At 42.5% G+C, this 288,358-nt stretch overlaps 1 protein-coding gene across 1 annotated transcript; it reads right to left on the bottom strand.

Moving 5' to 3' along the window:
- Positions 1–96,699: 96,699 nt before the first annotated feature.
- CCDC102B (coiled-coil domain containing 102B) lies at positions 96,700–238,877 on the bottom strand. The gene is given in 9 exon segments (XM_036245972.1): positions 96,700–96,931; positions 143,704–143,838; positions 145,520–145,617; positions 166,656–166,790; positions 166,792–166,830; positions 202,292–202,501; positions 229,299–229,407; positions 234,709–234,929; positions 238,260–238,877. Coding segments are annotated over 9 exon segments (1,782 nt in total). The 5' UTR covers positions 238,863–238,877.
- Between the last annotated feature and the right edge of the window lie 49,481 nt (positions 238,878–288,358).

Below are 288,358 nucleotides of genomic sequence, written 5' to 3'. Positions count from 1 at the left end.
CTCACAGGAGCAGTGTATTTGTCTACGAACACTATCTTTGTAGATGAGTCTACATTGTCATGTTTTCATAACCAAACATCCATAGTTTGTGTTATGGTTCACTCTTGGCATTGTGCATTCTATGGGTTTGTTACAAATGTTTAATGTCATGTGTTCACCTGATTATAGTATCACACTGAACTGTTCTGCTGCCCTCAACATGCTCTGTGTATTCCTCTCTCCCCCTCGACCTGTGACAACCACCAGTTTTTTTTCTTTTACTGTCGCCACAGAGTTGCTCTTTCCAAGATGTCATAAACTCAGAATCATAAACATGTATCTCTTTCAGACTGGCTTCTTTCACTTAGTAATATGCATTTCCATTTCTTCCATGTCTTTTTCTGGCTCGAGAGTTTATTTCTTCCTAGCGCTGAATAATATTCTATTGTACGGATGGACTATAGTTTATTTATTCGCACAATGAAAGAAATCTTGGGTGCTTCCAAGTTTGGGCAATTATGAAGAAAGCCACAATAAATATTCATTTTCAGATATTTTTATAGATGTCAGTGTTCACTTCATTTGGGTATGTTTAGTTTTGTTAGACACGGCCCAGCTGTTTCCGGGGGGCTGTCCCATTTTGCATTCCCACCAGCAAGGAATGAGTGTACCTGTATCCTGACATCATTGGGTGTCGTCGGGGTTCTGGATTCTGGACGTCCCAATAGTGTTTAGTTTAGTGTCATCTCATTGTTGACTCAATTTGCATATCCCTCAGGACATACAATGTTGAGCCTCTTTTCATTCGCTTATTTGCCATCTGTGTATCTTCTTTGGTAAGGTGTTTGTTCAGCTATTTTATTCTATTTTTTAATCAGACGGTAAGTTTCCTTATGGTTGAGTTTTAGGAATTCTTTTTATGTTTTGCATAACAGTTCTTTATCAGCTATGCCTTTTGATATTGCCTTTTGCAAGCAGGGTTTCTAATGTTAGTGAAGCCCAGCTAAAACTAAATTGCCACTTAGCTATCTATTCCTGCAAAGACCTGAATAGCTTCTTCATTTGTTTGTTATTCTGAAAATATTAACTGCACACACGTTCTATAGTAATTTATCTAGAATAACTTTTGCCCACACTTTCTTTTTTTGTTAATCCTCACCTGAGGATATTTTTTCCATTGATTTTTAGATAGAGTGGAAGGAGTGGGGGGAGGGGCGGAGAGAGAAACTTCAATGTGAGACACATCGATTGGTTGCCTCCTGCACGACCTGCAACCCAGGAATGTGCCCTTGATGGGAAATCAAACCTGTGACCCTTTGGTCCACAGGCTGGTGCTCCAATTGCTGAGTCAAACTGGCCAGGGCTGCCCACATTTGCTTACCTGCCTTCTTATAGCAGTAGCGGTCACGTATGATTTGCAAGAATATGGTAGACAGATAAAGTTGTGTTTCCATTTCATGATTTTTTTACTGAAATAAAAATAGAGTTTTACTAATGAAGAAATAAACACACACACACACACACACACACACAATTAGCAGTGCTTCTTGGTATTAGATCCACATAATTTTTTTTTTCTGAATTTGTAAATACAATGAAATCCTATGTTTTGTCTATAGCTGGCAAAATAAATATTCACAATATTCATGACCTTCTGTGTCATAAAAGTACTACTCATGTGGTGCTGCATTGATTCTGGCTTTAATACAGTATTCAAACTTGCAGTTAAATATGGAACAAATATGTATTAATTTATTTCATTTCTTTAGTGTTTCAGCTCAGAGCTCTCGGCATATTACATTTCCAATTTGAAAAGGCTCACATAATTGAGCATGAGAACTGATATGAAAATTTGTTTTATTCTCTTTCAAGAAAAAAATCATCTTTCCTCTCAAGAAATAAAAAAATTTTTTTTATGATTTTGATTATATGTCTGTTATGCTTACAAATCTGAACCCTTGGAAAACTCAGTTCTATACACATAACAAATATTTGTTATGTTTCTTACATGAACTTGCAACGCATACGTGGGGGGTGGGGAAGACAGAGATTTGGCTCAGAACACTCAGCTGGCTTGGCAGAGCCAGAGTGTTCACGGGGACTGCTTCCTTATTGGGACTCTTTGACAGGTCATAGCATTTGTAAAATCGAGACGTGAATTGATAATTATTGATAAGTGATCACTGAAATGACAAGTGAGAAAGAAAATGGTAGAGAAAACTAGTGCAGCGTCTAGCAGCAGCAAGTGCTCAAAACAGAGATTGTTCTTGTAACAGTGGCCACACGTGTCTGGGGTGGGTAGTTCTTTTGATGGTGTTGTTGGAAGTTCATTGCATTTGGCATCCAGGGTCCTTGGTCACGACGTCTGGTCAGCCTCTGAGGGGTGGCTCTCCACTACCTGCGGGCTTTAGGGTGAGCCCGCTGGATGACAGGACGGAGAAGTCTCCTTACACATGCAGAGGTCCTCATTTCTCCTGTTAAATCACGAATTTGGCTCTGATCCTGAGGAAGGAAGTGAGTTTCTTCTCTGCCAGCTGTCCCTCGCGCGAAAAACCTTTGAAATGTTCCCGAGGCTCAAGTAGAGCAGTCCCAGCTCCCTGCTTTCTGCCACCAGTGTGTGACACCCTGTGTGCCTCGGTGCCCGAGTTTTACCCCCGATGACATCTCTCCTCCTCTTGTCTGCCTGCTGCATTCACTTACTTTCTCCAAGGTCCATTCCCAACGCCCCCTTAGCTCCACTACCTTCTCCTTTAGTAAAGTCCTAGTGTTCGGAGCTCCGCTGTCTCCTCTTATCTGTCAGGACACGTTTTCTATTTCATATTCGCTTTGACGTCTCTGAACCTCCTGGAAAAGACAAGGTCACACAGTCCCAGGGCTGCATACTATTTGCCTTGGTTTTCGTAGCATCTAGCCAGGGCTTGGCACCGGCACGTTGAGAATTTTCAAACTGAATGGTTCTCTATGGTGTCTGGGTATGAAAAAGGATGAAAATCAGGAGGAGAAATTCTACAAGTGCATCTAGTTAATACTGCCAGTGTCATGTGAGTGGGCCAGTGCATCCAAACAGAAGCTGATGCAGAAAATGACCACCGCAGCTGATACATGGACTGCACAGAGGAGACTCGAAGTGCCTCAATGTGACAAGGAGAGCCTTCTGGGGATGGGAGTGAGGTTCTCGAAGCTCCCGTGTCTGCTGAAGCGTGAGCCCCGATGAAACACGGCACAACCCGCTCTGATTCTTTCGTTGTCGAACGGGACGCCAAGCGAGGGTTTGAGTCTCTGGAAACTGTTTTTTCGAGATGTGTTTTAGGGGCTGAATTCCATTATTCTGAAGTAATCTCTGATAAGCATGAAAACTCACGCACATAAATGCCCCTGGAAGGAAGGCAAATATTTTCCTTCACATCCCTTCAGATAACGAGGATTTCATGAGACTGGAGAACTGACACTTGCTTTAATGCTGCTGCCAGAGCTGGGATCTGGGTATTACTATGTACGGTTCCCCCCTTTCCCTTCTTCTTTCCCTGAATTCTGAACAAAGGATGCTCCTTGGAATAGAGTCCTTACAAATGTTTTAAGTGACAGGAAACCCCACACGCTTTGATGCTAATGTGAATTCCTAAATCATTGTATCTAAATGATGGATGCTTCTGTGCTCGACCGGAGATGCATTTACTGAGCATGTTTGTCAAACATGTGCTCTGTGCAGACACGTGTGTGTGTGATAATTATTTCTTCTTTGTAGAGCTCGTAATCTATCAATAAACAAAGGAATTACCATATGGCCTCCAAGGACATACGAATAAAGATTCATTATGTTTTAAACATCATTGAGGGTATTTTAATGAGGAAAAATGCAAATTTTATTCTTTGACAATGGTCCACGCTGCTCTTTACAGTCGACAGGTTATGGACAGAGACGTGTAGTCACAGAATTCCGCTAATCATGAAGTCCCTTGGCCCGTATTTATTGAAAATGTAAAATTACGACCGTCATGGATTCTTCCTAGTTTTGAAGAACTTAATCATTTTAAATGGGAAAAATAAAGGTTCTCAGTGAGTAGAAAGGAAAACCGAAGTTTAATTGGATTAACTTGGTGGAGAAAGAGGCATGGAGGCTTGAAGACTCTTAAAGGGGCCCTGGCCGGTTTGGCTCCGCAGTTAGAGCGTCGGTCCAAGGACCAAAGAGTCGCGGGTTTGATTCCGGTCAGGGGCAAGCACCTCGGCTGCAGTTCGACCCCAGCCCTGGTCGGGGTCCTGGGGGAGGCAGCCAGTTGATGTGTCTCTCTCACATCGATGTTTCTCTCTCTCTTTTCCTCCCACCCTATCTGAAAATCAATGAAACGATACCCTCGGGTGAGAATTTAAAGAAAAGAATCGAAAAGGTTTCCTGTTCAAAATCCTGGTGACGTTTCATTGATGAGGTCGAAGCACGAAGCAACAAGCCTGAGTTCTGACGTCAGAGCTGAGCTCAAACGTGGGAATAACTGTGGCCTATCAACATGACGAAGGCTAACAGAACATGAAAGAACCTGTCCAGAGGTCACCCCGAAGTAGGGTCCTGGCAATGTCCAGCCCTCGAGTGCTCCCTGCAGTTGACCCGCAGCCGTCATGGAGCTGGGGTCCGGGACTGGGCAGGAAACCCTTCAGACCGCACAGGGCACAGCCCTGAGCACAGGCAGCTGCCCAGTGAGGTTTGGGAACATAAAATGTCTAACACGTTTCCATCGGAGACCCTGTGATCCCCTCACACGGGAAAACCCCAAAATGCACGTCCTCTAATAATCCGACAGGGGCTGCGGCCGTGACCATGCCAGAGGGGGCGCCAGGGCAGGGGGCGGGGTCAGGGATCACTGCCCGGGGTGTGGGCATCAGGCGGGGCGAGAGGTGGCTGGGAGGACAGATGGGAATAGAGACCGGGGTACAGAGAAGCTCATCACGCTCAGCAAACAGCAGCTTGTTCGAGGACACTGCGGGGTGAGGGCTGCTTCTCGAAGGGCCTTCAGTTTGCGTTTTGTGGTGGACACGTGGTTCGCCCTGAAAGCAAAGAGCAGCCCCGCAGAGTTTTGCAAAAACACCGGCCCGGGGCGAGGAGCTGGGAGGAGGAAGACGTGGCCGTGTGGAGCAATGACTGTCCACAAGGGACGGAGACCCGACGACATGCAGCTGAAGCGGAGGGACGTCGGACACTGTCGGACGTGCATGTGGTTTCTGTGCACACGTGACACCGACACGCCGCAGCCTGGCCTGGCCTGGCGCTGAGCAGGACACGCTCTTCCCTCCATGGACACGCACGTCTGTCCGCACACGCTGAAGGAAAGAGGAGAGCGATGGAAGGTCCTCACGCGTCCTATTCCCTCGTCGCTGGGTCTGGCTCCAGGAGGAAGTTCATAGATACTTCAGCTGGTTTCCATAGTGTTCTGTTATCACTCATCTTTCTAAAGAGCAGAGGCCTGTGGCTCTCTCGTTTATTTTATGACATTTATAGGGAAATCTTGCGTATATTTGCGTTGCTCTCCATGTGTATGATAAGACTATGGGGCCGAGAAGCCGCTGATGAAATAGCAGCAGCCGGGGCCCTTTGGGGCTGTGTCAGAGCACCTGACAATGCTGTGGTGTCAGTGAGGGGACCCGCGGAGTAGAGGCAGGTGGGTGTCCGCACCTGTGGTTCCTGCAGGTCATTGGCGACCTGTGGGGGACTGTCATGAGGGGTGACATGCCTATTGGGCCAGCGGTAAAAAGGATGAAAATAAATGTCAGACTTGGTGATCCAGTGACAGCAGTGACCAGGTTAGTGACCGCCCATGGGGTCCCAGGCATACCTGGTGATGGGTGTCCCCCTTTGTGGGGTGGAAAGACAGGGATGGGGGTGCGTGCTGATGTTCAAGGGCTGTAGCGTTGAGTCAGTGAGGTCTGTGCCCCAGAAACTGCTTAGCCTGGAGAAATGAGTCTATTTCTGTACTAAGAGAATAATTCTCTCTGTTCTTTTCATTTTTGATCTTCCTAATCTTTTTCAAAGATCACATTGTATCTACTCTTTAGTGGAGAAGCTGTACAATGGCCTTGCCCAACTCCAATAAAATTCTTACTCGCCTGGGAACTGTTAAACTTTGGAATGTGTCGCTGAGAAACCCGGAGCAATCTCTTTTGACAGAGACCTTTTAATTTTCCCTGGTTAGTGTGGCAAAATTAAGTAGGCATCCTTATTTGAAATTAAGAGAACGGGCTAAGTGTCCTCTTCAAATTACTCTTTAACTTATTTTAACGTAAAATTGCTTAATGCCAAACCAGCCTTAAATTTTACGGAAATAAATAACTCCTTTTAATCAGGCTTCTCAACTATTGGATTTGACCTTGACTCAGGCTGTCACGAGAGTCGGGGTTTGGGCAGATGGAGGCATGTTGCTGTATCGTTATGGCTTCCGTTGACCTGCATCACCATGGCGTTGGCCAATCATTTGCGAAGGGACACACAGCAAGGACAGATGTGCCAGGGCATCAAACTGCTGCTTGGTACGTACAGGTGGGTTTGCCAGCCCTTGATTTTCTTGTGTTTCTAATAAACCAGTCTTTGAAATTCCCTATTCCTTGAACGAGGATAACACTCAGCAAAAGCAATTCGGCGTTACCCCTTCGAAGATGTTGGGCTTGCAGTTGTGAAAGCGACGTGAGGGTTACAGAGATCAAACCTGTTTCACATGCTCGGAGGTCACATAAGGCCCGTGTCCAGGTTTCATGAATTTGAAAGTGAACATTCAGTCTGTTGAATTGTCAGCATGAAATACCCACCATGGAATCAGCCTACTTGTAGAATTTTGATGTAGTTTAAAGTGGGAGAAAAGGTCTGAAATCAACGTTAACAGATGGACACTGGCTGCAGTAATTAAGCCCCGAGAACATAGTCCCCGTCACACAGCTGCACAGAATGTCAAAGCAGACGTCGAACCAAGGAGATCAAGCAGAGAGGGAAATGCATTTCTCCTCACAATGATCTATATATTTAATATACTCAGGGTACTCCTCAACTCACATGTGGACCCTGGATATTACCTTAGTAAGAGTAATTTTATTTTATACCTTTTGAATCTTGCAAAATATGCCTGTGGGGAATTTTGAGTTCTAAAAGCAATTATTTTGTTATTATTTGTTCTCAGCATCTTGTATTTTAGTTCAACTATGAAGAAGGCTTCTCTAGTTAAATCCATTTAGTCAACTCAACCGTCAAATAATAAAGGACATAGAAAGAAATAGGCTTGTTGTTATTTAAACAGCGTAAATATTCTATCTAGGCTATTGTTTGTGAAACACATTTCTCTACGATTTTAAAATAGTAAATTTGTGACCATAAATACTATAATTATGGCTCAGGATGAATTTACATACCCAGAATATCTCATCTGATTTATTGAATTAAACTAATTTTATATAAAACTTGATAACAGATGTTGTACCTTTTGTATTGCATTATCACTGATCATTGGGACATTTTAAGTAGCATTATCTTCTAATAAAAATGTATTAGAGCAATTAAAGCATAAAATAAGGTAGTATTAGATTATAACCCAAAGTATCAAAATACATACATACCCACGAGTCCATCCTGATACATAAATAAATGGGGAGAAGGGTACACATCTCCCATACAGAAAAATGTCGAATGATTTATCTGGATGCCCTGCCCTTGAGGAGGGAAACATAGCTCCTTCCTTCTTACATGTGGGCTGCACTTAGCAACGTTCTGTCGGAGGCTGTATGGTGGACCGGAGGAAGACCAACTTCCCAGCAAAGACTGACAAACGTCGCCTCAGTCAGGGAGCCAAGGTCAACACCGGCAGTGAGAAGTCACGTTGGGAGGACGTACCCTCAATAAGACACGAGGAAGTGGCACTTTGCCACTGTGGTCTTCCTTCCAAAACATATAACCGTGGTCCAATCGAGAGCAAACATCAGACAGATTCCAGTAAAGGCATGCTATGAAACAGCAGACCTGGACTCCTCGGGCTGTCAAAATCACCCATACAGAAGTCTGACACTGTCACAGAGCCCGAGGACACGCGATGACTAAATGCACTTTGAAATCCTGGATAAGATCTTGGAACAGAAAAAGAACATTGGGTACAAATTAAGGAACTCTGATTGACTTACAGACTTCAGATAGTCGTAGTACACCCATATCATTTCATTAATTATAGCAAACGGACCAGAATAATGCAAGATGTAAGTAAGGGGACCCTGGGTGAAGTTTCTCATCCACGCAAATTCTCTGCAATTCTAAAACTGTTCTGAAAAAAATAGACTCTTTAAAATAATATTTTAAAAATGTTACATATAATATATACATACATGTCTCTTATATATAATTTAAAATTTTCATTCGAACACATGACCTAGTATGACCAATACGATGTCTATAGAAAAAGAATACGTCTCTACCCAAAACTTTTAGTCATATGTTTTCCTTTTTCAATAGTAAACATTGTGACCTTCTTGACTGGGGGTGGGGTGGGGGTGGATTAAAACACAAATTCAAATGCATAAATTACAAAATCTAGAGTTAAATTCTATCTGCTGACAATTTGTTAAGAAACATTCTCAGATTTTCAAATGTGAGTGTTAGGCACTTTTTAGCTAATTTAAATGTTTGTTAAAGGCAGAGGAATTGGTCTTAATTATTTCCCAGCTTTTTCATTGGTCTGTCAGGAACAGTTCTGCTCTGCACAGCCTTTGAGGCTGGAGTGGGTGTGGCTTTTCTTTCGGGAAGGGCTTGTCAGTGGTAATGTGTTGTTGCTTCATCACACCAACGAGTTAATTTTCTCCTCTTCAGAACTCCGCCCACTTGGTTCCCAGTCCTTTTCAAGGGTGTGAAACTTCTCCTAAGCACTTGTATCTTCACTTCGTTCTTGCTCCCTGTGGTAAGCAGCAAAATGTCCCACACACATGTTCACGTCCTCATCTCCGGAAGCTAGGGATACAAGGAGACGAGCTTGGAACCAGCGAATCAGTTCCATCCTGTCTTATTTGCATGGGCCCAACAGAATCTCAAAAGTCCTTAAAAGTGGCCCTGGCCAGTTTGACTCAGCGGTTAGAGCGTCGGCCTGCGGTCCGGAGAGACCCGGGTTCGGTTCCCGCTAAGGGCATGTACCTTGTTTGCAGTTTGTCCCCGGCCCTGGTTGGTCGTGCGGGTGGCAGCCACTCGATGTGTCCCTTTCACGTCGATGTTTTTCTCTCTCTCTCCCTCCCCACTCTATCTGAACAAAAAACATGGAAAAATCTCCTCCGGTGAGGATTAAAAAAAAAGTCCCTAAAAGTGGAAGAGGGGGGCAGAAGAGAGTCCGAGAGATGCAACATTGATGGTTTTGAGGACGGGGGAGGGGTCACGAGCCATGGAAGGGCAGCAAACCTTGGAAGTTAGAAAACAAAAGGAAATGCATTCCCACCTTGAGCCCACGGAAAAGGTATACCTGCTGATTTACGGAGACCCATCGACATCAGTGAGACCCACTGTGGATTTCTGGACTACATTGTCTTATGACATTGTGTTTGTAGTAATGTCTGGTGGTGGCCAGAGAGACTCATATTGTACCCCAAGTATGCCCCACTGCATACATTGAACATAGCATTCCTTCGTACTAAGGAGCCTTTACTTGTTCATTCATATTTTTGCCAAAGATTGTGAATCCTATCAGGCCACGAAGTGCTATTATTTGTAATAATACGTTACAAATATCATACTTTGACCACATTTCGGTGCTCAGTAAATAATTACTGATCAAGGAAATACTGTTCTTATAGCACATAAGTCAAATACCCTGGACTTTAACATGGAAGAAAGTCTCAGCTTCTCTGATTTTCAGTTTTCTCATTTATAAAAATTAGAAATTATGTTTTTTATGGTTATATTGAATATTACTGTATAATTGAATATTAAACTGAATGCATTATACAGATACAAAGTTTTATAATTATTTAGCTATTATTTAGCCCATGTCTGAATTCGTCTGGGAAATACTTGGAAGAAAAGACCACTTTGTTTATTCATTTTCATCTCTTCTGCAGGCTGTATCATATACATTTTTTATTTATTCAAAAAATAGTTACATATTCAAATCAGTTTCATTGTACATGGTAAGGATGGGTTAGTCGAAGACGGTGTGATGTATGGAGGAGATAATGGAGGTTTCATTGCTGTCCTCAATGCCACTTTTCCATTCCCATCCCGAAGATTTTTCTCAGACTGTGTTTTCCTTCTTATCCTTGGTGTCTGCAATGTCATTCATAGTAGCTTCCAAAGGTTGGGTGAACGCTGGGTGGTGAGAGTGATATAATGATAGAGTTACACAGTTTATACAACTTCTATAACTAAGAAAATATACTTGTGCTCGCATTATCCGTCTGCACAGTCTCCACTGATAAGCTATATGGTCCAGTGTTCCATTTAAAAAAATGTTTTTCTTTATTGATTTTAGAGAGAGGAGAAGAGAGAGAGAGAGAGAAACATTGATGAGAGAGCATCGATTGGCTGCCTCCTGCATGCCCCTCATTGGGGATCGGACCCACAACCTGGGCATCGAACAGGCGACCTCTTGGTGCCTGGGTTGACGCTCAACCACTGAGCCACACCGGCCGGGTCCAATGGTTCATTTCTATATTGTGCTTTAGCCAAGTTCTTATCAAGCATGTGCACTCAGGGTTATGGCGATGGAAGGCAAAGTCCTAATGCAAATACGCAAAATGTTCACGACGGGAGCCCTCTAAGAATACCTTGGGGTCCCTTCTTCTGAATTCCTTTCCTGTGTCATGAAAACTCCATCTCCACCCAGGGGGTCTAGAACTCTACTGTTCTCACTCAATTCCTCCAGTGCCCAAATCTGGACCAAGGAAAATAACACTGCTTTAAGACTACCAGTTTATTTGTAAGTTCAAGATTTTCAATTAACTCTGGGATGAAAAGATTCAACAGTACTGGAAAGAATTTCAGCCGTCATTGAGCAAGGTAGGGAGGCATGTTTGGGAACCAGGGATCTAATTTTCTAAAATCCCATCACCTTAGGTAGCAGCATATTCTGTGCCCTTCAGAGACCAGCTCTGTTGTCCTTACTACTCAGCACATCAGCTTCTGGGCTTGAGACAGCCTTGACCGTGGGAAAATCAGCCAAGTTCCAAAGTTTCACCTGTCTGCAAAAATAAAGTTTGTCATAAAATCCCTTCTTAGTATTTCATGATTACTCTTATTGTAAGTTTAAATCAGTACATTTTAAAAGCATAAGATCTTTAAAGGATGACAGTTTACCAATAAAAACTGTTTTCTGTTCCCTGTCACCTTAGAAAAATATGTCTTTTATAGTTGAAGAGAAGTGTGTGTGTGTGTGTGTGTGTGTGTGTAGGAGGGGTATTGCTAACTGCTTTATGCTAGAATAATGCAGATATATGAAATTAATTCATGAACCCAAGTTTTACAATACAAGTCTTAAAAACTATACTTGATTAACAGTACTTGCTCAGAATTCACGCTCACACTTTCTCAAATAAGTGTCTGTCATTTATATTGAAGTGATTTCACTCTGGATTTGCCAGTTCACTTAACCTCACGATTCTCTCCTATAATGTTTTGTCATTTTTCAAATTTTCAATCTCTATACTGCTTTTTGGCAGCAATGATTCCCTGCCTAGGATAAAGGCTGGAATGTGTTCTATTATATTATAAGTAAAATCTTTATGTTACTTAAGGCTTACCTTGGTCATTTTGCATCGCTTAGACTTTAGTACAAGCTACATATTTTGGGCCATTTCTAAATTTAACTGTTAAGTCAAAAGTTGTGCATATTTGGTATTGATTACATCTTCCAACACATGATAAACCATCTATAGGCTTTTTGAAGTAAATTTGCTAACACTGATTCTAAAAGCCAAATTAGCTATTTATAGTCTTGAGACTGGAAGGGAAATAGACAACAAAGTCATTTTTAAGCTTCTTATGTCTAAATGTTTCACTAATTATAGCGTGAGTCATGATGACCGAACACGCCATCACTTTAGAGCACACAGACAAATGGGAAATCTTACAGTGCCTGACTGTGTTAGTTACCGTGTTTTCCTACTGAGTTTGGATGATAGGATCCATTCTTGCCTGATTAGTTCCAATTTAAGTTCCAATGATCCTTAGTTTCAGAGTACAGAAGTATTCAACAAACACATGGACAGAAAAACAAAAACAAAAACAAAAACGAAAGCACCAAAACCTCCTTAATATGTAACATAAACAAGTACATGTTTATCTAAATAGTATTTTTTTTCAACGAAGCTACTTTTGGTCTTCAGCTTCTGCTGAAACCCAGAAGTAGAGATGGTACATTTTAAAGGAGGACTCGAGACCTCTCTTTAATTCTGCGAAAGTGGTTTCTGCACATGCCATCCGGCACCAAAGCGGATGGAAGGGCTGAGAAACGAGCTGGAGATGAAAAATTAATCAAAAAAGGGGTTGCTCCGCTGATGTCCTTGTTCCAACCTGAAGCCTAGAGGAAGGGGTTTCAGTGGGATGACCGAGATGGTTTGATATTTGTCTCCTCGAGTTTCAAAAATGTAGTGGACCAGTGTTCAATTCCTGCCTGGGAAGCAGACACGTAAGAAGTCGGGCTGTACCTGAGGCTAGCCAGTTGGGAAGAGAGGTTAGGGGACCGGGCGAAAAAGGTGAGGGGATTAAGAAGTACAGACGGGTAGTTATAAAACAGTCACAGGGATGTCAAGGACAGCACCAGGAATATATTCCATAATAATGTAATAACTCCACATGGTGCCAGGAGGGGGCTGGAAATATCAGGGGGACACTTTGTAAAGTATATGATCGTCTAACCCTAGGCTGGATGGCAACTAACACAAAATAATATTGCAAGTAAACTGTGATGAAAACATAAAATTAAAGGAAAAGAAACTGTCTAGCTTGTGGTGGCAGGAAAAGGAGAGATGTTAGAGGTAGGTGCTTTCTAACCGTGAGAGCTTCCCCTGGTCACGAGTGTGAGAAAGTCAGCATGGAGTTGCCGCAGATTCCGTCTAGGATGGCACCCTGGAGACCCATGTGGGCTGCAGTAAGGAGAAGAGGAAGAGGAGGAAGAGGAAGAGAAGCGATGGCAGGCAGCTGAAAACCTATGATACTTAGATCCTCCCCACAGAGGGTGGCAGGAAGGAGAAGTGTGCTAATCACCAAGAATCTCCAATGGCAGCTCTGAAGGACAGCCAAGAAAAGCCCAGAATTTGCAAGTCGGCTTCCCTCATTCTTCTGAGGACCTGAATCGAAAGGGTCCAGGAATGAGTCTGCAAGGTGGAGTGGGAGCAGCGGGCAGGGAGAGAGAGGAAGTAACCATGTCAGCCCCCTCTCAGGACTGGCTTCCAGGACAGAGCTGGGGTGGGGCTCACTTTGAATGCAGCTTGAAGAATATTTGTAAGTGAACCAGAAATATTATTCATTTGAGAGTGTTTTTGTACTTAGAAATAACTGAAGGCCTTTTTATTATTTAAAAGCAGTTAAAGGAAACATGGGCAATTATGTTATCGGTCGTCTAACTGAGCAGGAAATCCGTTTTCATGGACCATGGAGGGGGAAGACAAAATACAGTAATTTTTATTTTATTTTATTTTATTTTATTTTATTTATTTATTTATTTTTTTATCCTCACCCGAGGACATTTTTCCATTTTTTGTTCAGGTAGAGTGGGAGGGAGAGAGAGGAAGAGAGAGAGAGAGAAACATCGATGTGAAAGGGACACATCGAGTGGCTGCCACCCGCACGACCGACCAGGGCCGGGGACAAACTGCAACCGAGGTACATGCCCTTAGCGGGAACCGAACCCGGGTCTCTTAGGACCGCAGGCCGATGCTCTAACCGCTGAACCAAACCGGCCAGGGCAAAATACAGTAATTTTTAAATTCTACTCTATGAGGCCCTCTTTTTAAACCTAACAGCACATTTAGAGTTAAAAATGAATGGACAAATGAGTGAAAAAACGAATGATGAATATGTAATAAAACAAACCAAAATAAATAAAAAGCAGGTTTTCTGAATCAAATTTCTTTTACTGCTAAACTCTTGTAATGCTTTCTATTTACCACTCAATTATAGCCCCTTTTTTTTTTCTGAAAATATTACCTTACATGTCTTCTCACTGAAAATTTGTTGAGTCTACAGACTGTTTCTTATTCATGAAAAATTATTTGTGTCTACATAGCATCAAATTATGTATTCAGAGGAAACTTTTAAAAATAGAAACTTTTAGAATTTAATGGCTTTTTATATATCCAGAAATCCGACCTCAATTATATTTATAAATTTGTAATGTCACTACCATTTGTGCTTCTCAGATGTCTTTATTATGAGACATAGAAACTAAAGTTACAAGTGAAATTTAGGTGGCAATAAATTCTGTAAGAAATGCCATTTTCAAAATTATTACATTAAAATCATTTAAATTTTATCTGGTTATATTGCTTATATTTGTGTTCATAACTTTATATTTATAAAATGCATTTTAGACACAGCCATATTTAGCTAAATGAAGAGTGAAATGTTCATGCAAATAAAATATAAGTGAAATAAATAAAAATTATAAGTGCATTAGCCAGATTACACAGGGAAATGTTACAAACCTTTTCATCGGCATTTCCAGATTCCTTTCATTTTCTTGCTAGAATACACATTTTTTTGGGCTTACCAGAGTTTTGAATCTTCTATTTTTAATGATAACCTTAGGCATGGTTTTTTCATCATTATTTCAACAATAGCAATTCACAATAATCTTAGGAAACATCAAAATATAGAAATATATTTCCATTTTCATGAACATTTCTACTACACACTTCAAATCTGTCAATGCTTTAGAATTACTGGATATTATCAATTATGCCTTGAATTCGAGGTTAAGGTGCAAGTTATGGGTGGGTATGAAAAATAAAGGCGAAATTGTCTATAACAGCAGAGGAGAGAATCGGCATGTTAGCCTAATAATTCCATGAAGTAACAGCAGCAAAGACATACAATATTAAAAATATATAGGCTGTATTTTATTGTTGAGAAGCAATAAAACATAAAGCAGACATTAACTGGACAGTTAGAAAATGTGAGAAGCTCCTACATACAGGAAGCACAAAGGAACAGATAACAGATAAATACAACCAGAATCAAAGTAAAACAAACTCGAAGCAGTAGAAATACGCTGGGAAACAGGAACTGTTCATATAACAGATGACAGGGGCCGTGCAACTTTGTCATTTATCTCAGAGCTTTCTTTGTTTCGAGACTTAGGAACTATTTTGAGTCATCGATGAAATTTCAGTGACACTCATGTCTGTGAGCAAATGAGCTGGACGCTGCATCCCCCACCAAGGCTGATTGTGAACATCAGTGGTGTGGACCTACTTTGCCCTCTGTTCGCATTGTCAGAGGCAATGCTGGGGCTACAGGCTAGCCCTGCCCTGGACCACAGCTCATCATCCAGGAGTCATTGCTTCCAGGCCCTTCAGCACAGACTGGGAAATACGTGGTGCACATGCTAACCCATGCACGTACACCTCTGTCTGCCTGCCTGCCTGCCGTCCACCCATCCAGCACCTGTCACGAGTCATGCTAATACCTCGGATTCCCCAGTTCCTTTAGATCTTTCATCTCATTTAACTTCTTTCTTCCACAGAGACATTTTTTTCATATACCAATAAAATAGATTTACTAAGTAGGTTATAGCATTTACGTACAGCTCTTGCTTTTAGCCTTATAGTCAGATCACATTGTAAAAAACGTTACATCAGTTCTTTCCTCTCCTCGCACTTTTAGCCTGTTTACAGTAACTTTGCAACAAGGTTTACTTGTTGGTATTTATATTCCTTGGGGGGGAGGGGTCCCTGCCAAATTCTGCTTGTTTCCTTGTATACATTTTTTCAATTCAATGCGTTTTCTTTCTAAGGCTCACTTTGTCTCACACACGATGTCTATGCTGGCATTCTGAAAAGGCTGCGGTACAGGTTTTTTATTTAAGTTTGTCATCCAAGAAAACATTGATCGTGATGTTTCAAATGGCCAAAAGGATGTGTTTAGCTGTCTGGTTAGCCTGCCACATAGACACTGAACAAGCACCACGGTTGAAAATCTATGTTTGAAATAAAGATGACTGACAGTCGTGATCCCCAGTTACTAGATGGTAACTAAGAGGAATTGAATAGATGAATGGATCAATATTACCTTGGCTTGTAACTCTTTCTGTATCATGAACACTCAGTCCGAGCACAATGCTTTATTTTCAGACGACGTTGCTTTCTGTGGTGGCAGCACTGTGTCCCCCACCTCCCAGATCAACATGTTGAAACCAGAACCTCAAGTGGGAGGGTATTTGGAGGTGGGACTCTTGGGATGTAAGCGGCTCATGAGGATGGACCCTCATGATGGAATTCAGTGCCTTAGAAGAAACAGTTCGTTCAGTTCATTAGATTGTACAGGAGTGAAATCGCATGGTGTTCGGTTTTTTCTGACTGGCTTATATTTCCTTAGCATAATGCTCTCCAGGTCCATCCACGCTGTCGCAAAGGGTAAGATTTCTTTCTTTTTTACAACTGAGTCGACTTGACCTGGGGTGGTGCACACACAATGCAGTGTACGGATGATGTGCGGTGGAATTGTGTATCTGAAACCTGTCTCATTTTGTCAACCAGTGTAACCCCAATAAATTCAATAAAAGGGGAGGAAAAACGAGGCCGGAGAGAACTTGCTTCCTTTCTCTTTCTTTGCTCTCCAATGTGTGAAGTTATAATGAAAGCACTGTTGTCTATAAACCAGGGCCCTCCACGCTGGCTGGCACCCTCATCTCAGACCCCCAATCTCCTGAACTGCGAGAAATAAGTGTTTGTTGCATAAGACACTGAGTCTGCGGTATTTTGGGGTGGCAAACCAAACTGACTGACTTTCCCGAATTTCATCATCCCAGATCATCATTGGAAAAGCCAGTCAAGCAGTCAAGCCCTGAAGAAGGGCAGGAAGGGAGAAACACACGAAATCAAGGACACAGCTTCTAGCCAAACTGCTTTGGAAGACTTGGGTGACGCTGTTAGAGAATCGTGGAGTACAAAAGACATTTGTCATGGTCCGGAGAGATCAGGTCTGTCAGTCAGCACTGAGATAGGAAAGGAGAAGGTGAGAATACAACGTAGAGGAAGGACATTCTGATAAGGGCCCATCACGGAAACTTCAAGCTGCAGAGAGGTCAAGCTTCACCAGCCTGACGCCAGTTTTTGAAGATATTACTGTCATGATCAATAAGGAGAGTTCAAGTGATGGAGTTGTACTTGGCTTTTTCTAAAATGAGTTTAACCATGTTCTACAACAGAGAGTTTAATTGCTAAGTTAAGATACTACTGGATAGGTATGGACAAGAAATAAGAGGAAAAATGGGCTTATAACCTTGTGACAAGAAGTTAAAAACTGGTTTGATGTGTTCTAACTGTCAGAAACGATTTGAAGATTTTTACTGGCAAAGAGTAGCTCTAGATATTTTTGTGTGTATTATTTTTATGTAAGTCTTGTTGAGAAAGGTTGCCCAACTGTGACTAGGCTAGAGGGCAGTTCAACAATGTGTTTGAAATGAAGGAAATCCTGACACATGCTACCATGTGGATGAACCTGGAGGACATTATGCTAAGTGAAATAAGTCAGTCACAAAAGGACAAATAATTGCATGATTCCACCTATTTGAGGCATCCAAAATAGTGCCTATAGTTAATAATACTATTATTCGTGCACGTAACATTTTATTAAGAGGGTCGCTCTTATGTTAAGTATTCTTACCATAATAAAAATAAATAAAATACGTTCAAATGTTTGTTTTTTCTATTCTATGTACTTAGGAAAAGGACTTCACAAATGAGGCGAGATTGATTGGCTGTGACTACTTTTATTTACATCAAACTAATCTAAAGGTAAGGTTCTCTATGTGTGTGAAAACCTCAACAGTCAATTTAGAAGTGGGCGAGGTATAGCAGGGATCAAGAATTATTCAGTAGGGAAACATATATTGTATTTTAAAACATTAATGCTCCAGAGCAATCTAGAAGGTACAGTGAGTAGAAAAGTGTTTATGTTTAACTTATCACATTTAATTTTTTTAGTTCACCTGCAATTTATTTTGTTCAATCAAGTGATGTTAGACAAACTTAATTATGTTTTTCCAGAAGGGTAAGCAATTATATCTGTACCATTTTTGACTAATCTATTTTTCCCATTGGTTTCTATGCTGCATTTGACACGTATTGAACTGTATGAAAAAGGAGATGTCCCAGTGTTTCTGTGGAGCAACTCTTGCTCAGAGTTACAGAGATTTCTGTAAACATCTCTCAATTCTACTACTACCTATCATCATAAATTTCATCTGAACAAAATAGTGAAGACATTCTATTTGAGGGATTGGATGGAGGTGGTATTACTTTCTTTTTATTTTAAATTCAAACTAACTGGAAAATCCTCTGACACTGAACTTAACTCTTACTGAGCAATCATTTAATCTCTTTCTCAAAGTCACCTCAATAAATACCATGACTAACGACATGCAACATGCAACAACTCGGGTCATTTCTCTGAAGTCCTCATTCACTTTCTTTGTTTGGTCTTTGAAGGATGGCTACACAGGACCCAGAACCCAGCCATGAGCAGCGTTCCCCCCCCCCCCCCATAACTACTCTGAATGTTATATCGTTACTAGAACATAGACTCCTTGGTACTTGGTGCAGAGCTGTAGACATAGTGAAGCCATTTCTTTCTGTTATTTTTCACTTGAATGACCAAAAGTGTTTCATTTTTACCCAAAATAACAGCACCATGCGTCTGGGATCCTGCCTCAAGGTCATGTGAAGTTCTCAGCCCTGTATTCCAAAGTTGTCCATCGGTAACTTGATGGATTTACTCTTTCCCAGGACATTGTCCCTGTCTGTTAAATTTATAACATCAACCATGAAGTGACAAGTCCTTTACGCATGGACGAAGCAGAAAGCTAAGCCTTATGAAGATGCATTGCTTTCTAACGTTTCTGTGTTTCCCGTGACTTGGGGCGTGCAGGGACAACCTCAGACACGTGAAGAGCGAGAAGCTGCCTCTCGAACCTCACACCCTAAACAGGTGGTAGAAGGATCAGTGCAACTTTATAGATTTTAAAGGCACATGACCCCCAAATGGGTGACCTTCCCCAACTCATTCATCGTATGACCAGAAGAGCTGTTTACTCCGATAAAGGGAAATCTTCACGGGGTCAGCTATGCTTGACGTGTCTGAAACAGGGCATGCAGCTGGAGGCCCGTGACAAGGCTAACAGGAAAACGGCAAGAAAGATCATTTGGGGATTTGGAACAAAGCCATATTTCCTTTGTATGGATAAATCATTATCATTTGGAGAAGAGAATTTGGCTTGCTATAGGATTCTATGGCAAATCTAATTACTTGACCAAGGGTTACTAGGTAACTTTTCAACAAAAGCTACACATTCAACTGACAAATAAATTACCTGTCTTGCAGCAAAGTTGATTTACCCCAACAAAGTGATTTTAAATTTAAGTATTATTGTTTTTCATTTTCATAGAATGTGTGTATTTTCTAACTCCTTACTCTTTTATATTTTTTCTCATTGAAATCTGTCCTACAATAAATCATTTTGACATTGAATTGTTCTGTTTTCTCATTTCTTCTGATCTTGGTCCATGGCCATTTGAAAACAAAAAGTGAAATGACAGTGAAGGAAAAATAATTACTAAATACATACTTGAAGCTTATTTTGTATTTAGGCTCAGAGGACACGCTATGCATATTTAATGAAAATTATAGGACAGTAATTATCAAGCATTGCAACAATGGCAGAATAGGTTCTATTATTTTATTAATAAAAATGACTAAATGAGTAAAACACATTAATCACTGAGACCAAATGTATTTGTAATTACTACTTTCACCAATGGGGGGGGGGGGACATCCTTTTAGTCCTTTTCCTTAGGGAAACAATTAAATGAGAGAAATCACAAATTATTCTTTGTAAGTGCCATCATGGGCCAAATTCAAAATGAGGCCAAAGTGAGCTTCAGAAAATACTCATTCACTGAGGGAGCAGGAAATGATAGACTTTGCATGTTCTCATCATTTTAAAAAAATTTCTAAACTGGAGGAGAAAATTAAAATTTATGTTTCTTGCTCTGTCACGGTTAACTCCATATTAGTCAAAAGCATTTAATGTACTTTAAAAGTTTGTGTTCCAGTAGGCTGCAAAAATTGGTGTGATATTCAAAAACATTGACCTTGAAGAAATCTCAGTACATATACACACATTGAACTGGCCCACAGGACTTGGGTTATTAAATGTGAGAATGGGAGTTTTTCTATGAAACTCGGTGTCTTATTTAAAAACCTAAGGAACACATTCATGCCTGTTTTCTGACAAGTTTTTAGAGTTTTCACTAAAAAAAAAAAAAAAATATATATATATATATATATAAAATCTTTGGGTCTTTAATGTTAAATGAATGATTTAAATATTTATTTAACCTTGTCTTCCAAGAAGGAAGCAAAAAGGGTTAAGTAATGACAGGTTGTAATTTTCATCATTGTTTCTTTTTCAAAAACAACACTGCTAAGTTAGATTTCTCCTAAAAAGAAATGCTGAGGTTACATATTCTTCCCTTCCCCGTGGCATTTAGAATCCCTTTGCTTTTATTTGTTTTGCCTTGTTCTGTTTTCTTTCTTTCATATCATCCCTAATGTAAGGCCTGTCATAGTGGCACAGAATGCACTTTTTTTAGAGCATAAACCATTTTAGAAATATCTTTGTAGCCAAAGATAAAATGAGGCAGAAAAAGCATGTAAATTGCTATAACATTTCCCACACAATGAGTATTTTAGAATCCGGAATGTACTATGGTGCGTGTTTCAAGAGGACTCAAGAGGTCATAGAGAAAATGCCGTAGCTCAAATTTACTCCTCACCTCTTTAATACGTTTGAGGAAAATGTAATTGTTCCCATTGTGAATTAAAAAAAACACAAAAAAACAAAACTCAAGCAGGAGGATCTTTTTTAGAATTAAACCTATTTGGACAAACTGGAAGAGATGAAAAAGAAAAACAGACATTCTCCCCAAAGTTCTATCCTTAGGTATATAACCAGGCTAGGATTAAATAAAAACAATAATGTATACATGAGATAACTTAAAGATCTGAGAAGCTAGTTGAAATTCAGAGTTAGTTCATGATCAAGGTGGAGTTGAGATATATTTGAAAACAGACATTTCCTGTTATTGTCAAATGAATGTTGCTATGAAGAGATGACGGAAGTTCTCTTGCTGTAATAAAGTATTATCACAATTTACGTGTGAGCTGAATTTTTCTCAAAGGTTAACCCAATTAGGTTGGAGTTTGAAATGGACTATTTGGATCACAGGGATGCTAAAATCGCATGAGCTGAACTGTGGCTCCACGTCATATCTGCATCCATCCACTTGCTGTAATTGAGGCAGGTATCTGCACTGGGACCCAGTTGGCAATTGAATCAACTAAGTGTTTATTAAAACTGCAACTCCAGATACTGAAAAAAGTCAGTTGCAAGGTGTTTATTGGACGGTGGGGGTGGGGGAGCTGAAGGCAAGTGATATTAATAAACTTCTTTAAAAAATCAAATAAAAATCCAGGCCTGTTCACGCAGTTAATGAAGATGATAATTAGTACAAGTGAGAACAGCCCTAGAGGAGGCTCAGTGCAAATATTAGGGAAGCTTTAACTCATCTGGAGGGCATTTATTAACTGTCTAGCGGTGTTTTGCTAGGCAACTAGAAGAACAAACTTGATCAAGAGAAATACAGTCCCATTTCTCGTGAAGTTTGCTTGTTTAGGAGACAGAAAGCTGTTGTGTGGAGCAGAGATCATCACATGAGAAGTGTGTACTGTTTACCTCTGACAGCTGGGGGAGCCAGGTCAGCAGCATTTCAGAAAACAGAGGGAACACACCAGCTGCCCGAGGACTGGTAGATGGCTGAAAAGTGAGCCTATGCAGGTCCGAGCAAAGTACGGTCAATTAAATGAGAAAACTATTGATCTGGGTTTCTGTTTATGCCTCCTGAGGATGGTGATGATGACGATGATAATGATTGTTTTAGAATGTAGAATGGGATTAAGTCTACAAGTATGCATTAAGTGGACTGGAGGCAAAGTATGATGTAGGTTGCACAATGCAGGTGACAAACAACAACAAAACAACCTGCATTGGCATGTATACAAACAATAGCAACAGATGAACTCAAAAACCTAACAAGTATTGATTACCTTCCATGTGATCAGTGATGTGTTAGATGCTATGGGAACCTTTTTTCTAGAGAAGGTGAAATGATAAACATACTAAAATACCCATAAAATAGTGTGAAATACATTATCAATGTGTATTGTGTGGTACAGACCAAAACAGAGATATTCAGAAAAAAGGGGTCTAGTATTTTATGGAATAATGTGCAAGGATTTATTGAATACCTAGAGAAATGGCAATAGAGAGTTCTCTGAAACTCAAATAATTTGAAAAAGTTAGACTTGAAAAAAAAGTGATGCAGGGAAGGGACCCTATGACTCAAATATGCAAGTACAGTATTTGCAATATTTGCAAGTATTTTCAATGAAAGTATGTACAATGGCATTAATAATAGTTTCAGGCAATCAGAAGTTAGATTTGGTGTGGTGGTGTTTACAACTAAGTAATGGTGGGATGAAGGGTCTGGATTTGATTTATAATAATAATAATAATAGTAATAATAATAATAAAGAATGGAATTAATTTAGACACTTGGAGCAAATAAAATATAAGAAAGATTAGTCTGAAAGGTAGACCCAAGTTTGGGGGAAGATTTAGCTAGAGAAAGAGTTGTTGATCTTTACCTAAAATAAGCAAGGCAGGTTAAGAAAAATAAAATAAAAACAAAAACTTCAGAAATAAACTTCAAATCAGAGTTTGTTATTACAGCAATGTAAAATTAGAGGTCAAAAAGGCCTGCCACTTGTATATTTCAAAATGTGTGCTATTATAAATGCAAGAAGTGAACCTAAACAGATATGAAGCAACTTCCAATATAAACAGGGGACCTGTAATATGAAGATGATTAAGTAAAAGACTCAACAACAATGCAGTCTATGGTATAGAATATATTGCTTTTCCTACTTTGTGTATCATGAACTTATGTATTTATAGAGTCAATATTTTATTTTATTTTTTGTTTGATTTTGAGAGTACATTTATTAAAGCTGGGAAGAGTGAAACAAAGGGAAGGCTTAGGATAGAAGGCAAGATCTTAGTAACAGAAATGAGCCACACTGGGCTGCAGGGACTCAGGAAAGGCAGTTACAGAGGCAAAAGTAGAGTCCTTGGATGAGCTGTCACCACCCACTGCTCTCTTGGTTGCGAGTCTCTCGAGGACCCTTGGAGCTTAGCAAAAAGAAAGCAAAAGCACACACCTGAGAAAGGGGGTGTGGCCTGCTCAAGAGAGAGAGCATGTCAAGTCAATGTTTTTTTGATTAACAAAAGTTTTTATTCCTTCTTGGCGGCTCTAATTGTCAATACTTTGCTTAATAGGAGTACCGTTGTGGTGCACTGTTGAAATGATTGCAGTAACCTTGGAAACATCCTGCTTTCTGGCACCAGCCATGGCACAGGCTCACCTTGGATGGATGGAATTGTCTGTATCTTAGTGAGCTCTTGTTTTTGGAGCCTTAGGGTCATGCCTAGGCCGTTTCAGTGGGCAGAGGAAATACTCCCGAGAATTGCAGTTTCTTTTCAAGACATGAGTTCATATTAATACTTTCAATAAAGTTCTAATATTACAATGTTCCTCTTTAAAATGTCTTGATTCTGCAGGTGAACTTTACCTTCCTTTATATTAAAAATATTCATCTCTAAACAGTCTCAAAATAATATCAATATGAAAAATAACCAGTTTAATGGAGTTTGTGATTTTCTCTGAGGTTCCTTTTGTCATTAGACCACACAAGGAATGAGCATGTAAATTCCTTTTTTTTCCCTACTTGATGGGGAACTCTAGAAGTTAAAAAAATTAGTGTTAGTAATACAGTTAATAGTAATTAATGCAGGTCGAAGGCTATTGTGCCAGGGACTAGAATGTCTGGCGGCCTTGACTTCAGAAGACCCACAAGCAATTGGACCCCGTGCCCCAGGAGGACTACCAGCGACAAGCACAGTGTCTGAGCCCTTGTGCTGCTGGGAAGAATGTGCACTGCCCAGGATAAAGATTAAGAGTCACCAGTCAGCAGATGAAAGGATGGACTGAAGATGGCCAAACCATAGCTTTTATCTGATTAAGCATTTTTCCTGAATTCCAAAGTCCTTACCTACTTTCTCCTGAATTGCAATAAGATAAAATTAATAAAATAAAATAAAATCTGGAAGCAGATTTCAAGAAAAAAAAGATCGGCTTGAGAGGAGATGGAAGACGGTCTTTAGGGTGCATGACCTGCTGTCTTCTCAGATGGCTGGCCGTCTGAGTGTAGCACCCGTAGGGAGTCCGTTCTTGTCTCTACTTACTGGTTCATGCAGTGACAGGCAGCAGGACACGACGGTTCCCGTTTCATGCGGACTGTCAACAATGCCTCTCAGAAGGTTGTTCGGTTTGCTTTTGTCTGTTCTTGTTCGGTTTGACATAGTTGACGTTCTAAAAGAGTTTGCCCAGCTCCAAACTCTTATAAGATAATACACTTCAGACATTGGTTCTTGTCTTTCCATTTCTTCTCTTGTCTTTTTCTTTTCCTCTGTTTTGATTTTTGTAAGTATATTAAGCTATTCGAGGAGAAAAGTAAGTCTCTCTGCCAGTCATCATTGAGACAATGGTAAAAAACGAAACAAAACCCAAAGCTTTCATTTTGCCACCCACATCCATCTACAATTTTTTAAATTCAGTTTTAGTTACAATGTTAATGGATAAGGATTCTAACTGAACTAGCCAATTCTGCCTCCAACGCTTTAATTTCTAGTAATATTATATTTTAAAAGTTTTGCATTCAATTCAGTTTTTACTTCACTAAATTTTGTTTTTAAATTAAATATTTAAGTCAATTGTTATGTCAGAGCCACAAACTTTCCTTTATATTATGATATAAACTATCACTTTAATGTCATAGTTAACATATTATGCTATTTATTATATTATGAGTATTGTCCCAAAGCTTGCTATGTATCATTCTAAACGGTTCTCTCAGGTGGTATTATTTGGACCCAAGAATAGTCTAAATCTTTAGATTTCCTACTGAGAAATTAAGGACCTAGCTACTTTCTTGGAAGTCTCCAGGACTAGCAGAGAACAGCATAGGCAAGTACATACTGTGGAGGTTTTATTAAAAATATATATATGTATCCTTTGAATACTGTGAAAAAATCCAATTTTATTTCATACATTTTTTTAAGCATTCCTATTTTAACTATAAGAATCCTTAATGTGAAATCCAAAATTTCAGAGGTCATTGGAAAAAAAAAATCCATTTCCATGATAAATTCTTACTTCCAGCCCTGGCTGGTGTGGCTCAGCAGGTGAGCATCGATTCCCGGTCAGGGCACATGCCCAGGGTATGGGCTCAGTCCCCAGCAGGGGGCGTGCAGGAGGCAGCAGGTGGATGTTTCCCACATTAATGTTTCTCTTTCCCTCTCTCTCTCTAAAATCAATTTAAAAAATATTTTAAAAAACTCGGACACTTAAAAAAATTCTTACTTTCATAAACTCACTTGAAATGTTAGGGATAATGAAGTATGAACATTACATAAAACTGATTTTTATTTTTTTGATTTAATAGATTCTGTTTATAGATTCATATTTTCAGAGTATTATGAGTTTCTAAAATTCTGAGTCACTTAAACCCTAAAACATTTCAATGACAATCTTAAATTTCTATTACATTAAAAAAATTTTTTTCTTTATTGATTTTAGAGAGAGGAAGGGGGAGAGAGAGAGAGACATCAATGAGAGAGAACATCGATTGGCCGCCTCCTACACGTCCCCTACTGAGGATCTGGCCCACAACCTGGGCATGTGCCCCGACCAGGAATCGAACTGACAACCTCTTGGTGCCTGGGTGGATGCTCAACCACTGAACCACACCGGCCAGGCAAAATTTCTATTACATTTGCACAGGAATTGTGTACTTCGATTTCGTGAAGAAATGCAAATTATTGCAGGACACTAGTGGATGCTATGTCCCAAATTTTCTAGTTTTTTAAATTTTTTTATTTTTATTACTGTCACTATGCTCATTTCCTTGAAGAAAAACAAAATATTCTTCAAAAACAACTAAGAGAAAACATTAAACCTTTTCATTTTATTATATGATGTCTTTTTAAATCACTTTTTCAAGTTTCAGTAAATTTTCATTATTCATTTTCCAAATTAGAAAATGTGTTTTTGAAAATCAAGGGGATTCATAAACAATTCTTTAGTCAGTGGATGGGCTTGGGAGGAGTGTTGATCCCTTTCTAAAATCTGGGCTTTTGCTATTCGAAGATTTAAAACTGACTCATGAAAACATAAAGACCTTCAGCCTTGGAGTAGTTCACCCTTTTACCACCTTCCTGGCTGGCTGCCTGCTCTTTCCAGCCCACTAGTTACATTTCTTCCCAAATATAAGACTGTGGTTTTACAAGGAGAGAGCATTTTGAGTTTCAAAGTTCAATTTCTATCATTTTTAGCTTCATAAAAATGAGTCACAGCTATTCTGTCTTTGTAGCTGGAAACACGTTCCTATTTAAGCAAATGACGTAAACACCAGTCCTCGTATTTTTACCAACAGAATGTCTTGTTTTCCATTTTTTTTAAACCGTGTTTAGAAGCAGCTGGGCTGGTATCTCCACCTTGTCTCACCCCAGCACACGGACGTAGATGAGCCCCACGTACAGGGATCCTTTGGCTTCCTATTGGCCAGCGGGAAGGATGGGAACTACAGCAGAGGTCGGAGGAAGGATGAGTGATCTGAGGTCTTCACTCTCCTCATTCCTTCAAAGTCATCTCGAACTAGGAGCATCCCTCAAGGCCTCCCCTCCAGGACTCTCTTCTTCCTTGTTCTGCTAGTTCAAGGTTACTGCAGAATCCACGAGATTCTTCTAGACTCTGATCACAACTTTGCAAATCTCACCTTCATGAAACCGTCCCCAGAGGAACTAATCTGATTATAGCACCCCTGTCTGGTAGGTCTCCGCCTGCTCTCCGAGTCTTTCCAGAGGTTCTTTCTTGACTCCTGAGCTCTCTGAATACAATCTTTCAAATTCAATAAACGTATGATGTGTGTATGAATCACAATACTTCTAAGTTTCTTTTGGAGGCAATAAATCCTTAGTGTAAAATAAAAGAGCACTTCAGATATTAAAGCACAGTTGTTTGTAGTTATATATCTTTTCTTTTTTTTTTTTTTTTTGTTTTTTTACTCAATACTTTTTGATTAGGACATATTATTTCAAATATAAAATTCCCTTTACCCTTTCATCTTAATCAATGTAGACTCCTTTTAAAGGAAAATCTCTCCATTTTTACTATTTCGAGTTCTTAGATTTAAGGTTCAGAATCTTAAGGAATTGATTTAAATAAAATAGCCTATTTTTTTAGGAGACTTCTCCATGATTTTTTGTTTTGTTTTGTTTTATGACGGTACGATGTTTGGATGATAACATTTATTATATTTGGTGAGTTTCAAAGAATTTAAGTATTTTTTCCCCCCTAAGGCATGTCTCCTATTAAACGTTTGAGAACTTTCATTCTAATGCCTCCAGGGCTTAATCTTCTATTGAGATAACATGACAGAAGAATCCCTGATGTACAGGAGATGGGAAACTGAGTGAGGTTACTTTAGGTGTTAAGGGGCAGAGGAGGAGTTGGAAGTCAGTGATCTAGAAGATCCTTGGTCTTGCCAGTGCTTAGGTGAGGGAGGCGGCCAGCTTGGCTGGAGCGGGTGTCTCCTTCCTCCACGTGGAAGGCTGCGGCCACTGGAATGGGCTAGTCACCTCCCCCAGGTGGGCGAGGCTCTGCTAATGCACCAGCAGGTGAGGCTCTGATTAATTAGTCGGCCCCATGGGCAGGCCTCATTAAGGAGAACAGAGTGCTCCGGGATATTTCAAATTGGTTCCTTCTCCCTTCTGCCTGCAGCCAGCAAAACAGAACTTTTCTCTCCTCTTTGCTGCGTGATCCTGGTCTAGCCCCTGGAGGTAAGTCCTACGGAATTGTCAGTCCCACTACCATTGGGTCCCCTTGGACTTCTTACGTGGTAGACATGTACACACGGAGCCCACAGCACGTCGCCAGGACAGTTCTGACTTCCCTGGGTTCTGCGTGGGCCCCGCTCCCGACCCTGCGCTCGAGTGAGCGTCTGGATTAGCCTGTGGTCTGGCCAGTCTGGGCGCAGCAGTTCACGTGCGTCCTTGCTCTCCTGGGTCCTGGAGGAGCTGGTGACTTTTCAGGGTAGTTTCGTCCTTGTTGTTAGGTTGGAGTGATGGCCTCCAAGCTCCTTACTTGTGGAACCAGAAACCGGAAGCCCCTTTGTTTGCTTTTTCAGGATTCATTGTTGCTTTGATGAAACGGGTAGCCAGTGTGCTTCTCAGTAACCCACTCGCCTCAGAATCGAATCACCCAGAGGGTATCCTTCGTGACTACGACTGCCTTGAAGGGTCCCTGGCAAATCACAGAGGATTTGTCCTTTCATTTTGTAAAAAAAAGTAAGTATTAGAAACAACTTGGTCTATTTGATGTGATAGTGTTAATGACTTACACAGGAAATGTTACGTCCAAAGAATGCTCATATTCTAGAGGGTAAGTTGGTACAGATCAACTATTACCAGCATAAACCGTTAGAAGCTGTAGGCCGTGTGGAAAGGTCTGAAGAACTGTCTGAGCTCTTACTGTCCATAATAATTTCATTTGTCCGAATCCTGGTGCTGCTTTGCTTGGCAATCGATAATGGTATGGTGCCATTGGTTATATTTATTTTATTTTATTTTATTTTATTTTATTTTATTTTTTTCCTTTAATGGTTTTAGAGAGAGAGGAAGTGAGAGGGAGAGAGGAGAGAAACACTGATGACAGAGAACATCGATTGGCCGCCTCCTGCATGCCCCCCACTGGGGATCCAGCCCACAACCTGGGCATGTGCCCTGACTGGGAATCGAACCGGCGACCTCTTGGTGCAGGGTTGATGCTCAACCACTGAGCCACACCGGCTGGACAGTGCCATTCATTATAAATGGAGTTATTTTTTAAATGTTAACTTGGTTACAACTTTTCTTCTTTAAGTTGAATCTAACATCTTCCAGGTCAATGTTTTTAAATTGGGGTACACATCCATTACCTATGGAGTTTTATTAATATACAGATATTTAAGACTTACTACAGACTTACAGAATCTCTTTACTTGATTATCTTGATAATTGAATGGTATATTCTAGCTACAAGCTTGGTATACTAATGGTATGTGATCTCTGGATATCCTATTTTTTTTTCCTCCACAAAACCTATATTCATTCAATTCTATAAATTAGAGTAATACCCATTCGTCTTAGGAAATAAGAGGGCAAATGATTCTTGGGTTTACTTAATTTGTTTTGCACACTTCAGAAATAACCAAATCTCCCTGCCTGTTGTATGATTCTTTCAATGAACTCACGTCAGACCTTTCACTGTTGAGAATTATCAGCAAAAGTTAACCACAGCTATTGTGAGCTTTTTGTTCCTAAAACTAGTTCTTGCTTTATTCTGATGCTTTGTTGAAAGCGTTGCACTCAGCCGCTGGCCCGAATGCTTCATCTTCAAAGGGGACTAGCTCAGAGCCCCGTGGAAAGACTGTGCCAAGACCCTGGGGGCCTAGTGTTCTGGTGGCATCATTTAAACCTTGAGGCCGTACTCATGGGCCGAGTCAGGATTTACAGAACTCAAACTGAAAAGCAGGTGCATTAATAAGACTACTAACCCATGCTCCAGAGGAGCAAGGATTCATTGCAGAGGACTGAATGAAATGATGAGGAATGATTATAATTTTTGTTTGGAGTAGTAATGGTTTTCAATGTTGTATTTTCTGGTACCTATCACTCACAATATTTTCATACACTGCGCTTCTGTAAGTGAAAGTGAAACATTTGTAAACAATATCATAATCTCCCTGCTTCCCCACTCCAGAACTTAGAAACGCTTATGTATTCTTAAGTTAATGAAAATAAAATCATTTGCATAGGGTCAATAAGAATCTATACTTTTTTGCCCTGGCCAGTTTGGCTCAGCGGTTAGAGCGTCGGCCTGCAGTCTGGAAAGACCCGGGTTCGGTTCCCGCTAAGGGCACGTACCTCGGTTGCAGTTTGTCCCCGGCCCTGGTTGGTCGTGCGGGTGGCAGTCACTCGATGTGTCCCTTCACGTCGATGTTTCTCTCTCTCTCTCCCTCCCACTCTATCTGTACAAAAAGTGGAAAAATGTCCTCGGGTGAGGATAAAAAAAAAAAATAAAATAAAAGAATCTATACTTTTTTTTTTTTTTGCAAGACCTCATTGGCGAAATTGTGAAAGCAACCAAGACTTCCTTGTGGCATGCCATCTTTGAGGTTGATGCTTCTTTAACCCAATAAGACCAGGCAGCAAAAGTTGATTTATGGAGTCAATCCTCACAAAGCCCTACTGAGGAACAATGGACCAGCATTTGGTTGACAGGATTCTTGGCCTCACGTGTAGGTAAAGCAGGTCACTTCTTAGTAGTTTTGTTTTTATTTTGCCTGTTGACAGTTCTGTTACTATTGTATCGGCTGTTCTGTGGGGAGTGGGAGAGGGGGATCCGACATGGGTGCACGTTGCTGCGTGACCTGCAGGTCCATTCTGTGGATCCAGAAGGCCAGTCCGCCACAATAATTTTTAACAGACCATGCTGCCCATTCTTTGCGTGATAAAGAACTCAGAATTGGGATTTTGTTACTGCTCAGTAGTGGGTTTATAGTTTCCTTAAACTGGACAAAATTCTCTTGAAATGTTCTCAGTGTGTCAGCGACAGTCTAGGTGTGATCCTTTGTCTTCTTCCTTCTTATAGGAGACAAACCACTCAAGGAATCCAGGTCATGGACACGTGGACGAGCATAGGACACACGATCTTTTTCCAGCCACGCAAAGGGAGACGTACAGGTTTGCAGAGAGACAACCAGCCTCAGGAGGTTATTGTTGAAGGTCAAGCAAAGAGATGCTGACACGCAAGTCATAGGTGACTCCGCTCACGGTTTTTGAAGGAGGCAGAGTGAGCCTTCATTCCTGTTGACACAGAACAATTCTGACATGAGACTCGGCTTTCGGAAGTGGTGGGGAGAGGGGGCTGCCAGGGGACCCCGTGCTGCGTGTGTCCTCAGGACAGCTGTGCGTTCTAGGTGCTCTCTCATTGCTTCTACTGCCTCCCATCCCGGTGCTCGGAGTCCGGTCTGCAGCCTGCATCCCTGCCATTGCCTGGTCCCCTAGCTTCTAGGTGAGCTGCAGGTCCCTCTCAGTCCCTCTCTTGCCGAATCTTACTCTCGTACTGGCTGTTGTGGTTACACTGTGTGTCTGTGACTGACGATCGTCTCCCTGGGCCTCTTCGACATCTCCCTTTTCTCTTTGCAATCTTCTCTCATTGTCTTCTTCAATTCTTCCCCTTTAACTACCACACGAGTGTTGAAGCTTATAGAGTCCCAGCCCCTGTGTTTTCCTAGATAATGACACCCCCCCACATGCCAGCAGTTCTTACTGCAGTCTGCTGATAACACCTGCATCTCTGGGTGTGACTGTCTGTTCAGTGACTGGCTGCTCCCAGGCACCTCGAATCCATGTGATCCGAAGGCGTCTCTGCTTACAGATGCGAAGTTTGTAAATGGAGAGCAGCACCGTTTACCCCGTTAACTGGGGAGCAGACAAAGAGGGCTCCCCAGTCCCTTTCTCTTCTGGATCAGTGCTGTCTGATCAGTGTCTAAGTCACGGTATGTCCGACGTTTTTTAATTCACTAAAACACATCATTTCCATTCCTAGCCCCACTGTCTCTGTTCAGCTGTGCACCCTTCTATGTTCACCACTGTAAGATTCTTCTAAACAGCGTGAAAGCAAAAAATGTGCTGGGCAAAGTAAAACAGGCAGGAAGACTTTATTCACAGCCATTGAAATAGGGAAGAGACCAGAAGACAGAGCTCCAGGGAGGGAGTGCAGGGGGACCCCAGCCATCTGTGTGTGCTACCTGGCTTCCCCCCAACAAAAGTCAACCTCCTCTCATCTCCATGACAACCTCCAGGCAGGTGCCTGTGTGGATCAGCCTCCTCCCCTCCCACCAAGACTGGGAGAGGGGGCTCTTTCTTTGTTAATCATCACATTTCAAACCCCAGAGGAGAAAGAAAAAACTTGGGTTGTAAAACTGTCAGGAGACTTTTCAGAAGACACATCTCAAAGGGGCAGACACCGTTTTCTAAAGTAGATGCTCTAAGTAATAAAAACAAATGGCTGTGCCTTTATTCCAATAAAACTTTATTCACAGAGCAAGCTCATAGTCTGCCCAAGTCTGCCACAGTTTAAAACGATAGTTGTTAAAAACTAGGGATTCGTTTTGTTTTTTTATACACTTACACAGTACCTATCACAATAGGAACGCAATATATTTTATAATTATTTTTGTCTAGCCTACATTCAAAACAGATATGAAGCAGTGATATGTTGACCAAGAAATAAAATAACTGCTTGACTTTCTTGTGCTCAACTTATTCTCAGTTAGAACGACAGAGGAAACCTAGTTTTCTGGGCCGGTTTCATTCCCCAGACCTTTAAGCTTCGCCCAGAAGGAGGGCACTGATAAGGTGTAACGTGTCACTTGAAGGGCCACCGGATCATTTCCTGAGTTTTCACCTTTGGTAATTCATCATTTGCTATCTCGAAGGCTCCCCTGTGTTCAGGCTCCTCTTACAAATGCCGGGCTCTGGAGGAAGCAGTAATTTAAAGCAGTTGGAAGATCACCAGTGGCCCTGGGAGACGGAGACAGCGTCCGCGCAGGGAGAGAAGACGGCCAGGCACCTTTCTTTCCAAATTCCAGCTGTGCTTGGGTTCCGGCCCTTGTGCTCGAAGAGGGGATGTGCCAGTGGATCGCGGAGTCTTCCTAGCCTGCATTTGAATTCTGGAAAGGAGCTAAAGTGGGAGCCAGTTTCGCCCCTTCCTTTTAAAGATGAGGAAGCAGTCTCATAAATTCGAAGACATTGCCACCCCATCCACGGGAAGGGATCTCTCTGTGTTCATGGCTGTGCTCACAAAGCCAAAACGGCTCCTTGGGAAGGGCATCTGTGATCTAAGTAGCGACCCAATTGCTTTCTCCCGAGTGGCAGTTGGGGAACAGGGCAAAACGGAAAACCTATCTTACAAGTAAAATGGCTTTTCACTTGTTAGGGTAGCAGGTTTTGATCCTACAGAGAGACCCAATTCGGTTCGTTCACAGGACAGAATTATTAGCTGTCTGTATGCATGCTTGAGGATTTCATTATTCAATCAACTTTCTTAAAAAGGAATAATGCAATACTTTGACTTTGGGGATTGAACTTGAGATGAAAGCGAGGCAGACAAGCACTGTAGGTTTTGTAGTTTAGCCGTGTTTGTACCCTACTTCTTTATGTTATGATTCAACTCCCAGTTTCCCGCAGAGGGAGAAGTAAGGATGCACCATCAGAACTTCAAAGGGCCACCAAGGGTTCGCCTTCAGCTGCAGGCAGTCGGATGACAACAAAGAGGTGGAGCATTGGGCACAGGTGTGGGTCCCTGAGTGCTATAGAATTGCAGAAAATAAGCTTGGAGCTCACAAGTCGCAAGTGGAGCCTGCTGATGCATTAGAAACCCAAACCTTCATGAGAGCATTTAGCGATCTGTAAGGAGCGCACTAAAAAGAGAGAATCGCATGAATCTACATAGCTCTACACGAATCTACACAGCTCTACACGAATCTACACAGCTCTACACGAATCTACACAGCTCTACATGAATCTACACAGCTCTACATGAATCTACACAGCTCTACATGAATCTACACAGCTCTAGCAGCACTGTGGACGCCTTCCAAGTGCTATCGCTAGAAAATATATGATGACAAAAAACAACAGTAAAACCTCTTAGTAAATACAGCAACCTTGCAGGATTTAATAGGGTTAAGCTAACCAGTATGTAAATAATAGAGTCAAGCCCACTGAATCTATTTTACGGTAACGTTCCTTGTCTTTTCGTGTTCATTCACCCATAGTTGTGTCTGCCGTGATACACCCAACACAGTACGCGCCTCATCCAAAAGCAGTAACCAGTGACTTCTCACCTCTATGCAAAGGGTACCCCAGGCCAATGTATACTCTGGGGGATTATAACTGGGAAAACTGAGAAGCTGAATATTTAGTGGTGGTCCATTGAATTCACAACCACGTGCAAGCGTAGGTGAAGAAGAAGTGAGTGGTCGGTATGGAAAAATAACGGCGTTGACATCTGGGTTGGAGCAATGGTGTCATGAATGATGGGTTTTTCAGCCTTCAGGAGTGTAGAGTTCTTGCCAGATTTCCGATTCATCATTTTAGGTGGATGAAGTGTGGCGGTAGGGGATGTCTGTTCTTGCATTTCCTTCACTCGGACTCACTTCACTTAAATACTTGCCCAGACTCCCCTCTTCTCCCTTCGTTAAGGTAACTGCATCCATCGCTCTGGTTTAAAACGGAAACCAGCCCCCTTTGTTCGAGTGCAGACGGCAGGATGACAGGAGGAAGGCGAACCACAATGTCGTGAAGGTACCCGATGCTTCTCATTTGCCTGGGTGGCTTCATTCCGCAACACTTCCATGCCATTGTTGACTTGCTTTTTCAGCTTTTCTCTTGCTTCATAGTCATGGAATTCCAGCCCAGCACTGGCATCAAACTTCAGTAGGGAATCAAGTTGTCTGAAGTTATACAATGTAGGAAAAGAGGGAAATTACAGTGAACTTGCAAATTACCAGCAGCCCATTCTCAACGTTTTACCTAATCTGCTAAAACACAGATTATAAATCAGTATCTGTATTTTGGAGCAGAAAGAAAGTTCTCTGTTCTGTCCCCTTCCTAGCTCTATGCCGACAAAGCTTAGTTTCAGATGACCTAGAAAGATGATTGGACATTTTGATGGTGGACAGAGGTATTATATATTGAAAGATACTGAATCTTAATTTTTCACTATTTTATGTCCCTGTGGCCTTCAGTGGGGGTGATCCAGAAGCAGGTCTTGCAGGGTCAATCATCTAAAACTTCTCTTTCTTTTTTTCCACACACAAGCTTAATTATTTACATCATCACTTAGGTCCACTACCCCATGCAGCCTGTTGGTACAGGGTTTGGGCTCCAGTGAATCGGAGAATTTAGTGGGGTTGTGGATTAAACTGTGTAGTTTAACACACCTCGACCACAAGTCTGGATGGTGAGTATCATAGCTCAGGATAACCTAAGGGGCAGAGGAAGACAAACGCTTTCACTTCCTTATGAGACGTGCATTGGAGAGTTGGACAGGTACTGAGTTGAAACCAGAACTAGACATTCCTGAGATTTTCAGCCAAATACCTGCTAGCAGTATCCTGGTCCCACCATGATGGTTAACACATGCTCATTGTATTAGTTCACGTGAAAGCTGTTCGCTGGATACGGGACAGTCACAATGGGTGTCAGTGAGACTCCGGAGGTGATTCATAAAGTGAAGATTGTACAAAGTCAACATTTTTCATACACATTCCTCAGAAAATCTCCACAGTCGAGACTAACGTGTGATTTCTCACTAAGTTTAACAGTGAGTTTCTCTCCAGGGTGACACAGATCACGGTTGTTTTTCATTGACACCCAGGGTGTCCGTTGCCTTGCACTCGGGACGACACACCATCGGGTCTGTGGGATCACGTTCAAAGCTTGAAATGCTCCTAGTGAGCAGCAGACGTGGTTGAAATAGACACTGATTCATACGCCCCCTTGATTCTGCACTGCGGGGGATGCTTGTGGACTAGAAGGGGGATGGAACCTTCCTTATTTAAATTCCCACTATCTTTTCACTCATGTATAGCTATTACATTTTCCTAAGTTGAATATGCATATGTTAACTATGTCCCTGAATAAACACTATGGATGACGCTATTAGAAACATCCGAGAGAGAAATGAAGAAATAGAAAATATTTGTAGTCTTTGGAGAGAAAATACAAACATGAAATAAGTAACCAAGATTGCAGGACCTCCTAATGAATTTATGCAAAAATAAATGATATAGAACATAGAGCCAATGCTACTTGAGAAATGGTTATTGCAGGGTGCTAAGAAAAATCCTGGAAGACCTCTTGGTACTTTGCTGTCAGGAGGCTAAAAAATGATGGAAGCCATTCCTGAATGGTGATTTATGCACCATGTGCTAAATGTTCTCTGCTAGTATCTAGACCAGTGTGTTTGGCTAATTCAGAATCATGATCAGCATTCGTAGGCACAGGCACTAGCTGGTTCAGCATGCCCTCCTCCTTCCAAGGGCATTTGTATCCACCATCAGAGGGTGTCTTGGTCTCTGCTCCCTACTTCATCTTCTGGCTCTGTCAAGAGTTAGCTGCTTACCAGAGAGAAGCAGTCATGACCTTGAGGGGCAGGGTGGCATAGTTTGCTAAGAAAGTCTGGAGATAGAGTCCCCGAGTCTGAATTTAACCATGAACACATACTAAATATGTCACCTACTTTTATTGCCTAAGACCTCTCTTCCTTTGTTACCTTAGCTGTAAAATACACATAATAATATCTACCTCATAGGGGTAATATGAGATTTAATGAGGTAATATTTGTAATGCACCGTTAAATATGTTGATGCGCACTTTTAAAGGTCGACTCTGATTTATGTGATTCTCTAAGTAACTAGAATATCATACATTCTCATTAATGAACACTCTTGGAAATCATAAAAAATTTGCTAATAGGGACGATAACACGCAGAGGTACTTTACATACTGAAATGATTTGATTTATGGGCGGATATGCTGTTTGTTTGTTTCATTAAGCATTCCTTACTGAAGGGCATACTTTTATGTTTATTATTTCCCCCCTTAGTTGTTGTTATTAATAAAACTATTTCTTTCCTCAACTGATACAATCCTCCTCATTCAAAATGGCTTCCCTGACATACGTCCGGCTTGGCAAAGTTTTCGCTCCTTCTCCTGTACTTCCTTGGACACGTGTTACCGGGACACTTGAACGTGCTACTGAAATGGTCTGTTTGGCAGGTTGTAGGTGGACTGAGAGAATCCCCAGGTGAGGGTGATTTTTTTTTTTTTTTTCATTTGTATCTTCAACACCATTTTCAGTGCCTCACATGTAAGGGCTTTTTAAAAATGTTTTTATTGATTTTTTTTTTTTCTTTTTTAGAGAGAGATCAAGGGAGGGACAGATAGAAATAGCAATGTGAGAGAGATACATCCATTGGCTGCCTCCTGAACGCCCCCTACTGGGGATCAAGCCCACAACCTGGACCTGTGCCCTGCCGGGGAATCAAACCCGGGCCCCTCAGTCCACGGGCCCATGTTCAATCCACGGAGCCACATCAGCCGGGCACGTAAGGGATTTTTAATTAACGCTTGCTGAAATGATCTTGACCTTTGTGACAGTTGCAAAAATTACAAAGGATATCAAGAGAACTTACAAGATCAAGGTCTGCAGGCACAAAGGCATGTGTGTTGCCGTAGAGAATTCTTTGTAAAGAAATCAATGAAGAGGGTCAGCGAGAGAAGGGAGCCAGGCACAGAACAGCTTCGTTTTCATTTCTTAGTGCAAAATTGCATTCCACCTAGAATAAGGGGTGGGACACGTTTTCTCTACAATTGCTCATGGAATATTCAGTCTTCCTTGATAAATTATTCTGCAGTGAACTGATATCTTTTCAGGAATGGTGGTTTCTGTACTTAAAGAAAATTATATGTCTTTTCTTCAGAGTTAATTATGACATAAAATAACTCCCTCGCTCAACCACATCATAAAATATTCAGTCTTCTTGTCCAAGTAATTACTTATGCTAATCATGGTCATTAGAATTGAAATTAGTGGGGAAAAAATACACAAAAGATATCTGGACATTTTAATAGTATGTGTTAAACATTAGATAAAGTTAATAAGAACATCAAAAGATGTTTTTAATAATGTAATTATATGACAAGAACATTTTAATTATCCTCAGGAAAGTACAGATCTTTTCTTACAATAGCTTGGAGCACATGTCAAAAGACAGAAAAAGAGGAAGAATTTAGTGAAGGCACATTATAATTGTATTTTAAATAATCAATTAAAAACCATCACTAAGCTTCAAGTGACCACAAAGTTTTGGGTTAGATAGGAAAGCAAGGATGATAAATACTTTCAAAGAAGCAGAATAATTCACTAATTCGTATCCTGTATGGTCACACAAAAACACGTTTGTCTAGATTATAAATTGCAAATCTGATATAAAGTCTTACATTGGTTTTTATGATTTCTCAAAGATCTTACTATTCCAGATCAATTAATTTTATTCTATATGTCATCAGAATTACTGTAAATCTATACTGTTGTTAAAATTTATAATCATGTTTGAAAGGTAACTATATTTTTCAAAGGATATGGTTATAATCACATTTAATTTTTTAAAAAATTGTCTGGCTTTAGTTTATTCACATTCATATACTTTATGCTCAATTTTCATAAAAGCTTTCCATAATTGGACTGTCCCTGTATTCATAAAGTAAAAACAACCAGAGTAACTACAAATTAAGAAGTTTTTACATTTTTATTACTTCCTGTTATATATCCTCTTTTGAAGTTAGACTAAATTTCTCTCCATAAAATATTGGGATTCTAAGTATAGAGTTACATGGGAATTAAATTTATTAGATTCGAAATTTGCTTAGTTTTTAATTATATTTGTTAGTTTATTAAATTTCCTCAAGGTAATTTCATCAGATCCAGTGGAGTGAGTCATACACCCTCCTGGTTTGGTTGTCTGACCCCTCAGCGGAACCAGGACATCGCGGGGGCGTTGGAATGAGAGGGTCCACGGAGGTCTGGACAGATACCGGAGCACATTTTGCAGAGGGAGTTCAGTTCTGGGGGCTCTGTGTCCATCGCTAACGGGGTTTAACCCTCCACAGTCCAGTGCACTCTGAATAATGTTCCATCCACACAGCCGCCTCCGGGGCTTTCCTGGGGGCGCCGCGTCCTGGGTCACGCGTGCTCCCCGGGTGGGCGTGACCTCCGTCCACACCGCCGGTGGGAACCCAGCCGCCGCGGAGAAACAGGCAGGAGCGCACGCTGAGAGGTGAGCATCATGTGCCGGCCCTCGTTCAGCGCCACCTTCGGGCGCCGGCCGTGTCCCCTGGCTGAGAGCGAGCGTCCATGACACGCACCGGGGATGGCAGGGACCCAGGACCTTTCCTCCCTCGTCACCTCGTTTCTCATCGGCCACGTGACCGTTTCGGAGGCCGTGACTGGTATCTGCTGTGGTCAGCCCCACGGGGGGAAGCGGGTTTCCGTCCTGTTGGCTGTCTCCGGGAGGTCAGCCTGTCTCTGGGAGGTCGCCTGTCTGTTTTTACCCTCGTTGGTTAAATTGAAGGGCAGATGTCACACCAAGTGTTTTATACCTTGCTGGCTCCGTGAATGTCCTAAAACCTAAATGCCTCTAACACTTAAAAAGAGTTTTCAAGGTGGCAGCGTTGCTGTGGCATCTTCAGCGTCCCCCACCCCAAGCCTCCTCCGTGGCTGTGTCTCAAGACCAGAGGGTAAGTCCGATGTGCTGCTGCCAGGAATTCTCAGGCTGAACCCTCAACGTGGCCACACTCAAAAAACAAACAAAAAATAAGTGCTCTGGCTGGTGTTGCTCAGCGGTTAGAGCGTTGGCCTGCGGTCCAGAAAGACCCGGGTTTGGTTCCCGCTAAGGGCACGTACCTCGGTTGCAGTTTGTCCCCGGCCCTGGTTGGGTCGTGTGGGTGGCAGCCACTTGATGTGTCCCTTTCACATTGATGTTTCTCTCTCTCCCTCCCTCCTTCTCTATCTGAACAAAAAATGAAAAATAAAAAAATGTCCTTGGGTGAGGATTAAAAAAAAATAATAATGTCAAGTAGATCTTTCCATCAAACTAACAAATTGTGTGGCCTAACCACAGATAAAGCGGCAGGATGGGCCTCTGTTCAAACATCAGTGGAGAGCCTTACGTGTAGTATTCCTAGGGGAGACGAGCTAATCAAGTCAGTACTGTGGGTTTCTAGAAGGGAGGACTGCAGGAGGCGCAGTACCTGAAAGAGAAATACTAAAAACCACAACGTAACAAGGAGAGAAAGGGGAATAAAGAGCGCGTCCTAAAGAGAAGATGCAAGGCGGAGAAAGTGAGAGGCGAGACCTGTGGTTAGAATCCCCGGAGAACAGAAGAACGCAAGAGGGGGGATGGAGCTGGCGAGGAACAGACACCAGCAAAACAAGCCGGCCCTTCACTCGCAGCCCAGAAAGAGCACTTATTGTTCAAGCATGAAAATTAAATTCGATCGATCCAGCGAGGATTAGAAATAGTTCAGTGCAGAGATGGGTCATGGGGTTGTGGTGACTTAGAGGGAGCACACACCGGGATGTTCTGTGACTGCTGCAAGAGGGGGTGCAGGCCTATAAAATACAGCGCTGGTGTGTGCAGAGTGGTTCATGGGAACCAGACACACTCTGGGCTGCTGCAAATATGGGGACAGGCAGAGTTCGTGCTGTGACCCAGGAGGTGTCCAGCTGGTCGCGTTTCTGTATCATGGGGAAATCTGTTTTTAGATGATACTTTAAATAAGAAGCCACCCTTCCCCCAACCTAATTCCACCCCAGCCTGCAGAAGAAGCCGGATTTAGATTTTCCTACATCTATGGCAAAGAGGACCATCTAAATATGTATAAACAGGAAGCTACAGGTCAAGGGGAAGACAGCAGAGTCATTCCTGGGAATGGGTGTAGAGAGAAGCCAGCGGTTGATACAGTGTACTCCCAAGAACACCTCCTTAGTAGACTGTGATCAAACTGACACCGTGAGGAAGCATAAAAGCAGAACTCAAGAGCAGCACCAGGAGAATCCGTGTGAGCCTGTCCAAGGGAAGGAAACAGATCTGCCAAACCTAGAAGAAAGTGAATCTGGAGTCTATCAGAAGAGAGACCAGCTCAACTGGTCTCAACGTGTGCATGGGTGGGAAGAAGGAAACATGTCTACGTGATGTCTGCTCTGCAGCCTATATACCTGGGAGGCAGCTGATATCCACCAGGGCCACTGTGCATGTTGGTGCAATGGTTTTGATTAGGAAATAGCTTCTGAGCCACTCAGGGCTACCTATTTCCCTTCTCATTCTAACCCCTCCCCCTCTGCCCCAACTCATTCCAACTCCTAGCTAGCTACTCCTCTTCTCGGTCGTTGTTTATGTCAGTCAGACCCCGGAAAATCGCCCTGGGGACTTTGGAGGAATACCGACCTCTTCCATCCACACCTGGAGTCCGCAGGAGACACTGCCATGGGTCACTATAAAACTCACCAAGATACTTCCAGGGATCCTTGAGAGCAGCACCCATTTCTGCTCACCCCCTTGGTCCCTGTAGTCCTGGAGGGACAACACTGAGGGAGACAAGGCCCTTCACAGGGGCCATGGGGTCTCTCTGAACCAATGGTCATAATTACCTGCTGGTGAATATTGTCCATACAATTCCTGCTCTAGCTACTGTAACAGCAATGAGAATATGTCTTTCCCAGTTCAGATGGTAGAGAAACACGTGTGTGTCATGATGCAGCACGTGAGCTGTGGGGTCAGATTTTCTGTTTCTAAGTGATTTGCATGATTGTAGTTGTGTATCCTCAACCCAGTTACTTAGCTCCTGATGCAGGGATGACAGTCTGTATTAACTCAAGAGTGAGCAGAGCGATGAGCAGAGTCTGGAGGCAGAGCACAGGTTCGGTGGTCACTGTTGTGATTGACAGCGCGGCTGTTGCTCTGTTACTGAGGTTGATGGCCCAGGTGCAGGGGCAGGGGGTGATCCTGCCAGGGCCCAAGCGATTGGCCAGGATGTGACACAAAGGCCAGGCCAGAGAATATACACCTGCTTTCAACACTAACAAAAACCCTTTCACATGTTCCCAGCTTTTATTTCTGGGGTTTCTTGCAGGTTATTTCCTGGTCTGTGTCTTTAACTCCTTCAAGTTATCCACGTAACTGTTCTAACCAAGCAACAGTCAAGCTGCCTGGTGTTTGTAGAACTTCCTGGGGACTACCCTTCCCATCATGTGCGTGATCCATTCTTCTACGGATGTATTTCTGGAGAAGGTGGTTGATGCAGGAACATTTCAGTTCTGCCATGTCTTGTTGATGTCCTGTCGGTTATCCCTGACTCTGTTTACCATATTCAGGGCCGGACACTTGGTGCCCTGATAATGATAAATGTGTTCTCTGTCCTCCTGCTTCTGTCCTGTGCTGGACTGTCAGTGTCCACAGAGCCGGGCCACCACACAACCAAGCACAGACCCCCGCGCAGCAGACTCTGTGGCTTTGCTGCCATGACAGGGAGGGCACGTCCCTGAGGTACGGTCCGCCAAGGGTCTTCCCAGGCATGCACCATTGAAGGACCTGCTCTCAACTCACTCAGACCAACGGAGAATTACGGGATAGTTTTGAGATCGCAGAGTACCTTAGAGGTAATAGAATCTAGCTAGTTCATATTCATTGAGGTAATGAAGTCATTTCTTTCTCAGTATTTCTGACGATCAGTCATTAAGCCTCTCCTTCATTAGGTCTTAAAACATTTCACTTCACTGTGGTGAATATATCTGTATGTATACAGACATCTTTCTGTGTGTGTACACACACACACACATATATATCCTTAATATAAGAATATTTTCTTATATGAATTAAAATCTACCTTTTATAAATTTATGTTTATTTCTTGTTACCTTTCGGTAATTTAACCTCCTACAGTGGGAGCTTCGTCTTCCTCTCTCGGATCGCCCCTGCACCGTGGTGAGCTGGTTTCCCCATCCTCTCTTTCGAGGAAAGCTTATTTGAAAGCTCTTTGCTCAGAGCAGGGCATTCCTGGAATGTCACCAATACCCTAGGCAGTGTTTCTACTCCCAAGGGGTTCACTGTCCCCAGGAAAGGCAGACAGACACATCGGCACAGGGACTCCAGGGCAGTGTGGGGACAGCAGTAAAGAAGGGGCCGAGTGTCCTGAGCCCGCAGAATGGGGATACCAGGCAGCCCGAGTGACGACAGAGGTGAGGGAGGGTTGAGGAAGCCGGAGTCTCGTGAGTCAGGGTTCGGAATGAGCCAGCTGGGATGAGCTGCAGGGAAGGAGAACTGAGGTGGGGGCCACATGAGCTGGGGACAGACAAACACCCAGCCTTCACCAAGGATCAGACACGTTGGTGTTGCTCGAAATCTCTTTGTTCTTTTCTTATCACCCTGCTGCATTCTTCCATCCGATCCATGCACATAACCCTGTGTTCTGACCAGTCTGGGATGTCTGGACGTGTTTTCCCTGAAGGACACTCTACGACAAGGTCTGTGACGGCTGAGGGCATGAGCCTCCCTAGGTTGTACGTACACGGTACGAAGCTGGTGGAAGAATTGGCACTGATCATAGAAAGATCACTGCTGGGGCGCTCCTGGGAAGGCGTTCCCCAAGGTCAGGTTTGCCCTCGACAAAAACTTTTTACGATGTTTTATTTTATTAAAAAAAATTTTTTTTTATCTTTATTGATTTTAGAGAGAAAGGGTAGGAGAGGGGGAGAGAGATAGAAATATCAATGAGAGAATCAATCAGCCGCCTCCTGCACGCCCCCCACTGGGGATGGGGCCCCCAACCTGGGCCTGTGCCCTGACAGGGAATCGAACCGGTGACCTCTCGGTGCAGGGTCGATGCTCAACCCCTGAGCCACACCAGCCGGGCTACAGTGTTTTTAAAATCAAAGTTCGGCGCCGCCCTTTCTCTTTGAAGCTTCTTTGCATTAAGTCCCTTTGAAAGCGCCCTTCCTGGAGCGCTCAACCTTAGACGCACCCCGTGGTCCAGTTGCCGCGATCTGCCCACGGGCGCGCAGCCTGTCCCAGGGAGGGGAAGGCCCGGGGCATCGCGCCGGTGTCTCCTGACTCTCAGCCAGGACTCCCCCGCATTTCCACCCTCATTTCCACGGCGAGGCTTCCCCGGACACTTTGCTGCCCCCGCGCTGCTGCGAGTCCTCCAGCCGCACCCCCTGCGCTGTCGCCTCCCCTGGCCTGCGCCCCGCGGGCGGGTGATGCTCTCGCGCGTGGCTTCCCTGGCTCCCCGCGCACCACGCCCAGGGCAGCACGGGGCTCGTTTCCCTGGAACCTGCCGGCTCTGCTTTCCCCGCACTTCACGCGTCTGCTGAGCCCGCTCCCCCCTCTGTGCTGGGAGGCGCCGCTGTAGTCACCTCGTCCTCGCACGGTTCCCACAGGGGCCACTTCTCCAAGCAGTCGCTGTGCTCATGTAGGCGAGGACCCTTTTGTGGAACGAGTCTGAACACGGTGCCTCTGTCGCTGTCTCCATGGGACAAGGACGGTTCCCTCAAATAGGCCCAGAAGTCACGCTCCGAGCCTTCGCGTCGTCGCTGCAGGCCTATTGGCCTTTCCGTCCTTAGACCCTCCAGCGTGGAGCAGGGACTTGTGTCCACTGTGGCTGCAAACTGTGTGTTTCATGTCCCTTACTCCTGCCCGAGGCCACTGCAGCACCCAGGCCCTTCGGGTTATCTCTCTCCTCCCACCCCCTACATGCCTCCCTGAGCCTTGGTTGAAATGAAAAGTGTAATAATAACGTTAGGCAGAAATAATGCTTTGTGTGTACAGCCACATCCTTATCGGGTGCTTCATTCAGGGACTCGATGTAACAATTCCACGCATGAGCAAGCCCTCTCTGAATCTGATGGACTGAATGCTCACGTTGTCTCCTGCAAATGGCCTTGTGTTTCAATCTAGCCTCAGATCTCTGCACAGAGCGCCGGCCTCAGAGAGCCGGGGCCAGGAGATAAGTACTCTGTTATCTTTAAACCATGCTTAAATGTCTGCGTGAAAGAATGCTGACTGGTGACCAATAAAAAAAACACACGTAATTAAGGTTCTGCTCAGCAAATAGAAAATCTAATCGAAGGAAGCCACTATTATTTTTCGCCCTCCAGAAATCATTCCCTTGGTTAAACAAGTAATTCTCTTCAGTTCTCACTAAAGTAGATGTATTATTGCACTCTCTTACATGATTTAACACCAAATAATCATGGCATGCCCAGGAAAGAGCATGTAATTCTTCCAGAAGGTAATTTCCCCTTCAGTGCTATGGATTAGAAAAAAAATGATAAAGTTCTATGTGTTTACAGAGTGTTGCCCTTTATGTGTTGAAAGGTAAATTGGACGGTTCAATCTCTTATTTTTCCTGCTCGGGACCTGCTATGATTCCCTTTGCCCATGCCCACGTCTGCCCCTTCTCATGTCTGTGAAGTCCCATCGCCCTGGGGGTACACACATGATGTTTGTAAAGTAATGCAGGTATGTTAGGGGAGTTGCAGAAAGGGTTTTAGGTGTTCTCTCTTTATGCTATGCACATGTCAAATCTCCCCCCTTCTTCTTCCAAGGAGAAATAGAGGTTGTGGTGGAGATGGTGGATTTACTCACCTCTTTTTAAAAAGTGTGCAACACCTCAGGCGTCACGGGCTGACCGACACCCCAGCCCTCTCCATAAAACTCACCCATCTCCTAGAAATCCTTCCAATCTTACTTTCCTACCAACTTTCCTCTGGTTAGAAATGAGAACATTCACCCTGTCTGATAAAGTTCCGGACTCTCAGAACCTTCTTATCTTATTCTTTCACCCAAACTCTTGTGATTTTATTTCTCCAAGGTTCTTCTGTGGATGGTAGCAATAGATACCTGGATAAACTGATCTCAGCCAATTTGGTAGAAAATTCATTATCCTTTCAAACTTGAGTAATATCTTCAGCAAGTTAAAGAGCACTTAAGGGCGCTAACAGGGCTAATGATGTGGGAATTTGCGAAAACAAAGCCGGATCTGAGAGTTATTTTCGGTCAGGAGGACCTTTTGACCTCCGTCACCTTGGACCCCGTGGAGAGCAGCTGTCTGTCCAGCTCACAGCCAGGCCAGGGACAAGCAGCAGCTAGTCCCCTTGATGGTCTCAGAATGTCTGCTCCCAGGTCTGCATGTCAGGGACGACCCAGAGGTTAAAGGGTTGGGGACAGAGCCCTCTCAAGACTTGTGTCTCTGATGGAGTAGATTTTCTTCTCGCTCATAAATCGGACAGCTTCCCACCAGGATTTTACAGCCGTCCAGTTCCCCCCTGTGTGAGAGAGAAGTTCGGATCATCAACCCCCTCTTCCCTGAAAGGTCTGAAAGATAAAAGAAACCCAAGCAACTCACAAGGGCACTTTGTGGATAAATACACGGAAACGGGATTTAGTTTTAACAGGAAGATCCGGACCCATTGAGACACTGGAGACATAACTTGATGCTAATACTTTATTTCTAGAAGAAGGGGGGAGGTATCTATACCTACGGGACACGGGCAGGGGCTAGTAGCGGACATGAACAGAATGTCATTTCCTTCTGTCATGAAGTCTGCATTCTACTCAGTGTACACTTCTAGAAAATTCCATTAGCTAGCCAACGCTTTTAGGGAATTGTGTGTTTGAAAAGAAGGGCTTATGAAAATAACCGAACAGCAGTAATGCCTTTAAAATTACTAAATGATGAGAAGGAAGAAAATGAAAGGCATTAGTTTATGGTAATAGAAAACTCGTCTTTATTCCAAAATCTCAAAATTATAAAGGAAGTACAAAATGTGGTTGCGTCCCCTACAAGGACTTGAAATATTACCAATGTTGTACGATCACAGAAGCAAAATTATGACTTTTAAAATATCCCTAATGAATGTATACTTCAACATAGGAGCTAAAAATAAGTCGATCCCTCCAATTTTCCTGTGAAAAAATTATAAACCTAAATTTGCAATTTGAAATAAATTATTTTTTTCAATTGACTTGCATTCCTAAACTCTCCCATTTACTGGAATTTGTTTCAATTTTTCTAGAATCTCACTGTACTGGAAAAAAAATCTATTGGTTTGGTTACCAGTGACATAGTGACATTGCTTTGCTGTTTGACTTTTGAGTTAGGTTTTTGTCAACACCGTTAGACCAGACTTCTAATTAGAAATCTCCTCTTTTTTTGCAACCCATAGACATTTCTGTATTTTCACTTTTCCTGATTTCCAGCAGTGCAAGGATTAGCCAAGTAAGGCTCCCATTTATCTGCAAATTGTCAGGACCGTTGATGAGTTTTGCCATCTGCTGAGCTGCGGACGGGGTTTGGTTGAGGGCAGAGGGGGGCACCTCTCGCTTTGACGACAGCAGCTGCCAGGCCACGCGCAAGGGGAGCCCTGCACACCTGTCTGATCTCCAAGCCCTGCAGGCTGGGCTCAAGCCCGGGGCCGCCATTCAACGCGGAGCATGACCAAGAAGAAATAGCAACCAGCAGTCCACTCCACGGAAGCAAAGTTTGCAGATTATGAAGGAAAGATCTACGATGACTTCATCTTCATGCTTTTCATTTATATGGATAAGATCTGAGCAATACAAATAAAGTCCTCATGAGATATTATTGTTCACACTTTTAAGATGGTATTTACAAATTGCACTGTATTTTTTCCCCTTTCATCCCCAAAAGACAGAGATATGCCCAAGGTAAAAAAAAAAAAAAAAAAAATACCACTTCACTCCAAGTGACAGTGCCATCCTTTAACCCTTCGTGGCTTCCTTTAGTCTTTCTCATTTGCTACATAATTTTTTTTTTTTTTTTATCCTCACCTGAGGACACTTTTCCATTTTTTTGTTCAGACAGAGTGGGAGGGAGAGAGAGGAACAGAGAGAGAGAGAAACATCGAAATGAAAGGAACACATCGAGTGGCTGCCACCCGCACAACCGACCAGGGCCGGGGACAAACTGCAACCGAGGTACGTGATAAACTGCAACCGAGGTACGTGCCCTTAGCGGGAACCGAACCCGGGTCTCTCAGGACCGCAGGCCGACACTCTAACCGCTGAGCCAAACCGGCCAGGGCATCATTTGCTACATAATTTTTAGGTAACTGCTTAAAACCCTTCATGTTGAGTCCTCTGTTTTCACCTCCCCCAACATCTAACTCAATGCCGTGCACATTAATTAGTAAGTATTTGATAAACATAAATATCTGACAAATGGATGCAAAATAGTGCCAGTGGTTAGCCATGCTGATCGCGTGGAAAACGGGGACGACATGGTATGCACACACTCAGATAAGAAGAAAGATGATTTGAAGAAGCAAATTGAGTATGTTGCAGTGGAGGGGGACACGCTTCCTCTGTTAAGGCAAATTTGTATATAGAAAATTTGCTTTCAGAATGTCTTTAATTATTTCATTTATGAGTATCAAATGCAGTGATGTACACACATACCTATACCATAAGACTATTTTTTCCAAAGAGTTGTTTTGATGACTTATCAAATGCTGTGAGTACATAAATGAGTACTCAGGTCACATCAGTTGCAAGTTAGATTTATATTTTTTTCTTATAGTAGTTTGGAGAAATAAAAGTGAAGACAGTACTTCATGTTATTGCACTAAGTTAATTTAAACTCCTTCTTAATCTAAGTCACAAGAACCCTGCCTGAGAGGTCCCCTCTGGTTTCAGATTGCTGGATTGTTTTTCCTTACCTCGTACACTGTCATTTACATTTCTTTGCTGCAGCATCTCCAGGAAAGTCTTCCCATTCTGCTAGCACTGGTTCAGCTGTGAATGTTGCTACTTCTCTGAGACTTGCTGACACTCTGTGGACCTTGGGCGCCACCTCCTCTATTGTGTCCTCTACCCACGCCATAGCTCAAAGCCCTGCGTGCTTCTGACTGCCTTTGGGTCTGCACGAGATCTGTCCACACTTTTAAGGCGGCATCTATAAACTGCATTCTGTTCCCCCTCTCCTCCCAAGACAGAGATGGGCCCAAAGGCAAGTGTTTGGTGGCTTTCATGCCAGTGTCGGCGTGGCTGCCTGACCTGTGACAAACACAAGCATTTGGAAGCTGAATGAGGTGACAAATCAGTCATTACCTCTGATCCCTGGACAGCCTATTTCAGTTCATCACTTTTATATAAAATGTCAATATGCTAAATTAGCATAAAGTGCATTTGATTTGGAAGGATGTAATTTACAGAATATGCAGTTTGAAATTCCATGATGTTCAACACCTCCCGAGATCAAATTGCCACGCTGATGAATTACATTTAGTCATGGGTATTAGATAAGGAAAATTATATAGTAAATAAAATACAGTTTCAAATTTATGTATTCACTCTCAGAGGATAATACAAGCAGTATTAATAGTTTCTGCTTGTTAAATATTTCTTTTGAAACTCACACTGTACCAAGTGTTTTGGTAGGTTATTTTTGATCTCACAACAACCATGCCAGGTGGTTTTACTTACATTTTCTAAAAAGACTGAGATTCAGATGGTCTATTAAATGTAAGAAGCAACATTGGAATTTGAAACTATCCCTCATTTTCTCTGATCCTAAGATTGTCTGCCTAAACCTCTCTGTCATAACCAAATCATGGGAAAATAACGTGATTTGTAAAAAGAAAACAGAGATCACAAATATTTGGGTGTGTCTTGTGTTTCAAGCCTCAGAGAAAAGATAGGTAGAAAAGAATAACCAATATTTTATAGTGTTTCACAATGTGTAAAATGGTATTACATGTTGTATTCTAGTTAAGCTTATTTGGGGTTTTATTTTCATCTATGGTATTTTAAGGAGCAATGCTGCTTAAATTACAGTTCAGAGAGGAATGAAACATTATTCTGCAGTTTCTGAAATCACACCAGATTAGTTTGATTTTCATATCCTAGCTCATTTCTCTCTCTACATAGATCTGTAGCTGCAGATCTCTACCTATATCTATGTATTTATCTATCTATAAATATAATGTCTATATATATGTATCTACATGTCTACAGATACAAATATCTACATCTATATATCCATATATACAGATATGCAGTACATGTATTATATATGTGTTGTTTATATGTCTCAATTTAATAGATAATCATTCTATAGAATTAATCATTTCTTTTTGAAGTTGGTTATTGGGAACATGGCCAACCTTTCCCTAAACAGTTCACTGGGCTATAACATGGGTGCCCAGTTTCCTGAGAGACAGTCTCATGAGCACTGCATTCATAGGTAACTTAGAAAAGAAATCCAAATGGGGAAATGTACACTTAAAGATAACTGGAACAGCCCTGGCCAGTTTGGCTCAGCAGTTGGAGCGTCGGCCTGCGGACCAGAGAGTCCCGGGTTCGGTTCCCGCTAGGGGCACATACCAAAAAAAAAAAAAAAAAAAAAAAAATTAACGATAACTGGAACAGTAAGGCTGTTCCCCCAAAAGTAAGCGTTCTATCAGAAGAGCAGACAGAAGGCAGTCTTAGACATAGCTCCCCCGTCCCAAGCCAGGCAGCCAGGTAATAACGTCTAGTTCAAACAGTAACAAATGGGGAAATCCAAATTCCCGAATGAGCTGTAGAGACCAAAACACTGGATCCAAAAGAGAGGGAGATTATCGGAGGGGGACAAGTATGGAAAATGCCTTATCAAAGGGAAAAGATTTGAGCTAGGTTTAAAGAAATGCACAATCTTTTGGAAAAAATAAGAGAGAGACTTTTCAGTCTGAAAAACTAACGAACAAACCCAGGGTAGAGGGAATGCGGTAAGAATGGGGAGGCACTCAGCTGGGCAGAACCCGGACTGGGGAAGTTGAATGGGGAGGTGGTTCAGGAACCCGTGTCGAAGGCAGGGAGGTGTCTCCATTGGCTCCAGGCAATAAAGGCAGAGCCCGGGCTTTAGGAACATACTCTAGGAAGGCAGAGTGGACATTTCCCTCTAGATTCTGAAGTTGCGCAATCGGCCCCATAGATCAAAACATGCAATTTCAGATTTTAAAAAATGTAGACAATAGATTTAAAAAGTGTTTCCTAGTCAAGTTTCTGCAGTTGCTTCATTTAAAGAGAGCAAACTTAAAATCATGAAAATATGAAATGATTTTTATGAAGTAAACATTTTCATCTACCCATTAATACATTTTCTAAATGTTGTTTATTATCCTTTTCTCTAGCATAAATGAATTATGCATAGCTTTAGTGTATAGATGCAATTTTCTTCCTACGGTGTGAAGATATTAAGGATCCAGGGTTCTTTTAAAATATAATTTTGTGAAAAAAATGAAACTGTGTTCAGATATTTAAAAGAATTAAAGAAAATCATTCATTTTCTTATTGATCAATATATTTGTCTTCCATGGTTGAAGGTAATTTGTAAAGAAACTCATAAAATTATAGCATGGTTATTCCAGCCAGAGTAACTCAGTTGGTTGAGCATTGTCCCTTGTACGAAGAGGTCACCTGCTCCATTCCCGGTCAGGGCACATGCCCGGGTTGCGGGCCTGATCCCAGGCAGGGGGCACCCAGGAGGCAGCCGATCAATATTTCTATCTCTCTTTCTCTCTCTCTAAAACCAATAAAAACATATTTAAAAAAAAATCATAGCATGTGAGCAGAAAATTTTGATTTTTACAAATTTTAAGGAGTGCATCATAATATCTTACTGAAAGAATTATAACTAAAAGGAAAGGCTTAGATAACAAAGGTACCTCTAGCAAACAAGAATACCTCCTTTCATCACAAATTCAGAACGGAGAGAGAATATGCATTAATAAGATAAAATTCTGTTGTATGCGTGTCATTAATATATATCCCCCCCACTGTCAGGTAAGAGTTGTGTTGTTGCAGTTGAATGACTATTATATCTTTAAATTGCAATGGTATACGTTGGGATATGGAACTTCCTCTCTTTATATGTATATGTAGTCTATCCCAGAAAATCATTATGCTTTATCACTCACATAACATCTACACTAATTTGTTAGGCAGAATAAAATATATTGGGTGAAGTAAATGAAATTTTATTGAAAGACTGCTATTGGGAAACAAAGGAGAAAGTGAGAGGATAGAGTGACGAAACCTGCAAATCCAGTAACGGGGAGCTTAAGGAGAAGGCAGCCTTTCAAAGTCAGTTTTGCAAGCTTTGCAATGTTGACTTGAACACTCTTGCGTGCAGTTAGACTAGGAAATGCAGCCAGCGGCTGTGCGAAGTTCGAAAGATGTGAACGAGAGACATGTGGCCTTTGGTTGTGTCAGCTGATTTCAGTTGAGGTGGCGTACTTACCTGTTCCCAACAGTGCCACGTCTTTGAAGAAATTTTCCACTGGCTAAAAAAATAATCATTAAAATAAATTATATGTTGTCTGAGCTCTGCCAATCACGTAGTCACTTCTGTGTGTGTGCCGAAGGTGACAAAAATGCCCCCTTGTTGGTCATTCATCTAAGAAGTTCATCGACAATATTTGTTTTAAGCTTTTTGAATGATTAAGAATAATTTAACATAATTCTGAAGTTAGAACTTGCCAAGGAAGTATCTTTGATTTTGGAAGACATGTTAAAACAGACACGATCTAGCTTCCGATTTAATAAAGGCTGGTGCTCTGGAACCTGGTATTTTTATTGATTTCCATTCTCAGACGTCACAGATTCCCAGGTTCTCAGAAACGTGCATCTGCTAATACCTGTTGAAGCTTTCCCCCTTCAAACTGAGCAAATAGGCAAATCAATTCATTGAATTTGAAAGCAAAATATTCTTATTTAATAATGGTGGCTTTATACCCAATTTAGAGTGCACACATTCTCTTCAACAATAAAAAAGAACTACAATACTCCAGTTAATTGAAACATACCTTCAGTTTTTAAATTACTAAAAAAAAAATTCAGTTTTCTAATATTTTCATGGGAATTAGATAATTGTAGAAAGCATGAAGCTATTCAGACTCCACAAACTTCGCTTATTAGTGTTGTATTTGAAACCTACAAGTTTAAAGTTTCCTATTTATAAAAAAAAGTGACATCTATTTTTCCAGCACTCCCTTATATTCTAAGAATATGTCTGATATGATACATTCCCTTTATTTTTTTTTTCTCTTACCTTTTATATAAAGAATGAAGCTGTAGTTTCAAAGGAAAATCTTTGAAAACTACAAAAACACTTTTATTTTGGTCCCCCCATTTCCATCCATTTTATACTCTGCTGCTAGAATACTTTCACTTGAAAATTTCTCAAGTAACCTCAATTAAAATAAATAAATAAATAAATAAAAAAGACGCACTTCTTAACCTGGTAGTTAGTTTGACATTCCATGCTTTCTTTTGGCTGTTCAAGTTGTCCACTTCAACTTCACGTTCCACTATTCCTCTTCGGAAGTCATCGGTTCCAGCCACATCATACTGCTGGCTATTGTACATCACCCGAGTATTATCCCCCGTGGGGTCCCCTCACGTGGTTCCATAGCATCTCCCAAGTCTGCATCCTAATTACGTCCTCACTCAAGGTCATTGGACCCTGGACTTCCTCTGCTGGCCATCTCCAACTTCCAGCCCAAAAAACGTCTCCTTCTCCCCTACCAAGGCGCGACTTACCCATTAGCCTCTTCATTTACAGTTCTGTGGGTCCAACTGTATCTGCGGATTGTTTTTATTGGACTAGAAGTTTCTTGAAAACACTCCCTGTCTCATCCCTTTGGAAATATTTATTATTCATTACTTTTTGATCAATGACGCCCCCCCCCCCCATTACTCTTCTTAGCTGGACTGTCATATCTTTCAGGCACCAAAGCCCACGGAAGCCAAAGAAAACATCTCATGGGACTGAGTGGCAGGTTTTGGTGGCATTTGAGAATCATAGATAAGTACTTTATGACTGTTGATATCTGTAAATAAGAGAAGTCTGTATTTATTTTCTCATTCACAGAAAGATTATAATTTAGGACCTAAAACCAAGTATTTTCTCTCAGTTTTGAACCCAGTAAAGCACATTTAGTGATAAACTCTCTAGAGACTGCCTACAACCTTCTAAACTCTCTTTTGCATTTGAGATTCTGAGTCATCTTGACTTTTTCTTTTCTATTATATATGGAGTATTTGCTTTTATGTCAACATGTTTGCATATGAGAGTTGCAGCATTCATTCTCGTTTTCATATAGCTACGTTATCTCTTCGTAAAAGTTATCTACTATCTTACCAGCGGATATTAACATACAGCCGAAGGTGAAAAATAAACATTGTATCTTCTCTAACACATTATTAAATATAGAAGTCACCCAAATTGCTGCTTGTACAAAATCAATAAAATATATGAAGTTGCCATAGAATAATTGCTCTGAGTTGTCCCAGCGATTTCAATGAAGTCTACTTGTTTATTAAAATCAAAAGAAGATCTTTGAAGCCTCTTTTAAAAAGGAATGGCATATGGAAATAAGATAACCTTACTTTAAGAAGAGCGGTTTACTGTGGAGGACAGGTTTTAACCTTTTTCATACACCAAACATCAGATTTAGCCACACACAGGGCTTCTGGAGGAAAGGATTGAGAATACAATAACAGGTGTGCTTCTTAAATTAATTTAAAAGTATCAGCCAACACCTGAAGGTAACATCAGAGAGAGCATCTGTAATTACAAATATAAAGAAAAGGCAACTATGTTGTTGCTGGGTAAACAAATGACATGTTCTTATGGCTTAAAAGAGCCACAAAAATTCAAGAATACACATAAAGAAAACTAGTTTGTTTGTTTTTCCCCCAGATCATCTATTCTGCATGGAGAAGTTGAGTGTGTATGGACAATTAGTAGAGACAGAATGAATACATGGAATTTTTGGAGGACCTTGAAGTGGACTTCTGTATAAATACTGATAAAAACAAGAATTTTCTATGGTCTTTTTCTGTGTGTGTAAAGTTTTTATAAACATTTGTCAGTGATTCAAGGGCAGAATTTTGTTCTCTTTCTTTGAATCTGTAGATATAATATTCATGTTCATGATGTCAAGTATGAACTTGGAATATACGATCTAACCCATAATTTAAATTTTTGGTTTATCCACAATTAAGACCTTTCTTTAGTCTCTCTGATATGTTGCCAAAGTATCTAGATAATAGTGCTCCAGGAATTCCGTGGCCAGGAGAGTGTGTGATTGCTCCCAGACTTCATGTGCCCGGCTGGGTTGTTGCTGTTTCTTCGTCGCCCGGTCCTCAGGGGATGGCCCAGCGGGATCTCGGGGCACTTGGTCCGAATGAAGGCATGGCCACGCAGACACAGACATGTGGAGCTGTGCACGCGACACACCTGACGTCAGTGCTGTTGTCAATTCAGCGAGGAAATAAGGTCCTGGGAAGAAAGTAGATTTCAGAAACTCTTCCGATTGTTACATGCAAGAGAAGCCGTACCGGGCAACAGAGACAGTCTGTCCAAAACTGTTTCTAGCAAAACACAAAGAGTGGCCAGTAAGCAGAATGCTTTGCAGGAAAGGAAAGACGTCAGTAGAACACAAAAGATACACTATTAGTGATTGTACTTTGAATTAATGATTACACTTGGAATTAAAAACTATAAAAATATTATTGATTAATTAAGGACTTGAAGCAAGAATAAAGATGTCAGGGGTTAACAGACCAGGAAATGTTGAACAGTTGAGCTAGGACCATAAAATAATGTCTTGATTATAATAAATAATAGCAAAACCAGCTCTGCAGGAATGATTAATTGAAAATATTAATCAGAATTCTTCTGTTATAATATTAATTATATGTATTTGTATTTAGGCTTAATGTACTATGAATTAAGCTGTACATAGAACTCTTTCTAAAATTTGGTTTCAATGACTGGAAAATCATTTTATTATAATTATGGTGTAGTCATGGGTTAAATAAATTCTACCTCTAATATTATTTTCTTTTATTTAAACATTTTTTCTTTTATTGATTTTATAGATAGAGGAAGAGAGAGGAAGAGAGAGAGAGAATCATCGATGAGAAAAAACATCAATTGGCCGCCTCCTGCATGCTCCCCACTGGGGATCCGGCTCATAACCCGGGCATGTGTCCTGACCAGGAATCAAACCGGCGACCTCTTGGTGCCTGGATAGATGCTCAACCACTGAGCCACACCAGCCAGACTCTACCTCTAATTTTAAACATGGGCATGTAGGCAAAGTAGAGGCAGAATTAATTTAAACAAGATGGTCAAGTTCCTGAGGTCTAGCATGAATAAGAACAGGCAAGCAGTAACCTTTACAGAATTCTATCTAAATATAAATACATTCTGGCCAGGTCCATAATGTGTTGCTTTTATGACTCAGCCTTTCTACCCGTTATTCAACTATGATGAAATACAAACTTAGCCTAATGATTGGTGTAACATTTCATGTCATTTTAATTCAAATGTTATAAAATTGTGTTAGTTATCTAGATCTCATATTTTTAAAGACTTTTTAAAAATTTAATTAATTTATTTATTTTTGTTACAGATGTTTTTCCTTTTTCCCCCACTGATACCTCCCTCCCCCACCCTCCCTGCCCTGTCCCCAGCTTTGTTGTCCATGTCCACTGTTCATGCATACATGTATTAAGTTCTTTGGTTTATCTCTCCCCCACCACCTCCTCTTCTGGGAATTAAAGACACTCATAATATAGACTTTGTAAATGTAACTCATTTGCAAGGACATGGACCTCAATACATAGACTATTCTGGAGCAGTGTCTGTTGGCTACATTGTTGTCACCAAGTGGATACAGTAGCATCCTGGCGCTGGCAAAGCAGATGTTTTAAGTACCAATATTTGTCTTCTGCTGTTTTTGTGCTTATTGCCGGCCCCAAATCAAGATTTGATGAATATCTACCTGAGAATGCTAATTAATTCACCAGTGGAAATAGGAAGGAATCGCGAGTAATGATGCCATAAAACAGCTCTGAGCAGGTGTAAGGAGGTAGAGGTATGTTTATTTGCTGGTTTGTTTGGAATTATTGCTGAAAATATTTTGGACTAACGAATGATACTCTTGTTTCTGCAGCCACCTAAGGATAAAAATGTAAATTGGGCTGTCTTAGGAATTTAATGGCTTCCAAATAAATCTTTTAAATTATACTTTCAAGGTACTTTAAATTTAATTAGTAAATCTTTCTGTATGAGCTCAAACTGTATCATTTTAACAGCTTTCTTAAACCTGCTTTTTATTTCTAATCTCTAAAACCCAAGGAAGTGACTTGTTTTCCAAACAACTTCTTGGCTTACCATCTCTCTCAGTGAAGAACTGTTGCCCTAGCTGTTATCCAAGCCATGCTATAATTACAATGGAGACCAAAGAAGGCCGTGCCTCTGCGAGACTGTGAAATAAAACATTATGAAACAAAACCGGCTCCAGGATGAGAAGGCATCCCAGATGATTAGGAAAAATAACCTCTTCACCAAACGGGCAATAAGTAAGTGATAAGTTCAGAACCCTACCTCTTACCATATGTTCAAAACAAAAGCAAATGATTTCAGGAGCTGATACAAAACACAAAACCTTAAGAGACTTAAAAAAAATGTTGGGAATATTTGTTTTAAGCACCAGGAATACTCAAAACTGTGGTGTGAAAATGCAGGGAGGGAGACGGAGGGTCTCAGTTGACCGTGATTAACTCTTGCGGTCTGATTCAGTCTGAAGGTGCTATGTTCCTAGTAAACACAGAGCCAGCAGCCAAGGGGATGAAGAGATCATTTTAGACAAGTTGTTCTCACTTGTAAATAGACTTTAAAATAACCTGGGAAGTTTCAATATATACCTATGCCTCAACCATACCTCTGGAGGTGCTGGTTTAATTGTTCGGGATTGAGAAGTCAATCTTTGTCCCCCCCCCCCCCCCCCCCCCGCCCATTATTCAAATGTAGCTGGGTTTAAGAACGACCTGGTAAGACACCTAGGATTACAAACAGTAAACTTCCCAGAGCTAAATCTCTTTGTCATTCAAAAATATTGTGTTTTAGCAAAACTTCATATCTAGCAAATCATAGTGTATAGAAGTGATAGTTAGTGAATAGTCATTACTTTGTCCCTATTATAATCATTCTTGTTTAATACAAATACATATATATCTTATCTAACAAATCATAGTATATAGAAGTTATAGTTAGTGAATAGTCATTACTTTGTCCCTATTATAATCATTCTTGTTTAATACACACACACACACACACACACACACACACACAAATGAACCCAACCCCTATGGAGCGTACAACTTCAAGAATGAACCTTAAGGTAAACTATGGACTGTGAGGGACAATGATGTGTCATTGTGGGTCCATCAGTTGTGACCAATGTACTGTTCTGGTGAGTGGGGGTGATACAGGGGTGGTTGTGCTGTGTAGGGGCAGGAAAAATGGGAAATCCCTATAACCTTACATCCAATTTTGCTGAAAACCTGACACTGCTCTTAATAAATTGTCTTTAAAAAAATTAACCCAGCCCAGCCACTGTGGCTCAGTGGCTGAGTATTGACCCATGCACCAAGAGGTCACCAGTTCGATTTCCGGTCAGGGCACATGGCCAGATTGTGGGCACATGGCTTGATCCCCAGTAGGGGGCGTGTGAGAGGCAGCCAATCGATGTTTCTTTATCATCCATGTTTCGCTCTCTCCATTCCACTCTAAAATCAATAAAAACATATTTTAAAAAATTAACCCAGAAAGTTCATTGAGCTACTTGGAACATATTTAATAGCTTTTATATCCCAACTACTGTTATGTTCCAGTCACTGTGGAGATAGCTATAAAATCCATATCCTTGACTTCATGGAGTTTATACTTCAGGAAGGGACCTTGTATTCTAGTTTATTAAGACCCCCATATATATAGTTAAAAAGATGTTAGTAATTTCAATACAATGAATACAGGTAGGAGGGTAGAGTGTCTTAAGACTGTTTTTTAGGTGGAGTAGTCAGGAAAACCATCATTTATGAGCTGGTATTTAAGTAGAAATCTGAAATGATTCAAAATATTGTAAATTTATTACTTTAGAAAGAATTCTTGACATCTAAGAACCATGTTTTTATTTGAAAATGAGTGAATGGGTGAGATGCATTAAATCGTGCTGAGATATTCAATCTCCCTGAGATGCATTAAATCTCGCTGAGATATTCAATCTCCCTGAGATGCATTAAATCTCGCTGAGATACATTGATCGGCTTCGTGTCTCAGGTGTCAGCAGCTGATCTTTGGTGGAAACCGAGGTCCTCTGAGCTCTGGAGATCAACACTCCCCAGAAATGAGCCAGGAACATTGCTCTCATTTACTTTACACAGATGATGTTACCTGCTCAGGTCCCCTTGAGATGAATGAATCGATTTAGAATAGGAAATAAGGTTTCATGAATTACATATTTTAATTGGATATGAATATGAGAATATGGTTTGGCTTGCCAAGAATAATTTGGAGAACTGGAATTATGTAATAGACATGGCCACGTGGAGGGAAATCATCCAATTTGTTTCAAATGCACAGGGAACATTTTTTAATTTATATCATATTTTGGGCCATAAAGTAGCCTAAAGAAAATTTAAAAGAACTGAAATGATACAAAATATGTTCTCTAACCATAAAAAAAAATTAAACTGGAAATCAAAACTAGAAAGTTATCTTAAAATACCAAAAATTTCCACATATTTGGAAATTAAACAACACACTATTAAATAGCTTATGGGTTAAGGAAGTTAAAAGAGAAATTAGAAACTATTTTAAATTGACAAATATAAAAACATAATTTATAACTTGTAGAATGCAGGTAAAAGTGGTGTTTTTCACTGAAATTTATATTATTAAATGTCCCTAAAGTAGAATGAACATCATTTTGGGCCTAACAATTTTTCTTCTGCAGTTTTTCTTTGGCAATGTCTACGATTCAATTAAAAAGTTATGCACAGCCCTGGCCGGTTTGGCTCAGCAATTAGAGCATTGGCCCGTGGACCAAAGAGTTGCATATTTGATTCTGGTCAAAGGCATGGTTCAGTCCCCAGCTCTGGTCAGGGTCGTATGGGAGGCGGCCAGTCAGTGTGTCCCTCTCACATCGATGTTTCTCTCTCTCTCTCTCTCTCCCCCCCCCCCCCGCCCTTCTTCCCCATCTCTCTCCCACTCTATCTGAAGGCATAATGGAAAAGTATCCTTGGGTGAAGATTTAAATAAATATCAAAGGCATGGTTCAGTCCCCAGCTCTGGTCAGGGTCGTATGGGAGGCGGCCAGTCAGTGTGTCCCTCTCACATCGATGTTTCTCTCTCTCTCTCTCTCCCCCCCCCCACCCCGCCCTTCTTCCCCATCTCTCTCCCACTCTATCTGAAGGTATAATGGAAAAGTATCCTTGGGTGAAGATTTAAATAAATAAATAAATAAATAAATAAAAGTTATGCACAAGGAGACAAGACATTAACCACCCTAGAGGGTCAATAGGGCAAGAAGAATCAGATGATAGAAAAGTTTTTAAGAACATACTTTGAGTTACTTTATGGCAATATACAGAAAAATTTGTATGAAAATCTACAAGTTGCTGTTAAACTATTAGTGAAAGTTACAAGAGGAGAAAGGGGAAATCTGAGTTATAACTAATGTCAGATTCAATTAATAGTCAACAATCTTTCCCCGTAAACAATTCCCAACACACCTGGGTTTACTGATGGAGTCTGCATCATCTGCATAACAAGTGATCCCAGTCATATTCAGACTTTTCCAGATTTAGAATAAAAATGAAGAGTAAAAATTCCTCTCAGGTATTTTATGTGGCTAGTCAGCACCTTAAAACAAAACTTCATAAGGACAGCAAAATAAAGGAAAACCCCAAAGCCAATACATTTTAAGAGTGTTTATACAAAAATCCTAAGCGAAATATTAGATCGGAAAGTAAACAATGGAGGAAGGGTAAACCATCGTGACCCACTTGGGCTAACACAAGAAATGCATCACCATCAATTAATGCAATTTGCCACATTGCAGATTAGTGCAAAAAAACTTATATTATCATTTCTATACACTTTTTAAAAAATTATTTTTTATTTATTAACTTTAGAGAGAGAAAAGAAGGGAGGGGGAGAGAGAGAGAGAGAAACATTGATTGGCTGTCTCCTGCATGTCCCCCACTGGGGATCAGGCCCCCAACCTGGGCATGTGCCCTGACCAGGAATCAAACTGGCGACCTCTTGGTGCCTGGGTCTACACTCAACCACTAAGCCACACCTGCTGAGTTCATTTCTATACACTTAATTGCTTCCTATTCAGCCCATTGTTAAGGAAGAAATTCCAACTCTTGGGTTATGGGGATGACAGCCAAATATAGCTGAGGTAGGAGAACCAAACCATGTAGGGCCCCTGGGGAACAGAGCGAATGGGCTGTAGGAGGTACGTCCTGCACTGTCAAGAGGGTGGGCTGCCCCGGTTCCAACCGGAAGATGGAGTTGGCTTGCTGAGGAATTCCATGGACTGGTGGGAAGGATACCTGCTACCCCGGAGAGGCAGGGTCTGTCCCCGCTGCCTTTGATAAGAGGAGTTGCTCAATGCAGGGGGCAGGAAGGGGAATGGACCCTGCCGTTAGGCCATCCAAAGCCCTCCTGATCTGACCAGATGACAACACATAGTCCTGAGCCCACAGTTCAGACCGTACAGGTGCGTGATGATGGGCGTTTCCCCGGAGAGCACCCTCACAGCGGCAGTGAGCTGTTTCCCACCGTGAATTTTCCAGCGATGTGTTGTGTGTAGCTACGGTCTGAACAACCTGGTTGCGATCCTTCGCCAGGTGATGTATCGCGAAGCAAGTGAGAAGGTCCCGATGGGGGATCAGAAAAACGTGGAGGTGACAAGAGCATCATCACTTATCTGCTTCTTCCCTCTTCATGGCTCCGCCCCCATTTGATTCTTGAGAGTTTCTGGTCTTATCAATGTTTTCTGTAAGAATTCATCTCATCTCATGAAATAGCTGCGACGCATGTTCTCTGAAGTGTGTGACCGTGGGAGCAGGCAAGGCAGGTCGATGGGGACGATTTTGTTCTGTGACCTGTGGGCCAGGTGAGAGGCACCATAACTACAACACACTGACGAGGCAAAACCAGCGCCAGGTTTAAGCAGAACACTGAAGGACATCAAGCTTGACTTTCTCCGTCCTTGCTAATGGATCTCCTCGGGACAGGCACTACTGTCTCCACACCAGGACTTCTTCTTAATTCTTTACGCCCCGTACGTGAGGGAAACTGGGTTTTCTATCTCCAACCTGATTAATAGATACGGGAGAGGTGGTTTGGCACATGAAGCATGGCCTTTTCCAAGATATTTTAATAATTTATAGGAGAGTGCATAAGACTACTTGAAATTTCTATTTCAAAAACACGATATATTTATTTGAATCCTGACATTTTTCATCTTTATTCATCCTTACCAAAAATGAGCTGACCTGGGATTATGAAAGTAGAAATTAATATGAAATAGAAACCCTCAGTAAAGGTTACTGGTTGTCAGGAGTTTTAGAACATTTAAAATATTTTACTTATTAATTCTACTGCTTCTCAGATGTGTGAAATTTTAAGCAAGTGGAGTTATAAAGCTGTGTTTTCCTGTGATTAAAGGTGGAAATGTTTTCAAAGATAACTTACATTTTAAGTGACTTCCCTAGTTCAGGGTCTCATTTAAAGGATGAGTATTCCTTGACCTCAGATATTAAAACTAAATATTGTTCTAAATTATTTTCTGTGTAAACTCCTTTGTTTAATTCTTTTAACAATCATAACCGGACTGATCTTTATTATCTAATTGTGCGAAGTGGACGAGACTCTTTCTTGCCATTTGATGCATGTTTTATATGTTCATTTGGAAAATAATTAGATCAGTAATTAAATATTAATATTTAAAATGTTGAGGCGTACCATTTGGGGGCTAGAACATGGTTTAATTTTTAAAAAGGACTTTTTTGTCTACTCTTGAAACAAAGAAGGACTCTTCAGTTTATTTGTATTCTCTGTGAGGAAACGGAAATCGTCTTGAGTAACAGCCATGTACTGTTTATGAGTAGAATGTTCTTTGCCATGAATTGTTATCATGGATGGCAAGGCCATGTCTGAACATCTTGTGGGTTATGAGTCTCTGAGGTTGCCTTGAACGGGGTGCAGAGCGCCAGATGAGGTTCATCAAGCATGTCGTTATTAATTAGGTGGGAAATTCCTGCGGAGCACCTTAGAGTAAGCAAAATAAATGGTTTTCATTAACTCGTGATTAACCTGGCTACATTATGAAGGTCAACAATTAGTCTATGGCATATAGCACCTTACCCACAGGTTTCAAAAGATAGGTTTATCAATCTAAATACTCTCTGAATAATACGAGTAATGACAGAGAAAGAGTGACAGGAAGTCGCTCAACACTGGCCAGTCCCACATGAATAGAGCGCAGGGCTCTGTGGTCAGAGGAAGATGAAGGTGTTCGCACCACTCACTGAGTATCATGGATGATCCCCTAGGGCATCATCTTATTTAAATTTCTATAAAAATGTGAAAGATGATTCTATTATTTCCAAGTTTAATCCAAGGAAATAGGAGTCCAGGGGTGTCATTTTCCCTAAGTGACAAATAATATAAGAAATAGATGGGAAGTGATTCCTCTCTGCTGTCCAAATGCAGTAGAATTTGCACTGTCCTAGTAATTAAAAAAAATAGCTTCCAAGACTAGTAAATGAGTACATAAATAATAGATTGAGCAATGAATAAATTAGCAAAACAATTAATGTGTATATTCGTGTATAAGTAGACGAGCATACTTTTTTACCAAATGGACTGCTAATTCTGCATGTATAAAATTTTAAACAGTGGAGATTATAGTGGTGGGAAAAGAATAGGGAAATGATGGAATAAAGTGAGTAAGAGTCAATGACATAGTATTGCAACTAATATTTAAAAAGTGAACATTTGGGCATTGTTTATAAGATTCAATTTTTTAAAATGGTAACTATAAGTAACCTTAGGGCTTACTGGTTTGTTTGTTGAGAACATTGGAAACATGCAAATCTATGTGTTTGTAGTAGAATTGATTTATATATCAATTAAAAATACTATTTTTTATTTTTTTAAAAATTGTTAATTGGGGGAAGACATTGGAATGGAGAGATTAGTTGTTTTCTGTAAGGTTCAGAAGGGTACTGAGTATGCTCACTGCAAGGAGAGAACTTAAATAATTTTGGCACCATGATAAACTAGCCGCTTCCCAGTTTGTGCAGGAAACTGATAGCATCTCTATGACTGTGTGTGTGTGCGCGCGCGTGCACCTGTGACAGAAGCAGAAGGTGTGGTAGCTGCAGAAATATTAATATAAACAGAGAATCAGCCCATATTTGAAACATTCAATTTTGGGGGTCATGGTACTGAAGTCATTTAGCATCACAGGACCAACTGGGCGGAGCATTTGTGTCTGAACTCCTAGCACCCAGCAGTTAGGGCCAGGCCGGAAGCAGGTACCTCCTCCTCTCTGAGAAGGGATGAGACCCTGGAGAGGCAACTAAAATACTCGTGTTAGGTGCAAAACTTAAGGGGGTGTCAATGATTCCAGCAATCAAGACAAATAATATTTTACTGCATATTTTTGGAAAAATCAAAGTCAATGCAACAAATCTAAGATAATCAAAATATCAAAAATGTGAAAGTTGAAGCTAATGACACTTTAAATAGCGTGAATGAAAATGTCATGCGTTAACTGTAGGCTAATATTTTTTAAATACTTTGAAAAGTATTTCCTTCAGAAGGAAATAACATTATCCAAGACTCCATCGTGTATCATTCACACTGTCAATGATACATTACAATCTGTGTTAGAGTTCTCCGGAGAAACAGACCTGTAGGACATATATGTAGATATTTAAGAAGAGATGTATCAGGGGGGTTGGCTCATGTGATTATGGAGATTTGAGAAGTTCTACAATGTGCCATCTGTAAGCTGGAGAACTAGGAAAGCTACGGGTATAATTCAGTCTGAGTCCGATTTCCTGAGACCCAGAGAAGCCAATGCTAGTTTGAGATCGAAAGTCTGAGAACCAGGAGTCTGCTGGTTTTAGTCCCCAACCCCAAGGGCCTGGGAGTCAGGGTCTCTGATGTCTGAGGGCAGGAGAAGATGGATGTCCCAGCTCAGAAGAGGGAGAAAAATTCACCCTTTCTCTACTTTGTCCTTCTACTCAGGCCCTCAACTGATTAGACGATGCCCACCCACCTTGTTGAGGGCGGATCTTCTTTACTCAGTGTGCCCATCAACTGCTCATCTATTCTGTCAACACCCTCAGGGACACACTCTGACACAATGTGTCACCCGCTACCCTGGCATCCCTTAGCCCAGTCAAGTTGACACCTAAAGTTAACCATCCTCTGTCCAACATCACTAGTCATATGAGCACTAGATGATTTGGGAATAGATGATTCATACGCAAGGGAACAACCAATCGAAGGAGAACACACACGAGATGGCTCGGGTGTTGGAATTAGTAGACGAAGGTTTTTGTGACACACACTCCTGAAGAGTTTAAAGAAATCATGCACAAGGCAAAGAAAAGGTAGGAACACTGAGAAGTAAAACGGAAAGAGAAAGAAAGAGACCGAAAGGAGTTGTCTCAGTGTTGAGGAGCTGACGAGCAGAATCTGTGCAATGAGCCGGCCAATGGACTGGACATTCAGGGCGGAGTTCATGTTGCAGTTTTAGGTCTGAAATCTTTCGGCCGGAAACTCAGGCAGGATGTCTGTGGTGCAGCCTTGTGGTCCAATTGCTTCTTGCCCAGGAAACTTCCATCTTTGCTTTTCAGTCCTTTTGCTGAGTAGATAAAGCCCACCCACAAATTGGAGGGAAATTTGTTTTGCTTAAAACCTACCCATTTACATGTTTATCAGTTCAAAAATACCTCCACCACAACATCACGAGAGTGTTTGACCCGATACTGTCAACATGGCCCAATCAAGCTGACGCATAAAATTAATCATCAAAATGGTTATCTTTCTGCTTTTGTTCAGTACAAACACAGGCAGCAGGTGTCAGCAGAAGGGGTCAATAAATCACGGCCGGTTATGGAAACCGTGATGCTCATTTCTATCAGCATGCTACGTGTTGATAAAGAAAGAGATGCAAAAAGTAAAATGAGATAAAAATGATACTTTTAATTGATCATATATTCATTATATTTTTGAAATTTGAACCTTCAAGTGCATATAATTTTAAAATCAGTTATTTGCACTTTACGCTTTTAACTTTTATAGCTTATTGAGGTGTTAAACGTCTGTTTGCTTTAACCCTCACTCATCCCTCTTTCTGACCTGTCCATGTTGATGGTCTGAACAATTTCTCATTGGAGAGAATGCCAGTCCTAGAGAAAGCTGTTTCCTTTTCCTCCTCTTTGCATTTTTCCATCCCTTACCCCTGTGAGTGTGGTGATGCCACTGTCTGTTACTCATTTGAGTCAGGAGGAGACAGGAGGCGCTTGGCAGACCTGACAAGCTGTGAAGAAATTCTCATTAGCTGGATTGAGGCTCCATTACACTTTGTAAAACCTCACTGCTTTTTATTCATTTATGAGGCAAAACCAAAGGACATTTACAGGAGGAGAAATACCCTTTACTGTAACCACAGAGAAAAACGCCGTACACTTGGCCTTGGAACGATGCACTCTCTCCTTATGAGTAAGTTATACGGAATTAATTATTCACTTGGCAATGACACAGAAGAGAATGTATTATGAAGATAAAATGTGCATGCCTTCTTTGTTTATCACACACATTTAGAGGCTTTCGAAGCAAAAAGGGATGACCCTGGGATCTGGGCATTTGACAACTGGAGAAGATACACCCATGAGAAAATTGTGTTCACCCATTTTAGAGCTACATAAAGGTCTCCAGTCGGCATTGTAGTAAAAATCTAGAATCAATTCCAAAATTTATCTATTGAAGAATGGGTACATCTATCAAAATGAGTAAATTTCAAATATATGATTTTAAGTGAATAAAAAGTATGTTGCAATAGACAGATGATCGCAGACTCAGACACTTGAAACCTATGTAATCTTATCAACCAATGTCACCCCAATACATTTACTTAAAAAAGAAAAAGAAAGATATACTATAGTTTAAAAAAGTACATTGCAAGATGATCAGACAGTGCTATATTATTTGGGTAAAATTAGTGTCACTATATGTTGTTTATGGGCACACCTATGTGTAAACAGATGTGTGTGTGTGTGTGTAACCACTAATGGAGAGAAACACATTCACTCAGCATCTCTGGCGAATGATGGAGGAGATATGACGGGGGTGGGGATAAAATTTCTGCAGTGTATCTATAAAGCTTTTTATAATTGATGGAAAATATATAATACACATGATAGGCATTAGAGTTGGGTAATCACGATATGGTTTCTGCTATATTAATCTTTCTATATTTTTCTCTAGGCTGAAATCATAATTAAAACAACAAAATAGGTGATGGGTTAACATAAGCAGAGATAGCAGAAGCCTCTTTTGGGAGGTCGAGGCATTGCTACTAATTAGAGACATTTGCATCTAATTAAATGTTTCACAAAGGGAATCGCAACAGGCAGTTCTGTTTTCTTTCAGATCAGCTCTGCCTACCTCCCAGAAAGAGTGTGGTTTGTCATCTATCAAAGGTCCCGCAGCTGTCTACCGAGAAGAACTACGGATGCCACCGAGATTCTCTGAAGACCCTCAGGTCTAACCAGTGCGCTTCAAGACCCACCTGGATGTGTTGCGTCCCACTGACACACATCCGTGATCAGTGGGCATTGTGATTCCATAACGCATTCAGGTGCAGGCTAACATGCAATTCCGTGCAGAATCCGCATTTAAAACAAAACATCACAAGTATATTTTTAAACTGTGCAACGTTGTTCTTATAAACAGGGTCCAAAAGAAATGTTTGAAATGAAGCAGAGGTATTCAACGCCCTGTGCATACCTGTAAGAGAGTGAAATTCTGTTCACTGGAAGAAAAAGGCTGCAATAATAAAACAAAGTCTGTGAGCTCGCCTACGGAGAGGTGCCTACAGAGAATGAGAACTGAACCCTTCCTTCCTGCAAACATACACTTGGAGATGGAATTACTTAAGAGCTTCCTGCTGCTTTGATTGGAAAGGCAGGTAGAAATCATATAAGCTCCACTTCATATTTTATCTCCCATGCCACATTTCATAATAGAATTGCAAATAGGGTCACATAATGAGGCATAGTTCTGCTCCTAACAAAACAGTGCCATTTTTAGAAAAAATTCAGAACATGCAATGTGAGATTGTGCACAAATACCCATAGCTGGCGTTAGGTACATTTTGATCTCTGCCTTCTAGAGTAGTCAAAGCCCAGGTTATCGTCAAAAAGGTGTCATCATTGGGAGAGAGATGAGGTGTTTTCTCTGGAGACAGAGAAATTACCTAGAAATGGGATGAATGTGGCATCTCTACCAATAGAAATTAACTTATTAATCACAGTTTATTTGTATTTTCTGTGTAAACAAGATGATTCACCAGATTAGAACAATAAGACATAGAAATGGAAAGAAATAAATGGACAATAAAGCAATCATTGGATTGTCCCAGCTGCTTTGACACAGTTCTCCGGAATATTTTTAGAGTTAGGGAATAGTTAGTAAAACCCACCAGAAAATTACACATGAATTCATAATCACACAGAGCTTTTATGAAGTACTTACAATGTACTCTACCTTAATTTTCAGACTAGAGTCTTCTATTTGAATGCAATCTCAATGATATCTGCTCGCATCTTTGACTTATCGTCAAGGAAACTGAAGTCCCAGCAAGTCCAAGGTGACAGATGCTTGCAAGTGAAACCTGGAGAGGAAAAACCCCAGGTGTGTGTTCACTCTGGAACACCTGGGCAACTGTTCCCAGCAAACCCAACCGAGAAATAAGTCAACGGACTAAATCAACTATAAAGCTTCATTAAAAAGCAAATAAATGCTAGGTTATTAATGAGGGTAATTGCTATGTGACCAGGGAAATAGAAGCTCTCATGTCAAATCATCATCTCAGAAGAGTATTTAAAAAAAAGACGTTGGCAGTCAGAAACATCACAGAAGAGTCTTGAAAGGATCGTTCCTTCGTCGCGTTTAATAATAATTTATAGAAGCTTTCATGTGAAAAATGACTTTACGCCAAGACTTGTGCCGGTCGTTGAGAATACAAAGATGAATACCGCGCTTGGTTTCTGTGCTGTCAAACCCCTTTGCAGACAGGATGGCGTGCAAAACACAAGGGCAACGAGGAAGGAGCTGTAATTCAATGTGGTAGACATTCCTACGGGGGTGTTTTATTGCGGGTGGAAATCCAGGAGAACTTCACCAAGGAAGTAACTTTAGGAGTCTTGAAAGGTGGGCAAGGTGAGCAAGGTGTGAGAGTGCTGAGCTGAGGTCAGAGCAGAAAGATCGAAGGCCAAAGAGTGTGCTGGAGAAAGAGAGAGGGGAGGACCAGTAGGGGGCGTGAGAGAGCAGCGTCGGTGCTGCACCAGGGGTTTGGAATGTCGCTCCGTGGATGGGAGGAAAGTTCAAGGGGCCCTCGCTCCAGTGCCCGTGTCCAGTGACCACACAACTCACTTCAGCCCAGCTCCCAACCTGGATCACAGCAGGAGGGAGGGAGACGGAGACGGGACCCCTCTCACCTGCCCCTGGCATTTGTATGGTGATAGGGGAGACGGGGGTGGGGGGGTGGGGGGGTGGGGGGGTTGGAGGGGTGGGGGTGGTGAGGGGTGGAAGGAGTCTGACCTTGATCCGGCTGGAGTCTTAGAAAGCTAGGTCCCTGATGTGCATGCCCTAAGGGGGTGATATTCTAAGGAGAGGACCTCGGGTTCCAGACTGAGAAATTAGTTTTTGGAATAGCTCCAGAGTATCCCCGACTTCTGACAGTGGCTGGCATGAGAAAATGCGGGTTATTTCTATCTTGCACTAACCACCCCCCCAAAACAACAACAACAACAACAACAACAACAACAAAACTACAGTCCTGGGTAGGAGAACCCTTTGCTAACGTTTCCTAAGCAGGTGGGGGAAAGAGGTACAAATAGTTTTCTAAAGGGCAAAGAGATGCTAACTGTTGAAGAAGAGAGAAACAGCTACTGTCCCTATCAGCTCTGGGACTAAAACGTTCTGCTGATCCCAGGACTGGGACATTCCCCTGCCGTGACTGGTCGCCTGTGCCGCTTGTCAGTGCGTACGGGCCTCGTGTCTGTGTTCACCAGTCCTTCGGCCACCCGCCCAACCATAACCTCCAACAGGGTCTTGATAAGTTCCACAGCCGATGGATTGGGCACCACGTGCTGACATTTTCATTTCTTAATTTTTTTTCCGAACAAAGGAAGACAAATGCTATTTTCCGGACTGCTGGAGGCCCTGATACCCGGGGAAGAGTAAGGGTCACTAGGTTTGTGCTGAATGAATGGAGATAACCCTTCGTCGAACCCGAGAAGTGGGAGGAAAATTGAATTAGCCTTAACGTCCTATAAGCACAGCTATACCTTCGAAAATATCTTGAGCTTGCGAGAGCTGTAGCTGCAATGACGCGATCGCCGTGGCGTGGGTCTGTGCATACGGATCTCTGCAGTGCTCGGTAGCAGGCACACTGTCAGTAACGTAACGGACCACACAGATTTGCTGGCGAAAAGTGGCAGCTCCTTCCAAGATTTAAAATGATTAGATTCACAGTGTAGACAACGAGGAGAACCTGTGTGTGGAGCGTAACCTATGGTCTGTGCCGTCACAAAATCCGGTGCCTCGACCTCCCCAGAGGTCCCTTTACCCACACTTGGTATGGTCACCGTTGATTTTTTAGGATAATCTGAAAGTCGATTTCACTTTCATGGGTGAGCGATTTCGAGGATGTCTCTGTCCACCCGTCGCTGTTGTCCAGCGTTAGCATGTGTGCGCCCTGCTCACAGGGACACTTCTCTGTCGCATGAACACTCTGAGAAAGGTTAACAGCAAAACCAAACTGTTGCTCTTACCGGAGGCACACTTTTAAAATCCAGTTATTTACGTCTTAAATAACATCATTTTTACCAGTTTTTGGTGTGTTTTTTTTTATCCTCACCCGAAGACATTTTTCCATTTTTTTGTTCAGATAGAGCGGGAGGGAGGGAGGGAGAGAGAGAGAGAGAGAGAGAGAGAGAGAGAGAGAGAGAGAAACATCGCCATGAAAGGGACACATTGAGTGGCTGCCACCCACATTACCCAACCAGGGCTGGGGACAAACTGCAAATGAGGTACATGCCCCTAGCGGGAACCGAACCCTGCAAATGAGGTACATGCCCCAAGCGGGAACCAAACCCGGGTCTCTCAGGATGACAGGCCAATGCTCCAACCACTGAGCCAAACCGGCTGGGGCAGTTTTTTTGTTTGTTTGTTTTTTCAAGAAATATAAAGGGATACTAGGTTAAAATTAAGATTTGTTTTAAGAAAAAAACATTCATTGCTCAGCCAATGTGGCTTAGTGGACTGAGCATCATCCCATGGACTGAGAGGTCCTGGTTCAATTCCCGGTCAGGGCATAGGCCCAGGTGGTGGGCTCCATCCCCAGGAGGGGGCGTGCAGGAGGCGGCCAATCGATGTTCTTTCTCATTGATGTTTCTCTCTCTCTCCCTTCCTCTTCTCTAAAAAATCAATTAAAAACATATATATATATATATATATATATACATGTTATATATAATAGCATTCACATGAACTATATTTTACACTTGGAAGATCAAGATCAAATTTTTATCTATAACTAAGCATGAGAATTCCTTGTGAATTTTCCAAGAACAAACAGTTCTTTGTGCTCAGCCTAACGCCCAGGTGTACTTTAGTTACTGCACATCGCTCTCATCATGAAGAAGCGCACACACGTCCACAGGTGTTCTGGGACTGACTTGTATGAGCCTCTCTCTTCATTTTCCACTTCTGTGGAATCCTCACAGATGCGTTCAGTCCTCAGCTTCAAACTGAGATCTTTGCCACTTCTCCAATCTCAGAGGAGGAGGGACCGTGTGACAGCCCAGACGCCACAACCTGGAACCCCAGAAGCTCCAGAGGAAGCCGAGGAGGTAGAGACACTTCGCACTTCAAGAAGTAAACACTGTTTGAAGGAGAATACGTTTCAGGCGAAGGCTTCCGACCATGCTCGTTATCGGATATTTGCCCTTTGGAAAACGTTCTCCTGCTGAGAAGGTTTCCATGTACCGTACGATCCAAAAGCAGTTCCTGGCCTCAGGCTGAGTGGGCATCATCTCACTATCTCTACACATGTCCCTCACCACTGGCACTCAGTCATGGGGGAGGCAGATCGCCGAAGAGCATCATATTCAACTCATAAGAGAATCTTATAGCTTAACGTATTTAAATTCTGCAGAATTCTTATATGACCAACTCCCTCCATTTTTTTTTTTTTCCAAATGGCTCAGACTTAGGATGCTCTTGAAGGGCTGTTTCTCCATCACAACTCTCAGGTTCCTGAGTTCAGTTCCAAGGTCGCCATGGGAGAGAATACTGTCCGTGTTGCGCTATCTGCATTGTGCAAAACATTCTCGTACTAGAAGGGCGACTCAATCAACCCCTGGGTTGTCTACAAAATGCAGATTGAGTCAAGTGACATCAGAGCTCAGTCTGTTTTTGTCGCGGTGGCTGTTCATGTTCATTCACTGAGCGAGTATGGGTTCAGAATGGACTGTGGTCGGGGGCGCCCTTCTGCGCTGAAGGGTTTCCTCATGTCATGTAGAAGAATTCTGAAACGAAGCCTTGTGGACTGGGTCTGGCCAGGGTACACACACCCCACACTGGAAAACCACAAACTCGACTATCTCTAAAACTGGCCCTTGGCTACCCTTTGCTTCCTCTTCTGCACTGTGTGTGTGTGTGTGTGTGTACACATGTGCACACGCCTCTGCATGTGTAGACAAACGACATGTACCTACTTTCTGTACACTTATCTTTCCTTCTAGAGTTATTCCAGAGCAGGTACTTTTTATACCCAGTGTTTAGGGAGTGACTGGCATGTCATGGTTGCCCCCAAAATGTCTTGGAAAAGAAAGAACTATACTTGGTTAAAAATTTTAAGATCTAAACCTATTTTAATTTACAAGAACACAAAATGGACACAAAAGCCATTCCATTTTGAAAACTGATCTGTTAGAAGGTGTACGTGTTCCCTAGTCTCACACTTTTCGAGCGAGTACAGCTGACTTTCAGGGTAAATTACATGGCATCGTTCCCTGTAAGACTGGGCAGCATGCTATCTATGATTCAGTACAAACCGCAGTTCATAGTGTTTAATTAAAACATCTAGCAAAGTCACCAAATCGCGTCCTAGGAAACTCGATGAAAGCGGTAGTTTGCATTTCATCACTATCGCAACTGCTACCAATCATTGCTGGTATGGGATGTATCTCAATGCATCAGAGTTCAGCTTCCAGGGCAACAGAACCCCACACGCACGGCAGCCATCACCCGCTTCTTCGTCCGAGAGATGCACAAAGCCAGGGAGTCAGAAGGAGAAGAGCGGCTGTAAACTTTGCATATAAATGATCCGTCCGGAGTCCTGGCCGATGTTCTTCTCCAGATACTTAGAATCTGTGTATTCCAAAGAGATCCTCTCTGTTTCTGTCTGTCTGTCTGTCTGTCCCTCTCTCAATGTCTCTGTCTTTTGTAACAACAATGTTATGCCCAAAGTTTAGGGAATGACTAACCACTCAGGCATTTTTTTTTCTTTATTGATTTGAGAGGGAGAGGGAGAGAGAGATGGAAACATCGATGAGAGAGAACGTTAATTGGCCACCTCCTGCGTGCCCCCCACTGGGGATCGGGCCCACAACCTGGGCATGTGCCCTGATGGGGAATCAAACCGGCGACCTCTCAGCGTATGGGTCGACACTCTACCACTGAGCCATTTTTAACAGTAGTTATGTCTTTCTAGTTTAAAACCTAGGTTTAAGCCCTGGCCGGTCTGGCTCAGCAGTTAGAGTGTCAGCCCGCAGACCAGGGAGTCCTGGGTTTGGTTCCCACTAAGGGTACGTACCTCGGTTATAGTTTGTCCCTGGACCCATTGGGGTTGTGTGGGTGGCAACCACTTGATGTCTCTCTCACATCAGTGGTTTTCTCTCTCTCTTTCTCCCTCTCTCCCTCCCACTCTATCTGAAGATAAATGAAAAATGTCCTTGGGTGAGGATAAAGAATTAAAATAAAACCTAGGTTTAAGTTAACAGACCCTCGCACGGTGGGGGAGGGGAGATAAAGAGATATTCAGTGTCTCTGATTAGTAGAGACACAAATTAATCGTAGTGCATTTCTGTATGGAGCTCTTCAATCCCAGAGAATGGCGTGGGGTGCATTTGCAAACAACTGTTCTTGAAATTCTCTAAATGTATAGCAGCTCTAGGTAATTAAATTATGAGATTCCATTACATAAGACAAACAAATAAAAATTGGAAATTTTTTTGTATTGGAAACTAGTCCTGAGAGAATCCCTTTTTCCTTCCCAGAGGGTAGATGATAGAGTAACACACTGAATTTGCAGGAGTAAGATTTCTGTCCTTTTTAACTGTGTCAAACAGGGCCATTATCTTAAAAGAACTTTTTATAAAAACATCCACATCTCTTCCAAAGAGGTGTGGGCACGCACACACACACACACACACACACACACACACACACACACACGGTGTACAGCAATTCATTTATTTCTTAGTCATTCACAAAACACTGATTGAATGCCGGTTCTGGGCCCATTGCAGTGAGCTACCGGCAAACAAGCTTGTGCCCTGCCTTGTACAGTTCGCAGCGGGGGGCAGACCGTGGGGGGCAGACCGTGGGGGCCCGCGGCAGGGCTCCTCCCTCTGTGCAGGGCCTCTGGGCCCCACGCACCGCCCCCCACGCCGCCGCCCTAGGCCGCGCGGCAGGTGTGCACAAGACCAGCCCTTCTGAAAAGAGTATTTCTTAAAGATCTCGCTTGGGTCTGCCATGCCCAGGCTAACACCCCACTCCGTTCTTCTGGGGTCGAAGCCGGCCCCCAGTCTCCCCAGCGGGCTGCCCCCTGACTTCCCCGGGCACCAGTTCCGGCTCCTCCCCTGCAGGGCGCAGCTCCAGGACGTGGGGGTCCTTCGTTACTGTTCCCACGAGGCTTTGAAGAGCTGATACTTGGTTTCTTTCTTCACAACAACACTCCCAGCGGCTGGGAGAGGTCAGAACGCGGGTAAGGCTCTGTACCTGGGCTGACAATTCCTGCTTTCAGACTGTCTCCTCCGGGGGCTCAGGCCCCCTGGGAACACCGTACCTGTCCCCCTGAACATGCCTGCACCCTGTGACCGCCTGGAAGCCTTTGCGGCCACGCGCCCTCGCTCTCTGGTCACCCCACCCGGTGTTCGCAGACGCAGCCTGAAGTCCCAGCACCTTCCAGTGGTTTCACCAGGATGGCTTTCCTCCGCCCGACAGATGTGTGCGCGCCTGTTTCAGCAGCTACTTAAATACACCCTTCCGTTGACTGATTACGTTTCGGTTTCCGAACTAGGCTGCAATGCCTTAAAATGGGAATAAGAGACCACTTTTTATTTATTTTTAACATTGTATCCATACCCAAAGACTCTGTTTTTAATAACTGCTTAGCGGGGCAGGCAATGCACGGATAACGGAATTACTGGCCCAGCTGATGCCAATCGGGACGGTGCATGACAACGGCCAAGGGTAAGCCCTTCAGAGAAAGGGTCCCGCAGCGGCATCCTCGTGTTCAAGCTGGGCGATTCCTGACGAGTAACCGCCGACGGGTCCAGAGCAGAAAAGCACCATGAGGAGGCCAGCACTTAGGTGAGGCCATTAGGAGGTGCGCCCCCTGGCACCCCGCTGCCCTCTCGCGCCCTGCGGCCCATTCCCCGCCTGGCTTTGAATGTGGCTGCTCTCCTGGCTTAAACCGCGAATCAACTTTTCTTGCGGCTTGTGAAGGGGCAGATGGGGGTTTGCTGTTTCAGTGAACTCTCAAGTTACGGCATTACTGATCCCCATAATAAAGTGACTTTAAGGGCTATGCGTCGCACGAGCTATTCATCAACTGGAAAACTTTAAAGGTAGCCATCATAGCTAGTATTGATTGAATTTTTTCTGGGTCACTTAATATTATAATTTTTTTATACGTATAAACACACACATTTTTATGAGTGTTGTTACTGTCCTGGGTTTACGGACTGAAAAGCCAAAGCCAGTGGCCCATGGTTACATTGACTAAGTGGGAGAGCTGAGATTCCGTTGCAGATCGGCTGACGCCTTGCACTTTCCACAGACCAGCCTCAATTTCTGTGTTACAGGTAGCTTCGCACATGTGACAGCGATGAGGACAAACACGCTGTACACTGAGTCTGTGCTATTCCTGTCACCAAAATAGAAGTGAGTTGAAAGTAGTTTTCTTCCTCTCTCATTAGCTTATTTTATTTAATTTTTTAAATTTATTTATTCCTTTGGTACATGCCCTTAGTAGGAACTGAACCCAGGACTCTCTGGTCCACAGGCCGACGCTCCAACTGCTGAGCCAAACTGGCCAGGGCCCATTAGCTTATTTTATAAGAGGACAATGAGAAGTCAATCCTTCCAACTCTATGAGTAGAAGGAATATTCAAAATCCACATTGAGAAGGTGTCTCCGCTTGTAGGGCCCAAGCTCCGCAAAAATTAAGTCCTGGGACTTACAGTGTGTTTTGGAATACACCATCCTGGAAATGATTTAAAGAAACAGAAATCAATCTCTGTCGGCCGGTCACCCAATCAGATTCCAAGAAGCCTTGTTTCTAGGGAAATGGAGTAAAGATGATGAGATGAGGCTGCTTTATCACAATCAAATGAGTTTACCCTTGTGAAACATCACAACCAAGTGCCCCCATTTTTACTCTGTAGGTGGGGCCTGGAGTCCTGATGCCTGTGGACATGCGCATTTCTCTTGTACACGCCTCCTTGATTTAAATATTCACGGAAACTTCAAATGCTGTTGTCTTTGTTTATCAGTATTTGGTCATAAACAAGGCTCAGAAGCTATTCAACTAAAGGAGAAAAGGGCTTCTGAGGACAGCACCTGCCTCCTTGACAAAGCCCCGGTGCCCGTGACTGGGGCCTTGAAATCGCCCTTGGGTTTGGCACTTCTGACATGGACTCACTTGGGGAATCTTATTTATTTTTATTTTTTTAATCCTCCCCCGAGGACATTTTTCCATTTTTGTTCAGATAGAGTGGGAGGGAGAGAGAGGAAGAGAGGGAGAGAGAGAAACATCGACGTGAAAGGGACACATCAAGTGGCTGCCTCCTGCACAACCCAACCAGGGCCGGGGACAAACTGCAACCGAGGTACGTGCCCTGAGCGGGAACCGAACCCGGGACTCTCCGGTTCACGGGCCGACGCTCTCACCGCTGAGCCAAACTGGCCAGGGCCGTTCTTTTCTGTTTGTATAGCAGTGTGCTGTGTGGGCTGGGCACCACTTACCCGCCACCTGGCTTAGCATCTCTCCAGCTCACGCGCGTCCTTTCTTAGTTAGAACTCAGACATGCCAACAGTTGGCCTTGCTGAGAAATTGCCGCTTTCTTTCTCCTGAGTCTGGGCATCTGCATGTTATTTTACTACAAAATAAAATTCTGGATATTTTGCAAAAACAAGTGTGGCTTTTTGGACAAGGACATTGCATGCCTATCCAGCAATATGTCACCTCATTATTTCAGGGATTTTAAGGATATACCCCTTGCATAGCTACTAAAAATCGAGCGTTCTTTTTTCTCCTAATGACAAAGTCGAATTAGAGGAAGAAAATTTATATTCATTTTACTTAATAGTCATCTTACCTAAACATAGTGCTCAGAAACTTGGAGTGAGTTGGATGTTAGGAGGGAAAAAGCATCTGTTTCCTAGACTCCTTTAATTTAAGGCATATGGAATTAAAAGAGAGAGAGAGAAATACAGAACAGTGGTAGAAACAAAAGTGTGCAAGCACATTTTTGCTCACCCGTATTTGGTCAGAAATGATGACATGATAAAAAATCTGAATTCTGGTTTAATCAAGGAACAATAAGAAAAGGACTTCTGTGACCCCAGAACTAACTGTAAATAATAGAACTGAAAGGCTAGGTTGGGACTAAAGGTGCCTTTCTCTAGAGCCAAGGGCAAAACCACGTGGGAATAGCAGGGTGAGAAGTGGTATGAATTTGCATGTGGATCACAGGTTCTGTTTGATGAGTCCTAGTCCTTAGGTGCCTCAGTATTAGGATATTGGGTTACATGTTTTCAGAAAACCAAAGTATGCACCCTTCCACCAAGATGAAGACTCAAGCAAAGTGATCCTAAACTTTTGGAAAGGATACTTTTGCTTCACTTTTTAATCCAACTCTAATAGAGAGTGCATTGTCTTCGTTTGTTTTGGGAAGAGTTGTCTATAATGTCAACTGGCACTGTCATGAGTTGTTGGCAGAAGTACATGGAGAGGAGGTCTGGTTTCAAGGAGCACAGATCTATAAGGTCCAGCTCAACCCAGAAGCAGAGAAAGGAATGACACCCAATTAGATCTTCATCAATGTCTCACCTGGTGTGCAGGTAAGAGCAGATTTAAGACATACTCTCCAGCCTGGCCGGTGTGGCTCAGTGGTTGAGCATCAACCCATGCACCAAGAGGTCACTGGTTCGATTTCTGGTCAGGGCACATGCCCAGGTTGTGGGACGGATCCCCAGAAGGGGGCATGCAGGAGGCAGCCATTGATGTTCTCTTTCACTGATGTTTCTATCTCTCTCTAAAACCAATAAAGAAAAAAAATTTAAAAAGATGTGATCTCCATGGCCATTATAACCTAGCAATGTGGGAATGGAATTCATTGATGGAAGCTTTTAGTCCTAAAGACTTCTTTTAAAAAAAAAAGACCTAAAGATAGCCCTGCTGAAATGATGGTCATCAATAAATATTGGAAGTGCTTAAAATGTATGCAAGCATACCAACATATTGTTCCATATAGGAGGAAGACATAAATAATTGTCTTTATTAGGCATGGGACTAGACACAAATCAATCTGTGTTGTTGGTTTTCTAAGAAGAAATTTGGGGCATTCTGTTTTCTGAGACTTCTCAAAACTGAGGGTATCTTTAGGGATACTCTCATATCATTAAACTGATAAGATAGGAAGGTTGTATTTTTCCTATTCAAGATACTCTTCTCCTTCTGTATTTCAGTTCAGACTGTATCAACTATCTGGGTTAAGTCTAATGAAATGTGCTTTTCATTAAGAGGCTGGTGACAGATTTAGAGTCATTGTACGGTGATGCAGAAAATGACCCACTTTTAAATGGGTTAATGATCGAACACGAATGGGAAAACTCATTGCAAGCAAGCTAGCTTCTATTGGCACTATTGACCCCACAATGGTCAGCGGCTTCCTTCCCACCTTTTAAAATAGAATGCTTCTTTCAACATTGAGTTCTCCACTTTGCATCTTCCAGATCATTTTTCATTCCGTTCCTGTTGCAAAGACTAACTGCCCTGTATTTTTAACCCAACCTACTTCTGCTTGTCGGGGTTATGTACACTCATCTGGCTGGAGCTCCCGCTCACTGCCGTGTGGACCAGTCGCTCAATTCACATAACTCTTTCCACTCTGACACCTGTCTGCACTTGCACCTGTATCCCTTTAGCATTGTTGTCTGCTGGCATACCCGAGCAGCAGCCCTCAGTTTTGACTCCTGGGCTGCTATTCTGTGGCTTGATCCAGCCCTCTGGCCGCACACCACCCACCTGCTCTGATGTGACCCGTGTCGACGGCTCTGAGAGGGACTTCTCATCTGCACGGACAAGGTACACACCGGAGGAAGGCTAGTTTTCCAAACTGGCCATCTTTTATAGTTTAAACATGGCATTTCCCCACCTCACCCCCTTCACCATTTTGCTCAAAATGGCATTTTTTTTAAGAGCAAGAGACCTGGTACGACAGGGCATAGGGCCCTGGTTTGGATGCCGTTGAGCTGTAGGCTCAGACAGCCATGTGGACACATTGAAGAGGCACACTGTGGAGCCAGAATGAAGAGACTTTTTAGAGCAAGTGAATGAAAAAGCACGCTTCTACGATTCCTTCCAGAAAGAGACTGGAAAACGCTCTTGTTTAAATGTCATCCTTCACCATACAGAAGGGAGCTGCTTCTGCTACGCTGTGCCGGGAAAATCAGTGTTCCCAGGGACCCCATTCTTCCGGCTGCCTGGGCTACAGACATCTCCCAAATGGACTTGCTTTTAGGAATAGATTTAAAAATAAAGCCAGCACACACTTTCCTTTAATTAAAGGCACCGTGATGGAAAGCGTTTCAGTCACTGAGCCTGTGAAAATCATAGGTATTTTTTTAAGTCATTGAATTTATTGGGGTGACATTGGTTAATAAAATAATAGAGGTTTTAAATGTACAAAACTATCATACATCATCTGTCTACTGCATTGTGAAATCCCAGCTATTTTTCAATTCTTAGTCTGTATTATAGAAAATATCTCTACTGGATTTTGGGGTCTTTGCATCACAGGATATATATTCAAGACTGGCTAAAATATGTTAGTAGATTTAAGTATTCTCTTTTCCTGCTAACTTATTCACTTCCTTGGATATGGGGTAAGAATACATTTTTTTTTGAAGATGCTAAGATTGTGGTGGTTTGTGATGCAGCAATAGAACAGAACACACTCATTCTCTTGTGAGTGAACAGGTAGGTCTTCCCTTCACTCTACATATGCACCAGGTGAGACTCAGGAAGAGACTCAGGCTTAACAGCAAAATGCTATTCAGGTGTTAAACAGCTAACATGACCCAGTTCCCCTACTCCCCTGCAACCAGTTTGCAAGAATTAAATAATAACTCTATCCTGTATATACATTATTGGGAAGTTATCAGTGTTGGGGATGACATATTACACATCCTTAGAAAGAATTTTAGAGAAATGCATTTTTGAAGTTGCTTATTAAAAATCCCAAATCCCTAAGGATAGATATAAATGTTAACATCAAGAGAAAGACATTGTTACTATGCATAGTGTGGTCTTCAGTTTCCGTTAGAAAACAAATTGGCTGATGCCGCACAATGAAATGTACAGACGATGTATCATAGAGCTGTACACTCGAAACCTATATAATTTTATTAACCAATGTTACCCCAATAAATTTAATTTAAAAAAGCTATAATCGAGGCTAGATTTTCAACGTTTTATTTATTTAATCACATAAAACTTACATGTTCCCTCATGGGAGCATTTCCAAGCCTGTACAGTTGAGGAGAAATCTCTACCTCAGGGCAAATCCTGCAAATGACAAGGAAAGGCTATCAGAGCAGAAGTAATTCTCTAAAAGCTGAAAAAAAAAAAAAGAAATATCTGTGCACACTGCATTTAATAAAAGCCTCGAGTCGGTAGGAAGCTTCATGACAATTTGTTTCTAATACTTTCCCACACTAAAGTTATATTCAAGATTGGTAACTTCATTGTTCAAGGGAAATAAAATATAGGCAATTATTCCTTCTTGGTTCTCAATCCCTGATCATGTAAAACATTGTAAATGGGCCCAACTTAACGTAGCCCTATCGGGTCGCATCGTTCACACTTGTGTCCATCAATGTTCACTCTGTTTATGATCGTTTTATGAATTCACAGTAATATACCCATTTCTCAAACTCACAGGAAATACATATGAACAATACGTATACTGAAGTCATGGACTTTGCTTCATCAAAGAAAAGTAAACATATACATGAAGTATCGACAAGCCAACTCCATCCTTAATAGAAAAATTAGCATTGTAAAAAATCAAATCCCCTGGACCAACACCTGACTTCATTGTAATTGAGAATCAATCCATAGAACTCTAGTGAAATGTGTCACCTCCACCTTCTCCCCCGTAACGACTGCGGTGATGGTTCCGACAACTCCCACCACATGGAAATACATAATATTTTTGAACCCATACAGAAACTGCAACTTTTTCCCATCTATACTATTTGACTTCATTATACCATTCATTTGATTGTCTTTTCTCGTTAATTGGTTTAAAAGAATTTAAAATGTGCTCTTATATATAAATTCCGGAGAGCAAGCCTGTATTCCGCCGAGCGGGAGCGTGCCAAGCACTTTTTGGCTTCGCATTTTAATGATCTTTCCTTGGAAGTATGCTATATATAGACACAAGGGCAGACATCGTGGGTATACAGCTCAAAGAAGTCTAACCACAAAAATACCATCTGTATCAAGGAACAGAATATTTTTCGCACCATGGACCACCCCCCACCTCTTCCGTAAAGGTGCCCACTGTCCTGATTTCCAACTCCAGAGAAGAATTCGGTTGATTTTTGAATTTTGAATGTGTCCTTCCTCATGTCTGTCATCTTAAACGGGCTGCTCTACACATCACGTTGTTGCTTGTGGCGGGAGATGTTCCTTTCCGTTACTGTTACTCTGTTTCCTGAAGACACCGAGTGCTTATCCATTCCACCTGGATGGGACTCAGTGATTCTCTGCTCTGAGCTCTCGCCTTATCATCTTCTCATTTATCTCTGTCTTCTGGTACATATAATGTATATGTTTCTGTACCTGTACGAGCAGGAATACAACTGCTGCTCTCGGGCCGGAGTTACTTCGCATTTAGCAGCTGTTGCGGACAGCATTCTGAACCGGATCTAGCCATTTGCATTTCAACAGTCGAGACTAAGATCCCCGCTGACCCACGCCCTAGTTGACACCTACATTCTGCCTCTCTCATCCAGCCACTCTTTGGGGTCCACAGCAGTATTTTGTAATTAATGTGACATATCTGATGGCTGACTTCGCGTGTCTTTTTATATATTTATTTAAAAGCACTGAGGGAAGAGTCCTGGATTCGAGCAGAATGAAGGTTCGTCGAAGTCTGAAGAAGGAGTTTCCAGGGAGTCTGTGTGTGTGTGTGAGTTGGACGCTGAAGAATACATTTAACGGTTAGTTGAAAAGATGCTATTGCGGTGGAGAGAGGAAGCGGGATTTAGAGTAGTGGTAAGTGCCATAAAAGAAACACAGGCCTGAAAATGTGCTCATGCCTAAGGAGTGCTGATGAGTCCAACATGTCCAGAGGACAGAAAAGACGGAGCAGGTAACGGGAGAGAAGATTATGGAATAAGATTCAGGCTAGATCGGAAAAAAGACCCAAATGTCCTTAGCGAGGAGATAGGGCTCTGTTATTTACTAAATAAATCGAAACCTGATATAATTTCTAAATAATAAAGAACACACATTACATTTCCGAAGTATTAGATTTATTCGGCTTATTTCTGCCTTGTGTAACATATTCATCTTGGAGAAATCTGTGTGTGCTCATAAAGAAGACAGATTTAGAGACCATTAATGGTTAATATTGTTTCAAAATTGAGATCCATGATTCATTGTTTGTACAGAAGTGAGCTCTAATATCATGAATGAATAATACAAAATATTACACAAGGGAATTCGTGCTCACTCTATGAGTAATACGGTAGACCGCTTTTGGGTGAGCTGCACAAATTATTTGACTAAGAAAGCAGTCTGTATACAAAAAAACAAGAAACCTGAGTTTAGGACGATAGATTAACATTCCACTATGATTGATTCGTTCCAGATTGGTGTTCATTCTGCTTGTCTTCAATATTTTGCTGTCATGACCACTGTTATTCTTGGCTCTCTCATAATTGTCCTGGGACTGATGGGCAAGAGATTCTCGAAGTTCCCTGCCCTGTGGTCCGTAAGGCAGGGGATCCCCATCACTGGCCTTCAGAACCGCCTGGGGAGCTGCTGGGACCACCCTGCACCCAGGCACCGCCCCATAGCAATTGAGCAGGGCTGAGTAAGGGTGGAGCCAGGCCTCAGCGGCTGTTAATGACCCCCGGCTGCCTCCCACCTGCACCGTGTGGGGAGCCACTCGCGAGGGGCTGGCTCATCATCCTGGAGATGCCGAGGTGGTGTGCAAAGCAGAGCGGTCCTCTTCCATTCCCAACTCCGCTGCGGAGGGTGAGTGTCTCTGCCGCTCTGTCTTCTCCGAGATTTCACACGATGCAGCTTTTGAAACCTCGTCAAGCTGCTTGTAGAGAAACAGCGTTTACATGGGGTTTTAGGTTGTATTTCCCTTGACGGCTGGTGAGAGGTTGGGCGTTGGTGTGGACGTGTCCCTGGGCCACGTCTGTGATTTCACCTGGAAAAAATCCCTTGTGTGTTTCTGCCTGAAACTGTAGAGGTTTATCTACTGCTCAGTAGAAAATGTTTATGTATTGGCGGGTAGAAAATATTTCTACTTTGTTGAAAATCCTTTGACCGATAGACGTCTTTATCCAGCCCTGAGAGTTCTGCCCTGTTCCTATGAATTTTAGCAATTTTGTGGAGACAAGAAAGAGTGTCTGTTGAGTTGATGTAATGTTTTTTTTTTTCCTTTAATTCTCAATATAGTTTGATATGTTTAAATTGAACTGTCCATGCGTCTTGAATGAGCGCTCTGTGTTCCAGCCTTGGTATTGCCCTGCAGAGCGAGTCAATTGCTAATATTGTAGTTAGTACGTTCGCACCTGTTCCTTTGAATTGATATGTTTATCTTTTTCTATGTATTTTCATGTGCAGCATTGCTTTTGGTTTAGAGTTACTTTAATGAGCATTTAATTATTTTTTACTTCAGAGAGCTTCTTGGTATTTTAAGATGACCTGCTCCCATGTGTCTGTTTCTGAGACAGAACAGTCAGATGGTTAGTCTGCATTACAGGCGGCACCCTGAACCACGGGGGGCGAACCCCAGCTTTGTCTTCAACCTTCGGGGGTGGGTGTGCTAGCCACGTGTGGGTGGCTGAATTTTCTATAACAGAGCAAGAATAATTAGTTAAAATTGTTCCTCACGAGGTTTTCTTTCTTATTTACTCGTTCTTCAAAGAGCAAGAAATGCTATGACCTGGAACGTTTTCCAAGTGACTCCGAAGCCGTCACGGGGCAGAAGTTAGGGTGCCCGATCTCAAATCCCACCTCCATGGCCTACCAGATGCGTGATCTTGGGGAGCTCACTATGCCTCTGTGCCTCAGTTTCCTCATTTGTAAAATAGGCAAGATGATAGTAGCCAGCTCATTGGTTTGCTTTGTACATGAAATGAGTTCATATCTGCAAAGCACTTAAAGTAGTGATTTGCCTCCTAGAAAGTACCATCCTCGGGTTGCTAAATACCTAATAAGTAGGATGCATGGGTCCCTTGGCATGTCCCTTGCCTCCCCACCTGCTGATGCCACCTTCTCCATTGGACTTGGACGGGAAGGTCCACCGTGTGGCCCATCCACATGTCCAGTTCCATCAGTACGGGCAGAGCATGAATTGTATCTTTCTGTACCAAGAGGAGTTGCTTTCTGACTTTGTTTTCTAAGTACATCAGAGGTAAAATAACTTCTTTCTTTTTTAAAAAAGTTTTTCTTTTTCTTTATTGATTTTAGAGAGAGAGGAAGGGAGAGGGAGAGAGAGAGAAACATCGATGAGAGAGAACATCGATTGGCCGCCTCCTGCAGGCCCCCCCCACTGGGGATCAGGCCCACAACCTGGGTGTGTGCCCTGACTGGGAATCGAACCAGCGACCTCTTGGTGCACGCAGGTAGATGCTCAACTACTGAGCCACACCTGTCGGGCATTACTTCTTTCTTAAATGATGCTTTGCCCCTCCCACCTGCCATTGTTTGTTAATGATGCTATTTATTCTGGGTGGTTAATCTCTCCTCCTTTTTCCTCCCTTTTCTCCTGACGACACAATAAGTGTTCTGGGCATTCTTTGGACAGGAGCATTCCCGGTTCGTCCTCGGGGCCGATGGGCATGGCCATTTGGAGAGAGCCCCACACGTTCCCACTGAGGTGGCGTCTGCCCCCGAATTTCCTTTGCTTCCAAATTATCATGACTCAGCCTGTGCTGCTGGCTTCCGAGGGCTTGGAGGAGCTCCGTGTTTCTCCTGCAGAGTGATCCTGGGGTAAGACCTCTGCAAAACGCCCCCCACCGTGCATAATGCACAACACTAGTCAAAGATGTGTAAAATATTAATTTTTACATCAGTTTCTCATTTAAAATGGCCAGCAGGTCTGATGACGTGTGTGCGTGACATTTTCACCCGGTAGATGGAAAAGGAGAGGTTTATTTTCTCGTCGCTAGCTCCAGGCTTAACTTGAAACTTGAATATGCACAAGACTGCTGTCAATGATGATGACAATACTCCTTTTTCTGTGGTGGCCTGCCCCTCATGGAGAGACGGTGTGACGCTACAGCATTTCTGTCCCTGTGTCTGTTTCTGACATTCACACTCTTCCAAACACGCCCCAAGGCACCTCCACATGTATTTCATCCTAGGGGTAGAAACATGGGCCATGAAAAATACCTTCCCAGCATCGGGCATTTCCCGAAAAAGGCATCATTATCTCCCATTGTCTCTTTAGTGAATTAAAAATAGTTTCGTCTCATCTATAAAACTCCAGAACTGTCCACTGCATGGTAAAGGTGAGTGAAACCTCGAGGGAAAAGTACTTAGAATAACACAGAAACCGCTTTCACATGGAAAAATAATGGGAACTTTCTGTGATGTACCAGAGGTGGCAGAAAAGAACCTATTTTGAAAATGAATAAAAAAGAGAAGGTTCATCATTTTAATTCTTCCCTGGTGCATTACATCATCAAGTATTTTACCAAGTGGTTCACTGAAGTTCATTTCACTCTATAGTCGAGATTTCAGCACTATTTCCACAGTTCTCGAATTTTGGGGCCCTGTCTTCATTCTGAGCCTTAAAAACGGAGTTGTCAGAACAAGTCACACAGCATCCCTTGAGGACAAATTCCTGCCTTCGAATCCCCTTGAGGCTGCCCAGATGTCCACGTGAAACAAAACAGCTGGCTTTCTGTAAGACTTCTCAAAGTGTAAACACCCCTGTGACCCTTTTCAGCTGTTGGACTACACAATGTGCTCTCTCCACAGACACACAAGGAGCTTGGTTCTAACTGCTCCAAGAACAGACATCAGAGCGTTAATTAGGCACCTCCTAGCCTCTCAATTTTAGAAATCAGTGATGCTCTTGATTGGCCTAAATCAGGATTCAGTGTAGACGTCGAGTCCAACTATCTCGCCACCCAGCCACAGAACTCACACAGCACAATTATTTCCAGAAACCCAGACTGGGAACAAATCAAACAGTCTCAACTGCAGAATACATAAATGAATTGTGATACAGCCATTCACTGGGATGCTATATAGCAAAATCATTGACGGAATTACAGCTATATCCCGCGCTGGGTCAATCTCAAAGGAATATAGACAGTGTTATTCATGTTTATATGAAGCTCACAGCACACAAAATGAATGGTTAGGGACACATACTTAAGTGATAAAAATATAAGCACAAACAAGCGAGTGATCTCTAAAGATTCAGGAAAGTGATAGTACTTTAGTAGCTGTATTCAGGAGGGACAGGCGACGGTGTGGAATGGGAACTATAGTTAATGCTTTGCTTGGGTGATAATGCTGTTCTTTGAATTAATTCGTTAAGCTGCGCTTTTTCCCTTTGTTTTCATCTGTTTATGGTATTTGCCGAATTAACATTTTCATCGTAACAAGAGATTACCTTGGCATACAAATTCTAAGACACGCAGAAGCAAAAGGGAAGAAAGGTGTCCATTGAGATTTATAGTATTTTGATTTGAAAAGAAATCATAGATACAGAAAACAGATTGATGGTTGCATGAGGTGGGCAGTGAGAGGTAGGAGAAATGGGTAAATTATTATTATTATTTTTTTTTAGTTTAAATACATTGAGTAAAAATTAAAATCCGGTCTCTGTCCTAGCAAGGCAGTCGGTAACCTCCAGATGTGTGTTCGGAAGCAGTGCTGCCCATTTAGTAGGCGAGTGATTGCGACTGACATATTCCTTGTACCCTACACGTTTAGATAGATGATAGAAAGATGATGGATAGACAGATGATAGATGATGGACAGATGATGAATAAATATAGCATGGCAATACTGAGATAAAAATTTTAGCTATATTTAATTAAAAAAAACAACAACGACAACAACAACAGGAAAAGTAATCTAATGCTCTGCTTTCTCCAGCTCTGGCTGACCCTGAAAATGGATTTGAAAAGTCAAAATTATAAAGAACCAACAGAAAACAGAATCATTGCCATGTTATATGAGAGTCCTGGGCCAGACTGTAATAATGGGCACCAGTAGAAATGATTTTTATCAGATAAGCATCTCTTATTATAGTTTAAACCCTAAGTCAAGGAAGCTTAAGTTTAGACAAATTTCAATCGATATTTGTAAAAGCTTGTTGATTTAACATCGGGTTTCTAGAAGCTAACCTGGAATTCCTCAAGCTTTTTTTTTATATTTGTTTTTAAATGTGTGTTTCTTCATAACCACAATTTGTAGCAGACAATAGTAAATAGAGAGTACATAACTGATGCGTAAAGAATACCACAGAAAGCATTTCCAAATGGGCATGTTCTTTACGTTCTTTACAGACTGACTCTACTGTGGGAGTTTTGGGTTCATTTGAACTAGATCTTTTTTTGGACTGGTTTCTATATTGCACATGTTATAAAATATTATTGATATCAAAAATAGCACAATATTTGAAAAGAAAACTGTAGAATCAATGATTTGTGACAGCTTGGCCTTGAATATTTCTAAAGTTATGACTATCTTTGAGTCGAGTCAAAGGGTAGGGCACATTTTCCTTGGCTTTGCCTGGTCCATGTCATCGCCCTTTGACTGCAAGCCATGTGACGTCCTGCACGTCATCGTCCTTTGACTGCAAGCCATGTGATGTCCTGCACCGTCATCGCCCTTTGACTGCAAGCCATGTGACGTCCTGACGTCATCGCCCTTTGACTGCAAGCCATGTGACGTCCTGCAGGATTCGTCAGGGAGGCAAATGCAGCTGTTACGCATGAGCACGTGGGGTTGTTCCTCTAGCCCATGCATTTTACTCAGTAGTCTTTCAGGTGGGACTTTTGAGTAAGATGTTAAGCTAATTAAAGACTCTAAATTCAAAATATTAATTCATCTTGAAGGTATGTAATTATGTCATTAAAAAAAGTTAATGACTAAAGCCAATCAGGTCTGTTTGGGTGGGGTCACCACTGTCCAGAGAGGAAGGAGCCCTGCAGACACTCTGAGGAAGGGTCCTGTGGGACACTGGACTTCCCAGTGTCCTTCACACACATAAGACTCAAGCAACAATCAGGAATAAGTGATCACGTCTTTCCTATATTCAAAGATATGAGAATAGCGGGTTTTTTTTACTTGAAAAAACAATCTCCATGTCTTTCAATAGTACAAAAATTAAGAGATTAAAAACCCAGAGGGAGATACTTTATGTGTCATTTAGACTGCCTAATAGAACGGTAGATCCTGAAAGTTAACTGTATTAGAGGAGAAACAAAGAGAATCTGTTGGGAGTCAAAGCAGAGATGTTTCAGTGGAGAAGACAGGGTTTCCTTGTCTGAGGCCTCACGCTGGAGGACGTAGCCCCTCACCACCTGGGCCCAGCATCGCAGGAGCAGGACAATTGTTGCTACAAGGGGTGCTTAGCTCAGTCTAGCGTGAGTGAGGAGTGATTAACTGAAAAACACAACCAAGCAACACACAAACAAACCCCAAGACATGAATGAATTTCCTTGTTGTTTTCTATCTATGCATATTCTTTCAATCGTGACAACTAATGCTAGTTGGATAGTAAATGCATAAAGCCTGTCCCTAAAAGAAGAGTTTAATACAGCACAGAGGAGTTGAGATGGTATTCATATCTATCCTATTGTTTTGTATCAGTTCTTCAATAATTCACTAAAGCTCTTCCTTGATACTCTCCATCCAAGATTATTAGTGTCCCATCGGAGAAGAGACAGACTCGAGGAAGGTGACCAGGTGAAGACGGGGGGAGATGGGAGGGTGTGTGTATGAGCCAGGGAACACTGAGGGTGGCCAACAACCACCAGAAGCCAGGGTGAGGCCTGGGACGACCCTTCCCTTAGCCTTCAGACTTGGGAGACAATCCAGGGTTTGGTGCTGTTGGGTTTTTCTTCTAGTTACGTGTCATATGAAACTAACCTAGAACTGACATGGGAGCCCCAGGGCACCATCAGGATGTGTAAGGGGAGACCATCTCACTTGTGAGTCAAGAACCCCAACAGAATGGTGGTGGATGAGTCCTCGGCCGCCAGCGGGTGGATGGGGCAGTGGTTATGAAGAAGAGAGGGTCTCTGCTGTCCCTGCCCCAGCTGGAGCGCTTAGGACGATGCTGAGCTCCCCACAGTCTGAGCAGTGCTGAGCGAAGGTTTTGTACTCGGTAGATTTTCCGATACTTGCCTCTGTTTGTGCTTGTTCTGAGTTTTGCAGCTAAAGAGCATACAGTTACTGTCTAGCAACAGTACAGCTCTTCAAGTACTTGAAGAAGCACACTCCCTATGACCTAAATCTTCTCTTTTTCTAAAAATACTTGGAATATAAAGGATCAAAGGGTTTGTAGTCACATGTGTATGGATGTGACGGACTCTATTGTTATTACAGTTATGCACACACATACCCCTTAACTTCATTGTAAAGCAGATTTTGAAAAAAACAAACCATTCAGTCTTTGTTGTTGTTAATCCTCACCTGAGGATGTTTTTTCATTGATATTTAGACAGAATGGAAGGGATGGGGGATGGGTAGAGAGAAACATTGATGTTGACTGATTGCCTCCTGCACAACCTCAACCCTTCAGTCCACAGGCTGATGCTCTAACCACTGAACCAAATTGACCAGGGAAAAATCCATTCAGTCTTAACAAGCAATATGGTCAAGTCTGAACGGATAGCATGAAGAAGTTTCAGTCGTAAAATAAATTCTTAACGGATGTTCTGAGTTACAAAAAGCTGTCGATCGGCTGAGCAGCATGGAGCCAAGCGTAAGGGGAGCTTTTGCATAGCTCTTGGTGAGCATCATGGCCAGCCCTGAAAAACTCTGCAGAAACATTCGTTCAAATCCATGGACTGTTTAGGTCACAGTCAGGGAAAAAGAAATGCAGGGAAAAAGAAATGCAAAGTAGCATTTATCCTTTCTTTTGCATGATTATTTGTTGGGATCTATAAAGAATTTAAAACAGCATTCAAAAATAACCACGAAACCTTTCAAATGCATGGACATAGTAGCACCACCAGGGCAAGTCATAGCCACACCGCTCTGCCTTGTCCTGGGGGCCGCAGCTGGCCCTCTGCTGCACCGCTTGTCCACCTACCTCAACGTGAAGTGTGAGGGTGCATCTCTGTTAAATGCCAGATGCCACTCTTTCCCATGTTTTTCCATGTTTACTGTTTGAGATTCAGGGCATGTTCTCTCTTACTACATTAATCTCTTAAAAAAGATCTTCAACTTCGGAAGAAAGAGAAACTTGTTTGCGTGTGGGTTGGGATGGGAGGATGTGTCTGTGTTTCTGTAATAAATGTCAGATGGTCTTTGTTGTGAGCGTTTCCCCGGAGCCTTATTTTTAGGACAGTTTGACTTGTGATCCACCCCCTGGATGAATCTGTGGTTTAATGTCACTGGCTCTAATAGTCTGCCCAGCCTTGCCTTCGTACAGTTCCACTTCATTCTTAGGTTATGCATTTTGACACGCCATCTGGTGTTAAAAGCCTTCCCAGAGCTCAAGATAGAACAGCTTGTTTTTGGTAGCTGGAAGTTTGGAATAATCTGTCTTCTCTTCTTGAACCATTTGAATATGTGTTCCCTCCTCTCACCATGGCAGTGAGCTCTCAACAGCAACGCGCGAGAAAGGACACTTCGGGACCTTCACGCATCACGTCCAGTTCTCTGGGGAGCAGCAGTCACAAGCCCACCTGGAAGTTTCCGAGAACACAGAGCCGAGAGGCCTGGACAGAGCAGGCAGCTGGTTACACTGCTAGATGTACCCTGACGGTTCCTATCGGTGGCATAACAGAAGTGATTTCTCCACAGTGTTAGCTACTTCTTAGCTATCAAAAAAGCACATTTCATCATTTACTTCTGAGCTTGGATGGTAGACCTGAGTTTAGATAGTTGATGCCTATGAATGACAAACTGAAGGCTTTGATTGATTGATTGATTTTTTTGGCTATTTTCTTTTATTATTGTATCAAAATCAAAGGGATGCTTAATGTTTACAATATTCACAAGTTTTCTTATTTTTTTGGTTTACGTTTAAATTTTAAGACACAGTAACCAGCTATTCCAGCTCACATTAAGTTGCAGTTTGGGATTTTTTTATAGTCTACATCAAAACTTTATTTTTTCTTATTGCCCTTTTCGCCTTTGTCCATAGACTGGATTATTGCATTGAGCCATTATTGCATTGCTTTTTGCAAAAACTTGGATAAGATTTCAATAAATAAGTTGATTATAAAAATGATTCATGTTAGCTTATTTTTCATTTAACATTTGTTTTAATGCTGAAGATATCCTTATTCAATTTTAGATGAATAAAACCGGAGTTTATCTCTTTATGAATTCTATATTTTAACCTTTAACCAAATAAAAGGCTACATGAGCTTTCTCAGATTTTAGGTATTATTCTATGGACATTAATAAAGATAAATCAATTACCAAATGTATGTTTCAAAAGATAAAGTATTATTTTATTTAGTTAAAGTGTTTTTCCCCCCCTGATTACAGAGTGTAACTTCAGAAATGCAAATAGCCTAAGTAAAAAATCATTCTGGCTGGTATCCCTCACTGTTAACCTCCTTTAATCTTGTAGGATAGCGTTTATTTTAATTATATACAAATTCATGTGCATCTCTGTCTGTCTTTCTATATATGTGATTCAGAACTCTTCAGATTGCTCTAAAAATGTTTAATTGTGGGAGTAAGAGCAGAATTTAGTCAAGAAATCTTACGACCAGAGATTTTGGGCTCCTCAACTATCAATAATGCATCTTCAGATCATTTATTTTCTTTCAATTTCATTCTTGGGATATTTACTTTTATTTAAAGAATTAAGCTTGTCTTCTGTATTTTTCGTGGCTTGAGGAACACACACACACACACACACACACACACACACACACACAGATGTTGACACCAGTAGTTGAAACCATCTGAATGCGTTTCTAGATGATGCGCTAATGTCCATGAGGTTCGAAGGGACACCGGCGTCTCTGTCATCACAGAAATCGGGAGGGAAGCCCTGATAGGAAACTGGAGCAGGTACTGGCCGCTCCTCCTCAGCCCCGCAACCAGGCGGTGACTTGGCGGAGTGTAGACTGTCTCCGTGGGTCTGGGCTGGGATTGTGCCTCCAGGAAGCTCTCACGTGCTGCCGATGCTCCCATCCGAGGCCCACAGTTCACGCAGGAGCCGGAGCAGGAAGTCCCGTTGGGTGGGCCCAGGCTGGGCCTCTATGCTCAGCTCTTCGTCGGCCAGCAGATGATCAAAGACCAGGGTCCACAGTCACAGTTTTATAGAGGCGGCATGAAAACACAAGTACATGGGAAGTGGAGGGTACCGCCTCATTTTATTACAGACGGTGCACAAGGCGGTCCGGTGGTACAGGTGACATAGTGAGATCGTGGGAGTTAGAGCTGGGCTTTGTGGCGTATAAAGGGAGATTGTACACACACAGAAGCTAATCTTGCTGAATTGGGGGGAAGATGCCGTTGGGGTCCCAGCAGGCCTAGCAAACGCCCCCTAGAAAGTTTTTTTTTTTTTATGTTGTAGGACTTTACGGTGGAAAGCCGCTCATGGGACACCAGCCTTTCCCTGGTGTAACGGCGGATACTCGGTGTCCCCCGTCTACTGCCATTTGTAGGCATTTGAGCCGGTCAGAATGGAGCCTTTGGGCCCATAGTCAAGGACAACTTCTGTCGAGTTATGTGGCAGATACTCAGTTTGGGCAAGGGTTAAATGTAGTTACTCATGGCACTCTTTGTTTGAAAACCAAAATCAGCCCTGGCCGGTTTGGCTCACTGGTTGGAGTGTTGGCCTGCGGACCAGAGAGTTCCAGGTTCAGTTCCCGTTAGCGGCACGTACCAAATTTTTTTTTTTTTAAAAATCAATCTCTTGAGTTAAACACTAACAGGCTAGTCTAGGAAGATGGCCTCTGAATTTTGGGAAAGGACATCAGTCAGGGGACCCCTGGTAGCTCAAGATCTTAGGGTGTTCTTGTTGCCATCGTGCGTGAAGCAAAGTGTGTGTAGGTTTTTATACTAGAGGTTCGGTGTGGTGCTTTTTGACATGGATGTTCCCATTTAATGTCCATAACAGACATGAATTTGGTTTTGTTTTCTTTTTCTTTTCTTCTGAAGAGCCAGCGGCAGTGTTGCTTGTCCAAGCAGCGCGCCAAGGACCGAGAGCTCCGGCTCGATCGTGTGTCACAGGGCTGCCGCTCTCTGTGAACGCGCCGTCCATCCCTCGCTCCCTGGCTCGGACATCCGCCTCTCGCTCGTCCGTGTGCGTGGAGCTTGCTGGCTTTTCCAGTGTTGCAACGGGATCATCTTTGATAACCTGGAGTTTTACGGGGGGTCATAGTGTGGTAATCGGGTTCACTGAGAGGGAAATTGCCATCTGAGAATCCCAAAAGGACGCCCGTCCCCAAATAGACACGTATTCCAGACATGCCGGGTCTCGTGAGCATGTGTAGGTTGCTCGGTTAAATGTTTTCAAATGATCCCGTGAGACATTCCAGCCACGCCTACGACACTGGGAGCAGGTGTTCAGGGAGAAGTCCTCAGTTCTTGGGCTTGTCAGTTCTCTGGGCTCCCCGCTGTTAGCCAAGGTGGTGAGAAGGTGGGGGCTGTCCTAGAAAGGCACTCTGTGCCCCTCAGCCACATCCTGAGATGGGGACACTGGAAGAGCGGGTGACGCGGGGCCGTGTGGGTGCCCTTCCACCAGGGCGCAGTCTCAGACTCCGACCAGCCCTGCTCTGTGCACGGGTTTTCTCGGGGAGGTCGCACGGTGCCGCAGTTAGGACTTTTCCCAAGGGGCTGTATGCACAGTGCAAAAAGAATAATCTGGAAAAGCACATCTGGCAAACGTGTAGGAACTAAAATTAAACCTTGTGTTCGGAAATGGCTCAGGCGTTCTGCAAGTGGTTTTCTTCTGTTCAAATGCTGTAACCCAATTTCTCCCACAAGATTCAAAATGCAAAAATTTGAAAAGTGATTGGGAATATTTGAGAGGCAGTAAGTTTTAAAGTCATTATGGAGGCAACAGAAATATTTATATTTATTCGCTGTACAATAGTGAAGTATTGAATAACAGTCTTAAAGGAATGGTGATCTTGGTATTTTATTGAAACTGTAGGAGCAAATAATATATAACAAAATTCTGGGGTAAAATTCTTAATCAAGAAAATGTTATCAAACAGACAAAATTATTCCTATGCATAAGTTACTGCAAGTCTTTTATGTGGAATATATTTTGTGTTGGGAATAGTCAAAACCTTAATTACTGGGAGGCTAATTATCTGCTTTGTCCGTGTTCCAAGATGTTTTCCTCTTAGATTTTCTATTTTCAGCCTCTTTTTTCTGCTCCCCATACTCCTTGTGGGGTTGGGGGTATGTGAGGAACACATTGCAGAAGCAAATACACAGAAGAAAAAACAGATGAAACTCAAATTCTTCCTTTTTGATATCAATTGTGATCTTTCGTGAAATCTCTAGCATTGAAGATGATGGACAAAGAGAACTTTGGATATTTTGTGACTATCACTTTGAAATGAGTTGCAGAGATCACACCTTTAAATCGGTTTAGAAAAGAATGTTGTGTAATCCAATATGCAAAATACATTTCACATTCTTCATCAGTGGTGCTAAGAATTGAACTCAAGTGCTGCTACCTGCTGCTGTGTGTCTGCACATAGAAATCCGGGCATCTGCTGTTTACAGCCCCGATATTTTTACTCAATATTAACAAAGTTGGTACTTCTTAACAAATAAATTGGTACATGTTGTGAACATTTTATTTTGTACTGACATATCATTTTTCTATTTCTCAATAGCAAAAAACAACACACAAATCAAATAAAACTGTCAAAATGATTTCCAAAAAATTTTGAGTGCGTGTTCTTACTGCACTTTCCTAGGCAATGAAAACTTTCCATCTTTAGAATAAATTTTAATGAGCAAGTAATCAAATTTGGGCGCAAAAGTTCAAAAAGTAGTAGTATGTTAGCAAGTCAGCCCTGTGTTTAGATAAGGGCCTTCCGATCTCCTAAGATCATAGCAAGTGTGTCTACCTATGAAGGATGTAGAACTCTCCTTTGTGACACTAGGGGTTCCCCGGAGACCTGCGATGGGCCACGTGGTTGATAACGACTCCGGCCATAGGACAACCCTTCTTCCATCCAGAAATGATGGTTTTACTTACCTAAAAATACCTTGCTTGCTTTATTGAGATATAGTTGACATAGAACAATAGGTAAGTTTAAGGTATGCAGCGGGATGCTGTGATACATATATAAACTGTGACATGATTAGCAGGATGACATCAGTGAACACATCCCGATGGCCGTATTCACTGTCCCTAAAACAGGGCACCATGTCTCCAGCTAGTCCATTTTAGTCCAGTGGCTATAAAGTAAGTTACTCTCAAATGCGTGTCATACAACAGCCGGTCATTTTGCTCGGATTCCACGGGTGAGCAGCTCAGGAGGGCGCAGCGGTGGCCGTGTCTGCCTCGGGAGGCCCGGGGCTCAGGGGCGGCCACGGGGGCAGCGTGGCCCCTTCCGAGGGCCCCTCCTCCAGGCGCTGGGTACCGGCAGCTGGCGCCGGAGTCCGCTCGGTGGAGCTGGCCGTGCGCCTGTCATTACTCGGTGTCTCCGGGCCTTGCCGAGGAGAAGGCTTCGGGTAGTCGGATGCCTTGGACCGGGACCGGACGCTGCGGAAGGGGTGCGAGTCAAGAGGAAATGACCGCGTTCTCTAGCTTGGCCTCACCCCCCGATCGGAGACACTTCCAGGGTCCCCTCTGCTAGAAGGGGGTGCCGACTGGCCCCCAGGCAAGGGCAGGGGAGGCGACGCATCTCTTTGTCAAGGTGTCAGAGTCCGTGGAATGTTCTACAGCTACTACGCTCAGAGACAATGCGTCTGCAGTGACCAGAGCGTGGGAACCAAACGAGGTTCCGCAGCCTGGATAACACGGCCCCTCTGCTCGCTCCGCTGGGCAAGCAAAGGTAACTGCATGACCACTGTCAACGTCCTCGAGATAAAGGGCAGGCCCGGATCGCAGAGCAGAGAGCTGTGACCCCATCGCCCGGGAGAGGCCCGCGGTCCGTCGCTCCCTCCTGACAGGGCTGGTGTGGAAGGGCGGCATCTCCAAAGGCAGGTCAAGCAAAGCAGAGGCCTAAGAAGTCAGGAGAAGTAAAATCTCCTTATTTTCTGTTACAGAAGATAAAGGCAATTTATTCAGAAACCTCTTTGGCGGATGTCACTCCTGACTGTCTGACTTTGTATTCATTGCCTCTGAAATATAAACCTAGCAATTCATTGGTGGCCTGCAAACTAGATGGAAGTATCTCCTGACCTTTGGTGATAAATTCCCATGAAAATGAGGGACACTAGTTGAGCTGTGGAGCAAGAATTCGTCTCCAAAGTCACCCAGGCCTGTGAGTCATGTTTAAATGTCACGGACTTCACCTTTGTTCCCTGCTACACAGCAGGTGATGTCAGCTACACGTGACTTTCAGAAAAGGACGGTGCCCATCCATGTGTGCATGTGCCAAGATGACTTGGTTTATTTGTGTCTCAGACAAAATATCCGGTATTGTCTGGGAAGATCTACAAGGGAAGGGAGGCATAACAATTCCAAAATCGCAAATGCATTGCAGGTAAAGCAAACCAGCAAACCTTAAATGTCAATTTAAAGGTGGAAACAACATCAGTTCTACGCCTTGATAATAGATAAGAGCTTAGATAAATACATTGATGTCTTTAGGCAATCTGTTAAGAAGAGCTTATTATACCCTCAAAGTGAAATTGTGTTATACAGATATTACAAGCAAGGAAAGGGATGTTTCTTTAAGTACAATTATGAGGCAAGTGTCAGGCCGTTATATGAATAGTTTTGTTTTGAATTTTCATACACGCACTATTTCTAACGTGTTATGTGGCCTCTGGCGTTCTGAATTAAGCATCGCGAACTTGGGTTATTTGAGTCAGTTTTGCTAAGAGAATATCTGCGTACAGATGCAGAGGCCAAATGTGCAGCTGATGTCAACTTACTTTAAATTACATTCCAATGAGTTTTAGATTTAGAAACAATTTAGTATTTTTAATTAAAATATATGTGACATGCAACACTGTGTAAATTGACGGTGTGCAACAGTCACACACACGGTATGGATGCATTTCACCCACAATGCGGTACTAAGTCACGCGGGAGGGCTACTAAGGGGGAAATCATTGATAAAGAGTGAGTGGAAGTGTTGCTAGATGAAGGATGTCCCGGTTTTCAGTACATCTAAATCTGTGCACACGCTTTCTTCTTCATTGTGCGCCTTCGGCTGCATAATGGGCACACGCGCACACACGCATCATGTTATTCACCTGATGTTTAAAAAAATTACTTCCCATTGGCAGGATTTGGGTTTGGGCTTTTGTGTGTCCCAGCATTTTTAAGAAGCTGTAATGCTTTATACTTCAGAACTGTTTTGTAAGAAACACACTTTCCTCTCTAACAGCATCATTTTATGACCCTTGAAAACTTTCACATTAAAACAGTTCGTTTCCCACCGATGTGACCTCATTTTCATGCTGATGGCCTCGGAAAGTTTTTGTAAAACTAACATAAAATTCACGAAAAAGTACAGCTGGCCCCAAACAGGACAATGATGATCGTTCTGAAAATCTTTGGAGCTTTAAGTGTGCTGGGCTTTCAGGGATGCAGACATGCCCAATACCTGTGTTAAAGAGAAACTATGTAAATGCAACTCGACTCATTTTTTCGCATCTTTGTTAAGATTTAATTGACATAATAGAATGCACGCATTTAAGTGGTAAAACTTGATCCACTTTGTCATATGTATACACTTATCAAACCATCATAGCAATCAATTTAATGAACATGTCTGTCGTCCCCAAAAGTATCCTCATGCCCCCCCAACTGAACCCCCAGGCGGTCACTCCTATGCTTTTCTTACTATAGATTGGTTTTAACTTAAGGACTTTTGCAGAAGTGGAATAAGGCAGTGTGTACCCTAATTTGCCTGATATTTCACTCACCAATATTTAAAATAGATTAGTCACACCTTTTTTAAAGAAGGACATCAGCATTTTGGGAATAGCATAATGGTAACTTTATTCCCTATTGCATAATTGTTTAGAATATGTCAAAGTTTTGCAATGAGCAGAGAAACGTCCTCACATATTATGCTCCTGGAAAGACCAAAGGAGTGAAATAAAGCTGTTCTGTAACTGCCTAACAGGCTAAAATTATCTCAAGCACAACTTCAACCCCATCAGGTGATGGAAGCTTGGTTCACTTTATAGCAGTGAGTAAGTGTTTTTCTTCATTTAAAGCCACAGAGTCTTTCAGAATCATCCATACCCTTGGAATTCTGTAATTCATTTTATGGGAAGGTCAACCTATATAAATAGAATATGATCTGGCTTACTTAATAGTAAAACCCATAATTGTCTGAAAAATCGTTACGGATGCTACCTTTAAGCCATACTTTCTGCTTAGTTATCTATCCATTACGTAAGTATCTCTAAGAATATTTGAAATACATATAAGTATGCATAATATAAATTAGCATGATGTCAGTTCCGGTCTCTGAGTGCCACCTCACACTCTACCCTGCGTTGTGACAGTAGCTTCCTGATGGGGACCCTGCTTCTGCCCTGGTCTTCCTTCTGTTCTCAGAGGGACCGTCCTTCCAAAATATGCTGTCAGGTCACCGCTCTGCTCAAAACCCTGCCGCACCCAGCAGCTCTTCATGTCCCTCCGAGTAAAAGTCAAATATGCTTTCACCTCTGTGAGCTTGGGCACCAATATGCCTGGGTTTGACAGAATAATTGTATCAAACACTGAAGGCTCTCAAGCCGGGTTGAATGGCTAGTGTCTTTTCCACACTTGGAGATAGATTCCTTTGTGCCCTTCAGGGGTACTGAAGCAACGCAGAAACATGATTTCACAACTTCCAGAGAATTCTCACACCTCGCTGTGGATGAACAGAAACGTTCATGATGCAAATTAGTTCACTTCTGATTGGCAGTGCGCCCCTCCCCCCACGCAATGGCAGCAGAACTCTGAAAGCTTGGAAGCTTGGTTAAAGTCTCAGGGGTGACCTGGTTCTAATACCTTTCCCGAGACGTGTTGCAGTATCGATGATTAATTAACAGGATGCGAGAATGAACTCAGTGCTCAGTAGAAGCAAGGTAACCTATCTCACGCTTCCCTGCTAACGGGGGTTGTTAGCATCGTGGTCAAAGGTTCGTACAATTACTGCACTGAAGCACAAGTATCCAAACGAGGTAGAAATCTTCCTAGAACATCGAACGTGACTCCTAGGTTTGTTTGCAGAAAGGCAGGTATCAAAAAATAAGAAAAATCAGCTTATGAGTAAAAAGTAGGATCTACCTTCTCCCTCAACTTCCATCTACTTACCTCCCAACACACACATGTGCACACACACATCTGTTCATACTCATACATGCAAGAACGAGAAGACAGGAACTGGAAAGAGGGAAATTTTCATCAAGAAGCTTGATGTCATCCGGTCATTTCTAAGACCGAGGCATATAAGCACCAGAAACAAGCTCAATTTTTCCCTTATGTTATTGACTCACGTTCTTTCCAAAGTTTCTCATTCCCACAATCACATTTCTGAACGAGAACAACAGAATACAACTGCACATGATAGAACACATTTGCTATGGACGTGGGGGCGTGGCTTTTCATTGAGAGACCTGGGATTTCCCAGGCCCCGGATGTCCGAGATGGCAGGAGGCTTCCACTTTTGCCTTCACAATGTCTTTTTGAAGGTGTGGAATTCATGACTGATTTTACACCTATTTCTGCTGTCCTGAGATTTTCCAAAGCAATTTTTAAAAAGCCATCCCTTAATTCAAGGGTTGGTTTATCGCCTGTCCTGTGATGTGTGGTTTTCTCAGTCTTGAAGACGTGAGCCATTTTCTTTATCCAAAGTATTGTATCTATCAGAGTCACACTACTCGAGAATCGAGGTGTGATGGGGACAAGGTCTTTGATACACAGTTTTCAGTTTTGTTTTGCTTCCATGAGAATTGAGATGACTCGTTAGGTCAGTAATGAAAAGAGAGAGGGGGCATTCAATTCCAATTTAAGCAAAGTTGCAATCCCACAAAAATGCTTGCAATTTGCACAGGTCAGTTAATTTCTCTGTGTCTCTGTGTTCTTATTGATAAAGCTTAAACGACGAGGAACAAATGGCATGTCCTGTCCCTTTCGCCAGACGACCCCAAAGCACCTGATGCGCTGAGCATGACCCTGCCCTTCACACCAGCTGCCACGTGTCTTCCTGAAGCCTCAGCTCAAAGTCTGTCCTGAAATTCTCTGAATCCTTGGGCCTTCCTCTTTCCCTGGGATCCTGCTGATTGGGGTCAGGGCACCTCCGTGAGGATGCCCGAACATACCCAGGCCTTTTTTTTTTATTGCTCTCGAAAAGATGGCTTATTATTATGGGGTACGAGGGCATGGAGTTGGTAGAGGCTTTAATTCTCTCTGAACTAGAAGAGCATTATCCACAGGTCTGGACAGGGCTGTGTTTTCATACAGGTGTTCCCTTACACTGCATCATTTCCAGACGATCCACGTTCCATAGAATGCCAATGGCATGGAGGGAAGAGTATTCTTCTTATGGGCTCATCTTTTTCAGGGACCTACTCTATGCAAGATACAAAGCAGCATAAAGCTGACCCTCTGAAAAGGATGCACATGTTAGTTAAATTTTAGAGGTTATATATCATCAATTCAGTGTAACTGCAGGAATAACAAAACCACAAGAAGTACTTTTTTGTTTAAATACAATGACAAAGAATTTAAGGGTCGCCACCTGCTTGGAGGAGAGGGCTCTTAGGCGCTGTCGGCTAGGACATCGTGTGGCAAATGTGCACGGACGTGGTCTGAGGGTAACACGCACAGCGAAGACTGACTATAAAAGCAACAACAATGCTGTTTCTCTTCAGATCGCGTAAACCTTTCGCCTCTTTTCAAAGCACTTACAGCAGGTTCTTGATGAAAATCCTGGTTCGTACTCACATTCCCCGTTTCGACGAATCTCTCAATGAAGACATCACTAGGTCCCAATCTGATTCAGAAATCACGTATTTCCTTGATTTTGCCTTTGTATGTATGCTGTTTCTTCAAGGCCGTAGATATACCCAAAAGAAGAATATGTAGAAGTCATCCGGAGTGAGCCAATGTCTCTCCCTTTGCATGCTGGGGAACTGGGCTCCCAGAAAGAAGTTAGCAGCTACCTTGTTCCTTAGTAACCAGCTTTCTCCTGGAGCATGGAGTAGAACCCAAGCCCTGTCCACAGACCTTGCTAGTGACCCCTGCCCCCCCACTCATACACTCGGACTATTCTTCTGGGGTATTTTTTTCCCTATATTTTATCCATTTATACATATTTTATCTATATTTATAGTTATACCTGCCTAATATATGAATTTTCTTATATGAATATATTAAATATATCTAATGCTCATATATATATATATACACACACATATATGTGTGTGTGTGTATCTACTTCTATTAACCAACTCACCTATGTTCTAAACAACACGTTTGCTTATGTGTAATTTTACCACAAGAGACAATAACACCTAAGCCACCTGCAAATACAAGCTGGCATAATAGGCACTGAAGATGAATACATATTAAAAACACATGGTACATAAGCATCTGTGTATAACGTACACGTGAATGCATGCATAGTTATGAGTCCGCTATCAAGAAGAGTAGTGACATATGCTTGATTGAGCCCAACAACTCTCTACAACGAGGTACACATTCTTAAATTTAATGCTCACAGCTGTTTCTAGGACCAGCTCCTGGCCCATGCGGCAGCCCCAGGGCAGAGCTGCCCAAGCGCTCAGGTTGCACCTGGCTTCCTGAGGGTCACCCTGCCGGCTGGACGTCACACCGGGCTGCGTCTCACCGGCACAACGGATTCGCTGCGTTCCCAGTGCGGAGAATGACACTAAAACAAGCGGGACCTGCTCACCGGTTCCAGGTTGTTCTGTGAAACAGCCCAGCGATGCAGCATGCTCTCTGTCTCCAACTACGCGGAGGGCAAAGCTGGCAGGAGGGCAAAGTGGCACCTGGAGATCCGTGCCCTGATGCACAAGCCCATGGGCACGGTTCTTCAGAACACTTGCGTTTTCAGAGGAAAAGGGACTGAAACGAGCAAGTCTTGGTATTTCCCCAAATAGACCACACTCGCTTGTTGAAGCACCCACAGAGATAAGGGGACCTAGAGAAGCATCTCGGGCCTCCTCCGGCGGGTATAGAAGGGCGTCCCTCGTGGAGATGGTTGGTGAGAAAGAAGAGGGTGTTCCCTCGCTCAGTAGCAGGGTGGGGATGTTGTTATTCCAGCCAGGGCACTGACATCCTTTGGTGCTGACAGAATGCGAGTTCTATGTGATTTGGAAAACTTAGGAGCAATCTCAAATGTGCGTTGTGATTATTGTATGTGGATTTTAAATCGGCCACAATGGCAAAAATTCAGTTGGGGGTTTGATAAAGATGAACACTCTGTAATAAAAGGGGATAGATTCCAGGTTTTGTCAGAGACTGCCTGCTCTTGCCTCTCGACATCCAATTTCATTTTCTTCCGAGTAGGCATGTCTGTTTTCCTCTCTGTACTTCGCCTCCTGTAATGGAGACTAGAATTGCCAGGCTCCCTTGCTGCTACACATTGGCCCTGTGACTGCAATCTGGCCAGGAGATGTCGGCAATGTTGTCTGCTTTGGTCAACATCACTTCTGGGATGTCACCGTAAGGCAGGACACATTCTTCTTGTGCTTCCAACATCCCTCCCTGTGAAGCAGACACAGGACAGACGGCTCATTGCTCAGTTATCACAGATTTTAAAGATGAAGAAATTTTGAAGCTTGGGCTCCTGCCAACAGCATAAGACTACTCTACCAGCCTGCCCATCGAGAGATTCCCTTTTCATTGTAAAATAAAGTTCAGTTCTTGTTTAAGCAGCATTTTTTTTCCTTGTAGACAAACCTATCCTAATTAGGTATTATTGTTTATATCTCAAAAGATGATAATGATTGTCTAACAACTTCACAGAAGCATAATGGTAATATGATGATAATCTCTATTTCTATGGAACTTCAGAATTTTAGAGTTAAGATGTGTCTCATATCTTCAAATTCTAACTTTAGTCGCTGTGCAGAATCGTTGAATGGTTACATTTATGAAAACACAATGACATTTTACAGACTGTTTCCTTGGGAAAAAACATCTAGAAAGGGAATTCAACTCAAATCTGAATTTGTAGTGTTAAGTGGATTCAACCCAAGCAGATAAACCCCAGTTCTTGGTATTACAACCAAGAATTCTTACAAGTGCTTAAAACCCCCAGTCTCCGTACCACTGAAAATACCGTTTGATTGTCATTATAATGCAAACTCCTACTGAAGAGAGGATTGTCATTCCCTCCAGAATCCATCTAGTCTTTTGAGTCATCACGGAACAAAATACTATTTTTTCCCCATAATAGAGATGAACAAAACAGATGATAAAGCTTGTTACAAAACTTTAGGCAGCCTGATATTTATGGATACAATCAAAATAATCATGAAACATGAGATATAATGTAAAAATGTAGCTTGGAAACACATAAAATTGGCAGAGGGCTCTGTGTAGTTATTGTACATGCAATTTGCTTGCTCCCATTAGAGAACTATTTCGCTTGACAATTGTTTTAGTTCAAAGCAAAAGATAAAGGAAGACTTTTGTGTTGACTAACCTGACATAATTCTTATATTGTAGTACATTCATCCTCATCTTTGAGGTTATTTTTTAATACCTAGACCAGAAAATGCCCATCTTCGCTGGTTTTACAAAGGAGATCAATACAGATGCTCCTTGACTTACAATGGGACTCTGTCCCCATACACCCATGGTAAATTGAAAACATCGTCTGGTTGGTAATGCACCTAATGCCACGCTGAGAGTATCGGCTGTTTACCCACGCGGTCAGGTGGCTGACGGATGCTGTCACCCTCTGCCACAGTGCAGCAAGAACTGCAAGGGAGTATTGTACCACGTATCACTGGCTGGGGAATGATCAAAATCCAAAATTCGAAGTACAGTTTTTACTAAATGCCTATTGCTTTTGCACTGTGATAAAACTGAACAATCATAAGTCGAACCATTGTAGTTGGGGACCACTTGGATTGTGGGTGCCTGTTGCCTTTAAATTGACACTGAAATGCAGAAACACTATCCTTATGCTGGTCCACCGTTTATTAAAAACTCCTATCTCCTTTCAATGATCATGGTCCCTGTGTCATTAGGAAAGTGGTACAATGAATTAATAACAGGCACACCCCAAAGATACTGTGGGTTTGGTTCCAGATCACGCAAATAAAGTGAGTCTCAATAAAGAGAATTGTAATCTTTTTGCCGGTGGCGGGTCTTGCCTTCCACTTGTAAGACAAAAAAATGCAGCACTTGTGAGGTGTAATAAAATGAGGTGTGCCTGTAGGTATTTTAATAAAATATGACTTTCTGAAAAGATAATTATTAAATGGAAAATTGTGCCTTAGAAGCAAAATATTAGCTTTTCCTTTTGAGATTAATTTCAAAGTTGACTTGTCTTAATAAAAGATGGTTGCATACTTTTCATGTTCTTATGTGCTAAGGTTCATTGTAATTTTCATTCTAAAATTAGATTGGCTTTTTTATCCCCCTCTGAAACCAATTCAAAGGATATATACCTTCATCCTTCTTATTGGACTTATTGGGGTGATATTGGTTAACAAAATTGTACAGGTTTCAGGTGCAGAATTGTAGAACACGTCACCTGCACACTGTGTGGCGTGTTCACCACCCCAAGTCTCCTTCCGTCACCATTTAGTGCCCCTATACCATGCTCCCCCCTCCACCACTCTCCACCTCTCTACCCCCCAAATCACCAACCATTGTCCATGTGCATGAGTTTATTCTCCTTTATTTATTTATTTTTTTTGCTTAGTCCCTTCATCCCTCCAGCCCCACCAATTCAAAGGATTAAAAACTACTTACAGACATACACACATGCAGTCTTCTGTATGTTTATATTACTGCATGATTATGTTTAATTGAACTAAGGTACGTTTTTCATGTCGAGGTCTCTCTCTCTCACACACATACACACACATACTTTCTCTCTGTGTCTCTCTCTCTCCCTCCCTTGCACTCTTATCTAAAAATCAATGAAAAATATCCTCCGGTGAGGATTAACAAACAGAAAACTACACCACTCAGCTCACAGAGCATAGTGAATTTACAAAGATACAAATAGGGAAATACTCATTTTCTGTTATTTACTATCATATTCCCACTTCTGGAAGGTAAATTTAACTTTTGATAACAAAATTAAAACCCACACCTTAAAATATTGAACAGTGGTATAATTTAATTAAAATGCAGTGTTTTAAACGATCCCATTAAAATGGAGATGAACACGTGTCTTTACTGAGCAGTTTCTGCTCTGTTTCTTCTTCTAGTGAGACTCCATGGATGTAGGTGAATTAAATGGCATTCATGTACTTTTAATAGATTAGACCTGAGGGGTGTTGTGCACCTGGTAGAACTCGAAGCAACGTTTAAATGATGTGTATCTTTAAGAATATAAATTGACAAGCAGCTGCCTCCAAACACTAGTTATTAAACGGGCTGATTCACAGAATTCTAACAGCTCCTCTCTTGCCCAGCTTGTCTGCTTGTCATTTATTCTCTTTACAATAAAGTAGAGAAAAATAAATTAACACTTCATCTTCTAATTTTGAATGTATAGACCCTGTCCATGTGTGTCACATGCTATTTAGACTACCTCTGTTTTAACGTCTTGCGTAAAACGAACTGAATAGACATATACGGAATGTAAGTGGCATGCTATGAATAGCCTTTCGGAATTGTACGTGAACAATGTTTGCCATAGCTGTTAATTCTCAAACATTGTGGGTGTATCTGTGTTTACTTAAATGGGATTCATAGATAGAATTGGAAGATATTTATGGACCATCATGGCTAGATTGAACGGACATCTCAAAAAGAATTGGAATTTGGTAATTACAGGAAAACAAAACAAACTGCTTTGATATAGGTTGAGTCACAGAGAAAATCCTGAGAAGCAAGACTGGGTGTAACGGAAAAAATCAGTTTCAGACAATTGACCTAGGCTAGGAACCTGGAACAAAGATGTCAGAGCACAGGGAAGGGTGGATGAAGGGAGCTACTCCGGGGTTGACTAGTTGTCCGAGTACAGAGCACTGGCTGGCACAGCTGACATGCAAATACGCAACTCATCCAATGGTCTCATCCAAACCACACATAAGAATGGTGTCCACTGTTTCATGATAAAAATAGGAATGTATGGCATAGCTTCTTGATCCAATCCACTTGCCCAAGGTTCACTCTTTGTGTAAGCTCCAGTTAAATTATTCATCCCTTATTGATCCTTGTCTGAGCAGGACATCGGTCGTTAGCCATTTACCATCATTTCATGCTTCTTACAATTTTTTAAAACTTTCCCAAAAGCTCTACATTTTACTGATCAGACTGGATCCTATGCTTGTAAAGACTAAGGATAACGTTATTCCTAGGGACCTACAGAGGTCCTGTATGGTGACCATTATTAAACCAAACCCTGAGCAGCCTGCATCGCACTGCTGAGCTGCAAACTTGGGACCAACAGACCCTCGGGTCTCCAGACTGGAACCGGAGACCCCGTGTGATGGGAGGCGCTGTACTTGTGTCCAATCAGATCGTTTGTGTCTTCACACAGTGATCGACGTGTAGCCACGGAGAGAGCTGGTGTGTGTCGGTAGAGGTGATAATACATGAATTCGGAGAACTGCAGTAGGAAAAGGCATTAATAGAGGTAATTATCTCTGTGCAATCAAGGCAAAGCGCTGCTATGTTAAGTAATGAATTCTGGGCATTTAAACACTTCCCAGAACATTCTCATCATACAGATTCCTCAATCGCTTTATACATTAAAAAAAAAAAAAATCCATTACCTTTGCTAAACACAACAGAACTTAGAGGAATATTTTGGCTGGTTTGGATCCATGTCAGGTGCTATGTAGACAAGATTAGAACAGTCTTTTTTTTTTTTTTTTTTTTATAGAAACCCATGTAAACGCAAACTTATTTGTGTTAGATACTGGAAATCTAAACTGACAAAGAGACCAAACAAACCCAGAATATTCACCAGCCCCGGGCCTGGGGACCCACTGACCCGGGAGCCTGGTATCACATGCCCTGCGGCCCCTGCAGCGCGCGGGCCTGGCACCTGCCCTGCCTGCCGATGCAACTTTGGAAGCTGGGAAAAGACACTAGAACCGCCGGCGTTTTCATCACAACCGTGTTTGGGGAGCAGGAAACGGTAGTGCTCTCCAGCCTCAGCTTGGCGGCTTCAGGTCATGCCCCGTGTCTAGTTTACAGGACGGACTTGTAGAAACGGAACAGAGCCCCTTCCCTCCACCTGTGAAGACACCTGTGCGTGCCTGCAGGGAGCAGCTCCTGAAACGGAGCCTCACCCTGGCTCTTCTCTCTGCTCCTGCTCCCAGACCTCCAGCCGGGCTCTGGCCATGTCCGCAGAGAGCACGCGTGGACGTCTCTGGGAGAGTCATTATGTCTTCGTCCCTATCGAAGGTGCTGTGCTCCCTGTGTCCCTTACACACGCACACACGTCATGCACTGGGGGTGGGTGGCTGGGTGAATTCCCCCTGGTTGCCTACTGCAGGCTTCTCCCTCCTTGCTCTCCCCACTCCCTTCAGGTTCATTGGTGATGGAGTTCAGGGCATTTCAAACCCTAAATATTTTCTGGTTCCAACTTCTAAAAACTACCATCTCTCGCCCTGGCTGGTTTGGCTCAGCGGTTGGAGCATCGGCCTGCGGTCCAGAGAGACCTGGGTTCGGCCCCCCGCTAAGGGTACGTACCTCGGTTGCAGTTTGTCCCCCGCCCTGGTTGGTTGTGCGGGTGGCAGCCACTCAATGTGTCCCTTTCACGTCGATGTTTCTGTCTGTCTCTGTTCGTCTCTCTCCCTCCCGCTCTATCTGAACAAAAAATGGAAAAATGGCCTCGGGCGAGGATTAGAACAAAACAAAACAAAAAACTACCATCTCTGACGTAGAGTCTCATAGTAATAGTCTGGGGGGTACGTCCTGACTTTAAGTCCCCCCATTTCCACTGAAGCTGTATAATGCTAAACTCTTCCCATGTTACACCTGGCACAACCTAGGCACATTTCATGTTTTTCCAGATCCTTAGGGTACAACCGAAAGCTAAAATGAAGAAGAAGAAGAAGAAAAAAAGTGTCTCAGAGGTTTCACTGGCCAGAAATATAGGTTAAAAAAGGACATTTATTATATGGCTCAAATTAGTCATGCTAAAATTTCTTGGGATCATTTGACTACAAATGTATTGATGGAGGTAGCAAGTACTAAAAACCCATTAGTTTTAAATTAAGCTATCTAAGTTAATTATAACAGGAAGACTTGCAACCACGTGGGATGTTCATCTCTTGTCCCTTCCATTATCTTCATCTTCCTCCTGGGAACAGATGACTTTGTATAAGCAAATCACACCGACGATACGAGGTGAATCGTCGTTATTAAAGGTATGACAAAGGCACGTGGAAAAAAGGTTGATTTAGGAGCATTATGTGGATTTAAAACCGGAGGCACTTAGGTGTGCTTGACGGGCATTGTGATATAAGGTTGGGTTCTAGGGTTGGTCAGATGTATAATCTGAAATGTATGAGGAACTGGGGAAAATATACCCTACTTGGGGATATCTGGGGACATGGTAATGAGTGTAGATAATGGAAATATTTACAGAATTCCTCCATTACTTCATACTTCACAGATGTAGTGTTATTCCAAAAGAATACAAGGTGGATTCAAAAAGTTCACTTCCAGTTATGAAAAGCTATTATGTTAGACATGTTTTGTTCATCAAAAGTCAGGTGTTATATTAAATGTTATAATAATGCTTAAACTATAAATAAAGTTTGAGTGATACAATTTAATTTTACATGAGTTTAAGTATCATCAGACATGTTGTGACACAGGAATGAACTTTAACATAAGAAAAAGATGGAAACACCTTTAAAAAGAGGAGACACCTTTGGTATTGTAATAATTATTACTTTGTGCTTATTGTTTAAAAAGGAAATAAAAACCCGAGGTGGGTAGAAACCTGGAATCATTGATTATGTCTTCTGCCAAGTGTTACCTTATGTGTAATATTCTTTAAGTTCCTATTACTGCTTCTTGCTCGATTTATTTTAATCACACATATATGTATATATAAACTAGACATTATTTAAATAAAAATGATAAAATAAATACTTTAATATTATATTTCATTTGTTGAGTCAACTTATGTCTATATATAACGTGATCCCTACAACACGATACTGATTTTGTGTGATTACGTCTCTGGGAAGGAAAGTTCTCTGTAACTGAGCAGTTTGCACAGACCAGGACATGGAGAGACAGCTTGGTGACGGAAATGCATGATGTGTGTATGAACAGTCTGTGTGTAACCAAAAACAGACAAGTCCAGGGCCACAGTGTTCTGTGTAGTTTCTATCACATTTTACTAAAATTTTAAGTTTGTATCTATAGTGTTCTTCCACTAGAATATAAATTCCCAAAGTGCCAAAATGTCACTATTTGTTCCTGGTTTATTTCTTCCTATCTAGAGACGTGCTTGGCTTACTGTAGTCTCGCTATAAATATCTGTAGAAGAACCAACCAACGAATGAATGAATGAATGATATGTATTATGAGTTATTCATAATCAGATGCTTCCCAATAAATGTTCCTTTGATCTGAGCTGTACTGTACCCAAGATTGCATAATCCCTTGTTGACTATAAAATACTGAGCAGGACAGCAATGCGCAGCTTGAATGTAGTTCGATTGTTTAGTTATTTAATTCATTGTTCATTTGTATTTCTTGAAAAATTTTGCTGCATATTTTGTGTATTTTTAATTTTTTTCTTTATTGATTTTAAAGAGAGGAAGAAAGAGAAAGAGGGAGAGAGAGAGATGGAAATGTCAATGAGAGAGAACAATTGGCCACATCCGCGTGCCCCCCACTGGGAATTGGGCCCATAACCTGGGCATGTGCCCTGACCAGGAATGGAACCAGTGACCTCTTGGTGCATAGGTTGATGCTCAACCAGTGAGCCAATCCAGCTGGGCGTATTATGTGTATTTTTAAATATATGCACATTATTATGGATGCTATTGAGTTCGATATGTCTATCATTTTCTTAGTGCCATCAATTTGTTTATTTTAATCCCTAAGTTAGAATGAATGATTGTGATAAAACTGACAGTTCACAACTGGTTTTTAAAGAAGATTTTAGGTGTTGACAGAATTTATGTGTATATATATATTAAAATTTAGCTTCATCAACTTGCTTTTTTAAATCACTTACTCCAGTTGGTAGAATAGACAATATGTCTTTGAGACATCATGAAAAGACATAGAAAAAGCACTGGCAACATTTTGATTGAAATATTGGTGATAACAATGAGAAATAGCGGGAGTTGGTACACGTTTTGCGGTGTGTGCTGAAAACTTGGATTTCCTGTTCATTTCCAGCTCCCACATGTCTGCAGCGTAACTGTGATTCTGAGCCCAGCAGAGAACACAGAAGAAAGGTCATTCTGTGGAAATAATAGTATTTTAACTTCTTCTTCTCCGGTGAGCTGATGTCATGTTGCAGACGCCTTCCCTATTCAGATAAGAGACAATAAAATAGATCGTATTGCAATCTTAAAGTTCCCTTTGTCACCGAATGAAAGCCGTTGGGCGGGGCCTTGCCAGAGCCGTCCTGTGTGGACAGAAAGTACAGCCAGGTTATTAACCAGATGTAATTGCCTGGCGATAACAGGCTCCTCCAGTCTCTATCTGACACACGTTTAACTTCACAAAGGGCTGTCAATTAGGGCACCACATTCCGAGCAAGTGGGGAAAGTATACGCCTGCACTTTTAACAAAAAGGTGGCACTTATGAAATAGTACATATTATTTTAGAATACCAAACTCCCACTTCGGTATTGTTTAAAAAAATGAAAGAACTTAATACACTTTCCTTTGTCGCCTGATGTCAAAAAAGGCTGGAGGTCCCTGAACAAGCCCAAGCTCAGAGGCTGCGTGGAATACAGGTCCACAGAGTCCACTCACCCTCGTGAGTCTGTCCAAACGAGTGGAGTGATGACTGCAAAATACTGTGCACGCACGTGTGTGCGTGTGTGTGTTCGTTCTAGTGTTTCTAGCCATGAAACATGCTAGTAGCAACACTGAAAGGGGAAAGTATCATTTATTGGCTTCGTAGACTTGATACTTAATTTCGAAGTCCTAAATCCGGAGCATTTTGTGTTCAACGATGTCATGGTATTTGGATTCTAGGGGGGCGAGAGCCCACGCGGGGCGGAGTGTGACTGATGGAAGAGCACGGACGTGGGTAGAAACCCGAGCCCAATCTCCCAGCTCTCCAGACGACCCAGCTAAGAGAAGAGTTTCAAGGGCTCCCTCTGTCACAAAATAGACACGCAATAGAAAGTATCTCATGAACTGAGGCGATCATTTCATCTTCCTAAGTCCGAGTTTCCTTTTTTATTACACACACGGATACCAATAGTCAGGGGAGAACTGGGGTCCTACTCAACATGATTCTTCCTCTTCCTTGTTTTTCTTTCTTCCTTGTTTTTCTTTCTTGCTTCCTTGTTTTTCTTTCTTTCTTCCTTTTCTTTCTTTCTTCCTTTTCTTTCTTTCTTTCTTTCTTTCTTTCTTTCTTTCTTTCTTTCTTCCTTGTCTTCCTTCCCTCCCTCCCTCCCTCCCTCCCTCCCTCCCTCCCTCCCTCCCTCCTTCCCTCCCTCCCTCCCTCCCTCCCTCCCTCCCTCCTTCCTTCCTTCCTTCCCTCCCCTCCCTTCCCTCCCTCCCTCCCTCCCTCCCTCCCTCCCTCCTTCCTTCCTTCCTTCCTCCCTCCCTCCCTCCCTCCCTCCCTCCCTCCCTCCCTTCCCTCCCTCCCTCCCTCCCTCCCTCCCTTCCCTCCCTCCCTCCCTCCCTCCCTCCCTCCCTCCCCTCCCTCCCTCCCTCCCTCCTTCCTTCCTTCCTTCCTTCCTTCCTTCCATAAAAAAGGAGATGTAACCCGATCATTCTGTGGGCATCTCCTCGAGCACCGGTCACCTTCAGTGGTCAGTGTGGATTGTGGCCTCCCTCCCACGTGAGCCCTATGCTCCATTTGGTGTTGCTTCCCACGGGCCAGGCATCACGCGTGTCATTAGAAGGCAATAAACAAGACGATGCAGTCCGTGCGCTCCCGTGTCTCGGAGTCTCTGTCTGTTTCTCCCGTGTAACCAGGTCAGTAAAGTGACTTCTGAGTGGCTCCTTGGGGACAGACCTGGCGGTACTCTTTCTGCTCGACGTTCCATTAGAAACCGAAGGTCACGGCTGCATCAAGTCCTCCTTTCGCTCTCCACGGGCGGATCGTGAAAAGCACATCTGATGATCCATGTCTTTGGCAGGGTTAACCACAATAAAGGAACTTTTTAATAAATGTTTTACACTTGAAGGTGGGACCGTTTTCTCAGGCCATGGAAATTAAACGGACGATACTTTCTAAGCACTGGTTGGAGACACATTTTTATTTCAAAATGAATGTACGCTTTCCTTTGGCAATCTGACTGCACACGGGTGCGGTGTTTTCATCTTCTTTCCCAGGGAGACACTAGGGGCTGCGTCTTTGCAGCTGGACGGTTTTCAGCGGTGAGACGCAGGAAGGGGATTCTGCTGGCTGCTGACAGAACACCTTGGAAACGTGCGCAGATAGCCCCCATCGGAAAGGGCTTGGTTGCACCTTCCTAATGTCCTAGGACCAGGGCACACCAGTCTTAGCCTGCCTATTTTTGGGGGAGGTGACCTGACCCTCCTTCCCCTCCCTAGAAGCCTCTGGAGAGATGCGCTGCCCAGACGTAGAAGCAGAATAACCTGCCGCCTCCACCACCGGCCTTCAATTTCCTGTCCATCTGAACGCATGCCCTACTATTTCCACACCACCGCACTACAACTGTCTCTGTCCCCTTGTCACGCCTTGTGCACTCGCTCTTCGTGTCTTTGCTAACGGTCCCGTCTTCGTATGTATCCGGAACGTTCTGACGCTGAAGTAGGCAGCGCCAGCTCGCCTCCGTCCGGCCTTGGATCCCTGCGACAGTCATCCGTGTACTTGACACGCAACCCCCTGTTCTCTGGGGCAGCTCTTCTCACTCTGCCTCGTGGTGGGACGTGCTCTGTGGCGGAAACTCGCCCGTCTGTGTACCGCCTGTGACCCACGCAACTCCTGGGAGGCCTCAGAAAAGGGTCTGAGCGCAGTGACTCCAGCCAGCGTGTCTCCAAAACTTTCCGAGGAGCTGACGTCATCGCACGTGGGAGCCGGGCACAGTGCCCCACAGTCAGCATCAGGACAGGCCCCAGGGCCATCTGTTCGTCTGCACCCCCTTTCAGGACCAACGACAAGGGCTGACACTGGTTTCCACGCGCAGGGTGGCCATTCTGAAGCTTAAGAAAGCTTTAGGTTATTTCTCTAAGCCCCGTGAGTAAAGGCAGACAGGACTCAAACCCGGGTCGGACGTACTCCAACGTATTTGCTTCTTCTGAGAAACAGTTATCTAGGGAATACGTACGTTTCCTACTAATGCTTCACTCCACCAAGTCTGTTCACTCAAAATTATGACGTGGCGCGAGACGAAAGGGCATCTGATGCCACATCTAAAATTCGAGGTTCGTTTTATAGTCTTCACTTGGCTTACTTAGTGGCCACATTAAAAACTGTTATTAACCGGATGCTGTGGATGAGGACAATGTGTGATCAATATGGCTAAGAGACATATGAAGAAATGTTCATCATCACTAATCATCAGAGAGATGCAAATCAAAACAACAATGAGGTATCACCTCACACCTGTCAGAATGGCCGCCATCAACAAATCATCAAACAACAAGTGCTGGCGAGGGTGTGGAGAAAAGGGGACTCTAGTACACTGCTGGTGGGAATGCAGACTGGTGCAGCCACTATGGAAAACAATATGGTGTTACCTCAAAAAATTAAAAATTGAACTTCCATTTGACCCAGTGATCCCACTTCTAGGAATATACCCTAAGAAGCATAAAACACCAATAAGAAAGTATATATGTACCCCCATCTTTGTAGCAGCACTATTTACAATCGCTAAGATCTGGAAACAGCCCAAGTGCCCATCAGTAGACGAATGGATCAAAAAGCTGTGGTACATATACACAATGGAGTACTATGCAGCGGTAAGAAAGAAAGATCTCTTATCCTTTGAGACGACATGGAGGGACCTGGAAAGTATCATCCTACATGAAACAAGCCAAACAGAGAAAGACAAATTTCATATGATCTCACTGATTTGTGGAATATAATGAACATAACAGTTTGAGGAATGGGGTAGTCCCAGAGACGCGGAAGCGGGGTACAGACTGACAATCCCCTAAGGAGTGGGGAGGTGGGGGAGGGATGAACCACAGAACTTATACGCATGTATGCATGAACAGTGGACATGGACAACAATCTGGGGAAGGGGCAGGGAGGGGAGGGGAGGGGAGGGGGAATCAGTGGGGGAAAAAAGGAGAATCATCTGTAACAAAAATTAATCAATAAAAAAAAAAAATAGTCAAGGGATGTGCCTGAGGTGATTTCTCAGTGTGAGATCTTCCCATGAACCTGTAACTCTTCCCCCAAAAGTCAAGGTGCTTCCTCTCCTGTGCCCTGTAGCAACCTCGCTCACCTGGCATGTGCCTCCCTGGCCCCGAACGACTAACCGGTCATCACTTTCATGTGTAGTTTTTCCTGACTACTTCCTCTGCACAAAACAAAACAAAACAAAACAAAACAAAACAAAACAAAACAAAACAAAACAGTTTTACTTCTCTTTGTAGTGTTAGTACATAGTGATTCCGTAGTAATCTCTTGGTTTAAAAACGATCCTGTAATTTCGAAGGTGTGTGTGTATTTATAGTTCGCATTTCTCTTTTCTTATTTTTATTCATTTATTTTTGTGGCAGAATCTCTCAGCTTTCAGATTTGGATTAAGGCTGTTACGTCCCTTTAAACATTCCTGACATTTTATTCAGGGATATATTCCCTTAGTGAGAAACAGTAGAAGTTGGCGTAACACCAAGTGGGCTGACTCAGCAAGAATGCACCTGGCAAACAAATGATTTTGTGTTATGCATACTTTTAGGTTTTCTGCCGTGGGAAGCTATCGTGGTCACATAATGGCTGGGGACAGAATGCTCGTGCGTATTAGGTTTTAATTCCTTACTGTCTTACATCCTGGAGGTTGATTCTTTTGGAGATATAGAAGCCATACATGTAGTGTGTCCATATAAGTCACGAAAGACTTCTATTCGACTTAATTACCTTCCTGTGTAAGTTTCCCCATTTGTAAAACTAAAAATTAAACCTGCACATAGGAGTCGGTGTTTTGGTCAGATCATTGTAGGTGGTTGATTTAAAAACAGAAACATTGCCCTGGCTGGTTTGTTTCAGCGGTTAGAGCGTTGGCCTGTGGACCGGAGACTCCCGCTTGGGTTCCCGCTAAGGGCATGTACCTCGGTTTGTCCCAGGCCCCGGTTGGGGTTGTGTGGGGGGCAGCCAGTCGATGTGTCCCTTTCACATCGATGTTTCTCTCTCTCTCTTCCTCCCTTTCTCCCTCCTGCTCTATTTGAAGATAAATGCAAAAATGTCCTCGGGTGAGGATAAAAAAAATAAATGAAAACATAGAAACACTGTGTTATAAACATAGGATTACATTCAGGAAGAGACCAGGACCACGGATGCTTTCACATATATTATATTTGTACAGGCGTATTCTAAAAGTCAAGACCTTGAAAACCACTATCAGGGCTCCATGAAGTGTTTCAAATATTTTTACCAGCTCTCTGCTGAGATACAAACAGTACTTGTCCTCAAAATAATCAATAGTAAACTTAAATGTATTGGGTTTCTGCAGTATCCTTGCAATCATGCAAAATGTGTGTATTTTAACATATATTACTGTCAATAATTCGATGTAGTGGATCTGATAGCCATGTTATAGATATGGATGTAGAACTTTAAGGTGAACTGTTCAAAACCATACATCTCGTAAGAATAAACCAGGTATGTTGGGCTCTCAAATGTATACTGACATTATGTCCTCAGTTGTCAAGAAAACGTAGAACAGTTATGAGACTATTAGAATAACCTTGATTTTTAAATTTGCTTAATGTATTACATTGATTTATTTACACCTTTTTATTTTATTTTTTAATGAGCGTGAGGGTGTTGATAACATTCACAGGGGTTTCACGTTGGTATTGAAAATAGCAGCCCCACTTTTTGCCATAGGGAGAGAGAATTTCTAACAGCTATGTGAACTGAATATAATATCATATTTTTTGCTAAGTTCTATTTTTAAAAACTCCCTTTATTGAATGTAACTTTCTTTGTTAAAACCCTATCAACAGATCATACATAAAGTGGTAAAGAATATGAAATTTAAAAAATAAAGTTAAATTTGGTATAAGTTAATATAAAACACCAAAGATTAACAGTGTGTATAGGATGATACAATTCCATTTATTAAAATTACTAGTCATAAAATGAAATCTATGCTGTGTATATTGTAACAGTTAGAATCTGAAGCCAGAAAGCCCTTATGCAATGTAGCGTGGAAAGACTGGATGGATTCTGTAGGCTTAAATATGAAATGCAAATTTTGTCAGTTTAATAGCAAAACACAAAGCAAAGTCCTAGGTAAGAACTGAAGTCTACTTCTCATTGAGGGTAAGTCCTATGACAAGACGTTTGCAATGATTACAAAATATTCTAAAGCAAAATGAGATCTTAACTCAGTGGTTACAATGTCACAGGAGCACCGCTCATGAAAATAAAAGTGAGCATCAGCCTGTTCGTCAAAGATGGCAGCACCTTTGTTCCTATGGGATCTGGGAGACATGGAGTCAGGCCCCAACATTCTACCCTTGGTAGCTGGACACGATTCAGAATAGGGGTGGACCTTTGCCTGTCTGCGTAGTATCAACGGTAACTCGTCCCATGACGCCCACCGAGTGTGGTAGACAGCACACAGAAGGAATTAAGTAAGGGTGGATATTTTTCTAAAAATGTATTGCAAAGTGGTATTGTTAGATGATCAGGTCACCTTACTGCACAGGTGTCATAGCTACGGCCCATGTGCCAGAACACAGAGGACTCGCTCGGTCTCCAGGCAAATTCTCAGTGAGGGTCTCTGTTCCTAAGCCTCGCCCTAGACGTGAGATGTTGGCGAGTCTTCCAGTAGAATATTAAAAGCGTACAGTGAGCTCGATGTCTATTTGACGTACAGGGGTGGAGACAATTTCCAGAGACACCTCTGGGCCAGTCAACTCAGCATCACGTGACCCAGAGGGAATGCAGAAAACTGGAAATCATGCTTCTCCATCGCGTAACCGTGTACGTATATGGACACGCACCCGCAACCAAGCGCAGTCAACCATCATCTGCGTTTAAAGCAATATCAGAACAGGTTTAAAACCATGTAAATGTTTTATCCATGTGACATGCCACATGAAATAGGACTCCAAGTAGAATAAGACAATTGAAGTAATTCAATGTGATAGATCCATGGTAACTTACAGAACTTAGGATAGAAAATGAGATGCAATAATAACAGGGACGTTAATTTTTGAGACACTAACATAAATCATTAAACACACAGATAGGAAAAACTCAATATATAATTGATTACCACATCACCTGCATGCTTAGGCTATCATGATTTGACACTCGTGATCTGCAAATGTTGAGGCTGGGAAGGCAGCGATTCCATGGGGCGGCCAGTGACAGTCACAAAATGAACAGTATTTAAGCTTTTCTATTCCACTTTTAAACTTCGCAGGATGACAGTCTCATCACCGTGGTCATCATCTAAAATAAGAGAAAGGAAAAAGATCATTAGGTGCACTTACATAGTCAAGATATTAGTAATCACATAGACAGAAGTATCATTTCTTCCCTTAATGGCCTTCATCAGTCAAGGTAAAACGGAATTTTCCTGTAGCTTTAGCCTAGATGTGCTCACAGAAACAACCATTATTCCCCTCTAGCCAGTATTTGCTGACTGGTAATCTTACACAATAACCAGAGGGACGCTGCTGAGTGTACTAATTCATGATTATAGAGTTTGTAGAGAAACCTTTGTGGTTTTGTTTCATTTTTGTTGTGTACGTGTACGTGTGTGTGTGTGTGTGTGTGTTTACCAATCTTCAGACATTGGGCCAAGATGTCTTCTTTCAATATGGGTCCATTGATGAAGATACGCCCCTTCATAAACCACACACATAAATTATACACATCATTCATTGCCTATGATTTCTGGTTTGTATTTCTTTGTTTTAATTTATTATTTAAAAAAATTTTTTTAGCCCTGGCCGGTTTGGCTCAGCGGTTAGAGCGTCGGCCTGCGGTCCAGAGAGACCCGGGTTCGGTTCCCGCTAAGGGCATGTACCTCGGTTGCAGTTTGTCCCCGGCCCTGGTTGGTCGTGCGGGTGGCAGCCACTCGTGTGTCCCTTTCACGTTGATTTTTCTCTCTCTCTCTCCCTGCCCCCCACTCTATCTGTACAAAAAATGGAAAAATGTCCTCGGGTGAGGATAAGGAAAAAAAAAAAATTTAATGTTGACACTATTGCAGGTGTCCCCCATTTGCCCCCCTTTGCCCACCTCCACCCACCCCCTCTTGGCCTTCACACACGATGGTCCGTGCCCATGGGGTGTGCATGTATGTTCTTTAGCTAATCCCTCCCCTTCCTTATCCAGTCATCCCACCCCGCCCTGCGGGCACTGGCCAGCTGGTCCCATGCATCCGCGCTTCCAGATCCAGTTTGTTCGCATCAGATTCCACGTATCAGTGAGATCACATGGTACTTGTCTTTCTCTGACTGGCTTGTTCCGCTGAGCCCAACGCTCTCCAGGTCCCTCCATGCGGGGCAGAAGGCGAGAGTTTCTTCTTTGTACAGCCGGGTCGCATTCCACGGGTGCCGAGTGGAGGAAAATGCTGTGGTACATTCACACAACGGGGTCCCAGCTCTGGATGTCGGCGCTCTCTCAGACACACGTCAGAGCACGATGTAGTCTTCCTGACAACCGGGCTAGCGGAACTGTTTTCTCCTCCTAACACTGAAGGGGAGCCAGGGGGACCTGGGTGGCCCGCCGGCCGAGGGGACGGCCGTGTCGCTGGAAGGGTACCGTGTGCACCGTCACACTTTGAGCTGCTGGCCTTTGAATCGCAATGAGGGTTGCATTGAACTTCAACCTTATCTGACACTGTGCAGACCTCTCCGTGTCTCTGCTAGGTGAGAGAGCAGAACAGCGAAGGCAGAGATTCAGGGAGGGTCCGGCTGTGGTTTAGTGTGTCCCTGCAAACTCGCTCCAGACTCCTGGGTCCACGTGACAGTGTTAGCAGGCGGGGCCCTTGGGAGGTGATTAGGTCCCCAGGGAGGAGCCCCCGCGGGGGATTAGTGCCCTGTGAGCCCAGAGGTCCCAAGGCCCTTCCACCATGAGGACTCAGGAGAAGTCGGCCACCGGCACACAGCCCCCCTGACCGCAGACACCCGGTCTCCAGAGCCGTGACACACAAACACTGCGTTGACAAGCCACCCAGGCTGTGGCAATAGAAGTGAGACCGACTGTGTTTTCAGGGCGACGGCAGAAAGAAAGTGAGGTAGGCTGTCATTCCTGATCCCTGCTTCCCCTCCCCCAACCAGGACAGAAACCAGCTCAGGGAAAGGGAAAACCGATCTAGTTTTAACGATACTAATGTCTGCTCAATTTTTGCCTTTTTCTTGAAAGAAAACTGTGTTCAAATTGCCACTGGAATTCTTTCCCACGCTAAGTAAGCAGCACCTTTTGCTGTTTAAGTGTTTCCAAAGGTAAGGCTATATATTTTAGACGAAGAAAACAGACCCGGAACGGGGCTCAGCAGAAACAGGAGGGGTTCCGGAAGGCTGCGTCCATGCCAGGAGCAAGGGGACCCTGGGTCCCGCAGGGACACCCCAAGCCTGTTCCCTCAGGGCGCCACCAGACGCTGCCTGCCTGCAAACCATTTCTCGAGGTCCAGCCATGACCGAAGTCACTTCCTCGCAGACGGGAGCCTGTCTCCCAGAGAAATTCAAACACGAGCAGATTCTCGCCCTAATAAAAAGCTGTCAGGATGGCTAATGGCAGGGCTATGGTTAGGGACACAGACAAAGCATATTTTCTCTTCCAGCTTGGGCTCTAAGTGTCAGGACTCTTTTCTTGCTTCATAACTCTGAACCGAAACACTCTATTTGCCTTAATAGAGGAAGCAGCATGTTAAGTCAAAAACATCACTTTTCCAAAACAAACCTGTGGTGGACATGTGACTAGTCCTGCAAGGAACAATTTCCTTCTCTTGAATTCTGTAGCCTCTTTCAGGGGATTTGAAAACAATTACTTCAGTCAAAAGGGTGTAGAGCTCCCGAAACTTGCATAATTTCCCGGAAGAAAAACGAAGTCAGAATTATAGAAATACATGGGTAGGAAGCCAGGTAGCCCCGAGGCCGTGCCTGGGAGAAGAAGGACGCAGTCACAAACGTCGGGCTGGCTCAGGCTCCATGCACCCCTCCGAGCTCCCCTCCACGGTCCTTTGGAGCAGACCACAAGTACGTCCACTGTCCGCCGTGTTGAAAAGATTTAAAAATGAAAAGTAGAAGAATAGTTTGGTGAGAACCCAGGCACAGCGTAAGAAAAAGAAGGGGAAGAAATGCACGATGAGAGGAGTCAGAGGAGTTGAAGACTCTGCACCAGGCTTGGCCTTCTGAGAGTTGGGATCCGTGGAGAAGAGCAAGTTGGCCCCGAGCCTGGGGTTACCTGAGCGAGCAGCCTGCATGGATCACACTGTTTGTACGTGGGGATGGCCCCATTTCCGAACAAAGACCCTTGGGAGGGATACTGAGAAGCCCTTTGGAATATTTAAGAACTCTTTGGATGTCCTGGTCGAACTGTAGTTCCCAGCCGTGACATTCTATACATTATTACAAAAACTATAAACCTAAACTAGCCCAAACATCCCACTATTTTTATGCAGTATCCTGACATTGGCTTTGTTGTTGCTGTTGAGCATTCAAAATAGTAGGTCATTTTAATCATATTTCATCTGTTTTTACTGCTCTGCCCCGCCCCCAAAAATATCAGTGACCATGTCAGTCAGTGAATCTGTCCCCAGAGTACATGATCTGCAACAGGGGAGGTGCCCCTGACAAATCTGTTTGGTTAATGAATGCCAGATGATAGAAGTCGGGTTAACACACGAACAGAGGTGGAAACGAAGGCGTCTTTTGGTGAGAGACCGTTGATTACACGCTCCGCAGATTACACCTTCCTCCTTTCAAGTCAGTTTCTGTTTTTCAGGAGTCTCTTCCCAATGTTTTCCTTTTCTTCAGCGGATTCCCAGAAGTGGAATTGTTGGGTTACTCGGTAGCTCCATTTGTTATTATTTTAGGAATCTCCATACTGTTTTCCAGAATGGCTCTCCCAGTTAGCAATCCCACAGACGTGCAGGAGGGTCCCTATTCTCCGCATCCTTGACAACACTTGTTATCTGTTGTCTTTTTGATAATAATCATTCCAACAGGTGTGAGGTGCTACCTTCTTGCGGTTTTGGTTTGCGTTTGCCTGATGATTCGTGAGTTGAGCATCTTTTCATGTGTCTTCTTTGGAAAAATATCTGTTCAGATCCTCGGCCCTTCATGTGTTTTGTATAGATCTTGGATATGAACCCTCATTGGATATGTCAGTTGCAAATACCTTATTCCATGGAGTGGGTTGCTTGTTTATTTTGTTGATGGTTTCCTGCACTGTGCAAAAGCTTTTTAGTTTGACATAATTTCATTTGCTTATTTTTGCTTTTGTTGTTCTTGCTTGGAGAGACATATCCCCCCCCCCCCAAATTTTTTTTCTAAGACTGATGTCAAAGAGTTTAATGCCTTTGTTTTCTTCTAGAAGTTTTATGGTTTCAAGTTTTACAGCTAAGTCTTTAATTGATTTTGAGTTTATTTTTGTATATGGTAAAAGAAAGTGGTGCAATTTTAATTTTTTGCATGTAGTTCAGTTTTCTCAACAATATTTATTGAATGGACTGTCTTTCCCCCATTGTATAGTCTTGCCTCCTTTGTCATAGATTAATTGACCACATAGGCATGGGTTTATTTCTTGGTTTTTTAATTCTATTTCATTCATTTATGTAAATTTTTGTGCCAGTACCATACTGTTTTGATTACTATAGTTTTGCAGTATAGGTTAAAACCAAGGCATGTTCTACCTCCAACTTTGTGTTTCTTTCTTAAAAATACTTTAGCTATTTAGGGTCTTTGATTTCCTTTGGTTTTAATGTCCTTTCCTCCTGTAGCATAAATAAATAAACGATTATAGAATAGTTTTATGTTTTATAATCTCCTTATTCAAGAAAATAAGAAAAAATTTATTTATACATAGCCTATGTAGAAAAGAGCCATTTGCTCATTTACATTGAAATTTGTCTTCTCTGAACACAAATAAAAGAAAGACTAGGAGAGTCTACTGAGAAATCATATAAAGCAAAATATTAAATGCAAATAAATAAAAAGAAATCACTGACTCATTTTATAAATAATGCCAACACACATTCTCTCTCTCTCTCTCTCTCTCTCTCTCTCTCTCTCTCACACACACACACACACACACACACATACACACACACCCCACAAGAAAGATTAGGATGTTTGCTGTTTTGGATTTTTATCTTTTAAAATATCAAGGCTTTCTCATTATAATATTCACTTTGCCTCCAAAACTTAAATGGAAGGATGTACTAACATCAGTATTTTTATTCTTGACTCAGAGGCTGTGCCCTGTCTGGAGATTTTGAAGATAATAACGTTTTCAATATTAATTGTGTATGTTTCAAAGATTTATTAATTTATAAATCTTGAAAGAAGCTGACAGTTAGGATAATATTTTCTTGGTTCTACTCTATAAAATGTCTTTATTCAGTTTCCTCCCAAAAGTTATCTTTTAAATTATTAAAATATACACAATGACTTATTTTACATATCTTCACCCCAAATTGTCTAACCCAGCTGCCATGATGAAGTGTTTTTAAATAAATGAAATGAGGTTAAGAAAGGAATTTACACTTTTAATGGAAAACTAGTATTTTTATTAAAGAAAATATTTCTCCTATACTGGTATGATTCAGACATTGTTCTAAGTTTTGGTTATAAAGCAACGATCAATACCAACAATATCCTTTACATCATGGAGCAAATGAACTATCCATATAACTACTTACCTACCTACATACATTCCTGTCTATAGCATCTGTGTGTATAACTATTATTTTACCAAAACAATGAAAACATTACATCCACAAAAAATGACTACTGGCATTTGGTTATGTTTACTATGTTCATTCATTTTAATAAATTACTGGTAGACCTTTTTTTTTCAATGTATGAATTTTCAAAGAGCTAAAAGCAATGTTTTGACAAAAATGTTATAGACATTCTCTTTGTTTTTCATCCTCACCAAGGATATTTTCCCATCTATCTTCAGATAGAGTGGGAGGAAGGAGGAGAGAGAGAGGGAGAAACACCCGTTGACTGCCTGCCTCCTGCACGACCCTGACCAGGTTGGGGGAATAAACCGTAACCGAGGTCCGTGCCCTTGACCGGAATCGAACTCACCACCCATTGGTCTGCAGGTCCCGGTTCTAATCGCTGAGCCAAACTGTCCAGGGCTGTTATAGACATTCTTATAATGAATTTGAATTTATTTAATAGAAAATATTATTCAGCTTGGCCAGTGTGGCTCAGTGGTTGAGCATGGAACAATGCACCAAGAGGTCACCGGTTGATTCCCAGGCAGGGCACATGCCCAGGTTGTGGACCCGATCCCCAGTGGGGGGCATGCAGGAGGCAGCCAATGTTCTCTCTCATTGATGTTTCTATCTCTCTCTCTCCCTTTCCCTTCCTTTCTCTCTAATAATCAATAAAGAAAATATTATTCAAATGATGTTTATCTATGAATTACATTAAACACATTTTACTTACTATACAATTTCCCACAAGATCAGTAAACATGGCATAAGATTCATGAAACCAATAGTCATTACCTTAATTATCACAGCTTTAAATGCCTACGAATAGCTGTTAATAATAGAAGTAACCTCTTTTTATTTTGGCTTTCAGAAACTTACCCTCTTTACTCTCTCCATTGTGAATTTCAGTACGATTTAAAAAGTTCCAGGCAGATTTATGTTAATATTCTGACTGGAAATGCATAAATGTAAAGATTAGTCCAGAGAGAATTGGGATCATTATTATAATATATTATCCATGAATGTCACATAGCTCCTCATTCATTCAGGGCGCTTTCGGGACCTACAAAAAGTTTTGTAAACTTCTTGAAAGGAGTTTTGCACACATTTGATTTCTTCAAAGACATAAAATATTTTCCATAAATGATTGAAAATTTTTCTTATGTTTTTAAATTAGTTAATTGACCTTTTACCAAGAAAATATCACTTTTTTAAATATAGCTTGTGTATGCATTGTGATGAATATGTATTTTGTCTGTATATAAACAGTGAAATGATCTCTCTACGTATTTACACCATTTTTTTCTTTCTTAATATCCAAGATTACTTTATTGTTTTGTTTTGTTTTTATCCTCACCCGATGAAATTTTTTCATTTTTATGTTCAGATAGAGTGGGAGGGAGAGAGAGAGAGAGAAACATCGACGTGAAAGGGACACATCGAGTGGTTGCCATCCGCATGACCCAACCAGGGCCGGAGACAAACTGCAACCGAGGTACATGCCCTTAGCGGGAACCGAACCCAGGTCTCTCTGGACTGCAGGCTGATGCTCTAACCGCTGAGCCAAATGGGCCAGAGCTTCAATCTTACTTTACTAGGGCACAACTTTGAATATGTTTGCTGCTCATCTGTTACTTGTGTTTGTTTCTGAACATGCGAGAGGTTCCATGCTTCACCGTGAGGCTTGGTATTTGCTAGGTTTCAAGTAGAAAATTCTAAATTGATAAAGGAGGTCTATCTTCCTAGTTCTAATCATACATGAGGGTTCATGTTTTTTAAAATTTCTATTATTTTTAAGTAATATACCACTTTTCCTCAGTCGTAGTAGTGAAATAAATTGATACATTTTCTGGTAGAGAAGCTTTCTTGATTTCTGAGAATAAATGCCCTATGGGCATAATGAATATATACTTCCAGATTTCAACTTGCAAGATTATCACATAGGACTTTTCACCCATACTCATAAATTAACCATAATCCCCTTTTCTAATACTATTTTCAATTAGGTTCAATAATTTACTATCTCATCAAATGTCAGGGAATGTGCTCTTTTGAATTTCTCTAAAGCACTTTTAAAATCCGTTTCTTCGGGCCTTGATAAAATTCAGCTCTAACACTTGGTCTGCTTGTTGCATGAAGACCCTGATGCCTGAGTAAGGTACTGCAGACAATTACTCTACCGGGTTTCAATTTTTATGAGGTACTAAATATTATTTTCCAGAAAATTTCAAATCTCTAAATTTATCATTTTAATGGATTGAAGTTTTTCATAATCTTGAACTATATCTTAACTATTATAACCATAGTTATAGTTATATTCTCTTTTCAAAGTTTAAAAACTAGTTGGATGTGTTTGCTCTTTTTTCTTGATGAATTTTGGTAGCAGGTCTTTGATTTGATGAGAAATTTGGGGGGATTCTGTGGTTGTCATGAGTGTCTACCTGCCCCCTCCCCGCCGACTCTGCTCTGTAAGAGGTGACATGGGCCCCGTCACTCAGAGGCAGACGCCCAGGCCCGTGGCCACATCGGGACGCAGCGTCAAGCACCTCTGGCTGCGGCTACGCTATTGTTTTGTATCTCCCTGTGTTTCCTCTGGCCAATGGAGTATTATTTGTACACCAAACCTTTCTGTGTTTCCAAATGACTGAACAACAGGTCTTATTTCCACCCTGGCCAGGGTGGCTCAGTTGCTCAGGTGTCCTCCAGTGCATGGGAAGGTTGCAGGTTCAATTCCTGGTTAGGGCAAGTGCCAGGGTTGCGGGCCTGATCCCGGTAGGGGGCGGGCTGGAGGAGCTGATCCATGTTTCCCTCTCTCCTCAATGTTTCTTTCTCTCACTCCCCCTCTCCCTTTGTCTCTCTCTAAAAAATCAATTAAAAGATTTAAAAAAAATAGGTCTTGCCCTGGCCGGTTTGGCTCAGCGGTTAAAGCGTCGGCCTGCGGTCCTGAGAGACCTGGGTTCGGTTCCCGCTAAGGGCGCGTACCTCGGTTGCAGTTTGTCCCCGGCCCTGGTCGGTCGTGCGGGTGGCAGCCACTCGATGTGTTCCTTTCGCATCGATGTTTCTCTCTCTCTCTGTTCCTCTCTCTCCCTCCCACTGTACCTGAACAAAAAATGGAAAAATGTCCTCGGGTGAGGATAAAAATAAATAAATAAATAAATAAAAAAAATAGGTCTTATCTACTTGCTAGGTTTATTATTTATTTATTTGTTGTTAATACTCACCCAAGGATATTTTTCCATTGATGATTAGATAGAGTGGAAGGGAGGGAAGGAGAGGGAGAGACACACACATAGATGTGAGAGAGACACATTGACTGGTTGCTTCCTGCACAACCCTGAGCGGGGCCGGGGATTGAACCTGCGACCCAGGTACGTGCTCCTGACTGGGGATCAAGCCTGCGACCCTTGAGTGTGCAGGCTCTAACCGCTGAGCCAAACCGGCCAGGGCTAACTGCTCTGTATAGAGTAGAGAAAGGACAGTCAATGCATAATCTTACAGTAATATCTTGACAAGGATTGCTTACATATTCTTATGTCAGCAATCATTTTACATATGACTATAAAAATGATTTGTCCTATTAGATTTCAGTATAAAGTCTAAAAGTCCATTATATCATATCTGGTTTATATTTTTTTCTTCAGCCTGCATCTTAAAAGGTTCAGATATGTAATTACAGCACCAAGCACTCCCATTTCCCTAGATTAATGATGCTCTATAGGCAGCAATCTGGAAAGTCTAATTTATTGTGCTGAAACAATAACTCATGTAATGGTATGCGTGACCCATAAAACAATGCAATTTTAGAGGTGTCTCATACAGTCCCAAAGACTAGCTGAGAGAAAGTGGGTCACAGTGTAAGCAAATATCTACATCCCAAAGAATGGTGGTGATAAAAATGATTCAGAAATAGAGACCAAAGAACCACAACAAAATAATGCAATTTTGCAAATTGTTTCATGCATATAAAAGCAAGCGACTGTCTGTGAGTGTTATTTCATTTTTTATTTGAAAAACTATATACCAGTTCTTTAAAATTGTTTACGATTACAATAGGCAGTATTAGAACACTTTACTTAAAAGGTTTTAAATGCTTTCAAATATATTTTCTACGGTTCTGTGAGATAAACTATAGATGTGTTTGTAAACCACGCACACACAGAGCTAAGGTGGGTAACTGGATTGTTCATGTAACATATGAATCTTCTCATTCAAAACAGTACTGCAAACATAAATGCATATATTTCTACCCAAAGATTTTTATTTCCTTTTTGATACTAAGATAATTAATGGAAAAATGAACATTATAAATATTTAATTTTTTCTTAATGTTAGTTAAAACAGAAGACTTTATATAATTTGTTTTTTTTTTAATGTATACATTTTCACTTCATTGGAAATCAAAATGTACTCACAGTGCATTCAAATCTGGGTCATTAACTGTGCACAGGGATAAAGAAATCAATCCCGTACACAGGGTGGGGTAAAAGTGGGTTTATAGTTCATACGGAAAATAATATAATCATTAATAAATAACAATACAAGAATAAACTCTGGGTTTCAAGTACTCACAACTATAAACCTAGTTTTGCCCCACCCTGTATAGCTTGAAGAATTCCAGCCCAGCTGGTGTGGCTCAGTGGTGGAGCATCGACCCTGCACCAAGAGGTTGCCGGTTCGATTCCCAGTCAGGGCACATGCCCAGGTTGTGGGCCAAATCCCCAGTGGGGGGCATGCAGGAGGCAGCCAATCAATGTTCTCTCTCATCCATATTTCTCTCTCTCTCTCTATCTATCTCTCTCTCTCCCTCTTTCTTCCTCTCTCTCTAAAAATCAATAAGGCAAAATAATTTACACTAAAAAAAGAATTCCAGTGACGATAAAGCGTAATGCCATTCCTCAGCATTCAGTGAAATGTAAGAACAATTGTCATTTTCAAGGACATCTTTGAGTGCTTTCATTTCAGAAGAAACTGTAAGAGGAGCTATTTTGGAAAAGTGGGAGAACTATTGCTATAAGATTATAAGTAAAACAATCCAATGTAAGAGAGATAGTTTTTTTTTTTTCCATAATAGGAAGTGTCTGAAAAGAGAACAGAATTTCGTAGGATAGCATGGATTCCCTAACACAGGAATGGTTTAAGTGCAGGTCATGTTATCAGAGGGACTATTACAACAATGTGGTGATTCGATTGTTAATCTTTGTGGCTTCTCCAGTTCTGTTCTGTAAGATTCTTCGAAAATGTTGATTCTCTATGAAGCCCTCAAGTGTTGCTTTTTAAAAACAACTTCTTTATTTCTTCATAAATTCGATAAATATTTGTTCAGCATCTATTACGTTACCACGTACCATGTGGAAGTGCCGGGGACAGAATGACAATTAAACACAGACTCCTGTCCTCAGGAGGCTTTGCAGGTGGCAGGGGACGTGGGTGTCAGACAAATGCCCGTTAGCTGTACCCACAGGAGGCCGTATGTCGGCATATGACATGAATTCAAGATCAGTGGCTGTGAGGTTGAGGGTCAAGTTCTGTGGGATCAGGGAATGCCCACTAAGGAAGTAACATTTTAGATGTCACCTAAAACAAGAGAAGGACATCAGGGACGAAGGATGCACGTGATGTCGTGGCCATGACGACAGGGGGTGCCAGAGGAGGGCTCTGGGCAGCGCGCTGCGGTCTCAGGAAATTAAAAGCGAACATCAGCGCCGCCGAAGCATCAGGGAGGAAGAGAGCGGAGCCTAGAGGACCATTTCGTAGGCTCACATCATCGCAAGCTTTAGGGGCCACTGTGAGCAGTTCAATATTTATGCGACGTTTAATGCAAAGCTAGGAAAAGGTCTTCACCAGGAGGGTGACATAATATAAATTGTGTTTCTACAACACCTCTTTAACGTCGGGCGTGGCTGGAACTGGACACGGCAGTGGAACTGGGGGGGACCTGGGGGGGGACCCAGGGGGGAGAGAAGAGTAATCTAGACCAGAACAGTAGCAGGAAAGAAGGTGCCGAGTTAAACGGAGGTTGGATTTTCTGACTCCTTAGGGAGCTAGAATGCTACAATCTAATGTTTCCCCAAAGGCGAGATGGCTCGTGTGGGCTCACCCAGCCGCTGTCAGCGGTGTCCAGACGGGCAGAAGCGCTGGGCTGGCGTGCACGGAGGCCCACGCCGACCCCGGGTTTCCCACTGGGGGGTTTTCCAACGCGTTGCACAGAGTCACGGAGCCACAGAGGGGGTCCCTGGCCTTCCTGTGTGAGAAACCAGCAAAGGGAAACGCAGGAGCAGAGATGCAGGTGGCACAGGAGAGGAAACCGTCCTAGCTGAGCACGTGGCTAGAGTCTGGCTCACACGGAGTCACATCCATCTAGACCCGGGATACTGAAATAACCCAATTTCCAGGGACACTTACGAGAGGAGGGTGTGCTCTTCGGGAGGAAACTGCATGTCCACTGGAGAAGAAAGAGGGAATGTAACTCTTCTGTAGCACGAAATCAGTAAGTAATGGAAACAACGAGGATGGAAACTGTATCAGAGCTTGGAGGAAAAGACCAAAAGACACAATGATATGGCAATAATAGGAAATGCTGTCTATGTCAACACCTGTTGGGAAGAGTTGATTCTGTAAATGTACATATATAGCTTTGATTAAAAATTAGAAAATGATTCTGATAGGAATAGGCTTGTTATAAGTGAGAATTTTAAGGAGTTACTATTTCGCACATGCTTCTGATAACTAAAAATCCACGGAATGATGCAGATTTCGACAGAATTGTACCAATAATGTGAATTTACAAAAGACTGCATTTTTTCTTGCAAAGCAGAAGTTTTACAGTATTTTTGAACCTGGGAATTCATAAAATAGCTTTACTGCGTTGGCTTCAGTTTGAGGAACTTGAACGGTAACTGCAGTTACGATTTGTAAACAGTGTACTGTAAAATGCTATTAACACGCGTAACTGGCTTTTAAAACACGATATATTTCATTTATTTAAAAAACAGACGTTCCAGAAAGTCGCCGGTAATGACAAAACAGAACACTGTTATGACTGATCTTTTACAATATAAAGTAAGTAATCAGGGAATTCATTTCCATGCTTGAATTTTAGAGGGAGAACCCTGAAGACAGAGCTTAAGAGAACAAGGCAGATATTTTTAATTTGTGGCCTAAGGTAAAAAGACGACCATTGTTAGTGGTCCAGACAAAGCCAAAATAATAGTAATGAAGGGACATATATGGTGACAGGAGACTGGGCTTTGGGTAGTGATCGGACAGTATGCAGGTGATGAATTATAGAATCATGCAACTGAAGGTTAAGAAACATCTTATTAACCCCTGTCACCCCAGCACAAATGACCAGGCTGTTAGACCTGGGCCTCCGTCTCCCGCAGTCCCTAAGTAAGGCAAAGGTCAGTTGAATTGTTAAATAGTTCCACAGGAATAATGCATTTTCACTTTACATCTTAGCAATATCCATTTAGTATTGCTGAGCATGCACTGTCAACAGGAAAAGGGAAAAACCTGTAACATGCTATCCAAAGATGTGTTCCTGTTGTTTTTACGGAATTGTGTTCCGTAGTTATTGACCCAGAGACTCCCATTCCATGTAAATAAAATATACAAAGAAGGAAGCATAAATAATGTCTCTGACAAATAATTTCTAAACAGAAGTAAGTTTTAAAAAAGCTATTGTGAAGATTATAGAAGTTAATATATATGTGGAGGCATTACTGCACCGGCTCAATGCTTAGTCGACTATGTCATTTCTGTTAGTCCCTTTAATACATTTTCCCAGAGACTCCCTCATGTCAATATGCCATTTCATTTGGAAATTGTCTCTCCTTAATTTATTTAAAGGTATTGTGATGTAAGAGGAACTTTTTATTATGTTAATTATAAAGTAAATGCCAGGGATTATGCCAGCTCTTACAGATATATTATTCCAATTTCCATAACAACCACAAAATCCATAGCATTACAGTTTTTTAAAGATGTAATTTGTCCAAGATCAAATAATGATAACTGCTAGAAATGAAACAGAAATGAAACTGAGATCCCTTCAATAGAGGCTGCCATATTTAAAGAAAAGTAGAATAAAACGATGTCAAAGGGTCACAATTATATACACATGTGGTTTACAGAGGTGTGCCTTTTCCTGTTACAAATGCCTAGAAGCAATATAATATGACAGGAAACCACTTAGTTAATTGAGTTTATCTATATTAGACATTGACTTCGAATTCTGCCTTTCTCTTTAAAAAGAAAAATAATCTATTTAAATATATAAGTGTACATAGAAAATACAAAGTTAGCATTAAAATTAATCTTGTTTTTTCTCCAGTGTTTATTACTGTTGGCATAGGGAAGAATTTGAATACCTGTTCCTCACAGCTGGCTCATTTCTGCCCTTTCCAGCACGGTGACCACTGGCCACAAAAGGCTACTGGGCAACAGTACTGTGGCTGGTACCTTCAAGGATAGCATGTTGCCTCCGTGTATAATAAACACCAACTTAAAAAAAACACATTCCATCCAGCCAGTGTAGCGCAGTTGTTGAGTGTCGACTCTGCACCAAGAGATCGCTGGTTTGATTCCCCAGTCAGGACATGTGCCCAGGTTGTGGGCCCAATCCCCAATGGGGGGCATGCAGGAGGCAGCCAATCAATGTTCCCTCTCATGGATGTTTCTATCTCTCTCTCCCTCTCACTTCCTCTCTCTCTAAAACCAATAAAGAAAAAAAAAACAATAACACATGTCTTATCTATTCAGGTATAACTGACATATAGCATTATATTAGTTTTAGGGGTACAACATAATGATTCAATATTTGTATATACTGCAAAGCGATCATCAAAATAAATCTAGTTCATATCTGTCACCATATATAGTCATAAATACATTTTTTCTTGTGATGAGAACTTTTAAGATGAGCTCTTAGCAACTTTCAGATACACAATAGAGTGATGTTAACAATAGTGACCGTGCATCAGGTCCCAGGACCTACTAACTGTATAAGTGGAAGCTGGTGCTTTTTGACCCCTTCACCCATTCACCCACCCTCAACTAACCATCCTCCTTGTCTGGCACCCAGCAATCTGTTCTCTGTATCCATGAGCTCATCTTTTTTTAGATTACACATGTAAGTGATAGCATATGGTATTTGTCTTCTCTGATTTACTTTACATGGCAAAATGCCCTTAAGGTTCATCCATGTCATTACAAATGGCACACTTTTCTTTTTTGCAGCTAAATATATTCCTTTGGGTGTATCTATACATACACATTTTTTTTTTAATTTTTTTATTCCTTCACACATCAATAGACATACAGGTTTTCCATGTCTTGGCTATTGTCAGTAATGCTGCAGTGAATGTGGGGTAGCAGACTCTCTTTTCAAATTAGTGTTTTGCTCCTTTGGAGAAATGCCCAGAAGTGGAATTGCTGGATCACTTGGTGGTTCTACTTGAAAATGTTGAGGATTGTCCATACTGTTTTCCGTAGTGGCTGCACCAACTTACATTCTCACCAACAGTGCATAAGGGCTCCCTTTTCTCCACGTCCTCGCCAACATTTGTTATTTCTTGTCCTTTTCATAATAACCACTGTGACTGGTGTGAGATGATAGCTCATGGTTTTGATCTGCATTTTCCCTGATGATTAGTGATGTTCAGCATCTTCTTATGTGTCTGTTGGCCATCTTTATGTCTTCTCTGGAAACTTGTCTATTCAGATCTTCTACCCCTTTTTAAATTAGATTGTTTGGGCCCTGGCCTTGGCTCAGCAGTTAGAGCATCGGCCACCGACCAGAGAGTCCCAGGTTCAGTTCCCACTAAGGGCACGTACCTTGGTCAACCAATCGATGTGTCTCTCACGTCAATGTTTCTCTTTCTCTCTTTCTCCCTCCCTCCCGCTCTATCTGACAATAAATGCAAAAATGTCCTCAGGTGAGGATAAAAAATAAATAAGTAAATAAATAATTAGGTTGTTTGGGGTTTTGGGCTATTGAGTTGTATAAGATTACTTTATATATTTTGGATATTAACCCCTTATCAGATTTATGACTTGCAAGTATTTTCTCCCATTTAGTGGCATTTTTTGTTGATGATATTCTCTGCTGTGCAGGAAGTTTTTAAAATTTTTTTCTTTATTGATTTTTAGAGAGAGAGGACGAGAAAGGGAGAGAGAGAGAAATATCTATGAGAGAGAACATCTATTAGCCGCCTCCTGCATGCCCCACACTGGGGATCGGGCCCACAACCTGGGCATATGTCCTTAATGGGAATTGAACTGGCGACTCTTGGTGCATGGGTCGATGTTCAACCACTGAGCCACCCCGCAGGGCTGTGCAGAATATTTTTAGTTTGATGTAGTCCCACTGGTTTATTTTGTTATTGTTGCCTTTGCTTTAGTGGTCAGATCCAAAAACATCATCATCAAGACCAGTGTCTAGTCATTTCCACTTATGTTTCTTCTAGTTTCATGGTTTTAAGAGTTACATTCAAACCTTTCAGCCATTTAGAGTTCATTTTAGTGGTCCCTTTCGTTAACTTTGGCAGGTCTGGTTTTCCCAGTACTACTTCTTGGAGAGACTGTCTTTTCCTCATGACATTCTTGGCTCCTTTGTTGTAAACTAATTGACCACATATGTGCAGGCTTATTTCTGGGCTCTCTATCCTGTTCCATTAATCTATGTGTCTTTTTACATGAACACCATACTGTTTTCCTATAGCTTTGTAATATAGTTCAAAATCAGATTTGTTGGCTATTCAGAGCCTTTTATGATTACTTAAAGATTTGAGGGTTTGTTTGTTTGTTTTTCTATTTGTGTGAGAAAAGCCACTGAAACTTTGACAGTAGTTGCATTGAATCCATAGTTTGCTTTGGGTCATATGGACATTTTGACAATATTATTTTATCTAATCTGTGAGCATAGAATATCTTTCCATTTATTTTTTTAATCTCATTTTTACACTTATTGCATATTGACAATGATAATATGTTGGATATGTTGGGCTAAATATACTATATTATTATAGTTAATTTTATCAACTTCGTTTTCCTTTTTTAACATGGCTTGTAGATGGCTCACATTGTATTTCTGTTACACAGTGCTGTTTGGAAATTTAATTTTTAGTGCTGAAAACTAAGTAGAAGAGAGAATGGATCACCTACTTTTTAGAGAACTCTTACTATTCTTTTTTTTTAATCTTCATCTGAGGACTTTGTGTGTGTGTGTGTGTGTGTGTGTGTGTGTGTGTGTGGTACATGCCCCCTAGCAGGAACCAAACCCTGGATTCTCTGGCCCACAGGAGGACTTTTTTTTTTTTGCATTTATATTCAGATAGAGTGGGAGGGAGAGAGAGAGAGAAACATCGATGAGAGACACATCGAGTGGTTGCCACCCACACAACCCCAAACGGGGTGGGGACAAACTGCAACCAAGGTACATGCCCTTAGCAGGAACTAAACTTGGACTCTCTGACCCACAGGTCGAAGCTCTAACTGCTGAACCAAACTTGCCAGGGCAACTATTCTTTAGCAATGCAAAGCCATTGATGTGACCCACAGTAGAAGCCATAGGGAAAATTTTAGGAAGGAGAGATTATTCTGTACATTAAACACATTTTCCGTACTTATTTGTAAGATAATTTATTACAGTGTGTGTTTTTTTTTTTTATCCTCAACTGAGGACATTTTTCCATTCTTTGTTCAGATAGAGTGTGTGTGTGGGGGGGGAGGAGAAACAGAGAGAGAGAGAGAGAGAAACATTGACGTGAAAGGGGCACATCGAGTGGCTGCCACCCGCATGACCGACCAGGGCCGGGGACAAACTGCAACTGAGGTACATGCCCTTAGCGGGAACCAAACCTGGGTCTCTCTGGACCACAGGCCAACGCTCTAACTGCTGAGCCAAACTGGCCAGGACTACAGTGTTTTATTATCAATCATTCTATATTGGCCATGACTGTATTAAATCCCAAGTAACATTTAAATGACTTAGAGCTACTCCAGCGCAACTCGAGACCACAAACCACTGGAGAAACTCGCTCCCAGTGAACTGTTTTGCATCACTTGATAAATCTGTGGCTACCAGACGAGACACAATGTACCGAACTCGGATCATAAGATAATATTGAAATTGTGGTACAAAGCATACCACAATCAGGGCGACGCAGAAAGCGTTGAACACACAGGCTTGATGTCAGCTGTCTTTGCCACACATCCCGACGTAGTTCCTCTTCATGTGTCTCCCTGGCCAGGAGTCCCGTTGGAGCAGGAGGGGAGAATCTGGCAGAGAATGACAGACAGCAAAGGAGGAAAGAGGAGACCATTCCTTTGGTGATTTCAGAGCTGTAGCAAAAGCCACGCTTTTCCGAAATAATGGATGAAGAGAAATTAAAGTTGGACAGAAAGCAAACAAAGGGGGACCTCTGTGGGCCAGAACTAGAGAGAAGGGAAACCAGGGACGCAGGTGATGCTTGGGCTGGGCAGGCAGGTCCGGACACTTCCCGACAGGAACGCTACGCGCTCTCCAGACCAGGAACCACAGCCTACCCCTCTCACCGCCGCTAACGCGCTCTGGGACCTCGCAGTGTGTAATAGGTATTTTAATAGAAAGGTGTCCGCATTTCAAATATGACTAACTGCCAAATTGCGACGGTTCTCACTGCTTGAAAATCAACAGCTGGAACAAAATTTATTCTTATCCCTAGTCCCTATGACTCACCGTCTAAACTGTCAAGGTAGCTGTCATTTCTGCTGCAAGTCTGAGCTGGTCATGTTTTCTCTATCCCACTAGGACTGTGAGTTATGCATTCTACCAATTTTTTAGAAAATGAATGTATTAAAAGATACGTAATTTGACCTGAATATATGTCTCTCCGTATAAGAAAATTTAAATCACTGTTAGCAGAAGAAAAATGTGCGGCAGGGACATTTGAACACAGAAACATAGGAGAAAAGGAAAGGGAGTCCGAATAAACACGCCACGCAAAGGTCCATCTTGAAATCGCCTGTGTCATCGTGTGGCGTCTCCCACAAGCTGCCGATGGAACGGCCTTTTCCGATGGAGGCCTGCGGCATCATCAGGAGAGGCTGCGATTAGATAATGACTGAGATGACTGATGTTAGACATAGGACAAAGATAGAAGAAAACCCGTAAAATGGATTTTAAAGTTGTCTTGAATCAGAGTACCAGCAACCATAAAAATTGGACAAACTTGAAAAGCTCTCTCAGAATTCAGCGGGGGAAAACCTAAATGTTTAGAATGCTTAGAGAGAACGGAAGGCAGAGGGGAGCTTGGGACAGAAGGAGACTTTGCTCGGGGCGATGGGCACATCACACCGTGTGTAGGGGATGTGTTATGTCGTACAGTTGAAACCTGTATGGTTTTGCAAACCAAGGTCATTGCAATAAATTCAATAAAAAACATGTATGGTCTAAAAAAAAAATACTCCTCTGGGTCTAATCCTCACAATATAAATTGGGATTATGACCCTTATTAGAAGTTTAAATGTATATGATATTATGACTATTTAGCTGGAAGAATAAACTGACCCCCCCCCACACACAAAGACTTCGAGCACCTGAACAGTGACATAAATGTAGGAATTCAAGAATATGAAAATTGTGGTATGGGTTGACCATTTGTGAACATCAAAAATGATTAATTGCTGATTTAAACCTAAAGCATTAACAGTGATCAACAAAGTCAGAATAAAATAAAATTTTACTTAAAACTATGCATCTTTTAAATCCCCAGCTTATATTTTTACTTGTGCATTTCTAGAAGGGCAGGAAGGACAAAGGCAAATATATAGATGAACAATTCTTCATCCGGGGGGCATTTAAGCTGTAACTGTATTCCGAACCGTAATTGCAGAGAGGTAATGAAGAAACTCGGCGCTCTAACAGTAAGTGGAATGACTCTCCGCAGAAACAGCAGCAGCAGAACCTCCCAGAGCAGGTGGGGGAGGCGCAGGGGGCAGAGCCCCGCCCGGGTCAGCCCGGGAGAACCAGGCACGGTCAGCCCCAAGCAGGCACAGGCCAGGCAGAAGAGAAGCTCACTGCGTTTTTATTTCTGACATTTTGGTAAAGATTTTAAACCCCTTTCTCAAAGACAAAACTCTCAGATTGGCTCAAAGTCACACCCGTGTCTATTCCGTACAGAAGAGGGCCCAGGAGTAAACCTGGAGCCGGGAAGAGGGCATTGTGGGCAGGGACCCTCCGCGGGCCCTGACCCCTGCCCGCTACACTCTCCTCCTCCCCAGCGCCCACCCCGCTCTGGGGCCATCAGTGCCGCCTGTGGGCACAATGGGCGGCTGCCGGGGGGTGTTCTCATGTTCTGATTTCTACGGAATCGTGGGGGTGATAATCGGGGGTGATCGCATGCTGATGGGCAGGGCAGGGTCTGTGGGGAGAGGCAGACCTGCCTCCTGGGGACTGGGGTTCCCTGCGGCAGGTGCTAGCGGCCGCCTGTGGCTGCCCTTCATGGACGCGGTGACCTCACTGCAGCTTTTATCCCAGAAAGGCCCTGCCAACCCAGGGGCTCAGGTGAATTTAAGGGCATGGCATTCGTGGTCGGCCTGTCTCAGTCTCCCCAGTGGGGAGACCATAGAACTTGGTTAGATAGAGACTGAGGGCCCGAGCTTCTCCCTGCAACTCCCCAGGTAAGAATGTCCCGGTGTCCCCGACATAACGCACCGTGAGAGCTGGTTTTCTACAGCCCGGGGATCCTAAAATCTCCAAATGAATAGCTACTGAGGAGTCCAAAAAGTCACGACCAAAATGATGTTCCACCACACCACTGAGGTCAGTGGACGGAAAACTCTATGAGGGTGAAATCAGAATGTGCGACGGAGAAACAAGTGACATCATGTGATTTCAAGTTTAATTGATGGGACCGTGCTTCAAAATAAGAGAAATAGATCACCCCAGGCCAAGGCCACTGCCAACAACAACCAGAAAATAAATGGCCAGATTGCAAAATCGTATTTTTGAAACGTGCAGGTGCACCAGGACTAGACCGTCTAAAACTGCAGAGACGAGGAGCCATTCGGATGTGAGCTGATGACCACCAGGCACTTTCCATTCTTTTCCTGGAGGAGACACCAGTCCTGGGACGGTCTGACTCAAGCACAGACCGCTGTTCGGGTGGGGCTTGGGCGGGGAGGAATGGGCCGCAGGGACCACAGAGAACTGGAAGGACAAATTCAAGACTTGCAGGCCAGCGTTCCCAGAGCACTGGTCAACTCTGAGGCTGCTTGGGAGCCAACGCTTCTGAAAAGAAGAAAGGAGTCTCCCACAATCCCTCTAGAAATCATGGCCTAGAAATAAAGCGAGAGATGACAGCTCAGAGAAGCGGAGATGCGCCCGAGGGCATCTGCCAATCCTGGCTGAAGCCGGAAGAATGAGAAAAGTAAAGGGTGAAACCAGCAAACAAGAAAATCGCAATTGGGAAGAAACAAGAAAAAAAAAAAAAATAAGCAGAATAAAAATATTCACCTAATGTCTCCAAAGAGGTCTAAAAAACATTCTATCTATAAAACATAAGGATGACTTTTAAATAAAAGAAAAAGCTTGAATTAAAATAGAAGGACTAGAACTTTTACCATGAATAATGCCATTTTCTTACATTGTGAGTGATATACTATTAAAAACAGGTAATTCAGCACAAAAAATAAAGACAAAGAATTTAGGAATGTTGGAAAATGGAAATTCCAAGATGACAGGGCTGTGCTGAAACAGGAATGCACTTCCAGTTAGTTTACCACATGTCATTGTTCATTTGGAATCCATTCACTGGGTAATAAAAGTAGTATGAAGAAAAAATGGGCCCAGAGAAAATTACAGAGGTAAATAAAAATAGGCAGTGGTTTAGAAATGGATCATGTTAACAGATAAAAATGTATTAAAATCAGAAATAACCATTCCCAAGCTTTTCACTGCATCTGGTGCGATTTAGCCGAAGCTCACCCACACTGAGGGCTGAGCGCCAACCAAGGCAGGAAGGCTTTGGGGATTGTTTTGTTTCCCACACCAATCCCATTTTTGTCCCTAGAAATAAGTTAGGGCCAGGCCAGGGCTCCGAAGACCTTTGCAATTTGCAGTGACACGTGTGTAGTGTATATGTTAGCTCTGCACTCATCTTTCAAGTCTGTGTCTCCTCTGAGACCATATTTTCAACAGCCTCATGTAAAACCAACTGTCTAGCAGCTCCTTTCTTCCGTGGATCTTTACGAAGCCATGTAGGAGTCACGTCATAAGGTAGGCATTATTAAAAACATAAGAATAGTCAAGGCAAACCCTGTCCTGTATATACTGCTTCACATTTTACATAAATCTGTGGCACTCTGCAATAAAATACTAAATTTCTCTATTACAATATCTTTTTTTAGTTTGTTCACTATAAACTATGCTTAAGTTCCCTGATGATTACTGATGTTGAGCATCTTTTCATGTCTATTGGCCATCTGCATGTCCTCTTTGGAGAAATGTCTGTTCAGGTCCTCTGCCCATTTTTAATCAGATGATTTTTGTCAGTGTGAAGTTGTATAAGTTCCTTATATATTTTGACTATTACCCCTTATCAGATGTATAACTGGCAAATATCTTTGTCTACTCAGTAGGTTGTCTTTTTGTTTTGTTGGTTTCCTTCACTGTGCAAAAACTTTAGTTTGCCGAAGTGTCATTTATTTTTACTTTTGTTTTTCTTGCCTGTGGAGACATATCCAAAAATACTGTTAAGAATTATGTCAAAGAGTTTACTGCCTATGTTTTCTTCTAGGAGTTTTATAGTTTCGGGTTTTACATTTTAGTCTTTAATCATTTTGAGTTTATTCTTGTATATGATATAAGAAAGTGGTAATTTCATTTTTTTATCATGTATCTGTGTAGTTTTCCCATCACCGTTTACTGAATTGACTGTCTTTACTCCCATGTATATTCTTGCCTCCTCTGTTATAGTTCAATTTTGACCATATAGATGAGGGTTTACTTGTGGGCTTCCTATTCTGTTCCATTGATTTCTGTGTCTGTTTTTATGCCAGTATCATGCTGTTTTGATTACCATAGCATTGTAGTATAGTTTGATATCAGGTAGTGTGAAAACTCCAACTTTGTTCTTTTTTTCTCAGTGTTGCTTTGGTTATTCAGGGTATTTTGTGGTTACATATAAATTTTAGGATGATTTGTTCTATTTCTGTGAAAAATGCTATTGGTATTTTGATAGGGATTGCATTGAATTGGTAGATTACTTTTTGTAGTAAGGACATTTTAATGATGTCAATTCTTTCTATCTATGAGCACAATCTGTCCTTTCTTTCTTTCTTTTTTTTTTATCCTCACTGGAGGACTTTTTTTCTATTCTTTATTCAGACCGAGCTGGAGGGAGAGAGAGGAAGAGAGAGAGAGAGAGAGAAACATTGATATGAAAGGGACACATCAAGTGGCTGCCACCCACACGATCAACCAGGGCCGGGGACAAACTGCAAACGAGGTACATGCCCTTAGCGGGAACTGAACCCGGATCTCTCTGGACTGCAGGTTGGCCCTCTAACCACTGAGAAAAACTGTCCAGGGCAATCTGTCCTTTCATTTGATGTTCTTCAATTTCTTTCTTCAGTGTCTTGTAATTTTCATAGTACAGGTCTTTTACTTCCTTAGTTAAATATATTCCTAGGTATTTTATTCTTTTTGAAGTAATTGTAATCGGATTGTTATCTTAATTTCTCTTTCTGATGGTTTATTATTGATGTATAAAAATTCAACTGATATCTGAATATTTCATTTGCTGCTAATTTGCTGAATTCATTTATCAGTTCTAATAGTTTTCTGGTGGAATCTAAAATTCCACCAACAATAAGTTTTACCTATTCTTTTCCAATTTGGATACCTTCTATTTCTTTTTCTTATCGTATTACTGTCTTATTTCTGATCTTAAAAAAAACTTTTCGCTTTTCACCACTGAGTATGATACTAGCTATGTTATGTTGAGGTGTGTACTTACGTACTTACTTTGTTGAGATTTTTTTATCATAATGGATGTTGGATTTTGTCAAATGCCTTTTCTGTTGAGATGGTCATACTTTTGTCCTTCATTTTGTTTATGTGGTATATCATGTTAATTGATTTTCAGATACTCAACCAACCCTGCATCCCAGGAATAAAGCACACTTGATCATGGTGTATGATCTTTAGAATGTATTGTTGAATTTAGTTTGTTAATATTTTGTTGAGTATTTCTGCATCTGTGTCCGTCAGGGACACTGGCCTATAATTCTCTTTTTGCAGTGTCTTTGTTTGGTTTTGGTATGTGACCATTTATTTTGAAGGAAGAGGGACTAGAGGCCAAGCAAGGACCCAGAGGGTAAAGCTAAAATCCATTTCATCCTCTGGGAAATCAGCTTCCATTTGGGAAGCACAGACTGCACTACTCGGTGATATGAAATGATCTACATGGAGATAAAATCTCAGGACACAAGCATCTGAGCAAGATCAGCTTCCTCAGTGCCAGTCAAACTCTCAGGTGAATGTAACCTCAAGAGTGACCAGGCCAATAATATCACACACAGCAGAAGAACCAACTTTCCAAGCTTAGTCAACTACAGAATCTTGAATAGCAACAATCGTTGGTTTTTTAGCCGCTAAGTTTTGGCATAACTTCCTGTACAGCAAGTTATAACCCAAGCAATATTTTTTGTTTCCAATGTTTAGTCTTATTTCTGATCTTCAAAGTGATGTTTTAAAGCAAATCATAGTCATAAACCATTATCTGTAAAAACCAAAGGTCTATGAAGCAAATGCTCTTCCTGAATGAGGATTATCCCTCTTCTGGTGCTTTCTTTCACGAGGTCTGTCCTTTTAACACAGCTTCCTTGTTTGGTTCAGGAGAAGAACAATAGGTCCCAGCACGTAAGTCTGTTGAGGACTCAAAGAGGCTACATGTGGGAGCACCAACAATAATGTCTTGCACGTAGTAGCCTTGCAAGCAGTACCTTCGACAAGAGTCCATGTTGAGAAAATAGAGGCAACAGCCCCGCCTGCCTGTCTCAGTAGTCAGCTCCAGGGTAGACACGCTGTGTAGCACACGACAGAAGGCGGCGGCGAAAAGCCACTTCTCGGCTCTGGGTCTGTGGGAAGAGCAAAGTTGCACGAAGAGTTTTTAATCCTCCCTTTACGTGCTCTGGTCTGGAGACAGGTGTGCACGAGGAATTGCTGCAGGTGGTGAGTCAGGTGTTGAGGGCTGGGTGCAGGGAGACTTATTTTCTACCTGTGTCTGGGATCTTGGGAGGACGATGCCCTCCGTTGCCCCTCACCAACCTGCGGCATAGCCACAGAAAAGCAGAGAAACAAGGTCAGACAGGGGGAGGTGCATTTAGCTTCTCACAGCTGCACTTGGTTCTCATCTGTAGCTGTGAGCAGAGCCCCTCCCGGGGTCCACACTGAGGGTGTCAGCTAGGTGTACCCTTTGCAGGGGAGGGGATGGGAGGCCACTGAGGCTACAGCAGAAACAGCCAAGCTGGAGCCAGTTCACAAGAGGAATGTCGAGCAAAAATGAGCGAGTTCACAGTTCACCATCAGGGCATAGTGTAGGCATCACCATGCAGATCGGCAAACACCCTCAGCAGGGGATCCTTGGGCCAGTGGACGGCCAGCCTGGCCTCTGCCCCTGTCCTCCGATTCCTCCTAGACCTTCCTCCAAGTCAGAGAAAGAAATGGACAGTAAGAAAGGCTCAGTGAATGATGAAGCCGATTTCTCACATAAAAGTAAGCTTTATGCACCAACCAGTAGGTTTTCATCATTCCTGTTGATTCATGGCAGTGGGGGTGAGGAAGACCAGGCCTATTCTTAATTAAATTTTACACGTTGGCTTCATTAGGAAATAGCTATGTGAGTTCATGTCAAGTCTTTTTAGTGTAAATTTCTTTCTCTTGAAAACGAAACTTAACTATGCAGTGATATTCTGTGCTGTATGAAAAGGTCTTACAGAAATGATCCTCTAAATACAAGTCCACACTTGGCTTTGTTCATCCAACTCAGAGGGAAATCGCGGCTTCGTTTCAGCCAGACTTATACCTCGATGTTCCCGTCGGGTGTGTGGGCTGTTCTGCGCTTTTATTGCAAAACGTCTCCGCCGAGGACAGTCCAGAGCCCATTGGTTTCTGAGAGGCTCCTGTTGCTTCTCCTTAGCTGCCGTCACAGGCGATCACGTCCTTCTCTGGACTGTTTGAATGAATTAGAGTGCGAACCATATTGTTCGACGCCTCTGCCCACGTTTGCTTTGTATCGAGAATTATAACCACGTCCACTGTTACCTCTCTAGGGAGAAAACATTCTTCACACATGTCACCCCCACCACCTAGATAAAAACTCACATGTACACGTCTGTCAATGATGTGTACCTAAACCATTCCTTTTACTTAATACACTGCTTCTTTTACCAACAATCCAGCGAACAGTGCGGTTTACAACTTGCTTTTTTCTTGCAGATATGATCATTTTTTTCTGCTTTATGTGACATGTATTCTGGAAGTTCCTTCTGCCTTTCAGAAATTCCGCATCTTTTAGAACTGAAGTTGTTTTTGAATATTCAGATCGTCATTACTATACCATCCCACATCTATGAGGCAAAAGACAGTAAGAGCTAGAAGCCCATGAGTGCAAGTATTGGGCGTAAGCATCTTTCATGAATATTTCTAGTTAATGAAAATAATGTTACTGATATTTAAGAAAAAAATATGAAATAAAGATACCAAGATTTTCTTGTCTGAGGCCCCAATCTTGAATTGAACAGTTTGTGAAATAATTACCGGTTCTGCCTCAGTTCGGTTCCCACGTTTTCCTTTGCGTCTTTCTGTTCACCCAGAGATCTCTGGAGCTCTCGGGTCTGATTCAGGGAGTCAGCAAGCTGAAAGGAAAGAAGAAAACGCTTGACTTAAAATGATTAAGAAAATTCTTTTCAAACAGGCTGTATTTTTTTTTTTTTGGCATGGCACAGTCTTATCATTCATGTTTCCTTTTATGTATGCATGAATATATGGGAACATGCATTTATTTTTCAGCAATACAATCAATGCATATATTCAGTAATAAAATGAACACCTACATGGACTCTGGAATATCTGACATCTCTATCCGGGCACTCCCCCATTTCAGCTCTGCTCCCCCATTTCAGCCCTGCTCGTCTGCCTGAATCACTGTCCTGAAACTTGTGCTTATTATTTCCATGATTTTGAGAACATATAGTCTTAACATATATACATATTTAAGCGTAGCATATGTGTGTATCCATATAGCCACATACATATGCCAACTGTGTGAGTATGTGTATATATGTACAGTATATTGGTACAAATATATATATATTTTTTAATGTATTGTTTTCTTTTAGCTGTTTTTCACTTAAACATGAGAAATGAGTATCATACTAAATGCAACCTTCGGACACTAGCACTTTAAGTTTGGTTGCTGAGACATCTGTACTGGGTCTCAGCGGGTCTCGTTGGTGTCTGTCACACATGGTGGCATCGCATGCGTCAGCCACACGCCACACTCCTGTCCGAGACACTAGATGCTTCAGCCTGACACTGTTCTGAACATTCCTGCACGTGTGTCCTCTGCGTGCACAGTGTCTCCTGAGACCCATCTAGGCGGACAAGGGCCAGGGTAGCCTTTCTGCTATTTAATTGTACAAGAGAATGCCCCAAATTCTCCCAAAGTGGGTCACCGAAGACAATTAGAAGGAATCCGGTTTGAGCGCGCTTCGCCAACACTCCACGTTAAGTAAAACTTTCCCCAATTCCCGATTAAGGACGTTTTTTGCCGCCTCTTTATTTCTACTGGCTTAGTGCCTTATTCTGTGCCTTGAGGGCTTCTGCTCGTTCTCCTGTTTGGGGTTCTCCTCTTCTTTTTTACCTGTCCATGTTTTTGTTCAATCCGGCACGGATCCTTTGTCAATGATGTGTTTCAAATTTCTTCACCAAGTATACACGAAACTCATAACTTATTTTCACATTCACCGAAGAGATCTTTGGATGAAGGCTTACGTTATTAAATAACCTTTATTAATATTTTATCTTATAGCTGGATGTATTTAATAATGTTAAAAATACTCCCCTAGTCCAAGTGTAGAGAAATATTTATCTGTATTCTCAGCTAAACTTGATTCAGGTTTTGTATTTGTCACTTAGATCCTCACTCAAGCTGAAGTTAGTCTTTATATATTATATGCTGTAAATACCAGTTTTACTTTTCTACATAGAAACACATTTTAATAGGAGCATATATTAAATAAGTTGTTTCCCCTATTGATCTGATATATCAACCTGTCATATGTTATAATTTTATATATTCTATGTATAAAGTTTCTTTTATAAAGTCTACTTATACATCCTCCTTTGGGGGTCAGTGGACTGGACCCTTCGTCACAAATGCTGACGTACGGAGGCCAAATGCCTTCCCTTTCCAACCCCCTCAGGTCTTTGTAGACCCCGCGTTTCTTGGTCACTCTGTACAGGCAAGTGTTGAATTAGAAATGTATTTACAGAGCTTCTGCACTTCTCTAGTTCTATTTTTTTGCATTTGTTAATATATTGGGCTTATGTTTCATTTTAATAATTGTATATTACCTGAAGTTATTCAAATCAATGGCGTGCTGTTTCTTTTATTAGATGAGTGTTACAAAAGTATTTGCGTGAAATCATATCCTATCCATTACATAAAAGTGCTTATAAAATTTTGGTAGACTCGGTATACAGACTAATTTTTGCTTCTTGAATATTGCTTCTGTATTGTCATTATTTGAATAAGAGTCAGAATATGCAACATTTATGCCTTACTAAAGATAAATTTTTAGCAAGATTTTAATTCTAGTACATATGATCATGATAAAAATGAGAACAATAAGGTAATAGGCTGATAATAATGCCTGACTAATATTATTCTGGAACATTTCCATCTTCTTTCCTAAATATCTACTTGAAAACCCCGCTCATTTGGCATCACAGTGTCAGTTCCAAGGACAAGCCCTAAAGGATTTCATTTATATTTTTCTTCAATTTATAGTTTCAGCTTCCTTTCTATCATTTGGATTTCAATATATGAATACCAATATGGGATCTATGGCAACCGCTTGGAAAGCTTAATCACAGACAGGTACTGTTACATGTTTAAGGAATATCTTGGTCAAACGATATGAAATACATTATAGTTTGAATACAGTATGATACCTAAAATAATAAAAGTTATTTTATTAAATTCAAAAGTGGAGTAATCAGAGGCTATAAATGTTGTAATGCATCTGGGAGATGTATACCAAAAGTCTTAATGTTTATGTTTTTTATTCATCATGTATTGAACTGTCTGAAAAAAAATAATATTAGAAACATATACAAGCTCTTCTTTCACATTCATTTTTAGTACGATCATGAAATAGCCAAATTGATCTGAATAGTTACTAAAGGTATTATTTAATTATAGTCCATCACTCTGATAGAACATTCTGCAGACATTAAAATGTTTATTTAGCTTTCATAATGCTGCTTTATATTACTTCAGTTAAGAAAAAAAATCCTTACCACATTGTGAGCGGTGCATACCTCTTTCTTATGTAAAATTATTTTTTAAAATAATACCAAAATACTGGTGGTGCTTTTTAGATGCTGATAGGTCCTAAATCTGTGCCAAGATTTTATAAAATTTACAGTGAGAAATAAATGTACATCTAAATTAATTTTAAGCGTAATTTCAGTGCAATGCAAAGTGCTCAGGGTGCAATAGTGATGCATGTGGTCGCAGGTGGGACTCAGACTTCTGCATTTCGCTAAGTCCCGAGGTGATGCTGCTGCTGCTGGTCCTCGTGACCCACTGTGAGCAGAAGTCAACGCAGCCACCGGCCTCCAGGGGGGAGCCTTCCCGAGGTGCTCCCTCAGCCCGGCTGCACACCTTCATCAACGCATCCGATGGAATTTTAGGAGTCGTTTCTGTCTCTAGCTCTCACCCGACATCTAAATGATTAAGTTACTCTCACTTCTTTCATGTACTTACTGAAATCTCAGGCCAAATACCGTATTTAATAATGTAACCCGCACCCAAAGCAAGAACGCTACTATATTTTCTTGGTAACACTTGTAGGATTTATATTTTCTTTCTAACAGTTGTATGATTTATATATACACTGGCTTTCTGCACTGGGATGTAAGCTCCATGCAGAAGGGATCTATGATTCATTCATGTGTGGATTTCACGTGCTTAGAATAGTGTTTGCATGTTTTTTATTTTAAATAAGTAGGTGCTGGATAGGCTAAAGCAACAGATGTCACGCCACGTTTGTTAGATTGTTGCCAAGAAAGTAGAGCGTAATTTCTAAAGTTCTGTATCAGTATCCTGAAACATTTTTGTGGCAGATAAATGCAGCTCAATATTTACTGTGAGTACAGAGTAATAGCTTTGTTCCCATTACTGCTCTGGTAAGGCCCCGGGCAGTCTGGCTAACACCTGAGTCGATTCCCCCAAATTTATGATTCAAAAACGATATATTGAAACCATATCTATAATCTGATCAAGCTGGCAATGTAACAAGGTCCTGGCTGTAGCTTCAAGCCTTGGTGACATAGACACAATGACATCAGCTAAAAGGAGCTAGAATTCCTGGAAAATATTCATTTCTATCATTGAAGGGAAAAAAGGAAAACAAAGTCCTGGCTGGGGAGCTCAGCTGTTGGGGCATTATCCCAATCCGCCAAGGTTGCAGGTTCGATCTCCAGTCAGGGCACACACCAGAAGCGACCAACGGATGCAGGAATAGGTGGAACAACAAATCAATATTTTACTCTCTCTCCCTTCTTCTCTCTCTCAAATCAATCAGTAAAATTTTTTTTTTAAAAAAAGAAAAAAATCAGGAAAACAAAATGAAACAAACAAGACTAACAAAGCCTGTTAAATGTTGCAAACAATAGCACATAAGATCCCATTTTGGTTTGCATTCGAAATCTCTATCGAAATCTAACTGGAAAGCGGTTGATAATCAGTTTTGATACATCTTTCCATTAGCCACTGAACAGGACCGATTTCTGTCTCGGAAATTGAAGTGACATGTTGAGCATCGGGTATTCTGGCAGATCCTTCTGGCCAATCTGCTCCAATTCTGCTCCAGGGCAACCGCAGCCGGTGTCTTTGTAATCTGTCCAGCTTGGGAAGTGATTAAGCTAATGAGGAATGATGGCAGCAGTTCAGGTATGTTTCCTGTTCACGAATTCCCTAACCCTCACCCACGTGACACTGAGCCTCTGCAAGAGATGAGTGGGCATGACAAGTGGCCGCCTTCAATAATTAAGACTAACTTTTGTAGATACTTATCATTGGAACTGAACTATTCCAAACAGTTTTATTAAGGATTACACCTCAGTCTGCTCTTCCCCTGGAAACAAATAAAATCAGCGAAGTCAACCGAAGCATAAAACTAAAGCTTCTTAGTGATAGAAAGTGGTTTCCTTTGAGAAATTTTCTAAGTATATAGTTTGTGTTACGCGACTCTACTTATTTTTCAATGTAATAATTACAAGTCTTTCATTACAATATCTTGATCTTATTGACTACCTACATGGAAATTATTGAATGATTTAAATTCAGTGACTCCAAGTAATTATTACTAAGGTTGTAAAAATTAAAAAGTGATCTTATGTTAATAGAACATAAAATGTTCTGTGGTCTCGTAACCTATGATGGTAGGTGTAATCTACCAGAATTATTTATTAGTTTCCATACTGGCCTTTTTTTATACATATGTCATTAAATTTCACAGGACTTTCAAGTTTTTGTGGAACTGGCTACTAAATCTCACCAAGTACTTCCATGTAGAGTAGCTTCACCGTCTACTGGACAATCATTCAAATGTTTAGGAAATGTTAAGGAAACTAGCACTAGATATGTGTATGGCTGAAATAATTTATTGACCTTTGAGGTCTATACATTATAACTATTCTATCTAATGAGCTAAGGAAGCAAAGCGATTGTAGATACAGGGTTAATGAAATGAATATATTTCAGCTGAATAAATCAGTGTATTAGATTCCTTGGAGCAAAAGGTATGATGTTTGCTTATCAGTGGTTTGGCTTCATTGGGTAGTTTCTACAAAGAATGAAACAGATTCAGATCTGAGAGATTCCCATTTTGAGGAAGCTGTGTCTTTGGAAACCGGGAGACAGTCGCCTCTAGGTTTTATTTCTTACAGTTAACGGAATGATGGAAATTACATTCCTGGTGATCTGAACCAATAATTTCCCCAAAGTTTTTATTGTCATCTTTGTAACCAAAAGCCAGAATAACTTTCCCTGTGGCTGTGCTTGAGGGTTAGTGTCACTCTCTTTTGGGGAACACATGTGGGCAAATCTGTGGTAGAGCTCAACATTCTCAACGACAACAAAAAGGTATGAAAACAAGAATTAGAACAAAACACATTTGGAGAACTGACTCTCTAATGCTAATGCTTACTGAGAAGCTGTAGCCATCAAGACCATGTTTTACTGGCAAAAGAATAGCTATTTAGGCCAATGGAATAAAATTGTGTCCAGAGTCCAAAAAGAAACTATGGCATTTATGTTCAACTGGATTTTGACAAGGGTGCCAATATATTCCTAGAAAGGGATACATTTTGAAACAAATAAGCTTGGGGCAACTAGATATCCACAGGCCAAAGACGAAGTTGAATGTGAATGCCCACCTCATACCTCGTTTATAGAAATCAACTCAAAGTGGATCACAGATCGAAATATAGAACTAAACTATAAAATTCTTATAGAAAATCATAGGAGTAAATCTTCATGGCATTGACTTAGGCAATTTTTTTTATACACAACACCAAAACCACAAGCATCAAAATAAAGAAACAAGTTAGACTTCATTTAAATTATTTTTTAGAGTTTTATGCTCCACATACAACTGTCAAGAAGCTGAAAAGACAATCTGCATAATGAGAAAAAATACTTGCAAATCATGTATCTGAGAAGGGATTTGTATACAGACTATACAAAAGACAACTCAAAAAATACCCCAATTAAAAATGGGCAAATGATCTGAAGATATATTTTTACCAGGAAAATACAGAAATGGCCAATTAGTCCCTGGAAACAAGACCAACACCATTAGTCATTAGCGAAATTCAAATGAAAGCTACAATGCGTTACTGACTTACCTCCACAAGGTGTTATAATGAAAAAGAAGGATTCCAAGAGTGTGGAGAAACTGGAACCTGCAACTTAATGCCAAAAAGTAGAAACAACCCAAATACCAACGAGCTGAAGAATGAAGAAAATAATGTGGTGTAGCCTTTCAAAGGTATGTTATGTGTCATAAAGAGAATGAAGTGTTGATGATCCATGCTACAATGTGGACGACCCTTGAAGATCTGGTGCCAGGCGAAGGAAGCTATGATTCCATTTCTAGGAAGTGTCCAGAAGAGGCAACTCCATAGGGACGGGATGCAGATTCGTGCTTGTCAAGAGCTGAGGGTAAAGGGGGAACGGGGACTAATAGGGGGAACGGGGACAGGTGGCTAATAGGTCATTTCTCTCTGGGATGACGGACGCATTTAAAATTAGAGTGTAGTAATTATGGCACAACTCTATGATTTTACTAAAAACCACAGAATTAAATCAAACACTTTTAATGGGTGAAGGGTATGATCCGTGAATTAGATCTCAAAGAAGCTGTGAAAATAGGGGACAAAGGTAAATCTGGCAGGCATTTCAGTTGCTATAATATTTATATCGTTAAGCTAAATCAAAAGGGCCTCTTTTGTAGATACCGTAGGATTAAGTCAGGTGAATATACCCAGTGATTCCAATGTTCTTAAGAATGCTATCTTAAACAACTGCATCACTTGAATCTAGAATATTTCATTGCTTTATCTCTAGGTAGTGAACTTTTTAAAGAATTATGGGTAAATAGTCACTGATGCCTTAATAAGTCTAAAGAGTGCTGGCATGACTTTAGAAAGTATTAACCCAGACGATCTATGTGATTGACGTGTGCATACAAAGCGTTCTACTCAACAGTTTATTCCCAACACAGCTCAAGAGCGTAAACCAGCATCGTGACCGGTGGAAGGGAGGCACCTGGCAGCCTCTAGTGCTGGTGACTCTTAATTTGTGCCCTGAGGGACTAACATGGAGACTTTGTTCAGGGTGCCATAGCAACGGCAGAATCCAAGCAGTGACATCATGTGGCAAATCCTCGAGGGTCCCACTGAATCACGAGGGGCAGCGATATTGCAAGGGTGTGTGGAGTGTCATCTCGATAAGGACCCTTAATTGGCACTAATTTACCCGAAGTGAAGACCACGGATCATCTCTTTCCACAGAGTAGAACATTGTCATCCAGACGCGGGACAGAAAGGTAAGGGTATTGGATTTGTAACTAGGGTCTCACAAGGGTGTTGAAGTGGGTCTTTGTTAAGACCAACTTCCAGTTGAGGAACATGCTAAGTTGTTTGTGTAGAGAATGACAATAGTTTTCCTAACACCAAAGGGAGAGACAGGGCTCTGTCACATAATATTGATTTTCCTGACACAACACTTGAATTTGATCATCCTATGGTACGTTTCCCACTCTCCTCTCTGAGGAGCTGGAGCCCCGAGAAAGTGCTCAGGGACACACCCGCCTCCCCCCTGTTCTGCTGCACTCAGGTAACACACAGCAGATGTCTGTTTTCGGGAGGAAGCTTTGGGAGCGCACGGGCCACGTGCCCCCTTGCCTTTGGATGCTGGAATGCATTCCAACATCATGAAACTCAGGGATGTGCAACTGCCATTTGTGTCCTTAATTTCAATCTGTTCTCACATGTCCCGGACCAGCAGGCTTACTTTCCATCTACTGGTGAATATATGGTTAAAAATCCCGTGTTCCTCCTCATTGTTTTAAGAACAACAGAAAAGAAATGGCAGAAAACCCAGCAAAGATGAAATGAGATTAAAAACACACAATTCTCTTAGAGGAATTTAGACGTTCAGAGCAAGAGAATTCAGCACAAACGACTCTGTCCTACTGATGATAACGTGATTGGGAAGCTCTGTGTTCCAGCTGCTAAGGTGCAGCCCAGGCGTTAAGATGGTGCCTGTCACACCTTGGGCTATCCACAGAGGTGACAAGCGAGTGAGTCAGAGCAATCTGCCTCCACAAAACACAGGAAATGGCAATTTTCTCATTTTATTAAGAGCCACATGACTGGCATCCAAATATAAAAAGGAAAAACAAATCAGGAACAAATGGAATAGTTACGGAAGCAGTCAATACTCTTGGTTAATTGATTGCAACTACGGCTCACACTGTTGTTATTAGAGCAATAATTAGATGTCCTACGTTAGAAAGAAGAGAAAAAAGGGGAGGGACATCTGGGATGCTCTCAACAATACAGATAAAAACATTAATTTTCTTTCCAAATAAAATTCATGTAAACAGTAAGAAGAGACACAGAAAAGCGTGTTTTATACATAGCAGACTACAAGTAATACAGTCAGAAATATAAATTATGTGAAAAAAACCAGTAATAATTTTGACTGACCTAAAAATTCAAGAACCAATGTGTAATTTTTCGCAGAGGAAAGGGAGGGCATTGTAGTCTAATTTGTTTTTGAAATTTAGAAGAGAACCGCTGTGTCTCTAAAAAGGACTACAAGCGGGATATTATTGATAACAGAGGAACTGTTTCCCTCTACAATACAAGAGCTTTCTGGATTTCCACTTCCCGTGATGGAGAAACACATGCCGGGACGTGACCTATCCTCCAATGCGAATGACTTAACTCCCACGTGAATGAAGACCTTTGGTTCATAGGCAACTAAAAGCCTTTCTGTGGGTTCCTTTCCCGAGATAGACTAGGAGACAAAATAAACTAAATACTTCTTTTATTGAGTAAGTTTCAAATAGAAATCCTTATAACAAAACATATGTTCATCCTCTTAAAGCGAAGAGACATGTTGATTAGTGTGTGAACTTTTGCCCACAGAACCTATGTTTTTGGTCACATTCTTAGGGAAGATAACCCTCATTATCTGTTGAATTCTATTTAAGCTTCCGAGTTCCAAACTTCCTGCATTTGTCTACGATAATTTTTGTAGTTATTTCGTAGTGGGTCCAATTATCTCTATCTTTCCAGTTCTCTCTCCTCCAAGAAACTTATTGATTAATTTCCTCTGAATAATTTTGATTACTATTCTCAGGGGTTAACTGGTACATTAGGATAAGTGTTTAAAATCGAGTAAAATATATTTAAATTTCATTTTACATATTTCCTAGCAAAAAAAAAAAAAGTTTATGATCGACTTAGGTTTTTCTCTATCACCAAGTTAAGCTACTTTAAATAATAGGAGTAGTAAGTAGAAACGTAGTCATGATTTACAAAATTATTGAAGAATGAAGACGACATTCCTCCCGCTAAAGAGAGAGTAGAGTACAGCTGTCACACCTTCAATCTAATTTCACTCTGACACATCACTTCCAGCCATAGTATCAGCGATGTTACCAGGGTCAAAGAGACCCTTCACCCCGTCTGATGGGAGGTAGACAGACCACCGACACTCAAAGCTCACTGCTCCAAACAAAGCCGGTCCCCATGCTGCGTAAACACCGGCGACGGGACAGTACGCGGTCCCCATGCTGCGTAAACACCGGCGACGGGACAGTACGCGGTCCCCATGCTGCGTAAACACCGGCGACAGGACAGTACGCGGTCCCCATGCTGCGTAAACACCGGCGACAGGACAGTACGCGGTCTCAGCCGAGCAAGGTTCAGATTCCGAAAGTTGACACCATTGCTTTGACCCTCCGTTCACCGTAATGGGGGCCTAGCATCTGAGTCACCGGGCCCAACCGGACATTTTCTCTGCCATGTATTTTCTATACACCTACAAAGTTAGGGTCGTGAACACGGCAGAAAGGGAATCTTAGGGAGGTGAGTTAGACCTCACGGTCCCCCAGGAGGGTTCTCCGGGCCCTTCAAGGTTGAGAGCCGCTGGTTGAAAGAATGTTTTCCCGACAGAGGTCCCAGCAAGCTGGCTGGGCTCCGAACATGACTGGGGTGCTTTGGCTGGAAGTTTCCAGAAGCAGTACGACGATTCCCTTGCATGGCTGGCCCATACCTCCGTGCACGGAAGTCACATTTCAGGGGAAAACACGCCCCCCGACGCTGGACAAGGAGGCTGTCATCTGGGCGGCGACATAACATATGCTTCCCATGAGCCAGCCGGAGTGCTGCTGTCCACGGCACTGAGGACCAGCTGGGGACAGTCCCACAGAGTCCTCACGGGACTGCCCGGGCTCCAGCCCCCTGGGAAGACGCTGCTGTCCACGGCACTGAGGACCAGCTGCGGACAGTCCCAGGGAGTCCTCACGGGACTGCCCAGGCTCCAGCCCCCTGGGAAGATGCTGCTGTCCACGGCACTCAGGACCAGCTGGGGACAGTCCCAGATGGTCCTCACGGGACTGCCCAGGCTCAGCACAGCCCCCTGGGAAGGCGCTGCTGTCCACGGCACTGAGGACCAGCTGCGGACAGTCCCAGGGAGTCCTCACGGGACTGCCCAGGCTCAGCACAATCCCCTGGGAAGGCGCTGCTGTCCATGGCACTGAGGACCAGCTGCGGACAGTCCCAGGGAGTCCTCACGGGACTGCCCAGGCCCCACACAGCCCCCCCCTGGGAAGGCGCTGCTGGGGAAGAGAATAAATGAGAGCAAACAGATCCGCCTGAAACCCACGCGAAAGCGCGGAGTGGGAGATGGATGGGAAAAGTTCAGGAATGCTGCTGACTGTCCAACGGCAACCACTGCCTTTGTCCTTGAAACACATCGACGTTGCCCTTCGTACGGGGCCACGGACTGCAGGCCCTCCACCCACAGAGGCCGGGGGAGACGGTCTCCAGGGATCTGATAAGATAAAGATCAGGCAACTCCTTGGGGTTCTTCTGGCTCCTCAATTTGGGTGAGAATTATTTAACTACTAACATCTTAAAGTATTTTATATTAAGATAACCATTTTATGTAACACAAAGAAAATTCTAATTAAAAAAAAAACTGTACACATCAAAGAAACGCTGTGTTATTAAGAGCCTAGTACTAATTCAGTCTCTTTGTTATCCAGGGAATTTCGTGAAAAATTGCTGTCACAATCAGCCACCCGCTGTTCTACTTTCATCAGAAAACCCTATTAACTATATACCTATATTTAGGACTGCAATTACACGTCTCCATTTGAATATTTTTCATGTAAGTTGAGGTTTATTTCGTAGCAGACCACGTTCTAACTGAGAAGGAGCTATAAGGCATTCAGTTTCGTATACTTAGTACCTAAAAGTAAACGCAGTTTGGTAGTAGAGATACAGAAATTAAGTACTAGAACAGATTTTTAATTGACTGTAAATTTAATAGACTTGCAGCATGTAGGACTTCAGGGGACTTTTAACAGACTCTTCTCTAGAGCAGCTCAGGTCTGCGCAGACGTGGAGGGGAAGGAGAGTTCTCACGTGCCGGCGCGTCCACTCTCGTCCCCACCCGTCTGCCCTGCGCTGGCGTGGGACAGCCCAGCCCAAGGATCCTGTCTTGAGCAACCCTGGCAGGCAGGCGGCTTGGACCCGAGGCTCACCTTTGTGATATCTGAGGAATATAAGACGTAAAGAAAGTGAGGATTGGTTTTATATGAAGCGGGGGAGGAAGACAGGAGTCGCAAAGGACCACCGTTTTGCCTGAGCAGTGGCCTAACCAGAGGAACAGGTTAAAGACATGACTCAGAGTTCTCCGCACACAGACGGTATCCAAAGCCCGAGGCTGCAGACCTGCCCTGGGCGGTGTGGTCGGATCGCTGAAGGGATATAACCCCGGAGACATGCAGGTAGAATCGGGAGATGAAAGGAAACGAACAAGACAGAGCAAGACGACAGCGGAAGGTGAAACAAACTCAAGAAAGGCTGAGTCTTCTAGACGCCCAGGGGTCAAGTACTTTAGGAATGGGACTCACTGGCCGGGTCAGATTATTGCCACGTGTTGAGGAAGGTGAGCCTGAGAACAGACCGCTGGTTTACAGTGCGTTGAACCCCTGTGACTTGGACGACTGCTCTTGGGGAGTAGACTTGGTCAGAACATCTCTGGTGCGGTTAGAGAGAAGGAAGATACAGACCAAATGCATCTCTGTCCAGGTGTTTGTGGTAAAAGGGGGGAGTGGGATTCTGTAGCAGCAGCAGCAATGCAGCGTGTGATTACAGGGAGCTGGCTCATGTGAGCACTACTTAAGTATGAAATCTTTGAATGTACATGGATGTGTGTACGTACATAGACACAGGTTTCCCCCACTACCCGAAAGCAGTATTCCTATGAAAACTGTACTAATTCCAACCGGCCTGCAGGGGAGTACCCCTCTTCCAAAAGTCGCCTTTGCACCAGCCCACATTCAGAGATTTTGGTGCAGCAGGACGAGAGAGGCTCTGCTCCCCAGGGAAGGCCTCCCACGGGAGACCCAATCAGCACCTGCTTTCGCTCACAGTGAGATCCGAAGAGGAGGTTCACTGGTACCAACAAAGCAAAGCTGAATTCCAGGAGGGGAGAAGCTAGCGGGGCCGTGGTCCAACCCTCTCCACGGGCCTTCACCCTCCCTGGCTTCCCCCAGCTCCTCTCTGGCACATGTTCTGCACACGCATGACCCGGACAGGTGTCCGCTGAGAACACGCGTGACGGGTGTGGTTGGCCACCCAGCCCTGCAGGGAATGGATGTGGGGACATCGGAGGGCGCTGCTGGGGTGAAGGGAGCAAGACTGATGGACGACGGCAGGGAAGGGGACCCCTCAAATCACACGTGGAAGGGGGTGGAGTTATGAGAACAACCCAGATCAGACCTAGATGAAAACTGGGGTGCTGGCTGCTGCTTGTGCCGGAGTTGCCTGTGGGGCCTTCCTGGGGAGACGCGGCGGCAGCCCTGAGGAATGCTGGCCCTGTTCGGGGTGCAGGTGGGGTGTTGGGCAGCAAACAACGAAAACAAACCCGTAGGCACTGGAAGGAAAAGAAACGTAGCACGCTGTCCGGGCACCTGTAAACACCACCATCCCGACATGCAGTCGATTTCACTGTAGACGCTTCTGCCTGACTTGCTCTGCTGCACCGGAGACCTCTCCCTGGGAGCACCCAAGTGTGTTTAGACATCTAACAGAGGTGACGGAGTATTAACCAGTAAAGGAACTGGACTGCTTTTAACAGTGCGGCCCAGAGCCGGGGTCTGTGGTGATGCCTGTGTCCCCACGGGAACCCACAGTTGGCCTCTTTCCTTGAAATTTCTTTTTTTCATCCTCACCTGAGGACATTTTCTCCATTTTTTGTTCAGATGGGGGGGGGGAGAGAGAAACATTGACGTGAAAGGGACACATCGAGTGGCTGCCACCCACATGACCAACCAGGGCCGGGGACAAACTGCAACCGAGGTACGTGCCCTTAGCGGGAACCAAACCTGGGTCTCTCCGGACCGCAGGCCGACGCTCTAACCACCGAGCCAAACAGGCCAGGGCTTGTTCTTTCTTTTTAATCTTACCTGCAACGCCACATCTTTTTCATCGACAGGTGGGCTTTTCGGTCTATCGCTATCCTCACAATCTTAAAACGAGCAGAGCGTAAATGAATGAGATTTCACCCGACTACGTTTCAGTGTAGGGAAGGATTGCTGTGTCCTTCCAAACGCGGGGTTGTTTGAAAACCAGCCGCTAATTTAAGTAAGTAATGTTCTGTGGGTTTCAACAAAGTGTCTCTCACCTTCATCCTCGCCGAGGATGTCGGACTTTTGAAAGGATTCACCTTCTTGACACCTGAGGCATGAACATGTGAGGCCCGAGTTCGCTCAGCTGCAGTGAGGAGGTGGTGACTGCTGAGAGCACAGCCACACCCACAACATTCAGCGAAACACTCACAGCGGGGGGTGAGCTTACACTGCTGACAGTCTCCTGGGCTTCCCATCTGCTTGTGGGTTTTTCATCTCTGGAGTTTCTGTCAGAGGTAGAAGAAGACATTACTTTTGTGTATTACAATTCTAACAGGTACCCGCTCCAATGGAATAAGGGTCTCTCCGCAGCGGCTCCCCACTTTATTCAGCTCTGCTGGTCACATCGGTCAGGATGAGCGCTACGAATCTGAGACTCAGCGGTGGCTGGAGCCTTTTCTCATTAGACTCGTGGTTCTGACAACGACTAGACATTAGAAGTATTTGAGAAGCTTTAAAAAATGCTCATGCCCGGGCCACCCCATAACAACTGTCTCAGATTCTGGTGGTGAGACTTGAATATGAGTATTTTCTAAAATCGTCCAAAGTATTTGTTGTTCCACAATCACTGGCTTAGACGTTAACCCTTGTACTGGGACTGCATTTGTCTGTCGCTGTAATCTTATTCCTAGTGCTGCACTGAGCCCCTCGATCAATAAGTGTTAGTTCGAGGGAAAAATCCACAAATTGGTTAAAGCGTGAACCTCACCTTCAAGGTAGGTGACTCTTCTCCTTGCTACAGAATGTTTATCCTGCAATTACTACATTAACTCTCACCCACTGGCTTGTGAATTAGAGGCATCTCCTGGCCCCGCACTACTTTACCCCTGACTTACATTTCTTTTAACACAAAATATTCACTGACATTTCGAAAGTCCTCTCGTTTATGGAAGCTACAAGTAAAAAATAGAGAAAAGTCCACAGTAAGTACTGGATTCCACTAAGAGAAAAGAGTTAGTTCAGCAAAAGGAAAAATCTGAAATAAAAAGTAAATCCAATTAGCAGCTCAGCAAATCGAGTGGTTTTATAAATAAGTAATATGATGTTTCACATACTGTGCCTCAGTTGAGATGACAAAGATGTTGCATTTGGATCTTATCAACATTCCCACAAGCTGACCTATCATGGAGGATCACAGACAACTGGTAAGACTGTTTATATATGAAGAGCCAAGTTACCTTATCTTTTAACCAAAGAATTCCACTTACAACACTTCTGTTTTCTCCAGTGGGAATAATGATGCACACATAAAAGTAGTCATAGTAGAGTTATGCAGGGACTCCAATGACTTTCAATCAGGGAAGATTAATTGATTGAATCAACTTATATCCAAGGAAACAAACATTATTCCAGCCCTTGAAATACCAACTATGAAACCAGCAACCTGAAAACTGGTTGTGGTCATTGATAAAGTGGAGGATATGGTGTATGTTATTTGCAAACAATGACTGCAATTATGCATAAAATTGTCTAGGTGTTTGAAGTCGGTATAGTGAAGTAATATGATGCTAGGGTGGGGTGATAGTTACATTTTCCCTTTGTTTTTCCTTCTTATATGATATAATATTGCTTTACAAAGTTTAAAACATTAAAAAAAATTTTTTTTCTTTATTGATATTAGAGTGAGAGGAAGGAAGAGGGAGAGAGAGAGAGAGAGAAACATCAATGAGAGAGAACATCGATTGGCCGCCTCCTGCATGCCCCCCACTGGGGATCTGGCCCACAACCTGGGCATGTGCCCCGACCAGGAATCGAACTGGCGACCTCTTGGTGCAGGGGTCGCTGCTCAACCACTGAGCCACACCGGCCGGGCAAAAGTGTAAAAGATTTCTTAGCAAACCGTATCTCATTTTGTCTTGCAGCCTTCCTGATACTAGTTCTACGGTGCAGAGCACCCGTTGTGTATTGGTAACTGTTTATATTGTACTCCTTGCTTCTTTTCTGCTAGAGACACGAACTTGTGAGTTCTGCTTGCATCCGTTCTGTCTCTAACAGCTTTGCTTATTGTGTTAACCTATTATTCATTAGACTGCTTTGTCCACCATATTTATTGGGTTGGCCAGTTATTTTGGTTTGTTAGTGGAGACATGTATGTAATGGGTCCTGCACTATGGTAATTCAGTTCCCATTACATTTTCCCTTTATATAATGTAATATACATTCCCAGAAAGACTTCAATGAAAGGATGAAAAAAGAATGTTTAGCTTCTAACAAATATACATAAAATTAAATTTTTTAAAAAGAATTTGCTTAAAGAAAAGCAACTCATCCAGAAAAGAAAAAATATTTAATTTGCTTTTTTTTTTGTTTTTTATCCTCACCCGAGGACATTTTTCCATTTTTTGTTCGGGTAGAGTTGGAGGAAGAGAGAGAGAGAAACTGCAACCGAGGTACGTGCCCTTAGCGGGAACCGAACCCGGGTCTCTCTGGACCACAGGCCAACGCTCTAACCGCTGAGCCAAACCAGTCAGGGCCAATTTGCTTTTTAATCAGACCCTGGGTGTTCTCTTATGGCCCCAAAATATCTATTCTTTGTGCCTTAGAGAGGATTAAGATCTCATTTTCATTTATTTAAAATCTGTTGACTTGAGGGAGTTAGAAACTTTGTGTTTGCAAGTTGTAATTAAACATTAAGTTTAACTAATTGCAATTTGAAGAATTTACTACTCTGAAATCAAAAAGCTCAGCAGAATTTTCTTTGCTTCTCAATGATAAGTCAAATTGTGGAAATGCTGACTGCTGTTTAATGTAAAATCTTATTTCCATGAAGAATATTTCATTCCCAGCCACCCAAAACAGTGATGACCTTAATCAGAGAAAAAAAGACCTTACTACAATAATCAAATCATCCAGATTACAAAACTAATACGTGTTAATAGTGCATTGGGCTAGTCCTTTCTGGTGACCATCTGATTGAATGTATAGATGAAGAATATTAAAATATTCTGTGTGTTGAATGTACATTTCTATGCATCTATTTCTAGGCATCAGATATGACCTCTATCCAAATACTTCTCCTTATGGAACTGTGGTTCTAAAAGATTCTTCTAGAAAGCAGCACAAATTTCATTTGCCAAATAAATCACATGACCATGCCCACCGTTCATGCTTAGGACTATATCTCTCCCACAGAAAAGGATTGCAAATATTAAAACACACACATGCACACACACACACTCATTCACACTCACTCACATACATGATGAGAGAGCACATCCTCTTGGTCACAAACTATTTGTTTCCCCTCCCTACTTTATTCAACAATTTCTACCCTTTCTGCAAGAAAACTTATCCAAGCGATCTTCCAATCACAGTATTGTTCTCAAGGTCAAAGATCTACTAGTGTCTGCCTCAGATCTCCACGGCTTCTCTTGCTCCGGAATTGTACCTGCTCAAAAGGCATGTGTTGCACCTTCCCCTCCACAATATAATGTAGCAAAACAAGGAAAGGACAATTGCATGAAAACACCCATACAGAAGGGATAAATATTCAAAATAACAACGACATTTGTAACAACCAGAAAAAATAATCCAAAAACGTATGTGGAACCACAGAAGACCCCAAGTAGCCACAGCAATCTGGAAAAGAAGAACAAAGTTGGAGGTATCATGCTATCTGATATAAAACTATATTACAGGGCCATAGTAATCAAAACAGAATGGCACTGGTATAAAAACAGACACATGGATCAGTGGAACAGAATAGATAGCCCAGAAATAAACCCATACTTATATGGTTAATTAACCTATGACAAAGGAGGCAAGAATATACAATAGACTAAAGACAGACATTTCTATAAATAGTGTTGGAAAAACTAGACATATACATGCAAAAAAATAAAACTGCTTTCTTATACCATATACAAAAATAAACACTTAATTTATTAAACACTTAAATGTAAAACTCAAAAACATAAAATCCCTAGAAGAAAACATAGGCAGTAAACTCTTTGACATCACTCTTAGTCATAATTTTTTTTGGATGTCTTTTTGGTCAAGGAAAACAAACAAACAAACAAACAAAATAGATGTATTTACATCACACTAAAAACATCTGTAAAGTGAAGGAAACCATCAACAAAAGGAAAATACAACCTACTGAATTGGGGAATATATTTGTTAATGATACAGGTGATAAGGGGTTAATATAAAAAAATATGAAGAGCTCATACAACTTAAACACACACACACACACAAAAACATTCCAATTAAAACATGAACAGAGGACCCGAACAGACATTTCTCCCAAGAGGACATACAGATGGCCAATAGACATGTGAAAAGATACTGCAACACAACATCACTAATCATCAGGGAAATACAAATTAAAACCACAATAACATATCACCTCATACCTGTCAGAATAGTATCAACAATAAATCAACAAGTAGTGGCAAGGATACGGAGAAAAGGGAACTCACATGCGCTGTTGGTTGGATTTCAAAGTGCTGAAGCCACAATGGAAAACAGTATAGAGGTTTCTCAAAAAATAAAAATAGATCTAACTTACAATCCAGCAATTCCACTTCTGGATATTTAACTAAAGAAATCCAAAACACTAATTAGAAAAGATGCATGCAGTCCTATGTTCATTGCCGCATTCTTTACAATAGTCAAGAAATGTAAACAACCTAAATGTCCATCAAGAGACAACTGGAGAAAGAAGTGGAACATGCATACAATGGAATATTACTTGGCCATCAAAAAGAAGAAATCCTGCCATTTGCAATGGCATGGATGGATCTTCGAGGGTATTTTGCTGTTTTGAAAATGAAAATCCGAGCCTGGAAGTCAGAGAACCACTTACAGTTCTACATCACCTCACATATCTCTAAAGCTCACCAACACCTTTCTGGGTTCATGTCTCTGAGATACAAATGCACCAATAGCAAATGGGAGATAGCAGGTACACACCCATTCACTAAATCCCACAAGCTTGTTCTGCACGTCACCTGTCTTGCAAGGTATTTCAGGGAACGAATATACCATACATGACGACACCACAGCACGGGTGGCCGACGATGGCCTTCAGCAAGTTTTCTAGCCTCTCCTTCGGGCACTGGAGCCAATTTCACAGAATTTAAAATCTCTTTGTTGTTGTTGGAATGACCAGAGCAGTCAGCTTTAAGTTTTCCTGTAGTAATAAATAAACAAATCCAAAATGTCAGTGGCCTGCCGCCACAAAAATGATTTTTCCCAGCGAAGTCTCTCCTACTCCGTGTCCTCTTCATTTCAGGGTTCGTGCTGAGAGAATACTGTCCGTGTGGTACCCGTGGGGCTCGCGACATCAGACATCGCAGAGACACGTGGGAAAGCAAGCACGACAGAGCCCTGCGTGGGCTGTCCAAGCCCTGATTACGGACACACAGCCTCTGCTCAGAAGGCACAGCAACCGTGCCAGGCCAGCCCGATGCTGATGGTCTGGGACGAGCAGCTCTTTTGCAGAGAGGTGCCGATAACCTGACCGTCCGCAGAACCACGACCGTCGCTCCCCGCACACGAACAGCCTGCTGACCAGCCCTCCGGGAACTCGGGCTTCAGGAGCCTTAGGACCCTGCACAGTTTTATCATTTCCTTGCCAATGGCTCAGTCCCAAGCAATTTTTAAAGCCTCTACTGACACACACACAGGTTTACTGATCGTCATGTCAGACAAGGACTTGCAGGTTGAAACCATTCACAGGAATAACAGCCACGGTTCTCTTGAGACTTGCTGCTGCATTCCTCTTCCGACCTGCGGCCCGCGGTCCAGCCCTCCGCACGCACACAGGCAACGGGCAGCATGTGTCCCCACGGGAAGACATCAGGGGTGCAAGGCCCACCCACAGGCCCACACAGTGAAGAGCAGGAGCCGAGCGGGGGCCTCGCTGGGCAAACCCTTCCCAGGCATGGACTGTGATCAGGGAGGACATCTAGTTTGCCTGACTGGAATACTTTCGGTTAAAAAGTAACCCCCCAAATGCGGAGTGTTCTCTTATCTCATGACCCCTTGTGATATTAATTCAGTTTTATTTCTCCAATTCCCAGCTGCTGGGCACTACCTGGAAACTCTTCTAACTGGGGAACCACTGGGTGTCTGGTTGGGTGGGTGGTTGGTCTGGACTCGGGCAGGTGCAGGGACTCGAACACCACCTGCAGTAACTGTTGCCGTGTGGTGACGGTCGCACCATCACACTGACCGTCGGGACTGTGCTTTGTTCAGAAAACTCTTTCTTTGCAGCTGCAGCTGAAACCACCTGTCTGTGGCAGGTAGGCCCCGAGGACATCACACTGAGGCCTCTCCCACACTCCATCAGCCATTAGTGAGCGGACCTCACACGACACAGGACGGCTATGCTCCCGTCAACACCACAGAGCACAGGGGAGAGTGTGTATCACAACCTGTGTCGTGCTGTAGAATCACAACAAATACCGTATTTCCCTGATACGTAGGCTGAAAGTTAACACACCGAGCCTCGGTGATCCTGTGCCCATACATCAACACACACACACACACACACGCACACGGGCATGTGCCCACGCTGAAAATATTTGAATTGTTCAAATCAAAACCAAGTGCAGCCTGAGCCCGAAGGCACCCTGAGCAGACAGAATTGGTGGGTCACCCACAGCTTCATGCTGCGTACGTGACGAGGCCAGCTTAAGCCGGGTCACTTCATGCTCATGCCCCTGGGCAGCCTTGCAGAACTCGGACTGTTCCCCAGGGTCAGTGGGAGGGAGCCCCTGCAAAGTCCCGCAGCCTAACCACTCGCTGCCAAGGACAGTCGCTGCCTCCTCCCTCCGTCGCTGCTTGGTGACAGCACCCCTGAGCCACACCGCGTCTCGGTGCGTGTCCCCCTGGTTGCCAGCTGTCCCTTCTGTGTGCCCGGTAAACCTGGACTGATTGCCACCTCGGTGATTTCCTGCTTTGACTCCAGCTACTTCTACACCCTTGAGAGAAACCCCAGCATGTGGGTAAAAATACACTCTCAGCACCACAAGGGTGAGCGTGTTGTCTCGGTCATATTTTCTTTCCTTTCAGTAAGTTACATTTGTAAACTGATGTTGGTGTTTAAGATGCCAAGATTTTTATGCCAACGAAAGCCCTCTGCCAGTAGGGGAGACAATGCTTTCAGGACGCCCTGGAAAGCTACTTTGACGTTGTCTGGCGTAGCTGACTCGGGGTACCTGCTCCGGCTTCTGGTGGAGCCTCTGTCTGAGGCCTTCCACGCGGGACCGCAGCGTCTCGGCTTCGGCCGCGTTCCGGGCGGCGCGGTGGCTGGCGTGCGTCAGCTCTGCTGCTGTCGCCTGGTGCCGGCCAGCCGCTGAGTCTGCGGCGGGCGTGTTGCGGGGCCAGCAGTTCCTTCAAAACAAAGCAGGGACCCCGCTGTTGACAAGGGACGCCACTAAGGCGGAAGGATAGCAACTTCTTTGGGCACCGGAGAAAGCATTGCAGGGAGGAGCCAGGTGAGGCACCTCTACCTGGAGGTCCCCAACTCTGCAATGGAACGTGATGGCCATGACCACAGCCAGAAGGTGTGTCCGTGTGGCCCGAGCCTCAGACTGCAGCTCTTTATTTCGCGTGCGAATGGCCCCCCAACCCCAGCAGATGCAAACAAGTTGTGCGATGCTTTCCAAAGGAGGAAACCACATACCCGTCTGTGCAGAATAAAATATAATAAAAGTAAGTGCAAGAAGAGTTGTTCATCTGCTAAATCAGCAGAAGTAGTCACAGCCAGCAGACGATCCGCCTAATTATTTTTCTGAGAAATGCGGTCACGGGCTCCAGGACCCTTCTGAAACCACACGCGTGGGGCTCGGACCAGGCGAGAGGCGCCCTGTGAGGGAACAGTGACTTGATCATGAAGCTACTGGCTCTCCGATCCACCTTGTTATCATTAACGCCCCACGAGATACGAATGAACAGGTTACAGTAATTGGCCTCAGATGATGAATGCTGCCTCTCATTTTTTTAGTTAAAATTTTCTGTGCAAATTAACTGCAGCCATTGTAGCAAACATCTTCATAAAACTACAAAAAGTAACCTGTGGCTCCAGTGATCTAGAAATCGACAACAGGGCAGGGGAGACAGCACAGACCTTGGCCCCCCTGGACTGGCTCTTTCCTCCCTGTGGCCCCGGGGTGGGGGCATCTGTAATACTTTCAACAATTAAGATAAAAATAATGGCCCCCCCCCAGTTGCTCATCATGTTGTAATACGTAAATGAAATCCAAGGGAATTTAATTTCCTGAAAGAAAGCGAATGAAACCACAATGAACTGTCACCTCACACCTGCTAGAATGACGGCTATGGAAAAGACCAGGAATAATAAGCACTGGGAAGCACGTGGAGAAAAGGGAACCCTCGTGCACTGCTGGTGGGAATGTCAATTGGTGCAGCCACCATGGAGAACAGTGTGGGCATTCCTCAAAAAGTTAAAAAGAGAACCACAGTATGATCCCACGTTTCGCTAAGTCCCGAGGTGGTGCCGCTGCTGCTGGTCCTTGTAACCCACTGGGTATTCATCCTGAGTAAAGGCAAACATTCTCTCAAAGAGACATCGCATCCCATGGTTACTGCAGCATTATTTACAATGACCAAGACAAGGACGCAACCTGGGTGTTCCCTGGTGGCTGAATGAATGAAGAAAACTTGGTATCTATACAATGGAATATCATTTAGCCATAGAGAGGAAGGACATCCTGCCATGTGTGACAACATGGGTGGACTTGGAGGGCCAGATGCTGAATGAGATAAGAGACAAAGCGGAAGACAAAGACGGTGTGGTCCTACTTACATGTGACATCTAGAACAATAAACACCTCCTATGTAGAGAGAACAGACTCGTGCTTGTGGCGGGAGAACAGGGGGAAGTGGGTGAAGGTAGTCAAAAGGTACACACTTTGAGTTATAAAACAAGTCCTGAGGATATAAAGTACAGCATGATGACAATAACTGATAGTACTGAGCTGTATATTGAAAGTTGCCAAGACAGTAGATCTTAAGTTTTCATCACCCCCCCAAAAAAATTTTTTTTTAATCTGTGTGATGGTAAGTGTTAACTAGCATTACTGTGGTGATCATTTTGTAATATCTATAAATACTGAATGAATCATTATGTTGTATACCTGAAACCAATACAACATTTCATGTCAATCAATATCTTGATTAAAAATAAGGCTCCGCACAGAGGATTGACTGATGGGTCCGCAGTGAAATGAAACTAGACCAGTCAGGAGGCTACTGCCGTGACTCAGGGCAGAGACAAGGGTCTGACTAAGAAACTAGCAGCTGGGATGAGGACGCAGAGACCGTCACCGCTATTAAGGCTTCAGAACCCACAGAACTTCCTCCTTCACAGGATGAGGATGGCGAGATAAAGGATGGTCCTTAGAGCAATCCCTTTACTTCTGCTTTAACACTGACCGGGTGGTGGCACTCGTCACCAAGTGAGGACACACGGAAAGATTGGAAGAGAGGCGACACACCAGTTCTGGGTGAGTTGAGATGTACGTCCCGGAACACCAGGGATACGCCCAGGGAGTAGCTGAATAGGCCAGTCTGTGCTGGGAGTGGGGAGGCGGAGGGAGCTGTAAGGACTCAGGTGGAGGTGAGGTCTGTAGTTCGCAGTATACAGGCGAGTACAATCCCACTGAGAAGTAAAACGAATGGAAGCCACAATCTCAAGATCACCAACCTCAGAGGAACTGGAAGAGAGGAAAGAATCCGCACCGTTTAACAGGAGGACTACTCCAGAGACAGGACCAAAATCAGGAGAGTACTGGAAGGAAATATAACAAGAAATTCAAGACAATGGAAGATAATATCAGAAATTCAAGAAAGAGGAAATGATTGACAGCATGAAATGTTTAAGGGAAGTAAAAAAAGAATCAAACTGTATCTATTAAATGTAACACATCACTGTCGACCTCAGCAGAACATTTCCATGGTGAAGCAGGTACGGTACCAAACTTGTTTTAATATATTTGAATGGTAGAAAGACAACAAACAGTGATGTGAAATATTTGTGTCTTAGTTTAGCAGAGAAAAATCCCAATGAAAATTAAACATATGTGAAAAATATACAGAACTTCAGATGATTCGTCCATGTGTAAATCTAACAACTGAAAGCTACCCAGCTGGACAGTAAATATAACTCACACGCCTTTATAAGCGTACATGAATATTAATAGTGGCGCTTGATATAAAAATAATCATATACGATGTGTTTGTATACAGATAGTTTGGATAGGATAACATTAGTCCATCAAATAGATTGACTGCCTGGTGGTGTAAGGATTGGAGGCAGGCTTTCAATTTCGTACGTGGCTTATGAATTCATGCATTTTCTGTGCTCCTGTATGGAAGGATATTGCTTCCCACCTAGAATTAATTTTGGAGCTGACACATCAAGTATGGAGGCTTAAACGGTTGTGATTTTGGCAAGCTGACAGACTAAAACACATTTTCTTGTAACTGGAAGTGACATAATGAGAGGCTGGTGGAAATGAGTCAGGTACGCTTATGTGCATCTATTGGAAGAAAAAGCAAAATGGCGCACAGGGAATTCTATAGTATCCTATGTTGTTTCCATAAATTCAGCTTTTTTGAGTTACAATTCAGGTACCAGTTTACATACGATTTCTTCTGAGATGCTTTCTTGATTACCCAAATGCAAACAATGATTCACAGTACTATTTTAAAATTATCTGTTTCTTTCCACCTATTTCTGCATTTATTTAAGATTCCTTTTTCCTACAAGGTAGTCAATAAATATTTAGTGTGTGCGCACACACACACTCACACACACACGCAAAGTAGAAGCAATTTAGAATCATGTAGAAATGTGTAAATTAACATAATCGTTGTCAGACCAGTAGGAAATTGGAGCTCTAATTGTAGAATTTGGTAAATAATAATGAAAATACCTTAGAGAGATAGTCAAACTGTTATTAGCTAAAAAGATGTGGCCTCGATTTAACTACAAAAAGGATGTGTGTGTGTGTGTGTGTGTTTTATTTTCAAGCACTAAATACATCACACAAATTTTCTAAGGTTGATTACTTTTCTAATTTGCCAATATATCTTTTCATATTATTTTCTAAAACATTGATTATTTTTAGCCTTTTAAACTAAATTAAACTCTTCTTATAGTTTTATTCTCCTATGGATTCTCAATTATGTTAATTAGAGAATTACCTAAAAAGCCATTTCGAAATCCATGAGTGTCCACAATTATCTGAAATAAGTATTCCTCTCTCCAGTGTTCAAAATATAAATAACAATTTAAATGTGTTTTGAAGGTAGACAACGGAATTAAAATTTTCAAGTAAATCAAAGAACAATCATGTTGTGTAAAATAAGTCCTTTGTGCATATAAATTTCACCAGAGATTGTTAAATCACTACTCAATGATGAGACCAAAAAATCTTATTGTAATATGGCAACTGCTGTTTACCTTTGTCACATTCTAAAGTTAATCGGCTAAATCGAAAATTCCATCTTTGTGGAGAAAATATGTTGAGGCAGGCGTGGGTGGGGTGATACTTTTTTATACTTTTTCACGGACAGGCTATCATTGGAAAGTGAAAGAAAGATGATGCTGACATGCGGAGGGAGGCAGGTGTGCCAGGTGTGACAGGCATTGGGGGGGCTTCCGGAGGAGGGAGAAACAGAGCATTGGGCATTGGGGTGGGGGCGCAACGTGGTGGTGGTGTGGGCAGACCGGGTAAAGATCTTCAAATTCTGGTGAAAAGAGCTTGAAATTCCCTGTTTTGTTTTAGGTGGGGGAGGGTCATGGAAAGGGAAGGGAAGCTTTGATCGAGAGAACGAAACGTACAGTTTCTAAAAGGAAAAGTAACCTCCGTTTCACTTGAACAGGTCATGACAGACAGAGGAGTCCCCTGAGAACATGACAGTGAGGTTGCAACAGTGACTCTATTTCTGTTTGCAACTGACAGGAAAACAACCGAACAGGAGCATGCTTCATCTCACGTCAACAAAGGCAGAGTGACTCCATTAGTTGGTACATCTAACAGTTCAAGAAGCTCATCCAGGCTGGATGCTCATGTTTCTGTGCTGCTCAGTGGGTGGCCTGTGTTCATCTTCACAACTGTCTCACGCTCCCCTCTGACAGGTGCTTATGCATCTCTGCCTGTTGAACTCAGGCATGTTCATGGGACTTCCTTTGGTCCATGCAATTAAGTAAGAGGGCTGTTGGTCATGTCAGGTATCGAAAGAACATTATTTACCATGCCCCCTGATTCCTGCCACTGATTTCTGTGCCACCGGGTTCCTCCGTCACTTTGTGTCATAGGAAGGACATGTAGATGAATTTAATGAACGTTGGTCTTTGACGCCACTTCGATTTTTCAGGTTTATTGCTACTGTAGCACAACCCTCCCATTCTAACGGATAAATTCTTTTCAATGTGTGTGTTCTTCTTGAGCTAAAAATCACATGTAGTTATAACAACATCAAGAAGGAAAAAGGATTCTCTTCCTGTAGGATCCTCTTCAACGTGAAAAAAAAATTCTCATATCTCCCCAGGATTTCATTTCATGTTTAAATGACTAAAGTTGGGCTACATGTTAATGTTGATACCCATCACTAATCAGAATGTAACCCTACATGCCTGGATTAGCCTGGATACATTCAGGTTTCAGGGCTGAAGGTAGCTCCCCTAAACGAAGGTCGGGAGGGAGAGTACATGAAAAACGAGTTACATCAAGCAAGGGACAGTGGACGAGGGAATGGACATTCAGCAACCATTTCAAGGTACCATCTCTTCATGTTTTTTAACTCTTTCCATCCCTTCTTCCCTCCCTCCCCTTCCTTTCTTCCCTTCAGGAAATACTTGTTGACATCCAGCTGGGTACTTGATGCTGTGATAAGCACCAAGGAAACAGATATGAAATCAACCTATAGCCTTGTTTGCAGAGAAAGAAATACACCCCGAAGAGGCAGGCATTCCTTTTGCAAAGGCTGATACCTAAGAAGAGTTATGCATAGCAGCTGACAGTGCAATGTTTCCAAGAGAAAGGAACATTGGATCTGAAATTTAAGAGTTCAGTAAAATTCCTATATGGGGAGGAAAGATTGAGGGAAAGTCTCTCCAGGAAAAAAGAGAAGCGCCTGCCAAGACCAGAAGTGAGGAAGAGCGTGGTGTAGTGTGGAGATGACTGGCCCACAGTGAGTGTGTGTGCGTGTGCATGTGTGTGCGTGTACATGTGTGTGCGCATGCAAGCGTGGCACACATCGTCATTAGTTTATGCATAAAGCACCCATATGTAGTAGAAAGAATTAAGTAATGTCCAAATAAACTATTTTATATAAATATATCACCGCATGTTCAGGAGATTGTTCAGTATGAAAAAAACCATCAATATGGAGATATTTTTATATAACTAGAATTGCCATAAGTATTGTGATTTATGTACACATATGCATTCACAAATTTAAAATTAGAATCATCGCCCTGGCCGGTTTGGCTCAGCAGTTAGAGCGTCGGCCTGCGGTCCTGAGAGACCCGGGTTCGGTTCCCGCTAAGGGCGCGTACCTCGGTTGCAGTTTGTCCCCGGCCCTGGTTGGTTGTGCGGGTGGCAGCCACTCGATGTGTCCCTTTCACATCGATGTTTCTCTCTTTCTGTTCCTCTCTCCCCCCCCCCCCACTCTACCTGAACAAAAAATGGAAAAATGTCCTCGGGTGAGGATAAAAAAATAAAATAAAATAAAATAAAATAAAATAAAATAAAATAAAATAAAATAAAATTAGAATCATCAAATTTGGTCTCACAGCTTCTCAGACTGGAAACAGGGTCAGAGACAAGGCTTTGAGGTAGATGAAGCATTGACCATTCTCTTGTTTACGTCCTAATGCAGTGGTGGACTTCAGGAGCACCTGGTCTGCAAACGGGATTTCCTGTCGTTCCAGCTGTGTGTTGATCACGCAGACTAACGAGAGTAAATGGGAAGACTATGCTCACCGTGTGACGACTAGTCGTTCAAGGGCAGCGAGCCACCATCCGTGTGTGTGTGCGTGTGTGATGCTGCTCTCTGGGAACAAGGTCCTGACTGAGACATGTATTGGTCATGCTATACCCTACTAGAACACATTTCTAAGTCTACCTAGCTAGCCTAGGCTAGATTCTAGTGAATGCAGTGCTAATCTCCCAATACACATTTCATTATGTCACCCCAGGAGAAATCTTGACATCTGTGATTGCAAAGATTTTTCTACTGTATTCAATATAATGAATAATAGCACCTATTCCAAAGGGCTGCAGGGCACAGCAAACTATGTACACGTGTATATAGGTACATATTAGTACATGTGTATATAACAAATATACACATAGCTGTAAATATCAGGGTATATTTATATGACAAAATATACATATATACTAATATATATATGTTATATACATAGCTAAGTATTATTATTACTACAAGAATAAAGTATCCTCACCATGCTCTAATTAATGCCTGTACACATCCAATAATTGGAAAAAGGGGCATATGTATTAAACAGGCAATATGTATGTTTAACTTCTGTAGTGAGTTAATAGAACTTCATTCCATGTGTTACTTTTTTCCCCCACAATTTCCAAAGGGCATGTACCATATCAGCAGGGACACAATACATACTCTTTGTCTCCAGTCCGAAGTCTACCTGCTAAAGTGATTTTAAGAAACACGCTCTGACACAGTGCAAGATGCTGGTGGTACGTGTGCACTCAACAGTCACAGTTCCTACCCTCAGAGAGGAAGTTCTGGGTGCAGGCAACCGAGCAAGGAATTGAGGCAGAGGTTAGTGAGGGCGGGGGCGCGTGTGGTACGGGCACAACTGAAGGTCACATAAGACAAACAGGAAAGATTCCAGAAGACTGAGAAAGTCATGAATCACAAAACCCAGTAACTTTGCATAAAATAACAAAACAAAACGAAACCCCTCAAACAGAAACCTCTTTTGATTCTATGCACAATTCAAGATATGGCCCATCTCTCCACTCCCCTTCATAGTAAAACTTTCTAAGAGAATGCCCTGCCACTGTTTTCTCCATGTCTCCATCCTCAATTACTTTTTAACCCTCTTTATTACTTATTCCCGTGATTCCAGAAAAAACTGTTCTTGTTGGTTGCTATGGCTTCTAGAGAGCCACACATATTGCTCACCTACCATGTCTTTAATTTGAACTCTCAACAATGTTCTCCATTAAATGAGGATTATATACATAATCAAATACTGAGGTCTAGACTTGTATACCCAACTATCTACTTGATATCCACATTTGATGTCTAACACCCGCTTTAAATATAACAAGATGTATTGTACTAGTAATTTCAATGATATAGGAAACTTAACCAACACCCTGTTTGCTACAAACACACAGAAATGTCGATACAACCCGAGAAAGTAAGATATGGGTAAAAAAAATAATCCCTAACATTTCAGGGTTGTGTTTTAATGTTCGTGTTAGGTCAGGAGATATGATACTAAGCCCAAGTGAACAAGCAAGCTTGCTTCTGCTCAACAGAGTATAAAACAAATTACCCTCGTATTAAAAAAAAAAAAAAAGTCAAAAGTCGAAGACTTGGGCAAGCACTGATACAGAGGAGCTGAAGTAATCGCCCAGTGAGACTTGGGAACTCATAGAAGAGAAAAACTGGGAATTGCCTCAGGAGCCCAGGGGGCACGGACCCACAGAAAAATCAACCTGAGGGAAAACTAGCTCAAAAATGAAGTCTCAAACCATAAGAAGCAATGATTCAGTGTGAGGAGGAGGCAACACAGTAGGAAACAAACACAGTAGGAAAATCAGCATCTCAAGAATGTGAGCTACGGCAATGGGAAGGTGCTACAAAACCATCAAGATAGCATTAGGAGAGTAAACAAATATAAATTATAATAAAATAACATTGGACTGTGGGGACAGAAAGAGCAGGTTTGAAAAAGAAAACCAAGTAGAACTTTCTGAAAAAGCCAAGTTCTAGAAATTAAAAAGTCAGTGGATGAATCAAGAAGTTTAGATACTATTGAGGACGAAACTAACCAACAGATCAGAATTAGATGATAAAGAATACAGCCAAGACTTGGAAAAGACTATGATAAAGGATTAAAGACAGGTACTGAGGTCCAGACCTGCATTTCCAACTGTCTACTTGACTTGTACAGTAGAATAACATTTCATTGGCCCACGATAACCGGACCTAAAGTACATCACGTTCTCCCATGCTCCTTTGGCCACAACTTCGGAAGTTTGATGTGCTACAAAATATGTGTGTGGGTGGGAGTAGCCACAGAGCTCCCAGAAAGAACCAATAAAAAAAGTACATTCTTTTTTTTTTTTTTTCCTTTACTGATTTTAGGGAGAGAAGAAGAGAGAGGGGGAGAGAGAGAGAACATCAATGAGGCAGAACATCGATTGGCCGCCTCCTGCACGCCCCCCACTGGGGATCAGGCCCACAACCCAGGCATGTGTCCTGACTGGGAATTGAACTGGCGACCTCTTGGTGCAGGGGTCGATGCTCAACCACTGAGCCACGCCGGCCAGACGGTATGCATTCTTTTTTAAGCACACTATATTTTAGATAATTGAATATATAGTACAAAATTGTTGATATACTTGCTCACAAAGGAAGTTTCAACACATTCCAACACACAACACACTTTTTGTCTCACTAAATATCAGTGAATTATAAATGACATTTTGTAGTCCCAAGGCAATTAAAGTAAAAATCAGCTTTTGAAACGAGTTTAAAAATTCTTGAAAATTAATGTTAGAGAGTCACAATGAAAATTACAAATAAAAGTTCTACATATACACTGTGCAAGATTCAGCTAGATCAATGCTTAGAGGTCAATTTATAGTATTAGATATATTTAGTATGTAAAATGAAGATTGAAAATAAATGAGGTAAATTACACATCATGAAACATGGGTCAAAGGAAGAAGATTTTAAAAGACAAAAAGCACAAAAAATGATAAAGAATAAGCAAAATTAAAGAGAGTGAAGAGAAAAAAAATATTCCTTTAAAAATTACATATAAATAGATCCAGAGACATGGAAGTAGGGGACAGACAGACAAACCTCAGAAGGAAGGTGGGGGTCAGAAGAGATAAACCAAAGAACTTATATGTATATATGCTCAACTAATGGACACAGACAGTAGTGCGGAGAAGGTAGGAGGGGGTGGGAGTGGGGAGAAGGGGGTCAATGGGGGGAAAAGAGGGGACATCTGTAATGCTTTCAACGATAAAGACGAAAACAGTAATGAAAGAGGGTAAAACAAGATTCCTTTGAAAAATGACAGGAGGGAAAATAGTATCAGGAATGGATACAGGTAGAGTAGAGATTGATGAATAATTTGAGAACATCGAGAAGTATAGGATGCCACATATACTAAGAAATAAAAGAAATGGAGGAATATTTAGGAAAATATTCTGTATCAAAAACTGAGCTGAGCCCTGGCCGTTTTTGCTCAGTGGTTAGAGCGTCGACCTGCGGTCCGGAGAGACCCGGGTTCGGTTCCCGCTAAGGGCACATTTCTCGGTTGCGGTTTGTCCCCGGCCCTGGTTGGGTTGTGTGGGTGGCAGCCACTTGATGTGTCCCTTTCACGTCGATATTTCTCTCTCTCTCTCTTCCTCTGTCTCCCTCCCACTCTATGTGAACAAAAAATGAAAAAATGTCCTTGGGTGAGGATAAAAAAAAACTGAACTGAGAAAATATAGAAAATTAGAATGAATGAATGATCTTTAAAAAAGTTGAACATGGCTCAGAAAACATTTGAGGTAGTTTTACCACACCTTAGAGGAATCGATCGCCTTGCTCCTTTAGAAAGTATTTCAGAGAAAACCCAGCTATCTAGACAATCCAGTTAGAATAGAGTAAGTAGTGCAAATGCCCACCGTGGGAAAGGACGTTCGCACGACTTGGGAGGGCGGTTTGGCAAAGCCCGTCCGGTCTGTCCATCCAAACAGCAGTTCCCGGGCCCAAGGGGATGGAGGCACAGGGCTTCTGGGGTGACCTATGAGGTGACTTGGACCTTCCCCCCGACCTCAATACTTTTCCTATTAGAATTGGCATAAAGAGAGTGGCTGATGTTGTTCATTAACTGTGTGAATGAAACAATGAATGAGCATAATGGATGTATTCGGGGCTCTGTGCTGTACAACGGGGTGCACACGAGAGGTCCAAACTCCTTTCTTCGGAGAGTGTATGGATCATGTAGATGTTGATACACAGGACTGCTGGTTATTTCCACTGAGTCAAAAAAAAAAAAAAAAAATCAAGAGGAAAGTAAAAAGAAGAAACAAGACCGACAGCCTAACTGGCAAAAATAAGGCCTCTAGACGGGTGTTCCAATGTACCTGGAAACATTGAAGTAGAAGAAAACAAAACCCAAAAAACTAGACACTAATCAGTGAGATTATATTTATTTTTATATCCTATTTGTATATGTGTTTATGTACTTACTGAGTATATCTCAGATGTATCTCATGCACAGATACAAATTAATCCTGACACAGACGACATAAAACAAAGTTTCTTTAGACTCATTTATGTTTCATGGCAGGCGTACATGACCAATTAAATCTACAAAGATTAAAGTTCTACAATCGTGGGCGATACCGTCATCTCTTACAACACACATCTGGCTCTGTGTGACACTCAAAAGATTTCTAAAGAATTGCAGATACGGCAATTAACCCCACAGCTAAACCAGAACTCGAAGTTACAAATATAATTTCGCATTCATACAGCATTCTGTGTCTCTAGAGAACACGCTCTACACTTCGTGGTTAGTCACCAAAACTGCAGATGGAAACCCAGGTTCTTTTCTACTTCTCAGGCCCCACGGGGAACAGAGAGCCGCGGCGACTCCTCCTCAGTGGGGGACGCATTCTGCCTACAGTGTTCCTTAGGGCCCTGCACACGTAGCTAAGGAGTGCCTTGTAACTCGGGTTTCACCCTTCCTTCCGCCCACACTCAGGGCCCTGTCGTTGCACAGAGCGACACATGTTCAGAGAAAATGCCTTCTGGTTGCAATGGCTTCATTTCATTTGATAAGTCAGAACGTCCCAGGTCCGCCTGCAGCCCTTGGGGGAGATAGTGGTTGTGCACAGGGCCACGCTGGGGGAGCCAAGGCCCCAGCCTTCACTCAGAATGCAAACCCAGCACGTAAAGGAGACGAACAGACTTGTGAATTGAGCTTACAGACCCGATATCCTAACCAGTCCTACAATCCGACTTTCATCCACGCAAGAGGAAGAGCAGAAGGCCCAGTGAAGGCAAGAACACCGAAGTGGTCAGAAAGGCCAAGGTAAATAAAGCCACTGTATGTGTTCACAAAAACCAGCAGGAAATAATCCACAGGTTAAGACAAAGCTACACAAAGAGAAAACTCGCCCTGGTCGGTTTGGCTCAGCGGTTAGTGCGTCGGCCTGCAGTCCGGAGAGACCCGGGTTCGGTTCCCGCTAAGGGCACGTACCTCGGTTGCAATTTGTCCCCGGCCCTGGTTGGTCGTGCGGGTGGCAGCCACTCGATGTGTCCCTTTCACATCGATGTTTCTCTCTCTCTCTCTTCCTCTCTCTCCCTCCCACTCTATCTGTGCAAAAAATGGAAAAATGTCCTCGGGTGAGGATAAAAAAAAATAATAATAAATAAAGAAAACTCACAGAAGAGGGAATATAGCAATCCAAGTATCAAAATCAAAATCATACCAATGTTGACAAAGAAAGGGTAAAAATTATACTCACAGACACTGCTGAGGGAAAATGTAAGTTGTCATGACTTTTTGGGAGAGAGGATAATTGACTGAAATGTCTCAGCAGTTCTTAAAAGCTATCCTGTATTTTCTAACAAGAAAATTATTCCAGGAAAATACCAAGAAATATATGAAGTGTATTTATGTTCAGAAATATTCCTTCTGCATTCCTTCTAATAACAATAATAAATTCCTAAAATAACCCATATAATCTGGCCCTTGTTGAATCAGTTATATTAGCTCTTACAGTGTCATCTTAGAAGCCTGTAAATTCTGTGCGAAGCCTTTTCATGACTGGAGTAGGGAGGCTACCGTCGTGTGGAGTCAGAAGCACACTGCACAGTTAGATGCGCACAATGACTGTGGTTCTCTACGTGCACATCACAAACACATGCTGACGACACAGACAGGAAATGGCTTCCCCTTGTCCAGTTTCACCTACGGCATCACCACTGAAGGATTTTCAGGCCCCTTCCCTCCTAACACAAACCAAATGAGGACAGAAAGGGCAAGGCAAGGTGGCAGCAGAGAGACCTGGTCTGCTGGTGTCAGGTGTGTCCCCACCGGCTGTACAATGGGGGAGTCACCTTGACAAGGAGGCCCTGGGAAGGCCTGAGATTGGAAGCCCTTGGAAAAGTTTCTCCCCTGGGGAACAGGGGAGGTCACCTGGCCCACATGGAGCCAAATCCAAGCGGCTTCCCAGAACCCATCCTGTGTGTCCCCTGGAGGTGGAGGGACCGCGTGGTGCCACACGGGCCGGCAAGAGCAGAAGCATGCTGTTGCCTCAGAGCAGGGGACACTGGTCACTGCTGGACTGTCGGGAAGTGTGCAATGAGCAGGATAACTGGGGTGAGTGTCGTGAGTGGGTGCTGCAGAGAGGAGCTGAGCTTCCCCAGTAAAAATGAACAGCCCACCAGCTGGACGGGGAGACCACACCAAGAGCAGAGCCCGCCAGGGGAGGGCTGGGGAAAGTCTCAGGGGACGTGACTGCAATGCAGACAGGGAGGCACCCAGCACCTAGCACCCGCAGCACCTGTGGCCCGACAGGACCAGGGCCCCGGGCTGCTCCTGGCTCCCTGCCAGCCCTCCATTCCAGCCCGGGAGGGAGAGGCCACCGAGCGCGGAGGCCGCGGGCCGCGGGTGGGAAGGGGCGAGGCCGATGCTGCCATCCCAGTGAGTCCTAGCCTGGGCCAAAGTCCCGGGGTCTCAAGCCTGGCCCCAGATGCCAGACTGGACCCTGTCCTGATGCGCTAGATCCCGTAACCACTGACATCCTGGGCCTGGTCCTAACCTCTCATAAGAAGGCCAGCAGCTCAACCGTTCTCAGATTTTAGCTTTGAGAGAAGGACGAAGCGTGTCCCTGGTTGTCAGTATCTGGGAGGGAGCAGGTCATTGCAAATGACTCAGAAATGTAGAGGAATATAAACACCAGAGACACGTAGGCTGCCTGGGACGCAAGGGGCTCACTGGTGAATTGGGAAGGAACACTTTCAGGGAACGGAGGAAGATGGACTGTGGATTTCCACGAGCAAACCTGTGCCACGCAGTCAAAGAGAATGAGAGGAAGCAAGACGACAGCTGACCGAGGGAGAGGTGGTTGAAATCGCTTTATCTGCCATATGCATGGCCCAGCATAGAGGCGCAGTCTCTTAAAATACTACCAACTGAGCCCTGGCCAGTTTGGCTCAGCGGTTGGAGCGTCAGCCTGTGGAGCAGAGAGTCCTGGGTTCGGTTCCCGCTAGGGGCACGTACCAAAAAAAAAAAAGTACTACCAATTGAGATATACTGTCAATAGGCTCGCCACTTGCAGTGTGTGTGCTGAGCTTAGAATAAACATCTTTCTTCCATCATTTCCATGGAATGCTGTCCATAACTTCCTAAAATAAGCCTATAGTCTCGTTTATGTATTTATGTATGTTTCAGTAGAAAATATTTAAACCCCAGTGAAAGGGAGGAGCCTTACTTTTCACCGTTTGTTGTGTTGTTTCTCGATGCGGATGGTCTGTCTCCCACAGTGGGAAGTACTGCACGTACACCACCCACAGAAACATTTCACGTGTCCTGATGCCTAACTTACTGCTGACATCTGTGCGCTACGGAAAGGGACTTCAGACGAGGGAGATGCACTGTGGTCATGTCGGTCTGCTACCCACTCTGGTGTCTCAGTCTCACGTAGTGGCGAGAAGTTCCTTCCGGAGGGAGACTGCGTGTTCTTGCCAGAGCACAAGGGCCCTTGCGGACGCAGGAGCCGCCGATGCGGTTCTGTTCACCTGGAGGGCAGTGTCCTTCTGTTGCAAGAAGTTTCTTGAAATTGCCATAAAATCAATATCTTTGCGATCTATGTCTTTATTTTGGAGTTATTCCCTAGAATGATTTTTTCCATTTCTTAAAAACACACAGCTGTGATCATTCCCCAGTCAATAGTTGCCCAAGATCAGTTTCCCACCATCTACAATGCAGATGACTAATTATATAACGTTTGATTCAATTTACCTCAACCTAAGTAAATTTACTTCGGCGGAAATGCTTCCTCTGAGTTCCTTCATCAACAATGAATGTTAGCTCCTGGTAAACACTTGGCAATGTGCGTTTTCGTTGATTCCTCCTTAAACAAAATTAGTTTCTAGCATTTTCCCTTCAAATCGGGAAATCAGGGCTGCTGAGGCAAGGCTGGGGAAGCTGGAATTTATCTCTGACTTACGAGGAAGCCACTTCAGTAAATACATCACACGCAACTTCCTCAGTTTTAGATGAGCAACAGGTACCCGTGAAATAAATACAAAGCAAGAAAACGACGAACCCACCGCAAAATGAAGACCCAGGATCGTCTCTCCCCTTCCGTTTTCGTATCTTTAAGATGAAGGGTTGACTAGAAGCTCCCAAAGGTTATTAGAACGCAGTTAGATCCGTATACTTGGAGCGCTGCAAGGAAGTTACTGGGGATACTGCAAATAAGAACTTCAAATTCTAGTCCAAGGCTGTGAGTGTAAACCTTTTGCTTCCTTTGATTGCTGTCTCTATGACCGGCAGGTAAGTACCTGGATGAGACAGCTGTTCTAGAAGTAACAGACCCACACTCCTCTTTGTCTCTGGGGATGCAAAAATGGATTCCCCAAGTTCACGGGGAAATACATGCTGTACACCACGTAGGAATGTCACACCCATATTCACCGCCTGTCTCGAATTGATTTGAAAATTAATGTTAAGGCTTTTTTATCCTATGGTCATGTAAGACTGTGATTGTTGTCCTGCCGTGTACATTACATAGCTAGTTCTCCATTCCCATGAAAACACCTCATTCTGTCCACTGTCGCTGGCCCAAGATGCCCCCATTGGGAATGTTCATTGTAACAATATACAAAAACACAGTGATTGAAACATGACTTGTCACAGAATGTCACAGTTGTCCTGGAAACGGTGTAGGATTAGGCAGTCCAATCTGGAATGCAAATCTGTATTCTAGTTAAGTTTGAGAAAAGATATTGATATATCATTTAAGAGCTATTTTACTTTCAGAGCCTCTAAGTTTGGCTACACAACAGCTCATCCAATGGGAACCAGGACACCCAAACTTTAACTTGACCACGCTTGAAGTAATCAGAAGTCTCTGGTTTTGATCAAGCACATGAAAAATGGAGAAATGCTCCTAAAGAACTTAGCTGCACACATCCTGCAATGTACAGATGGAGATGAATGTTATTTCAAATGATGTTAAAGTAAGATGTGAGGTCAGTTTATGTGTATATGTATTTGTGTGTGTGCGCATGTGTGTGTAAATCAAGCACAATGCTGTGGGTGCACAGCCATGAACATGGACATGTGTGTTGCTGAGTAGAAAGCAGAGGCTACGCTCTACAGGTCCCTGAGTGTGTACACGTGCGTGTGAGAGGAACGCACGGGCCCAGAGGACTGACGAGCAGAGAGCAGATTCGCAGGGCTGTCGGTGAGCTTGGCTCCACTCCAACACACTCTGCTTTTCCTTTTGCTCTGGTTTTTGGAATATGAAAAATAACAAAGCTCCAGAAAAGCTACGAAGTGCTTAGCAGCAAAAGATATTTAAACTCAACTGAGCCACTGGACCAAAAACCCACAGAACTGTACTGGGAAAAAACAAAATAGGAAATGAGTCCATACAATGTGTTAGAGAAGCTGAAAACAATTTTTGTTTGTTTATTTTTTTATCCTCACCTGAGGACATTTTTCCATTTTTTGTTCAGATAAAGTGGGAGGGAGAGAGGGAAAGAGAGAGAGAGAGAGAGAGAGAGAGAGAGAGAGAGGAACATCGACGTGAAAGGGACACATCGAGTGGCTGCCACCCGCACAACCCAACCGGGGCTGGGGACAAACTGCAACCGAGGTACATGCCCTTAACGGGAACCGAACCCAGGTCTCTCTGGACCGCAGGCTGACGCTCTAACTGCTGAGCCAAACGGGCCAGGACAAATGTGAGCATTTTAGAGAAGCCTGTCCTTCAAGCCTCTTCCCCCCAAGCCGGCAGTGTGCAAAGTCAATGTCCTGCCATACTTGACCACAAAAAGTAGTGGGATCAGCAACAACAAGCCACGCTTACAGTATTAACGTAGAAAAGTACAATTTTCATAGGGACAAAGTGTGTGGGTTACATTCTCCTGGGGAAAACCCAGGACAAATTGCTTTATTGCTGTTCTACAAGAGATTTCCCATAGCCTTCATGAGGGATACTTCGAGGTGACATTGTCTCAGCATTCTTCAGTAACCAACACCATGAGGGACAGTTTCAATCCATCATCTACCAGAAATCAAAAAACTGTAAAATACTCTGCCAACCAGCAAAACCAAGTCAGGTCAGATAAACAAGATGGCTAACTTTTCTATGAGCATCAGTTAATTGGGGAATTGAAACTGTCAGTAAGAAAGTATTTGTTCTATAGCATAGACGTGGGTGGATAAATAATGATTGCTTTTAAAGTTTTCCTTTGCTCATGATAAGCTTTGTGACTCTGGACAATTTTCCTAACCTTGCTAGTACTCACATTTTCCATCCGGGAGATGTGATACTAACCCAGATCGTGTGGTGGTTATTAATATGATTAATATCAGAGGAATGGATCTGTGTAATACGCTAATTCATTGCCAGGGGCTCGGTGCACTGTTGGATGGTTGTCAACTTTCATTACTGTGCATAATTCAAAATGTCTCTGTTTTCTTCAAATATTTTAATGAATCCATATAATGATGGTGAAAAAAAAACACACACACAAAAAAAACCTGTCCTTGCTGGTTGCACAGTGGTTAGAACATCGGCCCTCAGACCAATGAGTCGCGGGTTCGATTCCAGCCGAGGGCATGTACCTCGGTTGCAGTTTGTCCCCGGCCCTGGTGGGGTCGTGCGGGTGGCAGCAGCTGATGTTTCCCTCTCACATTGATATTTCTCTCTCTCTCTCCCTCCCACTCTATCTGAAGATAAATAAAAAATAAATAAAATCCTCAGGTGAGGATTAAACAAATAAAAACAAAAGGACATTTACCCCAAAGTTGTAATTGATTGTAGCTATACAGTAAACAGGAAAATGTACTCTGACAGTACAGAAATAGTCTATAGCCAAGAAAGTACCAAATTAGGCATTCAGTAAAAGTGTGAGACTTGACAACAAAATCGTCTGCACGAAGTTATGGGTAACTTCTGCCCAGCAACACAACAGTTTGCATAGTCAATTAAACGTCAACTTGATAATGTGTATTTCGATTTGGTCAGATACTTTGTAAGTCAATAAGAAGTGCAGACCCTTAATGTCGAAATACTAGTAACTTTTATATTATTTGGTACAAGACTCTCCAATGAAAATAGAAATCGCTTTCTGGCTTTTAAATTTCATGTCTCCAGAATCATTTCATACCTACATAGTTAGTTCACTCCGCTATGATTGTATTGTTATTTTCACAAATAGTAAGAAACCTTTTTCAAGAATGAGTTGGCAAGTTTAGGGGTCGGTTTTAAGGAAAGAGGTGTGATTAATGACATTCTCCTTGTCTGAAGTAGCCCGTTCACCACTGGGAGAGAAGAAAAAGAACAAATGTTTCATGTCCAATATAGTTAAAATCGAGGCACATTAAACAAAGGGGCTCCGGAATGGTTTTCTTCCTTGAATCATCCCACTGAGTATAAAACGCTGTGATGTGTGTTATGCTGGGACGGTTCATGCTTTTCACTGAGCTTGTAACATTACACGTTGCATTTCAATGCTTTTTCGCCTATTCCGTTGAGCATCCGAATTAACACGAACCTCAACATCGCGTTGTCTTCCCTGCGCTGTCAAGTGCTGTAGTTACCAAGGAGTTTTGCCACCTTGTGAATTAATACAAGAAAGGAACAGGAAAGGCAGGGAGGAGGGAGGGAGGGGTGGGGAGGGAAAGGAAGAGTATAAGCGAGAACTGGCTACGTTGGAGTTGACATTTTTATTTTATTATTTTATTTATTTATTTTTTTATCCTCACCCGAGGACATTTTTCGATATTTTGTTAAGATAGAGTGGGAGGGAGAGAGAGAGAGAGAAACATCGATGTGAAAGGGACACATCGAGTGGCTGCCACCCACACGACCCAACCAGGGCCGGGGACAAACTGCAACCGAGGTACGTGCCCTTAGCGGGAACCGAACCCGGGTCTCTCCGGACCGCAGGCCCGTGCTCTAACCGCTGAGCCAAACCGGCCAGGACGTGGAGTTGACATTTTTAAGTTTAGTTTCCTCAAACCTTGATCGTCATAGAGAAATACGTTTGGAAACAATGAACTTAGAGCTAGCTTTCACCACATACGCTAACCCTTGGTCCCATCTTTGATAAATAAGATAAATGCTCATTTACTTAATAAACTAACTATGCTATGAGTTGCCTGTCAAGTGAATTGTTACTTATCTGACTAAAATACAAATGATGTTTTAAACGAGCCTTTCGCTCTTCAGCTCACCAGTTACGATGCATTTCTTCGTTTATTCTCCTCGCCCTCTAACACCGGCTTTAAAAGTCACTAAATAGAGGTTAGCTGTGCACCGAGGCTCTGAATTTTTATTTTTTCTATTAAAAAATACAGATTATGTATGTAAATATCATACCATGAATGGTAAGTGGGAGGCACTGTGACCTGCTGTGACTTGGTATGAAGGAGGATGGCAGGTGTCTCCTCCCACTGAGTTTCAGAATTTACTTGTTAAATATAATATAAGTGTAATACTCTCTGATCAGAAGGCTCGACCGGCTTAGTTGCTCCAACCTGGATGAATTGGGATTTAAAGATCACTCGCTAGTCACCATGACGTCTTTGTCTTATTCCCGCCCACACAGCCAGGCTACATTCCCAGCTTGCCTTGCAGTTAGCGACAGTGACGTGACTGTCGGGAACTGAGGATGGATGTCCATGCTTGGTCCCAAGGCCCTTCCACACACTGTTCTCCTCGGTCATCGTCTGTCAGACAGAAGCACAAAGCAATAGCAAGGCCCTCGGATCGCGTTTCTCAAACCCTTTCCCCCATTAATACCTTCCCCCCAACGAGCCTTTTGGATATTTTTATTTTTCCTAGTTCTCCGCCGCCATGAAATTTGACTACCATTTATACACTGTGCATCTGTTTACGAACTGCGGCCCCTCAGAGGACCACCAACTGTTGTAACATATAAACTAGTTCTCACCCCCAGCTCCCTACTGAAATGACTGCACCCTCTTGGATGGCCTGGCCCACGTGGAGGATCCATGCCTGGGGGGATTGGGAAGTGACAAGGGACGGTGTCAGGGTCCGCGCTAGGTGGCCGTCTGAATTCAATATGAATTCCAAGACGCTGAGCCAGTATACATTTTGGGTCCAATGTGTTACAGCAGTTTAGCCTGTCCTAAGTGATAACGAATGTCCTTACATGTGTTTATATAAAATTTAATGATATGTTTTACCTGCTGAGCTAAAGAATTCAATAGTTGGCAAAGTCAATAGCACACTGTCAAGTCCCTACTATATAAAACAGGAAATCATGTCTCTAGATAATACAACAGTGAATTAGAGATGGTATTTCCCTTTCAAAGATAAAGTCTGACCACAGTGTCACAAGGCTATTAGTTCATTCATTCCATCACAGAACTCCCTCCAAAGCAAATGTAGATCCAGCGGGGTGATGAGGGGCTCCATTACTACCCAGTAACCTCGCTGATCCCACTGTGCTCCGAGCTGTCTCGCTAAAAAATGATTCATTATTTCGTAGGCAATACAAAGTCCAGAGAGCTCTAACTTTACAGACACAGTATAAAGCATAGTAGTAAAAATATCCTGTACTACAAAGAGTCCACTTCCATGTTCCCACAAAAATGCAGAAGCTTATTAAAGTGAAATAAACTTAGAATCTGCCAAGTTCACATTCGCATACATTAGTTCTGAAATGTAAAATAAATGTAACATTTTATGTAATTATATAATGCAAAATAACATAATTATTTTAAAATTTTAAATTAAATTGTATGATATAAACACAATGAATGTGGCCCGAATACAAATCACCCTCCGATATATTTAATTAGGCAATATACATTCTCATTACTTTCAACAATTAAATTTCTCTGTTGTTTTTCTCCAGTCCTCTCATTTTTCACAGGCAACTGAAGGCTCCATTGAAATTCCGTCAATAATGATGATTTATGTCTTTTTTTAATTGGAAGGGAAGGGTGACAGGTTTCCCAATTCTTCTATTATGGTTTCATGAGTGTGAAAAATATCTTCAGCTAAATAGCATGTGTCACATAAGGAACCGAACTTATTAAATAGAAGCAATTTTTTATTTTCCAAGTATACAAAAATGGTGTCAGATTAAAATAAGCGTAAGACAAGTCTGTAACCAAGGATTTGTATTACTGAGCAAACGAATACTCTCAAAAACAAATCACAAGACCTACTTTAAATTTCAAGGTGTCTGAACTATTGAGATGTAAGTTACTGGTCCTGCCTCTAAATGACAGCTGTGTAAGGTAGAGTCGGAATAATTGAGGGGTTCTCTAGCGGTGGAAATAAGAGAAACTTTTCACAGAAGTCACTTGTTCATTTGAAGTAAGTGTCTGTGGGCACAGAACGCTATGGTGATCTTCTGTTTTCCACAGATGTCTTGCACTTTATTGACGGTTCCTTTATAACTAGGCTCTACTAATACAAACCCCTACATTTAACCAGAAAGCCATTTGTGGGGTACAGAAAATTAAGGCGACTATTCAGAACACTGATCCCTGGCGCTTTGCAGAGGAGATCCCTCTGCCAGTGCTAAGATTTTGGACCCTTCCACTCGGGTGACATCCAGTCCGGCAGGTAGCACACATGACGCCTTCATACAGACGTCACAGTTAGGCCCCAGCAGACACAGAGCAGAAGGCAGAGCCTGTGACACCAGGGACACAGCCCATCCTCATTCCAGCCCTGCTCCAGGGCTTTTCTGCAGAAGCCAGCCTGCAGGACCATGGGCAGCAGACACTACTGTCCGTCCTTCACGCGTCACCGTACACACCGCCCGTCCCTCACATGTACTGTTCACACCGCCCGTCCCTCACGCGTACTGTTCACACCACCCGTCCCTCACGCATCTCCGTTCACACCGCCCGTCCCTCACGCGTCACCGTACACACCGCCCGTCCCTCACATGTACTGTTCACACTGCCCGTCCCTCACGCATACTGTTCACACCGCCCGTCCCTCACGCATCACCGTTCACACCGCCCGTCCCTCATGTGTCTCTGTTCACACCGCCCATCCCTCATGCGTACTGTTCACACCACCCGTCCCTCGCGCATCACCGTTCACACCGCCCGTCCCTCATGTGTCTCTGTTCACACCGCCCGTCCCTCACGTGAATGTTCACACCGCCCGTCCCTCACGCGTACTGTTCACACCACCCGTCCCTCACGCATCACCGTTCACACCGCCCGTCCCTCACGTGTACTGTTCACACCGCCCGTCCCTCAGGCGTCTCCGTTCACACCGCCCGTCCCTCACGCGTACTGTTCACACCGCCCGTCCCTCACGCATCACTGTTCACACCGCCCGTCCCTCATGTGTCTCTGTTCACACCGCCCGTCCCTCACGTGTACTGTTCACACCGCCCGTCCCTCAGGCATCTCCGTTCACACCGCCCGTCCCTCACGCATACTGTTCACACCGCCCGTCACTCACGCGTACTGTTCACACCACCCGTCCCTCACGCGTACTGTTCACACCGCCCGTCCCTCAGGCGTACTGTTCACACCGCCCGTCCCTCACGCGTACTGTTCACACCGCCCGTCCCTCATGTGTCTCTGTTCACACCGCCCGTCCCTCACGCGTACTGTTCACACCGCCCGTCCCTCAGGCGTCTCCATTCACACCACCCGTCCCTCACGCATACTGTTCACACCGCCCGTCCCTCAGGCGTCTCCGTTCACACCGCCCGTCCCTCACGCATCACCGTTCACACCGCCCGTCCCTCACGTGAATGTTCACACCGCCCGTCCCTCACGCGTACTGTTCACACCACCCGTCCCTCACGCATCACCGTTCACACCGCCCGTCCCTCATGTGTCTCTGTTCACACCGCACGTCCCTCACGTGTACTGTTCACACCGCCCGTCCCTCAGGCATCTCGGTTCACACCGCCCGTCCCTCACGCATACTGTTCACACCGCCTGTCCCTCACGCGTACTGTTCACACCGCCCGTCCCTCACGCGTACTGTTCACACCGCCCGTCCCTCACGCGTACTGTTCACACCGCCCGTCCCTCATGTGTCTCTGTTCACACCGCCCGTCCCTCACGTGAATGTTCACACCGCCCGTCCCTCATGCGTACTGTTCACACCACCCATCCCTCACGCATCACCGTTCACACTGCCCGTCCCTCACGCGTCTCTGTTCACACCGCCCATCCCTCAGGCGTCTCTGTTCACACCGCCCGTCCCTCAGGCGTCTCTGTTCACACTGCCCGTCTCTCACGTATACTGTTCACACCGCCCGTCCCTCACGCGTCTCTGTTCACACCGCCCGTCCCTCAGGCGTCTCTGTTCACACCGCCCGTCCCTCAGGCGTCTCTGTTCACACTGCCCGTCTCTCACGTATACTGTTCACACCGCCCGTCCCTCACGCGTCTCTGTTCAATAGTGTTGCCTGTTCCCTGATTCTTGTCCTTGTGATATCTGCCAGTAATGATTCCTGGCATATTTAACTAGCGGGGAGCACGTCAGGGAGATCCGCCTTGACTGGCAGCCGGAGCCAACCTGCGAGGAAGACCAGCCTATGAGACACCCATTCGCCCTGCACGCTTACACGTCATGTTTGTCAGTCACAGTGTCTGCGTCCTTTGGGGTTGTCTTGCCCTGTGTTTGCTTATAGACCTTCCCAGCAAGTCTGTAATTATCAAAATTCATTCCTATGAAACTTTGGATGTTACAGGAAAAGTGAAAGAACAACAAAGTGTAAACTTTTGACCAAACACACAGGAAACTAAAGCTGGTATGGAAGGCAATGCGCAGGTGTTACATTCGTAGGGTTGTGGTAACTACAGTAATAAGTTCATCATAAAACAGGAAAGAGAGGGTAGATCTGGTGATTCTGGGTACAGTAAATGCACACACACATGCACACAAGCACACACACAATTTGTGCACTTTTAGTAGCCCAATTATATTCCATATACTCCACTTTTACTCAGTCTCAAAGGATAGGACCCAAGAAAATTTCATCAAATTACCAGAACCTCATTCTCTCAAATACTAACAGACTCTAGATATGGCTGATGTTTGAACATTTTAAATCAAATGAAGTCAGTGAAATGGGTCCATTAACTTCCTGAACACTTTGAGCAAGATGGAAAAAATTTGAGGGAGCCCACCAGCAGGGTCTTCCTTAAAGACCACTTCCTAGCCTCAGTAAAACAACGCAAAGGCAGCCTGTTGGAAAAGTCGGTGGAGGGATAAAAGTGTTCCATTGCAGACAGAAAACCCTTTCCACGGCCTTTCTATCCAGTTGGTCCAAATGCACGTTTGCAGTTTTATGAGACATGAAGGGCGAAATTCAGGTTTACTAACTTTGATGCCCAGCCAAATGGAATCTCAGAGAAAAGTCCTCTGTTAGGCCACATTTTCTGCTCAAATTTGTAAACCTTCTGTTCTAATCCCAAATAAACTGACACTGCATTTTTAATGGCCTTTCATGTTATTTATAGGTGGAAAAAATGTAACTTTGTTACTGCTGATCTTTCGTTGTGATGATTTAAAACATACTTTATTTAAATCCTAGCCAACTCATTGAGCACAAATTCCTCTTCTCCTAGCTAGTGGATCTTGATCACACCTGTCCTGCCGTCCATCACCACCTCCAGCCCTCCACCCAAGAAGCTCCCTGCCACTTCTTACCCTTGAGCTTGGACCCCAAGCTTAGACATAAGCTACTTCCTTGCCGTACAATAACCCATTACTCCCCTCTATCCAAAATCCTCGTGCCCCGGAAAATGAGCCTTACTCTTGGCAAATGTCCCTGCATCCTCACCCCTCTGGTCTCCCTCCCAACTCAGTGCCACAGAGGAGGTGGCACCACCCACTGCAGCCGACGCGTCCGTCTATGCACAGAAAACGTGGTTATTGGCTCTTTCTGCCCCATCATTTCAAAGTCTACCTGTCTACTCATCAGCATTAAAAAGGTTCACGTTTCTAAGAACAAAAAAAGGACTCCACGACCCAATATCACTATTAAAAAATGAGAAATAAAATATATTTCACGATCAAGTGTCTTAAAATAATCATCAACACTGGTTTCTCCCGTTTCTTCACGTTCTGCTTCGGTCTATCCCTGCTCCATTCCAGTCTGGCCTCGGCCCCCGGGACCCCTCGGAAAAGCTGTCACCAAAGCCGTCAGCCACCGTGTCACGAACTGGTGAAACAGAGGAGTGAACCGGCAGTGCCACAAAGACACTCATCACCTAACGAGGTTAACCACAGTAAGTCATCATGGAAATGCTCTCTTACTACATTCTGGATTCATGACTTCGCCTGGGTGTTCATGAAATAACACTGATATTTACCACCTCCAACTCAGTTCAACAGGTCTGTCCGCTGTACCTGATCGAAAAAGAGAACTATGTTTGATTTAGCAGCTCCTATCTCCTTTAAAATTGTACTGTTTTTCAACTGACATTATTCAGTACCAAGAGCAAGTCAAAGAAAAAACAGAAACTTTCAAATCTGTTTTGCCCGAATGCCTGTTTTATACGTAAAAATAGGTATTTGATCTCGAAAATTGCGTTCAGCATTGCTGGTTAAAAAAGAAAAGGCATTTTAAAGAACAGAAGCACACAGAAATTTAAATATGGAACCAGATTTGCCTAAACAATTTAAAAATATTTATATTTCTCTTAGCTACCTTTCCAGGTTAGATTTTGAAACTTTTCTAGCCTTACTTCTTTTTAAAAAATCTATATTGTTGTAATATCCCAAATGTTAGCAGAAAACATAATACATATATCCACCGTGGCGTTCTTCCTTTTCATCCTGATTTTTCAGCTAACTTTAACAATATTTTGGCAGTATATTATTCCTGTCAAGGAAAAGTCTAAAGTTAATTTATTAATATAGTATCAGAATATTTGTCTTGAAGGATTTGTTTATAAAAAGCAACGTGTTGATAGAGGTTGGTGTTTTACGAAGCCAGTCTTTTAAAAAAATGCCTCATAGCTTTTGTGTAGCTAATAACTGCCCCAAACGATAAGTGATTAGAGCTGTCCCTGCACTGGGATGGTGCACCCTGATTTCCACGTGCACCTGCGGGCTTCCTAGAGGGGGCGTGGGAATTGGAGGTGTGGACCATGTGACGTTTTGCAGATACGCACTGGCTCAGAGCGATATCTTCTTTCCACATTTCCCCATCACCACTGACCCCCTCTATGCTCTTTTACCTCCATGCACCCCATCCCCCAACCTGCCCACAACCACCACGCCATGGTCCATGTCCACGAGATCTTTCTTTCTGTGTTTTTTTTTTTTTTCTTTTTTGCTCCATTCTGTATCTATGAGTCTGTTTCTGGTTTTGATTTTTTTTAAGTTTCCACTTAGTAACCAGTATAAATACTATAAATAGCCCTGGCCAGTTTGGCTCCGTGGTTGAGCATCAGCCTGCAGACCAGAGAGTCCCAGGTTCAGTTCCCGCTAGGGGCACGTGCCACAAAAAACAAACAAACAAACAAAAATAGTATAAATAGTAGATGAAATCATTGCTGCCATCCCTGGGAAACCACGGGCACACCGTAGGTGCTCACAAAGCAAGAACAGAGACGTGTTGTTAACTTTACGAAGGGGGGGCACTTTGCGGTCAAGAACCTCACCAGTAGAAGCCGAGATGAGACAATGGCTTACGTCGTGCTCCATCCTCCACGGGGGGAAGTGACAGGGACAGAAAGTAGCCCAACTGAGGAAACAGCACCTGGAGGAAACTTCCCTTCAAAGAGGCTCAGGGAGAGGAGAGAGTAGAGATTGCTTCATCGATGCTTTTCAATCTCATTCTGCAAGTCCCTTCCAAGGTTACCGCTTGGGGGTATTCTGAGCGTGTGGCATTGTAACAGTTACGGATAAGAAACACCTGGAGACTAGCCTCGGAAAGGCTGGTCCTACAAGCACAGCTAACTCGGCTTAGTTTGCAAGACTCATCTGGTGGGGAGTCAGCTGATCCACCCGCTTCCTCTCCCAGGGACGTTTTCTCTCCACTGCGGAAGCTGTGAGTCCAGCCCACGTGGGCGTCACGCGTGATGGACAGTGCCGACCCCTCTGGGTGTGCAGGGAGAGAGCGAGGGAGTCAGCAGAAACACAGCTGAGTGTCAGAGGGAGGGAGGGGGAAAGGGGCCGAGTCCAAGGCGGGACCAGAAGTTCGGACTGATTTGGGTAGAACAGGAAGTTCTGGTTCCACTCCTAGGAGGCGTCCTTGAGCTGAGCGGTGCGCCTACAGCCGCCACACTGGGACACAGAGCACACGGCGCTGGGACACGCAGCGGGCTGTGCCACCGAGGCCCCAGGCCCCTGTCACAGTTGGCATGTTAACCGCACCCCCAGGATCCAGAGGATCACTATCATAACCCCCACTGCCAATGCAGGAGGTCCTGTCCTAGGACGCCATGCGTCGTGTGGCCGGTTACTCCTGTGACACATTACCTTCTCAACCGGCTTCATGCAAGTGTTACCCAGGGCGAATCCACCTCTGTTTTTTTTTAAATTAATTAATTTATTTATTTTTGTTACAGATGTTTCTCCTTTTCCCCCCAATGATCCCCCCTTCCCCTCCCTCCCCACCCTGTCCCCAGCTTTATTGTCCATGCCCATTGTCTATGCATACATGCATATAAGTTCTGTGGTTTATCTCTCCCCCTACCCCCTCTTCTGGGGATTGTCAGCCTGTACCCCACTTCCACGTCTCTGGGACTACCCCGTTCTTCAGACTGTTATGTTCATTATATTCCACAAATAAGTGAGATCTTGTGATATTTGTCTTTCTCTGCTTAGCTTGTTTCACTTAGAATAATACTCTCCAGGTCCCTCCATGTTGTCTCAAAGGATAAGAGATCTTTCTTTCTTACAGCTGCATAGTATTCCATTGTGTTTATGTACCACTGCTTTTTTAGCCATTCGTCTACTGATGAACACTTGGGCTGTTTCCAGATCTTAGCTATGGTAAATAGTGCTACTATGAATATAGGGGTACAGATATTCTTTCTGATTGGTGTTTCAGGCTCCTTAGGGTATATTCCTAGAAATGGGATCACTGGGTCAAATGGAAGTTCAATTTTTAATTTTTTGAGGTAACACCATATTGTTTTCCACAGTGGCTGCACCAGTCTGCATTCCTACCAGCAGTGTACTAGAGTCCCCTTTTCTCCACACCCTCGCCAACACTTGTTGTTTGATGATTTGTTGATGGTGGCCATTCTGACAGGTGTGAGGTGATACCTCATTGTTGTTTTAATTTGCATCTCTCTGATGATTAGTGATGTTGAGTATTTCTTCATATGTCTCTTAGCCATTTGTATGTCCTGTTTGGAGAGGTGTCTATTTAGGTCCTGTGCCCATTTTTTAATTGGGTTCTTTGTCTTCCTTTTGTTGAGTTGTATGAGCACTCTATATATATTGGAAATTAACCCCTTACCTGATATATCATTAGCAATTATGCTCTCCTATACAGTGGGTTACCTTTCCATTTTGGTGGTTGTTTCTTTTTCTGTGCAGAAGCTTTTGAGTTTGATGTAGTCCCGTGTGTTCATTTTTCCTTTGTTTCTGTTGCCTTAGGTGATGTATCAGTGAAAATTCTGCTGTGTATAATGTCTGAAATTTTGTTGCCTACATTTTCTCCTATGATTTTTATGGATTCATGAGTCATATTAAAGTCTTCTATCCATTTTGAGTTTATTCTACCCAAACTATTTCAAAAAATTCAAGAAGAAGGAAGTCTTACAAACTCGTTTTAGTAGGCCAGTATAAGTCTAATTCCAAAACCAGAAAAAAACACTACAAAGAAAAAAAATTACAGGCCAATATCCCTGATGAATAAAGATGCCAAAATCCTGAACAAAATACTAGCAAATCAAATCCAGCAATACATCAAAAAAATTATTCACCATGACCAAGTGGCATTCATCCCAGGGATACAAGGCTGGTACAATATTCATAAATCAATAAATGTTATACACCACATAACCAAAATGAAAGATAAAAATCATATGATTGTATCCATAGGCACCGAAAAAGCATTTGACAAAATCCAGCACCCATTTCTGATAAAAATGCTCAGGATTCTGGGAATAGAGGGATCATATCTTGACAAAATAAAGACCATTTATGAAAGACCTACAGCCAACATCATACTCAGTGAGCAAAAACTGCAAGTATTTCCCTTAAGAACAGGAACCAGACAAGTATGCCCACTTTTTCCACTCTTATTTAACATAGTACTGGAAGTCTTAGCCACAGCAATCAGACATGAAGAAAAAATAAAAGGGATCCAAATTGGAAAGGAGAAAGTAAAACTGTCATTATTCGCAGATGACATAATATTATACGTAGACAACCCCAAACAAATTGGAAAGGAGAAAGTAAAACTGTCATTATTCACAGATGACATAATATTATACATAGAAAACCCCATGACTCCATCAAAAATCTACTAGACTTAATAAATGAATTTGGCAATGTAGCAGGATACAAAATTAATGTCAAGAAATCGATGGCAAAAAAAATTAAGATACCTAGGAATAAACTTAACCAAAGAAATAAAGGACCTATTTGCAGAAAACTACAGGTCATTGAAAAAAGAAATAGAGGAAGATATTAAAAAAGTGAAGCCCATACCCTGTTCATGAATTGGAAGAATTAACATCATTAAAATGTCCATACTACCCAAAGCAATCTATAGATTCAATGCAATCCCCATCAAAATAACAACGACATACTTCACAGACCTAGAACAAATACTTCTAAAGTTTACATGGAACCAAAAAAGACCCCGAATAGCCACAGCAATCTTGAAAAAGAAGAACAAAGTTGGAGGGGTCACATTACCAGATTTCAGGTTATACTACAAAGCCACTATAATCAAGACAGCCTGGTACTGGCACAAGAACAGGCAGATAGATCAATGGAACAGAACAGAGAACCCAGAAATGGACCCAAGGCAATACGCTCAATTAATATTTGACAAAGGGGGCAAGAGCATACAGTGGAGTCAAGACAGCCTCTTTAATAAATGGTGTTGGGAAAATTGGACAGCTACTTGCAGAAAAATGAAACTAGACCATCAACTTACACCATACACAAGAACCCACCTCTTTAATTCTGGTTCACAGAAAGGCAAAGGACTCCAATCATGCTCTTTCCTCTGTTCAGGGAGACCTTCACCTTTACTTTCGGGCTTTGGTGCTTAACTTCACGGGAGGTTAAGTACAGGGTTTATCAGCCAGCAAATGGGAATGATAAAATACTACCCACCGACTTTACATGATGCCATGTTTGCTCCATCCTGGGGTATGTACTATGTGCTCAGTTCACGGGAGCTGTTTTCTGTGTATCATGTTAGCATTGTCCGCCCTTTGCCTGACGTGCATGGTTTTTTATGACAGAGATATAAAATGTACACTACTGTGCATACAGACATGAATACGAAATCTGGCAAAACCTTCTTGGGAACCAAATTCCCTAGGTTTTTATTAAAACAGGGCAGAACGGGGGACAAAAGAACGAGTGTGTGGTGTGTGACTTTTGAGTTTATTTATTATTTTTGGTTTCACAGAAGCTTTGCACTGTCCTTTCTGCGGGTCAGAGGCAGCGTGACCTGTGATGTAACTTGTGTAGTGAATCCCCATAAATCCCAGTGGAATCGCTACCGGAACGAAATGAATGCTTTTTTCAGACCCTGAAATGCTGCTTCCATGTTTCTAATTTTTAAAAGAATTAATTACTGAAACATACCGGGTAGAGGTTATGAGGAAGCCAATGTTTTCCAACTCAGCGTGGGTAGAAATAGATAAGAAATCTACATGCATCTCTCCAGGTCTCGCTGGGATTTCTATGAATAAGAACGTGGTCCATATAAGAAAACTTGGAATCCCTTTTCTCCTCTGCGCATTCCTTCCAAATATTTGTATACATGCTGAATGAACTAGTTTCTTTACCACTTTAAATAGATTAAGTGTTGAGAACGGGTGCCTAAAGACATTATTTAATATGAGGACATTTATATAATATATATCATGAAATGCGTCCCTGCAAATAGAGATAAAGCTTTGAAACACATCAGGGAATAGTTCTCTCCAACCCAGATTTGGGAAAAGAATCTACCCACAGTCCACATGTGCTGCAACTACATCTGTGCACACAGATAACCAGCTTTTCCTTTGCTACTTTATATCCAATGCGCACTGGAGAGCCAGGGCTGAGTGCCACTTGCCTATCTCAATAATGACGAACAGACTTAGCCAGCAATTTTATTTTTTTAGTGAAACAAAGTTTATTTTTTCCATTTCCTTAAACAGTCTTTTTTTCAAAAACTGCTTTTTTGTAAAGACTATATTGGCTCTTCATTGTTTTGATTTATTAAAAAATAAATCGTGATTTATTGGAATTTATTAGAAACTATTCAAATTTTCTTAGATGAAGAAGAAAATTCCTAAACACAAATAACTGAAAATCCCAGGGGTCTTGAGCCAGGGCGTGGTTAACCAGAGGCTCCTGATGTCTCCTCGTCGGGCCTCTCTCCAGGCTCCCCCCCCCCATCCTACCAGCTCTAAATCTGTATTTTCTCAGGGTTGATTTTAAGAGACAACAAACTCTCTCTGAAAAGTCTAAGCGTCACTACACTTCATTACCTCCAGGGCGGTTGCCTGCTCTTATTGCTGTGTGTATCCAGAAAACCTAAATGTTCCGATGAGCTACACGCGAATCACTTAGCCAGTGGATGGAGAGGCGGAGCCCGGTCTGACCCCAAGGGGTGGCATGACACCTGGGGACGCAGGTGGCCCTGGGGGAAAACCACACAGCTGTGCAGGTGCCAGGGGCTCCCAAAGGTGGACCGTCCACCAGGCGTTAAAAGTAAAAATGTGTGTTGAATCAACAACAGTATTTACTTTTACAAGTTCTGTCATGAGACGATAGAGACTTCTGTGTAGATTTTATATCTTTGACCTCAGATGACCAGATCATTATTCAAATAAAAATGTTAGGAACTTCCTAATCGTCTTTATCATCTTGGATTTATTGTCATAGATATCTTGTGTATATGGAGCTCTACACATCTGGGTGTGTAAAAAGGGGAAGTGTAAAATATGTGTACACGTGTATTCTATAGTGTGCACTTGGCAGACAAAATGATTAGACATATTCTCGCAGAAGCTGTATCATCTTGTCCATTCCCTACTTGAAAGTGAGGTTTATTTTCAGATTGTATCCCAATAAAAAGAACTGTGTTTCTATGGTGAGGCAAACACTGATTATAGTGTAGACTGTTTGGAATAAAGAGAGATAAGAGAAAATGTAGCCATTCTTAGGTAAATAAGTAATCAACAAGCACTTTGCAGAGGATGCTAACAGAAAATGTCCAAGACAATAAACCTGACACAGGCTTGATGATTAAGGGGACTAAGCTGTGTCTTAGCACACACCAAGAATAATGTACATTGATGGATAAAGTCCCTGAAACAACCGAGAAAGGTCCCCGAATCTCAGTCAAATCAATGTGGACAGAGGGGACAGCAAGATCCAAGGACAAAGCACCTGGGAAAGGTCATCACTTGGCGATTTCTTCGGCTACACCAAGGAGGTACGAACACCAGGTCCTTCCAGGGGGGTGGTCGGTGGTTAGTTTAGGAGATTCCGGGACTCTCCTCGGTGCCCCACCATGTCCTCAGCACGTCTTCCTGAGCACGTGCTGTCTCAGCAGCAGGTGTCGTGTCCTGCCTGTCCCAGAATCCTGTCACCGGGCCAGCTCCTGTGAGCCAGCGGGCAGACCGTAATCCCAGAACCTCAGCCTTCTTCCGAGTTTCTGTCCCCCGGGCCGCCGCTCTGCCCTGTCCCGAGACACGTCAGATGATCTCAAAGGAAAGGACATGCGTGGTTTTCGGGGACCCTGCTTTCCTGGAAGAGACGCAGGCTTCCCGGGGAGCAAGGAGCCCTCGCCCTTCCTTGGGGCAGAATGTCTTTGATGGCTCCTCTCCGGGCACTGATTCCTCTCGCCTCTGTGATCCCCATCTGAATGCTCCTTTCTCGGGAGAAAGCCATGACGTGAGCCCACTAATCTTCCCCGTCTAACAGACCTGCCGTCATAGACGCAGCCGGCGGATTCTTGACTGCAGGCCTCGGGCACAGCGGCCACACGGGGTGCTCTGCCTTCTAACAGCCCGTGCACACTGCGTGCGTCTAAACACAGTAGACTGGCTGTCGGCACGCACCCCGATTCCCTCTGCTCGTCCCTCTCAGAAGGGTAAGCGTCTTTGTTTCCTTCACCCCTAGAGCTCCAGCAAGGTTCAGATGCGGGAGGCGAGAGACGTCCCGAGGCCTGGGTTTGAGCTGATTTCAGCGGGAAGAGAGGCGACGGGGCTACGGAGCCAGCGGCCCCGTCCTGTGGCGACTTCCTCGTCTCCACTTTGTAGCGGAGGCGGAGCAGTGATGGAGGTGGTGGTGGGGGGGGGGGGGGACCAGGGCATCGACCCCACACTTGCTCACAGGGAACCACTCTTGATTTAGGCCACTCCGGGGTGGCCAGCCAGGAGTCACCCCGCAGAGCCTGTGTCCGGTGGCTCCCCATCCTGCAAGCCATCGGATCCCGTGCACGACAGCCCTTTCGGTTACTGTTTTCTGGTTCCTCCCACCAAGCCCTGATGGACTGAGTATGCGGGAGATGTTTGCTGAATAAATCAAGAGACAAATGATAGCTGCTCCTGGACTTGAAACACATTTTCTTATGCCTGTAATAGATAACTTGCACCTCTTACAAAGTGACGTCTTCATATTCTTCTTTTGTTCCTTGTCAATTATAAATTACAAGCACATGCTAAGTGAGCATGAGATGGATTTCGACATTTGAAAACTCACACTGCTGTCACTACAGAGAAAAAGCTCAACCCCCTTTTACTTCATACTGAAAATAATTCTTCATTTATACTTCTTTTACAACTACTAAAGCTCAAAACGGACTGAAATTGTTTTTTCCAGTAGAGGGGTTCCATGCTACTAAACAAACTGTGACAAACGTCGTAACGGATGAACGCGGCACCCCTCACACGGAACGAGGTAGGAATGCCATCTCGTGTCATTGGCCGACGGTAAGGCACATTCATTAGGGCTTTGGTGGCCTTTCCATTCTCAGATTAATTCATCATCTTCCCGAGACACACCGTGACCGTTCTGTTGCAGTAACTTTCTGGAATGACCCGTTGTGTGACCTGAATGAAGAGGTTCGGTTGCCAGAATGATTTAAGAAAACAAGCTTCCAAAGCACTTCACGAGAGATGAAGCTCAGATTTGTCATATTCTGACATTATCATATGAAATTTGTCACACTTTCACATGCATGAACACTGTGACTTTACACGACAAGAAGAAAAAGAGCAAGCTGTCAGCACAAAAGGAAATGTTCAGATTGGAGGGGTCCGGAAAGGAAGGGAGTGCCCCCCTGGACACCCGGGAGGGGGACATGGTGAGGGGAATACACAGTGAGGGGGTGGGAGACACAGTGAGGGGGTAGGAGACACAGTGTGGGGGATGGGAGACACAGTGAGGGGGTGGGAGACACAGTGAGGGGGTGGGAGACACAGTGGGGGGGTGGGAGACACAGTGGGGGGGTGGGAGACACAGTGGGGGGGTGGGAGACACAATGAGGGGGATGGGAGACACAGTGAGGGGGTGGGAGACACAGTGAGGGGGTGGGAGACACCCTGAGGGGGAGGCACAGTGAGGGGGAGGCACAGTGAGGGGGTGGGAGACACAGTGAGGGGGTGGGAGACACCCTGAGGGGGAGGCACAGTGAGGGGGAGGCACAGTGAGGGGGTGGGAGACACAGTGAGGGGGATGGGAGACACAGTGAGGGGGTGGGAGACACAGTGAGGGGGTGGGAGACACAGTGGGGGGTGGGAGACACAGTGGGGGGGTGGGAGACACAGTGAGGGGGATGGGAGACACGGTGAGGGGGTGGGAGACACAGTGAGGGGGTGGGAGACACAGTGAGGGGGTGGGAGACACCCTGAGGGGGAGGCACAGTGAGGGGAGGCACAGTGAGGGGGTGGGAGACACAGTGAGGGGGTGGGAGACACCCTGAGGGGGAGGCACAGTGAGGGGGAGGCACAGTGAGGGGGTGGGAGACACAGTGAGGGGGTGGGAGACACAGTGAGGGAGTAGGAGACACCCTGAGCGGGAGACACAGTGAGGGGGTGGGAGACACCCTGAGGGGGAGGCACAGTGAGGGGGTGGGAGACACAGTTAGGGGGTGGGAAACACAGTGAGGGGGGAGGCACGCTGCGGGGGAGGCACCGTGAGGGGGGACCCCTGTTTCCCAAGAGCCCCTGTACCTTGTGGTTCTCCTGCAGCTCAATGTGTGATGTCTTGAAATCGGGACCTTGGGAGCTCGCATTTAATCTATTTTTCGCCTTGAGGAGCTCATCCATTTCTTTCACCTGGGCCTTTAGACTTCTATTTTCTCTCTCCAGTTCTTGTTTTTCTGTCTCGAGTATTTCCCTCTGGTCCCGTTCCGATGCATTTTCCACCTGCAACCTTTCTAGCTGAACAGAGAACACACAGAGAAGCAGACTGTAGCATCAAAGGCCAAGCTCACAGCCAACGGTGTCCACTACGAAAGTTCACGGATATGTCCGTTTGCACAGTTTTTCAGAAGGAAACTCCATTTGTCTAAAAAGTTGACGACAGCACACATGTCCTAAGACCTGGCCATGCCCTGGATAAGTGTATCTTACCTCTTGGTTCCTCTGACTATCCTACACCCACACGGATCGTATTTGTCAAACAGACATGTTATGTGAAAAACTGATGATATTTTGCCAATGATCTCCACTCAACTGATGAACATTTATCAGTTAGAAGGCACAAAATCATTTCGTGGGCAATTCTGATTGGACGGATAGAGTTCATGTATTCATTCATTCATTCATTCACTATAACTTTCCATCTGTAATCACCGTACTGGTCACTGCGATTAAAGACAAGCAAACACATTAAAATACGTATTACAGGTTCTGTGATTCAAGTACTATAAAATGTAGTCAACCTCACATGAGTGAGTGGCCAATTTGATTTTCAGGAGGTATAGTTTAGCAAACCATGGCCAGAGAGCCATACCTGGCTCATGAGGTCCTTTTTTTAATAGCTGAAAAAAAAATCAAAAGAAGAATACTATTTCAGACATATTAACATGATATAAAATTCAAGTTTCAGAAATGACCTGATTTTTTAAAACCTCAATTTATCAGAAAATAATGGGAGAAGCTGTTGTAAACTAAAAAGGTGATTAAAAAGGTATAACACCTCATACATGAATAAAACTAGATGGGCTTAAAACAAATAGATATCAAAGATATAGAGGGAATTTGAATGCACACCAGATCTTGATGATATTAATAATTTATTGATTTTTTTTGGTTTGGTAATTGTGGTCATTTACGAAAGTGCCCTTATTTTAGGAGAGGCCATGCTCACGCATTAAAGACACAGTGTCATGATGAAGACAACTTGTGTCCAAACAGTATGTGAATGACAAAGATTAATCTCCAAAGATAAAAGATGGTATGGAATATAAAAAGTAATAAACAGAACGAGATATGTATCATTTACAAAACTTTAAAGTGTATATTTCTCAAGAACATATATAAATAACAGGCACATACTATAACAGTGGCCTGGGGAGGGAACGGATGTGGAGGAGGATACACAGGTAACAGGAAGAGAGTGGAAGACAGAGCAGAGGGGGCCTTTGCAGAGACTCGTGGTGAGAACAGGCCCGGAGCTAAGGCATCCCGCATAATAAACTTCTCTGCATCTGACAACATTAAATAAATAAGTCCATATATCAAAATATAGATGTTAGTGTAGACGTGGGTACCAAGACACAGATTTAAAGACATAATTGTATTTTTAAAACGAAATGGATAAATATGGTTAACTCTGGCCACAAAATTGAAAGGGAGAAGGGATGAAAGAAATGTCTTTTCTTGAATGCCTCACACGAAGAGAATTATGGCCCTGGAAGTAGAGACCTTCCGGGTATGAGTCTGGTACCTGAGCATCCCTGGTGAGCCTCACTGCTGGGAGGTGGAGGCGAGGGCGAGCATGGAGTAAGGAGGACCGGTTTGACGCAGCAGCTTAGCGCTTAAATAATATGGTGGTGGTGGTGATGCCATGGGTGTTGAACTCGGCTGGATGTTGTTAAATGACTTGGAAGCTGTGAAGAAAATGACTGATGGGCTCGGGTCAGCCAACTTTCAAATCAGAGGATGATACGAAGGCTGGGCATTGTCCCCGACAGTGTTTGAAGAAGCTCTGATCTGCTGAATCCAGAGGGCACGCTGATGTGCCCAGGCCCAGGACTGACCTCACAGAAGACCTTCACGTCTCCCGTGCCAAGTCAGGGCCACGAGAGGGAGGAGTGGAAAGGGAAGGCTGGGAAGAGCTCATTTGAATGGATGGACTTGAGCACCGTGAAGCAATATCTGATCCCAGTAGGATCACCAAAATGAGTGTCTCAAAGACCATACAGATACAACGGACCTGGACGACCCTTAGAGACATCAAGCAGTGGATGATGATGGACAGTTGTAAATATAACCAATCTCACCTTCTTTTTCCAGAGGTAATACCTTTGCTGGACCTCGAATGACCTTGAGGTTCCAGAATGCCTCATTGGTTCATTAGAGTGAAGACATCATGCTAATTAGACCTGATGAACAAGAGGTGGCAAGTACTTTGAGTGCCCTTGAGCATGACAGAGAGTAGAAAATTCACCCCACACAGATTAATGCACTCCCCCCCAAAAAAAACATGCACAGAGGCCAGTTTTCTGGTGCACACAGAGGCCAGTTTTCTGGTGCACACAGAATCATCACCACTCACATACAGGACACGTTACAGCACCAAGAAAGAGGCAGGGTGCTTGGCTAGCCTCCTTTTTGGGAGACTGGATATACTGCATTTAAAAATAAAGTTCTGACCCATTCCTGGCGTGTCCCCAAAGCATGGCATTTTGAATGAGGCTGTGAGCAAGAGGGGAGCAGCGGTCCCCAGCTCTATGCACTTGGTCCAGAAAATCCAATGGAACTAGAATAGGCCATGGACACAAAGGCACGGTGGGGATGTGGCAATTCCAACAGAGAAGTAACAGAGTCGACCCCAACGGTTCTCGAACAAGGCAATGCCATCCGTGGAAGGGACCTACTTTTCTTTTGAAAACCAGCACCCCATATGCTGAAGTTGGTCCTTGGTAGACAGTGAGCTCCTGGTGATGAAGTGACTGTGTGTCCGGAGCTGCCTGTCACGGTCTGGCGATTGTCACAGCCACCAAGTGACAGCATCGGGCAGACTTAAAGGCAGTTCTTCAGGCACGGGACATGACATATTCAGGATCAGGACCAACCGGTGCAGAGGACAACAGTAAATTACACAGGTGCATGACCACACCCTCAAGTAACCTGTCTATATGACACGGTGCTCTTGGAGTTGACACCTATGAGTTCGTAGGCAGTGTCTTTCAATGAGCTAATGTGGGTGGATGAGCACTCAGGCATGATTCATGAGATGCAAACGGAAGCTGCCTTACTACATACCTACCAGGGGATGGCCCTGGAGGATGGTGCTGAGAAAGAGACCCACCGAGTCCTTGGAGAAAGAACACTGGTCAAGCACAATGAATGGAGGGACAAAGGACCCACAGTTAGGACCCACACAGAGGACTGGAAACTAGTGAATCGCTTGGCTTCTTGGCCAGCAGCCTTGACAGAGCGACTGAAAGACGAAAGACAAAGAGGTCTGTGGGAGAGGCGAGAGGAAGGACAGATGAGTGTGGGCATAAAAGAGTATCGTTGTAGCCGCCGGTTTCCACCAGAGAGGCACTGGGCAGCGAGACGGGCAGAATGATGCCTCCAGGCAACACTGGTTATTGTCAGCCCTTCACCAGCCCAGGAGCTCTTGTAGCGTCAGGTTGGAGGGTATGTGTGGTCCAGGGGTAAGGGCTTCCCCTCAGCAAAGCTGCCCAAGCTGTCCCCGAGCCAAATGAATGCCCAGTCTCTGTGCTTCAGAGAACAGCCGCCTGGTGACAACACACCTGCCCCTCTCGGTAGAAGACACGTGGAGTTTTCATTACAAAGCAGTCTAGGTTTGCCTTGTCTCCTCTTGCCTCTGCCAGTCTCGTGATCTAAGGGACTGGGGAGAAGGTGGTTTACCAGCACGGATTGCTGCAGAACATCACCTACAACCTCAGGCCCTACTGAGCAGCAAAGAAGATGAGCAGTGGGCACATTACCAAGGGATGCGCCGGTCCTTCCATGCCAATTGCAAGTCAGCCGCTGGTCTGAGCGCGCGAGTGGTTTGTTCAATGACATCTGTGTTCCCAACTTGAGGAAGACACTCTCCAGAGGGTTCCCAACTTCGGGCATCCACACGAGACCAACGGCCAGTGTGTGGGGCTGTGTCCCAACATCTCCAGGAACAGAGGAGGGAAGCGGCTTGATTCTTCTCACCACCTGTCCCAAGGTCACCGTATTTGCTTACAGAATTTCACTTATACTCTGGCCCAGAGAGTGTGAACATTCAGGTGAAACATGCCCTTCTCCTGTTGTGCTGTAAATACTTTGGGATCCCAGGACGTTCCAATGTTTTCAGTCACTTGATAAGGTTCAAAATTTTAAGACACCGGACACATGTATCCTTTCGAGTTTTGACGGCAACATTCCAGGTGTGCCCAGGGGCAGCGGTACCTCCAGGTTCACGTTTTCCCTTCTAGAAGAGGAAGGACGCTTCTCGAGTGTGAGGCAGTTGAAAGGATCGATTACTCAAATATCTCAGGGAGTCAAAGTCCAGCGTGAACATTTGTCCAAATTCAAAAACAAATGTCAATGCCTATGGATCGATTACGAGAGAATCTTCAATGCACCTGACCTTTTCACTGAAAAATTATTAGACATTTATGGCAGAGGAAAGAATTTCCCAAAAGATTTGATAAAGGTCAAAGTACGGACTTGAGTATTATTTGAAATTTAGTTTCCAATAATTATTTATGACCAGACTTCAAAATCACTTACGAGGAACATTTTCAGTGGTTCTCACCTGTAACCAGACAGATTTCCTTCGTGTTTCTTATTATACGTGTGTTCACCTCAGTTCTCCAGCTCCCCAGCTCCCCCAAATAAAACAGAAGGGGGAAGGCAGGACCTCGTTCCCTCTCTTTTCAGGGCTGGTCACAATCAAGGAGGCTTTACAAATGGCAACTGTTTGTACTAACGTTGGGTTAAATGTAGGGTGGGCATGGAGGTACACCTTGCTGGAGGCCAGGCTTGGACTCCAAAGAAGATCTCAGGTAGAACAAGGATGGAAACTGTAAAGACAAGAGGCATAAAGGCAAGTACCAACCAGTGTTCAGGACAGTGCGACGACCTTACACAAGTCATGGGTACCAACCCAACAAAAAGGCTTGAAACCTCAGTCAGGGAGGGACCGTGAGGAGGTTGTTCTAGAACAGAACCAGTTCAGAGACCTGCTGACAAATGTCACGACGTCCCAGCAGGAAAGACAGGGCTGTTCCGATGCCTCTCATTTCCCATTTATTCTCCGGCTACAGGGCATGAATGGACAGTGTCCGAGCGATCACACTTGTCTTGCTCATTTGCATCCTTACCCAAGAGGCTCGGTTCCAAGCCCCCTAAGGTGCGGCGACCGGGAACCTGCTCTGGTGACACAGAGGTGTGTTGCCTTCTTAAGGATGCCAGAGGATTTTTAAGGTGTTGGGAGGAGAGTCGTGGTTAAAGTATCTTTTCAGGTGTGGAAACAATGCAGTGCTGACGTCATCACGTGGCGTGTCATCATGTAGCCGCGGCACGCAGTTATTTTTGCTTAATTGTTCTGTTTGCTTGGGATTCGAGCAGAGAGAGCTATGCCCCCAAAACTATGCAACGCATTCGGTTCAAAACAACAGACAGACAAACATTCAACATCGTTGTTCGCGGTGGTGTGAGGCCGTCGGGCGTGCGCTCTCGTTCTAACACTGCCCTTCACAGCGGACCTCCCGCGGGTTCTTCCACGTTCTGAGACTGGAGAATGGAAAACGTAACAATGTTGCCCTCGTAGGGTTCATGTGCTGATTAAATAAAGTCAAATATTTTAAGGGCGTAGGAGACACACGTGCAGCCCACAACGTACCTGGAAACTGTAAGCACCTAGTGAGCCGCAGTCCGAAGTACAGAGACAGTACTTTAGCACATGTGCGTATGCCCTACTTGTTGATATCTGAGGCAAGGGTGTGTACTTTAAATAAGTTTTCTTTCTTGTTTCTCTTTTGGCCTATTATTTTTTTCTTTCTGTCTTTCCTTACCTCCAAATGTCTTCCTCTACTTTTGGCAAGATGCAGTCTCACTGGTTCATGAAATAATTGGAAGAATTGTTGCCTTGCTGTATCCCTTGCCTTACATATCGCTGTGGTACAGCTGTCACTGCTGTGGTGGTCGGAGGCAGCCTACAGTCGGAGCCTCACATGTGAACTAAAGAGAGTTTTTCTCTGGTTGAAGGCCCTTGAATCCTTGCTAAATACACAGAAAAACCACCTCAGGCTGAGAGACTGGTATGATTCCAAAACAACTGCTTTGAACTTGAACAGATCAATACTGAAAAATAAAATCGAATGTGGTTCATTACTGTTAAAACAATTGTTCCTACCTGTGACCACCAGGATTATATACAGAGAGGAGCAGTTTTACTAATTCACAAGTTTACAGAAGTGATCTAATTAACAGCCTTTCCACTGCCTAAGTACTTAAAACACAGAAGAATTTCTAATAATATTCTAGAGAACTATCTTACCCCGTTAAAGAAATATCTGAATTCAACGTGGAGTTCAGAAGGCACTACATTTCTCCAATCAATCACTCCTGAAAGTGTTATGTTGTGAAAACTGGGCTTATCTTATCACTGAAGTGGCCAGCCACTAGTTTCTTAACACACTGTGCTCACCACCTACATCAGTGGGCACACAGAAGACTAATACAGGTTACCTGTCAGATATAGTCAGGTACAGAGCTCACCAAATCATATTCCAAATGAATAGACGGTTCTGCCCTCTTCCTGTTTAGATTTGATTTTCCTTGCAACCTCATGCAAGGTTACCATAGAAGGCTCTTTTCCATTTGAAACGCACTACCTCGTCCCCTCTCCCGGCCGGCCCACTGTCGTTGATCGGGCACCTGCTACGATCCCAGCACTAATGGTAGAAAAGAGAAGAAACTCCGTAAGGCCCGAGAAATCAGCACCAGCTCACATCACAGGTCTCACCGAACTGGCCTGACCAAACACGGCAGGCTAACTTGACGCCGATGACTTTGCACGGCCCGTGAATGATGCTCTAAAGACCCAAATGGCCCTTGGCAGGAAAACATCTCCCCGCCCAAGTGGGGTTTCTCCACTGCTTAGGTCATGTCCTCCCTAACCTGGGATTTCGGCCTGAGAACAGGTCTGATGGCTCATGTTCCCAGGTCTCTGTTCATATGAAAACGTGTTTTCTAGGGGAAATACTTTGCGCATGTAACTAACAAGTTCTGAATCAAGTGCCCCTGACGGAAACAACATACTTCTCTTTGTTGGACATTTGACTCCCCGTTCAATGCAACTGTGCTCGGACGGTTCCAGTGAAGCGATCTGAGCTTGGGGCCTGGAGAGTGACCAAGATGACGGCGTGAAAGTGTCAGCGGCACATTCACGTGAATTCGCCGGGTTCACTGGCTGCCCCTGTGGAAAGCAGCCAACGGGATCGTGAAGGACCTGGGCAGAACTTATGGGCCAAGGGGCCAGGAAAAGTCCCAGGTGTGTGCACCCCAAGGAGGACCCGACCTGGAGGGCATCACTGTGGAGGCCTGGGGCAGCCTGGGGGCATCAGGGAGGCACCAGGTGCCCTGTGGTTGCCACTAAAATGATCCACGATTTCTGAAGAGCGACGGCTGACCCTAGATGAGCTGACACTGGACAGTTTTAATTCTTGAGTCCCTCCTACTCCCACTCACCACACCGTCTTCAGTGGACTGCTCTCTATCCAACAGAAGAGAATAAGAAAGTTTTGGCTCGGGGAAGCTATCTCAGATTGTCATTAAATCATCCCTCTAACTTAGCAAGGAGATCTGGCCACCAGGAAAAGCCACTACTGATGGGGTATCCCAGCTAAGGAGTGTTAAATACTCTATTCCACTCTAGTAATTCAAACCCTTTTGAGGGGAAAAAAATCATTCACCCAAGGCACTTAATACTCGCTCAGGAAAGGATCCCAGACTTTCACTGGTTACTCCACTTGATTTTTTATCAGTTTTCTGAAGATCCAGGGTGAGTGACAGGTTAGCCTTGGGTAATCGGACTGTTTAGACTTATGTTTATCTAAACGACCAGAATGCATGTCCAGTTCAATTTTCACCTTCCCCAGGATATTGTTTTTTTCTAATGGCTTAATCACATCAAGTATCTTTTACTAGGTTGTTTCCTAAGTTTTGTCCACATGAACTCAGAATGTTCCAGAATGCTTCCATCCATATCAGTAGCACACTTCTAATCAGCCTGCTTGCAACCATCAAGATTTAAAATTCGATAACCTTTCTAATACTTTCATGCTATTCTCATCATCGAACTCTCTTTGCTAGAACACGTCCAGTCAACAAGAGGTAAGAGATACAAGAAATTTAAATCGTATCAGATCCATACTTATTGTGGCAGCCTCAGAAAATTAAATTATGATGACACTAGATTTCTAATTATACAACACCCTTCTCGTCAGAGATGATACTATTTAACTACGCCAGTAAATAAAATCTCAGGTACCGCTTCATCCAAAAGCTACTAGGTAGCTCTAGTCTAGCTGAAAACGTACCCTTAAATGCATGGTTTTTGATGAACCCCACGTCCCTCGCTGAAGGCTGCTCCATTCCAACGTGGCACACCCGTGAATTCCTAGACCTTCACACAGAAGGCACGATGCAATATTTGCAGAATTCAAGGTTGAATACATAACTTAAGGACACACCTTGAGAATATTTTTTCTTTTTTTAACACAGACCAAAAACATATTTCTGCCTTCTGTATTTTTCCTCGCTTCCTCCTAAAACATCTGAAGATGAATTGCTCCCGGGTTAGACTATGTTGTTCCAGAGATCAAAACATCTCCCCAAACCCACGTCCCTGCTGATACCGACAGCTGTGTGAGAAGGGGAGGAAGGGTCTTTTTTTCTTCACTGCCAATATCCCAATATTGTTAAACGACTTCCGAGATGGGTTCCCTATTCAGCAGAAATGCTCTAAGTGTTTTGCAGATCAGATCACCCTCGTGTCACCTGTGTTCCTGACTCACCTGCTACTTCCCTCCCCACACAGGCCCCTTCCTCCGCCCTCCCCCGGCTGGCTGCCGTTCCTCGTCCACGTCGTCTCGACGCCTTTTCTATGTACGGCCTGGCCCCCTGCACCTCACCTATGGAGCCCCTGACGCGCTGCATCTCAGCACCTGGGTTTGGCCCCTGCTGTGGTCGGCGCTTGTCACCCTATTGAATTCTCGCTGCTTAGTCCCAGCGGCAGGCACACTGGATAAACATCTGCTGAGCAAATGACCGGAGAAGGTGACAAATGAGCGAGCAGATGGGCACTGAACGTGACTGCCTCGTGTGTCTCCCACGTCACCTCGATGCCCTCCCCCACGCACAAGAATCCAGTCGGTGCTCGCTCGAAGAGAAGGCCCCTTTAAATCCCAACCAGCAACCCCGTTTCTAGTTCGTGAAGAAGAATATGTAAAAAAAAGTTTATGTTCTGTCTTGCGTAAGCAAAATAAAGAGGACTACTTATATAAGCACCAGTTAAATATAACATTTTACCCATCTAGGCTCTGCTCCCTCTTTCCCCTCAATTAGGAAGCAGCATTTTAAAATTGAATAAATACAGACCGTCTGAAAGGGAGGAAAAAACAGATAAATGTATTTGGCCCCTTGGATTTACATCATGTTGCATTCAGTGAGGATGAGGGAGGAAGCTACGTCATTTTGAGAGCATTTCCCCATACAGTGTGGAGGACTTAACCCTAAGGAGGCATTGGAGGTCGTGTGTGTCAGAGGGGGCACAGCTGGAGACGGGACAGGAAGAGCCCGAGGTGGGGGATGCGCTGGATCCGTGAAAGGAGGGACCAGAGTGCACCTCCATGTTCTTTCCAGCTCGACTTTCCTGGCCTCTGTCCACGTAATCGACAGTCTAGCCTGAGCGTCCATGAGTGGGGAGATGCATGCGGACTCCAGGGGGACCGGGGATGGCCACGGATCTGCTGTCCTCTGGAGATCTTCCAGTCTAAGGTCGGAGTGAGATTATTCACGTGGAAAGACGCACCCCCGTCCAACATCTGTTAGAAACCGAGGCAGGCGCTCTGGCCGTTAGTGCCCTTAACCTCAGAAGAGCCCGCAGCCGAGGAGAAGGGGCACCGTGCCGGGCGGTGCGGGAAGCCCACCGGGCGGGACAGGGCATGCTGTGTCACCGGCCCTGAAACTCCGATGGCCAGGCTAAGAGCGGCTGTATTGGTGAAGTGTGAACGCAAGGGACAAACATGTATCTCTTGAGTGACTACTCCACGTCATGTGCACTTTTTATTCCCATGCACAAATAAACTAATCATTTAGATAAGTTGTGACTTAAACACCATTTTGCAGATCATCAAACAGATTCAGAAAACATATGTAATTGCAGCAGGTCAGAGAGCAAGAGAGAGCAGGATGAGAATTTGGACCCGGCTCCCACAGACCCCCAAAACAGAAGTAAAACGTGAGTACCTTGGAAAAGGGGAAACATCGTACATAATAGAAAAGGGTTCGCATTTTTTCACTGAGTTTTTGTTTTGAGATAATTGCTGATTCTTCAGCCGTTGTAAGAAGTACTGAAGATGAACCCCACTTCCTCCACCCTGTTTCCCCAGTGGTAACATACAATATTCTAACCAGGTATCAACAGTGTTCCAGTCAAAACACAGACTGTGTCCGGCAGAACAAGGAGCCATCATGTTGCCATCTTATAGCATCATCACTCCGTGGTCACCGGCAACCACAGGCGCGGTCTCCATTTCTACGGTTTGGTCACTTCCATAGTGTTGTGCACGTGGCATCATGGACTACGGAGTCTTGTAGGACTGGCACTCAACGTAGCTCTCGAGAGCGTCACTCAGATCACTGCACGGATCAGGAGCTCATTCCATTCGATCTCCGGGGAGGGTGCCAAGGTGGGGTGTTGCGGCTTGTTTGATTATTTCCACGTAGGTCACAAGGGTTGTCTCCAAGTTCGGGCGCTGACCAATAAAACTTCTCTAAAGATGCCTGTGGTGGTTTCGGGAGAATGTAAATTTTCATTTCTCAGAGAGAAATGCCCAGGAGGGTTATTTCCTGTTCATGTGATACTTGCTGTTTGGGAAGCTGCCAAGGTGTTCCCAGAGTGATCTATCACTTCCTTTCCCGCCAGTAACAGGTGATGGGCCCCGCAGCCTGTCCTCACCGGCAGGGCTGTGTCCCTTTGCTGTTCCGCCGTCCCGTCCGGGGGGCGGTTATATCTCATGCGGTTTTCGCTCGCATTTCCCCGACGGCTAATGTTGAACATCTCTTCATGTGCTGATTTGCTGGGGACAAATGACCGTGGTTTCCCGTCCTCTGAGAAGGCCCTGAAGGACAGAGCATTTGGAGCTGACAGCTGAGTTTTTTTTGTTTTTTTTTTACAAACTGGACAACCCTATGCTGCTGCTTTTCGGCCTCTGTGGCTTCCGACGAGAGAGTCGCCATCACTGGATTCCGGATTGTTCTTTTCCCCGTGCATCGCTGTGATTTCCTTCCTGGGGCTGTCCAGATGTTTTTCTTAATTTTCCATAAGCTTGACTGATGGGTCTTGACGTGGATCTTTTGACTTTGTACTGTCGGGGTTTGCTACGTTTCCAGACTGTGGATTTGACCCTATTCCTAAATTTGGAAGATGTTCACCCGTTTTTCCTCTTTGAATATGATTCCACCCTATGCTGTTTCATCTTTCATACCAGCTGGACTCCAACAGTATCAACATTTGATCTTCAGGCTCATCCCACAAGCCCCTCACTCAACCCCTGTTAGCAAAGGCGCTATTTTGTTTTTCTCTCATTCAAACTGCATAACGTCTATTCTTCTGTCTCAAGGGAGCCGATTCTTCCCTCTGGCCTCTCCATTCATTTCTTAAATTTAATGGCTGTGTTTTTTGCAGTTCTAACTTTTCCATTGGTTTCTGCCTTGTATTTTGTATTATTTCTCTGCGGAGAACATCTACTTTTTAAAACTTTCAAGCATGTTCATGATTGCTCATGAAAGCATTTTTAGGGTGGATACTTTAAAAACCCTCGCCAGGTGATGAAAACATCTCTGTTGTTTCGGCTGTTGGCCTCCACAGACTGTCCTTTTTCATTCCTTCTAAGACATTGTGGTTCTTGATATGATGAGCGCTATTCAGTCGTGTCCTGCCTGCTCTGGGTATCATGTGATGAGACCGCAGATCTTGTCTAAGCATCCTGCTCTGGATGGGTGCCTCCGAGCCTGCGCTGGGAGGTGAAGGGGAAGTCACGCACCTGGACATGAAGGAGCCCAGCTGCCCCCCTAGACCCCCACAGAGACCCGGGCGCCTCTTGCTACTGCTGGGCAAAGACGGGCGCTCCCACCAGCCACCGGTCCGCCCTAGCTGGGACAGAGTAGGTGAAGTAAGCACTGCTCCCGAGGTGACTTCCACTGACCCCACCAGGGTGGGGGCCCCATTAGCCTCAGCAGGGACGAACGTCCTGGCTGCACCCCCCCTCCTCTCCACGACTTCAGCGGCGACGACAGGGCGCCTCGTCTGCATCCTGGCAAGGTGGGCAGTCTAGTCTCTCCACTCAGCTTCGTGAGCAGAGCCTTGAGGTGCGGCCCCCCTTTTCTGTGCTGTTCGGCTGACTCTGAGCAGTTATTGTCTAAACATTTTTGGTCTTGCTAAGCTCACCATTCCCTGATCCTTCAGCAGAGCCAACAGACTTGGGATGGGTTGCTCTGGTTTGGTTTTGATCGGAGCTTGTCAGTGTTTGCTGGTTGCTGGCTTCATCGGCTCCAGTTCTGAGATCTATGTGCAAACAGAAAACCCGGCAAACCCCTCACCACATCGTTTTCTAGTCGAAGGTTCCCAGGGGGCATGTCTCTTCAACTTTGAGAACCTTCTGTGTTTATTTTGCATACAGCAGTCGGAGTTTCAGGCTGTGCTTACTGAGTTAAGTTGGGGGAAATGTCTTCTCCACCTTCGAAAATACAGCAGGAATAGGATGTGATTGTGGGGATGGGAATAGGATGTGATTGTGGGGATTGGTTTACAGAGACAAGACCAAGCTGCACATAAGAAATAATGAAATCAAAAATCAACATGCAAGAAATTTGGGACCGAAATGTTTATAGCTTTTGGAATAATACAAGATAGAATAGTTTCCCTTGGAAAATGTTTATTCCAAACATTTTGGCCTAAGAAAATGTCCAAGGAGTGTTTCCTGGTTGAGTCTGCTCTCAAGTGGCAGCCAGACTGTAGAAAGAAATAATGATTTCCTGATTCAAAATGCCAGTTCTAGAATGATTTCCATTCTAAATAAACTTCTCCTTTCCAGTTCGAGGGACCTGGATCTTAACTAGGGAGAACAGGTCAAATGTCTCTGTTATGAATAAGCATGTATGCATATATTGCGACATGTTCACTTATCAAGTGACTTTGTGCTCAGAGAATTCACCTCATTACACATTAACCAGAAGAGTCAATTATTTAAACACCCTGGGGTCTTTTTTTTTTTTTTTTTTAAATCAGGGCTGAACTTGACATTTCTTTGACCAATATGATTTCCAAAATAAAATAAAAAATCATCAAACTGCTTCTGAAAGAGATGGGTCAGATCACGAAATAAGTAGAACACACTCATCAAGATAAAATGATACTATTGGTGGGTGTTCGTAACAAACAGTTAGAAAAAGTTGTCCACCATACATGGGGATTGTCAATGGTTAAAGAATTGTGATGTTTGATATTCTGATGCTGTTTGTGTTTTTTTTTATTCCAATTCAAATGATATTCTTTGAAAAACCATCACATGTCTGGAGTCTTTGCTGTGTAACAATGCCAGAGACTGATTGAGGCAGCATTTACTTTCTGGCTTAAGTTTCCTTCAAATGTGGACAGATATATAGATCATAAGAGTGTCAAAATACTAAATTAGAAATTAGATATTTCAGTGGCTCAGTACTATATATACAGGTTCTCAGTGAATGGTAGCTATTATAAGAAACATGACATCAATAAAATTGGGCAAACAACTAGAATATAAGTTTAGATGAAGAAAATGCAAATCAAAATGGTGTTTCTTACCTATCAGCTGGGTAAATATTAAAAATAACAATATCTGCTGTTGTCTATAGAATAATAAAATGAGAATTTATATATCACAGGCAAGTAAAACTGTAAATTGATACAATTTTTCTAATGGACCATTTGGCAATGTGTATAAAATATTTCAAAAATAAAATGTCTCTTGACCAAAAGTCATACCATATCTAGAAATTTACCCTAAGCCATTTTTAAATGTCCGAAGATGTATGTGCACAAGCATACTTAATTCAATGTTGATTATATATTTAAGACTAAGAATTAAAGGATTTTTTAAAATGAGGTATACTTTTAATTAAATTATGGTACATCTATGATATATAGAACACCTTTAAGACTCTACTCTAAACTGTTAGGACTAAATGAATTTAATGTTGCAGGATAGAAAATCAATACATAAAAATCTGTTGTTCCTATACACCTATAATGAACTACGAAAAAGAGAAACGAAGAAGACAATCCCATGTACATCTGCATCAAAAAAAGAATAAAACACCTAGAAATAAATTTAACCAATGAGGTGAAAAACCTGTATACTGAAACCTACAAGACATTGAAGAAAGAAATAGAAAAAGACACACAATTCCATTATCATGAATTGGAAGGATTAATGTTATTAAAATGTCCATACTACCTAAAGAAATCTACAGATTTGATATAATCCCTACCAAAATTCTAATGAAGTTTTCATAGAAATAGAACAAGCAACCCTAAAATTTGGAACCACATAAAAACCCCAAATAGCCAAAGGAATCTTGAGAAAGAAGAAAAAAGCCGGAGACATCTTGTTCCCTGATTTCAAACTATTACAAAGCTATAGTAATGAAAACAGTATGGCACAGGCATAAAAATGGGCAGATACATCAGTGAAACAGAATAGAGAGCTCAGAAATAAACCCATGTCTATATGGTCAGTTAATTTATGACAAAAGAGCCAAAAATATGCAGTGGGGAAAAAATTTTCTCTTCAGTGAATGATGTTGGGAAACCTGCTCAGCCACATGCAAAGGAGTAGAACTGGACCACTTCCCCAAACCTCCAAATTAACTCAAAGTAGATTAAAGACTTGCATGTAAAACCTGAAACCATAAAATACTTAGGAAAAAAACACAGGCAGTAAGCTCCTTGACATAGTTGTTAGTGATGAATTTTTGAGTCTGACACCAAAAGAAAAGCAAAAATAAACAAGCAAAGCTACATCACATTGAAAAGACTCTGCACATCAAAGGGGAGCCATCAGCAAAACAAAAACACAACCAACTGAATGGGAGAAAATGCTCACAAATCACATTCTGGTAAGGGGTTATATTCAAAATATATAAAGAATACATACAATTCAATAGCAAAACATGCAACCAATCTGATTTAAAAATGGGCACAAGATCTGAATAGGTGTTTTTTTTTAAGAAAACCTACAGATGCCCACGGGTACATGAAAAGGTGCTCAACATCACTAATCATCAGGAAAATGTAAATCAAAACCACAATGAGATATCACCCCACACCTGTCAGAACGGCTCTCATTAAAAAGACAGCAAAGACGTCGGCTGGGGTGTGGAGAAAAAGAAGTATCAGTGCTCTGCTCATGGGAATGTAAACTGGTGCAGCCACTATGCACAGCAGTGCGGAGGATCTTCCAAAAATTAAAAATAGAACTACCATATGATCCAGCAACTCCACTTCTGCGTATTTATCTGAAGAAAACAATAACACTAACTCAAGCCCTGGCCGGTTGCTCAGTGGTTAGAGCATCAGCCTGCAGTCCAGAGAGACCCGGGTTCGGTTCCTGCTAAGGGCACGTACCTCGGTTGCAGTTTGTTCCAGGCCCTGGTTGGGGTCTGTGGGTGGCAGCCACTCGATGTGTCCCTCTCACATCAATGTTTCTCTCTCTCTCTCTCTTTCTCCCTCTCACTCCATCTGAAGAGAAATGCAAAAATGTCCTCGGGTTAGAATAAGAAACAAAACAAAGAAACACTAACTCGAAAAGACACGTGTACTGTCCTGTCCATTACAGCACTGTTTAAAATAGCCATGATAGGAAAACAGCATACGTGTCCATTGATGAATAGATGGAAAAAGAAATATTGATATGTATTTATATATATAACAGGATATTATTCAGCCATACAAAATAATGAAATCTTGCCATTTGTGACAACATGGATGGACTTTGAAGGCAGTATGCTAAGTGAAATAAGTTAGAGAAGATAAATACTGTATGACTTCTCTTATATGTGGAATTTAAAAAAAATACCTCATAGGTATGGGGGGTAGACAGTGGGTGAAGAGGACAATACGTTATAAAAGAGCTATGTTATGATTTTAAAACCTGAATATAGTAAAAAACAAAAATAATGCTAACAAAAGTGGTTATTTTCAAAGAAAGGTGGTTGCTATTATTCTGATGTAAAATTTAAATGCTCACATATATACGCACATATAGAACACACACACACAATCATTGTTTCCATAGAATCTTTCCCCAATGTTTGTTTCCTTTGGAACAAAGCCTGCAGCGTCCTTCAACTGAGTACCCCGTTAAGTGCACCTCGTCTAAGACATCCCAGTTCCTGTCTACCTTGGCTTTCAACTTCCAGTGCTTCATTAGGAGATTTAAAATAAAAAATATGAATCACAGTACTTCCATGTCTTACGGAGATCGCCTTTAGGTGGGTGAAATGTGTTCGGATTTAAGGAACACACCTTAGCTCCAAAGACCTGGAACAGCTTCTCAGAGCCATGTGCCGACTCAGTGAGCCTCAGACGGTCTATTACCGCAAACCTAAGAAGCTGCACATCGGGGACCCTGTACTGATGTGGCCCCGGATGTGTCCTGAAAATGTGAGATAAGGCAACGCCCTTGACTTTCAAGGAGGCTTCTGGCAAACAGGCAGGAAGTCAGCCTCTGCCCCTGTCTCGGGCGTGGGCGTGTGTCTGGGCACCTGCCATGCCTGATCGAAGATGCTTCTCCGTCTCAGGGCCAAGGAGACGAGGTCCCGATCGCAACGGTGTGATTCTGTCCAGAAAACAAAAGCCACAAAAGCCACCCCCGTCTTCCCTTTGACTTGACGGCTCGGAAGAGTTGTTCGCAACAGTTCAGCCTTTCTCATCAGGATCTCTCAACAGCTGCCCTCCCCACAGGACCCCTTACAGGACGGCAGAGGGGCGGCCTGGGAGGCACTGACGCCACCAGGGGCCAGGCAGGGTGCTCAGTCTCGGGACCGCTCAGCCGGCTCCCAGCAGCAAAGCCCTCTCCTCAGACAATGTCTCCCTGGCAGTGTGTCCTCTTTCCAAAAGCCCTGTGTGGTAACCACTGATATTCTTCTTTCCAATATTCCAGTCTGCAAACGGACACTCACAGAGGCTGAAGAGTTGACCTGCATGAAGCAGTCGGCGGCCGGGGCACCTCTGGCCCCAGTCTCTGCGTTTTCCCCTGCACTGTGCTCACGTGCGTGGAAGAGGCCACGGAGAAGCAGTCACGTCCCCACAGCCATATAGATGTTCCCTCACTTAATTCCCTTCTCTGAAAAGCTCCTTCTCATCTGCACCCGAGTTCCCTGTTCCAAAATAAGTTATGTATGATTTCCCACTTTGAATGCCCTGACACAATTTTCTAAGAAGTGCAAATAATTCAACCTCCCCGCCCCCCTCTCTCAGGATGATAATTCCTTCTTCATCCACAGGACAGAGAGAAAACAGAGTTCACCATCTGTGAAAATGAGCCTGGTGGTGGGAGGGATGGAAACAGCCGTTTCTACTATTCTGCCTGTTAGACCCAAGGGGAGAATCGGGAGGCCCTGCCGGTCTGGCTGCCCGCAGCTGACCTGGCCAGAAGGGACGTGCAGGACATCTCTGTCGCCGACGGGCAGTGACGGAACCTCTGATGAGAAGCCTTGACTCACAGCAAGGCTTGCCTTGGCCATTAGGTGCAGTCGAACAGGCTCTCTACGATGTGCAGGTAATTCAGACCTCGTGAAGGGCTGACATCCCTCCACGGCACTTCGACTCACTTAGAAGCTCATCATTCTTTTATCTGATTCTCAACAGCATCCTTCCTCGTAGACCACTTCCTGATGTTCTGACGTGGCTGAGCAGGACAGCCTGGGTCCGGGCCCTTACCTCTGCTCTGAGCTCACACAGCGGTCTGGGCTGAGGGTCCCATCCTTCCCCCATGTCTCCGGATATCCCTCCTGTTTCATTCTTCTGTTGACCAAGGAGAACGTGAAACCGAAGGGAAGAGAAGTTGAAAGTTTAATCACGTGATGCTACAAAGGCTGGTTCACGTATAGCCCACGTCAGTCTTTCATTTTGCTTTTAGTTTTAGCTTTGGTTTTTTTCAAAAGGTTGATTCGAGAAACTTCACAAACCCCAATCACAAATATATCAAGATCATTCCAATACAACATCAAAATCAAATTGCTTGAAGCCAACAAGGAAGAAAAAAAAATTTTTTTTTTTTTTATCATTTATAAGATGGGCCTTAAAGGTTTTTTTCCTATTGTGTTTCGGCTTCTTGAGGCATAATTGACGCATAGCATTGTGGAAGTTTACCATGTACACTGTTATGATTTGATACATGTATATACTGGGAAACGTTTACCGCAATAAGGTTAGTGAATGCATCCTTTACCTCATGGGACAACCATCTGGTTGCGACTGCTGTTCTGCTGAAAACATACAGGCTCAACGCTCATTGCAACCTTCAAGTATACAAGGCAGAATTGTTCCCGGTATCCACCACGCTGTCTTCCAAAGTGGCTGAAAGGAATTTGCACTCCCATCAGCAGCCAATCAGAGTTCCTGGTGCTCCAAAGCCTCTTCAGCATCTGATGATGTCAGTGTTCTGGGCTCTGGCCATTCCAATAGGTGCGCAGTGGTATCTCCCTGTTGTTTTAATTTGCATTTTCCTGATGAAATAGAATATGGAGCATCTTTTCACATGTTTCTTTGCCATCTGTAGGTCTCCTTGGGTGACGTGTCTATTCAGATCTTAGTCCCTCTTTGAAATCTGGTTGCTTGTGTTCTCATCGTTGAGTTTGAGGAGTTCTTCATATATAGGGCATCCCAAAAATATATACACATACAATTGTAGATTCCATTCCATTTTGAAATGAAATGTATTGTAATAAACACTGCCTTTATAATTATTCAAAGTGTGTATGCATTTTCTGGGACTGTTTATTTGGATTACAATTTTTTATCAGAAAATATTTTGCAAATATTTTCTCTCAGTCTGTGGCTTGTCCTGTTATTTTTCTTTTTTTTTTTTTTTCTTTATTGATTTTTGAGAGCGGAAGGAAGGGGGAGAGAGATATACAAACATCAGTGAGAGAGAGCATCTATTGGCCACCCCCTGCATACCCCTCACTGGGGATCGGGCTCACAACCTGGGCATGTGTCCTGAGCAGGAATCGAACCTGCAACCTCTTGGTACATGGGTTGGCGCTCCACCACTAAGCCACACCCGTTGGGCGTTGTCCTGTCATTTTCTTGACATTGCCTTAGCAGAGTAGAAGGTTTTGATTTTAATGAAATCCAGCTTATCAATTATTTCACTCATGGATTATGTCTTTGGTGTTGAATCTAAAAAGCCCTCACCATACCCAAGGTCATCTAGGTTTTCTGTTACGTTATCTTCTACGAGTTTTTTAGTTTGTGTGTTTTTTACTTAGGTCTACGATTCCTACTGAGTTAATTTTTATGGAAGATCGGTGTCTAAATTCATCTCCTTGCATGTGGATGTCCAGCTGTTCCCACACCATCTGTTGAAAAGACTACCTTTGCTCCATTGTGTTGCTTTTGTTCCTTTGTCAGAGATCAGTTGACGGTATTTGTGTGGGTCTATTTCTGGCTCTCTGCTCTGTTGCATTCATCCATTTGTCTATTCTTTCAACAATACCACAGTCTTCGTTACTGTAGCTTTATAGTAAGTTGTGAAGTCTGGTAGGATCAGTCCTCCAACTTATTCTTATCCCTCAACATTGTGTTGGCTATTCTGGGTCTTTTTGCCCCCCACATAAACTTTAGAATCAGTTGGTCGATATCCACAAAATAACTTGCTGGGATTTTTATTTGAAATTGCATTGAATCTATAGATCAGGTTGAGAAAAACTGATGTCTTAACAATATTAAGTCTTCCTACCCATGAGTAGAAGCATCTTCAAGATATATTTTTTGAATGCCATACTATTTTAATTATTGCTTCTAAGCCCTTTAAACTTCTAAGCCCTTTAAACTTCACAGAACATTGTTCTCTAAGTTCACAAACACACAAACGTTTTGAAGTTCTTCAGCTCACAAAACCCGTGAAATTATAGAACATCAAAGTTCTTACAAGAAAAAATGCATTTTAGATTTTTACTTTTAGATAAAGAGTTTTTAAAGGATTAGAATAGTTTAATCTTTAATTAAATATTGCCTGAAGCAGCCCATAATTACTGTCGTCTAAAACAGAGAAAAATCACATTGGAATGTATTTCGATCAGAGCTAACGTATGTTATTTAACTTCTCCAAGAAAAAATTAGTGCTGACATTGGTAATAAGGAAAGAAAATCTCACATTTCAGCAAATCCTCACAAACTTAAATGTTTTCTTTGTTTTCTGACTTAGCCCATCTCTATTAAACATGAGATAGTAGCCTGCATGTCTGTGAAACCAAAGGATTCATTTAAGAAAAATAATATTAAAAATGTTTATCTCTTGCTTCAGACAACATAAAACAGCTGAATGTTAATATTTTTCTTGTGGCAAAGAAAAAAACTACACCTATTATTCTCTTCTAAATGAGGTTTTTTTAAAAAAAATCAGCATAAATTTATGTTCTTTATTGAGTAGTGGCAGAAATAGGTGATAGAATAGCAGATTATAAAAATGCTATCCAAAAACCTACATAAATTGAAAGATGTCACTCATAAAATTGCATTTGTGGAAGATTTGTGTCTAAATTCATCTTTTTGCATGTGGATGTCCAGGTGTTCCCAGAATGGGCAAATCTATAATATTGAATTAGATTCGTGATTACCTAAAGCTGTAGGGGTTGGAGGAACATGAGCAGTGACTGATAACAGATACAGGGTTTTGTGGGACTAATGAAATGTTCTAACATTGATATTAGTGATGGTTGCACAACTGTGAGTATATTAAACACCACTGAATTGAACTCTTCAAATGGGTCAATTGTACAGTACGTGAAATAAATCTCAGTAAAGATATTAAATGTATGTAAAAGCAAAGATTGTTCTAATCAAAAGTATTATAGTAATTCTGCCTTCTAATTTAAGTTAAAATCACAGAGAGCTTCTGTTAGGAGCATTCTGAAAAAATCTCAAGCCCAAATGAGCTTTCACCTTTCCGTTTGTCTCGCTGGTACCCCTTTTAGGAAAAACCCAAAAACCCACTCACTCACTCACTCCTGTCTGTGTCTTATAACTTAACTGAGATCGTGATTCAAAGTGAACATGAGAATTTCGCAGCTCCAAACTCTTTCTGTGTTAATATTAAAATGGTACTTAAACCTATGCTTTAAGCTTATTAAATGCACACGATGCTGTTTACACTTTATGTAAACAAGTTATTCTTGGAAACACTTGGTCTCAAAGGATCTTCACTGCTTGGTGACTTGGAGTTTGTGACCTTCCTGCTCCCCCCTGGCATACGGCATCTTGAAATCTTTGGAGATCGAAGCCTGCCTTGTGCAAATCTTCCCCACAACCAAAGAGCTGACAGAACCACTTTTCTTTTTTTGGGACTTTGTTCCTTTTTGTGTAAATAATGCAACATCTTAGAATCAGCAAAAGCCATCTGTATAGTGTGTGTGTGTGGGGGGGGGGGGAGCGATGGAAAATAGGCCAAGGTAGAGTCTAATTCCCTAGCAACTTTCCTTCCCCATCTTAGACATTCATTACCCGCCTTCATTAAGTCCTCGCTCAGGTATCTATTGACCCCTCCTCACTAAATCAGACCCTGCAGCATTGAAGGAGCATCAAAGGGTCTCTGTCCTCCAGGTCATTACTCCCAAGGGAGGAGAAAGCAAGCAAAGGATCCCTTGTAGTGAGTGAGCGATGCTGTGCCCCCTGGATGGGGGCCGGTCGGAGCCTGCAGACCAGCGCCACCTGGCGCCGTGTCTGAGGCTGAGCGAAGGGAAGGCGGAGGAATATGAGTCTACTCGGGTTTTACGAAGCCTGAATTTTCCACAATTTGGGGACAAAGCCAACTAAGAATGAAAATGCATATTTATCTAAAAGGAGGACACAACAATTCACAGGTTTTAGAAAGCTATCAAATACCATAAAATACCACAAAATCCTAAAAAAATAATATAAATTATTAGCAATAACTTACTAAATAACTAAAAATGAGATTTCCCCTAGATGTTTCCTGTATATCACCTTGTAGTATGACAGTGATGTTGTAACATCATTTGTGTAGAGAAGGTTTGGTTTCTCTCCGAACAGATGATCTCTTCCTTGGAATGAATTAGGATTCATGAGCCCACAGCATCACACACAGGCCTACTTGCTGTTTGGGGCATCACTCTCTGACGTTTGTAACCCACAAATACAGATTTTCTTTAAAAAAAAAAGATCTTCCATGCTGTTTTTTAAAAAGTGTGGTACATTGTCAAATATATTTCGGAGAGGAAAGAGCTTTGACTAGGTATATCTAATAGACACATCCAAAAATAGATTCCACTGTGTGCAAGACCCCCAACTTCCCCACAGCTACTCTGCGTCCCACGGAGAAAGAGGGCCAGGGTGTCGGAGGGAAGGTCCTACAGGAAGGACACGGAGGTTTCAACAAGAGTGGCACCATTTTACTGTTGCCAGTGGCCAGTGTGCGGACGGTCACTCCAGAGCCCGGGAGAATGGGAAGTCCTCAGGGCTGCGAAGCGAAAGAAAGTCCAGCCTAGGATCCCAGCTGCTGTCCCCATGACCGCCGGAGCCCCGTCCTGCCCACCAGCACAGCGCTCGAGGAAGCAGCCTTGGCCTCCGTGGGTCAGAGCCGCGGGTGCCCAGCCCCGGGCGGGCCGGGACGGAGCAGCCGTGCGCGGTCCCATGAAGTGGCCGGTCCCCGCCAGGGCACACAGTGACCACACAGGGCATGAGGTCTTTGAAAAGCCTCTCGCATGGCTTCGAGGAAAAGGGAGCAGGGAGGGATGCTCCGGACTGAAGCCAGGCCTGTGGGTAAAGTGTAGGTGAGTGTGCCCTGCGGGGAAGGGCGAGGTGACGGCAGGGGGCAGGGGACAGTGTCCGGACGGTTCCAGACGGAAAACACGGCGGACCTGGGGTGCTGCCAGGACTCTCCTGAGAGCCAGAACCGCTGGGGCCGCCGTGCACACACAGAGAGGGACCGAGGCCGATCATGACCTCTCTTGACATATGCAGAGTAAATCCCACATAACATAACCTCTTTCAAACTGAAGGTATCCGCATAGGGTTTTAGCTCCACGTCACTCCTATTTCCAGCCTTATTTGCCCCAGATCAGAAGGCGCATTGAGGTGTTTGAATTAAAGCTTCAGTGTCAGCTGTTAGTACCATGCTGAGGCCCCTAAAGCCTGTGTCTCTAAGTATTTACTACACAGTTTCATCAAAGAACACAGTAAATTATAAGCTGCTAGAAACGTCGTTATTACCACACAGAAAAAGATGTCTCACTAAAATCCTTAAAAAGTTACCAGGTAAAAGCGCATTTTCTAAGAAGATTTAATAAATTACATTTCATTTTTCGGTTTGACGTTCATTGTTAAATGTTAGCAGTATTCTCCGCGTAGGGTAAAGGGTAATTCTTCCATTATGGAAAGAATAAGAGTCGTTTATTATGAAAGCAAGGCACACAAATTATTTGTAATCATTATCACTTACATGAACATTTGATTTTCTAGATGATGAGATTTCATAAAAATGATCATTTCAGCACACTTGGAACTCATAATCTGATCCCAAATCAATATTTACAGACTTGCAAAGGATAAGCAAAATAAGGATTCAATTCAGCATGGGAATATCATTTCAGTGTAATCATCTCTAGTACTCATAGTGTGGGTTGCATTTTGAATACTTATTAGATTTTACAATTAAATTCTTATGTTTACTCTTCTCTAAATATCAGTGATTTAACAATGATTTCCTGTTAAAGCACATAGACTTTCAAAAACATTTTTTAAAATCTTGGTCTATTAAGCACATCTGTTTCCAACTCTAAAAATTACTAATCTTTCCATCAGCAGTTCCTAGCCAGGCATGTTTTTGTTTGTAACTGTTTTAGCATCTAAAAAAGAATTACACTGTATTCAAAATGTTTTGGGTGGTAGATGAAGGGCTAAGCAAAGGCCATTTGTGAAAGCAAAGGCCATTTTCAGACTTTCTGAGAAATGAATAAGGAGAATCCATATGAAGTACAATACTAAAGATGTATCATGACGTAATTTTTTATTATAAGTCAACTATACTGGAACTTTGAATATTTTACACTTATAATTATTCTAAAATGCCATTTCTAAATGTACCATAAAAATATTGTTCTGTTATCATCTATTATAAAACAATTAAACAAAGTATATGTAAATAATAACCTATGGCTAAATACTTTTATTTATTCAGTTTTTAATATTTAAAACTTTTATAATATTTTACAAAAATAATTTAAATATATGTGCATGCCACATCTTTTTATTTATTTTTTATCCTCACCCGAGGACATTTTTGCATTTATCTTCAGATAGAGCAGGAAGAAGAGAAGGAGGAAAAGAGAGAGAGAAACATTGATGTGAGAGAGACACATCAACTGGCTGCCACCCACACAACCCCAACCAGGGCCGGGGACAAACTAACCAAGGTACATGCCCTTAGCGGGAACCAAACCTGGGTCTCTCTGGACTGCGGGCCGATGCTCTACCGCTGAGCCAAAACGTCTAGAGCACATACCACATCTTTTTAAAGGGGCCCTAAGAAAACCACAAATTCCTTTTTTAGGAGTGGAAAGGGATATTTAAAAAATAATACCCATAACAATAATTCAAAGTTTTTTTTTTAATCTCTGTTTAAATTCACTGTCCATCATCTATGATAACAACTTTTTTTCATTCATTGTCACTTTCATTCATTGCTCGAATTCACAGTCCCTCTGTCGGATAATGCACTCAACTATTTGAACAGTTGAACAAAGATTCCCTGGCAATTTTGAGGGTTGTTTTTTTCCCCGTTATAACAACACTATCCTTATCTTACCTGGTAAAAACATCACAAATGTATTAATATATATTTATGTTTAGGCATCAAAATATAAACCTAATTTATCTGTAAATGCTACATTGGTTCTATTTTTTCCCCCTCATCTATAAAGCTTTGTTAACCGATTCAAAATACACATTTTTCAACCTGATGCCCAAAATGCCATCATTGAATAGAATAGATTAATCATTTTAAAATATACATATCACTTTATAAGCCAAATCAAAACTATAACTTTTTTCAAAAATAGTTGCTACATAAATGTGACATTACTTATATAAAAAGCGGTTAGACTAAATTATCAAGTCTGCACTGCCCCCTCGAGGCAACGTACAGTAAATGTATGTTTCTTTGAAAATTAAAGACCAATTCTATCTTAAATATCCTTTCTCAATTAAATTTAGAGCCGGTTATATTATAGGACAAATGCACACACACTCTAAGAATGACATGATTTGTGTGCTTCGAACTATTTCTCCTGTATAAAATTAGTTTCCTGTTGATGTTCACACCTAAGACATCATGTTCAGTGAGCTACCTGTGAAAACCAACATTGAGTCCATACATAAACACATGTGTGTACACATCCATAGGTAAGCTGGAAACAAAACCACTCTTATACTCAACATAAATACATTAAGGGGAAATAAATGTAAAATAGCTTGTTAGCTTTTATTGTTTAATTTACCCCTCACTGAGAAATGTTCTCAAACTAACTTTCTGTGGTTCTCACTGAAATTATTTTTTGTAGTAAATGATTTTTAAGCAGGAGACACGGTTAGGATTATCAGGGAAATCCTTCCCTCCTTTCCAACCTCAGTGGTCCACAGAGTGAGTTTGAACCTGTGCCTGGTCATTTCTGTACCCATTGGCCCTTGGGGTGCCTGCCTCTGTCCCAGAAGTAGGGCATATTCTGGCAACCAAGGTTCCTGAACTTTCCACCATGTGATAATGAATATTAAAAACCAGTGACATGCAAAGGATTCATGACAGCATTTTATTGATGAAAATGCAAAGGCAAAATAGAAAGGCAAGTAGCTGATCCTGAATGACATAATGTCAATATGAAAAGAACCTAAACACTCTTGAGATAGGCTGATAGTTTCAGACTGCTTTATAAAAGAGGAAGACAAAATTATTTGATATAGATGTCGCAATACGATGACGTCTTCAGCAGCACCCTCTAATGTGCCTGAAATGAATCGTTCATTGTGTCATGTGGTTGATCATTAAAAATAAATGTTATGGCCCTGGCTGCTGTGGTGCAGCGTCGTCCTGTGCACCAGGAGGTCACAGGTTCTATTCCCAGTCAGGGCACATACCTCGGTTTCGGGTTTGACGGCCAAAGTGCAGATCGGTGTGTCTCTCTCACGTTGATCTTCCTCTCTTACATCTGTGTTTCTCTCTCTCTCTCTCTCTCTCCCCCTTTCTCTCCCCCTTCCTCCCTGTCTAAAAATGTGTGCGTGTGTGTGCGTGTGTGAGAGAGAGAGAGAGAGATTTGTAACATAATTTCTTATGGCCTGAGTTTGACTGAGTCCACCAGTGACCCATGAGTTGAAATATTCCTCCTACAGCAGAAGTTCCACTTCGAACCCCTTTCCTTGGGCCTGTGGAGCCCCGGGTTACACATGGACCAGAGAGCCCTCAGTGCCGTGTCTCCCTCCCCTCCTAAGTCTCCGTACCTCTCTCCTTGTTCTGGACGTCGACGCGTTCAGTTCTTCATACTTCTGTTTCCACGAAGACACAGCTGACTGCAGCCGCTCTATTTCTCGCTCCAGGGAGGAGCGCATGCTAAATGATGAGAGCAAAACAGGCTTACCGTGGGGCGATCGTGTGGGGAATGCGTTCAAAGCCAGAGGTGCTCTCTCCCTAACTGTCTATATTTATATATGATCGTGGTGATGACAGAAAACCGGTTCAATGTACTAGAAATCATAAATATTGAGCAAAACCGAGTTTAATTTGTTATTCTGTCAATTAGCTTTACAGTTGGTTAAGTATATTTCATTTAGCTTTGCCAGGTTCAAAATAATTGACTTTCTGCCTGCTTTCCCTTGTATTTTAATTTATTGGAGTTGCATCAATACAACATGGGATTGATTTTTTTCTGAGGAATTAAAAATGTTTTAAGGAAAAAGTGTACATAAAACATTAACATTTTGTATTCAAGGATATTAATTACATTTGTGTTTTGAAGCATACATTAAAATTTTTCTCCTTAAAATAATTTTGAGAATATATTCATAAGTAGAATAATTTGAAAATTGGAGAAAAGTCTGGATTTTTAAATTTACAAGTTCAAAATCATACATGTTGAAAAAATCAACACCAGCTTTTAACATTATACTTTAATAAATCAAATTATAATGTCAGCCAAGAGAGCTCGCATTAACATAAAAGTGATTTATTATTACTGTAGCATAAATGCCAATTCTCAAAAAAGTCATCAAAATTACTGGGTTAGCTAATCCTTCTAGGAATTATGAGAAATTCAAGAAAAACATTTCAAGCTATTTGTTATACTTTTAATCTTAGTTACATATAAATATAGACACATTCTAAAGATCCGACTATCTCTAGATTATATCTAGATTTAGCATACCTATCCTGTCAGTTCATAAGATAAAAATAATATAATTTTGTAAAAGTATATAAAATGAATAACTATTTGTATTCTTTATTTAAGGCAAATTAGTAATACTTAAATGTAGTATATTTATTTATTCCTCAGTATATATCTTGAATAAAATAACTAATAATTGTTTACAAGAAAATTTTGTATTTTTATAATGTAAAAAGGTAAATTTTAGTGAGAGGACAAGTAATTCATAAAAAGTAATGTCAATGTGATTCTTGGATATTTTTAATTTGGCCTCATCAAAAGGTTTGACTATTTCTGCAAGCACACAATAAGGACGTTGCACACTTAAATTTACACAGCAGAGGGCGCTCTTTAAATCCTTCATTCTCTAGCCTAATAAATGTATTCTATATTTTAGAAAGATTTTCATAGTTGACTACTTACACAGTTAAATTTAAACTATCATATTATTTGAACTATGAGAAGGCAAAGAAAAAACATAATTTTACTAAAAATATTCCATAGTTTATGCACAAATTATTTAAAAAACTAAGTTAAGATAAACTCAGCAAAAAATATAGCATTTGATATGATGATATAAACGTTTCAAAGTCCTAGTGCTAAAACATAGAAAATTTGCAGAATATTAAATAAAGGGTGAACCAAAATGATTTTATGGAAAGCATGATTAGATTTCTCTGCAATCTTTTGGTACTGTGTAAACAATCATGATCCCATAATAATCGGGCATATAACTCAGACATCTAAACAGGAAGATTAAATGGAATATTTTTCAGAGACAGAAATTCCTGACACATTAATATCTGGGGATAAGTAATCATTTCTGAACGACGTGAACACTCATTGTAAAATACCTAATCAGTATTTCCTTAAAATCCTATTGATGCCAAATGTTTGTGCAAGACAAAAATAATTCACTGGCAATGACATGTAGATACCCACATGAAGTCCAGAAGTCAACCGAGTGTTAAACAGGAAATAATGACATGTGTATACATAGACTTTCAATGCTCAACATGTTTGCTATTTTCTGACTGCATGCCCGACTATTTATAGTTACATCCTAAGCTTTTGTCATCAAATAGCCAAAGCCGTATATAGTGTATTTAATTAGAAAAGACTTTTAAAGAGTATCGTCATGGTCGGGGACATCTGGGAGGACCAGAGCCCAAGGCTCGGAGGTGACGCCTCCAGGCATGAGGCGACTCGGGGGTCACAGAACTAGGTCTGGGAAGACCCCAGTGCTTCCGCCTTCCCTGCCCGATGCCCTTACACGCTCCTGTACCCTTAAGTGTCTGACGGGCAAATACATTCATAGCAGCTGATTTAAGCAGGAGAAAGGATATCAATCGTTCAGAGAATCTCTGGGGGAGTCGGAGAAGGAAATGGGGACCGCATGAAGCCAGAAGTAACACCCTGAAAGCCACTGAAGTCTTCCCATCAGCAGCACCCAGCCTCACTAAGGTCCAGCTAGCAGGCACGGCCTCAATACCACAACGAGACACGGGATGCTGGCAAGAGAGACCAGAGGCGGCTGGTCCCCTGGAAACAGGATGTAGCCCCCACCCCGCCTTCCTCTTCACCAGGATGGATTCGGGGTGCCGCCTTCCCGGGAGCATTCGCTTTTGCCAAGACCCGGGGGGGCACCTCTGAAGCCGGCTCCCAGATCAAATGCGTGCTCCCTAGGTGGAAGGGAGACCAAGGTAGAAACTCACTACATACTTTGTAGTCTGTGCACGAAAACACACTCTGTCTCGTTGGGCAAACAACCTCCTAAACGCAAAGAGGTACTGGGGAGTGAAAAATGGCAGAAATGCGCAAAAGTTAACTCAAATAAATAGAAGACTTGGAAGACCTAACGCCATAAATTTCCTGGTAGAAATCACAGGGGACAGCCCCTGGAGTTGGCCTTTCAATGGTTCTCTTAATTCAACACCCAAAGCACAGGCTGCTGGCAAATTCTCAGACACCGGATAATTACACAGAACCCTGAACAGTCCTGCGAGTACAAGTGATGTAATCCGCGAATTCGGGGAGGGGTTCCCTGTGGGATGACGGTGGGAACGTCTCCCTCAGTTCTTCCCTGACGCCCCAGCTCCCGTCGGGGAATGTTCCCACCGGCTGGGAACACAGAAAACACCACGTTCCCATCTTCTCAGCATCAGCCACCCCCTGGCTGAGATTCCAGGCCTCTGCGAAATTAAGCAGATTTACAGCGGCTGTGTCGCTCTGTCCTTGGGAAACACTCTGCGACAGAAAGAGAGGCTCTGCAGCGGCCTCCTGTGGATGACGCGCTGGTGATTATTCGTGACACGACCCCTGGGAGGGCTCCCCAAGGAGGGTGAGGAGACAGAGGAGAATCGAAGGCCCCTTCCCGCTTATTCTCTGGCCTGTCCGGGGTGTGCAGCTGCCGAGAATTTACTTCTCTGGAGGTTGTTCATTTACTCCAAGGAAGTCGAATGGACATGCACGTGCACATGTGTGTCAGTGAGCCCGGGTGTGTCCAGACCACCTTAGGGAGGTGACCTCCGGGAGACAGTGTCCTGTTGCTCTCGTGACATTATGGCAGTGAAGCTGCACAGTGTGTACTCTCGAGAGAGGTCTACAGCCACTAAAAAGCTCAATCCTTCAGGAACTAACACACGGAGTTTAGAGTTTAACGGAGACCTGCAGTTCCAGACGGTGTTACCACGGGAGCAGGTCTAAAAATTAATTCAATTGTATTCCCTTTGCTGCTGATGTTGATCGCCTCTACTACAAATGTATAGCTGATTGCAGAATAATAAATACTCATTCTATACCCAGATGCTGTATTATCACAATCTATGCACGTCGCGAGGTATAAGAAGAAGTTAGTGGTATGAATAAATATCAGAGGGACTAAAGAAACTTCTGGTTGGCAGAAAGGGAATGGCAGATCAAATGCAGCATTTGTGAAATGTTTGTGCGTGTACTCATCCCTGCTTAAATCTATTTAAACCATGGAAACTGAAACCATTATATAATATATGATATTATATGATATATGACATTTAAAGTGCATCAGATATCCCCGGAATATTCCCTCACATAGGAAGTTAATAAAACTGAATACTTTAAAAAAAAAAAGAATAACAGTATATAGAGTCATTTGTACTAGTGGTCAGTTTCCCAGTCGTTACTTGTGTTTGACCCGCCTAAGGATTCAGTGAGAACCGCATCGGCAGGTTGCATTTTCCAAAGGTGGGGGCCACAGTGGCTGCTTCCTACGTGCTATTATCACTTGACTTTGACCCTCCTGCCACTGAGGGTGTCCCTCTTCCTGGATCCCATCAGCCTGTGTGGTCGTCTCCACCAGTAAGCATGACAGAAGTGATGCCAAGCGACTTTGACGCAAGGTCATTAAAACAGCATAGCCCTGGCCGGTTTGGCTCAGCGGTTAGAGCGTCGGCCTGCGGTCTGGAGAGACCCGGGTTCGGTTCCCGCTAAGGGCATGTACCTCGGTTGCAGTTTGTCCCTGGCCCTGGTTGGTTGTGCGGGTGGCAGCCTCTCAATGTGTCCCTTTCACATCGATGTTTCCCTCTCTTTCTCTTCCTCTCTCTCCCTCCCACTCTGTCTGTACAAAAAATGGAAAAATGTCCTCGGATGAGGATTTAAAAAAAAAACAGCATCGAGTTCTCTCTGTGCCTGTAAGATGTTCACTCCTACCTAGCCAGCCCTATGCTGTGAGGGGACCAAGAAGCCACACAGATGGCACAGGCCACATGCAGGGGTCCCCACGGAGGCCGAGGCGAGAACTAAGATCAGCCACCACCTTCCGGGGTGGCTTCAGCCCCCAGCCTGCGCTGCCCTGACGCCACGCCCAGGACAGCCGTGTCCCAGACCCCTGAGCAGGCATGTGGCGACTGTTGCTTCAATAGCTGTCGTTTGGGAAGTTCTGTGACTGAACAAAAGCAAACTGGAACATAAGCATCACTATCCATAGTTTCACTGAGGACAAAATAGCCTACCATCAGCTAAGCAAAAAAGGTTGAGCAAAACAGATCTGAGCACCCAGATCGATGACTCTCCAGACCACGGCCCTCTCCTCTTTACCAAAAGTGGTCAACGACCAAGGTATCTTTTTCTGTCAATACATCACAGAACTGTGATTTGTCTGTTATTAATATTAGTCTATTTTCATTTTATTGACTCCCTGTATAGATAATACTCTGGCTATTTTAACCCCATACACTAATAATTCAAATATAAATAAGGTGAATCTACCGGAGATGGTGAGAGCAAGGTTATGAGGAAGAATAAAAACTAAGAAAGTATCAGCTGCATGCCAACATTTAAAAAACGAATACAGTATATCAAACTCATTTTGTAAACAATGGAACAGAAGGACTAAATCATGGGTAAAATGCATTTTCAAATGGCCGGCTTGCTAGATTTAACAATTTTAAGAAGTCGAAAAACGAGACTTGGTTAAGGGAGACATTGATGGTACTGATCACTGTTATACTTACTCTCTTTCTTGCCTTAAGATTTTTTGGAACTCATCCAAATGCACCTGCAAAGCTGAAATTTTGGGTGCTTCATTTTGCAAAGGCGGATGCCCTGGGTGCTGTCTTAGCCCAGGCTTCACTGCACAGTTTTCGGAACTGCCCTTCTCGAATACATCAAGACGATCCGAGCAGCGTTTCACCTCCTCATTTAATCCTAACGGGTGGAGAATCAAGCCTTCTTCCTGAAGGAAACAACATAAAACAACTATTACTGTAGAATTCTTAAATCTCCCAGTAGAAAAACCATGCAGAATATTTCCATGTTTTTGGAAGGAAATACACATTACAATTCAGGATCAAATTCATAGTTTCATTTTTTTAGTCATTCTCTAATCGTGTTATGTGGCCAAGCTTTAACTTGCAGTCTTTTTTAATTTATTTATTTTTATTTTGTTGTTATTATTATTATTATTATTTGGTACGTGCCCCTAGCAGGGATTGAACCGGGGACTCTCTGGTCCGCAGGCCGATGCTCCAACCACTGAGCCAAACTGGCCACAGCTTTTTTAAAATATGATTGTTTTGATTTCAGAGAGAGGAATGGAGAGAGAGAGAGAAAGAAAACAACCATGAGAGAGAAACATCCATCAGCTGTCTCCTGCACGCACCTTCCTGGGGATCAAGCCCGACATCCGGGAATCACCAGAGCATGCGCCCCGATTGGGAATCGAACCAGTGACTTTTTGGGGCACAGACAAAGCCCAACCAACTGAGCCACATTGGCCAGGGCTTAACTGGCATTCTTTAAGTGTTTTTTTTTTCTTCTTCTTCGTCTTTCTTTCTAGGTTCTACCTTATTATAATCAAATACATTTCTCAAAAAATCTGCTTTAACTTTTAGTTTAAGTTTTTTTCTTTTTCTAATCATGGCTAAAAATAGTTTGCATGGACTTGAACAGCTGTAAAGAGTTATTTAATGAGTCTATGAATTTCTCCTTCAAGTTTATTTTGTCACAAGGCACTTGAGAGTTTCAAAGAGAAGACAGCTGTATTTGAAGGACAGAGAAGAACAAATTTTCAAGGAACTCTTGGATGTTTTAATAGGCTCGTTTATTGAATTATTTCTTAGATCGCTAGTTAAATGTCAAATCGAGTTTAACGGGGCATTTTAATGTGCACGAGCATCATTTATCAGAGCTGTGCACTGTCTCACAATCTTACGTCATGATTCCAAAACTTCGCCAGACTCAGGCTATAGATGTTTGTCTATGATTTAAATTTTCCCTGACTTGTGGGTTTAAAGTGAGATAAAGCCAAGTTCAAATAAACTCTCAATTAATAGCCAAGTTCAAATAAAGTCTTAATGATACTTAATCTTTAGTATTTATTTTAAAAGTAGCACATACATGTTAGGTTACTAGTATGATTCATTTCTTCATTCTCTCCACAATTAATGGTTATTATGTATATCACTTTGAAAAACAATAAAATAAGACATGTTGTTCTCCTTGGAAAATACTATGGTAAGACAGATAATCCATTCACACGTATGTGTCTTTAGAGTTGGTAGGAAAACTGATAAAAATGAAAACAGCTAATTCAAACTTCTTTAACAGCCAATACTTAATTCACTACCATCATAAGGAATTGTAACTATCTATTTTCCCTAAATAAATAGACTTTTAATAAATACCTACTGTGTACGATGTTCTTGGCACTGATGATACAAAAATATTCCAAATGAAGTCCCAAGATACTGAAAATCTCTCAGCAAAATATATGTGAAGAGAATCTTTCATATTCTCAAATGTGGTGTCTATTACTTGTAATAACAAATAATTTGTACTTTCAGAGCAACGTATCTGAGCTAGAACCCCTCATCTCCATCAAGGCATTCAAATGCATACATTAACACAGTTGAATTTTGAGAACAGATAACAGTTTCCCAAAATTGTACACAAAAGGACTAACAGCTTAGATTATCAATTTAAAAATATATATATATTTAAAACAAACCTGGAAGAATAAATAAACATAAGTAATTAGAATGTTGCAATCTTTTAGAAGTTTCCATGTACAAGGAAATTTCTGTCTACTATGACCTACATACATCATGGGAAGACTTGTAATTTAAGATGGCATTAAAAAGGAACCATCCCGCCCTGGCCGGTTTGGCTCAGCGGTTAGAGCATCGGCCTGCGGTCCGGAGAGACCCGGGTTCGGTTCCCGCTAAGGGCATGTACCTCGGTTGCAGTTTGTCCCCGGCCCTGGTTGGTCGTGTGGGTGGCAGCCACTCGATGTGTGCCTTTCACATCGATGTTTCTCTCTCTCTCTCCCTTCCTCTCTCTCCCTCCTACTCTATCTGTGCAAAAAAAAAAAAAGAACCATCCCATGTTTTCAGGTATTTACATAGAAAGAGGTAATGATATAAACTGATACTATGAAAAGGGATAACCCAGATTCCTAAAGTATGTTAATAGTAATTACCAGGTTTTAAAAAAAGCGGGTGGGTGGGAAGGAGTGGTTAAATGGATAAATAAGTGTATAAACTGCTAGATTAAATAAAGAGTTTTAAACAGTGTATCTCAAGCAGAATTTTTTTTTTTTTTTTTTTTTAATCCTCACCGGAGGACATTTTTCCATTTTTTGTTCAGATAGAGTGGGAGGGACAGAGAGGAAGAGAGAGAGAGAGAAACATCGACGTGAAAGGGACACATCGAGTGGCTGCCACCCGCACGACCAACCAGGGCCGGGGACAAACTGCAACTGAGGTACGTGCCCTTAGCGGGAACCGAACCCGGGTCTCTCTGTACCGCAGGCCAACGCTCCAACCGCTGAGCCAAACCGGCCAGGGCTCAAGCAGAATTTTTAGGAACTTCGAGAGTGTAATTATACCGAGAAGTTCCAAGAGTGAGGAGTATGACACATTCAGTGAAAGCAGGGCCTGGGGTACCCATTTTCCTGGTGTTAGTTGTGAGGACAGAGTTGCGAACCTTGGGGAACATTCAAACTCCCGCATGGATAATTTATAGTACTGTTGACATAGCAAGGACACATGGAGAGAAATCTCTCCACATATTTCCTTTTCACATAAAAAACGCTGGGCAAGTTTTTGCCAAGAAGAATTTCGTAAGATCACGAACATGGGCTGAATTATGTTCCCCTTAAAATTCATGTGCTGAGGTCCTAACCCCTAGGACCTCAGAAGGTGACTTTCTTTGGGCGCAGGGTCTTGATAGAGGTGACAAAGTTAAAAGGACGGTTGAGGTGGCCTAATGAGACAGTCCTCTAGGGAGAACCTTGGACACACGTACACAGAAAAGACCACGTAGAGACACAGGGAGAAGACGGCGTCTGTAGGCGGAAGAGAGAGGCCTCTCAAGAAACCAGCCCTGCTGACACCTGGATCTCAGACTTCTGGCCCCTAAAACTGCCTGTTGCTGAAGCTACCGGGACTGCGGTACCCAGGGGCAACCCAACCCCGTGCCCCCGGTCTGTGCGTCCCCCTTCCTCCCGCCACCGCGAGGACAGTCCAACAAGGCCAGTCTCTGGTCCCTCTGGTATTTTCCTTACCACACTGGGTGTGTTCTCCTTTGTAGGGGATTCTCTTTTTACCAAACACTCTCTGATAGACTCACACGTTTGCGAGCCAATCTGAGCCGGGTCCCCTGCGCCACAGGACGCGGCTGGGAAGCCGGGGCGCGCCCGGGCCTGGGCCTCGCCAGCCTCCAGCGCCTCGGTCCCGGGGGCCCGACTCCGCTGCTGCTTCAGCGCGCTCAGCTCCTTGGCCGCCCTCTCCAGCTGCAGGCGGAGCTGCCTCCCCTCCTCCCTGGCGCGGGTGCTCTCGGCGCGCGCCTTGCTCCACTTCTCCCTCCACGTGGCCGTGCAGTCCGACCACCAGCGCATCGTCTGCTCCAGCTGCGCAGCCCGGGCCTGGGCGGCCTCCAGCTCCCGCAGGCGAAGCTCCGCGCAGATGTCCCACTCGGCGGCGCGCGCGCGGGCGCTGGGCGCGGCGTGGGGCTGCAGCCCCCCAGGGGGCCGGCGGGACCGGCGGGGGTCCCGGGGCGCCGCGCCAGGGGCCCCCGCATCTCCATCGCCGGGCGCTTTACCCGCCGACGGCTGCGTCCCGAAGATGTGCGTTTCCTCGATGAACCGGTAAATGGAATCTAAGTCCATCTGGATCTTCTAAGGCCTAAGAAAAGACAAAGGACGGACGGACACCAGGTTAACTCTGGGATTTCCCTTGCAGCTACGAAAGCAAGACTTACATTCAAAAAAATAAAATTGAAGGGACCGATGCATCTTTTCAATATTGAATATTTTCTTTTCCAGCATAACTAAAAATATAGAGGAATTTACGCATTTGTAATTATCCTCCAAGAAACAAATTGCTCATATTGAATCTTGCCAAGAAAAATACAAATATATATATATATATGGAGATGCAATTATGGACAGCATATGACATGAGTAATTCCTTTTAACAAATCTAATTCCATCCATGTAATATTTATTATAACACAAATTTTCCATTTACTGCCCGATGTTCCCCTTGTCCCCTGCTGATAGCTAAATCACAATTTGTTCGGGTGAAATGCAGAACCTATTGATCTCCCGGAGGATAAGCCCCTGTCCCTACCCAGAGGCTGAATCACGAATGGTCTAATCTTCCATGATGACCTCATGTCACTGTCCATCCACTGTGCCCAGGGAAGCATATGACCTGGTTCTACGGATGAGACGCGAGGGCAAGTCTGCTGGAGAAACGTCCCCATCCGCAAAAACCTGAACACATCAGAATGAGAAACCTTTTCCCTCTACTTTCTTCCTGCCCGGAAGAAGGTGCGAGTAACAGCCACCCTGCACATCGACAACGGGGACAGCGTGATGGCGAGTTTACTGACTGCGCTCCGCAGGACAGGAATGCGCACCCTGTGCCCCTGCTTGTGAACACGATGACCTACATTTCGCGAAGCCGGGCTCGCTGAGGTTCCTGTTACTTGCAGTCAAAAGGACATCCGACAGGTGCATCAACTCCTGCTATGGTTAATATGTTACGATAAGTTCTAAAAATAAAATATTTTGAATAACACACGGTTCTTTGTCCTTAAAGATTTTATAGTCCAGAGAATGCGATACGCTCATATAGTAAACACTCATAATGAACAGTATCAAATATATTTATTTATTCAGTCTCTTTAGTCCGCAGTGTGTGTCAGTCGGTGTCAGCCTCCTGGGCCATGGCCAGCGGTTCTCAGGGCACAGAGAGAGGAGAGGAACTGTCTCCCAGACTGGAGAGTCTTCTCAGCTTAGATAACACTAGACAGAGTCTCAGCCCTTCCCAACCTTTATCAAGAAATAAAAACAGCCCTGGCTGCTTTGGCTCCGCGGTTGGAGCATCGGCCTGCGGACCAGAGAGTCCCGGGTTCGGTTCCCACTAGGGGCATGTACCAAAAAATAAATAAAAATAAAAACAGCTTTCCATACAGTATAGCAACAAGACAAGTTAATGTGTAACTGCAAATGCTTCTTATCAATTATGCAATATTGCTATATTGAGGATATAGCCACTGAAGTTTTTTTAAATCAATGCTTAAAATATGCAGGTTAATCAACATGTTAATAAAGCTCAGTGTTTGTATAAGATTACCCATTTTTATTATCAAATACGATGTTCTGGTGTAACAACAATTTATGTACATAAAATTCCTCTCATTTTTTTCCCCACTTGGTTTTATATAGTTATAGATCATCAACTCTTTATGAACCATCCATTTAACCAACTAAAGGGATTTCATTATATCAACAACTTACAAAATAAGTCTCTACTCAATAAAAAAGTGACTATATAATGTTAAATGTATATCACTTTCAGTTGTACACACACACACATTTTAACAAGTGTTCTGTCGAGGTACAACCGACTCCATACTATCATACTTATTACAATAGTACGGATTCATGGTTGCAATTATTTTTGTTATGATTGGTATATGTCCAAGCATATTTTAATTGATGTGGTGTGGAACAATTGTTACCCTTCATTTCCTATATTTCAGAGGGCAATGAGCATATAATTGACCAAATTTCTTTGACAATTAGCAAACTAAGACCAACATCAAAATAGAACAAAAGGAACTTTTAATTAAAAGCACACCAAACATTATATATAATATCTATTCACATATATATTCATTATTCACTGTGTAATAAATTATTCCTTTTAATTGAAATTCCAAAATGAAGACAGAAATATGTTTCAGCATATTAAATTTCTCCTTGCCACTTTTTCAAAATAAATCAGTACCTTAAAATTGTAATGTCTGTAAAACTGTCTCATTAACTTTGGGTTCACTAGTATTTTGAAGACTCTATAATTGAATCCTGGTGCACTGAGGTCTTGCCTACCAATTAACTGTGTATTTTTCACATCTGACTAAACACAACTGAGTTGGGTTTAATCACTCAGTCCTTGAGCCTGAATCATATTTCTTATTCTAAAGTGTTTTCTAAGCAAGCATATACAGGGATATTGAATTCTCCCGGGTATTTATTAAATCATTTATTTTCCCTACACATAGTGCACACTCTCATGTTTTACTTCAGATGATTGCAAACGTATTTGTCAGTGGAGGTAGCACGTATGAAAAAAAAAATACTTAAATACTACTGACTTTTTGGTTTCTTCTTCTGACTTTTGCGTTGTTCTCACCACAGAGGGGGGCAGGTCACAAGGAAACTGCAGGAGGTGACGGATATGTTTGTTACCTTGATTAGGGTGCATATGTCCGAGGCATCAGATCATATGCATTAAGTACGGGCGCTATATTGTATCAGTTACACCTCAGTAACGCTACTAAGAATGTTCATACAATCAGGTTGCACAAGGGCGGCCAAGGACCTCTGACTGCAGGACAGAACCACAGTAAAAGCTGATGGGCATGTGATGCGTAGATAATATTACTAAACCTATTCTGTTTTCTTGCTAAAGAGAAGCTGAATGTGTAAGACACTGGGCTCCAGGCTCTGCTGGTTCAAGTTCTGACTCTGTCACGTCCTGAACAGATGACCTTGGACAAATGACATGAACTGACCTTGACCCATGTCCTCATGTGTAAAAGGAAACAGAGAGGTCATACATCTCCCTCAGTGCTTGTGACCAATGGCCGAGCTGACATTGTGGTAGGAGTGAAGTCAGAGGAGCTGCTGGGTCTGTGGCTTGTCTATCCCTCCATCCTTCTCTGTCACCTGCTTCCCTGTCCCACGCATCAGCCACCCTGTGCTGTCTGTTCCTGGTACAAACCTCGCCTCTTTGTGCAGTCTGACTGCTCTCCAAGGGCCCTGTCCCCTCTCTCCTCCACAAGCCCACTCACCCTGGCTTCTCATGCTCCGGTAGCAGCTGGTGGACCCGGGTGACTCTCCATCCCTTTGGGCCCTGCGACTCTGTGATGATGGTGAAGGAAATCAACATGGCTTCTGCCACCCTGAGACCTTGCTAATAACCAGAAGCAATACATCAAATCAACAATCACGCATTTCCACTGTCTTTGGAAGAAATAAACCGTGTACTGTAATTCAACACATGCCGACATACTTAGTCAGAGAAGACGCTCTGAAGAGATGTCTTATGCTTTATCGGAAGAGTGAAGCGGACCAGAAATAAAAGCATTTTTGGCAAAAGTTACACTCTTGAGGAAGAATAAAATAGGGCCCAAAGGGATTTTTTTTTATTGTTTATACTTATTGCTTTCCATTAACCTATAGGAAATGAATTCTCAATGAAACACTTTTGAGATTTCTTCCCCCCAAAGAAGCTTAGGTCCTCTACTACATACACAATAGTGTTAATAAAAGCCATAAGCAACGAGAAAATAGATTAGCACTGGTTCGAAACATAATGCTAAGGAACAGTTGTTACTCTAGATATGACACCACACACTCTGATAAGAAGAGAAAAGAGGGACCAGTTTTTAATATCCAGGGAAGGGAAATATCATATTATATTTTAAAACGTGGCCTGCATGCATGCACAAAGGATTAGTACAAAAATGCACGCATTTGTGTGGGTCGAAGGCAGGAAAAAAATCGTGTGTTTTTAAGAATGCTTTGCAAGACAACAGTGAATGTGAGCAGTGCAGTTGTGATAGTGATGGATGAAATAATGGCAAGGATTAAGAGAAAGCATGGCAGTGACCGGTTGCATGACATCCCTTTGAGAGAGGTCCAGTTTTGCCCGTGATTAAGCATTACACTGAGAAACCCGCACACTGCTGAATCATACGGACAGTCAGAGTCTGTTTTGGGGTGACTGCGAGATTTCAGGATCCTGTGGAGGCAGCAACTACTTGCACAAAGAGGGCAGCTGAATGATATAAAATACATGTGTACACATTGCCAATGATTTGAAGCTTTGGTAATTATTTCTCCAAAGATTGCAGCATATAAGACAATCATAAATTCAACATGTGAAAACGAGCATATTGGTGTTCGCCAAGAGTCTTTGCCAAATTATAAACTGCGTTATCTGAGCAGAGAGAAAGTATCTTTGTTGTAAAGAAAGGACGCAGAGTTCAGATGGGGAGCCCGGCCCGCGTCCAACCGGGCTTCACTGCTGCTCGTCCCTTTGACCTCTTACCTTTACCCAACGATGCTGTCCCCACGCATCACAGTTTCAACTCAACACGGTGTCTTTTCTTTAGTCTAGGTCTCCAGTAGAACGTTATTTGAGAAAAAACAATATTATTCTTAGACAATGGTCCCTGATAAAAACTAACTCCATTCCTTGTAAAATAAACTATTTCAGAAGAATGGCCCCAAATCATGGTATGGCTGCCATTCTCAGACGACGACAATGAGTTCTGTGCCGTTAAGGGGGGGGGGGGTATGGGGGGGTGGCTGCCTTACAGGTCAGAGGTACAAAGCGATCCGTCCTACGCCTTTGGAACATGGATAAAAGGATAATGAAAGATTCAGCATCCACAATCCACTGTCCACTTTATCAGGTGCCTATGTATAATTTGCAATGAGTCTTGGAAAAATAAGATTTCTGCAGGCTGACCAACTCGAAGCTTTTATGGTGCTTTGCCTGCTAAGTACAAATGTAGGTTCAGATCATCCGGAATTTCTTGGAGGATGTAACATAATGTAACTACTCTTGTGTAGTTCTTGGAGATGAGGTTCAAGAAAATTCTGTTTAAAAATATTCCTCAAATGTCTCACTAGTGAACAAATGTTAAGGCATAAGGATATTTTCTCTGGTCTGAGTTCACAGCTTAAGCATATTTCTTCTAAATACACACACACACACACACACACACACACACAACACACCCCTATTTGGAATCTTGACACTCGTCGACTTCCTCAGCATTTCTTAATATTTACGTTTATTTTAAGGTTTCAATGAACAAAACCACAGACTATCCCAATTTTCTTGTGCAATCTAATCCAACTTAACAATGCCAAATAAATAAGCCAAAAAACATTCATTGAGACCTTCAGCCAAAAATGAAATTAGTATTAGCTGCGGTGGAACTATAGAGTCCCGTCAAATCCTGTTTCACATGAAATAATCTTGCTACTATTTCCTGGTGGCTAATAGTCAAGAGTGCACTTTTTTTTTTAAAGAATATTGCAAAAACCTGATCATGTCAAAGATCTTACGATACTCCAAAGTTGGACAGGTGACTAGGAATCTGGAATTTACTTGGCTGTCATATTTACTTTTGAAAAGGAGTTGTAAAATGCTCTAAAGAAAGATATATTTTAATTTATTTTTGTTACAGATGTTTCTCCCTTTTTTCCCCATTGACACCCTCCTCCCCAACCCCCCCACCCTGTACCAGGCTTTGTTGTCCATGTCCATCGGTTATACGTACACGCATATGAGTTCAGTGGTTTATCTCTTCCCTCCCCCCACTGCCCCCTATTCAGAGGGTTGTGAGTCTGTACCCTACTTCCACATCTCTGGGTCTACTCTATTCCTCAGACTCTTATGTTCATTATATTCCACAAATAAGTGAGATCATGTGATATTTGTCTTTCTCTGCTTGGCTTGTTTCACTAAGGATAATACTCTCTAGGTCCCTCCATGTCATTCCAAAGGATAAAAGATCTTTCTTTCTTACAGCTGCATTGTACTCCATTGTGTATATGTACCACAGCTTTGTTATCCTCTTGTCTACTGGTGGACACTTGGGCTGTTTCCAGATCTTAGCTATCGTAAATAGTGCTGCTATGAACATGGGGGTACATATATTCTTTGTGATTAGTGTTTCAGGCTTCTTAGGATATATTTCTAGAAGTGGGATCACTGGGTCAAATGGCAGTTCAATCTTTAATTTTTTGAGGTAACACCATATTGTTTTCCATAGTGGCTGCACCAGTCTGCATTCCTACCAACAGTGTACTAGAGTCCCCTTTTCTCCACACCCTCGACAACACTTGTTGTTTGATGATTTGTTGATGGCGGCCATTCTGACAGGTGTGAGGTGATACCTCATTGTTGTTTTAATTTGCATCTCTCTGATGATTAGTGATGTTGAGCATTTCTTCATATGCCTTTTGGCCATTTGTATGTCCTGTTTGGAGGGGTGTCTATTTAGTTCCTCTGCCCATTTTTAATTGGATTCTTTGTCTTCCTTTTGTGGAGTTGTATGAGCACTCTATATATTGGAAATTAACCCCTTATCTGATATATTATTGGCAATGATGCTCTCCCATACAGTGGGTTGCTTTTCCATTTTGATGATTATTTCTTTTGCTATGCAGAAGCTTTTGAGTTTGATGTAGTCCCATGTGTTCATTTTTTTCTTTGTTTCTCTTGCCTTAGGTGATGTATCAGAGTAAATTCTGCTGTGTATGATGTCCAAAATTTTGTTGTATACATTTTCTTCTAGGATTTTTATGGATTCACGGGTCACATTTAAGTCTTTTATTCATTTTAAGTTTATTCTTGTGTAGGGTGTAAGTTGATGGTCTAGTTTCATTTTTTGCATGTAGCTGTCTTTACTCCATTGTATGCGCTTGTCTCCTTTGTCAAATATTAATTGAGCATATTGTCTTGGGTCCATTTCTCGGTTCTCTGTTCTGTTCCACTGGTCTATATGCCTGTTCTTGTGCCAATTCCAGGCTGTTTTGAATACAGTAGCTATGTAGTATAACCTGATATCCGGGATTGTGATCCCACCTATTTTATCCTTCTTTTTCAAGATAACTGTGGATATTTGGGGTCTTTTTTGGTTCCATATGAACTTTTGAAGTTTTTGTTCTAGTTCTGTGAACTATGTTGTTGGTATTTTGATGGGGATTGCATTGAATCTATAGATTGCTTTGGGTAATATGGACATTTTAATGATGTTAATTCTTCCAATCCATGAACAAGGTATGTGCTTCCACTTTTTTATATCTTCCTTTATTTCTTTTTAATTTTTTTTTTTTATCCTGACCCAAGGACGTTTTTCCATCTTTTGTTCAGGTAGAGTGGGAGGGAGAGAGAGGAACAGAGTGAGAGAGAGAGAAACATCGATGTGAAAGAAACACATCGAGTGGCTGCCACCCGCACGATCAACTAGGGCCGGGGACAAACTGCAACCGAGGTACATGCCCTTAGGGGGAACCGAACCCAGGTCTCTCTGGACTGCAGGCCAACGCTCTAACCGCTGAGCCAAACTGGCCAGGGGTCTATTTCTTTTTTGAATGTCCTGTAGTTTTCTGAGAACAAGTCCTTTACTTCTTTGGTTAATTTTATTCCTAGGTATCTTACTTTTTTTTTGCCACAATGGTAAATGGGATTTTTTTTTTTTTAGTTTCTCTTTCTGTGACCTTCAGTGTATAAGAATGCCATTGATTTCTTGACGTTAATTTTGTATCCTGTTACTTTGTGAAATTCATTTACTAAGTCTAGTAGATTTTTGATGGAGTCTTTGGAGTTTTCTATGTATAACATCATGTCATCTGGAAATAATAACAGTTTCACTTCCTTCTTTCCAATTTGGATCCCTTTTATTTTTTCTTCATGTGTGATTGCTGTGGCTAAGAATTACACTACTATGTTAAATAAAGGGGCAAAAGTGGGCATCCCTGTCTTGTTCCTGTTCTTAAGGGAAATGCTTTTAGTTTTTGCCCATTGAGTATGATGTTGGCTGTAGGTCTTTCATATATGACCTTTATTATGTTGAGATATGATCCCTCTATTTCCAGAATCCTGAGCATTTTTATCAGAAATGGGTGCTGGATTTTGTCAAATGATTTTTCAGCATATCTATTGATATGATCATGTGGCTTTATTCTTCATTTTGTTTATGTGGTGTATTTGCATTTATTGATTTGCAAATATTGTACCAGCCTTGCAGCCCTGGGATGAATCCCACTTGGTCATAGTGAATATTTCTTTTGATGTATTGCTGAATCCAATTTGCTAGTATTTTCTTCAGGATTTTGGCATCTATGTTCATCAGGGACATTGGTTTAGTTTTCTTTTTTTGTAGTGTCATTTTCTGGTTTTGGAATTAAAATTATGCTGACCTCATAGAACAAGTTTGGAAGTCTTCCTTCTTCTTGAATTTTTTGAAATAGTTTGAGGAGAATGGGTTTTAGTTCCTCTTTGAACGTTCGGTAAAACTCCCCCGTGAAGCCATCTGGGACTGGGCTTTTGTTCGCTGGGAGTGTCTTGATTACTTCTTCAATTTCCTTAATTGTTATTGGTTTGTTCAAATTTTCTATCTCTTTTCAGTCCAGTTTTTGGAGACTCTGTGTCTTTAGAAATTTTTTCATTTCACTTAGATTGTCAAATTTGTTGCCATATAATTGTTCATGGTATTTGTTAATGATCCTTTGTATTTCCATGGTATCAATTGTTACTTCTCCTCTTTCATTTCTGATTTTGTGTATTTGGGTTCTCTCTCTTTGTTTCTTGGTGAGTCTAACTAAGGGTCCATCAATCTTGCTTATCTTTTTGAAAAACCAGCTCATTGTTTCATTGATCCTTTGAATTTTTTTTTTTTTGGTCTCTATGTCATTTATTTCTGCTTTGGTCTTTACTATTTCCTTCCTTCTACTTGCTCTGGAGTTTTCTTTTTGTTTGTTTTCTAGTTCTTTAAGGTGTGAGGTTAGATAGTCTATTAGAGATTTTCTTGTTTCTTGAGATAGGCCTGTAGTGTTATGAACTTCCCTCTCAGAACTGCTTTTGCTGTATCCCATAGATTGTATGTTGTTGTGTGTTTATTTTCATTGCTTTCCAGGGAGTTTTTAATGTCTTCCTTGATCTCCTTGGTAACCCATTCATTGTTTAATAACATGCTATTTAGCCTCCATGTGTTCAAATATCTTTGCTGCAATTGATTTCTGATTTCATGCCATTGTGATCTGAGAAGATGCTTCATATGATTTCAGTCTTCTTAAACTTGTAGAGACTTAGTTTGTGTTTTAAGGTGTGGTCTAACTTTGAGAATGTCCCATGTGCACTTGAGAAGAATATGAACTCTCTAGTTTTGGGGTATAATTCTCTGTAGATATCTATCAAATCCATCTGGTCTAGTGCTTCATATAGAGTCTCTCTTTCCTTGCTAATTTTTTGTCTAGAGGATCTATCCAGTGATGTCAGCGGGGTGTTGAAGTCCCCTGCTATGATTATATTGCTGTTGATTTCTTTTTTGAAGTCCTCCAGAAGATTTTTAATATATTTTGGTGCACCTATATTGGGTGCATATATATTTACCAAGGTTATATCTTCCTGTTGGATAGATCCTTTCAATATTATGTAGTGGCCTTCTTTGTCTCTAGTTATGGTCTTCATTTTGAAATCTATTTTATCAGATATGAGTATTGCTACCCCAGCTTCTTTTTTCTTTTCCATTTTCTTGGAAGATTTTTTTCCATCCCTTCACATTCAGCCTATGTGAGTCTTATGTTGTGAGGTGGGTCTCTTGTAAACGACGTATAGATGAGTCATGCTTTCTTATCCAATCAGCTACTCTGTGTCTTTTTATGGGAGCATTCAATCCATTTACATTTAAGGTGATTATTGATATGTACTTATTTATTGCCATTTTTGTTTAGTTTGGTTATATTGCTTTTCCTATTTCTTCTACTAATTACAATAGTCCTTTTTACATTTCTTGCAGTGCTGGTCTGGTGGTAATATATTCCTTTAGCCTTTTTTTTTTTTTTTTTTTTTAAATCTGGGAAGCTCTTTATTTGACCTTCTATTTTGAATAATAGCCTTACTGGGTAGAGTAGTCTTGGATTCAGATCCTTGTTTTTCATGACCTTGATTACCTCATGCCATTCCCTTCTGGCCTGTAGTGTTTCTGTTGAGAAGTCAGCTGAGAGCCTTATGGGGTTTCCTTTGTAGGTAACCTGTTGCTTATCTCTTACTGCCTTTTGGATTCTCTCTTTGTCTTTAATTTTTGGCACTTTAATTACTAAATATTTCGGCGTGGGCCTGTTTGGGTTCTTCTTACTTGGGGCTCTCTGTGCTTCTTGAACTTGAATGCCTTCTTCCTTCACCAAATTAGGAAAGTTTTTTGTCACTATTTCTTCAAATATATTCTCTAACCCTTCCTCATTTTCTTCTTCTTTGGGGACTACTATGATGCGAATATTATACTGTTTCCAGTTGTCCCATGGGTCTCTTAAACTGTCTTCTTGTTTTTTAATTGTTTTTTCCTTTTGGTTTTCTGATCAGTTGATTTTTTTCTACCCTGTCTTCTAATAAACTGATCCGGTCCTCAGCTTCCTCTACTCTGCTGTTTAGACCTTCCAATGTGTTCTTTATTTCTGCTATGTCATTCTTCATTGCTTCTTGGTGGTTTTTAATTTCCAGTTGGTTGATTTTCAATGTTTCTATGTCTTTATGCATGCTGTTGATATCCTTACTCATGCTGTTGAGCTTCCTCAAGACCATGGCCCTGAATTCTAGTTCTGTTAAGTTGCTTAACTGAATTTCATTTATCTCGTCTTTGGTAGAGGTCTCTTGTTCTTTCATTTGGGATTTGTTTGTTTGTCTCACCATTTTGGCTATCTCAATGCATTTTGGAGCCTGCCAAATTTTCTCTGTGTGTGTCAGTGTTCTGCTGTTTGTGGCTCCCTCTCCTGGGTTTGGATGAGCCTGGGAGGACCCACGTTAAACACCACTGTCAAGTCTTACTTTCCTGGGCAGAGTTACAAGCCCAGGAAAGGTTCAGTTATTCTCTAGCTTTTGGCCTGGAGACTATTAGTCATGGTTACTTGAAGAGCCTGGGGTTCTCAGTTGACTGAAAAACTCTCTCAGGTATTCAGGGTTAAGGGGCTTTCTAGAGGGTGGAGCAGATGCTGGTTGTTAATGGGCCTCAATTTGCATTTCAATGGCCCCAGGTGCAGCTGAATCTCAGAGGGAGGGGCCACCACCTTTCCCCAGAGCCCTGGGAAGGAGTAAGATGGCCACCGTCCTGCTTGGTCACTACTCAGCAAAACCTCTGAGCGCCCTCCAAATCCCGAGTGTCCCCACACAGTTCCAGTCCAGTCCACCCTCCCTCTGCCAGAGCCCAAGGTGAGTGGCTGCGGCTGTTTTAGCCTCTGTCCCGGCTCTGTGCTGTGGAGCCGCTTGGGAGTGTAACTCAAGGGCGCTGCTCACAGCTGAGGCTGCTGCTGTCCGTGGGCTCCTAGATCCCCTCTCGCGCCTCCGCAATCCTCCCAGGATCGATCGGTGTCCCTGGTTATATGGTCCTCACAAGCTGCTTTTCTGTTGCCTTTCCCCAACAATTGTCTTTATTTTTGTTGTAATTCCAGTTTGGTCCTGGGAGATGGTCTGTGTAGCTTCCAGTCACTTCGCCCCCATTTTAGAATCTGCCCAAAAGATATATTCTTAAAGTCTCTTTCATTTTCCCATTAATAATCCAAAATGGCTAAAATGTATCCACATCCAAAAGCTAAGAGCAGCAATGTTATAGTGTATTCAGACTTTTGTGAACTACACCTATGTATAGTATTTGCAAAGACTCTGCTTCTCACTAAAGCAAAGCAATATTCATAGAAAGGCATGTGTAATAATGTTAGTTAAGCTTCATTTCTTCTGTATGATATAAAATTTAATCATCAGCGTACAGAGCTATGACCATATTGGTGACAGAGATTAAAATTCACCCTTTTGAATTATAAATCAAATCAAGAAAAAGTCTCTGAAGGGCCCAAGTCACAAGATTACTGGTTCATAAAATACTGTAGAGCACATCTAGAAATGATGGTACAAGACAGGTTCTTTTCTGGACAAGTGAAAACCAGATTTAAGGAACATACATCCCCCCAAGTTCAAGGGGTGACTTGGAAGCCCTTGGATTTGCAGTTACTCTTTGTCAAGGGCTACTGAGAGCCTAGTACCCCAAATATTTGCCACAGTAATCTTCAGACGCTTCGTAAATACACCGAAGAAGTTGTGTAAGGTTGTCATCCCTGTGTTGATGGTCATGGAAAGCAATGTTTTAAATATACAAGTCAGTATTCAGTGCAATCATTAGACACACATGATAAAACACACTTAACCTGAGCTAAGGGGCAATAGACAATTCTGCAAAGAACTAGCAAGGTATAGGTTGTATGAGTGTCCTCTTGTTGCTATAGCAAATGACCACCAGCCTAATGGCTAAAAACAATATAAATGTATCATCTTACACTTGTGAAGTTCAGAAGCCCCCCAAATATTTTCACTGGGCTACGAGCAAGGTGTAGGCTTCGTTGTTAACATCACATAAATCGCATAACCATCCATCCAACGTCTCAGTTCACAAACCTGGCTTCTCTCCGACCCACATGTGGTCAGCAAGTCTGCTAGCTCCTTCCTCCCAATTACTTCTGAGGTTCATGTAAACTCTCCCTACCTGCACTGCCTCTATCCTGTAGGAAAACACACACACCTCTCAGCATTGCTACTTCTGAAACACCTACTAACACTTCTCGCCTACTTGGTATGCAAGCCAAAGAATCTCTTTAAAGATGATTGCTCACTTATTTGTGGGACAGAATGAACAAAATACGCTGTCAATCAAAAGAGATCCAGAGTCATGGAAGTAGAGGATAGATTGACAAACCTCTGAGGGATGGGGGGGGGGGAGAGGAGGGAAGAGATAAACCAAAGAACTTATATGCCTATGTGCACAACCAATGGCCATGGACACAAAGCTGGGGAAGGCAGGAGGGGGTGGGCGTGGGAAAGAGGGGGTCAATAGGGAAAAAAGGGGGCATCCGTAATACTTTCAACAATAAAAAAAAGAATAAATTATTCGTGCTGCAAAAATAAATAAATAAATATGGCTACATACATAACTCTCTAGAAAAAACATATCAATGCCTCCCTATTACAATTAGAACAAAAAGTCTCCGGGTCACATGACAGGGTAGCAGCCTCCCTCTCTGACCTTGACTCCTGCAGCCCCTCCCCCCTTCTTTGCCCTTCCTGCTCTGGTCATGCTCCCCTTCTTCCTGTTCTCCAAAGAGGCCATGCTCGCTCCTGTCTTCCCACATCACCCCAAAATACATGTACCACACACGTGTGTGTGTACACAATGTATATGCACACATAAACACACAGTGCACACGTGTTCTTTTTAGCCTGGTTGTATATGATTTCAATACGTAATTCAGCAGACTGAGCTGGCTAAACGTTCGTGTGTTTGTAGCAATGTCAACAGTACTTGGAGAAAACACTTCCTCTGCGTCACAGACTTTTCTGTTTGATCCATTTTACTGCAGTTATACAGGAGCAGACAGAGCCTTCAGGGGAAACCAGTTACTTTTCATGTATTTTGGATATGAATTTCTACATGTTACTATTGTTTCCCAGGTTCATGTACATGCTTATAAAGTCTTTTTCAGATTCAAAATACATGAAGTGCATAGATGATCAAGTTCTCAATAAATGGGCATTTCATTGCAGACCATAATCGAATCATCACTAACATACATTAAGATTATACTTTTACATCCAAGCTGTGCATGGTTACTAAGAATAGTTTATGCTGTGATAGGAAAGACAGGGCCTAGCCCTGGCTGGTTTGGCTCAGCCGTTACAGTGTCGGCCCTTGGGCCAAATGGTTGCGGGTTCGATTCTTATCAAGGGCATGTACCTTGGTTGCAGTTCAATCCCTGGCCCTGGTTGGGGTAGTGTAGGGGGTAACCAATTGATATGTCTCTCTCACATCGATGTTTCTCTCTCTCTCTCTCCCCGCCCCCCCCCCAATCTATCTGAAAATCAATGAAAAAGTGTCCTCAGGTGAGGACTAAAAAACAAAGAAAAGAAAGGGTCTGTAAATGAGAAGACCCAACATTTAGACATTATTTGACAAATTTCATGGAGAAAATGAAGATGTAGGATTGAAATATAGTTCATTGAACAGTGATTCTCATGAAATAGTAAATAGTAAGATAAATAAATTTTATAGAATTACTAGGAAAACTTACAGCTTTGGCCAGTTTGGCTCAGCGTTTAGAGCATCGGCCCGCAGACCGGAGAGTCCTGGGTTCAGTTCCTGCAGAGGGCATGTACCTCAGTTTCAGTTTGTCCCTGGTCCCGGTTGGGGTTCTGTGGGTGGCAGCCACTCTGTGTGTCTCTCTCACATCAATGTTTCTTGCTTTCTCGTCCCCCCTCTCTCCCTCCTGCTCTGTCAGAAGATAAATGCAAACATGTCCTCAGGTGAGGATTAAAAAAAAAAAAGAGAAAGAAAACTTACAATTTACCAAAATAAAGTACAATTTTTTATTTTTTTATTTTTATTTATTTTTATTTTTTTTGTTCAGGTAGAGTGGGAGGGAGAGAGGAACAGAGAGAGAGAGAAACATCGATGTGAAAGGAACACATCGAGTGGCTGCCACCCGCACGACCCAACCAGGGCCGGGGACAAACTGCAACTGAGGTATGCGCCCTTAGCAGGAACCGAACCCGGGTCTCTCTGGACCACAGGCCAACGCTCTAACCGCTGAGCCAAACCGGCCAGGGCACCAAAATAAAGTACAATTTAAGAATAAGAAACCTTGGTGACTCTGAGTTAGCACTAACCAGGATTATTTCAATGTCCTTCAGTGCCATGGAGGAATCTCCATTCTGTACTTAGGTCATTAATTCACAATAAGAAAACTCGTTGTTGTTCAGAATCTACACAGCACGGACGCACGATGAATTCCGAATTGAAATGTTGGGTCTGTGACTTCGCCGAATCTTGCAGGAGACCCCCGAAAGAAGCAGTTCAAGAGAGCTCCTACTCATCAAATATACAAAAGTAAAAGGAAAGGCCCGCCTAACATATGAAATTGTAAACATATGGATGGGATTTCCTTTCGATTGCTCTTGAGTCTAAACCTGAAGGGTAAAGAATTTAACAAAACACATTTGCAGTTTCCGTAACACAAAACATTTGACAGGGAATCCAACCACCCCGAAGACAAATGAGACCCCCACTCCAGTGCTGAGGAAGCTGGACCTTCGCGACTATTTTGAAATATCTCTACCTGACGATTAAAACGCCAGTCTCTACCATGTGACCTGGTAATAAAGACGAGTGAATCTACATATTAGATAGTAGAGGCTTTTATTTGTTTTTAAATTCCGGAGCCAAAAACACCTGAGAAATCAAGAGAAAAGGCAAAATAAGAAAGGTATGAATTTAAGAACATTCTCCCATATCGTCAGCCTAGCCTTTCTCAACTAAACCACACCCATCTTTTTCAAATGATCATGTTTCTGGCTAGTAAGAACTTCATACCATATGGGTACATGGAAACAGGGAAAATTGAAATATTCTGCATCAAATTAGGGCATTTTTATGCTCAAATCCATTGCTTTCTCGAGGATGAATTCTTTCCGTGGCTTTTGTCCTCAAAACGATCAGATTGCAAAAGGGACTGAAATAAGGAGATGGAGGAACGAGACCTCCATCCTCCAAGCGCCCTTCCTATTGCCCCCTCGCTTGGTCACTCTGATGAAACCGAGAGCAAGGACATAGCTTTCCTGTGGGGGCCCGCGTGGCCAGGGACGGAGGAAGCCTCCAGTCGAGGGATCATGAGAAGCTCAGTCCTTCCCACGGGCATCTGAGGGAACTGGGGAGTAGATGCACCCCAAGGGGTGCCGAGAGGCCACTGCAGCACTTTGAGAGACCCGGAGCAGGGGACCCGACCAAGCCACACTTGACCCTACACTGCCCAAACTGGGAGACAAGAAACAGTGTTCCAAACCATTACCTTTCAGTGCAATCTGTTCCGCAACAACACAGAAAGACAAACTCTGACTCTTAAAATCACGTCCTCAAATGATCACTGACCATTGTCATCCATCGCAACTTAGTCTAACCTTGCATGGAAGTAAGTATTTAAGAAATGAAAGGTTGTAATTTACCAATTCAAGTCAGGATCAATGGGAAAGTTAAACGATATAAAACCAGAGAACAGGAAACAGGAAATCTCAATCCAAATGCCAATCATAGAATTTAAAGTAAATACGTTGTATGGTGTTTCTTCAGATCATGTTAAAATGGAAAGCATCCATGGTACTAAAAATATGTTGTAGTCAAGGGAATACATGTAAGAAGTATTACATTTCTTCTTTAAATTAGATATATTGACACGAGCAGCATGGGCTGGTCTTTCTGAGCGCCACCACTACAAGGGACAGCCACCCATGCCGCTGGTTTATAGGAAGAACATCATGTAACCAACCGAAAAAAGAAGAAAGCGCACACAAACCAAGCAGATAAGAAATGTAATCGGGGTGACGGCCACCAAGGGACAAAAGGACACTGACACTATTTTTGCTCATTATACCTAAACTAATTGAAATCCACGTACACCCTGAGCATCTGTAGACTAGACAGTTTCAGGGTATCAATCATCCCTCAACTACGTGCTATGCGTAAGACAACAGGGAAGAGTTTCTTTCCAGATTACTCATTGAATAGCTAAAAAGCTGCAGACTTCACAGAAATGCGAATTGTCAGAAAAATTCCTTTTCAGTCTGTGTCGATATTTGTGAAATGAAAAACCAACGAGAGAGAAGTATCAGGGTTTCCGTGAGTACACGGAGGCCCTTTGCAGAGTAATGTAGTAGGAGAGCGGAGAGAACAGCAGCAACACAGCCTTGAGCAACTCAAACCTAGAAAAGGAGAAATGCACACGTTCCCCTTCCTGGCGCGGGGCCCGGCAGGACATGCAGCTGTGATCAGCAAGGGCTTGAGGCCGCGATGCCCTTCACACGAGTGCTCGTGCCCGGGATGCTCCCCTCCGGGGAGGAGGGAGATGGGCAGCTCCTTCTACCGTGTGATGCCCTTCACACGAGTGCTCGTGCCCGGGATGCTCCCCTCCGGGGAGGAGGGAGATGGGCAGCTCCTTCTACCGTGTGATGCCCTTCACGTGTGTGCTCGCCCCCGGGATGCTCCCCTCGGGGAGGAGGGAGATGGGCAGCTCCTTCTACCGTGTGCTGCCCCTTCACGTGTGTGCTCACCCCCGGGATGCTCCCCTCCGGGGAGGAAGAAGATGGGCAGCTCCTTCTACCGTGCGATGCCCCTTCACACGTGTGCTCGCCCCCGGGATGCTCCCCTCGGGGAGGAGGGAGATGGGCACACTCCTTCTACCGTGTGATGCCCCTTCACGCGTGTGCTCGCCCCCGGGATGCTCCCCTCCGGGGAGGAGGTAGATGGACACGCTCCTTCTACCGTGTGATGCCCTGATTGCTTTATTGAAAAATATTTTTCACAACTGCAGTGCAAGACATTGCTTTGCCTTTGGAAACATTGAAACTGCCTACTAATTACTTACATTTTTTTCTTCTCCATTTTTGAAAGCAAAGTACGGCAGTCCGAGAAAAGCTTTCTGTTCAAACAGCATCTTTTAAGCTCAGTAGTGCTTATTCTCGACATATAAAATAGCATTTAAGATCTTCAGTTTCATCAATTAAGTAATAAATAGTAAATACATATTGTTAAGTGAATGAATAAATAAATGAGAGATATTTAAGAGAATAGAGTCTTTAAAATCCATCAAAGATTATTTTTAAAGGATATATAAAGAAAAAAGTTTCAAGCAAAAAAACATTATACCATTTCTTACAAATTTTTTCAGATAAAAGAAAATTAGTGAGTGTACCCCAACTCATTTTATGAGGTTAAAACAACCTTGACACCAAGATCTGCCAAAAAGTTTATGATCTATATCAGCAAGAAAAATCTAGTGATGACAAAGATTAACATATCACAAAGAAGTTGAATATATTCCAGGAATAGAAAATTGCTTTAGCATCTGATTACCAGTCATTACAGTTCACTTAACAAACATTAACAAAATAAAGAAAAATCTCAATAGATAAATAAAATGCACTGATAAGATCCAACTCTAATTTATTATTTTAAAAAAGCTTAGGAAACCAAAAATAGAAGAAAAAAATATGTGACATGGTTATGATTATTTGCAGAAAGCCTAAGACAATAATCCTTAATGGTGTCTTATTGAAAGCTTTCCTCCAAAATGAGCAATGGGTACCTGCTAATACTATTACTGCTCAGTAGTATTGTACAAAAGAACAGATCTCGGCCAGTGGAAAGAAAATTAAATTAAATAGAAACAGAAAAGAAGAAGTAAAACACTCATTTGCCTCCAATTTGAGTTGTAAGTAAAAAATTCAAATCATTCCACAAACTATTAGAACTAACAGTGAAGTTAGTAAGTTTATTGGATATAAAGTCAATATACACAACTAGGTGTATTTCTGTATTCTAGAAACAAATGCTTATCAAATATCAAATTTTAAAAACCAGTATCAGTTTATAATAGCATCAAATAGATCAGAATAGTTGAGGATATTAAAGAGAAGGGTAAACTTATGTTATATAAACTACAATGTCACCGAGAGAAACAAAGAATTACTAAATAAATGTAGGGATATATCATGTTTATATATTGGAAACCTCAGAGTGGTAAAGAGGATACATTCACCCAACTCAACCTGTAGATTCAATATAATCCAGTCAAAACCTCAGAAGGTTTATTTTGTGGAAATTGACTCGTTGATTCAAGTCTCCCTTTGGAAATGCCAAGATTCAAAAATAACCAACAAAATGCTAAGGAAGAAAAATGTAGGAGGAATTATACAACTGGCTATAAAACAATAAAGCTACAATAATTAAGACAATGAAGTTCTGGCATGAGGAGAAACAATAGACCAATGGAAGAGAAGAGAGTCCAAATACAGGCCCATCTCTGTGCTACTGATTTATGACAGGTCAGTATGGGGAATTAGCTTTCCTGGCTCAACCATATATCCCATGGAAATAATTGCTATGTCACACCATCTAAAAAGGTCACTTCCAAAAAGGCCACTGACCTAAAAGTGTAAGACAAAACAATGGAGCTCCTAGAAATTAACCAAGAAAAAACCCATCTCTCGTGACCTTGCACTTAGAAAAGATTTCCAAACAGAAAAGCAAGGTTTAACCATAAGTAGCCATCGTTAGTGTCCTTTCCAGGAAGCTGTGGGCCTCGGACCCCATCATGTAGATCATCGGAAGGCAGCCAGCTGCCAGGTACTGTCTGCAAACACTACCTGCCCCCCCTCCCCCCGATTTCTGTCCACCCAGTGGCTTTCAGATCAGACGGGACAATAGAGGTGACGGAGCGAATATTATCACAATAGTAACCTGTGCCCTGACGAAAGTACAGCACGCAGGGGCCCCAGAGGAGGGGGAAAGTCTCCTTCTGCTTGGTGGCTGGGACCAAGTATCAATATGTGACTAAGAACTTTTCAGTCACACCAGAGGGAGAAGAACATGGTAACATGGATGGTGGCTACCCAACATCGTCTGCAGGGCTCACAGTTCTCAGCGAACCGTAGCTCATCAGCTCTGCTTCCAAGGAGGTGTGTTCACTGAAAAGAGCCCCTTGTTTGAACTGCTTCCCAGGGACTTGCAGTGCAATAGTGTGGGTTAGTATGGAGATTTTACACGGGTGTGAAATACAAAAATGTCCAGTAAATTTACTGTGTTTGATTCCAATAACAGTTGGATAAAATTTGTACATGTAATATATCATTTAAAATGTAGTTTCCTTTTCCTCCTCTCATCATGTCTCTTGAATGCCAGGGAACACACCCTGATGTGCTATGTTGATTCCTACCTTAGTTATCCAACAACCCAGATTCAATTCTTCAGGTCTTTCCTTGTCTTGTGAAACTGATGCTCTTGAAAACAACTATGTTCAGACTATCAGAATTTCATTGCCAACTATACCTGTCTTCAAGGAAATCAAGTCATGAGTCTCAGCAAACAAATGGTATGTAAAGCCCTGAGCAAGTCTTACGAAAAGTACCCAATTGTGCCCAGCCGCTGTGGCTCAGTGTACTGAGCATCGTCCCATGGACTGAGAGGTCCTGGTTTAATTCCTGGTCAGGGCACATGCCCAGGTTGCGGGCTCAACCCCCAGCCAATCAGTGCTTCTCTCACACATTAATGTTTCTATCTCTCTCTAAAAAAAAAAACAGTCAATAAAAACCTGATTTTTAAAAAAGTAGTCAATTGTCCACACACATACACAATCATTTGCTTGCAAACATAAACAAAGCTATCTTTCCTGGATGTATAAGAATGTTTAATTTGAATAGATAACCAACAAAATTCTCTGAGCATGCTTCAAAATAATGAGCATTGGCAACACAAAGATAATTGGACTTGGGGGAATAAAAACCAAACCCAACCACTTCCCCCATCTTCTTTGAACATTTTTCCACTTTCAAAAAAATTGGGACACATAAGAACAGAATCAAGATAATTACCTTGTTATTCAAATGCTAAAATTAAAATGGAAAATGTGAAAGAGTAACTAATATTTTGGAAGAAGACTGAATTCAAATGTTGAGTTCCGCTTGTTCATTATGTTTATGAAAGCCAGATCGACTTTTAAATTTCAAACAATCTTTGGCAGCATGAATGATCTGACCTCAGAGTCTCGCGTCTCCCACTGAGTTCTGTTGCATAAACTCTAGAAAACAAACCCTTATTCAAATTTTTTTCATGCTTTAAGATTATTTGTATCATTACAAGTCCAAAGAATTCTCAGACAAATGTAATCACGTCAATTAAGCCTTTCATAAAAGTAATAATAAAGTGAAACAAACAAACAAAAAATAGCAAACCACATGTAATATTTTATAACAGCCGATTGGAACTACCAGTAAACGAAATGGGAAATAACAGATTATTTTTCCTAAGTGGCAAAGGAGTAAGTGTCCTGATCACCTTGGGAGTGTTCTGGCCTGAATACAAGTCACGGCTTTTATTCCCTAAGATGTAAAACAACAGAGTGGCCCAGCATGTCTTGCTAATCATACCAGAAATTAACCTGAATGCAGAAACCATTTCTTTCCCATTTTGTTAGACCTTAGTGTCAGACAAACTGACTTTTTCTCTATTTACTGCTGCTTTTAGCCATTCTTACTGATCTAAAAATAGCTAAAAGCTTTTCCAAGAAAATGTCTGCAATTTCCTTTGTTACTCCAAAAAACGAGAAGGAAACAGGAAGAAGGTGGAGGGAAAGGAACTTGATTTACCTTCTGACCAGGTGTGATCCCAGACTCGGTTTAACAATAACCCTGGAGTGATAACACCTACCTCATGAGTTCGCTTTGAGAATGCAATGCTATATAATATATATGAAAATCCAGGCACAGTAAAGACAGGCATTCAATAAATGGTAGCCAGTAGTTTAAGATTCTTTTCACTACATGAAATTTCCTCTCTGTACATCATGAATTTGTTGCTGAAATTAAAATACACGTTATAAAACCAATGTTCACACATTGCTAATGACTGGTACCAAATCTTCGGTGAAGGTAGAGGACGTTATCCTGAGAATCAGCTCTTTGAACAATTCATTCTATTTTCTATCCCTCCACAAAGCAGCGAGATATCTGCTCCAGTTAATCAAGGGGAATGAGATTAATAAAATTTGGAAAGCAAAGCACTTAAAGATAAAATGAAGGACAAGATATAGGAATATAAACAATCCAACTTCCAAATGATCTAAAGCTATGGGGAAATAAAATGATAAATTGAAGTAAACAACTCAAACTGATTTTCCTTGGTCACTGTCCAAAGAGGATATACACTTCAGAGACCTTATCGGTCAAGGCAATTCAATCTATTATTCTGTTCTGGTCTCGTCATCAACTCTTAGCCTCCGCTTACAGTCTAAGGGGCAACCGTCCAAATAAAAAGGCATAGATCTCATACCTATAAAAAGATGTTAGTGCAGAAACTGTTTTGCTTTTTACAATTTTCTGGAATTCCAACTCTTTTTCAGAGTGCAATGGATCTTATTCTTGGTGCAGAAACTAGTTAAAACCAAAATGGACTTCAATGTGTGTGTGTGTGTGTGTGCATGTGCGTGCGTGTGCGGGTGTGCACGCACCTGTGTGTATACGCCTGTGTAATGGGAACGGAGGGTGAATGATAGTGACAGGTGGCTGATCTCACACTGTGCTTTCTGATCGCTTTGACCGTCCTTCATCTGTGGCCCCCTGTTCTTTTTAATGACTTTATTCCGGACATATGACACAGCATCGCAGCTTTAATGTATGTATTTCTACCACCAGTCTAAGAGCTTCTTGGGGGCAGAACTCACATCTTATTTTTCTTGGTCCTCACAGTGACTGGAATATGGAAGGCACTCAATTACGGAATCCAGAGGGAACTAAAGTGACCGTGCAATTAAAATAGAGTTGACAACTGCCAGAATGCATTGCACGCAATTATGTTTATGTGTGTCCGCCGGGCCATAGCGAATTAATCTGATTAATTTGGACTCCTTGGGCTTGGGGGAAATTGAGAAACTGTATTTGTGCGCGTGTGCGCATTTCTGTGGTCAGGGGAAGCGTGGATTTTGCTCCTGCGGGGAGCTCGGGGACAGCTCTCCACATTTCTCCTCCGACGGCAGATCCATTCTGGCTCGCCTGCGTTTTTTCCTATTATTAACAGTCAACGCCATCCTTTCGGCTTGTGTCAGCAGAAACTTAGACTTCCCTAACTAATCGTCCTCCGTCATCCCCTACGTCTAATCAGTTTCCAAGTCCTGTTCCTTTTCCTCTGGAAGTTTCCACCTGGGCCCATTTTCTCCGCCTCGGCCACCTTAGTCCAAATAGGATCTGCTCGCACTTGGTGTTAAATCAGGTTTCCGACTGGTCTCTTCCCGTACTGCTCACCTCCCAACGACTGGGGATACATATTTTTATATTTTTAATTCTATTATTTCATCTTTGCTGACACCGTTTCAATTGCTTTCTGATTATTCTTGGGATTAAGTGCAAAGTCCTTAGGACATCTCCCCTGGGCTTAGCTGCCGGCTTCCTCTCCTTTCCTTCTCTTCCCACGTCAGCTGCTCCGAGTGTCCTCTGTCAGACACCCGAACGTCATGTCTCATGTCTCATTCTAGGTGCGGCTGCAGCCTTTAATTGCCACAATAATTCAACTTCCTCTGGTGGCGAGTACGCTATCCCTACATGTTAATTCTTCAGAAGAAATACTTCTTCCACAAAAGTCTATAGAAGTACCAGCTTGAACTAACGTACGTATGTTTCATATTTTTAAAAAGAAAATTCTTGAATATTCATTAGTCAATTTCTTTTTTTCCCTTGATTTAGTCAAAACATCAACCTACTCAATTAATACTCAACATATCAACGACATAACTTACGTTCTAAGGATATTTAATGCTAACATAGAGAGGCTATTCAAATTCATTATTTTCTTGGAAATACTTTTCTATTATTTAAACTGAATCACCACATGCAAGCTGTCCTCTCCTGCTTTCTAACTTCCATAGTCCAGTGACCACAAACAACCAGGGCTTCTAAATGATTATAAACCTCAAAGGACCTGAAAAAAAAAATTTCTTCTGAAATAAATGCTTTTGGTGAACATTTAAATTTTTGTCACAAAATAAATTATTTTTAAATGTAAAGTAGAACAAAGACCATTTGATATACTAATGTCATGTAGACTTTCAATATATATATTTTAAATAAAATTATTCAGATATAATTTCCCATTTAAAAATGGAAACTTCCAAATGACTACATGAGAAGCTGATTTTCCTTTCTGTAAGCCCAACCATGACTTGCAGCTTTTACACTCTCCTTATTTTCAACTGTAGAGTGTTTCACAAGAAAATATTAAGCCCGATGATGCACTGCTGAAAAGCTAGTACTGTTAGTGCATTAGGCTTAGACCTCAGGGAAGTTTCACCCATCAGGGTCAGTGGGAGAAACTTACATTTATTTTCAATATGGAGAACTTAAGAGGTACCCACATTTGGTGACTGAATCGTTTTCCCAACCAGGAGAACAAGCTCAGTGCATGAAATCCAAGCTCAGTCTGATACGCATCTCCTCCAGCTCCACCGACACTTCTAGCTCTGCTTCTCTCTCCACGTGGGACGAGGTATGGCCGCCCTCCATGCTGGTGAAACCTCAAGGTCACGCCCGCTGTCATCCGACACTGCACCAGGCTGCAGGCTTCCTCTCCATCCTCAATGACCGTGGCTCTCTTTCAGGACGCCCTCTTGCTCAAACCCTCCTGCCTGCTAAACGGCTCCCTTTCGGAAGTTTGCTTTTTCGTCTCCACAACCAGGGAACTGTTTTCTCAAAAGTGTGCATGGAAGCTCTCTGTGGCTTTATACTTAGTCTTCCTAATTAAGAAAATGCTTCAAAATTGGGTCCCTCTCCGGCCCTGGCCAGTTTGGCTCTGTGGTTAGAGCGTCAGCCCGCAGACTGAAGGGTCAAGGGTTCGATTCCCAGTCAAGAGCACGTACCTGGGTTGCAGGTTTGATCCCTGGACGTGGTGGGGGTTGTGTGGGAGGCAGCCAATCAGTCGATGTGTCTCTCTCACCTGGATGTTTCTACCTCCCTCTTTCTCCCCTCTCTTCCAATCTCTCTACAAATCAATGGAAAAAATATCCTTGGGTGAGGATGAACATATATGGTGTCTCTCTAAAAAATTAAAAAAAAATTAAAATCACTAAATTTACAAATACCCAGAGAGTATCCTACATCCAGGAGGCATTCAAAAGCAATGCTAACTAAGAACACTATTGATAGAGATTTTGTTTTCTAGCTTGAAGCAGATTGGGAGACTTTTTTCTAATGATAGTGTATAACTGCCAAATTGCTTGAGTTGTTTTCATTGTAGCATTTTCATTTTAATCAGATAGAAGTCACATGTGTGACGCATGGCTACATCTGAATAGGGCTTAACCACCTGCTAAGTATGTTCATGAAGATGATTGTCCATTTATGAACGTTTACAATGAGGTTTACAAATAACTTCCTTGGTTAAAAAAAACCAAACAAACAGAGATATAGACAATAATCAAATCCATCTGAAAAACACTGCTCACTGTCTTTTTCCAATTTTTTGGTCCTATTAGGTTTTTGCTTTTTTATTTGTTGCATTTTTCTAAACCAGTGTCCCCTGTACACAATGTGTCCCATTCAAAAATGAATACTCTCTTGTGATATCCTGTAGCTCTTTTGGCTGAAGAGTTATTATTCAGACTAAAATACACATAATCAAAAGCGAGTAGTGGTAAACATACAGTGTGCAAAGACAAACCGAGGCATATTAACGTTTTTTAGGAGTTTATTTTAGCAAAAGTCGATTCAAATCCAGCAGTGCCAAACCAAACATGGTTAAGAGCACTCCACCCACAGGGTCTCAAGAAAGACTCTCACAGAGGAAAGGCAGACGCAAAGCCAGGGAATGATTGACGGGCTGTAGCTTAAACCCAGTTGGCTGCTTGTGGTTGGTTGCCCTTCGGTTTCCGATTTCGTAACCTGGAGCCATTTGTAGGTGGCTCAGATTCTGGAGCCGCTCCCCAGCCTGCCAGGTCATTATAGCCACCTCAGTCGAGTGGCCATGTTGCTTAATGAATTTAACAAGAGTAATGTAAAATTTTTTAAAGTACTGTATATATTTCCATTTGTCTTTACATCTATTTTCATCCAGTTTAGGGTTTTAAAATCATTGCAGCGAGTCACTGAAACAAAAGCAAAATAATAGACACACAGACCAGCAAATGCATGTATTTTGATGACTTTTTATTAAAAACATACACACGCATTTACGATAAGGTCTGCTAATTTCTTCCTGTCGCTAAAGTAGAATAAGGATAAACATTCCTTAGCTTCTGAGCCTCGAATATTGATCCACAAATATTTATTGGATTTCTGCTATGTGCCATGAACACGGTTGCAGGGGCCAAAGGTGCACTGGTGAATAGATAGATTTATGTCTGTCCTCATGGAGCTTATATACTGATTACATGGGAAATCGGACTCACAGAAATTCAAATGTGTACTAAATTTTTTTTCTCCAAAGATTCCCTCGTAGCAAATTATCTAGATATCTTCACATTGCAAACTGGAAGGAAAATGTTGCTATAAAAGAATGGAAATAGATCATTTTGAAGACATTAGAAGGACTGGAAATAACAGGATTGCAGAAAGCACTGCACAAACAAACTAACCCAGTATTTGGAGTTCAATCTCGTGTTCCCGATTAATTTCCCAGATAGAAATGTTTACACACGTCCAACTCTTCATCCTCTATGTAAAAACTCTGGGCTGAGAGTGTACTGAACTTTCTCAAAGTTCTCAAAAATATTTTAAACAGGAAACCAGCTGCCTCCACCCAGCCATGGCAACGGGTCAAACAATACTGCAGTTCACAGAAGACCTTGAGTGCTCCCAACGACTGCAGGTTAGGTTCAGTCCTTGGATTACGTGTCTTTAAAAATGTGATTGCAGGCGAAGTTGAGAAAATAAAACTATTACTGAATATGGACCTACCCAGGTTTCATAATTATGTTTTGTTCCCCCTTAAAATCCATGATTAATTTACTTTGAAATCACAAGGCTACCAACCTCTGAATAGGAACAGCATAACTTTCAGATGGTATATTGTACCTCTTATGACATCAGTGGAAAAATATAAAGGAATATGTGAAATTGATTTTGTGTATAATTAAAAGTCTACTCATTTATAATACTGTATTCATTTAAAATACCATAAGGATATTAAATCAATTGTTTTCTCTTGCTAAGGAACATTTTACTATTCAGAAAAAGAAATAAAACAATGTAGAAAAAGCTAACGAGGAACAGAATTGTTCAAAAATGAACATTGTTAGGCTTTGTAACATAAGGAGAACTTTTAATCTATACATACATATCACCACAAATTACCAGGACAGCAGCTAATAAATAATATGCTAATGTTCAGACCAAATGATGACTTCTTATCTCAGTCTCTGGCGTTAGATTTATAGTCTTGTGATGTTTCTATGAATTCTTCTAAGATTAAAATAATATCAATCATCTATTGCATTCTATTTCTTTTCATCTGAATGCAAAATAAGACAAATATTCAGTTTTCAGATATATTATTTGGAGAAAAATACCTTCCTGAGAAACACTAAATGGTGGTTGTGCAGTGAATAAGCTACTTCAGATAATGATGAGATCCGAAATCTTGATTTCATTGGGAAAATTTCACCAACAAGGTTTTGTAGTCTTAAGAAATAAGACATAAGCCCTGGCCGGTTTGGCTCAGCGGTTAGAGTGTCGGCCTGCTGTCTGGAGAGACCCGGGTTCGGTTTCCGCTAAGGGCATGTACCTCGGTTGCAGTTTGTCCCCGGCCCTGGTTGGTCGTGCGGGTGGCAGCCACTCGATGTGTTCCTTTCACATCGATGTTTCCCTCTCTCTCTCTCTTCCTCTCTCTCCCTCCCACTCTGTCTGTACAAAAAATGGAAAAATGTCCTCGGATGAGGATTAAAAAAAAAAAGAAATAAGACATGAAATATTTTAAAATGTAAATGTGAGCTGTGATTTGACGATCAGTTACTATTCATACTTGTGAAACTTGTGCCCTGTCCAGTTGCTTGTGTCCAGAAAATGTATTAGTAATTTGTTTAGACACAAAGACTCCCAGCTTCTTCAACCATCTCTTTAAGTGTTGATGTTTCTGGATTTCATCCTTTTGTATACAAGAGAATACCACTATGAGAAAAACAATTTAACTAGAATAGAGATATTAACACAGATGCTAATCGATATAGAATCAATTTCCATCTGTTTGTTTTCATTGTAGGCATAGTTTTGTATTTCCTTAGCAGAGACAAGTAAAGGAATTGGATTTAAAAATGTCAAAATATCAGGAAGTGAATACCTAGTGTTTATATTTCTCCAAAGATCTGACTTTTCAGTCCCTAAAAATAGGAAATGTAAGACACATGCAAGAAAAACTGCAGAGCTGAAGACCAGATTAAACTCATACATTTCTCAAAACTTAGTTTGTTTTTATTTACCCTCTCACTTGTATAAATATTTTCCTATCTACTCTTCCCCAAGTAATCCCTACAATGTCACAATTTAAAATCTTCCTCCAAAACTCTAGTTTTACTTTTTCTTCCTCTGTGCTCTCCTAGATTTATATATCTTTCATTTAATTTATTAAAAAAAAAAAAAAAAAGGTACTAGGAAATGAGTGGATTCCTAGAATTGGGTTTCATCCCGGCCTGTTGGACACCAATTAGGTTTTCTTGCATTGTATCAGGGAGAGACCACACTGGTACCCTTATTTCCACCGGTCTTCATATTTTTCCTACTTCTCAATAATAATGTAACATAAACACATCACTGTAACAACATCGGAATGGTGTAGTGGGACCCAGACAACTCTGAGTCAGAATCAGAAAACCTGGGGTGAATCTCTTCCTTGGGGAGTCACTCAGATACATACCTTCATTTACTACAAGGAGACAGATCTAAGCCTTGAATATTATCTGTGGTTGCTATGAGAATACTTTGTAACTGTTTCTATTCTGGAGTGTTACAGCCTATAGTGTCCCGTATGCTAGTCGCTAGCCAGACGGAGCTATTGAGCCCTTGGAACGAGGGTGGTCTGAATTGAGATGTATTGTAAGTATAAACTAGGCGCAGTAAGGAAAAGAAAAGTGTAAATAGCTCATTGATAATTTTATATTGATGATATGTTGGAATGATAACATTTTTAATAAATTGGGTTAAGTATCGTATGTTACTAAAATTAATTCCACATCTATTTTTAAACTTTTAAATGTAACTTTAAATTGTAAATGGTGCTTGAATCCTATTTCTATTGAACAGCCCTACTCTACAGGATCCAAAAGCATTTATGTTTTCTTCTTCATAGAGATTTTTACAGTCATAGAAAACTGTGTTTTGATTTTTTACACTCTGCTCAGTGTTTGGGGCAAGATTTCTGTCTCCACAGAAGCTTCCTGTCTATGCTTCTAATTAAGATGAATACTACCAACATTATATACAAATATACACTTGAAAAAGGAATTCTATTGATAGTGGAAATGCACATCAAATACACTCAATCATAACTGAGCAGGTCGTGTTCATTCCCTGCCACGTGGCCACATAATGCAGAAGAGGTGATGTGGCAGCAGTCACACCCAAAGAAGGTGGACTTCAGTCAGAACCCTGGATGTGACTGTCCCTCTCTCCTGCTGGACAGTCTCCTAGACTGTCCCCATCAGCAAATGGGCATGCTGTGTGTAATGCTTTCAACCTTAAAAACTCACCCTGGTCCCCATCCGGGGCCATCCCATTTCTCTGGCATTTTTTATAATAAATACCTTTAAGAGTCCTTTTCACTCAGCCCGTTCTCTCTCGAGCTCAGCCTATCAGTATTCAAGCCTCCAACACAACCAATGACTTCCACGAGACTGAACCGGAGGACTTTCTGGCCAGTCGGAAGTACAGGACAGAACGGGCTACTCCACTCACCTGGAGCCACTCCCTGCGTGGCTTTGAGAGACCCGCTGTCACCGTCCCCTTCCTGCTTCCGACTGCTGCTTGTCACGCTGCCTGGGTGGGTCTGCTCTGCCCCCTGCACACAGCCGGGCTCGGCCTTCAGAATCCCCGTCTGCTGCTTACTCCCCGTCTGAGACCCCCCTTCAGCCTGGACTTGTGTGGCCAGCTGCCACCTTCACATCGCCACTGCAGTGTCCCGTTGGTACCTCCAGTTTCACACGTCCAGAAACAAACTCTTGAACCCCGCCCCCATCCAAATGGCTCCTCCCACTGTCCTCCCTGTCAACAGAGGACTGTTTCATGGCGCCAGTTTCTCAGACCAAGCCTGAGGGAGCGCCTGAGCTCTTGTCCTCGCTACTGCGCATCGTGGTTGGAGAATCCCGTCAGCTCCGCTGGGGAAAGGTGAACCGGGTTCACAGCTCACTGGCTTCGTCTCTACCATCTGCTTTAAACCGGATATCTTTGGCCTATCTATCGCACTCCAATGGGGCTCCTGGCTTCCACCTTTTCTCTCCTCCAACGTGTTCTTTATAACATAGCCAGAGTGAATCTTTAAGTATTTTGTTCTTTACTGATTTTTAGAGAGAGAGGAAGGGAGAGGGAGAGAGAGAAACATTGATGAGAGAGAACATGGATGGGCAGCCTCCTGCATGCCCCACACTGGGGATTTGGACCACAACCTGGGCATGTGCCCTGACCAGGAATCTAACCGGTGACCTCTTGGTGCATAGGTCGATGCTCAACCACTGAGCCACACTGGCTGGGCCAGAGTGATTCTTTTAAAACCCAATTTATTGCATTATTTCTTGGATCTAAACACCTAAATGACTCTGTCCTACGAGAGTCTCATGACCTGGACACGGGCTACTTCTCCAAACTCTCCTCTAGGATGTAAGATTCCTGAACTCAAGGTTCACACGGCTGGGCTGTGGGGAAACCCTTAAGTTAAAGGTTGTCTTGAAACCGCAGCTAGATTAGCTCGGGAGCAGACCTGCCTCTGCCTGGCTCACGCCTTGTCGCTGTGGGCCTCTGGCCGTTCCTTACAGAGACAATGCTGTCCTCCTTCAAGATGTTAGCATTTCTTCTCTCTGCCTCTCACTTTCCCCTACGATTCCACCTGCTCAATTCCTTAATTCCTTCCAACTAAGGCGGGGCGCCCTTCGATGATAGCAAAAGGACACCCTTTCTCCATTCCCTCTTCGCCCGCCTTTTCTCTCTTCAAACGCTCATCACTACATCATAGGTACGATTGTAGAATTGGGGGGTTCGACTGCTTTGCCAGCGAGAACCTCTGCCCGTGGAAGGCAGGGGCTTCTTAGTGTTGTTTGCATCTCTAGGTGCATTGCCAGCCAGTGGCTGGGACTCCGCAGACACCCGCTGGTGAATACAGAGGCCTGACTTAGAACGATTCTTTTCCTCCAAGAGGGCAAGAAGGTGACTTTTAAAAAGTGGATGGTGATAGACTTTTAAAATTGCCCTAGAAAAAGTTGTCATCAAGGTTAACTTCCATTTTAATTGTGATCGAGAACTTGATTTTTCCATATATCTAAATTACACACACACACACACACACACACACGGTAGATATCTCTATCTACAAAAGGCAAATATTTACACTTACTTGGCCACAAATGTTTTGAAACAGTGTGGAAAATGGATAGGGAGTCAAGGGAAAACAAAACAAACAAACACAAGAAACACCGTGTGTATCCACTCCACAAGAGAATCATGGGGTTCGTGAGACTGAGAAGTTAGGAGGGGAGTTGGCCTCTGCATTATTTATGCTTCTGATACTATTTCCGATAAACATCTAGGTTTCTGGAATTCGTCATTTTCGCTCATTTACGCAGATGAGCATCCTACCCAGGATGAGCATCCTACCCAGGAACACCATGCGGAGGGCAGAGTGGGCGGAGACGCCCCCTGAGGCGGGTACACTAGGATCTAGGGGCACAGTGTTGCTGCCGGCGAGGCGGAGCCTGGCTTTCTGGGAGAACCTGCCTCTAAGATCGTTTTGCTGCTTTACCTCCATCACTGCTGGGGTTTCTCCCATCAATCTGCACTATTCGGTCACATTTATTTTAGTCCCACATCAAAAGTTTAGCAGACAGCATGTACATTCATGGGGTGTGTGTGCGTGTGTGTGCGTGTGTGTGTGTGTTTTCCATTAACCCTCACCCAAGGATATTTTCCCATTGATTTTTTTTTTTTTTTTTTTTATCCTCACCCGAGGACATTTTTCCAATTTTTGTTCAGATAGAGTGGGAGGGAGAGAGAGAGAGAGAGAGAGAAACATCGACGTGAAAGGGACACATCGAGTGGCTGCCACCCGCACGACCAACCAGGGCCGGGGACAAACTGCAACCGAGGTACGTGCCCTTAGCGGGAACCGAACCCGGTCTCTCCAGACCGCAGGCTGACGCTCTAACCGCTGAGCCAAACCGGCCAGGGCTTCCCATTGATTTTTAAGTAGAGTAGAAGGGAGAGAGGGAGAGAGCAACATCGATGTGAGAGAGACACAACAATTGTCTCCTGCACTTACTTGGGCTTCAAGGGGAAGAAACCAGGACCGGGGTCAAGCCTGCAACCCGGGTGCATGCCCTTGACCGAGAATGGAACCCAGGACCCTTCCGTCTCAGGGCCGATGCTCTAACCACTACGCACCGGCCAGGGGCAGCAAGTATATTCATACAGCACCAGCCTCTTCAGAACCCATTTGTGACATGCTGGACAGTGTTCTCAGTGCACCATCGAAAGTCTGACAAGTTAAGCTAGGTCACTCACAGAAGGACAGAGGAGCCGGCAGCATCAGAGAATGGGGTGAGGAGACCCCAGGAGGCTGCCTGTGACCGACCCCAGTCTCACCATTGACCACGCGGCAAGAAGGTCTGAACTAAAGATGGAAAGAAGCATACCTGAGCTCTTGGAAAATCCCTGCAAGCACTCTAGCTCCTAATTAGACGTGCTTACAGATGGAATCTTCCAGAACAACATGAAGCTCCATGGAAGCCTGACACTTCAATGTTTCCCTCTCCTCTCATCTCATCTCCTCCTGTCAAGTGTTATTCTACTGAGCACTTAGAATTCTCACTTTTCATCTGTGAGTTTTCTTTTTTTTTTAATCCTCACCAGAGGATATTCTTCCATTTATCTTTAGATAGAAAGTGTGTGTGTGTGTGTGTGTGTGTGTGTGTGTGTGTGTTGGTGGGCTGGGGTGGAGGGGAGGGCATCAACGCAAGAGAGACGCATCGTTTGGTCACCTTTGCACGACCCCATCCAGGGCCTGGGACCGAACTGCAACCGAGGTACAGGCCCTTGAATTGAACCCGAGACTCTTTGGTCCAAGGGTTGACACTCAAACCACTGAGCCAAACGGTCCAGGGCTGTGAGTTTTATTGTCATCTTATCCAGAAGGTGAGCAATGTGCAGACAGCGGTCCATGAATCTGTGCTGAACAAGCACGGCATTGAATTCCTCAAGGTCATCGTAAGCTCAAGTTTTGATGTATGCCTTCATAATCCTAAACTCGCTAAAGGAGGAAATGAAAGAATGTAGGAAAATCCCTCAAAATGATTTCCCCATGAAATCCAGTCTAAATGTGTCTCAGGCTCTTCCTCATGGACGTATCTCCACTGCAACTTCCTTGGTATTTCTGCAGGGTGACTGCAGCTCAGGAACAGGCTCCGCAGCCAGTGACTGGTGGGCTCACTTCATTTTTCAAAGCTTTAACTTTACAAATTGAAAGCAGACATTATGATGAGACACCATTCATAGGGTCTACAATGGTCAGATGTTTCAGGACTGACAATATCTCTGATCTCAGCTACCAAAAGAAATTGCTCTCTCAGAAGTTTAATATCAAATATCTTCATATCTTTGCTACACATAACAATTCTTAGCAACTATCATTAAATATAAACCACTCAGATAGTATTTAAATATATAAAAATATTCCTAATCCTCCGTGGAGCCATGACTTCAGTAGAATGGACTCGAACACAACCCGTCTTCCCTTTGAGGGGCTGATGTCCTTCTTTTTTATTTATTTATTTATTTATTTTTGTTCAGACAGAGCGGGAGGGAGAGAGAGGAAGAGAGAGAGAGAGAAACATCGACGTGAAAGGGACACATCGAGTGGTTGCCACCCGGACGACCAACCAGGGCCGGGGACAAACTGCAACCGAGGTACGTGCCCTTAGCTGGAACCGAACCCGGGTCTCTCTGTACCGCAGGCCAACAATCTAACCACTGAGCCAAACCGGCCAGGGCTGTCCTTCTTTTTCATACCAAGGTCTCACACACAATCAGTCACAGCTGAGCACCTACAATCGGCAGGTGCTGGGCACAGAAAGGCCTCTGTAAAGTACCGCCTTGGAATACAACCTACATGTGTTTAATTAGGATGTCAATAGGTCGGTGATCAAAGTATTTATAATGCCAACTGTACTTACTGATTTAGTAATGATACATTTCAAAAGATGAATCTTTACATTTTAACTACCCTCCTCCGTTAAGGTACACGGGAGAAAGGCATCACCACAGAAAAGCCTAGTTAAATGACGGTAAGCTTCTCAAAGAGGAGATACACGTTTCTAAAAGGACATCGTTTTAGACATCATATAAATATATAAGTATTATATATTCACAAAGATGAATTATTGTAACATGAGGCAGTGTGATGGAAAACATTGAAAAGGGGGAAGGGGAGAGAAAATGAATGTTATTCCAGATACTAGTCCTAGTCTATTTAGAGAAAGAGCAAAGTAATATGTCAAAGGGTTGGACACACGAGGGAAACGTGTTAATAAATAGGTTTCTATTCTTTTCACTGTGGATACACCGTACTAGACAATACCTATTTGCAACATAAGTTCACATATGTTCCTCACCCCCTGAAATAAAATTTCAGATGATGCTTTTCTGTGGGAATAGTGGAGTCTTTTCGTCATTTTCAGAAGGGGTGGTCACCAAGCCTTCCTCCACACCACACATCAAAAAGAAACAAAGGAAGCCCCCTCGTGCATTTCATTTGTGAATAACTGATATTCCTTGGGAATCGGTGGTGATGGTTCCTCTGAGAGATCAAAAGATACCTTCTTTGAATACAATATTCAAGAAATTGAAAGAGAAAAACGTAAGAGCTGATTTGGGGGAAGAGCCCATTTAAATGTAAAAACGGCTTATTTTCAGAATCAGTTTCCTGTTTCTTCTCCCAAAGGAGAGTGGACCACCTGAGGGCCGTGTGATTAGCATGATCTGCAGATGCTTGGGTTGCTGTTTGGCCTGTTTCTCACCACCTCCTCCCTGCACCCTCACCCCAACACCCATTCCAAACCATCTCCTTAACTTCTGCCAGACTGACATTCCTGAAATACCACCGCAGCCCAGTAGAAACACCACTGGAGCCAGAAAGACGTGCGTGGAATCCTGGCTCCAGCGTTTACTCTCTCTGTGGCTTTAAATACATCGCCCACCATTTCTGAACATCAGACACCTTCACGGATAAGATGAAGGCGATATGTAAAATGAAGTTCATTTTACTGCACAGCTTTCAGAATTACAGATATGTATGCAAATGAGCTTGCATGTAGGAAACATCACTCTGTGTGGGCAGGATGGTGGTGGTGATGATGATGATGACGACGATGAAGAAGGAGGAAGAAGAGAAAAGTGGAACAAAGACGCCATCTTTTCAGAAATTTGCAATTGTCCCACTGTGTACAGAAGGACATAATCACTCGGTGACTTTTTAGACACACCATACCTTGTCCACTCTATGTACTGAGCACGCGGTCTGCTACTCCTCGTGCTATTTTATTTTTTCTGCTCCAATGAGGCAGATTACCCTCTCCTTCCTTGCTTTATATTAATCCATGCCTCAAACCCTTTGCTCCAACGACTCCTACAAAGCAAAAGAGTCTTTTTGCTTTTCAGTCACGATCCAAGTTCCACTTGGCTGTCTCGTGCCTCGGCAGCACAGAGCCGGGCTTCTTGTTCAAGCTTCTCTGAAATCCGGCTGTAAAGGGAATTGTGCAAGGTTTGGGCACTACGGCAGAATTTAACTGACCTTGTAATACCAGCATTAAGAGATAGGAAATTTCTGCAACTAGAGTGGCCTGAAATTGTTTTCAATTTTCAGGAATTATTATCATTACATCGGCAGCTCCAGTACTTAGATGAGACCTGTGTACAATTCAAGGGCGCACCCATTGCGAGGCACCAGGAGGTCTGTCCAGTGATCAGGCAATTACTGAATCCAATGAAAACAAAGGAGAAGGAAACAGACCATGACATAATCTGTTATTTCGCAAGAAAACTACTTTAAACATTTTGAGGGGGAAAAAAACAATTTGTATAAAGCATTTTTAGATATCATTCAAATAGACGCATCAATATTTTACATCGAATTTCAAAATCACAAAACTTATACACATATTGCATCATGACTAGCTTTTCAAAATTTCTTTCTAATCAAATGCTTAGGTAAAGATATGGGTAAAAGTCAGAATTCAAAAATACGTAATGACATAGGACAATAACGTGATTAACAGCAAAACAGTTCATCGAAAGTCTAACACTCCCCCATCCCACAAAAATATTAGGAGACGTGTACTCATATGATTTAAGAAAATAGAATAACTAGTGCTGATGTAAATGAGAATATCAGGAAATATCACATGTATTTCAATGCCATATGGTACTTACATGTTTCTAATTATATTTTTAAGAATATTTTCCTTATATTTTTATGGAATAGACTTACTGACTCAACATTCATTTCATAATTTATTTTTGCAGGAAACATAGGTGAACACTTCCCAGTGGTTTCCAGAAAACTTTTGCTTCAGTCTGTCATTGCTTCCTACACCGTTAAGCATCTATTTCCTTTTATTATGTACAGGATTTTATTCTTTTGTTCCATGGCCTGGTTGCCTCCACACTACCCAGGCAACTTATATAAAGAAATCAATATTAGGGCTAAGTTGGAAGTATACTTTTCTGTGAACAGTGACGAGTTCAGCAGGGAGGACCAGCAAAATGAAAACAACTCTCTGCACATAAAGCATAAAATATGAAGGTTTACATAACAACTTTACTTTTTTTTTTCCTACTCCAAAAATATACATTACTTCAAACACACTAACTCATGTCCTCTGGGAACTACAAAGCAAGGTTTTAATATCAACATGTCCTATTATTGTCTCAATTTAGAGTGGAAACTCTTACCTGAGCTGTGCTGTATTTTACAGACAGGAAGCGCATGACAAGCTGTCAGGAGAAATAACGCCAACAGTAGGGGCATGGGAGAGGGAGGAAATCAAGTCCACTTTAAAAAGAAGCTCCAAGTCCCCCTGCTTCCCAGACCTACAGTAGTTTTGCTTTGCATCTTACAAGCAACTGTCCTGCCCTTTGCTCCCAGAAGGACGTATGCCGCCCCCCCCCCCCCCAGGAAAATATAAACATGAAATAGAAAGCCACAAGGTTATTAAGCATCTTACCCTCTGGGCGTGCGGGGCTGCTTTGGCGGCTCAGTGCTACAGACACGTGTAAACAACAGAATTTCCTGCATCCCTTTCTCATCTGGATGGCTCTGGGGTCCTGGCCAACAGGATTATTTCCAGCCTTAAGGCCACTCCACACTAACTCAAAAAAGATTCCCATTGGTCGTGAAGTTTTATCAAAACCAATACCACAACACGCTCTGTGGATCTCGGGGAGCTAACCGAAATGAAATCATCCCACGGTTCCCTGATGAAGAAGGCTTGTCCGACCCCTCGCACTCCGCTGCTGAAACTGCGCTCTGGGGGGACAAGGGAAGCAAACACCCACCCTGCAGCCGCAGGGTTGTTTAATGTTTAATAACAATAGTTGTAACTTGTAAAGCCATAGGGAAAAAAAAAAGAAAAGAAAATGCCAAGGTTACAGAAACTAGAGGAAATGTCATTGGGCCAATCTGATTTTTATTAGATTGCACCCCCTACCCTGTAAGGAGAAAAACAAATATTTAACAACATGGTTGAGGATACAAATCATGATGCGGAAACATTGTGTCAAAAGCTTAGATTTCAGTCTTGTTGGCAGGGCAGTGAGCGGCTGTCTCCAGCCCCCACAAGAGCTCTCAGGCCTTTCCCTGGGGACCTCCCAGTGACACGGCCCAGCTGTCAGGCAGTGTCCCGATGGAGGGATGGGGACAGCGGGAAAGAAAGCGCGTCTGGTGGTGAAACAGCGCAGAGCGTCCAAAGGAAAAGGGGCCAGAAGGATCACAATCGCTCCCGTCCTTAAATACGAAGCATGACAGCAGCATTGGAAAGCTACGGGGTTCACGTCTCGAAATTATTTTATTCCTCCCTTCTGAATTTGGAGGGTTATTCTCAGCTGAATCCCACTGGTCATCCCTTTCTACTTAACACCATCCTTTCCTGCTTTCTTCCCAGGCGGCAGAGAGGGTGAGCGTTCTGCGGAATTGGAACTATCCTCCGAGGTCCCCCTGGCCCCCGTCTTCTCAGCAAACAGGCTCCGCCACCATTCTCTCCCCTCTCCCTTTGGACTCGCCCCTTTGTCTGGATTTTCCCGTAAACACGTAAATTCTCGGGGAAGCCTCACTTTCAATCCCGTCATCTCCCCTGTAGGTGTATCGAGCCCCATGTCATCTGCCAGCTATGTCCTCTAAAGCATCAAAGTGACTGTCCCTGAAAACACACACACACATGCTTTTGTGCTTGTTTGTTTGTTTATAGGCTCTTCTCTTGTCAACGCCATGGACACGAAGACCCTCTCCTTTCTTCGGACAATGCTTCTCTGGTCTTCCTCTTGGTCACTCGAGCCTCTTCCCCCTCACCTTGGTGTGGTCGCTTTTCCCTCCAACCCCTCCGTGACATTGGGTGTGTTCTCCTGTAACTGTTCTCTCTCTGGACCATGTCCCCCGTCCCAGGGTTTCAGTTAGCCTCTGTCTTTTCAGAGGTCGCCCATCATCTACATTGGCACCCAGTCCTCTTCTGAGTCTCCACACAGACTCGCACCAGCACGCAAGAAAATGCCACACACGTCATCAGCGTGATTGACGCTGACACCATCGTCTCTCCGTGGGCTTTCTGGGTTGTTTGTCTCCATAACGCCAAGCAGCCTCCTGGTTTACTAAGGAAAGATCCTGAGGTCGTCCTTGACTCCTTTTCCGGTCCTTGTCCCGTCCAGCGTCACTTCCTTTAGATTCGATTTTGACAATATACCTGGTCCTCTGGCTCCCAACTGCTGCTGTCCTGGTTCAGGCGACCATCACAATGCAGATCCCTACAGTGTCCTCCTAAACTACTGACTTGCCCCCAAGTCAGTTCCTCTGCATCTTTGGCAAGAGTTTCAGCAGCTGTTTCCAGGACTCAGGCTACTTCAAATCTCTGAAGACGCTTAACCCGCTCACCAAATCTTTGCTTCACCATGAATTTGCCAGAAAGCAACTTTTCTGGATTATTTTTTCTGTCTTATTTATGGATCACGCCATGTCCTCAGTCCCGCCTTTAGGACTTCCCTCTCCTTTCAGGGTACAACACCTCCAAGGGGGTTTCTCCAGTCCTATCCTCTGTCAGGATGATCGCATCTATCCTTGTGCCTTCTTTTGTCACATATATTGTTGTAGGTTGAATTGTGTCCTCCAAAAAGATTTGTTGAAGTTTTTAATCCCTGGTCCCTATGAATGCCACCTTCTTTGGAAATAGGTCTTTGCTGAGGTAACCAAGTTGAAATGAAGTCATGCTGGATAAGGGTGGGCCTTAACCCAATGACGGGCGTCCTTGTAAGAAGAGGGGAATTTAGATACAGACTCACAGGGGAGAACACCGTGAGGTGGAAGAGACAGAGTCTAGACTGATGCATCTATGAGCCAACGGTTGTTGGCAACCACCAGGACCCAGGGAGAGGCCAGAAAGGGAACTCTCCTCTTCGGAGAGTATGGCTCTGCTGACACCTTGACTTTGGACCTTCCAGCCTCCGAAACTGTGACACAATAAATGTCCACTGTTTTAAGCCACCAAATTTGTGGTGATTTGTTACAACCCTAGAAAAAAATAGCAGTAAAATATCGATAACTCCCCAAAAATATATGGCCAGCCCACAATAGTTTATCATGTGTCAGATCTGTATTGCTAACAGTCTCATAAAAATGTCTGCTGGGAGCCATTTAGATCTCTCAATGACCTCCAAGCACCAAGTCGCTTATATTTCTTCCAAACCCTCTACTGAGTCTTAAACAATGACACTACCATCCGCCCAGTCCCTCAAGCTAGGAACCTTTTTCGTATTCCTGAATCCTCACTCCTCAAATGTATTAACTACTTTGACAGTAAAACCTGGAACAATTGTCCATTGATCTGTCTCTACGTCTTCTCCTTCCAGCTCTCGAACCCACAAACCCGATGTTCGTTTGCCCACATCAGTGATCACCGCCAGGTCCGTGAATTGCGGATCAGTAAAGCAGGGTCGTGTATGGAGAACGTGTCTCGCCTGGGGCTTTGTCACAAGGAAGCTTTCTTTCCCCACACAAGCCACTGTCCCAGGGTCCCAGAGTGTTGTCCTGCTTGCGAAGTCTGGCCCCCAAGGGCTTCACTGACTGATAGTGTAGGACCTACCAGCATTATGGGAACAAAGTTATCCAGTGTCACCATCTTATTCAAAGAGCACATTGCCATCATAGCTTCTCTGTCTCTTTGTCTCTCACTCTGTTTCTCTCTCTCTCTCTCTCTCTCTCTCTCTCTCTCACGCGCACGCACACACACACGTATCAACATCTTCATTATCTTGTGCGGCTCAGAGGTTGAGCATCGACCTATGCACCAAAAGGTCTCTGGTTCGATTCCCGGTCAGGGCACATGCCCAGGTTTTGGGCCTGATCCCCAGTCGGGGGTGTGCAGGAGGCAGTCAATCGATGTTTTCCCTCATCAATGTTTCCATCTCTCTCTCCCTATTCTTTCCTCTCTCTCTAAAGTCAATTAAAAGAAAAACTTCATTATCTTGACACTACAGATTCCATAATAAGTAATGAGAGCATAAGCAAAATAGAAGAGAAAAGTCAGCCTTGGTCTTTTCAGGTTTTGTTGGCAAGTGGCCATAAGTCTGAAGGTTCTCGGCACACATCGATGAGGGCTGGTTTGTATTGTGTGTGTGGATTCCAGCATCACTCCATACATTAAGCCTCCCCTACCTATTTACACATCTGTTTCCCCAACACACTGGGGATTTCTTAAGGGGATAATATTGTATTTGCCTTTGAATCTTTTGCAAGTATACAGGTAAATGGGTGTGTGAATGAAGTATACATGGATGTTCTATGAAAGCATGGAAGGAAACAAAAACAATGAAAGTATCTCAGAATTGGACGAGTTGTAGAGAAAATAAATCAGAAGTGCATACCTTTATAACATTGATTAAGGGTATGCTTTTTTTAATTTCTCCTAATTTTTATCTACTTTTATAAATTGAAAGAATTAATAGCACCAATACAACATATCTATGCCTCTCATTGACAAAGTAAGAATAATAGAAATACTGACAAAGTAAGACAAATCAAAAAGATTTTCTATGGACTTAATAAGCATTGGAATCAGCTGCATTGTTAAATATGAACTGCAACAACTTTCATGGATTTAGAAATATGTGTACAATTATTCTAAAGCAACACATAGCTGTCTGAGTAACCGACAATTTCTGGCAAGGAAGACAATTTTGGTTTTGATTCAAATGCACGAGGTCATTTTAAATCACAGATTGGAAGCGTACGTGCACAATATCACCAGTGCACTGTGATTTCACAAACTTGTCCTTCATCAATCAGGGGACCAGCTGGGAAGCCACCCTGTGTTATTAAACTGACGTATGCCTACCCACGCTCATCAGTCACAGACATCTGAGCGCCGATATGCAGATCTTCCTGCAGCATTATAAAGACGAGTTCCTTCCTTCTCGCTTTCAGAAATAGGAATTATCGCCTCAAAGTCCAGCATTTCTTTACAAACACAATGTACATTTTCTATGAAAATCTCTACATTGTAACCCAAGACCCACTTTTGAATTTGTATTTTGTCAATTGAGGGGAAAGGTAAGAAAAAATTGTGAGGAAAAAAATCTGATCTACAATATAACCCACTTGGACACAGACAATAGCATGGTGAAGGTGGGGGTGGGGGGCAGGTGGGGTGGAGGGGGGTAAGGAGGAAAATGGGGGAAATCTGTAATACTTTAAACAATAAAGATAAATTTACAAGAAAGAAAATAAAATAATAAAAATAAAAGAGAAGGTATCTTGATCTCAGACAGAGCTGGGTTTGAGCATCATCTGTGAGAACTCAGAAGTACAGCTATGAGACCAGCTTCCTTCATTGTCTAATGGATGTTATAACCTACAGGGAGACCCTCAGGGTTAAGATATAATGGATATGTAGTGCTTAAAACAGTCCCTAACACTAAATAAAGCAAAGCTATCCTGAGTAGTAATTACTTTAAAAAGCAGTTATGTTGGCTAGTGTGGCTCAGTGGTTGAGCATTGACCCACACACCAAGAGGTCACTGGTTCGATTCCTGGTCAGGGCACATGCCCAGGTTGTGGGCTCAATCCCCAGTGGGGGGCATGCAGGAGGCGGCCAATCGATGTTCTCTCTCATCGATGTTTCTATCTCTCTCTCCCTCTCCCTTCCTCTCTCTCTAAAAAAAAGTCAAAAAAAAAAATTTTTTAAAGCAGTTATATTGACCTAACTGCAATGTTTACAATAGTTTTAAGGCAAATTTTATATTCTAAATCAGAATTCTTAGCAGATGTAGGCATGGCTCAGTATGATGATCTAACTCATTTTGCTATTTCACTAAGCGGTCACTGTGTAGTTATGGTCTCGTCCTACACCCGATGCTGATGGCCTGCCAAAACCAACTAGATGTGGACTTATGCTTTAATAAACATGTGGTAGATTCATCTTTGTGAGGTTTTGTGAAGTTATAATTAATTTATCTTTATGAGACTTGGAATGTTTGGGGAACTTCCTTGGGAATACCTACTTATGAGAAAATGGCCCAGAGACAAACGTTACCTTTCATTTATTTTTTGTTGATTGATTGATTGATTGATTTCAGAGAGAGAGAGAGGAAGTGAGAAAGAGAGAGAGAGGGGAAGGGGAAAGAGGAGAGAGAAAGAGAGATCGATCTGTTATTTCACTTATTTATGCATTAGCTACTTCTTGTATGTGCCCTGACCAGAGACTGAACTTGTAACCCTGGCATATTGAGATTATGCTCTAACCAACTGAGCTACCTGATCAGGGCCAAATATTACTTTTTTTTAAATAATCAGATATATTTTACATAACTAGGGTTAAAGATTTAGGCATTGGTTTTCGATCAAGCTCATAGCAGAGTGAATGGTTACCTGTTCTTCCTTGGTTAATAGCAGCAGGATGTACTTCACGCTATGGAAGCATTTCTCAAACTCAACACTGCTGACATCTGGGCCAAATAACTGGTAGCTGGGGCTGTCTTGTGCATTGTAGGGTGTTTAGCAGCCTCCCTGGCCCCTAATCACCAATTACCAGTAGCACACCCAAGTTGTGTCAATCAGAAATGTTGCCAGATATTGCCAAATGTCCCCGGAGAGGCAAAATTGCTATCGGTTGAGATCCATTGTTGAAAGCGACAGAGTAGTGGAAAGATGACACTGAGGCATGGCTTAGCTCTGCTAGTAACCATTATTAGCTTGGTTATCCAGCTGTGGCCATGGAAAAAGTGACTCCATCCTTCCAAGCCTTATTTCCCCATTCACTGTATACATAGTCAGGAAATTAGACTAGGTCATCTCGAAGGCATATCTTACTAAAACATCAAGTGCCTTAATCTCTCTCTCTCTCTCTCTCTCTCTCTCTCTCCCCCTCAAATACACACACACACACACGCACACACGCACACACACATACACAGCACCACTCGAGTCACATCTCTCAGACATAGTCACTCATAATCTGTATGCATTAAGATATCAAATAAATAAGGAACAAAAAATGTTGCAGGGAACCTATTTCTAATTCAATTTTACGGTGCTATAATTAAATTTTCTTAGTAACTTCAACTCCAGGATACCCACATACACCAAAACAAAAAAAATTTCTCCTTGATATATCTAAATTGGTAAGGCCAAGCATTTTTGCTTTTTTTGCCCCAAGAAAACACAACTCAACATTCACTACATTTATGAAAAGTACTTTTCCAGCTAAGGAACTATATTAAATTACAATTTAACTTAATGAAACTGAGGAAAAAAAGAGTCCACATAGAGAAAAATTAATTATACTAAAAAAATCTCATTTTTTAATCCTTAAACTAAAATTGATGGACAGCCTTGTTAAATAATCTCATTCAAGACAGAACAAATCCTCCTCAAGACATTATTTTACTGATTGTTCATGTTAATAAATATTCTTGACAGTAATATTAAGGTACTACTTGCTAGGATTTATAAATAAATTTTTTTCCACCTAAAGTGAGTTCTACCATTTTGAAAAATTTTTATATTTTGCTAATCTACCCTTTGGAGTTCTAGTAAAAAAGAATTACCTACAACACTGTGAAAAATAAAAAAGATACTATTTCCTTATATTGCTATATCTTGGTAATATACCCCAGCTGTGAACAAAATGAGACAAAAAAATTACCAAAATAACAATGCTTTGTAGCATAATCTACTGTTTTAAAGAAAACTTGAATCAAATTCTAGGAGTTTTGGGTTTGTTCTTGACCCCAACCTGTTTCCCATGTTAAACCATGTACTTAACTTCATTGAAGGAAAATTTGGGAAATAAAAATGTATACATACAGAAAATTATTATTTTTCTCATGTTACAAGGGTCAGATCTCTATAAATGGTAAATCATACTCTTTAATAAAAATAATAGCAAGTCTATCATAATTATGAATCATGAATTCTTACAGTATTGTATTCTATTAGCTTTTAAAATGTTTTGCAACATGCGTTCTTATCACAATATTAACCAGACTTGAAATCTCTTCATATTTAACATTCAGAGAAAATTGGAGGCAAAGCCAATGAAGTTTGAAGTTTGAAGTTGTCCAGAGTGAGCATGACAGAATATCAAACTCTAGTGCAAAAGCAAAAGACATTAGAAAAATCCATTTACTTTAAATAGAAATGAAATAAGTAGTACCATTGCTAATTAAAGACACTCATATTTTCATTATACAAAAGTTGGCAAAAGTAGGTCTACAGTTGTGAGTACATGAAACAGAGTTTATTCTTGTATTATTATTTATTAATTACTATATTATTTATTTGTATTATAACTGAAAGTCTACTTTTGCCCACCCCTGGTTAGCTCCTGTTACCTAGGCATAATTTCTATTGACTTTGACAAAATATGGAAAAAGAGGTGGGGGGGGAGGGATCAAGGTTCCTGATTTTTAAAATATATATTTTTGAAAGGTGATTTTATTTTTGTTATTCCCACACAGTGAGTTTATAAAGATGAATATGTTGATCTTTAACATGAATTTTTAAATGTCTCAAATAAATAAAAATAGAAACTTTGATGAGCCATAATAAAAAGGTATAATTTCATCTAAATGCTAGAAATATAAAAATAAAAGTATGCTAAAATTAGGCCTATAAATATTAGTAAACATCTTTCCAAAATAATTCAAGGATGATAATGTGTTTAGTAGATTAGTATAAGAATAGAACTACAATTTTTTCTTCAAATAGAACTTGCATACTTATTGGTTCAAACTAGTACAAATTGACCTTTCTGGTTCAATCATAGAAATTAATACAAAATAGCTATAATAAAGGTAGCTTCTGTAGCTACAGTATTTTTTAACTGTTGATTTCCAGAAACCCTCAGAAATACTTAGTGACAATTATCTTATTTATAACATTGCTGAGATCTTAAAAAATTGAAGATAAAGTATATTATCACTTAAAATAATCTACAAGGGTGCAGCAATACTTTTTTAAATTAATTTATTTTTTATTAATTAATTTTTGTTACAGATGTTTCTCCTTTCCCCCCCCACTGATTCCCCCCTCCCCCTCCCTTCCTGCCCTGTCCCCAGTTTGTTGTCCATGTCCACTGTTCATGCATACATGCATATAAATTCTGTGGTTTATCTCTCCCCCACCACCCCCTCTTCTGGGGATTGTCAGTCTGTACCCCACTTCCACGTCTCTGGGACTACCCCATTCCTCAGACTGTTATGTTCATTATATTCCACAAATAAGTGAGATCATATGATACTTGTCTTTTTCTGTTTGGCTTGTTTCACTTAGAATGATACTTTCCAGGTCCCTCCATGTAGTCTCAAAGGATAAGAGATCTTTCTTTCTTACAGCTGTGTAGTACTCCATTGTGTAGTAATACATTATTATTAAAACTTTTAAAGGACCCACGATCCAATACTTTGGTCTTCTATTTATTTTCAAATCATTACACAGGCCAAGATCAGATAATGTTCTTGGCAATTTGAAAAATAACAAAATAATAATAACATTTAAATATTTTGACAGCATATAGTCAGAATTATCCTAAGAAAATATTTTTCACACTGGCTTTCAAAATGTTTTTAAAGTAATATATACATAGAAGTCACGTACATCAAAAGTGGAACTTCTCCCAGTAAAGCTTGGAAGGAGGATTGGATACATGCCTACTTGGAAACTCTCCTCACATTTCCTCCAACAAAAGCCCTTGGAGACCATCCACTGACTCCCCAGATTCTAAGGAGCACTTTGGAAAACAACTAATATAATAAAATTATTATTTTACAGATAAAGAATCTTTACTTCAGCAAGAAAAAATTATATGTCCATATTTTTTTGTCTACCCACTCTTTCTTCTTAATTAACTTTCTAAGAATTTAAATAAGTAGTAGATGTTTGTTTTAAAGCAACTAGGAAACATAACCCAGCAAAAGCCTGAAACAGATACGTAACAAAGACATCTTGTTATGTACTTTTCATTACATTGTTAGCTAATTACCACAGATAACACACAGATCATTTATGCTTCCTTTACCATGGTGGGAGACGCAAAATACACTAATCTGAATGTGTCATCCTGCACACCTAAAACTTTTACTGGTGTGGTGGAGTGTTTCCTACCCCCTGGGTGGGCGTGCACCTTTGCTCTGCCATCAGCCGACCAGCTACTTCTTCCTCACCTGCTGTGATTAGCGTATGTCATTGTTCTGACATTGGTGCAGGTCTCTTCAGACCACATTACAACAGAGAATAGAAGGTTAGCATAGATTTGTGGCAAGACTGTCCATCCCAAGTGAATGCAAAATGTTTCTGATCCAAAGAGCATCAGCAAAAATAGTGACGTGGGCAACGCCAGAGCTCAGAAACACTGAAAATGGGCTAAAACGCTCAGAATGCACCTGCTGGAAATCGGAGGATGGGCTAGGATTTGCAGCAATCAAACAGAGACTGACCCAGGAGCACTGAAACAGAGTAGGTCTTCTGGGCTCAAATCAATAAACTAACCCCACTCCTTCAAAAACGATATAAAGAACACTAAACTGAAAACTAGCAGAAAGAAAATGAGAAAGATGAGAGCAGAGATAAACAGGAGATAGAATATAAAAACAATGCAGACCACCAACAAAACTGAAAGGTTTTTCTTTAAAAGATGAACACAATTGACAGCCTTCAGTTAGACAAGGGGCGAGGGTGGGGGATGGGTAGGAAGCAACAACAGCATAGAGAGAATAGAAATGAAAGTAGGACCATCCTAAAAACCTTACAGAATTTGTTCTAAAAAGACTGTAAAAGAAATCTAAAAACAACTGTACACCTAAAGTTTGGAGAACTTAGATGAAATGGGCTGATTCCTAGAAATGTACAAGCTACCAAAACTGACTCAGAAAGCAATAGAAATCTCACAGACCAGTACCAGGGAAAACAGTAAGCAAACATGGTGCAATTAATTAAGTGACTTTGGTAAAAGTTTCTCAAACCACTATAACTTGATCTTTTTTTTATTTATTTAAAAAAAAACATTTGGCCTGTGATGTCTAAAATCCTGTCCATGTCTGTCTTGGCCGCACACTGTGAGGTCATGAACTAAAACTAGGTCCATCTCACACCAAGGGGTGGAAGCTACTACTCAATCATAAATATAAGATTGTCAGCGGTAAAGAAAAAAAAGAGTCTTCTTGACAATAAGAGTCACATATAAAATGTTATATATATACCATTATATATCGATATATTAATAAAAAAATTGTTTGCTGGAAAATAAAGATTTTGGACTCAGTATCCAGTAACTTTGTCATTAATTAAAAGAAATAGACTAAGACAGTGAGGCATATGGGGAGGGCAGATGTCGATTATTTGAAGACCCCAAAGTACACCAAACTACCATAAAGTTGTTTTTCTACTTATAGATCCTAGGTGTAGATGTCTTGAGCTATGTCTTTCATTTCCTTGCCAGAAAACGCTACCTTACTCACTCGTTAAACTTATTGGTCAGTGGTTTATGAACACCTTCATGTAATCCATGCATATACACACACATTTTCTTAAACACAATAAAATACACATACACCACAAAATATTTTATATTTGATATATTGAAATCAATGGATAAACTATACTATTAAAGTTATAGCTATTTAAGTGGTATTGCTTATACAATTAATATATATTAAAATTATAGAATCAAGTATAATATTTCTTTGTGGCAACTATTGGAATGGTTGGATGGAGATGACAAGATAGAAGTTGAGCTTTGAGTGTCCCTTGTCTAGCAGATTTGACGTTGGGACCATGTAAAATTAAACAAAACAGCAATCAACCTCTATAACTCCAAAATAAAATGAAACAAATCCGTGCACATGCATATCCAGTTAGTGGCATAACCACACACCGACTAACAATTCCAAGTTTTTGGAATCAAAGTCTGAGAAAAGAAAACACTGCAAAAATAGAAGCTATCTTCAATAATCACGTCTTTGATGACAGCGTTGGTGATGTTCTTCTGGGACTGTGGTGTGTACACTGTGGTTAAAGCTAATGAGATATGTGATCTGTGATCTGTTATGTTACCATTGCCAGTGACTAGGACAGCCAGGATTTGTAACATGGGAGAAAGACATACAGATGGAAGATGTTGGTAGAAACTGTGGTCCTGATTGTTAATGGAAACATCCATGAGAATTCAGCCTATATTTTATATAAATATATACTTATTATGTTAAAGTATTTATAAAACGATGTAGTTTATAAAATATACATATCCTGCCTTTGCTAAATAAAGGGGCCTAAGAATAATGGTAACCCTGTTAGCAAAGATGACCCTTAACAAACAAAAAGGAGTCTTAAAATACAATTCCCTTTTCAAAGAAACCAGAATTAAAAAGGAACAGTTTGAGCATGAATAAAAATAACGACGTCGATGTTGCCTGTTGGAGGGTGCTAGTAAAACACCCACCTAATATTAAATTTTGTTGTGTTTTCATGTTTCCTTTTTTAAACTAATAATATTGTGGTCACTTTTCCTTGACCCTTTAACAAATAATAACTCCTGTTTGAAGAAAGGGTGCACTTTCTTCCAAACTTCTTTTTTTCTTTTAAGCTCAAGCCAAATTTCACTCCTGCACAAACTTCATGACTGAATTGATACATATAGCGTTTGACCAGAACGATGGATCATTGTAACTGTTGGTCAAAGGAAGGAATGGGTGTTTGAAGAAGAGCATATTCAGACAAAACTAAGGCTGTGCTCATGTGAAAATCAGTGATGCCATCTCTGTGTTTCTCTACGCAAATATTTGA

This window comes from Molossus molossus, unplaced genomic scaffold, assembly GCF_014108415.1.
Source record: "Molossus molossus isolate mMolMol1 unplaced genomic scaffold, mMolMol1.p scaffold_m16_p_6, whole genome shotgun sequence".
NCBI lineage: Eukaryota > Metazoa > Chordata > Mammalia > Chiroptera > Molossidae > Molossus > Molossus molossus.
This window is presented reverse-complemented; position numbering and strand designations above follow the sequence as displayed.